Here is a 246,086-nt window from a genome sequence, read left to right as displayed (position 1 = left end):
AAGGAGCTAGTCAGGTTAATAGAGAAAAATATCATTTCTTCAAATAAAACTAGATTGTGTCGTCACTGGAAAATATGAAAGTTCACTTGGTTGCAGTTGCTTGTGTTTTAGGTAATGAATGAAAAAACTCTCCCACAGCTGTCACTGGTGGGAAACTGCACTGGGATCTGATCCCCCACCAATGTCTCCTTCACTCACTAGACGGAACCTTGTCTTTCAGAGCCAACGAAACTGGGCATAGGAGAACCCCAGCACCAGCGGAGGCTGTAAATGTTGGAATTTACAAGAAAGCACCAAGAGAGGAACAAGGAAGGGCAGTATGTATGGGGGGAAGTAGGTGGGGTTTCCTGAGAAAGGGATGAGTACACTGGATGAGGGTGTGAAGGAAGGAACTGTAAGGGGGTGAAATGGGAGAGGTGGGGTGGGGAGTACACTGAGGAGAGCATTCAAGAGATGGGGCTCTCAGTGTAGCAATCCCTTCTTCTGAGAGCCTAAGTCGGCCATCTTCCCTGGAGTGGGACAGAGTCGACTCAGATGAAGTCACAATTTCTGGTTCTTCATCACTCAGCCGTTCTGTGAGGCTAATCGACATTTTAGTAAGAGAATGCATTCTCCTAAACCTCCATTGTAGGTGGGTGTTGCCATTTGAGGTCAGGTGAGCCATCCAGCAAGAACCAGAACTGACTCCCTGGGCCCAAGGAACAATAAAAAGAAATCTGATCCCCACACCCACCTCTCCCTTTGCTTCAATAAGAGGTAGCAAGAAATGCCTTTATGTGACTGAGAAGAAGGGGCTCTGGTCCTCTAGGGCCAAATTATATCCCCATAGGCCCAGACATGGTCTTGTTCATAATTATAGGCCCTTCGTAAATAGCTGATAAATAAAGACAAGCATTCCATAAGGTTATATGGCCCACCTTATCCACATCCCCTTGTTGAGAGCCCACCCAGCCTACAGCCCCTGGAAGGGGCAGTTGTCTCTTCTGAGTGACCAGTTTCCTGCTGCTCCCCCCAGACGATGGCTGACTCACCAAGGAAACCAATGTGATCCCTGAGGGTCAAGGCATAGCCTCAGGCTCTGAGTTTCTAACTCTCATTTCCACTTTCCTAAAGTGTGGCTACCCTTCTTTCTGGGAGATTTCTGACTCTCTACTGTCAATCCCTCTTTTTATGAGGAAGCTTAGGTGGGTTTCTGCTTCTTAGCACCAAACGAGCTCTGTCAGGACCTGACTGCTCATGGGAATGCTGGAAGAAGGAAACGGCGGTGAGGTGGATGGCCGCAGAGACTTTCCTCCTCCTCCTCCCCTTGAGTCAGCATGGCCTTGTGAGTTGCTTTGGCCCGTGGAATGCAGTGAAGTGATACTGTGTGAGTCCTGGCCTAGGTCTTAAGAAGCTTTCCAGCTTCTTCTTTCACCCTCTTGGAGCTGGGAGCCTTTGGGGAAAGAGATGTGGCTACAAGTACTGGCTACATAACTTGCAGGACCCAGTGTAAAAATGAAAATGCAGCGTCTCTTATTTAGAAAGTATTAAGAATTTCAAGGCAGTGGCAGTGGTAACAGAGCATTAAACCAAGCAGGCGCCCTTCTGGGTATGGGGCCCTGTGTGACTACACATGTTGCACCCTATGAAGCTGGCCCTGCTGACCACTGTGATGGAGTGACCTCACGGAAGGAGAGGACCCTGGCCAGGTCCTAGCTGTTCTAGCCATCCTAGCAAAGGTGCCTGATATGGGAGTGAAGCCATATTGGCTATCTGAGACCAACCGAGCCTCCTGAGGGGATGCAGGAGTGCATTAGTGACTCCAGGCGAGCCCAACCCTGATGGCTGAACCATAGCAAATACCTGGCTGTTATTCAAGTTAGTTAGCTAAAGCTCTCATGGCACATGGGCATGCATAGTCCTTAGGGCCACTTCCGCAGGATGGTTTGTTAAACAGTAATACATACTGAAACAGGAAGAAAGAGAATTCACAGCGACTGAACACCTGCTGTGCTCCAGGTCCTGTGCTGGTGTGTTTTGTGTGCTGGTTCACCTGATCCATAAAGTAACCTGGGCTGTGATTCCTGCTGACAGGAGAGGCTACTGCAGTTCCATGGGCAAGGGGTTGGCCCCCTGCCGCACAGTCAGTAAATGACAGAGGCAGAATTTGAACCTGAGTCTGAGTGGTTCCAAGATCTGTATAATATCCCTACAATGAAACAAAGAAAGATCCAGGGAAAGTGTACGGACCTCAGAGACTTTTGGCTAGGGATCTGATGCAGACTTCCCCAAGTTTCCTCACAAATCCCACAGTTGAAATGTTAGGGAAATGATCACATGTCAAAGACCCCTAATGAGACACTGTCACATCACAGTTCTATCTTTTACTGTAATTCTTATGGTCCTTGGTGAGCTTAGAAGTACCCTAAAATGAGGCTTACTCTGGTTTTCTGATAGGGATGATACTAAGAAAATTTGATGTGGTTAGCTAGGGTAGTCACCACTTATTTATATGTATATTATCCCCCAACAAACCTCAGGCATCTGTGGTCATCTGAGAATGATCTGGGAATGTGTCCGGACAATGAACTTACATCTGAAGGAACAAGAGTTAATTTCAACATTCAGTTAATTAAGAAGCTGAAACAGTTGTCCCTATACGATGGCATCTAACAAAAAAAAGACTTTTTATATTATTCACTGTTTTGAATTTTCTTTGCTGAGCCTTCTTGAGTGTCATCAAGGGGTGAGTGAGTGTGTAGGTAGGTGCCTGACTGTCTGTCTGCCTCTGGGTGGTGAACTCATCATGCTAGGTCAGCCATGAGATCAAGATTAAATGCTAAGTCAGCCTTAAGTGACATAGCGACATTCCCTAGCACAGAGGAGAGCAGTGTGGGCTGGTGTTTATGAGTACAGCTCTACAATCAAAGACACTGAGGTTCAGTTCCTAGTCCTGCCTCTTACTCATTAGTGATTGCAGTGGACTGAATGTTTGTGTCCCCCCCAAAATTCATATGTTGAAACCCTAACCCCTAATGTAATAATATTCGGAGGTGGGGCATTTGGGAGCTGATTAGATCATGAGGGTGAAGCTGTCACGAATGGGATTAGTATCCTTATAAAAGGGGCCCCAGAGAGCTCTCTCACTGTCTTTCAGTAGTGTGAGGATACAGTGAGAATAGGCAATCTGCAACCGGAAGAGAGTCCTCATCAAACAGAGTCTGTCCTGAACCTTGAGAGCAGACTTCTAGCCTCCAAATTGTGAGAAATCAATCTCTGTTGTTTATAAGCTACCCAGTCTATGGTACTTCGGTATAGTAGCCTGAATGGTCTTAGAGATGTGGGGCAAATTGATGAACTTTGTAAGCCTTAGTTCTCACCTGTCTAGAGAATGAGATGTGTGAGGACTAAATGAGATACGATAACCCATGTGACACATTCAGCAAGGTGCCAGGCCTAGAACAAGGGCTTCATGCATTTCAGCTGTTGTTTTATTTGCTGAGCAAAAGAAGGTAAATGGTCATTCTTTGACTCCTCCTCCCTTTTCCCCCATGTCCTTTCTCTGAAGTGTATGTGTGTAATTTTTATGTCTTGCCCACACTCTCCATCATCTGCATTTTGTTGTCCCCTCTTGCTACCCTTACCCCCTTTCTCTCTCTATCGCCACATTCCTTCAGCTTCCTCCCCTGAATTGGGGTTGAGCACAGGAGAGATCAGAGGAGGACAAAAGGTAGAGAGACATTGGTGTTCAGGTGACAATGCAGCACTCTGGGGCTGTCTAGACTTTCCCACCTCTGAGGATGTCACTTCCCCGGGATTCCTAATATTAGGAGAAACCTCAGCAACCATTTGATAATTTCCAAACCCCTCATTTTATTTATTTATTTATTTTTTTCTTTTCTATTTTATTTTGTTATTTTCGGCTGTGTTGGATCTGTTGTGGCACACTGGATCTTTGTTGCAACATGCAAGATCTTCGTTGTGGTGTGTGGGCTTCTCTCTAGTTGTGGCGTGCAGGTTTTCTCTCTCTAGTTGTGGCTCACAGGCTCCCGAGCGCGTGGGCTCTGTAGTTGTGGTGCATGGGCTCCAGAGCATGTGGGCTCTGTAGTTTGCGGCACGCGGGCTCTCTAGTTGAGGTGTGTGGGCTCAGTAGTTGGCGCTCACGGGTTTAGTTTCCCCGTGGCATGTGGGCTCTTCCCCGACCAGGGATCAAACCTACATCCCCTGCATTGGAAGGCGAATTCTTTACCACTGGACCACCAGGGAAGTCCCCAAACCCCTCATTTTATGGATGAGGAAACTAAACCATAGAGAGGACCTTCTGTGGCCTCCTCACATTGTTGGCCAAGCTTGAGCAAGAGCCCAGGTCTCTCGGATTCCTAGCCAAAAGAAAAGGAGAAGGCCAACTGCATGTTCCCAACTCAACCAGGAGCTTCTGCCTTCCCAAAGTACTTCACCTACTTTCTTGCTCAGCTGTGGAAATACCAAATTGTACCAACATTTTGACCACAATGGACTTTCATCTGTGTATACTAAGATGCTCATTTCCTGGGACAGCAATAGAAATAATATTAATAAATAATAACTGTTGCCTTCCTTTTGAGAGCTTACTATTTTCTAAGCAGTGTGTTAAGGACCAACTTATTTAATGGATTTTTTTCTTTTTTGTCTTTTTAAGTTTTACATTTGCCGTATTGGAATAAATGCTTGACTTTTGAGCCAAAGTAAGCAAAAGCAAAAAAGATAGAAATGTATTTTCTAAAGTTTTTTTCCCGCAAATTAGCTCTGTTACATTGTACAAGCCACCTTTCTAAGCCCCAATTTCTCATCTGTTCAGTGGAGATATGAACAGCTATAGGGTTATTGGCTGACACTAAGCATTCAATAAACAATAATTAGTATTATTCCATTTTGCAATTTGGGCAGGAGTTGTCAGGGAGTTTGGGTGATAGCTAAAAAGGTAAAAGACATCATGGAAAGTCTGAAAAAAATGTAATAAGGATAATATGTTTTAAATATATTATTCTCTTTTATACTCTGTGAATGACTTTTCCCCTGATCAATTGGTGATATCTCTATGCCTTGGGGAGGTTTGAGATTTTTATAGCAGGAATGCAAAAAGAAAAAAATGTACACATCCAGCTTTTGACTTTCAAATTTCAGCTTCTAGAAAAACAGTCTTTAGAACTAAGTCAGAGGTTGTAGAAAAAGAAAAGGATTTTATAAATTCCTATCACTTCCGTTAACATATCAAAGGTCAGAAGATCAGACCTCAGCTCTAAGCCAAGGGTACACAGGACTGAGGTTTGACATAAGGGGTGTCCTTGCTGCACAGAAAAGATGGGTTGTTTTACCTTTCCAAACTAAGAGAGTGCTATCAGAAGACAAGACAGAGGTTAGAGGAGAAAAAATGACTCATGTGTATCCTGGCTTCTCCATTCAAGGCTGAGATCACGGGTGGTAGATAAACTGAGGGAAAGGAGCCCTGAAAGGACAGGGAAACTGTATCCTCCTCCTCATGAGACTCAGCCAAGGGACTGTCACACAAGTGGCCCCTGCCAACACATACAAAGGAGGAGAATGAAAGTACAGCATGGGCCTTTCAGCATTCAGAGGATGCCAAGATGCAACTTTCTCCAGTTGTCCCACGTTGGGGTCATCAGACACCAATCGCCTCCACTGTGCTGCCAAGTTCGACCTCAGCAAGATCAAAGTCATAAACCTGGAGTGCACTGATGGGGACGTCGGTGCCACATCTGCCCTGGACCCCAAAAGTGGCCCCCTGGGTCTGTCTCCAAAAACGGTAGGTAAAGACATTGCCAAGGCAGCCAGTACCTGGAAGGGTCTGAGGATTACAGTGAAACTGACCATTCAGAACAGACAGTCCAGACCAAGGTGGTACCTTCTGCCTCTTCCCTGATCATCAAAGCCCTCAAGGGACCATGAGGGACAGAAAGAAGCAGAAAAACGTTAAGCACACACAGTGGAAATAGTACTTCAGATGGAATTGTCAATATTGCCAGACAGATGTAGTGCCAATCATTAGCCAAAGAACTCTCTGGAACCATTAAGGAGATCCAGGGGCCTGCTGTGTTGATGGCCACCACACTCATGGCATCATAGATAACCTCAACAGTGGTACAGTGGAATGCCCAGCTAGTTAAGAGCTGTAAAGGGAGCTATTTCAATAAAGGATCATTCGACAACTGAAACAACACCACTACAGCATGGTTATCAGGCAGAGGGTCTGCATGAGTGCTCCTGGGCCTCCTCAGCCCCAGAGTGGCAGAAGAGGGACCAAGACATCTCCACACATCCTCCAGAATGTGGGTACAGCTGAGTTGAGAGTTGGCCGCCATAGTAAGGGATGGGCTGGCTGACTGACCTAAGCCAGTGACCAGATGAGGGATGTGGCTGAGACACAGGGTGGTCTGCAGGGCCACCAAAGCCAAGGTAGGGGCAATGTCAACTGAAGAAAAACACACATCCTAAAAGTTGCAAGTTATGCTTTATTCAGGGACCTTACTGAGGACTATAGCCCAGGAGATAGCCTCTCAGATAGCTCTGAGGAACTACTCTGAAAAGGTAAGGGAGGAGCCAGGATACATAGGAGTTTTTGCTGAAAAAAAACAAAACAAACAAAAAAAACATGTAGTTGAACATTAAAAGATTACTGCTAATCACAAAAAAATGACATCTCACATTAATGATGTTAGTGCTTTTCTATGGGAAGATGGAAGAATCTGGGGTCATGAAATTATTCCTTAGATATGCATCTTAACTATCTAGAACCAGTATCCTGTTTTTCTCCATCCTGAATTCCCCCCAGGGCGCACCGTCGGGTTGGCTGAAGTGGCTGATGACTTGATGGCCTGGAAATGTGTTGTTCACTGGAATAGCAGGCAACATTCTTTGTTTACTGAAATGACAGGCAACATTTTTTTGTCTGCAGCTGGGAGCAAGTCACAGGGGAAGACCCTCCAGCTCTGACTGAGCTAGAAAGAGCCACAGTTTCCCCAAGCACAAAGGTCAATAGTGCAACCAGCCAGGTACCCAGAGACATTGCTAAAAACATCGGCACCAACAGTCTTAGCTCAGGCTGCCATAACAAAAGATCACAGACTGGGTGGCTTGCACAACAGATATTTATTTTCTCACAGTTCTAGAGTTGGGAAGAACCAGCTGATTGGGTTCTTGGTGAGAGCTCTCTTCCGGGCTTGTAGATAGCAAACTTCTCGATGTGTATTCACATGGCCTTTCCTTGTTTTTGTGCATGCAGAGACATAGTGAATGAGTTCTCTCTTCTCTTTCTTATAAGGCCACTAATCCCATGATTGGTGGGATTAGCCGCCCCCGTGTGACCTCAGCTAACCCTAATTACCTTTCAAAGGCTCCATGTCACATACCATCACATTGTGGGAGTTAGGTCTTCAACCTATGAATTTGGGGTAGGGGGCACAAATATTCAGTCCATGACACCAACCCTGATCACAGGTGTACAAATCTGAAGCTCACTCTCTCCTATTGCCTCAAGCACCTGCCTCTGCAATGAACCAAGGCACCATATTGGAAAGGAGGGCAGGAAACAATACAAGATTAGCCATTTACCTTAAAACAAAAACAAAAACAAAGCAACTCTTTTAAACTAAAACCTTTTTCCTCTCCAAAGAGACTAAGATACAGTTAATGGTCAGTGTGAAGGAAGTTGATGAGGAAGATTTGGTCAGTTGTAGAAAACAAATAAGCCGCATTTAACTTTGCACACTGAATGTAGTATGATAAATTTTTTACCCCATTATATGGAGGAAAAAAAAATCACCCATAACTCTACCATGCTAAACATTCATTACATCTTTAAGGTACTTCTTTTCCATTTATTTTGCACGTGAATGATTAAACAGATGTAATGATATCATTCATATAATTTTATATGATTCTGTTTGTAAAATTCATCAAAATCACTTTCCATGCTGCTGTGTGGTCCTCCTAATCATCAATGTTAATGAATGCATAAGCTGTTGGTTAAAACCCTTGCAGTTGCAAATAACAGGAAGCCAACTCCAACTAGCATAAGGAAAAGGAAAATTTAATGAGAAAATACTGGGATTGCTCACTGAACGGCAAGAACCAGGCAGCCCTGAGGACTTAAGTGTTAGGGGCCAGGGGCTTGATGTCACCAGAGTTCTCCGCTGTTCCTTCTCCTTCCAGACTTCTCCACATGATGGGGGCCATGCCACCTGCAAATGTGGGACTCAATCATACAACTCTCCGCCAGAAAGGGAGGACAAAGTCTTTTCAACAGAAAAATCTCAGGGAAAACCTTTGACCTGGATTAGATCATGTGTGCATCATGGACCAATCACTGTGATGAAAAAGAAGGTCCACAGGGGCCCTTTCTGAGTTTGATTTTCCACTCCTTTAGTGGGGAAAAGGGAGAAGGTGGAATCTGTTCATAGAAGAAGGGTAATTAATATCTCCAACACATAAATAATTTAAACAGCCTATTGTTTTAACATTTAGATTGTTTCTAATTATTTTCCTGTTTGAAATCACGCTAGTTAAAATCATTTGCATGTAGACGCCCTTTTCTTTGGGATTTTTTGCTTGCAAGAGAATGGAATTCATGTGTGCCAGGAGGCTAGACACATAAATACATTTCCATTGGCCACATTTTCCAAGTGGGAAGGAGAGGCTTAAGGTGATTCACTACTAAGTGATACTGACTTGAAAGCTTGCATCCTGATTAAGATCAATGGATCAGTACAAATTGCAAAGGACAATACTTTCTAAAAGTATGTAAGAAAAGCTACTCAGGATAAAACCATATTAGATTTTTTGTGATGACTACAGTTGAAGGAAAAGAGAAAAATCCTAATAGTCTTCCATTTCCCCTAGTGTAGCAACTCTTTTCTTCCTGACCTTTGGCTCTCCCACAAGGAAGTTCATGACGACATTGTTTTCAGAAGCCAATACCATGTCCTCCTGTCTCTACTTGCAAGAAAATAACTGGGCTTCCAGTAAGTATAATTGGTGTTAACAGTGATTTATTATACACCTAGTTCTCCAGATGGCCCTTCATGTAGAAATTATTTTTCCTGAAAACAGAAAAATATGGAATTTCTTCCTGCTCATCAGGTTATAACAGGTCTACAATCCACTCTGTCAAAAACTAGAACCAAAAATTTTGACAGAGTTCCCTTAAGACAGAGAGAAACAGAAAAAAACACATTCCATCTGGTAAATAATTGCTGGGGTTGCATTCCTGTGCATTCAGGCAGGAGCTAACCTCTGTGCAGCATGAGGCCTTGAAAACCTCTTGGCCTAACAGGGCCACAGGAGGTAAGATCTACTTAGATCTATCCCATCCTCAGATTGCAGCCTCTGGGGTGCTGGTGCAGCCTAGACTTTCAGCTCACCCACAGTCATGAGCTAGACAGACGTACGATTACTGAGAAAGTTCACTCTTAAGTGCAAAAGGTTGGACGGACACACAAAGCCAATATTCTACAAGAGTGAAGAGGGATATTTGCCAACGTCATTTTAAGGTGACCAGGGTTGCAGAACAAAGTTAAATGTAGGTCTAAGTTACCTGTCATCTTCCTGAAAAACAAGCTGGAAAATGTATCTAAAAGACTATATCAGTCTGGTGATGGAATGCTTGGGAATGGGAAAAGCATTCAGCAGTAAACAGTGAGCTATCAAAAGGATTTAAAGTAGTTAATTTGTAGCAGGTTAATTTCAGGTGGCTACTCTAGTAATGATTTTTATTCAGGAAGAATTCTGGAAGCATAGGCAGGAGAGCCACATATTAGGGATGTTGTGGGCAAGAAGGTCCAAGAATTTGGGGATCTGGGCTCAGATTAGGGGTCACAGGCTCAAATGCCTTTAGGGATCGGGCTGATAAACTGTGTGAAATGTTAAAGCATTGGCCTGGCCAAATAACACGTATCTGTAGGGTTTAGCCTGTGGGTCAAGAGGACAGGTTGCTACTCCTGGACTAAAAGATCTTTGAGCCTTCTTTGAGTTCTGGGTTTTGTTTTATGTGGAAAGAATGCCCTTTTATCTATTAAGAGCCAAACACTTGTGTTAACCTTTGTGGTAAGAGGAGGTGGGGTTGCCTAGTAGTATAAAACATGGTCTCCAACCTCTAGAACTCAAAAATATTTTAAAACAAGATATGCTCATACAAAGGCAACTAACAATTCCAGGCAAAATTACATAAAGTCCTATAGCCACTCGGAGGAAGTATTGCTAACTTTCATCTAGATTGGTCCTCAAAGAGGCACAGAATAGCCAAGGCTTGATTTGGGAGTAAAAGGATAAACCACATTGAGATAATGGAAAGTAGAGTTGTTAGGTGGTGAGAACGGTACCCCACCACCACCACAAAAAAAGCCAAAAGGCAACCGGGCTGGGGGTGTAGAAGGGAGGTCCTTGGACCCTAGTAAAAGACCCCCATTCCGTTCTGAGCCTGGGTCCTGTTCCTCCTCAGCCTCCAGCCTCTCCCTTACTGGGAGCTGAAGGTTTTTCCTGGGGCCCCAGTGCCCCTAGCTGGGCCCCCAGTGCCCCTAGCTGGGCCCCACCACCTGCAGTCAGAGCCCTTAGAGCTCTCCTTCTATTGCCTGTTCCACACCCCAGCCCGACTGCCTGTTTGCAGACTGTCAACAGACTACTAATCGGCCACCTGTAGGACAGTTCCCCCTGATGCTAAACCAAGGCAAATGAGTTCAGTTTTCAAGTGAAGAGGATAAGTCTAAAATCTTGACAGTCAGAAGTGAGGAGGCAGAAATCCTTCTGAGAATTTAAATTTGTCTTTGAAACTACTTAGTATTTATAGCATGCGCTTGGGGCTGTGTTCATTGCCATCAGTAACTAACAGTGACTAATTGCCCGCAAGGTGCCAAAATCTGTGCTGAGCTCAGTAGATGCACGCTGACACTTGCTCCTCACAACAGCCTCTAAGGTGGGGTCCTTTATTATCCCCTCTTTAGCGATGAGTAGACTGAGCCTCATAGGAGTAAAACAACACGTCCAAAGTCATCCAGTCAATGAGGGGCACAGATTCCAACCCAAGACTTCTATCTCCAGAAACTGACTACAACCGTTAACCATTACACAGTACAACTTCCTGTTCCTGTACCAGTGCTGTGGATGTGTCAACACACAGTCCACTGCCAGAGGCAGCTGCTGGCAGCCCACTTCCCAAACAAAGCACCCATTTGATGTGGGAACTTGTATCACCTGCTCTCCAAATCATGCCGCCTTCTCACCACATTAGTATCACCTGAGGCACAAAAAAAAATCCAACCACCTTTGAGGCCTCAGCCACAGCCCCTAGAGATTCAGATTTAATTGGTTTGGGTTTGAATCAGACATTGGTATCTTATAAGATTCCCCCCAGGTGATCCTAATGTGCAGGGAGGGTTGAGAACACAGGCAGTGAATGAGAGTGAGGGCTTGGACCTGACTTCTGTCACCATGGATCAGCTATGGCACCTGGGTGAACCTTAGTTTTCTCACCAGTAAAATGGGGATTACAGAAGTCTGTACTTTATAGGATTGATACAGGATTAGGTCAGATGGAAAAAGTGGTATGAAATGATGGATAGGTCCCTGGTCCTACCCTTAAAAGCCTCATTGATCCAGAATGAGACTGAAGTTTATAGTTTCTCATGCAAACAGAAAAGGTATTCTTCCTGCTTTCCACTCAGATCTGCTGACACCACAGGGTAGAAGAGGGGCCTGGGCAGGCACTTCTGACAACTTGCTAGCTCTTTCCAAGGTGTAAAGGCAAATGCCTTTCAGAGCCAGACAGCTAACCTATAGGTGTGAAGTAACTGGCTTACCGCTGTAAGGAGTGCTGAAATCAGGTGTGAATTGGACCTGCCCCATGAAGGTCATCGAATTCATTAAAACAACAACACTAACAATATGCTGTTGGCCAAACAGATCCATCTGTGCCCATTTGCAGCTGGTGGGCTGTCAGTTTGCACCCCTAGGGGCTCCCCGCCGCTTCTGTACAGGTGAGCTGCCAGCAGCCACTTCCCCTTCCAAGGGTTTCAAGGACACTGGCCATGACAGTGAAGGGGACTGCAGACCACAGCCAGACTGGTTAGAAGCAGACAGGCAGCTAGTGGTTAAAAATGCCCGCCTTACCGACAGCCCCTACTCCAAGCCCAGCTCTCCTCCGACTACCTGTGAGACCTAAATTCACTCCTCTCAGCCAGTTTGCTCACATCTAAATGTGGCTAAAATCATCTTCCCTTTGAGGTGGCTGTGAGGATTAAAAGAACAATGGATGTAGAACAAGCGCTCAGCTCAGTGCCTCCGCCCTGAGTAAACACTCCGGATGTGTTGGCTTTTGTTTGATTTTGCCGTTCTTCCAACAAAGTAAGAAGAGCCTCAAGCACTATCTGCCCGTGTGCCCTGGAAGATCACTTAAACTAGAGCCATCCAGTTCATTCTAATCCATTACCTCATCCCTCCTTTGGACCTACAGTCACAAGCACTGAGAATGAAGTCTGAAAGAGATAGTGAGAGGTGAGATAAAGGGTATAAAATGACAAAAAAAAAAAAAAGAAGTGGAGGGTTTGTTTCTGGTTGTTCCCAGGGAGCATGGGGCAGGTGGCTCACCGAGCGGGGCACAGAGAAGTGACACAGGACTCCTCCCACATCTCCGGCTTGCAACGGGCCCCCGTGACTGCTGGGCCGCACCCACGCTTGGTCAACATGGCAGGAAATGATGGATGTGTTTGAGCCTCGAGAGAAGGACTTTCTGGGTTTAACTGGGGACGTCTCTCGTTTCCAAGAATGAGAATCTAGCATGTGTGGTTCACCCCACCTTGGCATTTGCCATGGAAAAGCCAAGAAAAACAAAAGTTAGGCCTCACAAGACAGGCATGTATCTGTGGTTTGGCTCATGACAGGCCCAAGTTTGAGTTCAGAGAGGCCCTGAAAACATGGACTGCTCCTAGATCAGCTTTGGTCCTTGGGCCTTAGGAAAAAAAGGCATTAACCCAGTTTTCAACTGGGGAACCATTCTCTCCGTACTCTCAGTCCCTGTGCTTTGGATGAAACTGGCTTTATCCCTATCTCCAGGGCGTGGGTGTGGTATTAGGGCAGGCCACCCTGAGCATTCCTCTGACCTGGTGATAGGTTCAGAAATGAGCATGTGACCCTATCAGAGCCAGAGAGATACCAGGAAAATCTGTTTATATTAATATTGACTTTATTGAAGTATAACTTACATACCATAAAATTCACCCTTTGAAGAGTATAATTCAATGATTTTTAGTAAATTTACAGAGTAACCATCGCAACAATCAGGTTTTAGAACATTTCCATAATCCCCAAAATAGCTCATGCCCATTTGCAATCATAAGGAGACTTCATCTGAGGAGTTGGTAGAGGTTCCCACGTTCCTTTGGGCTGGGCCTGTTTGCAGTAATGATGACCAGAGCCTGGAGCTACAAGGTGCCGTCACAAAGAACCTGAGAATAAAGCAATCACTGCAGAAGGGAGAACTAAGGGTTGGTGAGAAACTGGGTCCCGAGGTCACTGGTTGAAACTGATCAAGCCAAACATGAAGCCAGTCCTTCTTCTGGACTTTTCAGTCACATGAGCCAACAAGTTCCCTTTTGTCTTAAGCCAGTTTGACTTTGGGTTTTCCATCTTTTGCAATGGGAAGACTCAACTGACTCCAAAAATTATTGACCAGACTCTAATAACTAAAGTTGAAACCTTTGTTAAGTGGCTATTCAGATAGGAATGCCCACCTTCAGATCTGTTGTAATTCTAGAATTGTTTTACCTATGACCAAAGAGCCATTTTGCAAATGAAGATTCAGGCCTGCAACGGTAAATTGCTTAACCAGGATACATACCAGAACCTGAACAAGTCCTTGACTCTGTGTAACCCTGAATTTGATCCTGTCTTTCTTCCTCAGATCATCACCACCATCATCATCATCATCATCATCGCATTACCTTTTGTAAGATGTTTAACATGTATTCTAAGTATTGTGCAACTAATAAGTCACTTAATCTTCACAAGCACCCTATGGGTAGGGACTATTATTATTCCCATTTTATAGATGAGGAAACTGAGGTCTAAAGAGGTTAAGTAACTTGTTCAAGGCCATACAGCTTGTGAGTGAGTAGCAGAAGCAGGATTTGAATGCAGCCACACTGGTGACAGAAGCCATGCTCTTAACCAGTGCACTATACTGTCTCTTGTAAATTAAAATGAACCTAACATCAGCTTTTAATCAGAGTTACATTGGTTTTTCATGCAGAGGCACTGCCTTTTTTTAACTTATATTTTATTTGTTATAAAAATAAAATGCAAACAAAGCACCCACATTTTTTCCGTATTTTATATGCCGTTCAACTATATAAAACAATTTTTATCCACCTGATTTCAAGGAGCCATAAACTTTTGTGCTTCTTACAACTTTGTTCTGTGCTTCTCAATACATATTGCAAATAAGGATTAATTGTGGCAAAAGTCTTATTCTGAGGTCTTCTTGTGATGAAAAACTAAGTGCTCTGTTTTATTAATTTTAATTGGTATTTAATGATATAGTAATTGATATTTGGTATCGTAATTTAACATGAAATATTACATTTCATATCAGTCAACTAACAAAAAAGTGAAAGACTTGGAATTTAACAGCCCACTTCTAGAAACAAAATACACTCATGAAAAGCGACATAAACCTGTTTTCTCTGTTTTCGTGAAACCACACAAAACATGTAAAGTACTTCAAAAGCCCTGAAATGCTATATAAATGTAACATACTATATTCTTTAACATTTTCACACACATTATCTCAGTGGATCCTTACCTAACCCATGTGATCAGACAAGGATTATTGGTGAATAGGCATTGTTGTTTTTAACACAGTGCCATGGAAGGCTTTTATTTTTATGTAGGAGAGTGCCAGGATAAAGGTGGTCTTTTAGAGAATTCAGCCGGTATATGCATATAGGAAGGTTGGGAGGAAGGGTGGGGATTGAAGGCTCGAAGAGCAGTTTAGGAGGCTGCTATTGCAAAAGCCTCAGATGCATAGGGGGTCTGTACCAGTACTTGAGACTGATTTGGATCCCAGGGGCAACAGAACTTTGTTCCAACTTTTAATACCATTGTTAAAATCAGTGAGTCATCAATAGGGCACTGGAGAGCATAAAGGGAGTGGTAGGTAACTGGGAAACAGTGGTATGCGTGTGCTGGAGGGTGGGAGTGAGGATTGGAGGGACTGATGGTGGAACCTGGGCAATTGTCCTGGGCAAGTGTGCTCAGTCTTCAAATGATGGAGGTGGGTTAGAGTCAGGCTTCTAAACCCTCAGCTAGTGATCCCTCACTGCAAAAGGCAGCCTGGTACCAACATGAGGCTTGGGGCACAGATGTCAGTAGTTTTATTTTTCTAATTCTTGTGGAATTTGCATTTTACTCCCTAATAAAGGGTGTGCCTGCCTTGGGGATTCATGCATATTTGACAAGAAATCAACATCTTCCCCATGAAACCTAGGCCCCACTTTCCTAAGCTCTCATCTCCAGGTTTCTTCTTCTGTGGCCCAACATGATTTCATAGTCATCTTATAAGGAAATGGTCCAGTGTGGCCACTAACTCCCTATGAACTCAGTACTAAACTAGTCATTCTGCTCCACGAACCCCTACAAACATGGGGGCACTCGGGGGCACAGTTCCTGGGTAACTTGTGTGCATTTTGGTTGAGGTTTTTTTCTGCCGTCACTGGTGTGCGCTCACACTGTCCAATGTGGTGGGGATGTGGAGCCTGAGAGGAGAGGAGGGTAGTGCTCCTGGCGAGAGAGAGGCTTTGGAGCAGGCAAGGAGGTTAGTGCCTCACCGTTAACAGCAGGCTTCTTCCGCCTTTGCTGCCCATTCCTGCTGGAAGAGGAGGAAATGAAACAAGCTCAAGTTGTCATTCACCCTCAGATGATTTTATTCTTACTTGGAGAGAGAAAAACCTGCATTTGAGCCCTGTTTCTGGCCACTTATGAGCTGTTTGAACTTGGATATGTGAACAGTTATGATAACATCTTTCCTGTCTCATTCCCAGGATTATTGGGAGGATGCATAAGTCAATGCATATGAAAAATGCTGCACACAGTGTCCAGTGAAGCACCAATAAGGACAGCCACTTTCAGCTGGGGTCAGGATTCTCTATTACTGCTGTCTGTTGACATCTATCATCTTGGTGTTATGGTTTCAAGTGAGAGCCTCAAGCAGTATTAAGTGTATTATTTTAAGGATGATGTAGCTTCTGGGACCATATTTTGCTTTTTGAAGACTGTAATTTTAGGGATAACAGAATACTGAAAAGGGAGTATTCTGGAAAATTGAGGACATATGGGCAGCAGAGAGATATTTTTTAAAAAGTACTAGACTGGGAGTTAGGAGACTTGATCCCTAGTCCCTCCTCTGTCAGTGATCTTGAACCACTGTGGCACCATTCTGGGCCTCTGTTCCCCTAATCTGTAAAATGAAGGTGCTTGACCCATTGTTTCCTAACTGGGATGAGTTGTGGAGTCACCTGGGAAGATCCCCAAAGGTAGAGCTTTTGGTTTTTGTTTTGTTTCTTGCTGTGTTTCCAAAACTTAAAAATGTCATTGGCACAGGGTAGGTACTCAATCAATACATTTTTATTGAACAAATAAAACTTTTTGAAAATTCACAGGCCTGGGTCCACTCTAGAATCCTTGCAGTATGGGGTAGAACCTGTGTATATATATTGAAAAAGCCTGCCAGATCATGTTGTGAAGCACTCCTGGCTAAGAACCACGAAACTCAACAATCCCCAAGGTTCCTTCCACATAGTTGCCGGATTTAGCAAATAAAAATACAAGACATCCAGTTACATTTGAATTTCAGATAAACATGAAAAAAATTTTAGTGTAAGTATATGCCCTGCAATATTTGGTTGTTACAACTTAGGCTTATGGTTAGGGCAAGAGAGTGGTACCTTGAAACTGGCCCAGATTTGGAAATCAGGCAGATAATCTTGGTCTGAGTTTTTGCCCTGATTGTGCGATCTTAACAAATTGCTTAACTTCACTGGGCTTTATAACTATAGTATCTCTCCTGTAGAGTTGCTGCAAGTGTTAGAGATCATATAGGCATGATGGCTGGCACTTGGCAAGTATCTAATAAAGTTTAGCTGTTATTACTATAGTTGATAGGTTTGGTTGGTTTGAAGAAACAAAACTCAGTATCAATGAGACCTTTATTGAATATACTGTCAACTAGTAAATAGGCATTCTGAAATGACCAAGATTATAGTTAATAGTTCTAAGACTTCCTTGGTGGTACAGTGATTAAGAATCCACCTGCCAATGCAGGGGATACAGGTTCAATCCCTGGTCCAGGAAGATGCCACATGCCCCGGAGCAAGTAAGCCCTTGCGCCACAACTACTGAGCCTGCGCCCTAGAGCCCACGAGCCACAACTACTGAGCTCACGTGCCACAACTTCTGAGCCCGTGCGCTGCAACTACTGAAGTCTGCCCGCCTAGAGCCCGTGCTCTGCAACAAGAGAAGCCACCGCAATGAGAAGCCCGCGCAACTCAACGAAGAGTAGCCCCCGCTCGCCACAACTAGAGAAAGCCCGTGCACAGCAATGAAGACCCAACGCAGCCAAAATAAATAAATAAATAAATAAAATTTAAACATCATTCATTCAACTAATACTGAACTAAAATAAAAATAGTTCTAGGTAGACCTGGGAAAAGTTAGAATGAATGCTGACCTTCTATCAAACAATACCTCTATGTCTGGGGGAACAAAACATACTAAAAAGTAATAGATTATCCAGAATAAATAAAGGAAGGAAGTTCTTTCATTTCATTCATTATGAAATGTCATTTGCTTAGCTGACTTTTTCTAACGTCAAAGGTAAATATTTGCTCAGGTTTTATAGGGTCACTAGACAGAGGGATAGGTTATTGGGTAGTGGAAATACTTCAGTCCTAACCTAGTTTATCTGTCTTCTAGGTTAAAAGCATCTTCTGTTTCTAGAACTTTTTTGTTTCCAGAAACTTCTAACATATCTCCTCTGGTTAAAAAATAAACACACATGGCAATAAATGTAAAATGTCCATTCAAAGAAAGCAGTTTTCTCTAGAAACATCTATTTGGACAAAATCTGTAGATAATTTCAAAATTAAATTTAAAGAGGTATGGCTGGAAAGTAAATTGACTGTTACATTTTCAGCTGAGCTACTCTGATATCAACTACACACTTTAAGTCTGCCAATTGTTATTTCATCGTTTATCCAACACATATTTATTATTGAGCATATGCTAGGTACCAGATACTGTTGTGCTAGGAATCCTCACTGAACAAAGCAGGGGTCAGTGAACATAATAGACCCCAATCCTTGCCTTTGAGGAGCTTGTATTCTGGGATCGGGAGAGAAATATAAGCTTGCTCCATAAGTGAATTCTGTAGGCTGTAGATGGTGATAAGTGCTATAGGAAAAGGAGAACGGGCAGGAAGATGGGACTAAGTGATAGGGGTGGAGTGGCAGTTTAAACAGCATGGTAACAGTGGGCCTCTCTGGGAAGGCGACATTTGAGGAAAGGAGGTGATGGCAGGAGCCACGCTGCTCCAGGGATGAAAAGAGGAACGTCAGGCACAAAGGACCTGAAGGGGGAGCATGCCTGGAGTGGTACAAGAATGGGCGAGGAGGCCAGTGTGGCTGGAGTGGAGAGAGGGAAAAGGGGAGGAGGAGGGGAGAAGACTAAGTAACTATTATCGTCTTAATCATGATTAAGGGCTCCATGAACCCAACTTCCAATTCTGAGTCTTAGTTTATTTACTCTGTGACTGCAGGGAAATCCTAAGCCAGTTACCTGGAATGATGGTTCTTGTAAAGCATGGGTAGGTTAGGATTTATTTCACAAAACTGTGATTGGAGAAAATCAGTATAACTTGGTGGTGATGTATGTGCTTTAACTGATAGATCTGAGTTTATATTCTGGTTTCCTTTCTTGCTAGATGTGTGCCCTAGGGCAAGTTACTTAACATCTCTGTGCTTCAAGTTCCATCTCTGCACAATGACGCAACTAAAAGTGCCTACTTTTGAGTTGTGAGGGTTATAGGAGAGGGTCCACATAAAATGCTTAGCACAGAGCTTGGCACATAAAATGTACTAAATAAATATCATTATTATTTCTCGAAAAGTATAATTAGGATTAGGCATTTCAAAATATCTATTTCAGTGTACATTTGAAATGTATATTTAATAACCAAAACATGCTCTTGCACAAAAATGTCTTATTATTGTTATGAATAGTTGTGATAGCCTCCAAGATGATCCCCAATGATCCCTGTCTCTGAGTATTTACACCCTTGTATCGTCCCCTCTCACATTGTACCAGGTTGGTCTATGGGACCAAAGAATATGGCAGAAGTGATGGCATGCCACTTTTGAGAATAGGTTATAAAACACATTGCAGCTGTGATCTTGATCATTCTCTCTCTCTCTCTCAATCATCACTTGTTCTGGGGAACCAGCTGCCATGTCATGAGTAGCACTGTGGAGAGGTCCCCTATGGAGAGGCACCCCCTATGAGGTCCACATGACAAGGAACTGAGGCCTTTTGCCAACAACCATAAGAGTCAGACTCTTCTTGGAAGTGGACCCACCAGCCCTGGTCAAATCTTCAGACGACAAAAGCTCTCATTGGCATTTTGACTCTAACTTCATGAGATACCCTGAGTCAGAACCATCCAGCTAAGCAGATCCCAGATTACTGACCCTCAGAAATTCTGTGAGATGATAAACTTTTATAGTCTCAAGCTTCTAAGTTTTGGGGTAATTTGTTTATGCAGCAACAAATAACTAACACTCTGTGTGTGTGTGTGTGTGTGTATATTCAACAGTTAATTAAAACTTATATACATATGTATATGTTTTAATTAACTTTTGAAAATATAGAATATATTGTATCTAATCCAATTTCTATCATTTTTCTATCACCTTTGGTCTTTAAAGATCACCATTGATCCTTGGTAGTTTATAAGCATTTATTCAGTTATTTTTTACATACTTGTTATCAGTGTATACACTCCTTTTTGTATTTGATTTTCCCCCTTAGAATCATTTCACATGTACCAACAGATTGCAACATTCTTAGCATTTTTACTGGCTATATAGCATTCCTCCCTGTGGCTTTGTCACATCATCTCAAACATTCCCTATTGCAGGACATTTGAGTTACTTTCAGTTTTTAAAATAATAACAAAATAATAGCTGGCACAATAAAAATAGTGCCAATTAGCTGGGCAATGTACTGAGAGTTAAACAGACTAAGTCCCTGCTCTTAGATACATAAAAGACAACACAGAGGGAGCAAGCCCTCCTAAGGTATACACAGACTACAAGCAGATATTGGACACAAACGTTGGCTAAATAAGTGAGCTGCCCTTTAGCCGGGCCTACGATGGTGAGTACAAAGGAGCTGAGCCAACCTGTTTGTGAAGATAATAATAGTTTTCTAGAATTTGGTATGTTTCCTGCTGAAATATAGGAATGACAGTAGACAATAAAATTTTGCTCCAAGTCTCAAAGCAGAGTTTCAGAGAGGGTAGCCCTGAACGAAAGCCACTGTCCCCAGACTCTGTGTGTCTGTCTCCTCCCATTTCACCGTTCTCCTCCCCTCCTTTGGCTGTGCTTTGTCAGGGTCTACAATTGTGACTGGAAGAAAGAAGTTGACTAAGCCCTTCTTTGCTGAAATCCAGCACGACGATATATGTACCAAGTCTCCTTTTGAACATAGCATTCATTAAAAGGCTCTTACGTAACCAGATCCTGTTAGAGAGGAGCCATCATTTCTCCAACTTGGTTGGTTCTGGTGCTCAAGCTCTGACTTTACCCACGTTCCTTACAGGGTTTTGAGGACCACCAGGTAAGCAAGCCATCTGTAACATTTAAAAAATAATTTGTGATTGAAGGGAGCTACACTTAATATATCAAGAAACATTAGACATGACTAATTCTAAAGCCTCATCAGGCTCGTGCCCATCAGCTAGATTGATGGGCATGAACCTGATGAGGTTGTTTTTTTTTTCCTGATGCAGTTTTAGGTGCAGCCCTGCCAGTGGCAGGGAGGGGGAATTAACACTTCTCTAAAGACAAGACTGAGGTTGTGTTGACATCAGCGTTCCTTATTAAGTTTCAGCTGTGATCATCCTCAACTGAATGTGGGGCAGCCTCCTTCCTTTCCCCTCCTCCCCACTCAGCGCCTCTATCACCCATGGAAGACTCCCCTCCCTGTCAGCTTCACTAAGAGAAACTTCGTTTTTATCTTCCGTTAAAAGTTTGTCTGATGAAAAGGCTCCAAGGCTCAAAAGACAGCTCAGTTGTTTGAAAACTCCTGGGTTAGAGAATGGTGCTATGAGGTCAAGGTCAAAAGGTCACTGGGTCGGGGTTTCCTTGCCAAAGGAGAAAAAGCTTCAGTGACAATGACTCAGCTCAAAGTTATCGCTAACATGGTTGAAAAAGCAAAACAAAACAAAGTAATGCACATGCTGTCCTAGCTGGAATGATCAGTGCTGAGTTCTGGCTCTGCAACCTGGGTTTGCATCCTACCTCCACCACTTAGCACTGTGGCTTTCTGCAGATATTTGAACCTCTTTAAAGCTCCATCTTCATTGCTCCAAACTGTGGATATAATGATGTCTACCTCACAGGAGAAGCAAGTTCTCAATAAGTGCTATCAATTACTAAAATTATATTGTTAATTATAATAATGCTTATATTAGTATAAATATTATATAACTAAGCCTATTATTATAAGTATTATAATAGTTATAATAATACTTATTAATACTTACATCTTTCAAGTCAAAGTCTATTATATTACAGTTAATTTAGTGTATGTATTTACTCCCCTAAAGGTCAGGTGGTTTCTCAGGATTCTTCATCTTTGTGTCCTTTATAAAAATTAACTGAATGCTTTGGACACAGTAGACCCTCAATAAATATTTGTTAAATAAATAAATGTTCTAAATATAGTGGGTCTGCAGGGATAGGCTTGTACACATAATCCCTCCACTTAGCATCCTAGGAGAATGTCATACACCTTTAAATGCTCTATAAATATTTTATAATAGTAACAATGATATAATGAAGATTATAATTATGAATAAAGATTACTCTTAGCTTAAATTTCCTGAACAAGGGTTAAGTCCTTCAGCAACATGTAAAACGTATTCACACAGGGTTTCAGCCTAATGCAAACTGAACCCTAACTTACTTTGTTAAATAACTAAATCAAATGAATTGATGAGTCCTTTACCTTTCAAATAGTCGTTTCCAGGAACCAGAAGTGTGGGGCTATAGATTGAAATAAATTAGGCCTTCTTTTTTTTCTAGATTTAGGTAATCATTATCTTACGTGTTTTCCGACAACAGTCAGCAACTAGATTATTTTACATTCATTTCCTAAGCTTTGTGATGCTTCTAACTAAATGGCAAACCAGCTAGTGAAATGTGAGTTATGAGCTTTGGGATATAGAAAGTAGCAGAGCTGGCCCTATGGGCCATTCCCTTCTGCTTCTCTATCTTAGATTCCTCCAACCAGGGAAGCTGAAGCTCTCTTTTGGAAGAGGAAACCACAGAGCCACTGGCAGAAGGTAAGTCTTCCAGACTGTGAGTCATAGACTAGCATTTTGTAATATTAATAAATGTTCCTTAAAAAGAAGATTCCTTAGCAGCAGTAAGACCTTGGGCAAGGGTGAGGGAACACACGGCTTCGCTTAATAAACTTCCAAGGTTGGCACTGGAAAAGGATCTGCAGGTGGTGGATCCAGCTGTCTCAACTGCACAGTCCCCCTGCCCCCCAGTTCACCTTCCCTTTGAGGGAGACTCCCCTGTGCTGTGCTCAGGTTTGCGCCCACACTCTCTCTCTCTTACACACACATACACATTCTTGCCACTTTGACTTCCCTTTAACAACTGGCTTGAAGACAGCTAAAACCCCTTCCCTCACATCTCTGTAAAAGATTTGAGAATGACAAAACTTAAAATCTCAATGATAACTATGGTATACATCCATTGTAAACAAACAAACAAAAAAGGTGGGGGGGTGGAGGAGATGAAGAAGAGTAGAAGAGTATTAGGAAGGAAACTACTTCCAGGGCCTGCCCCAATTTTACCTGTCCCAAAGGTCTGGTACAACTTTGGTGACCTCCTGCCTGTGTCTTCCTTGCTCTCTCCTGATTTCTCTCCTTGCTGCCATGTACCTTATTGGGCCTGAGTGTATGGGACACTCTCAAGGTGCCAGGTTCGTACCTGCAGTATATCCAAGGCCCGTTCTAGTCCAACTCACTCTGTGAGGTTTGATCCTTACTGTAACTTAATGAAGCAGGCACAGTAGGTATTCCTTCCATTTTATAGACAAGGCGCTTGAGGCTCAGGGAGGTTAAAGAGTTGGCTGCTGGTGTTTGCACACAATTCCTAGTATATGACAGATGACTAATTGCATTACATGAAGGGCTGCAATGCAAATGGTCTGATAGAATATACCAGTGCAGATACTCTTTAACTGCAAAGTGTGTATAACTTAATGGGCATGTTCATTATTAATATACTAGATTACCTTAACTGAATCCTGAGGGAATGGGCACAGGACAAATTGGTTTTGATGGGAAAGGAGGGAGAGGAAAAGGTTCTGAACGTGGGGTTGCTGCCAGTAAGACAGTCCTCGATATGACCACAGGTGTAGAGGGCTGGGCCACATGATGCCATTGGGGGTGATATCAAATAAATAATGTGTGTTAAAAAGTGCCTGAAGGAAATTTGCTGTAATCTGAACAGTGGCTATATCTAGGTGATGGAGCCATAAGCAATTGTTATTTTTCTTTATTCCTTTTTATATTTTTCCAAAGTTTTTTTCTTATAATGGTCATGCATCACTTTTATAGTCTAGAAAACTGTTAAGTGTTACTTATGTGTTAGCTTATGTTATTTTGTAAAAATATATGACTATAGGGACTTCCCTGGTGGTCCAGTGGTTAAGAATCTGCCTTCCAGTGTAGGGGATGTGGGTTCGATCCCTGGTCGGGGAACTAAGATCCCACATGCGGGGGGTGGGGTGGTGGGGGGCGGGGAACTAAGCCCGAGCGCCGCAACTACTGAGCCTGTGTGCTCTGGAGCCCACGCACCACAACTAGAGAGAAGCCCGAGTGCCGCAACGAAGAGCCCTCACACCACAATGAAAGATGCCATGTGCCGCAACTAAGACCTGACGCAGCCAAAAATAAATTAAAAAAAAAATATATATATATAGATGACTATCAAATGAAAAACATATGTGCTTCAAAGGACCCTATCAAGAAAGTGAAAAAGACAAGCCACATAATGGGAGAAAATATTTACAAATATATACCACATAAAGGACTAGTATCACTTATCAGATATAAGTAAAGGTCTCTTATAAAGACCAACAATAAAAAGACACATAACCCAATTTTAAAATGGGCAAATTATTTGAATAGACATTTCTCCAAAGAAGATATACAAATGGCCGGTAAGGATATGAAAAGATGCTCAACATTATTAGCCATTAGGGAAATGCAAATTAAAACCATGAGCTACTACTTACTATCTATATATGAGATGACAGTAACAACAGTCAGCAAGGATTTGGAGAGATGAGAACCCTCATAATGGAAATGTAAAATATTACAGCCACTTTGGAAAAGTGTATGAGTTCCTCAAAAAGGTAATCATAGAGTTACTGTATAGCCAAGAAATTCTACTCCTAGACATACACCCAAGAGAAATGAACAGATGTGTTTACACAAACACTTGTACATGAATGTCTTAGCAGCATTATTCTTAAGAGCCAAGAAGTGGAAACAATCCAAAATGCCCATCAATGTATGAATGGATCAACGAAATGTGGTCTTATCCATACAGTGGAATATTAATTCAGCTATAAAAAGGAATGAAGTACTGATACACACTACAACATGGATGAACCCTGCAAATAAATGTTAAGCTTAAGAAGCCAAACCCAAAAGCTATATGTTACATGTTTCTATTTATATGAAATGTCCAGAATAGGCAAATTCATAGAGACAGAAAGTAGATTAGTGGTTGTCTGGGGCTAAGGTGGGGGGGGGCTGGGGAGTGACTGTTAATGAGTATGGGGTTTATTATCGGAATGATGAAAGTGTTCTGGAATTAGATAGTGGTGATGGTTGCATAACTGAAAATATATTCAAAATCACTAAATTATACACTTTAAGAGTAAATTTATGCTATGTGAATTGTATCTCAGTAGGAAAATGACTAAAAATGAAGTAAAATTTCAAATATAAATCCACTAAAAATTCAGAATCTGCCACACTTTTGATTAGGTTTGTCTCCTTTTGAGGACCTACAAAATAAATGTGTACTGACTAAATGTAAGGAAGGAGAAATAAAGGATGGAGGGCACTTTGTGTATGCAGGAGCCCCCTTGGGAATGAGTATTCTTTTCATAAAATCATAGACATTTGGGGGAGGAGGGATTTTAAAGAAGATCCATTGAATCCATATAGCCTATTCTACAGATGAAGAAACTGAGGCCAAGAAGGAGGAAAGAGTTTGTTTACTGTCACCCTGTGAGCTGGCAAAGGAATGAGGCTAAAAGTGAGATTTCCTGCCCCTATGTATCTGTGAGCTTCCCTTTGCTTATCTTCTTCACAGACAGGGGCCATCATTTTCAGGATTTTGCAGGTGTGCTTTGCTGTGAACATGTAGGGATTTCACAGCCTCTTCTCCCCAGAGGCTAGCATCTTGTGAGGTTTGGTGACTCTTCACTGTAACCTACTTGCAAAAACACCGTGACTGCCTAAAGCCCCTCTGGGTGTGTGCTCTGCTGGAGAGCTCAGGAGGCGAGCCCCTTCCCTGCTCCCTGCTCCCCGCGCTTAAGAAAATCAGTGATTGGAGAGCTGGCATTAGTGTTCCTTGTCTTGGTCATACTTGTCGGTTCTCCCGTCCTGTTTATTCAAACCACCTTCAATTTGAAAGAAGCCTCAAGTCACAGCCTCACTTGCACCCACTTAGGTTGCTCTGAATCGAGTGTCTGACTTCCTAGCTCGGTTCTAAGCTCCCCAGGCAGGCACTGCGTCTTCTTTGGGGTCCCCCGAACACCTGCACCCTTCTGGACACGCATTCTCTCCTTTTCACTGAGGACTCCGTCCTGCATCCGAGCCGGCGCGAAAGCACGGAGGACACAAGGCCGGTCCACAGACTGTCCCGCTCAGGCACCTGCAGGAAACCAGATCCCTGCATGCTCCAGAGTCCCGCTCTCACCAGGGGCCAGGAAACAAACCGACACCTACTGAGCAATTTCTTAGTGGAGGGAGGGGGCAGTAAATGGTGCTAGGCGGGGGTGTTAACCGTGCCAGCCTCCCGCGTCCAGGTACTCCTCTGGGCCAGAGATGATAGAATGGATCTGACGCAAGTCTCACTGGGGGTGGATTTTTTTTCCTTCCCTCGGGGAAAGAAAGTAAACACGCGTCGGCAGCAGGAGCGTGCCGGGGCGGAGGGAGCCGCTCTGCTTGCTTCTCGCGGTGCCGAAGCCAGTGGGCCTGGGTGAGGCGGCAGAGGTGCGCCAAGGTGCCTCGTGGGCCTGGTGGAGTTGGAGCGGCGCGCAGGCGCACTGGAGTCTGCCCGCCGGCCGGCTCCGGGGTACAAAGAGAGTGCCGCCGAGAGTCGGGGTTCCTTGAAGTCTCGGGAGCCGCCTGGGGGTTCGCAGGCCTGAGCTGTGCCTCCGTCCCGCTCCGGGACGCAGCCACAGTCGTTTCCCAGCCGGAGTCGGAGGCTTGTGGGTCTCCGACTTCCTCGCCTTTGCGGTTGCAGCGGGGCCCAGGTGGTTCCAGTACGTTTCGGGGTTTAATTCTGGCGCTTGCGAGCTGGGGCTGGCTCCGCCCTCCCCCGCCGCCCCGCCCCGCCCCCTCCTCCGAGGTCCGAGAGCCGCGGGCGAGGCTGAGAGGGGCTGGCTGGGTGCCGCAGGTTGAGAGGAACTACTGGAGGTGAGTGGCGCTGCGGGCTGCTCTGCGCCCCCTTTCCCGTGCGGGTCAGCGCGGGGGCGCGGGGCTCCGACCCCTGCCCCGGGCCGGTCTTCGCGCTCAGCCAGGCCAGCTTGGCGCGCGCCGGTGGCGGAGGGCAGCCCCCGCGGGCTCCCGCTCGCCCGGTTACCCCGGCGGCCTTAGGACGGGCCTAGGGACGGAGTCCGAGAGGTTGCTGCGGCCCCGCGGTCCGCCGTCCCTGCGCGCTGCGGCGGCGGGGCTCGAGGGTTTGGAAGGGGAGCGCGGCGCGTGCGGCTCTGGGGCAGCGGGAAAGTCCGGGCCGGGCCGAGAGGCGGGAGGGTGCGGGCGCCTCCCAGGCCGGGACGCACGGCCCTTGGGTGTCCCCGGGTCCTTTATTAGCCCGGGTAGGCTGAGAGAACTCTCCGAGGCGTCTCCCCTGGAAGTTTTCGGCTCCGCTCCGCAGGAGGGAGTGGCGGCCGACCCCTTTTCTTCCTCGGTCGCGGAGCGGCAGGTGGCCTCGGGTCGCCCTCAGCCGACTCCGAGATGGCTCCAGCCAGGGTTGAAGGGGCCGGGAGGTGGGGGAGGAGTGCGGGAGCTCTGGGCCTCCGGGGCCGGTCGAACCCTGCCGGGACAGCGTGGGCTTCTGGTGGTCGTGTCCAGGCAGGGTGCAAGCGCCCTTAAGCAGACTTGTTCCCTCAACGCCCCCCCTCTTCCAAGCCCCTTCCATGCGCACGGCAGCCTCCTCCTCTTGACCATTCTTCTCCGCCTGGGTCCCCGGGGAACTTTCAGAGGCAGCTCTTCGCGGTGGGTCCTGCAAGTCAGCAAGAACTTGTGCTGCGCCGGGGTGACTTGACGAGGGCTTTGGCGAGTTAGCGTTAAAAACAATCTATGGCGTCCCCCAGCGCCCGCTCTCTGCACATCGTCTCTACGGAGGTTCGTCGAATTAATGAAACACTATATCAAGACGGGAGCCCTGAGACTAACAAGGAAGGTTAATCATCCAGATCTATAATTGTGCACTTTCTTGCTCCAGCTTCATCCCATCCACCTCTGAGCTGGATGGAAATCAGGGCCAGTTTCCTCGTTTTTAATTCATGAGTTTATTCACCTTGCTTTTTAGGTGGTACTTAGCTGTCCATCTGCTAGTTGCTTCTTTCATCCAGCTTCCTCTACAAAAAAGTTGGGCACTCCCACATGTTATTTATTTTAAAAGTTGAGATATAATAAACGTTCCATAAATTTACCCATTTAAAGAGTATAATTCGGTGGTGTTTTTGTTTTGTTTTAGTATATTCACAAAGTTGTGCAGTCGTCCCTACTGTCTAATTCCAGAACATTTTCATCACCCCCAAAAGTAACCTCGTGTCCATTAAGCAGTTATTCCCCATTTCCCCTTCCCCCAGCCTCTCACTCCCTCATTATAAGGTGAAGCTTTCCCAAGATAGAAATTGAATGAGAAAACTGAGAGATTATTAACTTCGGCCCTTTTTCAGTTAGTAGATTTGGGGAAAGGTGCTGCTGCTGAAGCAGTGGAAGAAAAATTAAGAATGGGCTGTCCTCTGGTGAGATTACAGTGTCTAAGGATGGAGGAGAAGCTGCCAGTAGAGGAATAATTGCCTCCTTTAAAAATACACAAGTTAGGGACTTCCCTGGTGGCGCAGTGGTTAAGAATCCGCCTGCCAATGCAGGGCACACGGGTTTGAGCCCTGGTCCAGGAAGATCCCACATGCCACGGAGCAACTAAGCCCGTGAGCTACAACTACTGAGCCTGCGCTCTAGAGCCCGCGAGTGACAGCTACTGATCCCACATGCTGCAACTACTGAAGCCCGCACGCCTAGAGCCCGTGCTCCACAACAAGAGAAGCCACGGCGATGAGAAGCCCCCACTCGCCGCAACTAGAGAAAGCCCACATGCAGCAACAAAGACCCAACGCAGCCAATAAATAAATAAGTTAATTAATAATAAAAACTACACAAGTTAGGAATGCATTTTATCCCTGTAGGTAGGGCATGCCAGTGCTTTGGGGACACTTTCAGCACTTTAGATTTGCCAAGTCCACAAATCACTCCAGTTGAGGTTCTGCCTCAGCAAATGTGAGTTTTGTTTTGTGTATGTGTGTGTGTTTTGGGGGGAGGTGTTAGTTTTGTTTTAAAGTATCCACCCCCCCCCCCAAGAAAGAAACCACAGATAAATGGCCACTAGAATGGATACATTCAAGACTTTGGTTCATTTCATGAGTATCAGCACCTGCTCTCAAATAGCCCTATGAGCTACTGTGCTCATGCATTAATCCTTGGTCTGAGGTGGAGGAGGGGGATGGGAAAGGGTCTAGTTGGAGGAAATTCAAGAAACTGGGGAAAGGAGTTGGAGAAAGGCTGAAAGGGGAGTACTTGTGGGAGCTGAGGTCTGTTAAAATGGAGAAGGGTGAGCAGATTCAGAAGCAGCAAAGGGGAATCTCAGTGAGAAATTTCAGACCCTTAAGCATTTTGTTGGACTATTTGTGCATGCTCTGAAAATCATGTTTTAGTGAGCAGAGCTGAAGCTATCCAAATTACACCACAACCACCGCACTTCTCTTCTGCCCTCCAATCAGTTGAAGTCAAGTTGGTTTCAAATGTTACAGGATATTTTATGCCTGTTGCATGGGTGGCTTGGCTTATGCATCTTTTTTTAAAAAGTAATTTTAAAGTTGAACTATTAACATACATATAAATCTTAAGTGTACAATTTGATGAATTTTCACAAAGTGAGCATAAACTTATAACCAGCACTGAGATCAAGAAACAGAGCATTGCCTTGCCTTTTTCCAGTCACCCTGTCTCCCAAGAGGCGACCACTGTCCCAGTTATAGGTTAGTTTTGCCTGTCTTCATGGTCTGTATACACATGGGATCATACAGTATGTTTTTGTGGGGGGTTTTGTTTTGTTTTCGTTTTGGTTTTGGTATCTGGCTTCCTTTAGTCAAAATTATGTTTGTGATATTTAGCCGTGTTGTTGCATGTGGCTGTATTTCGGCCATTATCATTGCTGTCCAGTGTTTCATTGTGTGACTGTGCCACAGTTTATCCATTCTAGGGTTGATGGGCATTTGAGTAGTTTCCGAATTTTGTCTGTGGGGAATAGTGTGACTGAACATTCTACTACATAGCTTGATACACATTACACATTTGTATAGGGGATATAGTCAGGTGTAGAATTGTGCTTAACTCCTCTCCTCCCTCTTTCCTTTCAAATAAAATTCAGTGAAAATTCCTCTAAGGTGAAGGCTGCTCCACCACCTTTCATTTAGAACAAATCAATATCAATGAACTTTAATAAATAATAACGACATTTCTATTTTATGCAAGGCCCTGGTGGGGGAATTCAGAGACTAAGACCCTCATATGGTTCATAGCAGATGGGGAGATGTAAGGATACAGAATTGGATAGGAGGCAGAAGGATGGAAATACCTGATATAAATGGCTCATTGGAAATGTAGGGGAAATTAACACCGAGTAGAGAGATCTGGTTGATGTTTAGGGAGATTGGGCCTTGAAGAATGTGTTCAGGTGGGGATTAGAGTAAAAGGCATTGCAGTTTAGGCCATGGCTTTTGAAGGAGCAAGGAAGTCCAGCAGTGCTTGACACATGATAGCATTGTCAGTCAGTCACATGCTTAGAGACCCAGGTGAATGGCAATTTGAGATTGTGCCCTTCATCCAGTGGCTCGTGATTATGAACCAGCCTGGTGATCTCTGTGGAAATGTTGTAGCTCTGAATCCAGACTGGCTAGTTTGAATCTAGGTGCTGCTGCTTGCTGTGTGACCTTTCATATAGTTACTGAACCCCTCTGTGTCTCAACTTCCCATCTATAAAAAGGGGATAATAAAAAGCACTCCCCTGACAGGGTTATTATGAGGATTAAATGAGTTAAAACACATAGAGAGCACGTTGAAGATTGCCTGGTACACAGTAAGTGCTAAACATGTTTGCTGTTGTTTCTTTAATTTATAATTGTTTAAATTTCTATAGTAATATTTGTACAAGATTTATCATAAGGAATTGGCTCACACGATTGTGGAAGTCAGTGATTCCAAAACCTGCAGCGTGGGCCAGCAGACTGGACACCCAGGAGAGCTGGTGTTACAGATAAAGACTAAAGGCAGTCTGCTGGAGAATTCCCCCTTGCTCCGGGAGGCCAATCTTTTTGCCCTATTCAGGCCTTCAACTGATTGGATGAGGGCCACATGTTATGGAGAGCAATCTGCTTTACCCAGAGTTTACCAATTAAAATGCTAATCTCATCCCAAAACACCCTCCAAGAGGACACATACAATTAACTTGAGCTATGAGTGCCTCAAGTGAACCAGTTGGAAGCTTCTTGGCCTTTTATGACCCAGCCTCAGAAGTTACCTAACTTCCCTTTCACCGAGCTCTGTTGATTGGGTCAGTCACAAAGCCTCAAGGGGAGGGGACATAGACTGGCCACTTGATGGGAAGAGTGTCAAAGAATGTGCAGCCTTCTTTTTAAACCTGCCACAGTCTACACTTGTTTCACAAATTTGACAATAGCTCTTAACTTCCTATTAAGGAAGAACTGGAATTTGTATTACCTCCCACCTCTCTTTTCTTCCTCTCCTCTTTGCCTCCCAATATTTATTAGATATCCTATTATTTTTATTTTATTAATTTTAGTTCTCTTTTTTCAGTTACCTTTGTAATTTTTAAAAAAATTAATTGTTTATTTATTTGGCTGTGTTGGGTCTTCGTTGCTGCGCGCCGGCTTTCTCTAGTTGCGGCGAGTGGGGGCTGTTCTTCGTTGCAGTGCGCAGGCTTCTCATTGCGGTAGCTTCTCTTGTTGCGGAGCACGGGCTCCAGGCGCACAGGCTACAGTAGTTGCAGCCCCCGGGCTCATTAGTTGTGGCTCATGGGCTCTAGAGTGCAGGCTCAGTAGTTGTGGTGCACGGGCTTCGTTGCTCCACGGCATGTGGGATCTTCCAGGACCAGGGCTCGAACCCATGTCCCCTGCATTGGCAGGCGGATTCTTATCCACTGCGCCATCAGGGAAGTCCCTACCTTTATAATTTTAAATAATGTGTTCCACACTTGACGAGGCCGTGGCAGGTGGAACGCTCACGTTTGTTGGAGTGTTTGTGTGTGTGTGTTTGGGAGGGGCAGTGAAGGAGAATAACAGAACTGTCTTGAATGGGGGACATCTGACAATGAGGCTCTTGCTAAAACACTCCAGCCACTAGGCGTGTGAATTGCCTTGAGCATGTACTCTGCGTGAGCAGAGCAGGTGACATAATCCAGCAGTTTTTATTTTCTCTCTTTGGCTTCTAAACTCAGGTACTCGTTTGCCTTTTCCTTTCTTCAGCTTTGCATTTGAAATATGAATGCTGGAAGCAAATGATATTCTCATTGATGAAGAAGCTTAAAACAGATATACTGTTGAGCTGGATATTTGTGTATGGATGTATACACCAGGAAAACTTGTCAGAAATGAGTATCCTTATGTTTCTTTTGGTACAGAAGCGATCAGTTAATTGGAGAGAGTTATATATTTCAGGAACCCTCTAGCTCTGTTTTAGGGTGGTTTTTTTCCTTTTTAAAAGAATTCATTTAGGGAACTCCCTGGTGGTCCAGTGGTAGGACTTGGCGCTTTCACTGCTGGGGCCCGGGTTCAACCCTGGTCAGGGAACTAAGATCCTGCAAGACACTCGGCGCCGCCAAAAAAAAAAAAAAAAAAAATCATTTAGTTAATGGAATTGACCAATGGGGCATAGTTTAAGTCTCAGGAGACATACTAATACATTTTTATAATTATCTAATCCCCTGAGAAGCACACAAGAAGAACCTCTATTCTTGTTGGTTTACAGTTATTGCATATTGCAGTTAAAACTCCTTTTAATATTTATTTTATCTAATTTTTGGCTTGATTAGAGGCAAGAATGTAAATTTGTTGATATTTGCATTACATTTTTGGCTACATTTGTTCAGATTTCTGTTGGTAATTCCGACTTGTTCACCCTTTGACCTTGGGGAAAATATGAAAAAATAATTAGGTAGAAATCAAGCCTGAATTCATTCATCCTTCCTCCTTTCCCTCCTCTCCCTTCCTCTTCCCTTCTCCTTCTCTTTTGTATTATTCTTAACAGAACTGCTCTTTCCTATAAAAAGACCTGTTTAAGAGTAACCCTTTTTAGGGGCTGGAATTGTCCCTATTATGTGATGTTATGACTCACTTTTCTATGAAATACTCCCTCATCTCCCTTCCCCAAAATAGAACCATAGACCCAAGCTGATCATCTTTGTATTATATCCCATTCCAGTCACTACTCTAGCCCAAAGGATATCCTTCTAATATCACTGATTACTTTTGTCAGATTTTTGAACTTTATAGAATCACAGAGTGTGTACTTTCTTGTGTCTGGCTTCCCTCACTCCATGTCCTATTTGTAAGATTGATCTGTTGTCTTATGTGGCTATGGGTTGTTCATTTTCATTGCTTATTGTATTCCATTGTGTGAATATACTACTGTTTATCCATCCTACTGGAGATGTACATTGGGTTGTTTCCAGTTTTGGACCAATAATGAACAGTGTTGTTATAAACAATTTTGTGCATGTTTTCTCATGAACCTATGTATACATTTCTGTTGGATAAGTATCTAGGAGTGGAATTGCTGGGCCACACAGGTCACCTGTAGTAGAGACTGCCAGAATGGTTTTATTAATTTATGTTTTCAACAGTGGTGTGTGAGTTCTAGTTGCTCTACATTCTTGTCAGTGCTTGTTAGTGTCTATTGTCTTATTTTAGCCATTTGAGTAAATGTGTGTTGTTGAATTCCCCAGATGACTAATGAAGATGAGCACCTCAAAGAGAGCTCGTATTCTTTTTGTTTTATAGCACAGTGAGACAGGAAAGGTAGGCCAGTTAAAGAATTCATTGAGACTTTATATCAGTTTCTTAACTAGTCTAGCTTTTCTGTTTTTCCATGCTGTATAATTCATTTCTTGTGAGTTTTTTTCTTTTAATTGGTGGGAGACGCATCTCAAGAGATTTACTACTAATAAAAGTTTAAAGAGTGGAAATTTGTGAATAAACTCTACTGGTTCTGAGAATTAAAGTATTCAGTATATTTAAAGACTGAAATTTTGCTCATGCTGTCTTACTCTTTCAACTTTTCTCATTTGTTAAATCAATCTATTGATTTTTGCTATTCACTGTGAAATTTTTATAGGGGAATTTGCATGGGTCATGCTCTGTAGTTGGCCAGGAATTAGATTTCCACATGAAAATGTAAAAGAAGAGTTGAATTCTTGGTGCGTAATTTTTTTTAAAGATTTATTTTTTATATATATATTTATTTATTTAATTTATTTTTGGCTGCGTCGGGTCTTAGCTGCAGCACGTGGGATCTTCGTTGAGGCATGTGGGATCTTTCATTGCAGCGCATGGGCTTCTCTGTAGCGGCATGCGGGTTTTCTCTTCTCTAGTTGTGGGGCGGGCTCCAGGGCGCATGTGCTCTGTAGTTTGCGGTACGTTGGCTCTAGTTGAGGTGCGTGAGCTCAGTAGTTGTGGCATGCAGGCTTAGTTGCCCTGCTGCATGTGGGATCTTAGTTCCCTGACCAGGGATTGAACCCACGTCCCCTGCATTGTAAAGCGGATTCCTTACCACTGGACCACCAGAGAAGTCCCTTGGTGCATAATTTTTTAAAGGAAAAACAGGGGTTGTCCACACAGGGATAAGTTGGATATTGTGAAGCTTCTGTGTCCATGCTGAAAGTTTCTTAGAAAATGAAATAAGTAGTTTCGATGAAACTTAACATACGATTTGGTGGGCTTGAGTTTATTTTGATTTATTTTCTGTTGGCCTTTTGAAATTCATCCTTCCTCTTCTCTTTAGGGCACCTATTTTATCTTCTCAATTGTTTCTTCTTAAGGATTGTATGCCTCTTTAAGAATGCAACCTGGCTCTGTACTTCCTCAGTGAGTATGTTCTGTCTTCCCTTAAATATTACTAGGGGTATTACTGACCAAGGGATAGACACTATTGGTCTTAAATACTTCTAAGGTATTTGTGGCTACTGTTTGGTTTCTTGGCAGCTTAAATCCTGTGAGGCATAACCTGAAGTGTATTTGGAGAATCCAGGCTTCTGACCTTGAGGGCAGGATAAGACTTCTCTGTCTTCGGAAACATCACCCTTTGCTCTCCTTTAGAATTATGACTCAGGAGTGGGAGGAGAGTTGGCTGAATCCCTATCAAGGAGAGGAGGCGGGGAGAGAAATGATTGAGGTTTACTTACTACAACTCAGAGTTTCTCAGCCCTGGCAGGGTTTCAGTCACAATTGGGAGAAGCAACTCAAATAGTTCACTGCGATGAAAGTTTGTGTATATTGTTTAATTTTTTTTTAATGTTGAGAGAATTCAAGGTTAGTTCTCTGATGAAGTCATGTGAACTTACTTGTGTTCTGATATGTTTTTATTTGGGGGAGGTTGGAAACGGGAACAGTTGCAGCTGTCGACTGGGGTCTGAGAATCGTTCATCATGTTGAGAATGACAGCAATGTGGGAGGGGGACACAGTGTGGAGACACTGCCTTGAGGAACACAGGCTTTTTGTGGAGTGGCCAAGTGGGAGGGGAGTGACTAAGTTACACTTTGTAGGCATTCAGCAGTATTTCTTGAATGAATGTGTATACTTTCATCAGTGGCATACTAAGGCTACCAAATCTGCATGAGGGTATCAATTCATCAGTTTTTATAGTGGTTTAGGTGCCCACAGAATGGTAACCTGTCCTGCAGGCGATCAGGAATTTCATGCTTCCATCAGTTGAAGTTTAAACATTTTGGTTGTAAAGAGATTAGTCCTAACAAGATTTGACCCCAGCTGCCAGGTGTGTATGAGAGTCAGGTGTTGATTCTTAGCACTTTTCTCCACACACACCTTCTTCTGTATGTATGAACTTAGAGGCCTGAGAGTACTATAAGTTATCCTCCCCACATTCAGTAGACTCTTTCTGTTTTCCAGGAGAGTTTTAATCAATTTTAGTTTAATAGAGAAAGAGAACTGTTTCTTTCATTTGTTTATTGTAACCAACGTCAGGAAACAAAAGGCTACTCTTTGGAAACCAGGAAAAGCTAACTGGAAGGACTTGGTTTTCCTTTGGTGAAATCCCTTGTGCTCATATAGCTTTTTCACACCTTCTAGAGAACCAGAGTATCTCTCACTCAAAAATAGAGGGCTGCTATGTCTGGACTCATTTCTGCCTGTTGTTGGGAACGGTGTGCCAGTGGTTCACCTGTTGAAGTCAAGAATGAGTAAGAAGTCCTTGAGGACTCTTAGCCAGCCCAGAAAGATTCAGTAAAGTACCTTTAGTACAATGGGAAAAAACTGTTACTTTCCTGCTCTTTTCACCTTTGCCGGTAAAAGGAGGAAATACTGCTTAAGGGCTTGAAGTTTATCTAGTTTATTAATCATTTTCTTGGGAACTTCCTCTTTCAAAGAAAAGGTGTTGTGAACCTCTGGCATCACATCCAAGTTGACCAAATAACCTGCTTACCAGTTGACCTCATTTGAGTCCTGACTTCAAGCTGTTCTTCACATGTCAATGTCTGTATTTTAGCCTAGGTCCCAGGTAGGGCTGTGGGTGCTGAATTCACGGAAACTGTATCATTCTGAGCATCTCCTTTTCTCTACTTGACCCTCAATGACCCAGGGCAGTTTTTCCTTTCCCATCTCTTCCCCATTTCTTAACCTTTATTTTTGGATGGGTTACATTGAAGGGACTTGATTCAGTAAGGGCAGTGGTTAGGAGCTTGGGCTGTAGGGTCTCAGGTCTACTGCTTCCTGCCAGGCATGTTTTTTGCTTTTGTTTGTTTGTTTTTGTTTTTGTTTTTGTTTTTGCCTCTGTGTGTCTGAAAAGGAAGAGTAATATAATCATGCCATGGTGTTTAAGTGTGTCTTGGTGTGGGGGGGAGGGAGGGAGAGAGAAGAGGGAGAAGAGAGGTAAGATAAAGGAAGGAACATTTAGGATATAGTATTTCCTGACTGTAAATCTCCCTGGCACAAAAAAATCTCAAAAGAGCTATCTTGTTTGCTTATGGCCGGAGAAGCAGAGAAAGGGCTGTGATCCCAGGTGGCACACAGTAGATCAAAGAAGAACCCTGGGAGCAAGTAAGAGGGCAGAGGCAGACTCAGGGACCTGGGTCCAGTAGGAAACCCCAACTCCATGTAGTGCCACCGCTCTTCTCCCTTCTCTGCATGCTCTTCCACAGTTTTGCCTGAGCAGAATAACCTCTCTCTGCTTATAACATGGGGATGATGAGAGGTACCACACGGAGGAGCTGCAAGGATCAATGAGGTAATAGATGTGTGAGCCCTACCCAAGCTTCCTTGAAATCTGAGCGTTGGAGAAGCCTGTTGCTCCTTCTGCTGCCCCAGGCTAAGGAAAACTTTCACAGGCTGTTGAGGATAATAGGATTCCTGGTAACTCTGGAGCTGTTGAGGTTGGGATATTTTTCTCAGGGGGTACTGGGATGGGGAGAGAAATGTCCTTGGTACCATAAGTTTGTGCTCTGAACATCTCTTCTGGGAAATACTCTGGACCGTTGATTGTGCTGAGCTATGCTGGAAGCATGCTGTGGGACTTTTAAGGGCTGGTGGTGCAAACCATTCACCATTTATAACAATGTTTCCAGGGTATGATATGTAAATACCCTTGATAAACTGTGGGCATACTACCCGGTGAGTTGGTGATTCCTTGTAGCTGAAGTTTTGGGGCAAGTGAGGATAATATCACTGTATTTATAGTACAGGGCCTATGCAAAGGCTGGGTCCCATTCAGTTAACTGGTCAACTTTTCTTAAATCAGTGTCTTTGTAGACCCAGAGAGTTGGATCTGTTTCTCACAGCAACATGTACTATTTTGTCTGTTCTCATGTTCATTAAAATTAAGAACTTCCATTCAACAGTACAAATTAAGAGTGCAAAGAAAGGCAAGTCACAAAGTAAAAGATATTTGTCATAACATATATCCAACAAGAAACTTGTCCAGAATATGTAAAGAACAGCTACAAATCAGTAAGAAAAACAAAAAATAATTTTTAAAATGAGCAAAAGGGCATTCAGTATCATCAGTCATCAGGAAAATGCAAATTAAAACTTTTATAAAATACCAATACATACCCACCCAAATGACTAATATTAAAAAAAAAAAATCCTGATAACCAAATGGAGATATAGAAAAGCTCAAACTCTCATACACTGCTGATAGATGTGTAAATTGGTTTAACTACTTTGGAAAGCTCTTTGTACTTATCCATAAAACTTAACGAACTTACATCCTATGATTCAGTAATTATACTCCTAGATATGTATACCCAACAGGAATGAGTGCATATGCACACCAGAAACATTTACAAGCATTTGCATTTCTATAATGGAATAATAGAAACATAATAGAAACAATCCAAATATCTATGATTGAGTAAATGAATTGTGGTATGATTATGCAATGAAATACTACACAGCAGTAAAAACAAACTACTGGTACACAGAACGTGATGAATCTCATAGATATTATATTGAGTAAAAGAATTCAGAAATAAGTGTACATATTGTATGATTTCATTTATATGAAACTCAAAAAGAGGTAAAAATACTTGATGGTGACAGAAGTCAGAATAGGGCAGAAGTGTGACAGGGATGTATTTACTAGGAAGGGGCTTGGGGGCACTTCTGGGGCCTTGATGATGTTCTCTATCTTTGATCTAGGTGCTGACGACTTGGATATGTTCATTTGTTAAAAAAAAAAAAAAAAGATTCATCTTGATATTTAAGATTTATGTACTTTACTGTATGTGTGTTTTTCTTTAATTTAAAAAGTTTATTAAGATCAAGCATTTAAAAATAAATAAACCCCAAATTAAAACAAACTAATAAGGCTTATTGGCTGCATAAAAGAGAAGCGCGTTTCAACTGGCTTAAACTAACATCAACAATAAGAAATTTGTGCTGAATTGGGCGATTGGGATTGACATGTATACACTGATGTGTATAAAATTGATGACTGATTAAAAAAAAAAAACAAAAAAAAAACTTCTGCCTGGGCCCCAACCCCAGAGAGTAATTTAATTGGTCTGTGGTTGGACCTAAAAAACAAAACAAAACAAAACAATAAGAAATTTGACCAAAACAAATACAAATGAACAACAACCAACCCATTAAAGATTTGTTGGAAGGAAGGAATCCAGTGGAAACCCAAGGGCATGGTAGCCCAGCCAGTCTTCCTGGGAACTGGGGAGTTAGGGCTGGAAGTTACGGTTTCTTTTGGACACTCATGGTGTCTTGTCTCTAGCATTTGCACCATTCTTTGGTGTTTCTCTACAGACCACCTTTCTCTGTTTCAGCTCACACGTGGTAGAAAATGGAAGCACAGTTCTTGCTTATCATGACCTCCCATTTCAAGCCTAAGTTTTTTATACCATACGGTTAACTCTTTCTAGCCCTCTCTCATTCCCTGCTGATCGGCTTAGCCTATGCCTCCTTTTTCCCTCTTAGAATGGGAACCATTGTGTTGTTCCAGTGAGCTGTGGTCAGAGAGTCTGGGATCAAATAGAAAACACAGAGCAGCCAAGGCTAAGGATGGGTGGATTTTTCTAAAAAGGGAAATGTATGTGGGAAGAAAATGGTTGCCATCCTACCACATGTTCTCCTGCTGAACGTCTGCTTCCTCCATCTTTTCAAACCACTATTTGGAGCAGGGAAAAGAGTCCCCAGGAAATTCTTTCTTCCCGCCCAACCAAATCAGACTGTCATGGTCTGCCTCCAAACAGGACACCCCAGCAGCTTGGCCCTAATTTCTTGTTGAGCCTTCTCTACCACAAACTAGTCTTGCAGAAGGAGCTGTTGTTACCTTGTACTATTTTGCAATTATGGAATAATTTCCCAAATGCATGCTGATGTACACCTTCTGGGTGTAGCTTTGTATCAAATATTTTTCCTAACTTGATTTGAACGTAGCAATGCAGACAGCTTTTCTGATTATCTATTATGGGTTTGCTTACCCTAGAGGAGGGAACCGTGGGCCCCCAGATTTAGGACTTTTGAAGGCAGAGTATAGCACTATCTCTCTCCTAGTCCCTTGGATAAGCTGTGGATTGTCTATAAACCTTGACTTAGTGTATGCCTGAGTGGAGATTTTTAGAATTGCTCTTGATCTTTCCCTGGGCACCTTCTCACTCTGCCTTTTTTTTCACTGTTCCCTCCTAATTAAACAGACTCTTACCACAGCCTCTGGATATGACAACCTGTCAGCTTAGTCTTAGTAAGTGTTCTGAGTTTCTCTGGACTTCTAGCTTGCCAAGACCTCATCGCAAATTTGCAAGAGGTGGTGTTGAATATTTTTCCTTCAGAAAGTAAGTTTTTAAGTGAATTCATGTATATTTTTTATCAGAGTAGCTATGAGAGGAGTATTAACTTTGGGCATTGTTTTTCTTTGGCTTCTAGAAAAAAATTTGAGAGATCTAATAATTTTCATCAAGTTCTGTTCTACTTGATCATTTGAAAGACTATTTGCATCATCAGATCTTATATCTGGTGAGTTAAGATTTCCAGGCAGGGACTAATACTAAAAGTTGAAAATGAACCTAACTTAGACTTTTAAAAGAATGATTTCTACATCCCGTAAAATCTCAGGCAGTTACATTTCCTTGTTTTGCTAGGAGACTGTTATGCCAGTTAAATTTGTAACCTTGTTTCTTGTTTTATCCTCACATCAGTTAGAGATTAATTAATTACATGCCAGTGGAAGGGTGAGCTGTTGAACCTTATCTTCTTTGAACCTACTGTTGTTCTCAACAAGGTCTTCTAAAGGTCAGTCAAACAAGTAACTTAAATTTTCCCCTTCTCCCTAAAGGACATATTTATAAAAGTAAAAACTTTAATTAGAAAAAGGCAGATGTTATTTTCAGTTTATTATATTCTTATGCAGATGGCTAGCATGAAAATTCACTGGCACTAAGACCTACACATTCATCCACCTTTATTAGGCTGCTCTGGGTATTAATTATTCCATTGAGCATTGAAACATTTTTTGAAACAAAACATTGGCTTCATTTCTCAGCTTAGACTAGATGATGCTCAATGGATTAAAACAACATATTTTAATTTTTTGTTCACATTCCATGACAGCTATGGCTCTGCTCCAAGGGTCTTCTTTGCTCTAGATCCAGGCTGAATGAGCCACCCAGTCTGGGACAGAATCTCATGGGGGTAAGAAAGGAAATGACCAATCCATTCATGTCTATTACTGCTTCTGCTTATATGATACTTCCACTCACATCCAGTTTGTTGAAGCAAGTCACATGGCTAAGCCTACTAACGAAAGGGTAGGAAAGAATAATTAATACTTCCATCTGGAGACTCTATAAGTCACATGGTATATGAGGTAAAATCCTCTTATGGGGAGGGCGGCAAGTAATCGAAACATAATCTACCATAGTGGAAAACTGTATTTAATTCAGAAAAGTTTAATGGCCTGTATGCTGATGCAGAAACAGCTTTCGGAATTGATTAAATCTGTATTTCAGGGTTTATTTTGAAAATGTTATGCTTCAGAAATCTGCCTAGATATGGAAAACAACATCTAATTTTTGTACAGGACTGATGAATCTTTTATGAGCTGCAGAACTGTACCCACAATTTGGTAACTTTCCACTCATGGTTTTTCAAGGGTCTAGATCTGTATTTTAATCAAGAAATGACTCTTCTTACTCTCCGGACTTTTATTTCTTGATTTTTCATGTGTTACTGCTATCTTACTGGTCATTGTCTTTTGTTTAATTGTCTGAATTAATATGGTCTTGGCAGTCAAAGGCAGATGGTACTCTCAAGAGAAGGGTAGAGATGGGGCCTTTTGGCAAAACTAAAATTTATTAGGGCCTAGTAAATATTCCCTGGTATTTTTCTTTCACAAGTGAAATTTCTGAGCTTTTGCTAATATTCTTACTGGGAAGTTTCTGTCTTATCATTTAAAAAATACAAAATCAGAATCCTTTAAAGAAAGATGGCAGATTATAATTATACTTACGGAGAGATGTAGAACTTTAGTGCCTTGATTGGTTATCACCATCTACATGGTGGAGAGATTCAGAACTCTCTTGGGGTGGGGGGAGCTTGGTCATTCCTACATGTTTACCCTCACACCCTTTGTATAAAGTTGGGGGCCATCTGTTTAGGCAAGAGTCTTGGATAGTGTCTGTAATTTTTATGAGAATGCTGAGATTTCTTCTGCAAGTGGACCCTTGATTGGTGACTTTGAATGTTGCAATCTAGGTTCTTCCTGAGCACTTGCCTGCCCCAGCTGTTAATGGAAACAGAGAAATAGTGCTCATTCATGAAATTCTAAAGGATCTTACACACCATTTCCATCAGAATATTGGGTACTCAGAATGCTGTACTTTCTTTTTTGTTTTTTATAAATTTATTTATTTATTTATTTTTGGCTGTGTTGGGTCTTCGTTTCTGTGCGAGGGCTTTCTCTAGTTGTGGCGAGCGGGGGCCACTCTTCATCGCGGTGCGCGGGCCTCTCACTCTCGCGGCCTCTCTTGCTGCAGAGCACAGGCTCCAGATGCGCAGGCTCAGTAGTTGTGGCTCACGGGCCTAGTTGCTCCGCGGCATGTGGGATCTTCCCGGACCAGGGCTCGAACCCGTGTCCCCTGCATTGGCAGGCAGATTCTCAACCACTGTGCCACCAGGGAAGCCCTGCTGTACTTTCTTTAACTTCTAATTTCTTTTAATGAATTAGATGTATGATGTCTTCAGCTTACACTGTTGAGGGACAGTAAAGAGTTTAAGAAAACCCACTGGAGGGGCTTCTCTGGTGGCGCAGTGGTTGAGAATCCGCCTGCCAATGCAGGGGACACGGGTTCGAGCCCTGGTCCAGGAAGATCCCACGTGCCATGGAGCAACTAAGCCCGTGCGCCACAACTACTGAGCCTGCTCTCTAGACCCCGCGAGCTGCAACTGCCGAAGCCCACGTGCCTGGAGCCCGTGCTCCACAGCAAGAGAAGCCACCGCAATGAGAAACCTGCGCACCGCGACGAAGAGTAGCCCCCGCTCACCGCAACTAGAGAAAAGCCCGCGTGCAGCAACGAAGACCAAACACAGCCAAAAATAAATTAATTAATTAAAAGAAAAAAAGAAAACCCGCAGGAAACTCTCACACATTGTGATCCCTTTTGTGTCTCTCAGCAGCCTTTTTAAAAAAAATTATTATTATTTTTAACATCGTTATTGGAGTATAATTGCTTTACCATGGTGTGTTAGTTTCTGCTTTATAACAAAGTGAATCAGCTATATGTATACAAATATCCCCATATCTCCTCCCTCTTGCGTTTCCCTCCCACCCTCCCTATCCCTCCCCTGTAGGTGGTCACAAAGCACCAAGCTGATCTCCCTGTGCTATGTGGCTTCAGCAGCCTTTTTTTGAAGAACCATTAGGAAAGCTGTCCTAGGCCTCCATATCAGGCAATTCTGGGACATTTCTTGGGAAAATATTTGATTGATTGAACACTGTGAGTCTTGTAAGAGATGCAGTTTCCTTATTGCTTTAAGTTTATATCCCACTGTTAAACAGCCATGTAGAGCTTAATGACAGTAACTTTTGCTAACTGGTATAGGCCTCATTTACTGTTCCATTATATTTTCCCTTGTTCTGAATTTAATTTTTTTTTCTGTTTTTAAAATTAAGGTAAATTAGTCTAGCTTTGAAAGTTGCCTGAAGCCCTTTTTGGAACTTTGGAAGGCTGTATATAAACACACATATTATGCTTACTTGGTGCATTTAAAGATTTTAAGAGGGCCTACTTACATGAAGTACACAGAGAGAGAGAGAGAAAGAGGGAGGGAGAGAGGGAGGGGGGGTGGAGTAGGGTGGGGAGAACATTCCTTTCTCTTCTCTCTTTGTTCTCTGCTTTATTGTTCTCACAAGCAGATGTGTGTGCTTAGGGGATTACGGGGGTCTCTGTCCCTTGTACTCAGACTCAGGGCAAGAGACTCTTTCTAGCCCTTTGCTAATGAGGAAGGGGCTCCTGGTGTACCATGGGATCTGCTTTCCAGGCCCAGGACCGAGAGTGGGATTAAACTGGCAGAATGTAAATAGTATAATGGACATTACTGCAGGGACGGATCAGGAAAGGACTACACACTTACTTGGGGGGTTGAAGTTGGTATTTCCCAGTGAGCTACTTTGGCATCTAACCTAGCTTATTCTCCAAAATTCTGATATTCTTGGGCTAGCAGTGCGTGTCTGCCTGTGCTCTCCTGACCTCCAGCCTCTGACCTGTCCTGGCTTGTCGTTCACTGCAGACAAGTAGTGCTGACAGATCATGGTAATCAAGGCAGAATTGGCCAAAAGCTAAATTCCTGGACTGCTGTGCTGTAGCTTCCCCTTGGAAGTGCCTTCCCTGAACTCTGACTTGATGATATGCCTTTTGCTGTTATTGATGGATAATATAAACCGTGATCATATTAAACTTTTTCTACACTTGCTGGTTCTCCTCCTGGCTCACTTGCCACTCCTTCTCAGTTTTCTTTGCTAGCTCTTCGTATCCTTGATTTCGGGGGGCGGGGGGGTGGAGGGTGGTGGTGGCTAGGGCTCAGTCCTTGATCCTTTCTTTTCTGTAGACACTCACTCCCTTGGTGATCTCATCCAATCTCATGGCGTTAGGTGCCGTCCATATTCCGGTTATTCTCACATTTATTTCTCCAGCTCTGACTTCTTTTCCCAACTCCATGCTTACATGTCCAGCTGCCTCCTCTTATCCCCACCTGGATGTCTGATAGCCACCTCAGGCTCAGCAGGGCCGAAATGGAATTCCTGGTTTCCCCCCAGACTCTCATTCTTCCCACAGTCTTCCTTCTCTTTTTTTTATTATTTTTATTTTAATTTTTTAATTTAATTTTTATTTTTTTAAATTAATTAATTTATTTATTTTTGGCTGTGTGCGGGCTTTCTCTAGTTGCAGTGGGCGGGGGCCACTCTTTGTTTCAGTGTGCGGGCTTCTCATTACGGTGGCCTCTCTTGTTGAGGAGCACGGGCTCTAGGCGCGCGGACTTCAGGAGTTGTGGCTCGTGGGCTCTGGAGCGCAGGCTCGGTAGTTGCGGTGCACGGGCTCAGTTGCTCCATGGCGTGTGGGATCTTCCCAGACCAGGGCTCGAACCCACGTCCCCTGCGTTGGCAGGCAGATTCCTAACCACTGTGCCACCAGGGAAGCCCTTCTTTTTTTTTAAAACATCTTTATTGGAGTATAATTGCTTTACAATGGTGTGTTAATTTTTGCTTTATAACAAAGTGAATCAGCTATACGTATACATATATTCCCATATCTCCTCCCTCCCACCCTCCCTATCCCACCCCTCTAGGTGGTCACAAAGCACCGAGCTGATCTCCCTGTGCTATGCGGCTGCTTCCCACTAGCTATCTGTTTTACATTTGGTAGTGTATATATGTCCATGCCACTCTCTCACTTCGTCCCAGCTTACCCTTCCCCCCTCCCTGTGTCCTCAAGTCCATTCTCAATGTCTCCATCTTTATTCCTGTCCTGCCCCTAAGTTCTTCAGAACCATATTTTTTTTTTTTTTTTTAGATTCTATATATATGTGTTAGCATACAGTATTTGTTTTTCTCTTTCTGACTTACTTCACTCTGTATGACAGACTCTAGGTCCATCCACCTCACTACAAATAACTCAATCTTGTTTCTTTTTATGGCTGAGTAATATTCCATTGTATGTATGTGCCACATCTTCTTTATCCATTCATCTGTCGATGGACACTTAGGTTGCTTCCATGTCCTGGCTATTGTAAATAGAGCTGCAATGAACATTGTGGTACATGACTCTTTTTGAATTATGGTTTTCTCAGGGTATATTGCCAGTAGTGGGATTGCTGGGTCGTATGGTAGTTCTATTTTTGGTTTTTTAAGGAACCTCCATACTGTTCTCCATAGTGGCAGTATCAATTTACATTCCCACCAACAGTGCAAGAGGGTTCCCTTTTCTCCACACCCTCTCCAGCATTTATTGTTTGTAGATTTTTTGATGATAGCCATTCTGACTGGTGTGAGGTGATACCTCACTGTAGTTTTGATTTGTACTTCTCTAATGATTAGTAATGTTGAGCATCCTTTCATGTGTTTGTTGGCCATCTGTATATCTTCTTTGGAGAAATGTCTATTTAGGTCTCCTGCCATTTTTGGATTGGATTGTTTGTTTTTTTGATATTGAGCTGCATGAGCTGCTTATAAATTTTGGATATTAATCCTTTGTCAGTTGCTTCGTTTGCAAATATTTTCTCCCATTCTGGGGGTTCTCTTTTCTTCTTGTTTATGGTTTCCTTTGCTGTGCAAAAGCTTTTAAGTTTCATTAGGTCCCCATTGTTTATTTTTGTTTTTATTTCCATTACTTTAGGAGGTGGGTCAAAAAGGATCTTGCTGTGATTTATGTCGTAATAGAGTGTTCTGCCTGTGTTTTCCCTGAGAGTTTGATAGTGTCTGGCCTTACATTTAGGTCTTTAATCCATTTTGAGTTTATTTTTGTGTATGGTGTTGGGGAGTGTTCTAATTTCATTCTTTTACATGTAGCTGTCCAGTTTTCCCAGCACCACTTATTGAAGAGGCTGTCTTTTCTCCATTGTATATTCTTGCCTCCTTTATCAAAAATAAGGTGACCATATGTGCGTGGGTTTATCTCTGGGCTTTCTGTCCTGTTCCATTGATCTATATTTCTGTTTTTGTGCCAGTGCCGTACTGTCTTGTTTAGTGTAGCTTTGTAGTATAGTCTGAAGTCAGGGAGCCTGATTCCTCCAGCTACGTTTTTCTTTCTCAGGATTGCTTTGACTATTTGGGGTCTTTCGTGTTTCCATACAAATTGTGAAATTTTTTGTTCTAGTTCTGTGAAAAATGCCATTGGTAGTTTGATAGGGATTGCATTGAATCTGTAGATTGCTTTGGGTAGTATAGTCATTTTCACAGTGTTGGTTCTTCCAGTCCAAGAACATGGTGTATCTCTCCATCTGTTTGTATCATCTTTAATTTCTTTCATCAGTGTCTTATAGTTTTCTGCATACAGGTCTTTTGTCTCCTTAGGTAGGTTTATTCCTAGGTATTTTATTCTTTTTGTTGCAATGGTAAATGGGAGTGTTTCCTTAATTTCTCTTTCAGATTTTTCATCATTAGTGTATAAGAATGCAAGAGATTTCTGTGCATTAATTTTGTATCCTGCTACTTTACCAAATTCATTGATTAGCTCTAGTAGTTTTCTGGTAGCATCTTTAGGATTCTCTATGTATAGTATCATGTCATCTGCAAACAGTGACAGTGTTACTTCTTTTCCCATTTGGATTCCTTTTACTTCTTTTTCTTCTCTGATTGCTGTGGCTAAAACTTCCAAAACTATGTTGAATAATAGTGGTGAGAGTGGACAACCTTGTCTTGTTCCTGATCTTAGAGGAAATGGTTTCAGTTTTTCACCATTGAGAACGATGTTGGCTGTGGGTTTGTCATATATGACCTTTATTATGTTGAGGCAAGTTCCCTCTATGCCTACTTTCTGGAGGGTTTTTATCATAAATGGGTGTTTCCTTCTCTTGATAGATGGCAGAACCCCCAAACTGTGGCTGTCTCCACTCTCCTTTCTCTCACACTCCACCTTGAATCCATTAGCAAATCCTGTTGACCCTACCTTAGAAAAATATCCAGAATCTGTCACCTCTTCCTCCTTTCCCCCAACCCTCCCACACCTAGATTATTGCAGTAGCCTCATAACTGGTCTCCCTGCTTCTGCCCTTACAGTCCCTTCTCACCAGTGGTCCTTAAAAAACAAAAGTCAGATGTGACACTTCTCTGCTCAAACCCTCTCTTGGCTTCCTGTTTATATAAGAGAGGAGTTTTTTACAGTGAACCCCATGGCTTTCTTGACCTGGTTGGTGCCTTGTTAACTCTCTAATGTCCTCTCCTGTGCTTGCCCTGCTCCCGTGCTTGGCAGCACTGGCCCCTTGTTATTCCTCAAACGTGCTTGTGTGCTTCCTCTCAGGGTCTTTGCACGGACTGCTCTTCTTATCTCCGTGCTTGTTCATGCTGTGTTCTTGCTCAAATGTCACCATCTCTGTGCCTCAACTGTCTGTCCAGTATTATAATCTGCTTTCTCCTGATCCCCCTTGCCCAGCACTTCCTTTTCTTTTCCCCATAACATAACAACATAATAACATATGTAATTTACCTACTATGATTATTGTCCATCTACTCCAGTAGAATATGGGCTTCTCCAGGGCAGGGACCTTTATCTGGTTTGTTGGCTGATACATATCAAGCTTCTAGAACAGAGCCTGGAAAAGCAGAATGCATTTAATAGATCTTTGTTGTTGAATAAACTACTGATGAGTATTTGCTGTGCCATTCAGAATCCCTCATAGGAGGAAGTGTATGTTTCAGTTCACTGTTAGAAAAACATTTACAGGGACTTCCCTGGTGGCGCAGTGGTTAAGAATCCACCTGCCAGCGCAGGGGACACGGGTTTGATCCCTGGTCCAGGAAGATCCCACATGCCACAGAGCAACTAAGCCCGCGTACCACAACTATTGAGCCTGCATGCCACAAGTACTGAAGCCCTCACGCCTAGAGCCTGTGCTCCACGACAAGAGAAGCCACCGCAATGAGAAGCACGTGCACAGCAACGAAGAGTAGCCCCCACTCGCCGCAACTAGAGAAAGCCCGTGCGCAGCAACAAAGACCTAACGCAGCCCAAAATAAATGAATAAAATAAATTTATTTAAAAAAAAAAAAGAAAAACATTTACAGTATTTCCCTGATAAACTCGGACTTTTTTTCCTCAGTCATGAAAGTTGTGTACCTCGTTGTATTTCCTTTTATGCTTTGGCTACCAGGATGCCAGGAACTAAGTTTCATGCTCAGCTTTGATAGTGATTCTGTGTTTCAGTATGTAGGTAAAATAATACAGTCATTCCCCTCCTTTCCTGTCTCCCCAGCCTTCATTTGCTGAAAAGTTGCTCTGTAGTTCTTCTTGTTTGTTTTTGGACAAGAACTATGTGTTTTATTGTTAGACCCTTCAGGTAACCTTTAGGAGTGAGAGGTGTATAAGAATTCATATGTACTCTACAAAGGAGAAGTCACAGTTTATCCAAGGGATTTGTTTGTCTTAGCTTATACCTGGTTTTCTTTTGAACTTTCGGCTAGGTCAGCACCATTGTTTCAGGTAGTATGCCACTTACTAGTTTGATCAGTGTTCTGAAACAGCAACTTTGGATATGCCATCTCTCTGTAGGCTTTTATTTGAATTACAAGTACATTAATACTTGTAAACTGTTGATACTATTGTCTCCCTCTTAGGCTAGTCAATTCCAAATTCTTGCTTCTTAAACCCAAGGGCCTTAATTTCTAACAGAATGGGCTTTGAAAAATTTCTTGCCATAGTTCAATGAAAGGCACTGTTGGCTAAAACCAGAAAGGATTAAATTAACGGGAGGCTGTTCAGTCTGGACACATAACTGATGTCCTAGTGCATGCTTTTCAAATGGGAGTAGTTTTAGGGGGTATCCAAAGCCATAGGCCTAAATGTCTTCCTGGAACTTCAGTTTTGCTTGAAAGTTTTTGGAGAAAACTCTTTTCAGTTTGGGCAGGTTCTTTCACAAAGGTGCTTAGAAAAATCTGCGGAATTTCATTATTTATGAGTTGACAAAATTTGAGTTAATGATTCTAATAAGTGGTGTACTTTTATTTAAGCAGGCATATGGTGATGTACGTTAGCACTGTGACCTAGGAGAGTAAGTCTCAAAGGCTTGTGCCAATTTCCCTGCTCCCAGGGCTGCTGCTTATGCATTAGAACTGGAAATGGGGATTTCGCAGTGACTCCTTAGTAACCGTGCAACCAGTTTTTTTTTTAACAAATTGAATTTGTCACCCAGAGGATCAGTAGATTCAGTTTGTTTTAAAAATCTGCTTACCCAAAGCCATTGGTTCTACAGATCAACTCAGTTTCCTATTCAAGTTGCTTTTAATCAAGTTCTGCATCCAAACCCACACAAATCCCTAACTTCACCTCTCATGAGAATGAGGTACTGGAAAACACAACAGTACTGGGAATTCTAATTTTAATGAGAAAACCTGACAAATCCCGAACCTTCAAGGACTTTGGCCATCCTGGCATTGTGTCTGAGGCACTTCTCCTAATGAATGGATCAGCCAGATGATGCCTGTGTCCCCAACCCTCAGGTAGGAGTTGGTGGGCAGAACCAGCACCAGTAACTTAAAAACCATAGAGTGTTCTTAGACGCTATTTGAAATATGGATTTTATTGTATTGGCAGTGCAGATTAGCCCATCATTGATTCTCATGTGTAAAAAACCTTGAATATCGGCTCTATGAAAAATGTTAACATTTTGTATGTATGTGTTTGTATACTTTAAAAAGTCAAATTGTTCTATAAGGCCTGTAAATGAAAATAGTACCTCTCTGCCCTACTTGCCTCTCCCTGATTCCTTTCCCTTAAAGGAAACTACTTGGAAATTTTTTTTTTTCTAATGTTGTTGAGCCATAAGAAAATGCTGGTATCTGACTGGCTTAGACTGTGAAAATGGCAGTATTTTGAGAAAAATATGCTTGTTCTGTCATTTCTTGATTTTTTTAAAATCAGACTTTGGATATTATTTCCTGTCTTCATACTGTGGAAGATGAGACTATAAAACTTATAACTTCTCCCATACACTCTTTTCTAAAATCCTCCTAATGTAAATATAGTTTTTTAAAATTTGATTAATATATAACATTTAGATTATAATGACTGTGAAAATCGTTCATAGCTGAGATGTGTAATTTAAATGACATTTCCTTCCTCATACACCTTTTTCTTACCCAGAGTTAAGAATTTTTTTTTTAGCTTTATGCACCTATTAACTGATTCACCCCAAATTGAGGCCTAACCTTCCTCTCTTTATGTTTAAAAACCTCAGGGTTGCTGTTTGATCCTTTCCTCCTGAAGGCATCCCTTATGAAAGTGTGCCCATCACCCCAGAGATGCCCTTCATTTCTCTTTCCTGGATCCCGTGTTGTTTCCTTTCCTTGTGGTCTCTCTTGATCGCTTATCTCGGTGGAGGGCATTAGCCAGCAGCTTCTGAGAAAGGGTGCACGGGAGATACATTTTCTTGAGGTTTGGCGAGTCTAAGTTGCACCCCAGCCCCCCACTGCCATACTCTCTATAGTTTAGCTAAACATACAGTTCTAGGTTGGAAATCCTTTTTCTTCAGAACTTTGAAAATATTGCTTCCTAAAATTCCAGCCTTTTATGAAAGCTGGAACTTTTCCCCCTTCTTCTCTTTGAAAGCTTTTAGTATCTTTTATTTGTCCCAAGTAGTCTAACTGATCTATTTTCATTGATTTTTCTGGACACAGAGTGGCCTGGCCTTCCCAATCTAGAAACTTAACGTTTTTCACTTATTGGAAAATTTCTTGAATCGTCTTTGATAACTTTCTTTTCTCTTGATTTAATCCCTGTTTTCAAGTGTTGATTCTTCCGGAGCAATCCTCTGATTTTCTTACCATTTCCCCTTCTCCATTCTAGGTCTTTATCTCTTTTTCTCAATTTTGGGTTGAATTCTTCAGCTTTACTCACAACCCTTTTACTGCATTAAAAAGTAATTTTCATTTTGAATTTTGGTTTTCTCAGGGTATATGCCCAGTCGTGGGATTGCTGGGTCATGTGGCAGTTCTACTTTTAGTTTTTAAAGTAACTTCCATAATGTTCTCCAGAGTGGCTGTATGAATTTACATTCCCACCAACAGTGCAAGAGGGTTCCCTTTTCTCCACACCCTCTCCAGCATTTATTGTTTGTAGATTTTTTGATGATGGCCATTCTGACCGGTGTGAGGTGATACCTCCTTGTAGGATGGACACATATACACTACTATGCGTAAAACAGATAGCTAGTGGGAACAAGCTGTAAAGCACAGGAAGCTCAGCTTGGTGCTCTGTGACGTCCTAGATGGGTGGGATGGTGGGGGATGGGAAGGAGGTCCAAGAGGGAGGGGATATAGGTATGCATATAGCTGATTCACTTCATTGTACAGCAGAAACTAACACAACATTGTAAAGCAATTATACTCCAATAAAAAAAAAAATATATATATATATATATATATATATATAGGAAATTTTAAAAAAGTAATTTTCAAATGAATAATACATGGCTTGAATTTAAAAGATGTAAGAGAGCAAAATAAAAAGCCTCTTAATTCCTGCCACTGGCCACCACATTCCCTCCTCAGAGGCAATCAGTGCCCTTCCTTCCAGAAATACTCTTGTTTTTGTGTAAAAAGCGAATGTGGGTATATTCTCATATTCTTCCCCCCTTTAAAATCACAAATTATAACATACTTTACATTTTGTTATGCACCTTGCTTTTTCATGTAATCATGTCTCAAGATTCCTCCATGTAGGTACAGTTTCTCCTATATTTTTATAGTTTTAAACACAATAGCATAGTATTTCTTTTTACAGATACTCCCATGTTTTGTTCAGTCTGTTGTATTTCCTATTGATTTTGCTATTTGCAACAATGGTGCAAGGGATACTTTTGTACAAACATTATTTTGCTCACATGTGACAACATTCTAAATATGGAATTACCAAGTGAAAGGATATGTATTCATTTGTACTTACAAGAGATATTGCCCCAAATGTCTTCCATAAAAGCTGTGCTACTATATATAATTATCACCAGCAAGGTATGAAAGTACATTTTTCTGCATCCTTGCCAACATGGTATGTTATGAAACTTCTTAATCTTTGGCAATCTGATAAGTGACAAATGGATCTCATGTGGTTTTAATTTGCATTTGTCTTAGGAGGTTGAATATCTTTTCATGAGTCTATAAGAGCCATTTGTACAATATTTACCTTTCTATGAACTATTGTATCTTTTGCTATGGGCTATTAGTTTTCAAGTTGTGTCACTTTATGTATAAATGAAATAGGTCCCTTATCATTGATAAGAATTGGAGTTGTTCTCAGTTTATTGTTCATTTTTTTACTTGGATTATGTTGCATTTCTCCATGTAGGTAAATTTACCAACTGCTTCTTTTAAGGCCTTTGAACTGAATTCCATAAAGGGAAAAAGGTCTTCTCTACCCTAAAATATATATTTTTAATTGACCAGGTTTTCTTCTGGTACTTTTGTGGTTTCCATTTTTATAATTAAATTATTAATCCATCTTAAATTTATTTTAGGAAGTAGGAATCTCAGTTTACTTTTTTCAGATGGCTGCTGGTTTTCCCAACCATTTATTAATAATTTATTTTTCTTTTTCTTTTTTGATTGGAAATGCCACCTTTATCATATACTAAATCCCATATGTTTTTGTGTTCATTTCTGTTCTGTTGATCTGCTGAGCTATTCATATTTTAATTGTAACACTATTCTAATTGTTAAAAGTTTTCCAACATATTTTTGTAGTAGGGAAATTAGGTTTTTATTTTTATTTTTATTTTTTTGTTGATATTAATCATCAATTTTGCACTGACACTTAAAAATGAATTATGTAAATTTTAAAGGAAACCAATCAGAATTTTATGTAATGCAAAAGAAGTACACCACCCTAGGTAAAGGTCATAGTTTTCTAACTCAAGGCTTCTTTCTTTTTTCCAATGGGGGAAAACAAGATGCCCAAACGAGGGTAAGTCGTACCTTTGGCATGAAGATTGGCTTACACATCAGAAGATTTAGCCTTGAGGGAGGGGAAAAAAAATGATTACATCGGTCAGCAATTGCACAGCAAAACTCTTTGAGAGTTGAAGAGACTTTATTGTAGGAGCTCCAAGTCATTTGAGATGCAACTCTTAGTTCATTCTCAGGTGATGAAAATACAGCATCAGTAGTCAACTGGAGTGCAAGCAGCATTGGTGATTTTCCTTCAGTGAAAAGCCTTTGTTCATCTGAGATGAAAAAAGAGACTCAGTGAACCGGAGACCATTTCATTCTGAACCATGACAGCTTTTTGGCATCTCTCCTCAGTGTAACTCCGAAATAGCCCATAAAGTGGAAAAAACAGTTGCCACTTCTGTGTGTGTGTGTGTGTATGTATGTGTGTGTGTGTGAGAGAGAGAGAGAGAGAGAGAGAGAGCGCCAGACTGTTACCATATTAATATTGTGACAACGAGAAAGAAGAGAACTTGTCTAGGTGGCTGCCTGAGCTGTGGTGCCCCGAAACCATGCTCATGAGTGAGGCATTTCAGAAACTGTTTTAATGAGTTTAAAACATTAAGGAAGCACAGATATATTAGGGAGTAGACTTGTCTTAGCTCAGGCTGTTGTAACAAAATACTACAGATTGGGTGACTTAAACAACAGGTATTTCTCACAGGTCTGGAAGCTGGGGAATCCAAGCAAGGTGCCTCATGGTTGGGTGCTGGTGAGAGCCCACTTCCTGGCTTGTGGAAGGCTGCCTTCTTGCTGTGTCCTCACGTATGGAGAGAGGAAGGGCTCTGGCCTCTTCCTCTTCTTACAGGGACACTAATCCCATCGTGGGTGTTCCCCCACATGACCGCATCTAAACCTAATTACCTCCCAAAGGCCCCACCTCCAGACGCAATCGCATTGGAGAGTAGGGCTTCAACATATGAATTTGGAGGGGACACAAACGTTCAGTCTATAACAAGACTGTAAAATGATGGGTGGGCTGTTCTGAGCCCCCGTGGTCAGTCCTCTCCTCAGAGGACTCTGCGGAAACTTTGGCTCCATTTAGACATTACGGCATCTATAGATTGGAAAGTAATTTGAGAGTATTCATCTTCCTTTAGGAACTCTGGAACTAAAACTTGTGTTTAAAGTCTTCCCTGTAATGCCTAGAATGGGCCCAAGGTCTTTTCAGTCGTTTGTTTTTAAAAGGTGCTGTGTGTGGCCTCATTTCCCTTCGTAAGTGAGAGGTTTCAAAAAAGAAGCATTCACTTGAATGGTAGATAAGTTTTCTTGTTTGTTTTCTGTTTTTACCATATTCAAGTGTACAATCCAGTGGTATTAAGTACCTTCACATTGCTGTACAGCCATCTCCAGCATCCAGAACATTTTCATCTTCCCGAACAGAAACTCTGTACCCACTAAACACTAACTCATTTCCCCCTCCCGCTCCTCCCTGACAACAACTATTCTGCCTTCCAATTGTTTCATTTTTGTGTGTAGATATACAGCTGATTTTCAGAAGCTAAACATTCCTTATTTGAAAGTCTTCACCAAGCTCCTTTGCTTGAGCATACAATTTGCTGGTTAAGCCTGGGATTAAAATGTAAAATGTCTTCATGTTTGGAACATTAAGATGTTCCAAAACCAGTCTTAATCACTGCTTTTGGAACATCTTGGAAGTGGGTGAAACTGCCGGAGTTTATTATGAAGAAATGCACTTCCAGATTACAAGAGGAGATCAAAGATTTCCTTACCAACAGTAGCATCTCAGTCAACTGTGCATATCTTCTCTCTTGGCCAGAAAACAAAACCGGCCATTGTGGTATAATAAACATTGTGTACACAGCTGCAGGAGGGAGCAGGGAGGTAGCTGTGATCAGAGACCCTAGGTAACTTTTTGAAGATGATGGGGCATCTGGCACCATGTAGTTGCTGGTCAGAACAGTTTTGGAATTGGATTTTGTTCTGCAGTTATGGTGACTCTTTGAAGAGGAAGGCACTTTTGAATATTTGCATTGCTTTGAAGCCAGTGCCAAGGAGATACTGTGACTTATTGCCAGTCAGAGGCAAAGGTGGGTGTGTAAGGTTTTCATAATGTAGGAACAAAGATGGTTGAAAAAAGGAGATAATCATTAATATTGTCAGTAAAATTTGTTGACCCCCCCAGGGCAATTTGGAGGAGTCATAGCTGTTTTTAGAACCTGGGGCTAATCAGTCTATATCAAAGATTAGTTAATCCTGGGTCGAGGGCATGAATTTGGGATCAGAGTTTAGGTCTGCCGATTTGTGACTTCGGGCATGTTCAACCTTCCTAAGCCTCAGTTTCTTCATCTGAAGAATGAACAAACACGGAAACAGTTTGTTACTCGGTTCTTTGTAAGGAACAGATGAAATAATGCATAATGCATTTAAAGTGGTATATGAAATCTCTTTTGCCTCTGAAAGAGGCATATAAAATGGAAAGTTGTATACAGACATATATATTTTTATCCTTCAAAATACTTACGATCTTCCAGTCTGAATTATTTGACTTATTTGAATCCCAAATAGTTTTTCCTAGATCATGTTTGGATTTCTAGACTATCCTGGTTGAAGGCGAACACTGCCTACTAAGAAGTCAGGGATAACAGGTTGGTTTTGGGCACTGTCCATCAAAACTGGGGTGGCATTTCTAGAGTGAGTGAGGCAGATGCAAAGGTCATGTGAACTTGGAACAGTTCCCACCCATTATGTTGTTTTCCTCTTCAAAAAGTAGTCTGGAATTTGTTTTCAGTAGCTAAGTTCATTATCTAACTGTCTCCAAGCCATACCTCCCTTCTCCAGCTTTATGAAAAACAAAACAAAATCACTAGGCGCTCACATCATCCTTTCAGGAGGATCTGGAGATTGACTAGCTGACAATCCCAGAGTCTACAGATTTGGGTTCAGTTAAGGAGAAGAATATGCCACCCACTCCTTTTACCACTCTTTTTTATCCACAAGGGTTAGGAGAGGTTTGCAGCATGGGGAGCAGAAAAAGGGGTGGGCAGAAATAAGATCCAGCTCTGTTGTCATATGCACCCAAATAATACATCTGCCTTGATAACTGCCTATCTGGGTTTACTGGGAAAGGGAATGAATAATAATAGTGGGAGTATGAAGAATGAGCCTTTAGACCTACCCAGCTTGTGGAAATTCAGAAAATGGAATTCAGAAATGTACGTTTTTCCAACTTGTAAATCCAAAAACAATGGGCTTGTTGGAAGAACTTTGGAAACTTGTTCTTTTTTGAAAGCGTTATTGTGTTCAGTGGGTACATGTGCTTTGCTCATAAAAATGTGTGCCTTAATCACATTGCCAGGGAAGCTGTGGATTTTACTGTCAACAAAGTAATGTAAGATGTGATGTCTTTTCTGCAGACACCAGATTTTCTTAAGGAAAGGAGGAAAATGCTGCTGTTAAGCAGAAAATGCTGTGTTGGCAGAAGTATATATCTTATACTGGTGGAGAATGATTTAATTCTTTGCCACTTGGTTTTATCGTAATCATTCCTAAGGTGATTTTTTTCCCCTCTTAGTTATGCGGTAGCCTGCTGGCTGACATTTAACTATTGACTGTTAATCTTGGGGAATGAACTACCGTAATTTACCGTCAAGGGTACAGAGACAGAAAGGATATTCAAATGCTTTTAGTGCCTTTTTACTTCCCGGTGATGTCTTGTCCTAGAAACCTTATGAAAGCTCCAAAACTAAAAAAATTTTGCAATAGGAAAAAAAAGAAAACTTTCTTAAGTAGAAAATTCTATGAGTTTCTGTAAAATTTTGCTATCTTACCTATATATGAATAACTGTGGTCTTTTAATTTTCGTTGTTGTGTTTTATAATTCCATGGATGGTGATGGGTAGAGGCAGGGGAGAGGGGAAGCTGAGGTAGGAAGCCAGGCTGGAGAATTAAAAATGATGTCTTTCTTTGCGGGTACCCCCTTCACCCCCTCCTGCTGGCTTCTTGACCGTGGGACCCAGCCGCATCACTTCCTGTCCAAGTTGGCACTGGCAGTGGCACAGTGTCTCTGCCCAGTGTTCTCAAACTGCAGCTGGCAAGTTTCCAGTAATAGAGTCACCCAGAGGAACAACTCAACCTCCTTTTTGTCTTTCTCTGCTGCCTTGGGCAGCTTCCCCAGCCCCCAGTCTATCTGTCCCTTGCCTTTTGGAATAGCCCCATTGAGTCCCCAAACCTTGCCTTTGATTTATAGAGTGCTGGCTTCCTGAACATCCAAGTTTGCTTCTGTTTTCTTCTTTTATGCTTAGGCCCTAAGTCTTCCCTAGGGAAGACTTTCCTGGGGGAGAAAGGAAGGATATATTCCTGTCCACTTATTTTTCCCTCTAGACTGGGTCAAAAAAATAGCTCACACTTTTGAGTGCCTACTCTGTACTCAGCACCGCACTGAGGACTTTCTGTGCATGACCTCATTTAATCCCCAGAATAGTCCTGCGAGATGGGTGCTATTGATAACATCATCTCTGCGTGCAGGTCAGAGAGGTTGTTTGCCCTGGGTCACATGGCTGGGATGTAGCAGCATTCCAAGGACAGCCCCTTTGCTCATTGCCAAGTGAGATAGTCTGTACAGTGAGGCTGCTGTGTAGCAGAGGTGTCCCCGACTTGTCAGGGGCCTTCCCCCACTCTGGGGTTTTATTTTCTGAGCGCACAGTAGGCAGTATGGTAGAATGGTAGTGTTTGTGATTTCCTCTGCTCTTGACCATTTAGGTGTATTCTCTAAGGCAATTTATGTTTTCTCTACCATGTTCTTCACTTCCTTCTGAGTCCTCCCTAGCAATCCTTAACATCCATATGTCTATGAACAGGTCTGTCCAAGGCAATCTAGACTTTTTCTACCATCCTCCTCAGAAGTCTTCCAGGCTCCACTCACTGCCAAATTCTGAAGCCACTTCCATATTTCTTGGAATCTGTTATAGCAGCTCCCCACTTCCAGGTACCAAAGTCTGTATTAGTTTTCTATCCCTGCTGTAACAAAATCCACAAATTTAATGCTTAAAACAACACAAATGTATTATCTTACAGTTCTGCAGGTCACAAGGTCAACGCAGGTCTCATTGGAATCAAATCAAGGGGTGGGTAGGGCTGGTTCTGGGAGAGAATCTGTTGTTTCCAACTCGTGGAGGCCACACCTACGTTCCTTAGCTCATCACCCCCTCCTCCATCTTTACAGCCACCTTCAGTGAATTGCGTCCCTTTCACGCTTTGCATTTTTCCTGCTGCTACTTCTATCGTCCTGTCTCTCTCTGACCACAGCCAGAAAAGGCTCTCGGCTTTCAGGGACTCATGATTACATTGGACCCATCTGGATAACCCACGGAGATCTCCTCACCTCAAAGGTCCTTAACTATAATCGCACCTTCAAAGTCCTTTTTGCCATGTAATGTAACATAGTCATATGTTTGGAAATGAGGACTTGGACATCTTTGGGGGTGGGGTACATTATTCTGCCTACCATAAAAGGCAAGGTATGAACACATTACACAATTAACTCTCCTGTCTTAGTTTGCAGCCAGCATTCCTATAGGTCAAGCATGTGGTTTCTAATACGACAAGCATTTTATTCAGGGCTCATGAGTTCCTTCTGGCTGGCAGCATGCATCTTGCAGGACAGGTGTGTGATGAGCAAAAGCTGTTGGAAGACTGGAAGCTTCCTGCTTCCCTCTTTTAGGGAAAAGGAGGGATAGAAGCAAGGAGACCACTTGGGTTTTGACTGTCTTCCTTATTGTGAAATTAAGAAGTAAAACTAAAACAACAACAAAAAGCCTTTCATAATGGAAATACTAGTACTGGTATATAAAATTGACCCACCTCCTAAAAGGCTCTTTCTTCTTTGAAGACAAAGCTCAGCTGCATTGTAGTTTGAACCTCTTATCTTCCATGGGAAAATCGGACCCCTCTGAGGCATTGGGTGTGTTTCTGAGCAGGGTCCCCTTGGGGAGACGGGAAGCCCCCTCTCCGCTTGCCACCTGGAATTTGATGCCGCTTCCCCTCTCACAGCTGCTTAGCTTGTAGGGCCCTCACAAGTTAAATCTTGTCTCAGGAAATAATTTGTTAGAAGATCAAAGCATGGATGGGATAAATTAATTTTTGAGCAAACCACAGGTGTGGGAGAATGTAAACATTGTCTCTTAAGTGCTACTGATGTCCTTTATGAAGGAGTAATTTGGGGGGTTCTTTTTTTTTCTTCTAAGATTATAATTCTGCATTTGATTGGTTCATGTCTCAATATGTTGAAAAAGAGCTCTGAAGACTTGCACTTGAGGCAGATAAGGCCCTGAAGCAGCCAGTTATGTCTATGGATTTCAGCACCTATCTCATTTAGAGCAGTGGTTTTCAAGGGGTTTGGGGTGAGTGAATTTGCCCCATAGTGGGCATTTGGCAATGTCTGAACGTTTTTGATTTTCATGATTCAGGGGAATCTAGTGGGTAGAGGCCAGGGATGCTAGTAAATACCCTACAATGTACTGGACAGCCCTCACTACAGGCAGTTATTCAGCCCAAAATGTCAGTCGTGCTGGGGCTTGAGAGACCTTTAGAGGGATCGTTTTCTGTTTTTCACTGGTTTGGCTGTGTCTTTAACACTGCACATAGACAATTTCTGTGAGGTTTCCAATCCTTTTAGTTTCTCCCTCAACACAGCATCTTACCCTTAGTAGGCTCAAACACTTTACCTATTGAGTTGATTTCTTCCCCCCACCCTTGTTAAGGTAGTCCTCCTTTTTCGTCTCAGAGCAGAGCTTTTGGGGGCAGCACTGATGACCAGATAGTGGCAAAGTCCGCATGGTAGGGAGAGTGGAAAGAACACAGCTTTGGACTTCTCTCAGCCTCTGCTTTCCCATCTGTAAAATGGAGGTAATAATAGCACCCGATTTAGGGTGACTGAATTTAAGAAAGATGGTGTTACAGCATGTTTGGCATGTAATACCGCTCAATAGATGTCTTCTTTTGAGGTATGTTCAAAGTCCAAGGAGCCTAGGACCTCTTTTTTTTTTTTTTTAAGTTGCATATAAAGGAGAGGCACAAATTCTTAAGTATTCTGGGTTGTTCTCAGCTCTCCAGAAAGGAGGAGAACTTAAAGCTTTTCAGTAAAGTTTACTCCATGATTGACAAAACAGTCTGAAAAGTACCTAAGAGGCATGTTTTGCCTCAGGCCAGAGCTATTTTAAAAACTAAATTGACAGAAACTAGTTTAAGTTGGAACATTCCTGACTTAATTATAGATACCTGTAAAGGTTCCTTTGGAACAGATGGGTTTCTGCCACTGGGTGCTATTTGGAAAAAGCTATTTCTTGCTCAGGTACTTGTTTTGAGAGTAAGCTTAGAACATAGGCTTAGGAGTAAGATTTTAAGAAAATTCTATCTGTTCTGATCACAGCCTCAGTTTTCCCATTTGTAAAATGGGCATAATACGACTCCTCTCAGAAGATGGCCATAAGAATCAAATGAAGGCATATTTGTAAGACATCTGGCTTCATAAATGATACCTTTTAAGGTTACAGGTTGAAAATTTTCCAATTTTAAAATGTCATGTAAGTAAGTGTGTTGAGAGGTAACAAGAAGTTAGTTTTTACCCAACCTATTTATTAGTATTTCTATCCAATTATATATTTGAGAAACTTGGACTCGCTGCTCCTTTTACGGAGGCAGAGTCAGCATAGATCTCTGTGCCTTACAGCTCTCATGCCACCAAAGAGTGACTGTTCCATGTTGTGCTGTCAGTGCCACCAGAAACTAGCAGGGAGCAGTTTACAACACGGTAAATCCAACTGATTTTACAAAGTTGTTGATGGTTGCAAAATTTGACATTTCTCTAGTTAATTTCTATGCCTGTCAGTTTGCCCCTCACCACCTTCAAAATCTAAGTCCAAATCTTTCTAGAAGGAGGCTACAGACTGTCTCTGCTTCATCCTGATAATTTCCCCATTTCACGTCTCCTAACTACCTATTTTCTCAGGCTGCCTTTACTAATTTGCACTTGTAGACCTATTGCTTAGTAAGTAGAACATTTCATGTTATGCTGTTTCCCCACCTTGATATTTTTCTCGAGGACTAGTTCTATTTCATATATTTATATGTATGTGTTGATATCTCTATAGCTTCTGGTGCAGAGAGGGGTATTGTATAGTTTTGCTGCCTATATTCGCTTTTGATGATGAGCCATAACAGGTTTGAGATTAGCAGGTGACAGAGGGACCAGCCAACACTGTGTGGAGAAATAAGCAAGGTTGAAGCTGATGGATGGTGAAAAGAGGAGAAGCAGCATGTTTAGTTGGGTAGTCAAGCAAATAAGCAGAGTAAGTGCTCTGATAGGGGAGTTACAGTCTATTATGGGCACATAAAACTGGGAACAGGGCTTCCCTGGTGGCGCAGTGGTTGAAAATCCGCCTGCCAATGCAGCGGACGCGGGTTCGAGCCCTGGTCCGGGAAGTTCCCACATGCCGCGGAGCAACTAGGCCCGTGTGCCACAGTTGCTGAGCCTGCGCTCTGGAGCCCACGTGCCGCAACTCCTGAAGCCCATGCGCCTAGAGCCCGTGCTCCGCAACAAGAGAAGCCACCGCAATGAGAAGCCTGTGCACCGCAATGAAGAGTAGCCCCCGCTCCCCGCAGCTAGAGAAAGCCCGCGCACAGCAACAAAGACCCAACGCGGCAATCAATCAATCAATCAATCAATCAATACTGGGAACATTAGTGGGAGGTGGGGTGTCAGAGAAGTTTGAGCTGAAACCTGTTGGGTGAGGTGGAGTTAGCCAGGTGAAGTGGTAGATTTGGGCAAGAGGCTACTCCAGATAGAGGAGGGAGAGCATCCTGTGTTCAGAATCAAAGAGAGTGTAGCTTGTGATTTCAACTCGGAGGGTGCAGTTGGGTGGGGGTGGGGTGTGGCATGGGGAGGAAGGTCATAAAGGGCCTGGTAGACCATGTTAAGAAATTTGAAATTTTATCTCAGGGGTGGTAGGAAATCATTGTAGAGTTTTAAGCTGTTGAATGATGCAGTTAGAAGTGCAGGTTGGAAAATTCCCTCCGGCTTGGTGGATGTGAGGATGGTGGGAGAACTGAGGCAGCTGCAGTGATACCCGGGTGGGAGAAGTCTTAGTCTGGGCGAGGACAGGGGCCAAGGGGCTAGAGCAAGGTGGACAGAGTGGAGGTTTAGGAGTAGGAGCGCTGAGCTGATTGGATGGGGAGGGAAGAGTGAAGCACAGTGCCTGGCTTTCTGGGAAGGCTGGCTGCTACTAGGTGAGATGAATCCTGGGAGGTTTGTGCTGCAGGACAATGAGCTTAGATTGAGTTCTAGGGTCTGCAGGACATCAAAAGGGAGATGTCAGCTGGAAATCTGCATTTAAAGCAGATTTAAGAGCACAGTGAGTTGAATTCTGTGAGTCTCCCCCATATGGATGGTCATTGCAGCTGTGAGGTAGTAAGACCACCAAGGTGGGGTGGCGTTGTAGAGTGGGAGAAGAGGGCTGAGGGCTGAACCCTGAAGGGCAGCCTGCAAAGGAGACCAAGGAGGGGTGGCCACCAAGGTTGGAGGAAGCCCTCAAGGGTGCATTTCAAGGAGGGAATAGTTACCAGTGTCTGATCCTGTGCAGCCATGAGAATTGAGTTGTGTCTGCTGGATTTGGCAGCAGGAGCAGTTTCAGAGGCTTGATGGCTGCTGGGCCCAGAGCAGAGGGTGGAAGAGTGGGTGGGAAGTGAGGAAGGAGAGGCAGCCTGTGTAGCTGTAGTGCTTCTGTTGGCCTGGGTGGAGCCTTTGAGGGCATTAGGAAAAGGTGTGCCCCCTGTGGGTGGAGACAGTCCGGGGGTGTATGACTTGGTGAGTGGGCCATGGGTGGACTTTAGTTCCCATGTGCCGCCTTAGCTGGTGCCCTCGTTTAGTGTGCAAACTACACCCCCATCCCCCATTGCATGGTGGCCTAGGGTAGATCGGCAGTTCTCAATCCGGGGCAGTTTTGCCCCACCCCCAGGGCATGTTTGGCAATGTCTGAGTACATTTTTGGTTGTTAACAACTGAACCAGGGAGGGTGGGTGCTACTATCACCCAGTAGGCAGAGGCCAGGGCTGCTGCTAAACACCCTGCAGTGCACAGGACAGTCCACACCAGATGTCCATTGTGCAAAGGTTAAGAAACTTGGATGTAGATGAACCTTTCAAGATCTTTGTGAAGAGGAGGAGGGTGTGGGAGGGTGGTGGCTGAGGGTGGAGCTGAGAACAGTGTCCTTATGTACTTTGCCACAGGCTCATTTGTGGCAGTTTTCATCTTGCCTCCCCACCTCTCTACCATATAATTCTTATTCAGCAAGTTGCAGCTTTTCACCTGTTTTTTCTCCTTTAGCCTTTTTCACTATCCACCCCTACCCTCCCAATAAAGACTCTAATGTGAGGTAACCTTGTGTCCTGGGTGTATTGTAAGACATCTGTATTTTAATACCATTGGTCAGGAAATTCTGTTTTGGCCGCCCAGAGACGGATGTTGCTTTGGCTAATCTAAAGTAGCCCATAATTCAGTGTCAGGTTGATAAGGCTTTAATGCACGGTCAGTCAGCCCCTTGACTGTCAGGCTTGGAAAAAAGACAGGAAGTATTTCTTGTCTTTAGAAGCAAGCCTTGCTTCTGGCTTTGGGAAGAAAAGAGTACAAATGGTTCTCACCAGATAGGGTTGCAGCAGCTCTCCCAGCGTTTTGGGAACAAATCAAGTCATTATCTCGACCATGTCAAAACTGTGTTCCCAGACTAGTTGTTGTCTGAAACATTTGGGGCTGATGAGGAGGAGAAGAATTAATTAGCAGCTCCCTCTCTTGGTGTCCTTTTTCAGCCTTCTCAGGTTGCAGCACGAGAGTCCCTCAGACATGCGGACTGCTTATTTGATAATCTGTGTTTTGCACGGTACAAAAGGTTGCTGGCTAAATATTGTGAGCCCCTCTAACCTGGAGCTGCCGGTGTCCTGGGTCCAATGAACAGGGAAATCTACTGTAACATGTTGTCAATGCGGAAGCACTTGAATTCACAGAACAGCCTTGGAGAGTCCTGGGTAAGTTGGACGAGCTAAGTTTTTTTTGCTTTTCCTGTTTTCAGGAATATTTTACCCTGCAACAGTGGGTAAATGTAAAGCCCTTGAAAGAATGAAAACAAGCTTAATATTAAGTTTTGTCAAAGAGTGTGCAAGACAATGAGAATGTGTGGGTTAAGAACAGGAAGCATCTTAATTTTAAAATGGTGGTAGTGGAGGTGGATTAAAATGAGATATGCATGTTGAATGCAAGATATGCCTCGGTTGTGGGCATGTTGTTTCCAAATTAATTATTGTATATAGAGGCATATTTTAGGCCCCTTCCTGTTAAATTGATTTTTCATATAATTTAAAAAGATAGGGCTGATGATAAGAATTCTCTTCCTGCATGGTGAGTGCCAATATACAAATGGTATAACGATGCCTTTTGTGTATCTGCATGTATAGCCCTAACCCAGTCTATAATGTCACAAAATAGTAAAACACACTGTAACTTTTAAATTTCTGTAGTGGACCAGCCCATGCTGTGAAAGGGGAAAGTGGTGGTGGGCAGGAAATGGGAAGATTTAGGCTGAAGAATATTGATGTAAAATCTTATCCCCAATATGGCAAACTCTTTGAACATATAGTTAAGAAACAGTTTGAGATCGCTTCACATTTAAAAATTTTTCCCTAGTCAGGACTGTAGGCAATATTGATAAACATTTATCCTGTTTTTAAAGTTCTCCATACTATGAAATTCATAATCTATCTTTATAACTACAATAGCATGTGGTTATGTATAGTTGAGAAAACTATTTCTCATGTGTCTTCGGTTTTGCCATATTTTTATTAAGGTACTAAAAATTCGTTATGATGATTCCTTGAGGAAAGAATATTTTTTCTTTCAGTTTTCTTGAGATATAATTGACACACGGCATTTTATAAGTTTAAGGTGTACAGCATAATGATTTGACTTACATGTATCATGAAATGATGACCACAATAAGTTTAGTGAACATCTGTCATCTCATATGGATGGATTAAAGAAAGAGGGAAAAAATGTATTTTTTCCTTGTGAGGAGAACTCTTAGGGTTTACTGTGTTAGCAACTTTCATATGTAACGTACAGCACTGTTCATTGTATTCATCATGATGTACATTACATCCCTCATTCTTATTTCTCTTACAACTGGAAATTTGTACCTTCTGACTGCCTTCATCTAATTTCCCTTCCCCTCCACTGGTAGCCACAAGTCTGATCTCTTTTTCTATGAATTTGTTTGATTTTGAAGTATAATTGACCTATATCACTATGCTTGTTCCTGATATACAACATAGTGATTTGATACTTCTTTTTCAAAATGATCACCATAAGCCTAATTATCTGTTACCATACAAAGATATTATGATATTATGTGCTATATTCCCCACACTGTACATTTTATACCTGTGGCTCATTTATTTTGTAACTGAAAATTTGTACCACTTAATCTCCCTCCCCACTACCTCCCTCTGGTAACCACATGTTTCTTCTCTGTATCTATGACTGTTTCTGTTAAGTTTGTTCATTTTTGTTTTTTAGATTCCACATGTAAGTGAAATTATACAGTATTTGTCTTTCTCTGACTTATTTCATTTAGCATAATACCCTCTAGGTCCATCCATGTTGTCGCAAATGGCAAGATTTCATTCTTTTTTTTTTTATGGCTGAGCAATATTCCATTGTATATATATACACACCACGTCTTCTTTATCCATTCATCTATTGATGGGCGCTTAGGTTGCTTCCAAATCTTGGCTATCATAAATAATGCTGCAGTGAACATAGGGGTGCATATATCTTTTCTGTAATGTTTTTGTTTTCTTTGGATAAATACCCAACAGTGGAATTCCTGGATCATACGGTAGTTCTGTTTTTAATTTTTTGTGAGGAATCTCTGTAGTGTTTTCCATAGTGGTTGGGCTGCATCAATTTACATTTCCACTAACAATGTGCAAGGGTTCCCTTTTCTCCACATCTTCGCCAACACTTATTATTTGTTGTCTTTCTGATAATAGCCATTCTGACAGGTGTGAGGTGATAGCTCATTGTGGTTTTGATTTGCATTTCACTGATGATTAGTGTTGTTGAGCATCTTTCCACATGTCTGTTGGCCATCTGTATGTTTTCTTTGGAAAAAGGTCTATTCAGATCCTCTGCCTATTTTTTAATTGGGTTGTTGGTTGTTGTTGTTGTTTTATGTTGAGTTCTTTGTATATTTTGGACATTAACCCCTTGTCAGATATATTCTTGGCAAATATCTTCTCCCAGTCAAGTAACCTTTTCATTTTATTGATAGTTTCCTTTGCCATGCAAAAGCTAAGTTTCATGTAGTCTCACTTGTTTATTTTTGCTTTTGTTTCCCTTGCCTGAGGAGATATATCCAAACAAACATTGCCAAGGCCGATATCAAAGAGCAGATTGCCTATGTTTTCTTTTACAAATTTTATGGTTTCAGGTCTTACGTAGAAGTCTTTAATGCATTTTGAGTTTATTTTTGTAGATGGTATGAGAAAGTAGTCCAATTTGATTCCTTTGCACGTAGCTGTCCAGTTTTCCCAACACCATTTATTGAAGAGGCTGTCTTTTCCCCATCGTATATTCTTGGCTCCTTTGTTGTAGATTAATTGCCTATATAATTGTGGGCTCGTTTCTGGGCTCTCTATTCTGTTTCAATGATCTACGTGTCTGTTTTTGTGCCAGTACCATACTGCTTTGATGACTGCAGCTTTGTAGTGTAGTTTTAAATCAGGGAGTGTGATCTCTCCAGCTTTGTGCTTAAGATTGTTTTGGCTATTTGGGGTCTTTTGTGTTTCCTTACAAAATATAGAATTATTTGTTCTAGTACTGTGAAAAATGCCATTGGTATTTTGATAGAGGAAAGAATATTTTTATGGATAAATAAGGGAAAGTAATAAAGATAATCCTTATACCTTGATAATGTCAACAGTCTTTCTACCATATTGCAAGCCTCAGTGAAAATAATTAATAAAGGTTTTTTTTTACTTCAGGCAACCAGCAGAAGATTCTCTGGGGAAGAATCCCAGCTCCTTCTTAGTGTTATTTAATTATTAACCCAGGAGGGCTTTCTAAAGCTTTGTCAATGATACATGGTGGATCCCTGCTTTTGTGATTACTGCAGGTGAACTTGGTACTTCCTAGGCTGTTATGTCCTCAGCAGCATATATAGATGTCCCTGTTTGCTTTCTAAAACTACTTTCACAATAAATAGCAAAGATATTTGCCAAGGATGTTTGAAAAGAAAATGCAAACAAACCTATATATATTTGAACAAACAGATATTCATGACTTATGTGAAAAAATCCAGTAGGTGTAGTATGAGGAAATTTTTATAAACAAACATCCTCCACCAACTAACTCACATGTATTTATATATTATATATACATTTGCATAAAAATAAACAGAATGGATATACTAAAATGTTAACAGTGGTAATTTGGAATTATAATTTAAAATTTCTTTCTGATTAGGATTTTTTAAAGTTTTATGATGAACATTTTATATTTATGCAATAAAAATAAAATGGGGGGAGGTAAGCGTAAATATATAAATGGCAGGAATTTTATAGTCTGGTTAAAAAACTATACCTTGCATGAAATTATAGATGAGATTGTATAAATTGTGTAAAATTAATTTTTTCATTTTAATTCCATTAATAATTCCAAAGAAGTTTCTTTAAAAATTTTTTTTGTATTGCTTCCACAGGAAAGCAGAGGGAAAGGAGGCATATGTGAATTTTTGGTGTTTCATCTTTTCTTCTGATTTTATTTCTTCTCTATTACTTCGATAGTTCTTCTTCCAGGCCTGTTGTTCCACAGACTTCTGGAGGGAGTGGAGAATGCCCCACTGAAACCGTTCTGCAAGATCTTCCCCCAGCTTCCCATAGTGGGTATGACTCTGGGCCACTCGTCTCCCCGACGCCCCACTCAGCCCTGTGGGAAAAGCATGCTTTACTTAGTACATGGTGATCATGCCTCATTCTGTGGCCAACTTAGTTCAGTTCAAAGTACTTTCGTTTATTAGTGAAGAAAATTACCAAGAAGTTGTTTATGGCAGAATTGAACTAGACTGATAGAGGAAAGCCCTACAGTGTTTCAAGGCAGGCTCTGTTTCACATTTAGCAGTTTCTCATTCCTTTAGAATAAAAGACTGTTTTTTCCTTCCTTTTCCTATTACCACTCAAACAGCTGTCTCAAAACACAGCTTGAGATGGGGAGCAACCTGGCCTCCACAAGCCCCAGGCTTCATTGTGGCAGTTTGACTTCTCTCTCTGCCCCAGCCACCTGGCTTGTTGGTTTCTTTCTTCTCCTTGTCCTCTGAGGCACAAGCGGCAGTGACTCCATGACATAGGAACTCGGAAGCAGTCGAATAAATCCCTGAGCAGGTGGCCGCCTATTGTCTGTCTGGAGGAAGTGAACAGCGTTCTTCCTGGGACTGCATTCATCTTCTGATAGCTTCTAGAGGGCAGAACGATCCTTAATTGGGGTTGGGAGATTGCACACACAAAGTCCTGGGGTCAAGAGGTTCCCTAGGGAATACCACCTTGGTGGGCTTTGGTCTTTTCCCTCCACAGTAACTGAGCCTTTTCGGAGCAAGGACTTGCTTTCTGATGTGGGCATGTCTGGAACATCATTGGTCTCAATACCACTGGATTAGATGAGGATTCCAACAGTTTCCTATGTGGGCGGGAGACACACACATTGCTGGTGGGATAAATAAGTAGACTTAATCTGTGGTAGGATCCCCCCTGAGGTTGTAATATGTAGTACCTTTTAGGTAGTGGTAATTCTAAAGAGAAGCTCTGATCTTTAACTAGGTTTTATGATAACCATTAGGGTGTTTATTACCAAAAATCACTCATTATTTAAAAACATGGTGCAAGCCACCCTTTCCTCCCCATATCTGTGCACAAGCCTGAATGTGGATCTTTAACAATATATACCTTCAGGCTGAGCAGCAAGAACAGATAAGCGATCTCCCACCCTGCCCCGACAGAAAGTAACCTGGACTCCTTTATAGGATTAAATCCTCTCAGAGGTGGGAGGCAGTTGCTAGCAGCCTGAGGGGACATACAAGCTCTCAACTCTAGGTCTTTGGGTTTATGGCAGGGAGGGGGTTAATTATAAAAAAAAAAAAAGGCCTGGTAGTCTTCTCTCCCTAACCCTTCCATTTTATCCACTTTCTTTTTCCATTCTTTTCCTGAACTGTCTTTTGACTTTCTTTAGACCTTCCCTTTTCCCACACTCCAGAATAATCTCCTGCTGTATGTTTAGCAGTTTCTCTAGAATAACGTAGCTCCAGGAGTCTTTACTTTAAATCTAGCCCTCTTTCTGCCATATCACCGTGTTTCACATCTTGAGAAAGTTGAGTGGGAGAGGTTAAAGGAAAGCTGGAAAAGCGATGAGGGGCCAGAGAGGAGAGCAAAGTAGGAAACTGAAGGAAATAAAGGAACCTGACGTGAATGGGGTGGCGGGTTCCTGGTTGATAACCACATGTACGGCTGGGTATAACCAACACTGTGGTGAGGAGACCAGGAGGCTCCTCTTCACCCTCCAGGGCTTTTCCCGGGTAAGATAAAGGCAGAAAGATAAGGGGAGAAGAATGAAGGCAGACCACGGAGACAAAAGGAAAACAGACAGATTTACCTGTTTCCCTCCAGATTGACTAGATGGGAGATACAGTCCTTACCCCTGATGGCATTTAATACCAGATCCAGTATTCTAGATTATTTGGTATTATCAGCATGATTCCCAGAATTCCTTCTTGAATCTGAAGTTAGCTGTCTCTTTAAATGCAGAAGATCCAAAGTTGTTTCTCACCTTTTACTTGATGCTGCTTTTGGAAACCAGAAAGATATTGAAAGAATTTACTTTCTCATCTGACAATATTGCATGTCTGAAAACCCAACTGATCCAAAAATGTGTTTACCTCTTAACTCTATAAAATTAGATGGTCACTCTGGTTTGTTGAAACAATGCCCAGAGAACTGTTTATAATGATCACTCTCACTTGTTCTCCGTGCGAGAAATACAGCAGTGAGCAGACACAATCCCTGCTTGCACAGATAGACTGACATCATATAAGGGGAGAATTTAATCTAGCCTATGCTGATAAGGCATTCCTAATGGAATTGGCTGGGCAGAGGTTGGGAGTGGATGCTCTGAGGTATGCAAAGGCCCTGAGGTAGGAAGGGGTTTTAGCCTGCTTCAGGAACAGATTAGGATCCTTTGACTGCTGTAGGAGAATTGACAGGAAGAGGACAAAAGTAGAGACAGGAAGATCAATTAGGAAGCTCAGGGACTTGCCCAAGGTCAATTAGCTGGTGAATAGCTGAGCCAGGACTCAAACCCAGGTTTGTATGAAGATAAAGGCATCATCATTGTTCATTAAATAATAATTGGTAATGATGTTCATGTCATCCCAGAACATATTTAAAAGATGCTTAGGTAACATTTCTTTTGACATGGATTATTGGTCTTTTAATTATAAAATGTGTTTTAATATTAAGTTATCAGCTGCAAAAAGGAAGGGGAGTACTCATTTGAATGAACCAGCAGAAACTTGGAATTTTGCCTGCCTTCTACTTTAGCCTTGCCAAAAATGTAATTTCTTTAATTCATTCTTAACTAATCTGCTCAAGCCTGTACTATGCCTTGGCTTTTTTCCCTATAACAGCTTAGGGATCTCAAAAGAAAATATTTTGAAAGGTTTTCTCTTGATCAGGGTATTTGCGTTTAGATATTGTGTACACTCCTTTTATTGCAGAATGAGCTGTTTTTCTACCATGGGATCCTTTGTTAGGAGTGAAATGCTGTTGTAATTTTATCATCTTTATTTTAAAAAATCACTTATCAGGTATTTATCAATAGAAAGTGATTTAGATGTTTACATCCTCTTCTTTCTAGAGACTTAAGCATGTTCAGAAGTATTTAAAATTGAATAGTTCTGTTAGCTAATAATGATAAAATTACTATCATGCGTTGAGAGCTGCTTTGTGCCAGGCAATATGCTTTAAACATCTTTGATTCTCACTGCTTCCCTGTGATGAAGGTTGTACTATAATTTTCATTTACATTTGGGGAAACTGAGGCTTAAAGCAACTAAGTGAGTTTTCCAAGAGCACCCAGGTGGAAAGTGACAGTTCAGATGAACTGAGGCCCTTTCAGGTCCTTGCTCTTCAGCTGCATGCAATTCTGGATTCAGTGTCAAGTTTGTTTTAGGCTGCAGTTGGGAGTTGGAACCAGAGTAATATAGGGAATCGAGTAAATTTGAGCAATGTAATGAAATATTTTCTTATAAACTATTGTGAAGATTTTGTTCCAGAGACCACATAAGAAAAAAATAGAAGCAAATTGCTAAATTTCCCGTTCATCACTCTTACGCTGAACTTTTGGTAAATTCAAAGCTTCCCTCCGTTTGAATTTATTTTATAGGAATATTGGAAGATCAGTAAATTACTCTTAACGGGTATAATGCAAATTAAACCCAAGTGTAATGGTGGTCTCAGTGAATGATCACTTTAAAGATATCGTTTATAGCAATGGTTCTCAAACTTCAATGCTCATCTGTATCTCCTAAAGACTGTATTGGAACTCAGATTGCTGGGCCCCATCCCTAGACTGTCTGATTCAAGAGGTCTGGGACTCGTCTGAGACAAGTTCCCAGGTGGTGCTGCTGCTGCTGATCTGGGGACCACACTTCGAGAATCACTGGTATGGGGACAGTAATAATGCTAATGAAATTAGATGGGCCAGTAGCTTGTCCCTGAGAAGGCCATTTCCTAGTCTCAGACTATATCCACAACCCAAAGCAGAGTGGTATCCTGATGTCCACCAGGGTCAGCAGTGGTACAGTGACTCCTGGAGTCATTCCCACTCTTGGGAAAACGGTAGGTCATCTGCCTCTCCTCCTGCCAATACCATGTCATGACAACGCATAACTTAGATGTGCCAGATGCACACATTGTGAACTCTGCAATGATTGAACTCTCCCATTGTGCTAGGTGTATGACATAATGGCCCACACTGCTGAATTAAATGAGTCAAATGAATAAACATAAATCAGGATTCCAAAACCAATTAGATAAAATATTCTAATTTGTATATTATGGGGATTGTCCTTACTCTGGGATGTTTTGGTGCCAGAAGCTTTGCTGGATTTCTCCTTTCCTTGCAGTGACTGAGAATTAGCTACAATAACCCAAAAAGTTTGATTCCTATTTGGCTGGAAATTAAATCACATAGGCTGGTTTGGAAAGCCTTCAGAAATTCTTTCAGATTTGATGCGTCCAGACTTGTACTGGAATATAAAATATTTGATTTAACAAGATCTGTGGGTTCCCAGTGCATAACAGTTTTTGAAAATGAGTTTCTCAGAATACAATTAGGAAAAAATTCCTTTGAAATGCTAAAATTACCTTTTAGTGGTGATAAAAGATGCTGACAACCCCTTCTAAAAAAAAAAAACAAAACTTTTAACCTTCATGTTGCTATAATAACATCACTAATTTGTGTGTAGACAAATATCACTGGTCATATTTAAAGTAATCATTAAACATTTTCAGAGCTATACTTAAGAAAACTACTTTTTAATCTTTCTACTCTAAGGAAAATATTACTTCAGAGTTGATGGCGGGAAGGGGGTGGCTAGGTTGCAATTCTTATTTCTTCTTGCTCTGGAGTCCTTTTTGGCTTAGTTTGGAGGAAGAAACCAAAAAGTTGTAACTGAATACAGAAGCATTTTTTTAAGTTTTATTTTAAGGAGGAGTGGAAATTTTGGAGCCACTTCTCACAATGAACCTCAAAAAAATCTTGAGACCTATTAGAACTTATTATTTAGCTTATCTTGTTTAATTTTCTTATTTTTAAATTAAGAATGTATATTGCCCGTATAAAAATTCTCTTGTTTGTGCATGTATGTATGTATGTATCTGCTGCAGAGAGAGAAGTTCAGTGCACCCCAGCAAAGCATATGGGAACCTTAATGTCTTAATTGTGCGCTCCTCCGATTGAGTGTGGGTTGAGTCTTAGTCTCTAGGGTCAGCCAGGCCAGTTTTAGAGTCCCAGCGCTGCCAGTTACTAAATGTGACCCTAACAATACCATTTAACCACGAAGTCTGTTTCCACATCAGTGAAGTAGGTATAATTATATTATCAACTTCATGTAGTTGTAGAGTGCTTAGTAAGTAATCTGTGATGTTAGCTGTCATTCTCATAAATTGCCCTACCATATTCATTTTCTTTTTGCAAGAAAAATAAAGGATTCTGAATATGTTGAGTGATCTGGATAAGAATGCAAGAGGTAGAAATAGTCAGTTGCACCAGTGTTATTTACCTTACATGGTATTTCATGCTTACTTCACTTTGGTCTCTTTGATAAGATAAAATATAAATGTATACCCAAGATCACTTTAAAGTAATAGTATAATTATTAAGGTGCCATGTTGTATAAAAAGATACTTAGAAAACTAAGGTTTGGAGAATGAAATAAATTAGACACAGTGACTATAAGTTTTTCCTTTTTAATAGCTGTTTTTTCATTACTTCATTGATCCAAAGAGGGATTTTAAAATTTAATGTCCTTGTTCCATTAAGATAATTCAATCATTTATCCAATTACTTGACTTATTCAACTTAAGTTCTTAGCCCCTCTGTTGCTTTCTCTTTGGCTGGTTCCCTGTTTCATGACTTTCCAGCACAGTTTTAGTTTTACTTGTTTATTTTTCTACTTTTGTGGGCTAGGCTTTAAATTTAGCTCTTTTCCTTGAAAGAGCTCCTCCTCTCTTTTTTCATGTCTTTTCACAAAGATGAATCCACTTTGTATTTCATATTTTACCCATTTTGTTTTAATATAAAAATATTTTAAAGTCTTATAAAATAAAATGGTTTGAATAGCCCTTCCAAAATGACATGGTGTTCTAGTTTGAGAAAGTGATCTTTGATAAAGAAAGCTGTATCAAATGTATGTCTGTTCCAGTGTTGGGAGGGAAGCTAAGCAATGGGATGTCAGAAATCAGGATAGAAAAGGGCTCCCAAAAGCTGAAGACAACATGAACAAATATACAGCTAAGCTCTACTGAATGCAACTTTCTGATACCTGGGATAGGAGGGAAAAAAGTTGTGTGCCTGTGGATTGGAGAGACCTGGGTCAATAGCAGCTCTTGTTAAAGAGATTTAAGATTTTAGCCAGCCATTTGACATTGTTGGCCGTCTCCAACAGCATTAATGTCACAGCTCTCAGAACAAAGGAGATAATCATCCCATTGTTTTCTGCCTTGGTTGGGCTGCCTCTGAGGGCTTGCGTTCAGTTCTGAGCTCCACATTTTCAGAGGGCAAACCAGGGAGGTAAATGGACAAGAAACATCTTTTTTTTTTTTTAATTAATTAATTAATTTATTTTTGGTTGTGTTGGGTCTTCGTTTCTGTGCGAGGGCTTTCCCCAGTCGCGGCAAGCGGGGGCCACTCTTCATCACGGTGCGCGGGCCTCTCACTATCGCGACCTCTCTTGTTGCGGAGCACAGGCTCCAGACGCACAGGCTCAGTAGTTGTGGCTCACGGGCCCAGTTGCTCCGCGGTGTGTGGGATCTTCCCAGACCAGGCCTCGAACCCGTGTCCCCTGCATTAGCAGGCAGATTCTCAACCACTGCGCCACCAGGGAAGCCCATGGACAAGAAACATCTTTGAGAGATTCTCATCACTGTGTGGCTTGTCAGGTTATTTCCTTAGGACAAATTCCCAGAAGTGGAATAGCTGGGTCAAAGTTACTCTTTTTTTTTTTTTATTTTTTTAAAGACTTTGGATACTTATTGCCAAATTGTCTTACCAAGTAGAACTGGACATATTAAAGAAGTTGGATTACTCACCCCCAAGTCAGAGATGCTGTAGAAGGGATTTTGGCAGTGGGTTATGTGTTGGACCATGATCTGAGATCCCTTCAAAAATACCATGAGAGTTTTTACATAGGATCAGATGATTATTTTATCTAGAGAGGTGATGTTTCAGTCTTATCATGTCAGTCATACTGTTGTAGCAAACTAATTGTTAAGAATCTGTAAGGAAAATATTGCAGAAGATTTCTGCAATCAAAAAGGACTGTAGAGAAAAGAAAAAAGTAAAGGGGGTTTTTTGGGCAGAAGGAAAATGATCACAGATGGAAGCAGAAAGTTGCAGGAAGATGCAATAGAAAGGGTAAATATGTGAATAAGGTTAAAAGAATACTGATTTGATAATTCAAAAATAAAAACAAATACACACACACACACACACACACACACACACAGGCATATCTCAGACATATTGCCGGTTCAGTTCCAGACCACCACAATAAAGCAAATATTGCAGTAAAACAAGTTACACACAGACTCACAGGACTGTAGAAATTAATCAGTGAAGGAAGATGTACTCCAGGCTGCAACTCAGTCCTGAGTCTCCATGGCTGGTAACTGCTGGCAAATTAACCATTTTTAATAACTTAGATAAGTCAGGCTTTTCCAAACTAAGTGAATTGCATTTTCTACACACTACCAGAGCTGGTTACTTCTGCTTCTGGAGAGGATGGGAACAGGTAAAAAGTTGCTGTAGATCATGTTCCTAATAGCTTAAAATGATTTAGCACATGTTTTATCCTCATCACCCAAAGCCTAACTCCAGTGAGATGAGGTAGTGTTTTGATACCATCAGGGCAGTGGATTCCAGCTGCACTGCTGGGGTAAGCCACTTGAACTCCTAAGCCTTAGTTTCTTAACCTGTAAAATGTGATGAATAATTATTGATTATCACTTCTTCTCAAAGAGTTATCATGAAGATTACATGAGATGATATATAGGATGGTACTTTATAATCTAAAATTCTATACAAATATTAGCTGTCACTATCAGCTAATGGAACTTTCAGCCTAGATCTTTCTAATGGATGAAGGAGTGAATAAGCTTCATCAAAGGAGAAATGGGGACTGATTTTGTTTACTTTTGTCTTCTTAATGTTTGACTCATAGTTGCAACTCACTAAATATTTGTTGAATGAATGCAAGACAATATTTGTGAAATATAGGCTGAACTGGCGTAGAGGAACATTTTTTTCCTTGAAAAGGTGTACTTCTCATCTTTGCAAAATAAGTACTGTTATTCATATCTTACAAATGGGGAAAGTGAGATTCATTGATTCTCAAATCATTCTGACAGCCAGATGCTACAATTTCAGGTAATTTCTAATCACATGTAAAAGGGATTACAGCAAGTACTTTTTTGGTTGTTTAAGAGAAAAAAATGAAACAAGTCTGTATAGTATAGCTCTGTTGTATAAAACCATTTAAAGCAAATTGATGAAATATTTTGTCAGACTTTATTTTTATTTATTGACCATTAATAGAAACTAATTTTGTTTGTTTATTTTTTATTTTTATTATTTTTATTTTTTGTCTGTGTTGGGTGTTCGTTTCTGTGCGAGGGCTTTCTCTGGTTGTGGCAAGTGGGGGCCACTCTTCATCACGGTGCGAGGGCCTCTCACTGTCGTGGCCTCTCTTGCTGCGGAGCACAGGCTCCAGACGCGCAGGCTCAGTAGTTGTGGCCCACGGGCCTAGTTGCTCCGCGGCATGTGGGATCCTCCCAGACCAGGGCTCGAACCCGTGTCCCCTGCATTGGCAGGCAGATTCTCAACCACTGCACCACCAGGGAAGCCCCTGTTTGTTTATTTTATATATAGCCCTCACTGAAGTCTCTGTTGCCAGGAAACTACTTCTGTTATCCATGCCCCTAATATAGCAACTTTGTCTATGTTTCTGTTCTTTGTGCATTGTGTTCAGTCTTAAACTGTGAATATTCCATTAACTGAGAGTTCTGAATAGCCATTGTGTAACTGGAGTGATATTCTGTCTGTGTCAGTTCCATGCATTGTGTTTGAGAATACACGCGCTGTTTAATTTCTGATGGGACATCTCTCATTACCACTAATAATATGATGTTATTGAAAAGGTAAGCGTATGAATAAACCTCATAAGTGCTTTGTGCATTGTTGAAACATATAATCTTTCATTTTAGGATTGCTTGATTATACATATATTTCTATATTTTCAAATGGGAAGTAGAACCACCAGTGTCTAATCCTTGGGCTTTAGGTGAGAAGTATCAGTGAAATTGAATCCAGAATTATCTGTTTATGAGTACTTTGTTTGGGAGAGGTTCCCCCCACTCCCACTGCTTTTTTTCCCATCAGAATCTCAAATTAGTCTGTGGTCCAGAAATGTTGAGGGACTCTGACCTAACAAATTCATTTCAGCCCTGGTAGCTTGTTTGATCTCTGGAAAGTGATATAAAACACCTAGACTGGTATGGGGTACTCATAGGTGCTAAACAGGTATATGTTGGAGACCTGATTAAAATAACAGGTTCTCTTCTTATCTATAATACATCATGGTTGGTGAGCCCCTAGAGGACACAGTGTATGCTTTACTCATTCCTTGGCATCCTGACTTCTCACCTCTGTCTCCCCATGTAATAAAATATGCACATTCTATGTCAGAGTAGAAGTCTTTTTTTGATTAGAATTCCCCATTCATACAAAATTGTTTGAGCACATGTCCTCCAAATGGACACTTATTTATAAATTATATACTTATGCATGTCTATATTGAGGATGCATTGTTTTTGCTCAGATTGTTTTATGCTGATGATATAAAACACACATAATAGCAATGTTAAAATAAGAAAGATGAAAAGCAGTGTTTTAAAATGCATTGATAACCTTGATGGCTTCATATTAAGTAATATCTAAAAAGGTACACCATATACTTATTTCTTCTCATTCCTACTTTTGGGCCCCTCATGATCTGGGCTTGTACCCAGCTCTGGCTTTTCATGGCTCCCCTCCCACTTCCTAATATCCTTTCAGCAGATGTCCTCACTGCTAACTGCTTATTCTCTATGCTTAATTCAAATTCCTGAGAGTCAGACTCTCATTTAGCTAGTTCACCTAATCATGTCAGGTCAACTCATGTGAATCTCTTTGATAGCCTTATTTTTGTCTTCTCCTGGAAAGTCACTCTGTTCCCCACAGGTGGCTTGAGCAAGTGGGAGACAGAGTCACTGGGCACAAGTGTGGCTGCTCAGACAGCTTCAATGAAAAGGGGCCTGGTGAGGCTGGAATGGTGACCGGCCTCACCTTTACACAAATATGCCTGTAGGTCTAAAAGAGACACCAAAATCTGACTTCCTCTGTTTTTCCTTTGCAAATCCATGCCTATATCCTTTTGAAGAACACTAGGCATATTAGGCAAAGTTTTTGTAACTTAAGTAAACCAGAGAGCTGGAGACCATTTAATCCTGTAAAGTTCTTCCCCACCCATCCACTTATCCATCCACCTTTCCTGTCTAGTTACTACTGGGGAGAAAATGATAGGAGCTCCATCTTTAAGAATTAACCTATAGTTCTTGGATTGGGAAATAATGGTTTCATGATTGCTTCCATTCAGCCTCAGGCAGACAGGAGTTTAAAGATTTCTTCTACAGAGCACAACTCATTTCTTCTAAGTCCCTTCTGAGTAGGTTGGGGTCAACAAGGAAAATTTTTGCAGGATTTCCTAGTTTGGAAGTGCCATATAAATGAAGCCATGGTTGGGCATGTGAAACCTATTTATACATGCATGGGAATGTTTTTCTTTTGAAAAGCAGCATGCTGGGTCCCTTCTTTGCAGAACTTTAGGTCAATGTTGCCCCATTTTAAAGCCTGTTTGCCACCTGGAGCAATGCATGAGCTTGTCAGAGTCAGACCATCTCATTTGAATATGTTTCTGCATATGTTTTATAACTTTAAGTGGCCAAGTGTTATTGAATTTAGAGTTAATTTTTTAAACTGCGTCAGAACTGTCCAGCATAAACAAAGTTTATAGTCTCCAAAAAAGAGAGAGGAAGAGAGAGTACTAACAGTTATTGAATGCCTAAGTTCAGCACTTTGTGTTCTGTTTCATTTAATCTTCATGCCCCCATCAGGTAACTATGATTGTTCCCACTTTGCAGAGGGAAACGAAGATCAGAAGTTAAGCAATTTGACTAAAGTCACAAACTAGTCAGCTGTGAGGTAGAAGGTGACCCTGTATGAGGATAGCTTGCATTTCTCTGAACGAACTCTATGCCAAGTATGGTGATAAGCATTTTAACATGCATTATCTTATTCATTTTCACCACATTTAAGCCTAAGAGGTTTTAAAAATCAGTCTCTCAAGACTATTTTTAGATCAAGGACAAACACTATTAAAATGTTGATGTATTTTTCTTCCAGTCATTTGTACATATTTTTGTATAATCTCTTCAACTTCATTCCCATTTTCATGTAACATTATAAATGAAGCATTTCCTCATAATAATATTTTCATAAATACATTAAAGTCTATAATAATTTAATAATAGTTTAAGTTTCTGATGCTTTGCTGTTATAATAGTGGGGCAGTGAATGTATTTGTGCCTAAATCTGTGGGTGGTTTTATTTTTAAACAGTTTCTTAGTGTGTATTATTAGAAGCAAAATTATAGGGTCAGAAGTTAGAAACATTTATTTTTAAAACTTTTACTGCTTTCAAGGCCCTTGATACATTTTGCCCAACAGATTTTTTTTTTTTTAATAAATTTATTTATTTATTTATTTATTTATTTTTGGCTGTGTTGGGTGTTCGTTTCTGTGCGAGGGCTTTCTCTAGTTGCGGCGAGCGGGGGCACTCTTCATCACGGTGCGCGGGCCTTTCACTGTCGTGGCCTCTCGTTGCGGGGCACAGGCTCCAGACGCGCAGGCTCAGTAGTTGTGGCGCACAGGCTCAGTAGTTGTGGCGCACAGGCTTAGTTGCTCTGCGGCGTGTGGGATCTTCCCAGACCAGGGCTCGAACCCGTGTGCCCTGCACTGGCAGGCAGATTCTCAACCACTGCGCCACCAGGGAAGCCCCCAACTGATTTTTTAAAAAATGAGACCATTGTCCACTGCCATGGCAGTGTGTGAGTGCCTGTCTCCCTGTAGACCTAGCCCCTGGGGGAGGGACAGATGGTTCCAAGTGCTCCTCTACCCAGCTGTGGTGCTCCATCCTGGATCGACTGCGCTGTGGGGTGTTGGGAGGCTGACGGGGCAGAGATCTCTTCTCAGTCTGCCTGACGCCAAAGCGTTTGCGACTGTTTGACGCACTCTCTGCCAGTCCTCCTGCTGCGCCTCCATTATGTCCACTGCATTTTGAAAAGCATCGTCTTACTTATATCCACTCAGAATGTCACAGTACTTATCTTGTTTCTAATTGTATTCACTTTTACGTAGACTTACAAGAGATTTATCTCTTGATTGGATTTTTAAGCAAGCTTTGGATTTACCATTTCTGTTTTTTCTGTTGTTTAATGCATTCATTGTTGCTGAAGTATTTTGTTTGGTCATAATTTTTTTTAAACAAATGAGTGTTTTTGCTCATTTGGAGCTGTAGTCCACTTATTTTGATTACTTAGGGCTTGCATTTATCTCTGTGCTCGCCTTGACCAGATCCCGTAAGATTTGATAATTAGGGTTTCTGTTTTTATTCATTTTATGCCTTTCCAATTCTAATTCATTTTGCTATTTTCAAAACAGTCTCATATTAGGATTTATATTTCTTTGAAACAATAGTTATTTGGGAGAATAGTTTTTTTCTTCATGTATTGAGTTTTTGTTTAAATGCCTGTTATTTATTTCTGTGATGGTTTTGTTGTAATATGCTTAGAGTATGGTCTATCCTTGCTTGCTTTTCATATATATACTTATATATCTATAAATATATGTGTGTGTATATGGGCATTTGGGAAAGATGTATCTCTGTAAAGTTAACTTAGACTTAATTTTAAAAATTTGTACTGTATCTTCATTACCATGACAATATGATATCTTTGGCATGCCCTGAATATGAAGCCTTGGCTTGTTTTCCTATCATGGTTAACAGTTTTGGGATAACTGAGTTTCACTATCTGGCTGCACTGTTACCCAGTGGGCCCAGCTGGGTGTACAGCCTGTGATATGGAAAGAAATCAAGACTCAGGTCCCTAGAAACCTAATCTGTGACCTAGACCTTGTCCCTGAGGTACTCTGATTAGAAAGTTAATCTGTTAGAGGAACTTTCATCATCATAAAAGGCAGAAATAATTTTCTTAATGCTGTTGATAAAATCTGGACACATCCTGCTTCACACTATTTATTATAGAAACTGAGCATTAGAGACTTTCCTTTTTAAAACCATCTGCCTCTGTTAACTTAAATTAATTTTCATATATACTAAGCATTTGAACATTTGTTTTTTGGAAGTTTTGGGGATATAGTCAATATATATGTGTGAATTTAATAGTTATTTAAGACTCCTTGTATTAGTCTTTCATGAGACTTTGTAAATATGTTTAATGTCTGCATAATAGTTTAACAATAATTTAAGTTTCTGACTTTTTGCTGTTACAGTAGTAGGGCAATGAATGTATTTGTGCCTAAATCTGTGGGATTTTCTTGAACATTGTTTCCTTAGCATATATTAGTAGAAACGAAATGAATGGGTCAGAAATTACTAATGTGTATGTGTGTGTATATATGTGAGTAAAATAACTGGAACCACACTAAAGACCCTTGATGCATTTTACCAAATTGCTTTCTTTTCAAAATGGAAAAATGTCCACTCCCATGGTGGTGTGTGAGTGCCTGTCTGCCTGTTGACCTAGCCCCAGGGTGGGATGGATGGTTCAGGGCTCCTCCACCCAGCTGTGGGACTCCATCCCAGACCAACTCTGCGGCAGGGTGTTTTGTGTGACAGGGTGGTGTCATGTGTCTTCTCCACAAGAAAAAGCATTGTTACCAAGGCAAACAGTGACACTTGATACAGCTATGTACACACCAGAGCCAGAGAAAAGCTTCACCCAGAGGGATTGTTGACAATTGCTAGAGGTTGTGGCATTGCAGAAGTTAACATAGTTTTCCTTTGGCAACACGTGTTAATGGATTTGTTGTAATGCTGGAGCCCTACTTAAATGAAAATTCTGAACACTTACAGTGGAAAAATATAAAATGAAAAGCCTTAGTTGGGAATGCATTGCTTAAAATTTAGCAAATGAGATCACAAGTTGTTAAACAAAGTAGGTTGCTTAAAAAAACAAAACAAAACAGGTGAGGAAATAGCTATGATTTGCTTTTAAATAAAAAAAATATTTATAAGAACACATTTTAAACAAGAAACAATGACCAAGATATGTTCTCTGGTCCCTGGGCACTTATAATCTCATGTAATTTTACATTTAGAGACTTAACACAATTTTTTTTTTTTTTAATGTGAAACGTATTTCTTACTGTGGGTCTCAGTCAACAACATTTATTTATTTATTTATTTATTTTTATTAATTAATTAATTTATTTTTGGCTGGGTTGGGTCTTCGTTTCTGTGCGAGGGCTTTCTCTAGTTGCGGCAAGTGGGGGCCACTCTTCATTGCGGTGCGCGGGCCTCTCACTATCGCGGCCTCTCTTGTTGCGGAGCACAGGCTCCAGACGCACAGGCTCAGTAATTGTGGCTCACGGGCCTAGTTGCTCCGCGGCATGTGGGATCTTCCCAGACCAGGGCTCGAACCCGTGTCCCCTGCATTGGCAGGCAGATTCTCAACCCCTGCGCCACCAGGAAAGCCCCACAATTCTTTTTTGAATGGATGCCGAAATGCCATTGGAGCAGAGTCTCAGCTGAGAAACTTAAGACACATAGAGATTAATTAAATGGAAATAATTTTGTTTACAAGGCAGTGCATGGATTCTTCAGGGAAAAAGAAATATGGAAAATTTTATAGGAAAATGCTTAATAAGGATCTAGTAAAGATTCAGATTTTGTTCTTCAGCTTCTTGTCTCATAAAATTAAGTCCTAAATTCACCAAGCAATGTTCTTTCCAGTTTACCTTTGGGTCTATGTATGGAAGAACTTGGAATTTCAGTTAGCTTTAATTAGAGGCTCAGAGTAGAAAGCTAGGAGTTGCCTATAGGGCTCAGGCAGGGAGATTAATGGGGCTGTGCCCATCCACTTCTGCTCTGTGCTACCAGGATGTTTGCCAGGGTAACCTGGTTTGTCTTCATAGTGAGAGGAGTCATCTTATCCTACAGAAGTATGAATCACTGATGCGTCACCAGCAGCATCTTGCCTTGGTCCTTGGGCTGCAAATATTTGAAAGGCCCACCTCAGACCCACTCCTCTCTTGGGGAAGGTAACAGAAGTTCTATGCCTGTAACATCCCATAAAGGCTAAGGAGCAGCAGGAGGGTGAGTGGGCAGGGCGCCAGCTGTCTGTGCTGAAATACCAGAGCCTGGGCTCTGATAATTAATGAGGTTTGAGAGAACATTTCCTTGGCGTACTCTACTGCCTGACCCAGTTGACTGGGTCACTCTGGGGAAATGGGCCTCGATTCCTGCGCTTTCCTCCCAAGATTGCAGTCTGGCATTTATGTGATTGTTAGTATTGAAATGAACACCTGTACCATCCTTTTCTTGACAGGAGGAAGCCTTTATATTTTGTAATTCTTTATTGAATGTACTCTCTTTTTTTAAGCATATATATTTTAAAAATTTGAAACCTGTGTATATTTGTTCTGTCATTATACACATAGTGGAACTTGGTTGAAAAAAAAATTTTTTTTTTTCATGAGGAAGAATCAAAAGCATCTTATCAGAGTATTCTGAATTTTGAGAAGGCTCACATTTGCTAGGCTTTATCTTTTTTCACGGATAAAGATTTCTCCTGTCTTTGGTGAATGTGGGATATCAGATACTTGTCTTAAATGTTATAAACTATTTCAGTTAAAGCAGTCAACAGTATTATAAAAGACAAGGCAACAGCTGATACTTGGTAACATCTTTAAAATTACATATTAATAACTTTCAATCAGATTTACAATACTATGGATGTAGGTAGTCTCAATTTACATATGGAAAGTTAAAGCACGAGTTACTACAGTACTTGCCTGAGATGTCACATGATTGATGACAGAATCTATATTCTTAGTCCTTTATGTAAGAAGAGACTTCTGTTTTTATATAATAAATTAATTGGGTAAGATAGTATTCTAGTTAATAGCAAGGAATAAGCTTAACAAATGGTTCTCAAAGTATGATCCTGAACCAGCATCATTCGCATCATCTGAGAGCTTGTTAAATACTTAAATTTTTAGGGTTTACCCCAAACCTCATGAATTAATCCCTGGAGGTGGGAGTCCTGCATTTTGTGGTGTTTTTTTTTTGTTTTTTTTTTTTATTATTTATTTATTATGTTTATTTTTGGCTGTGTTGGGTCTTCGCCTCTGTGCGAGGGCCCTCTCCAGCTGCGGCGAGCGGGGGCCACTCTTCATCGCGGTGCGCGGGCCTGTCACCATCGCGGCCTCTCTTGTTGCGGAGCAGAGGCTCCAGACGCTCAGGCTCAGCAGTTGTGGCTCACGGGCCCAGTTGCTCCGCGGCATGTGGGATCCTCCCAGACCAGGGCCCGAACCCGTGTCCCCTGCATTAGCAGGCAGACTCTCAACCACTGCGCCACCAGGGAAGCCCCATTTTGTGTTTTTAAAAGGCCCTCCTCATACTTGCGATGCACTCTATAAAGTTTGAGAACCACTGGCTTCATGTAGTCTTTCCATAATTGTTTGTATAGTTTAAATGCTTGGGGTTGCTGAGGTGATGCACCTCAGGCAGGAAGCAGTGGGGCAGCCTCTCTAGCGGCCCCAGCACTGATGACCTTAGCGGGCCCTCAGAACCTGACTTTTCAAGGTACAGAGAGAAGGTAGGTCAGGAGATGGAAGAGGAACTAATACTTGGGCTGCCTGTGCTATGCCAGGCACGAAGGTGGCTTTCCACGAGGTCTTCTGCATTCAGTCCTCACCCGAGTCGTGTGTGCCGTTAGGATGTTCCTCATACTTCATTGGTACTTGACATCTTCTAGTTGTAATCTCAGTCTCATCCATTTGCTTTGGTTCTTTGATGAGAGAGTTGATATTCCATTTCATTTTGGGAGCTGTGCGTTGGCTCATAGGGCATGCAGTTTGTGTTTGAGAAATAGAAAGCTTCCTGCTAAACTTGGTGCTTCTTCCTGGAACAGCCATTTTACTTCAGGCATGTCGGGAGAAGGGGAGGAAGGACTTTGTTTTTCTTGTAAAGTATTGTATTCCCTGTATTTAAGGTAAGGTGCTTGGTAAACAACTGTTGATATTGTACATGGTTGTATCATCTCCTAAAGAGCTTGTGTCCCCTTCCAACTCACTTCTGTTTGTTTAACGCAGTGGTTCTCAAATTGTCATCCCCCGTTTCAGCAGCAGCTGTCCCGCTCCAGACCTACTGAATCAGAAACTCTGAGGTGGAGCCAGCAATCTATACTTTAATAAGCCCCCAAAGGGATTACCATTTATGCTAACATTTGAGAACCACTCGTTTTAGGCAAGAGGCATAGGTGTTTGGTTTGTTAAGATGGTACCTTCTCTTATAATTTTCCAGGAAAGTAAAGATGATTCACATTTAAACTTTGGGGTTAAGGGCACACTGAAGATAATATGGCATCCTTCAAAGCAGCTGACTAAGAGCAGACTGCTGATGGCTACCTGCGCACACACCCTTCCCTTGCTCAGAGTCCCAGCAAGGGGGGACTTGCTGCCACCTCATCCCCAGGTCACCCCCACATGTGGTCCCTTCCTCCACAGAGAACTAAAAGATGAGAGAGAAGTGCTAGAGGGTATAGAGCTTTCCATCCTGGGGCTTACTGTTGAAAGGGCAGAACTGAGCCAAGTGGTAACCCCATCAGAGAGGAAATAACTTTCTGATCTGATCATTTAAAAAAAAAAAAATCAAACTTTTGCTCTTTTTGCTTTAAGTGGAAATATTCTTCCTACTTTATGTATCTAGATACCAAGTAAGGAAGTTGCTTTGGATGACTGAATGCTGCTTATTCCATATGCATTCTCTCAAGTGTAACTTTTTGGGGTTTTTTTTGCCTGTGCCAAACAATGGAGGGTAAACAATTATGTATATTAGCGATATAGTTTACACGGATAGCAGTTAGTCAGATATTTCATTTCTGATTGATTAATCCTAAAAGAGACAAGCATTTTTCTTGAGCCCTCTATACAATATTTTAAAAATTTAATATACATATCTATTTTATTTTTTTCCCTAGGATTGTGTCACAGTTTGAGTATATCTCATTGTTGATTAAAAAAATGCATCCATAAACAGCTAGATTTATACATTGTCACAAGAGCAATGCAAGTTCTTAAGGAAAAATCAAGGGTGATGATTGAAAATAAAATACCCATTGCCAAGTAGGACCATTCTTTACCATTTCAAGAACTTGTGCTTGCATGTTTATGGGAGAAATTATTCCAGACCCTACCGGTTCTCTGTCAGAAAACATAATATTCTGACAACCGTTTTCTCCTACCTATGTGTCATATTTAACTTTTATTTGAAATGTTGACCCAAGCTACTTGGGCTTGCATAGGCTTGATATCTTAAAATGCAAGGGGTGGGCACTGAGAGCAGAGCACATTCATAACTCTCGGAGTTTTACTATTATGTCTTGATTTAATAAAATGTCCGCAGCTGAAAGTAGGAGGAGAAATTGACTATACACAGGTTTGGATATGTATTTTTTAATATATTCAGGTAGAGTATTCAGCCTGCAAGCCTAGGAGAATGGGTTTCAGTGAGGCAAAGTTTGGCAGGGAGGCACACAGAAATGGAGGGCCGAGAGAGTCTAGTCAGTGGGGAGCTGTTTCTAGTTGAGGGCCTGGACTGTGCTGTACATAGTCCGGGGTGGAGTCCTTCCCCGCTCCACACCCCACCCCGGGTCTACTTCCCTCTGGTCTGATTCAGCGCTCACCCAGCACACCCCGTTATTAGCTTGATAACATGGTAACAGGGAAAGAATGGTATTCAGTTGGGAATCTTTTTTTTTTTTTTTTTTTTAAAGGAATGTAGTTTATTTATTTATTTATGGCTGTGTTGGGTCTTCGTTTCTGTGCGAGGGCTTTCTGTAGTTGCGGCAAGCGGGGGCCACTCTTCATCGCGGTGCGCGGGCCTCTCATTATCGCGGCCTCTCTTGTTGCGGAGCACAGGCTCCAGACGCGCAGGCTCAGTAGTTGTGGCTCACGGGCCTAATTGCTCCGCGGCGTGTGGGATCTTCCCAGACCAGGGCTCGAACCCATGTCCCCTGCATTGGCAGGCAGATTCTCAACCACTGCGCCACCAGGGAAGCTCACAGTTGGGAATCTTTGACTGCAAGGAATAAAACCAACTTAAGGAGCATTTTGTCAGGATACTGAAGTACTCCAGAGAATCCAGGATCCTCAGAGACAACCTAGAATCAAAAACGGGAAAGCACAAGGAATTGGAAAGACTGGGTGTGTTGGCCCTGCTGCCCTCAGCTTTATCTGCACCTTTCTGCTGCAGACCAGCTCTGTCTGCGGAGCTGTTCCCAGGTGCACCTGCATCCAGAGCCTGGCTGGCCGCTCCTCAGCCCCCATTTCTAAGCCCCAGAGGAGGACAAATTTGCCCAGCCTGGATCTGAGGTCTTTAAGTGGTCCAGTGAGCCGTGGTGGGCGAGATGTGTGTGTGCTGAGAGGCGGCAGGGGAGGCCCACCTCTGACCCTGTGGCTGGCTCAGAAAATTCCAAAGAAGGGAGTAGTTTGCATAGAGGGGACAAAAGCCATCCCCCATGCATATACCATTAACATGCTGCTGTGTGTTTATGCATTAGCCCCACTCTGGGGGAGTAATCATCTTTGGCTCCAAGAAAATCTGGATGTTAGACCTGAAAAACTTTGAGCCAGACTGAATCAGGGTCATGAATTGTGGTGAATTTTCCAAAGTGACTCCACTCCATGAGGCCTTGTGGCTGTCAGCCTCAGATGCCTCCGGAGACCCCTGTCTCTGTTAGTGCAGACCCTTTAAATAGCAGTGGTGATGAGCGAGGCTGGGTGTTCCTGGGGAAATGCCTGCATGACGCAAAAGCCTCATGAATCTCTGCTCTAAAAGCTTTCTTTATTCGGAATGACATTCTGACCCACTGATAGAAACCAATGAAGTGAAACTAATTTTGTCAGAAAAATATGTAGGTTACTAGATCTTAACCCTTCTTTCTTCATTTGTTCGCTCAGTGGTTAATTTGAATTGGGAATGACTGTGAGTCCACAAACTCAGGAGTGCAAGAAATAGTGCATTTTCCTGAATCAAATTAGTTTTGACCGTAAGCTTCTGCTCCCCTGGGGTAGCAGGAAAGTAACCTTGGTCAGGCTTGGATCTCTTTCCTACACCACTCTCCCAGGGGGTCATGCCAAGCTTCCAGACTCTGACTACATGTCACGAGGGCAAGAAAGTGCCCTGGATCATCTGTTCACACCGGTCCCTGCTGCTTCTGGGCCATGTTTGAGGCTGGGGAGGATGCTTTGTCATAGCCAGGAGACCAAGCTCAGCATCTGGCCTTTCTCTTGGGGCTCTGGCACACATCTGGGGGGCGCTGCCAGGGAACAGGCATGGCCTTCAGCTGCTCTGAGTCTCACACTCACTGTCCTCTAAGAATCTCCTCTTAGTTTGAAGGGGGGGGCGGTGGGAGGGTGTTTCTCTCTTCTCAAACCCTTTCCTCCTTAAGGAAGCCCAACCACAGCCTCCCTGAAGCAGGGAAGCCAGAGCCCTCTCCCCACGTGAATGAGGAGATTCCAGAGAGAAAACATCGAGGAAGCCTCCTAGCCAGAAACTCTCCAAGCGCTGGCTGCAGCAGGCGGTGTGCAGGGCTCTGCCCCCTGTGCGGTCACCCAGCAGCGGTCGCCTGCGGGCAGAGCCCCGCTTTGAGGCATCACCTTCTCTTCCTCGTGGCTGCTGATTTATGGGTGGCTGTACCTGCCCCGGACTGGCAGGAGTTTGAGGCATTTGTTGTTTGGATGTTTCCAAAGCCAGTTTGTAAACCTGCTTACTCCAGAAGAGTAGCCTTCAAGTTCTTAAGCATTTCTATAAATCTTACTGATTTTATAAAAGTATGGGGGAGAGATTTCCTTTTCCCTTTTCTGGCAGTGGATAATTTAGTTCTGCTAATATTCCTGCCGAGAAACTTACCTACCTGGCCCACATACATGCACTTTTGCCCTCAGAATTCTCAGCGACTAGACTAATTGTGAGTGCATCCAGTTTCAATGATCAGCTACCTTCCTTTTGCCATTGTTTTAGATGTTGCCTTGGCCACAGCACAACTAATGTATTAAAAAATAAAAACATTTTGGAAGTATATATTTAGGATTAAATCAAGGGGAATGCTATAGAAGATGGCAAAGCTTGCACAAAGCATTAATAAAAAATATGTGGTCTTGGGCAATCAGCATATTACGTAGGAACTGTGAATGCCTCTTCATCTAGAATTTCAGTACAAGCTGTGCATAAAATATTTATACAGCACAGTGCTGCTTCACCCCTGACAAAAGCATAGGTTCGGGTGTATGCTGTTACTACAGACATCACTACATATAAGCAGCTGAAGCACCTTTAAGGGTATTTGGAATGTTAGAAACTAAAGTGTCTGTCACGGGGTTCAGTTAATAGTGACTGATGAAGTGGCCTTGGTTCCTAAACAGAAATGTGTATCTTGTTGCCAGAATGGCACTTAATAGTAAAGGCACATCATAGAGGAGGGAGAAGAAGAGAGGTCACTAATGTGAAATTTAAAAGAATAGATGGTGCAGAAGCTAGTAACCTGGTTTACTGTTGGTGCAAGGGCTGGAGTAGTCCCCGGGATGACTTTTAAGAAGGAAATGTTACTAAAAACACAGCTGAGAATAATTCTGTTACCAAGCCTTTTTTAGGATCAATGCAGAGCTCGTTTGTAAAATAAAAATCTAATTGTTATTTGTACTAACTATCCATGCCTATTACATCTCATCTGTAAAAGAGGACTGATAACACCTGCCTAATGGACTCATTGTAAGGATCGAAAGAATAAGGCACCTTAGTAAGTACTTAGTAAGAAACAGCATTTTTTGTTTGTTTTTTGAGTTTTTGCTTGCTTTAACAATAACTACTTCCATTCATGACTTTACCTGTATTTTCTTTAATCCTCGAAGTAGACTAGTGATGAAGTAGTGGTATTTCCATTTTAGAGATAAAATTAAAGATTGGAACTATTTGCAACACATGTCAAAGTTCATACATAGTATCCTTATATAAGGATGCCTCTGTATCCTTGTGGTAGAGATCCTTTCTGGCTCTAATAGGCTGGAATTGGTTGGTTTTGTGCCTGATAGCCGAAGGTTCCCAATTAGTATACCATCTTCTTTGCATTATTAGGGTACCAAGTTAATAATATCCTTCATAGATGAAGAGATGCTCAAATGAATAATATGAACACTGTAGCAGGAAAACAAAGGGCATATACAATAAGTACAGAAAAGTAAAAAAGTGTTCAACCTCAGAGATATGCTAATAAAAGTGAACTTTTGGAATCTATAAGATAGGATAATTTAAAAATTAATACCACCCAGTTTTAGAGGGAATATGGAGAAGTGTACCACTTATATACCACTCATATACCACTAGAGCACAAATTGGGTGAAACATCCTGTAGGACAAGCTGTCAACAATATCAAATGCATATTTTTTTCATACGTTTGACCCATGACTTTATCCCTAGCAAATACTTAATGGTGTGTTTGAGGATATCCATCTCAGCTTTATCTATATAATCAAAAATTAGAAGTGACTTAAATGCTTCAGGGGGGTTTATTAAAATTGATTATTGTACATTCATTAAAAATACAGGCATAGAAGGCTAATAAGTGACACAACACTTCCATCAAAATAAAAATAAATGGGAAAAGTAGGTTACAAATAATGCCTAGAATTCACTTTTAGTAAAAATTACATATGCTTACACATTTGTTTATTATGTCTATGAACGTGTGATGCAAGCATACCAAAGTAGAAGGAAAAGTCAAAAATGCTAATGATGCTTATAATTTTTTTCTTTATTCATATTGGATTGTTATAAACTTTTGGTAAAGAACAAGCACTACTTTGAAGGAAGAAAAAGCATTTAAAGTTATCTTTTGACAATTCGGATCTATTATGTAGGTTACCCAAAGGTAGTAATATGGTATCTGACCTGAATCTGGATTTTTGCTCTGTTGATCGGATACATTTCAGTGTCTATTTTCTTTTTCTTTGTTAAATAAATAACTGTTACTTACCTAGAGCAGGAAAATATAATTTAGATGTTCAGACTTGATAGCATGTAGCTGTTGAATGGTTCTGCAAGGTCTCTTAGAGAACCAAAACCAGGCACACAAGGGTGGTGTCAGGAGAGAGAGGTTGCAAGGGTTTCCATTAAATTATTTTCAGTAGTCAAGCTCTGCGCATATGGAAAGGCAAGGAGCAAGGGAATAATGGTGAGAGTTTTTATCAGACTAGTAAGTAACTTCAGGGTAGAGAATGACCAGCATAAACCCTTTGGCTTGATAACCACAATTCTTAACAGGAAAGCCTCTGCTTGTCTCCATTTGCCCTCCTGGCTTCTTTTCAATCCCCTGCAGTCCACATCCTGGGCCAGCCCTATGGAAAATTGTCCTCAGGGGTCACCAGTGACCTCCTTACTAATCGTTATATCCAGTGACATCTTGTTAGTTCCCATCCACAGCGCTTGAAGCCCCTTATCTTTCTTTGGGTTGATGTGCCTCTCCACCCCCACCCGCCACCCCCAGGTTATCCTCCTGCCTCTGTAACCACTCTCTGTCTCCTTCATTGGTTCTTCTTCCTCCATCTCCCTGAACCTTCACTGTGTCTTCTACTAACTCCCCTTAGAACCTTTATTTAGTCCTAGTGGTTCAACCGTCATCTTTTTTAGGTAAAAGTCTAGCAGCCAGTCTTTCCTTACTGTGAGTCATTCCTGCTGCTGCTTGGAGTTTGGTCATAAAATGGTTTTTGGAATTAGAATGTGTTGGCTTTGACTGAAAATCTACAGATGTTGGAGATACTTAGAAGTCATCTCTCGCTCTAGGAGAAGGCCCCTGGGCTGTCTGTGAATGGTCTACTTATTGATGATGGAATAAGCTCCTTGTGTGAGCCTCTCCACACAAACAAAAATAGTGGAGTTAACGGAATCATGGGTCAAGGCACAAAGGCTTATAAATTTCAAAGAGCATTTGTAGAGCTGATGCAAAAAATACCAGGTTTGTAAAAACTTTGATGTAGTCCGTGCCAAAATGACAAACTAACTTAAAATAATCAGAATAGTCGCTTTCCAGCTGGAGAGCTAACTAAGCTCAGTAAACTCAAAACAATGGCCAGTACCATTGAGACACTGTGTGAGAGTTAAATTATCTGGAAGGTGGGATCGCCAAGTCTGTGAACTCAAGATGGGCCTTGACAGAGGGGATAAGAAAAGCTGTATCTTGCACGGGGAGTGATAGTTGCAAAATCAGGGTGTAAGAGTATGTGTTCTTTGGAACATAATAAGACGTACCTGACGAAGACAGAAGGTGTTTGTTGGAAGCCGGAGGAAGATAAGGTAAAGTAGAGCCAGATTATGGAAGAGCCTGAAAGTCAGCAAAGGCGTTTACATTTAATGAAGAGAAATGTATTACCACTGTGGATATGGATGTAGGAGAATGCTAGATTTGGAGATGAGAAGAACAAAGAACTTTTGAGTTGGAGGTATCCTGTATGGTGGGGTGGGAATGACTGATATTTGTTGTACATGCTGTATGTCAGGTGCAAGATCTCATAGTTCTTATTCTTACAGTAACCTTAGAGGTAGATGATATCATTCGCATTTTATGCATAATAAATGAGCTCTGAGGAAATATAATTTGTCTGAGTTTTTAGAGTGACTGGGCCAGGATTCAACACATCTGACTTCAGAGCACAGTGAGGATGGAGACATTGAAATCAGTTCTTGATTTTACAGTTAAGAAAACTGAGACCCAGGAGATAGGGGACTATCCAAGGTTACCAAGGTAATGGAATGAAAGCAGTTGGATGGGTAGTGTTCTGCAGAGAGAGGCCAGGTTAGAGGCTGCTGTTGTACACAGGTGGGGGTACCAGAGAATTTGGTACTAGTGGAGACATAGGAGTGAAAAAAAAAGTAGAGAGCAGTAGGACAGACATTCAAGGGAAAGTGGCAGTGGACTGATGTTGGAATGGGCAATGATGGAGAAGGATGACGTGAAAACAATCCCAAAGTTTTAATCCAGGGAAACTGCCACTCACAAAGAAAATCCTCAGTGGAGCTAGTTTTCAGAGAAAGGCCATGTATTTCTTATGGGCTTGTCTGATTCTGAAATGACAAAGATACCAAATATAAAAATTGATGGTATTCATGAGCTGACTTATGTACATATTGATGGATACATGGAGAGCAATAATGGAAGTGAAGGTGAAAGGATGTGAGGAACCAGCCCTTTTCTTTGAACTGGTGGTGAGATACCCTAGAGCTAATGACTAACTTTTACCTAAAGCAAAGGAGACTCACATTTGCATGATATCCCAGGTTCTTTTTTATTCTGGCCTGCACCTTCCACCCCCAACCGGAGAATGACTTAACCATAATAAGCTGCATAGCTGTCTCTAGTAATTGATTCCCCCTCTCCTGTTGGAAAGGAGTATTGCCCCATCACATTTCCCTCAATGAGACTCTTTTTTTCTTTTAGAATGATTGTCACTGTACTGGATGGACTGCTGAGCTATTGAATTACTTCTGTCTTTTGACCACACTAGGAAATTGTCCATGGAGTTGAGATATTTATTGCAGTAATTTCTGGCCTTACATACTTAGGTAAGGTATACTTTTTTCCATATAACTGTCATGAAGTTGTCATGCTTTTCTTCTTTAACTTTGCTTTTTAAGAGACATTAATCTGTTCTTTTCTTCTACCTTTTATGCTCTAATAATCACTTCAGAGTGCTCTTAATCTTCAAATATATGAGTGCAGAAAAGACTTTTATATAATGAAATATGAGCAAGCTGTTTGAAGAATAAAGGGAGAAATGTATTACTCTTCAGATTAAATCAATAAAAGTACCCCATTTCCTTAAACACAAGATGCATAGACTGGATTATACTAGAGAAACTTAATAAATTGAAAGGAGTATTTATTATTAAGTCTACTTGAAAAAATGAAGATACTTAAGTATTAATATATTACTGGCTTTATTCAAGTAAAGAAAATTTAGAAAATACAGGGAATTTAAAAGAAAAAAATGTGTTATTTCACTTCCAGAGATAACCAGTGTTAAAATTTTACTGCATTATTTATAATATTTGTTTTTACAAATATTTGTAATGGGGTGTATGTGTTGTATGTGTTAACTTGCTATATTTTTGCAAATGAGAAACATTTATCACATGCTTGCTCCATGCCAGGCTCTGTACCAGCTCTGTACCAACCCCTTTACATACATTAATTTATTAATTCTCACAACTCTATGAGGTTGGTGCTTTCTTAACCCCATCTGTACACAAGAAAATTGAAGCTCAGAAAAATTAAATAACTTACCCATGCTCACATAGCTGGTAAACCCACTCAGAACTTGAACCAGTCAGATGCCAAAGCCCATACCAACAGGCTTTTTTACATACTTCTTTTCCTTGACAATGTGCTTATACCTTTTTTCCTGAAGCGTCATTTTACATGACTATATGGTGTTCACTTACGTGGGTACGCAATGGTTTCTCTACCCCATTTCCTTTTGTTGGACATTTATTTGTTTTTCGTGATTTAGTTTTAGAAACAACATTGTAATGACATCTTTTGTGCACATCCATGATTATCTCTCTAGGGCAGATTGCTGCGAGTGGCATTGCTGAGTCAGCCACAGTGTGGGAATGCATCCTTCAGTGTTTGATGCATTCTGCTAATTGCCTTCTCGAAAGGTTGTACCAGTTTATATTACCACTAGCAGAATATGGAAGTGCCTGATGACCCTAAGCCTTCAGCAACACTGGTAGTTGGCAATTGAATAATTTTGTTTGTGTTCTTAAAAGAGTCCAGGTGTCCTTGGTCAGGTCCGTCTTCTTGCCTCTAACCCTCTAGAGCCATAGCCTCCTGACTGGTTTCTCTGTCTCCACTGTAGACCTCCCTTTGTCACTAAAGGAACTGCAGGACAATGGATAAGAGCATGGGCTCTAGAGGTAGATGCCTGGGTTCAAATCATGGCAGTATTGCTCTGCCTCAGTTTCCCCATCAGTAAAACGGAAATAATAATAAAGCCCTTTCCTGTGGTGGTGCTAGGTGATAGTTGATGTAAAGTATTCTAGAACAAGTGCATGACTCCTGGTATGTGCTCAGTAATTGTTGGCTACTGCTGTTGTCTTCCAGAAGTCCATGCTCATATAATTAAAAAACCATAGCTTATATGCAGTTGACCCTTGAACCACATGGGTTTGAACTGCGTGGGTCCACTTATGCACAGATTTTTTTCAGTAGTAAATACTACAGTACTACACGATCTGTGGCTGGTTGAATCTGTGGATGTGGAACCCTGGATACTGAGGAAGCCAGACATGTATGGAGGGCCAACTATAGATTTTTGACTGTGTGGAGGGTTGGCACCCCTAACTCCTGCGTTGTTCAAGGGTCAACTATACTTGTTTTAAATTAAATATGATTATTACCAAATTAGTAATTCACAGTAGAAACTACAGGTGCTGGCATTGTGTTATTATATGTTAACACTGTGAGCAGCCTGAAGGTCACGAATAACCATCCCTGTCTCTGTTGATGATGCAGGGTCAGGATACTGAGGGGAGAGTAGTGACAGGAATAACTAAAGTGTTAAAGAGCTTTATAAGCTCACAGAGCACTTTCACGTGCATTATCTCGCTTGATCCTCACAACATAACTGTGAGGGAAGTGGAGCAGGTATCATTAACCTCTTTTTACGGAGGAGGAAACTGACTTGGAGGAATTAAGTGACTTATTCACTTGAGGTCATGGAAATGGTCACTGGCAGAGCTGAGTGTGTACTCTTGGCCTTCCGACTGTAAATCCTTACTCTTGATACTTCGTGACATATAACGATAGACTGAAGAGGTGCAGGTGTAGATACCGAGGTGTAGAAATGTACCAGAAAAAGAAGGAGCAAAGAGGGATGCCGCCTGGGAGGAGGAAGCAGAGTTGGGATAAGGAACTTGGACATATTGAAAAGAAGGCAGGGACCCAGTGGGGAGGGAGGAGGGAAGGAAAGAGGGAGAGGGAGGGAGTGGGATCAGAAAGAGAAGGGAAAACTGAAGAGGCCAGGACCGCAGGACCCATAGGGCTGGCTGAGGAGCTGGAGGGAGGGGGGCTTCTTCTTTGCAGCAAGCAGGGAGGAGGGAAGGAAGAGATGGAGGATAGAGACTCAGGTGCCTGGAGGTAGAAAGGAATATTTGAGAGGGCTGAAGACTTATGGCCTGACTATACCTCCTAAATAAAGAAGAAAGTATTCGTTGAGAATAAGAGTGGTGGGTTTGGGGTTTTTGATTTGAGAAAGAGGAACTACTTAGAATAGCCAAGGTGTGAAGTGGGCCAGGGAAATAGAAAGGGCCACCAAAGACCTTTGCAGCACAAGAGACAGGACCCAGATAATGTTTAGGCACCAACCTGGCAGATTCTAGGACCCCAGCAACCCTGCTCTAGGGGTGCTGAGAATGTACACTTGCCAGACAAGGATGTTTCTTTGTGAGCAAAGGGTAAGACAGGCACCGGCTCGACATTAGGAAAGGTAAATTCCTCAGTTGCTTATGGAATGAGAGGAAATCACACTCTACAATAATCCTCTTGTTTCCAAATACCACAGTGGCTATCAGGCTGTGCTCTAGTCCTGGGGTACCCTTTGCTCAGAAGTTAAGTACTGCAGTGATAATATTTGTCCACAGTTGTACTTGGTGTAGGCTGTTTTAATCAGTGGAGAAAGAAGAAGCACTAGTTCAGTTTTTGGTTCTGGAAACCTTTGTTAAGGACTGTGCTTATAGTCAGAAAGGTGAACTAGGGAGATTAGATGGTTTCTTAATCTGTGAAATGAGGGGTTAGACTAGATAAATGCCTCCCAGTGTCCCTTTCTGCCATACCATTTTCTGATTCAACTTCAGTCTACACTGAGTCTTTTATCTATGACCTCCTTTACAAGACAGTTTAGCATTTCTATATTTTTATTTTATGATGTCCTAGATATTTTTTTGATTGGATACTTTGCTTAATATTAAAAGTAATGTATATTGACTGGTAGATAAATGAAAGATATATAGATAAAATAAAAGGACCTGTTGAAAATGCACAATCCTAGAGAGCCCAGAAATAAACCCACACACTTATGGTCAATTAATCTATGACAAAAGAGGCAAGAATATATAATGGAGAAAAGACAGTCTCTTCAATAAGTGGTGCTGAGACAACTGGACAGCCACATGTAAAAGGATGAAATTAGAGTATTCTCTAACACCATATAAAAAAAAATAAACTCAAAATGGCTTAACGACCTAAATGTAAGATTGGATACTATAAAACTCCTAGAGGAAAACATAGACAGAACAGTCTTTGACATAAATCATGGCAGTATCTTTTTGGATCCATCTCCTAAAGTAAAGGAAATAAAAGCAAAAGTAAACAAATGGGACCTAATTAAACTTAAGCTTTTGCACAGCAAAGGAAACCATTGACAAAACAAAAAGACAACTTACTGAATAGGAGAAAATATTTGCAAATGCTATGACCTATAATCTATAAGGGATTAATATCTAGCATATATAAACAGCTCATACACCTCAACATCAAAAAAACAAACAACCGGGCTTCCCTGGTGGCACAGTGGTTGAGAATCTGCCTGCCAATGCAGGGGACACGGGTTCGAGCCCTGGTCTGGGAAGATCCTACATGCCGTGGAGCAACTAGGCCCGTGAACCACAACTACTGAGCCTGCACATCTGGAGCCTGTGCTCCATAACAAGAGAGGCCGCGACAGTGAGAGGCCCGCGCACCGCGATGAAGAGTGGCCCCCGCTCGCCGCAACTAGAGAAACCCCTCGCACAGAAACGAAGACCCAACACAGCCAAAAATAAATAAATTAATTAATTAATTAAAGGAGGAGAGGCATGGCATAAATTAAAAAAAAAAAAAATGGGCAGAGGAACTGAATAGACGTTTTTCTAAAGAGGAAAGCAGTTGGCCATCAGGCACATGAAAAGATGCTCAACATCGCTAATCATCAGGGAAATGCAGATCAAAACCACAGTGAGCTGTCACCTCACACCTGTCAGAATGACTGTCATCAAAAAGAACACAAATAACAAATGTTGGTGAGGATGTGGGAAAAAGGGAACCCTCTTACACTGTTGATGGGAATGTAAGTTGATGCAGCCACTATGGAAAACAGTATGGAAGTTTCTCAAAAAACTAAAAATAGAACTACCATATGACCCAGCAATTCCACTCCTGGGTATAGATCTGAAAAAAAAAACAAAAACACAAATTAGAAAAGATACATGCACCCCAGTGTTCATAGCAGCATTGTTTACAATTGCCAAGATATGGAAGCAACCTACGTGTACATCAACAGATGAATGGGTAAAGAAGATGTGGCATATATACACAATGGAATACTACTCAGTCATAAAAAAGAATGAAATTTTGTCATTTGCAGCAACATGGATGGATTTGGAGGGCATTATGCTAAGTGAAATAAGTCAGGCAGAGAAAGATAAATACTATATTATATCACTTATATGTGGAATCTAAAAAAAATACAACAACCTAGTGAATATAACAAAAAAGAAGCAGACTCACAGATAAAGAGAGCAAACTAGTGGTTACTGGTTGGGGGAGGAGGGGCAATATCGAGGTGGGGGAGTGGGAGGTACAAACTATTGGGTGTAATGTAGGCTACAAGGATGTATTGTACAACATGGAGAATATAGCCAATATTTTGTAATAACTGTAAATAGAGCGTAACCTTTAAAACTTGTTTAAAAAATTAGAAAATAAAATTTTAAAACAGAAAGTGCACAGTCCTACCACCGTTACATCACTGCTGTTAATATTCTTCCAGAGGTTTTTCTAAGTGTATATGCTTAAATAAGATTTTTAAATATAAATATGCAACCTACTTTTCTCAGTTGGTATGTTGTAAACTTCTCTCCATGTCAGTATCATTGCTACATAATTATTGAAGGTAGATAAAGAGTCTAGTTTAGGAATGCATGTACTTAACAAATCTCCCTCTAGACACGTGTGTCAGTGCCTGTGAGGGTAACTATAATTTTGAGGCTACTCTTAATTATTCTTACTATAAAATCAGGAAGAAGGTCTCTGATCTATATTACCTGAAAGACAACCAATTTACAGTCCCACTGATATTATGCAAGGTTTTCTTTTCCCACACTCTTTTTAACGATAGATCATAGAATTTAAAAAAACTTTATCCAGTTTTATGCACAGGTGAACATTTATCATATGTTTATAAGGCATTTTTATTTCTTCTTTTGTGAATATTGTGTTCATGTTCTTTTTTTTAAATTTTATTTATTTTTATTTTTATTTATTTATTTTTGGCAGTGTTGGGTCTTCGTTGCTGCGCGTGGGCTTTCTCTAGTTGCGGCGAGTGAGGGCTGGTCTTCATTGCGGTGTGCGGGCTTCTCATTGCGGTGGCTTCTCTTGTTGCGGAGCACGGGCTCTAGGCGTGCGGGCTTCAGTAGTTGTGGCTCGTGGGCTCTAGAGCACAGGCTCAGTAGTTGTGGCGCACGGGCTTAGTTGCTCCACGGCATGTGGGATCTTCCCAGACCAGGGCTCAAACCCGTGTCCCCTGCATTGTCAGGCAGATTCTTAACCACTGCGCCACCAGGGAAGTCCATCTGTTCATGTTCTTTGCCCATTTCTCCAAAGGGATGTTTGCTTTTTTTGTTACTGATTTGCAAGTGTTTTTATTATAAACTCTCGTTTATTATAAAAAATATTATAGATCTTTATCTCCTTTGCCTTTGAATTTTGTACAGTGTTTTTATTTTTATTTTGTAAATTTTTATTTATTTATTTATTTATTTATTTTTGGCTGCCTTGGGTCTTTGTTGCTGCGTGCAGGCTTTCTCTAGTTGCGGCGAGTGGGGGCTACTCTTCGTTGCAGTGTGTGGGCTTCTCATTGTGGTGGCTTCTTCTTTGTTGTGGAGCACAGGCTCTAGGCACGTGGGCTTCAGTAGTTGTGGCACGTGGGCTCAGTAGTTGTGGCTCACAGGCTCAGTAGTTGTGGCACACCAGCTTAGCTGCTCCGTGGCATGTGGGATCTTCCTGGACCAGGGCTCAAACCAGGGTGCCCTGCATTGGCAGGCAGATTCTTAACCACTGCGCCACCAGGGAAGTCCTGTACAGTGTTTTTAAAAGTAGGTAAATATTTAATTTTAGGTGGTTGAATCTTTTTTCTATGGCTCCACATAGACTAATTACGAAGCAAGAATGCCTTGGTATTATTCCCCTGAAGTCTGTTCTTCACATAACAGAATGATCTCTTTCAAGTATAATCACATCTTGACACACCCCTGCCTAAGCCGGTCATGGCATTCTCCTTACCATGGCCTGCAAGGCCCGGCATGATCCATCTTTGCCTGCTCTCTGACCTCACCTCTGTCACACTCGAACACTTTGTTCCAGCCCCACTGGCCTCCTTTCAATTCATGAAACCCGTCAACCTCTTTCCTACTCCCAGGATTCTGCAGGCGCTATTCCTTTGCTTGGAACATGTCTTGTGCATGTGTGTGTGCGCGCGCGCGCGCGCGCACACACACGCACACACACGCACACACACACACACACACACACACACACACACACACACACACACACACACACTTGCGCTCATGCACCTTTTTTATGGCTGACTCCTCGTCCAGAGAGCCAGTTCCCGAGACAGTGCTCTGGAGCAGGCTGCTTGGGGTCACCTGGCTTCCCTGTTCACTAGCTCTGCTTCCTTGGGCAAGTTACTTCACCTCTTCCTCACCTGTAATATGGGAATCATCATCGTAATAGTACCTAACTCACCTTGTTGAGAGGATTAAGTGGGTTAATTCATGCACAGCTCTTAGAAAACTGTCCTTTTCACAGGGTGCACATCAGTGGTTTGCTCTTACCATAGTCCTCATTCTTCAGGCTTCACCTTAAATTTCACCTCAGACAGAGTGCCTTCCTGTTCAGCATTGGTCTTTCCCTCTAGTATTCTCTATCTCATAATCCTGGGGTTTTTTCCCCCTTTGAGCATGTATCAATATGTAATTATTTTAAGTTTATTTTCTATTTCCTATTTCCTCCTCTAGCCTCTGACTTCATAGGGACAGGGATTGTGTCTGTGTGGTCCACAGCCAGGTCTGTAATGCTTAGTACATAGTGTACATAGCAGAAAGAATGAATGAATAGCAACATCTCTAACCACAAGATTGCATAGAAATCTACCTATATTTTCTAATTGTAGTTTTATGGCTTTGTTTCACATTTTAAAATATTTCATCTGTATGAAACTTAGTTTGAAGTATGACTTGAGATATGAATGAAAATTAATTTTTTCCCTAATGAGTAGCCAATTGCACTTTTTGTAATTCTTTTAAAGAGAACTCCAACCCAAACTATAGTCCTTAGGGACTCTGATGTTGTTTTCTGTTTCTTTCATTTGTTTTTCTCTCCTTGGGTAGTCCTTTTGCAAAAAGTAAATGCAGAAACTGTTCATAGACTTGAGCCAAATTCTTCATGAGAATACTGGCCCAGTATCAGGAAAGATGCTCCTGGGGTCACCTACCATAGCCTAGCTTCCAAGAGGAAGGAAGACATAATGTTACCAATTTAGGGACTTGTGCTATTTGCTCAAATATCTAATGTTGTGAAGCCTGCTAGAAATTTTGACAATCTTGTTTTAGATATTGTGTCTGCCTTTAAAAAAAAAAAACTACTGAAGCCTGGAAACTTCAACCTTCCAATGACTAAATTACTTTTCCTTAACTGTCTCCTGCATTTAGATGAGGGACGAAAATGCTTTGGCAGCACATGTATTTTGATTTTTGGTTTTGAAAGATTAGTCACCATTCTTTCCCATATTTTAGCTTTTAAAATTAATTACAAAAATAATGCATACCCATTGTCACATATTCAAGCCATAAAACATGTGTACAGAAGAAAAAGACTCTTGCATCCCACCTTCTGATCCCACACCTTAATATAACCACTGCTGAGTTTATTGTATACCTTTTCAGCCTTTTTTATACTTAGTAAATATATTAGATCTTTACACACACACACACACACACACACACACACAGACACCCCGTACACTCATATACTTGCATGCTTTTTCTGAACAATGTCTTAAAACCACTTTCTTATATACATCAGTGGGCTTTAAAAACACTTGAAGCCTTTGTTTTCTGGCTGGCAGCATCTTAGAGAAGTTACTCATTGATATTTTCCCAGGGCTTTGAACACCAAGCCTACTTAGTTTGTGGGAATCACTGGATGTAATCTTCCAGAGAGCAGGGGCTCGGGCACATTCAGGAATGTAATATAATCTGATAATAATTTCCATCTCAGTACAGAGGAAGAAATGGAGACTTATAAGGGAAGCCAGTAGAGTGGGAAAGGGGAAAATTATTCCAAGTTCATGAAGGTGAACATTTAGCTAAACGTTTCACTGTGTTATATAACAAGTAGTTTGATTTCCAGGGAAAAAGGATGGGAGATGGCGTGCTGTCAGGTTGCGAAAATTTTCACAACTTTATCTCTCTTCATTCTCTCCTGCCCCCACCGCTTTTTTTGGTCCATGAGAACAGAAGATAAATTTGGGGTGGAGTAGGGTAGAGACCAGAGTGACTCACCAGGCTGTGCCCTTCACAGTGGCATTCGAACGCATGCAGTTGGCTGCCCCAGGTTCTGATCTATGGCACTGCAGTCCAGAGAACTGTAAGGGTTTCTGTAAGTGATGGGAGCTCTGGACTTAGGCAGAATTGCACTTGTCAGGGTTTTTCACAGTGCCCACCTTATTACACTAGAGAGGCAAGTTTCATTGCTTAAGGGGACAATTTACGGCAATGGGCTTATCTCCTTGTTTTAGCTCTTTATGTTTTTCTGCCTCTTAATAAAATGTGAAGTCACAAAGCAATTAAATAGTGGTGTAGTTTTCTGGCAGGAGGTGGAGAACGGCTAAGCAGGGGAAAAGGCTAATATGATTGACAGAGGCTGACTGTAGATTTACATTGGGAATAACTCGTTCTTCAAAACTTTATTCATTTTCTTTTGGGAATTATGGGGTAAATCATACACCAGGAGGATGGATGATTAAAAATGTAGGAGTTATGATTTCTTTTTGACTTTGTAAGTCTCTAAGTCCTCCACCTTAACATAGAGTTCTCATTTCAGGAACTCTTGATGAAATGATGGGAACCAGTCCTGCCAAGGATTAAAGAGAAGCAGAAACGCTTTAAAATCTTAAATTGTTAATAAGCTTGAGATTGTTTATATTTTGTAAAATATCTTAAGATCCAACGAACTGAAGTAGAGAATTAATCAAATCTACAAGTGTAGATATTTTTGAATATTCAAATATATTGAATGGGGTTTTAACTGTTAGTTTCTGTAATTTTAGAAATAGCATTAGTAATGTTTAATAATGACACTTAAAATGAGGAAAATTTTGAAAAAATTGAATGTAAGAATCTGGAGAGTTAAGATTCCCTGTCACTCTTACTCCATCCTCCTCTAACATATAAAAGAAATTCTTTTGATTTAGCCATGTTGTATTGATGATGATCTATTTATTCCAATTAAGAGAATTGACAAAGATATAAAAGTTCTTCATATCACTCTTTCTTGTTACAGAAACAGTTTGATTTTAAGAAGTTTTGAAAAGCTCCCTTTTGATTTGAAGTTCTCTTGTTTCCTAATAATCACAATGAAATGGCCAAAGCAAATAGCTTAAAGTAAAATGCAGTTGTTGGTGCCTGTTGAGAAGGATTAACTAAGTTAATTTATGTGACCCAGAAAACAAGTAACTAAAAGGACAGTGCTTTTTCTGGTGTGGATTTCTATTGCTGTGAAAGCACTCTGAAGGGGACTTCCCACCCCAAAAAGAAGAACCATCAGAGAATCAACTGTAAAGTGATTCTACTGCTGTTTAGGGTGTCTTTCCAAATATAATAGATTACTAGTGAGAAGATTTGTGTTGAGAGAATAGGAGAAATGCTAATTTCTAGAACTTGATAAAAATGGTAAGAAGCAGCTTTTACACAAATCAGTAAGTCTTTTGCAAGTTCCTCCCCAGGGTCCTGTGTATGAGCCACGGTTCAGTTTCCTCACCTGTAAAGGAGGGTGGGAATTCCTTAGATGTTCATTGCTGTAGATTAAGTTTGGAGAGAAAGGAGACTAAAGGCAACCAGGGCCATCTGTCCTCTCAGCCATTATCCTAAAGCTGAACTAGGGTGTGTCTCAGGCAATGGATCATTTTGCTGCCTTGGGGACAGTGCTTACTTACAGTCCCTGGTTTTTAGTAGGTTTTCTTTTCCCCTGGTGACATTCTTTTATCTAGAGTGTTCCACAGAGAGGCATCTGGATGCGGAAGATGCCCATCCACATTGGTATCAGTCTCACTATTCTGGGGTAAAGCAACTCAGTGGCAGTTGGTGTTTTGGTCTTACCTACATATTATTATTATTTTTTAAATAAATAAATACGTAAATTTATTTATTTATTTATGGTTGCGTTGGGTCTTCATTGCTGCACGCGGGCTTTCTCTAGCTGTGGCGAGCGGGGGCTACTCTTCGTTGTATGCGGGCTTCTCATTGCAGTGGCTTCTCTTGTTGCAGAGCACAGGCTCTAGGCACGCGGGCTTCAGTAGTTGCAGCACGCGGGCTCAGTAGTTGTAGCTCGCAGGCTCTAGAGCACAGGCTCAGTAGTTATGGCGCACGGGCTTCGTTGCTCCGCGGCATGTGGGATCTTCCTGGACCAGGGCTTGAACCCGTGTCCCCTGCATTGGCAGGAGGATTCTTAACCACTGCGCCACCAGGGAAGTCCCTTACCTACATATTGTTTTTAAAGTTGTATTTATCGTTAATGAGAGAAAACTCAAATAACAAAAAAATGAACAATTTAAAAATGAACAATTCAGTGGCATTTATTACATTCACAGTGTTGTTCAGCAGCCACCTCTATCTAGTTCCAAAACACTTTCATTACCTCAAAAGATAACCCTATACCCATTAAGCAGTAACTCCCTGTTCCCTCCTACCACTGCCCCTGGCAACCACTTATATGCTTTCTGTCTCTCTTAATTTACTGATTCTGGATATATCTTGTAAATGGAATCATATAATATGTGACCTTTTGTGTCTGGCTTTCTTCACTTAGCATGTTTTTGAGGTTCATCCATGTTGTAGCAGGTCAGCCATTTTATGGCTGAATAATGTATTCTATTGCACGGATATACCATAATTTGTTTATCCATTAATCCGTTGATGGACATTTGATTTCTTTCCACCTTTTGATTATTGTGAACAACACTGCTGTGAACATGGATGCATAAGTATTGGAGTCCATGTTTTCAATTTTTGGGGAGTATATACCTAGAGGTAGAATTGCTAGGTCATATGGTAATTCTATTTAACTTTCTTGAGAAACTGCCAAACAGTTTTCCATAGCAGCGGAACCATTTATATTCTCACCAGCAATGCTTAAAGGTTCCAGTTTCTCTACGTCCTTGCCAACACTTATTGTTCCTTTTATTTTTCAGATTGTTCATTCTAGGTGTATAGAAACACAACTACTTATACATTATTTTACTTTTTAAAAAATTTAAAGTTAAAAAAATAATCTCTTCTGGTTATTTAAAAAATTAGTTAAGGACCCCACTATTTCTCCAGATATTTCCTACAGTGGCTCCTCTTAAGTTTGATATATATCCTTCTATATATTTTCTATACATATATGTACAAATATACTTTCTTCTTTTGGATAGACTCATATACTTTGTCTACATCTTAACTTATTTTTACTTAATTATAGATTATGAATACTTTCTTTGTCAGTACATCTAGATTGACCTTATTCCTCTTAAATGCTGCAGAGTACCCTTTTGTACAAATGTACTATTCAGTTTAAAAGTTTTCTTTTAATGAGCATTTAGTGTGTTTTCAGTTTCTTCTGTTACAAACATTGCAACAACTAACAATCTTGTACCTTCGTCAATATATACTTCTATGAGTATGTCTCTAAGGTAAATTCCTGTAAGTAAAATTGCTTAGGCAAAAAATGTGTGCATATTATCTTTTGATGGACAGTAAGAGGTCTTGTTTTTGTTTTTAAGAGCCTGTCTACTATGGGCATAGATGCTACCCACTGTTATCTAAGAACATCACAATGAGTAATTAAATGCTTGGAAAAAAAGGAGAAAAGAAGGGTGTGACTAACCCTTTTTATTCCCATATAATGTAGTAACATATGTAGTAATCAAAATAGAATGTAAGTAATAAAATCCTTTTGGGTATGTTTGTGAGCTATGTAAACAAGGTATTTTAAAATGCATATTTAGTCCAATTTACTATTGTCAGGTGTGGAAGCAACTAGTAGCACGTAGGCGCCTCTCGGGCTTTTCTCTCTTGCCTTTTGTATGCCCCACCCCACTCCTAACATATCTTTCATTATCCCCCCACCCATTGCTGGCAGTCATTTTTAGATAGCTTTGGATTTATGCCAAAAGATCTTTTGCTTGTTGACGGATTCTGTGAATACCCAGTGTTTTCTTGTTTAGCACCATCCAAGAAAGACCAGTTTGGGAATTTGATAACATGTTCTAAAGTTAAAGACATTGTTTTGTTCAGGACTAACTGAAAAGCTTAGCTAAACTCCAGAAGGAAGACAAGAAACTCACTCTTGTCACTGGTGGGTAGTAAATCATTTTAACGTAAAATCATTTTGATCACACCACTTAATGGTGGGTTGTTAAAATTAGTGCACATAGGCCTGTAGACAAGTAGGCATTTTGACTATAAATGGAATGGGTTAACTTTTTTGTGGAAAAATACTTTTACATTCAAAGGCTAGTGCTAGCATCTAGACATCCCTAATATTCTTTCATTAACCTTTCATGGATTTTTGACTCTCATTTTTAGTCTATTCCATATTTATAGTAATCAGAACAACTTTTGGTCTTCTGTTAGTTATAGAAGATAAATACTAACTGAAGTATTCCTGTTTAGAGTGTTTTACAATTCAGTGTTTAGGTACAGGTTGATCATCCTATAATAAAATAATTTCATTTTTGCTTAATTATATGGCACAAAACTTCTGACAAATTATTTATGTCCTTATAACTTTACTTATGAAGTCTTACAGTCAGAGGACGTTGATAAACATTTTTTTTTTTTTTTAAAGATTTATTGATTGATTGATTGCTATGTTGGTTCTTCGTTTCTGTGCGAGGGCTTTCTCTAGTTGCGGCGAGCGGGGGCCACTCTTCATCACGGTGCGCGGGCCTCTCACTATCGTGGCCTCTCTTGTTGCGGAGCACAGGCTCCAGACGCGCAGGCTCAGTAGTTGTGGCTCACGGACCTAGTTGCTCCGCGGCATGTGGGATCTTCCCAGACCAGGGCTCGAACCCGTGTTCCCTGCATTAGCAGGCAGACTCTCAACCACTGCGCCACCAGGGAAGCCCGATAAAATATTTTTATTAGTTATAAGTATTGAGGACCTCTTTTTCTTGGAGAGCCAATGTAATTTCTTTTGACTACTGCTTTTAATTCTTACAAAATAGTTCTTGCCTAGATGAGATTCCAGTGTGACTCCCTTTTTCCTCTGTAATTTTTCATATTTCTGTTATTATATCTCAACTCTTTTGGCTAGCAGTTTCTGTGAAAACAAAGCATGAATTCAAGGCGGTTTCGTGTGTGATGATTGGGATTGTAATGTTACAAATTGTATCATCTAAAGTGATAATGGTCTTCCTAAGTATTTTGCTCTGTTTTAAAACTCATTCTTGGGTCTTACCATGTATTTCTTACATATGGAGAAAGTGTCTCTTGTTACTTGTTCAAGAAGAAGTAGGTTTATATCAGGATTTTAAAAGATGACTTTTTTCAGGGATATTTTCCTCTTGGCTTTGGCATTTTGTAAGAAATTTTCATATTCTTCCCATTTCTGGTACACGTTAATTTGGGGGTGGGGTTAGGTACAATATGGTCCGATCCCTAGCTTGTAAATAAGGCCTGGCGTTGTAATGTTTTGAAAACATGCCTGGCTAGCTCTCACATTTAAATGTGTAAATTATCTTTGCAGCAGTAAGTGAGCTTGAAGTAGCTTTGATAACTAATCATTGTATGATCACTCAGCCAAAAGAATTTACTAAGAATAGCTTGTGTGTCTTGCTTCCGATTTAAAGGTTAGTAGTGTAAGACTTGTTCCTGGTGCCTGTAACTCTAGTTATGTGGAGAGACACCACATTAACATTTAGTATTTTTTTTACTCTTAATAGTTCCTACATCAGTCATCATCATCTTTACCTTTCCCTTGTCTAGAACAGAGAAATATTTTACTTATTATATTAGTATTAATTTGTGTTCTGTTTTTAATTACAAAGAATAAATGCACTTGTTTAAATTTTTCTCTTTTAAAATTTCCAGAATTGTTTTAAACTTCCTATGCTTGATTTTTGTTTCACATTAAGTCGTGGTTGAGGTGGTGGGTGGAGTGCCAATGGCCCTTGATTTCAGCAAGAAGCCTTCTCATACTATAGAATCTTGACTTTGGGGTACCAGTTCATAGATGCATTAGTGTTTAAGGTAAAAGTTAGAGGTAATATATTCAAAGCACCAAACAAGTATTGTTCTGATTATTCGGGTTTTCTATTCCATCTCTTTCCTGGAGACATGGTAAATAATGGCAGTGATGCTAATAAAAATCATTTATTAAATGGGCACAGACATATGTGCCAGACATTGTGTTGGGCAGTTTGTAAATACCATCTCATTTAATCCTAATAGAAACCTCCTAATTTTTTAGAAATGGAACCTAGTGCTTAGAAGGTTAAATGACTTATCCAAGATTGCACAGCTAATTAGCCAGAGAACTGTCTGAATTTTGTCTGAGTTCACTGCTCATTCCATATAATATATACTGTGGCTGTCTTTGTGTCAGTAAAGATGAGAAGCACTTTAGGATTGCCTTGCCTTCAAAGTATTTTTAAATTTTAAGATACTTCAAAGTATTTTTTAAATGATTTTTTAATGTTAGGGTTTTTTTTTTTTTTTTTTGGCTTAGCTGTTGTCAGGCATTTGGTTTCTAGATATAAAATACTAGCTATGAGGAAAGGTATATTGCTCCCAGATTGTACAATCATGCCTTTTCTTGAACCTGAATATAACTTTTCTCTTAGACTTTTTCTTTCCTATGAGTAGACTACAACTTCAGGCTGGAAGGGTATTGGATTTAACGGCAGAGAAAGTGAAGCACTAAACACGACAGTGTGTAGACTATAAATATGAGTCAGTTGTGACTACCTTGACCTTTGGTCTGAATGCCCCTGGCTTCACCCTGCACCCAGCAATGTTGTACAGAGTTTGGATTCAGGAAGCCCGGCAAAATGATGCAACTGGGAACTTACCTTGGATAAATAAAGAGCCCTGACTTCAGCCCCATGTACATTTATTCTTTCTAAATTGCTAAGGTGTGAGCTTCTGATGAGGCTGGGCTCATGATGAGATCTTCTTTTGGAAGAAGGTAGTCTTGAGAAAAGGAGGAGGATGGGTTTTTATCTGGCATATAATTAAAAACCTGCCTTATAGATTCTGGACAAGTAGGGTCGTAGGTGTTGGGCTTAATAAAAAGGTTTTGCTGTGATGGATGATTTGGGATGTAAAGGAGGTATCCAGCTTATATAGTCTGAAAGTTCTCTTCTTAGGCTAAGAAAAGAAATGGAGGATATCGTAAGCACAGCAATCAACAAATAAACGCTAAAAGACTCTATTTTTGTATTGGGTTTGTGTATAAAAATCACGTGACTTTCACATGAGTGATGCTTATACTAGGAGATGGAAATTGTTAGAGCATTTTGTGTTTACTTATAAGTGCATCTGAGGTGGATAACAGAACGACCCACTTACAACTAATCTTTCAGAGAAAGTTACTGTTACTGTACTAACAAACTATTGAAGACACTGCCATGTTGGTAAGAAGAAGTTAGTCCTGGTCTGTTTTTTATTGGTGATGGGAAGTATCTTATTACTGCCTTGTATCTTAAGTGACACCTAAGGAAGTGACTAGAAAATGAAATAGCAGGAAAAAGATTGTTAAAACAGAATCTGTGCCATTTGTAGACTCTTAAAAATTGGGGAAGAACTGGCATAAGCAGAACACACTGAAGTCCAATTTCCTAAAGTCAAATACGTGATGACATGGAACATCGCTTGTCATTAGAATTTCCTTCTTTTATGGCATTTGGACTTGTGACCCAGTGCAGTGAGAAATTCAGGTGTACGTGGAAGGAGAGTGAGTCCTGCCCTCCTTGCTGCATGCAGGCCCTGGGAGGGGAAGGCCCCAGATTAGGGGCAGTGGTAGAATGACAGAAACCCTCCCCCACACTCTTTTGGTTCTCATCCTTCTTTCTTTGGTTTGTTTGCTCTCCGTGGCTTGGCCTAACACTGCTTCTCACTGAATCCCTTGCTCTTAACACACCCACGGGTACAGAGATCAGCTTTGAGTTAGCTTTTTGTATGACTTGGTTTGATGGTTTCAGATAGGGTATGTTTCAAAGCAGGTATGGAATAGCAAGTAGAGTTTCTCTAAGTCTGTTGAGAATCTGGACTTGAAACAATGTGAAGTAAAGCACTTAAGAGGATTCCCAGCCATTGGTCACTGGGGATGCTTTTGATGATTTCTAAGGTGGTAAGGCTACTCTAGCTACATATTAAACGCAGGAGAATTTAAGATGAGTGTCATGTGATATAATATGAGTGTAAGCTAAAAAAAATGAGAATTAATGTCAAGTTTATTTAACTTCAAATTGCCTGGTAAATGTGCATTCAGAAAATTTAAAAAATTGGGCCACAGTTCATATTCTGTTTGTATATTTTTTCCACACAGCATTATTTTATATGAATGTTTTCATAAATGGACAGAAGTCATATAATGGTCATTTTATTAGGAACATAATATCCTATTGTGTCACGTGCCATGGTTCTTGCTAAGCTGTCCCCCTGATGTCAAATATTTCGTCTGTTTCTAGTTTTTCTCTATTATAAATACTGAGCACTGAAAAGGGCCATTCTTGCTATGGTCGTTGTTGAGCATATGCTGTATATGCTCATCTACATGCATGACATCAGATGCTGTGGTGGATGGTACAAAGGTGAATGAGGCACAGAGTGCTGTAGGAGGCTGGAGGAATGAGGGATGCTTTCTGTCTAGTGTGATCAAGGAAGGCTCCATGGAAGAGTGGCATTTGATTCGGGGTCTTGAAGAATGAGTAGCAGTGAGAATGGCAAATACGGGAAAATTGAACTCCACGCAGTGAAGTAAGCCATTTCAGAGTATTGTGGCTGGAGTACATCAGGTCCATCTGCTGAAGAGTCTAAAATACATTTCACCACAAAATATCATGCTGTAAGGATGTGTCTTAAATATGTTTTAGAAAGAGTATGTACTATAAGTGTATGGTAAAAATGTTGTCAAAGGGATGCTACATACAGAAAGTATGCGACTAGAGGTTTAACTCCTCCTATTTGTCAATCACTTTTTGATCTTCCCTATCAGTGATTCTATAGGCCAGTCTTATGAGGGAGATAATATCTGATTTCCAAGTGATGAGGGGGAGGCATTTAAGTATGCCAGTTTGCATAAATACAAGAGGTTATCAATATCGTATGTACAAGCAAACTCTAGGTCATTCGTGCATGGATCAAGGATTTTTAGGTAGTTATTATGTGCTAGATGGGTCAGTGCTGGAGTAAAGACACAGAAGATTCCATCTCCCAAAGAAACTAATGGATTCATTGAAGAACCAAAATAAACAATGACAACAATAAAAACAAAACCTCGACAGTATGTTAAGCCCTTTGAAGTTATGCATAGGGTACTATGAAGGCACAGGAAAGGGGCATTTATCACTGATGGGGGTGGGGTGGGAATCAGGGAAGGCTTCCTGGAGGAGGAAATGTCTACACTGGGTTTTAAAGAGTGGGAGGAAAACAAGTGAAGCCCTCCTATGGTAGGCAAGGTGATCAGCCTGGGCAAAGGCACAAAGAAGTGAAAGAACATAAACACTAGGAAATATATATGTGTGTGTGTGTGTGTGTGTGTGTGTGTGTGTGTGTGTGTGTGTGTATATATGTATTTATATTTATATAATAAGTATATATTATACACACACACACACACACACACACACCCCTACACCCCTTCTCTGCAGCTAGAGAGGCGGGGAGACCAAAAAATGAATGGCTGTGAATGACATGCTGTAAGAATTCTGAGTTTAAAAAAAAAAAAGGCACAATCAAATTTACCCAGGAAGTGAATGGGTTGGTCCAGGCCCATGATGTTGAGCAGAGCTACAGGACTAAGAAGGGGATAGGGAAGGAGACCTCCATGGTGGCCCACTCTTCCTTAGTGCTTTGGAATATGATGAAATGAATAGCAACTCAAGGAAGCCAGTGCACCCAGAATGCTGTGCAAATGTTGTTCTGTAAGTTGATGAATACTTGGTGAGAATTATTTTACTATGGGTTAGACAGTGACCAGGATGGGAAAGAGAATGGTAGCAGGATGTATTTGTCCCCATACTCCCTGTGGCATGTGGGGGGAGCACCAGGCCTGTGCTGTGTTCTGGCCCTGTGTCCTGATTCCCTTCCCCCTAGAGTGGTGGAGGTTAGGCAAAATGGGCCACACAGTGTGTTCTGGGTCTGGGTTTCGTTTCACCGTGCAGCCCATTTTACCAAATTAGGATGATTTGATAAAGGACCATAGGGGGAGAAAAACCACGGAGCTGTCCCCTACTTAGAGCATTGAATGTTATATAAAGTATATATAATTTATATATAATAAATAAAAATTTTAAAAATTTAAAGTAAAATATGTAATATAAGTCACTGCACTCATATGACCACTGCAGTTGGAAAAGAGGACCAGAACTAATGAGCTCTTACATATATCTGTGGAGTGTTCATCCACTCCACAGATATATACTGAGCCCCTACCGTGTGCCAGGCACTGTACTCAGTACTGTGTACACAGCAGAGAACAAAAACAAAGTCCCTATTCTCTTGGAGTGTATATTCTAGTGGATTTGGATGAGGTAAGACAGGCAACTGAGTTGTTTTAAAAACTAAGAAGAAACTGGTAAAGCGTACTCATCCATTCATATTTTTATTTTTTAATTTATTTATTTTGTTGTTTTTTCTTGGGTAGGAGCTTTTTTTAAAATTTTTATTGGAGTGTAGTTGATTTACAATGTTGTGTTTCAGTTGTGCAGCAAAGTCAATCAGTTACACATATACATATATCCATTCTTTTTTCTTTTAGATTCTTTTCCCGTATAGGCCATTACAGAATGTTGAGTCGAGTTCCCTGTGCTATACAGCAGGTTCTTATTAGTTATCTATTTTAGATATAGTAGTGTGTGTATGTCAATCCCAATCTCCCAGTTTATCCCTCCACCCCCCGCTTACCCCTGGTAACCATAAGTTTGTTTTCTGGAATCTAAAAAAAGGGGTACAAATGAACTTATTTACAAAACAGGAGTCACAGATGTAGAAAAGAAACTCAGATTTTTATTTTTAAGTGTTTTATCTTTAGGGAAAACTTTGGAGCTGGGACTTAAATTCCAATTTATGAGTTTTCATGGGTCATTCTTTAAAACTGGCTCTTAGACTGGTCGTTAGTAAATGATACCCTCTTTCACCTTCCTTAATCCCTTTGTGGGCTGTTGGGTCATTCAAGATGGCACTAAGGTTAAATTTGACATATCATAATCCACTTGCAAACAGATGGTTAAGTCCGCTAAACACAGGTTCAGTCAGTGCCTCTCCTGTGAGCTTGTTGGTTCTTGTGCGGATTCCTGCTTCCACCCAGTTCCAGGATCAGCTGCACATACCTGCCTCACCCCAATCCAAGAGAGCCAGCCTTATTTTCTTCACCCAACCCAGAAGTAGAGTTCTAGAAACATTTGCTTCCAGGGCTGGGAGAACCTCTGTAACTCCTTCTCCCTTTCCTTGTTCTCCTAACTTACTGTGCTGGGAGGGTCTATCATGGTCAGGTGGCAAGGACTTTTAGGCAAAGAAAAAACACTGGAACGGATGTGGTATTGAAATCAGGCTGATCTCTGGGAAGCACCATAGCAACCCTCTTTCATGATTCTGCTACCCTTACCTAGTTGTCTATAGTATATATCATTTGTTTTTCCTTTTGAAAATTTCCGTGTGTGTGTATGTGTGTGACTTACCTAATACCATGGGATCTTTGAAATAAAGAGTATAAAACTTTCAGAATTATAACATTAATGACTCATTTGATGTGTATCATATTCTACATGTCAATAAATAGACCAGTTCTCCTTTATTAATATCTGTGTATTCACTTAAAGACCTAAAAGAAATATTTTGGCTTTTTAAGAAATCTCTATTGAGCAGTGTTATATTAGAAAAATGTCATTGTCTTAGAGCATCTGAGATGAAGATGGTTAACTTGAGTGTATTTGCCTGTGGAAACTATAAAGAGAGTTGAGGTTTACAAGGGTGGGCTATATCTGCAGTCTCTGCTTCAGGAATAGTGCAGTCATCACCCAGGCTGATTTGGTCAGTCTGTCTTTCTTCAAACCAAGGGGATAAACAGACTTGACAAATTGTTCACAAAAGGTTGTCAGTTTTTAGGGTGTGGGCATTGAACCACACCTGAGAAGCTACCTAGATGAAGTCAACTCACAAAGTTACTTAAGAGCCTCCACCCCACTTGATGGTCCAGATTGTCTCCAAGAGAGGTGAACTAAGCCAGTGTTAAGACTTTGAGTGGGGTAAGGCAGTGGTGATAATGCATAATGGATGCATTCATACACATCATTTCCATACAGCTTTTTCTTGGATGGAAGCATGGGAAATAACACATGAGCACGCACTCACGCTTCTTGGTGGTTCTCTGCGTCACCACTGGCCTCCTGCTATTCTTCTTGCCCAGCTACCCACTGAGACTTGAGCTTTTGAAAGATCATTGAAAACCTTTATGTTCTGAGAGCCCAAAGGGAAGAAAACCTGACCCCTAAGCCTTTGGAAAGTTGGTTGAAACAATAAAATTGTTTTAAAAAGACTGTCTACACATAGCAGTTGGCTTTGACCAGAAAAAATTTACATGTTACTAAACTGATCATTGTGGTATTACTGTGATGCCATTGTAGTATTTTAATTTAGAAAGTACTTTGATAGGTTTATGGCTTATATGTTAAATGGATTTGTTTGTAAATTCTTGGGGAATTCCTTAAACCTCTGATTGCTACCTTAAGTCCATTTTAAATAGATCCAGTAGACCTTGATCCTGCTACCGTGTTTTATCTTTTAACCCATTGGTACATCCTTCATTTCCTTTAGTGAACTTCAGTAAAATTTAGGAATGTTTTTAAATTCCAATAAAGTTAACTCTAAATAAAGGAGAGGTAGGTTAGTATCTTAGTTTGGAACTATGGCAGAACCATTGTTTAGCAAGTATTTTATATTTCTTTATTAAAGAAAATAAACAAAATATTTTAGATTACATATAAATTCTACCACTCTAATATAATACATTTTCATCTTTCTCATATATATTTAGTTTACATTTTAGTTATGTGGTATACTTGGAATACTACTTTTACTTAAGTTGTCACAGTTTTCCACTCATTTACAAAGCCTTTACAATTATGATGTTAATATTTAATCATATTAATGGACCATGATCTATAAACCATCTTTCTAAAGTTAAAAATGTAGATTGTGTATAATTCTTTGCTACTTTAGACATCATTGCAGCAAAATCTTCAGGCCATAATAAATTATTTCTTTGGGATAAATTCACAAGAATAATGAGGTAAAAGGATGAACATGTTTTGATTTGGTTAAAGAGTTTATATTTATCAAAGACTTTTTAGATTATAAAAGTAATACATGATCATCCTAATAAATTAGAATGGTTTAGAAATATATAAAATATAAATTCTCTATGGGACCTCAGTCCCACTCTCCAGGTGAGCCCTTAAGCAAAGGTTGTATAGAATGAGAAAAGATAGTTCTGATGAGTGGAATGATATGGAAGTAGTGATGGCGTACTACGTAGTTTAAAAATAAAGTACTGGTTTATTTGTATGATTTGAAAAATGGAATCTAAGCAGTTCCTTCTCTGGACAAGACATAGAAGTATCCACTGTTGGTCTACTATAGCAGCTGGTTTGACAAAGTGCAGTCTCCTGTATCAGGTAATGTTAAGTGATATCCTTGCCCCCTTGACTCTGATCAAGAGGTGGCTGGAACGAGCAGGCCCCAGCTTTCCTGGGTTTAAGGGTCATTGAAGAATCCTTGTAGATAAAAGAGGAATTGTGTATTCCAGGCCCTGAATTGATGACTAGGCCTGAAAAGCCAGGAGGGCCAGTGGAGACAGTTCAAGTGTGCTAAGGGGAAAACGTGCTTTTGGCTGCATGTCTGCGACCTGAGTATCTATTTGATTTGATCTTCTAGACCCACCAGCAGAAATCAAATTTGTGACCTTTCCCACTTTCCTGGGAATTGTGGCTGAGCAAAGGGAAAGAAGCCCATACCTAAGACCACTCTTTACAGAAGTGTTAATTTCTTCCATGAGCCCATAGAAGAATAATGCAATGGTAGTCTCCCACTTGGTTGTTTCCTTGAGTTATTTAGAATTATTTTTCTCTGAAAGATGTCTTCTGTGTCCTGTGTGTGCTCATTTTGCTACTCTAGCCTGAGTATAATTAGGTTACCTTAATACTCTGCCTGTCGGCCCTGTCTCCATCCTCACGTCTGTAGGGAAGGTTGGCCTGACATGCATGGTGGTTTTTGGCCTTTGGGGGTGTTAGCTGTTAGTGCCCAGTGTTCCATTTGCTAGTATTATGCCCAGTCCAAGCTTACTACCTGTAAAAACAATAGGCAAATTAAGGAATCTTTTAGTAAGTCACAGATAATTGTCACTGAATGGAGAGTCCTGCTTACTGGGCCAAGTTTCTCATGGACTCTGTACTTTAGTTTCCAATTTGTAAAATTGGGTGTCTGGGCTTATCTCCAAGATTCTGTCTGGGACATAGATGGGAAGAGGTGGAGGCCTCAAGTGATGACTGAAATTGGAATAAAAATTATGAGACCCATTTCCCCTGTCGGTCATGCTTTTCAGACATATCTTAGCACTTGCTCCCTGCAAGGAAGCTGAATTCCAAACAAAGAAGCCACTGAGGAAGTTGTGCTTCAGTTCACTTTTTTTTTTTCTTTTTTTTCACTTCGCTTTTTAATAAAAGTGTCTATCTCATTAGATAGGAATATGTCTAAAGTTCAGAACCTCGGATACTAGTCTTCTGACCTTCAGATGATACCATCATTCAATTTCCCTGGCATTTTTTGATAGTTTATCTTCCTAGCAATTTTTCAGTTATCTTCATCACCTTGACCATCAAGTTTTGTGTGCACATGCCTGTATACATAAAAATTTGATGTTTTAAAATAAAACCTGTTTTCATTTACATAATGAACAAACACATTACCTATAACACCTCCCATGCCAACCCACCCACAGTTCCTACACTCTTGACTTGCTAATCAGAAATTATTAGTTATTTTGTGCTTATGGAAGTTCTGGAGAAAATATGGAGCCAAGAATTGTCACTCTTGGGAATAGGATTAAGAATGTAATTTTTACAGTCTATATTGTTTAATAGATAATTATTGGCAATAAGAAGGGGAGTTTTGACATGAAGTCTGAGATGCCCCATTGATGTACTCTCACTTGGCATCATTATCTAAACAACAGTGACTGAATGCAGTACCGCAGTATGTAGGCAGGACGTATTAGAGAAGCATAATGTGTGCTAAAGTGGTGATAAGGTACCTAGCATTGCCCTATGTGTGTCTGGAGGGAGAAGGAAGAGCCTTAGGGATTTCAGTATTGTTGTCCTCACGCGTGTTGCTATAACAGTTTCTATCCTGCCTTTGAACAAGACTTTATTTTTTTTTTAAACCTTTTATATGAAAAATTTTATAATTTGAAATACATGGATCACTCATATAGGAATAGAACAAAGTGTAAAAGCAATGAGACCCAGTGGATTTGTCAGATGGAAAATGAAGAAGCAGTCCCTTCAGTTGAAGAAGCTGCAGGAATTTAACCTGAAATCCTAAGGGTAAATTTAACCTTCACCCTAAGATGATGACGTCTTAATGAGGCCATACTGGAATGTGAAGAAGACAGTGATTATAAGTGAGAAATATCTCTGAATCATAGTTTTGACCATCAGCTGTTCTTCTAATGAGGCGTTAACAAGTGGAAAGTGGACCCAAGAGTCACACAAGGCAGGAATCACCATGGCCCGTGACACTTGCCATCCATATGCTTATGGTTACGTGATCAGGGTCCCAGTGGTGGTATCATACACACAACAAATGACAGGAATGGATTTTGTTTGTATGTATGCAGTCTTTCAGAAAGAAATTTAAGGTGGCTTAAAAGAGTATACAAAGTGAAATTAATGTGAGGATATTTGGCAAAGGGAAATAGCCAGAAGAGGACATGAGGAGTGAAGCTAGACTGTGTATCGTGTAAGGTCTTGTAAATATACTGGAAATAGGCTGATTTGGCTCCATGCTCTCCAGCAGCCAAGGCAAGGAGAGAATTGTGACCAGATCCATAGCTCACAGGGTCTTTAAGATTCAATAAACCAGTTACTCAAAAAAAGCGCTAGTACTCACCACACAGGGACAGTGAGCTGTGCCGTCAACAACATGCTCATAGTTAAGTACAGCCATAGCCACAGCCAGTAAGTATGGTCATTGCTGAAGGAAGAGCAGGGCTTCCATGCTTTACAGTGAAGTAGAATTTGCTTATATGCCCCTATTGTGCTGATAATACAAAGAATAATACATAGACTGCAAACTTTCAGTACCTTTTTCCCTCTTCTAAAATGTAAAATAATTGATACTTCAAATGAGATTAAAACAGGAGACTTACTATACTTCCTGAACTGTACCTTAGAAATAATGGGCCCATGAGTACTTAGATTTTTGTCTTTCTGGTATAAAAAGGACTGTATTCACTAGATGGCAGTATCATCAGCCTTTTGGAAAGTTAAATGTGGTCTCGAATCTCTTAAGTACTGAAAATGCAGAAAAGTAGGAAAAATCATTTAACTGAACACGTGGGATCTCATTTCTACACCTCACACGAAAGAGAGTTTTTCTGTTTCCTCTTTCCCTTTTCTTCTGGTCCAGGGAGAAGGTGCTGTCCATAGTAGCTGCAAGCACGTCTGGGTGGCGCTGGAGGGGCACTTTGCATAAGAAACAAACAAGCAGGAGTGACTGACAATGGTTCTGGACCAGCTATGGGATAATAGTGAAATGATAGGGGGCAAAAATGTGTTTAATAAGTGAGGATAATTTTTAGACTCTCAGTATTTGCTCAGTTATCATTTCTAGCATCAAAACAATATTACTTCTCTCAGGAAATGAGGAGATTTGATTTTTTTCTATTTATGTAAAAATCTTTTGTTCATTTCCCTCTTGGAGGAGAGACTACATTCTTTTTGAGAGCTTTTTTTTTTTTTAAGTGAAAAAGTTAGCCTTCTTTAAAAATCATAATGTTATAAAAGTAACGGTATTCGGTTGAATTTTGGGGTTTTTCCAGTGTATCTTTGGTAGCATGTGAGCAGTCTTAGAAAAATTGGTCTTTGTCTTCTTCCTCTTGGCACTTTGTTAATAGCATTGCTGCCGGTGTCCTGAGTAAGACAGCTCTTCGTTGTGTGCGACTGTCCCATGTGCTGTAGGGTATTCCGCATCCCTGACCCTTGTCCACTAAATGCCAGAAGTGTCCCTCAGTCATTATGATGACCCATGACACAGATTCCCATGTACCTCCTTGAGGGGGCAAAGGAGGGGTGGTGGTATTGCTCAGGGTTGAAAACTGCTGGATTAGAGGTTTTGGTGTAAGGAAAGGAACTTGTGGAATGTAGTGGGCATTAATATCTCTTAAAGAAATGTACATTAATGAGTTCATATTTAAAAAAATCACAACCACAACCCTGTCATCTTAAACTTTGACTCATTTTCATTTATTAATGGGTTGTGATTCCAATTAATTCTACATAAACACAATTTTTACATAGTCAAAAATTGTGCATATATCATTTTGTTATACTTTTTGTATAACCTCATCATGTACTTTTTCTTGTACTCCTTACTGTCTATTTAACTTACACATCATCCAGATAGTTCATTCTCCTCCACCCTGTTTCCCCCTCCCCTTTTTAGAGTTACAACGATTTTTTTTTCACAAGTGAGTTTTAGTATCATTTTCTTGAGAACTATAAAGTGTCTTTTGTTTGCATTTTAATTGAAACTTAACATATAAATAAGTTGGGGATGAATTGTATTCTTTGCTATTTTAGTCCTTCTGGCATCATATATTCTTCCTTTTTGCTAGACTTCCCCTTTTCCTCCCTTAAAAGTTTCACTGGGTGGGAGGAAGCCTTGCTTGTGTTGTGTTCTCCAACCCTTACTGATCCCGTCTGCCCCTGAGTTATGGTTTGTGTACCCACGTGCTGTTAATTTTTGAATTGTGCTAGTTGAAAAGAAGAGGAGTAATCTTGTTTCCTTCCTCTCTTCATTTTTCATCAACTAGGCTAAAAATCCACTTGAGCTTAAGGCCTGGACTCTAGGATTCCTGTTTGTTCTCATGGTACCTAGCTCAAGGCCAGTCCATAGTATATCCTCCTGGTAAAGACTAGGTTAGTTAGTATGTCCCAAATTACCTTCCTTGGTTGGTCGTTGCATTAGTGCCGTTAAGACCAGCTTCTAGATATAGGTTGGGTCACCATAAAGTATGCCCAAGGCATTAGGAGCAAATTTTATATCTTCCCTTTGGTATCTAAAGACAGAAGATAGTGGTAGAAGGGATCCTGAGTGGCACCTGATCTAACAAAAGATCCATGGGTAATGAAAGAGGGAAGAGGAGCAGCAAATGCTGAATCCACCTGGAAGAATGCTGACCTACCCTGGTCCCTGGTATGCCAAGGTCCAGAGGTATGCCAGCTGATAACATACGCTCTCCACCTGAGTCGATGCCGTTTGCCCGCCTAGCCAAGCCTCTGAAGGCACAAAAGCCTAAGGGAAGTCTCTGCTATTAAGGAGCAGCAGGGACTCTTCTGCAATCATCAGACCAGTGTTACCTCCCCACCCAGCATCAGCCTAGAACCAGACCCCTGACTGAAGCTGAATAAAGAAATGCTGCTTAATGCTAAAAGATACCCATCCACAAAATGGAATTTCAAGGTTTGGGTAATCTTGGGCACTTGCTTGGGTTACTAGGCTTTTAACTTTTATCCAATCCCTAGAACTACCTTATTGCAAGATGTATCCATGGGGACTAAAGAGAAGCTGTTTTGGCAATTACTTCCTTCAGTGACTCCTCAGGGGCTAGTTGATACTCTTTCTTCTCACACTGGAGCGACTGGATTAAAGATGGCAGGTCTTAATGCTGATTGTTACAGTAGACACTTTAGATGCTGATTAAATTGCTATCAAACTGTGTAACCCAGATCTTTATTTTAATGTACAAAAGCTTTATTTACTTGCCACTTCTTTAAATTGTCATTTAACCTAAAAGCTGCGTGTCTTCACACCCTCTAAAGAAATATTTGATTTAGATTCAGTTGATTCAACCTACCAAATTTCACCAGTGAATTTATGAATACTTCCTATTATCTCTCCATCTACCCAGCCATCCATCCAAGCTTTTTAAAGTGCCCTAGGTAAGATACTTAATATCAGTCATGATAGTAATTATTCCTACATGACCCCAAATCTCAGTGGCTTTCCCAACAAAGATTGATTTCTCAATTGTCCTGCATGTCCCTTGTGGGTCAGCTGCAGGTCTGCTCTGTGTTGCCCTTTATCTGTTGATGGAGCAGTGTCAGTCTGCATCACTGCTGCTCTTCAGAGCAAAGGAGGATACGAGAGCAAGGTGAAGTTCATGCTAGCTCTTCAAGCTTCCTCCTGGAAGTGATATGTGGTCACTGCCCAAAGCCAATCACATGGCCACACATGGGAGGAGGCATATAATTCCCCCTTGGGAAGGGACAGGAAATTCTGGTGAATAGTAATGTAATCCACCATCTGTCTGAAGATCTTAATATTCTGAAAGAGAGTAGTTCTTGTTCAACTTTTTAGAATACAGTACTCTAAATGAATGGTGGGTCAGTCAGGTTGATTTTTGTTTTTTATTCTTGCAAGGAGTCTACTATTATGACTAATAAAGAGTTCATGATATGTTTGAACTATCTTTAAAATTATTTTACTGTGACCTAATTTATCAATTATCAGTGGCTTAATTTAACAATTTGTATTCAACAACTGTCACTTGTTGGCTTTGCTGTTAGATATTTATATTTCAAAACCAGACGTGTCTTTTGCCTTCAAAAGGGAAGTGGAGTCAGTTGGGGGAAGGAAGAAGGAATGAGGGATGGCAAATGTCTAATATCCTGGGTTTTACTTTCTTATTGATTTTTTTAGAAACGGCAGCCCTTGCTCACCTGGGTATATCTGTTTATTCTGAGAAGTTACTTTCGCTCTTGGCCAGAAGCCCGCCTGGCAGGAAGAGCCCAGTGTCACCTTTACAGCTCCTCGATGGTGATAAGGAGCCAGCTACTCTTCTTTCATCTGGCCGTGGGAAGAGACACTTGCAAAATGGGCTGGGAGGAAAAGTTGCTTCTCAGACTGAATTTTTCCCACTGTCAATTTAGGCAGATAGGGTGCTGCTCTGCACCTATCTTCTTTGGCATAAACTCAGATCAGCGGGCCAGTTCCTGACACACCTATACACACTTTGAATTGCTTGTTCTGTGTTCCTCTTTCCTGCTCAGGTTTCTCCCAGGAGTAGGCTTCAGTTAAGGCTTATCACTTGGTCAAAAAGAAAACATATTTATAGGATGAAATAGCTCACGGAAAGAGGGTGTGGGCAGAGTGGAGGAAGAAGTGAATCCTGGGTGTTGTCAGTCAACAGTATTTATGGAACCATCCTCCGGATGCCACGCTTATGGTGGGCAGTTACCAAAGAAATACGTTTGGCCCACCTGCTTCCTGTTATCCACCCTGCACACAAGACTTCATCCTGAAGATTATTTCTACTAATACTACCCATGGAATTCAGCTTCCTTTGGATAAAGAACAATATTTCCAAGAATAAATTAGATCTAGACCCCATGTGGTGTAGAACTGAGGCATTCGTTGAGAAAGGTATAGTGTTCTCAGTTCCAGATCACATTTTTATTTTTATTTATTTATTTATTTATTTTTGGCTGTGTTGGGTCTTCGTTTCTGTGCGAGGGCTTTCTCTAGTTGCGGCGAGCGGGGGCCACTCTTCATCGTGGTGTGCAGGCCTCTCATTATCGCGGCCTCTCTTGTTGCGGAGCACAGGCTCCAGATGCGCAGGCTCAGTAGTTGTGGCTCACGGGCCCAGTTGCTCCGCGGCATGTGGGATCTTCCCAGACCAGGGCTCGAACCCGTGTCCCCTGCATTAGCAGGCAGATTCTCAACCACTGCGCCACCAGGGAAGCCCCAGATCACATTTTTAATGGAAGAAAGGGGTATTGTCTCATAGTCAAAATATTTATCAGGACATAATTTCTTTATAAGCAAAGACTGCAGTTGTTTTTTTAAAAAAGTTCACTTTTAGATACCTAATTCACTTCTTTACATCCATGAAATAATTTTTTAAATGATGATGAATAAGGGAGCTTGATCAATTAAAAATCTCCAACCTCAACACTCAAATTTGTCACCTGGGAAGAGATGCTCTGATTCAGTAGGAGAGCCTTGTACACACTGGGTGGGGAGGCGGCCTTTCCTCTTCTGGCTCCTAACATCTCATGTCTGTCCTGAGGTAGAATTGGCTCCACCCTATTATCCCAAGTACAATCTGCTGCTTCTAGTAGGTTGAACAAACTTACCTACAACCTTAAAATGGAGAATAAACTTGTTGGAGGAGAGAAGTAGGAAATTAATGACTAAATTTTGCTTATTTGGGTAACTTGTGAATTAAGAAAATGTTTTTAAATGTGGACTTAACATTTTCTGAACTTACATTCACTATCTGTTGGTGAAAATCCACAGCACACTTAGGAGGAAAAACTATAAGTCATAACTAAGTGTAAGCCACTCTTTTTAAAGAAGTGCGTACCTAGGTCATTTAAAATCCCCCTTGTAGAGCTGAATCTTCAGTTCTTTCTTCAGGGTCCATACTTGTCTTAAAGGAGTAGGGGAGGTTTAGGGGCCTGGGGTAGGTATCTTATGCCTCAAGAATAGTTTTTATAAATGTTATTTTTCAAGCCATACAGTACTTAGAGGCATTTCGATACTTAATCTTTTTTATCTAGTTGAGTGGAAGGTGGGGCAGGAGAGAACAGGTAGAATGAAATCAAAGCTGTAGCATCAGCAATGAGCTGGTATCCTAGCAACTTCTTCCTCAGGACAGGTGCTAGACATAATTTACCCTTTGCATAGCATCAGATTTGGGTTGACTCAGTTGCTTTAAACTTTGAAAATGTGTAAGTATTTACACAAAGAAGAGCTGACATTGTCAGAATAACTAAATATGCCATTCTTCTAGAATCAAATGAGCTGCTGTATAATCATAATGGCTTTCCAGCATTCAGTTAGGGACAGAGTGGATAAAGATATTTGATGATCCACAAGTAATCTTGCCTTCAAATTGTTAGGTACATACAGATTACAGAACACAGATTTCCTCAAGTTAGTGTTACTGTAATTTTCAGGGGATTTATATATAATATATTCCCATATTTAAAATGTTAAAATTAATTAAAATATTAGTTCTTTGTTATAATTTAAAGATACTTTAAAATCTAGATTTTCCTCAGGTGGGAGTGTTTCTCCAAGTATATTCAGCTGGTTTAAATTCTTTTGTTACATTCTCAGTTGTCTGGTTCAGGTCTAGGCAAGCCACAAGACTTCGTTCAGACTCTGGTGTCTTCTGAAATGCTCTTACTCTGTATTACTAAGTGTCATTAAACACATCCCATTCTTTTCCCACCCTTTCTTAGAATAGGATATTAACTCTAACAATCCATCACCTAAAACCTGATTTCGTGGGTCAATGTGAGCAACAGGTAATTCTTTGCAAGAAAAGCAAAAAAAAAAAAAAAAAAAAAAAAAAAAATGTTGGGATAGAGTAGAATTAACAATATAAAGTTTGAAGGAATAAAAAGTGGCATTTCTTTTTTCAGTGACTACAGTCCTGTTAACAGTGTCACTCTTTACCTAAATATAAGGCATCAGTTTGCTAATTGAGTTGATCATATTCCAGATTGGAAAGTGGTAATGATTTGATTTATCAGAGTTAAGACTCTTGGGTCAACTTCTCTAATTTGTTTTCTCTCATCTGGCCTATGTAAAATTTCATTTAAGCGCTAAACTACTGAAATATTTTCAGAATACTTGATACCAGAAATCTAAGGTATTTAATTGTCTCTCTGGTTTTCAAGCTCCTTCTCTGAAGTCCATTTTCGCCCTTTGGGGAAACTGATGTATTTAGCTAAGAATTGTACTTTTGGGCCTCATCTGATAACAGTAACTGAACAATTGATGGCTATCAGATAACGTTAGTAGGGTAAATGGTTAATAAGTGCAATCAAAGATAAATTAATTTTGAACTTATATTAGCTCTGCCAAAATTAGAGCATTATATGTGAGCTTTATGAAGCATCACTGACCATAGTAAACAAGTATGAGGAAAGCCCCCATGTGCACTCAAGACAGGTTTGAGTGCCATACTGACTTGGCAAGTGTAGAGATTCTCAAGGCATCATGTCAAGAAACAATCTGAATCCACACAGGGTTTTCTAACCTCATGGCCCATTAACAAAAAAAAAGAAAAAAAAGAAAAGGAAAAACTTAAAAGCCTTAAACCTGAATCATTTCATACTGGTGAATCTACTTTGTTCTTAAATCTTCAAGGAACACAGATTCTGGGCAATTAGAGATGAAAAGTCTGAAACTTCATGATCATCCATTTCTTCCTTTCCCATGACTAATAGACATTCCTCAAGCCCGCGCACCTAGAGCCCGTTCTCCACAACAAGAGAAGCCACCACAATGAGAAGCCCACGCACCGCAACGAAGAGTATCCCCCCTTTCGCCTCAACTAGAGAAAGCCCGCGCGCAGCAGCGAAGACCCAACGCAGCCAAAAATAAATAAATAAAATTAATTAATTAATTAACAAAACAAAACTTCCTCAATAAACCACCAAAGAGAGCCTGCCTCTAAGTACAAGAGGTGTACATCCAGACAGTCTTTGGTTTAAATCTTAGATCTTGAAGTGGACTCGCTTTATGCGCTTGAGCAAACTAACTTTTTCATTCCTTAATTTCTAAATTATAAAATGGCAGTGACACCTAACATGAATGTCAAAGACATCGACATTTATAAGATGCTCTGGGGTCTGAAAGGTGCTACTAAGGGTATACAGCTACTGGGATTGTTAATGTCCAGAGCAGACCCCTCAGCCCTACAGGGGTGTCCCCTCTTCAGTAGCAGATTCCTGCAGATTAGCAGTAAGAGCCAGATTTCCTCCAGGAGGAAGAAGACCACTACGGTCATGAGAAAGGTTTGTTAAGACATATTTTTAGTACATTTCCCCAAGTTCTTATCAAGTAGGGCCCCCAGATAAGAACCGGTAAGTATTTAGCTGTAAGCCAAAGGTTGAGAATAGGAAACATTTAAATCTTTAAGAACTTGGGTCCAGCAAAAATGCTGGCTGACAGTCTGTCCTAGGTAAAATAAACCTTATATCCAAGTTTCCCAGAAAAATTGTTTATTTCTGGGAAAATTTCGGGCCTCCATGTTTTTGTCTTTTCTCTTTTTATCCACAGGAAACGTGTGGATATGTGGATATGAAGACTCAAACACATGTTTGAGTCTTCTGATAGTTATCCATTATTAAAAGTTCTGTATTTCTATATACCTGCTTCTGCCTGGAATGTCTAGAAAAGACCAGGACTCAAAACTGTTTAGTCACTTTTTAAAAATTAGCATTTTGAACAGGTCTCTGCCTTTCCCTGATTTGTTAACTAAATAACCCCCACAGAAATATCCTGAAATAGAGATACTTAAACAAGTGTTCGGAATAAAACAAATGGAAAGAAGTTTCAGGCCTCCTTTGCCAAACGTGGACCCATGCTTTGAAATGATCAGTCTCCTGAGTGGGTTGGCTTGGGGGACACTGTATATTTGAAGACTGAGAATTTGGCCCTCTTTCTAGACTGCTTATCTCTCCCATCACTCAGTTCATTTCCCAATTTCAACCACTCTCCATTGTCCCAAATTATCATTTTCATCCTGAGCTCACCCTTAAGTGACTTCAGAAACTTCCTTACATTCCATTCAATTTTTTGAACCTCCCCTTTAATTTCTTGTATTTTCTGTGTGTACACCAGTATTTCCCAGTATCTTTTCTTTCCAACTTACTCCTTCTGCTGTTCTGTGTAGTCATTTTTGTCTTTGTTTGTTCTTATTTATTTGATTTGTTCTCTCCTTAGCCCCCATCCCTTATTCCCAGCCAAAAAGTGGAGTGAGCAACAGAGAGTTCTTAACTACTGCCATCCTTAAATATCTAAAATCACGAAGTGTGAGAGACAGATTGTGCCTTAGATCATCCTGTCCTATTCCTCATTTTATGGCCAGTTCCAGAGTCATGTGGTAGATGAGGACAGAGCCTGGGTAAACCCAAGTCTCCCTTCCCTCCTGTTCTCCCTCATCCACAGCATCCGCTTAGAATACCCAGGACCACTCAGGTTGGAAATGGAAGCCCTCATCTTTGACCTCCAGTTTCTTACTCCCAGCCTAGTACCTTCTCTCCCCTCCCAATTCAAGCATGTGCCTTGGCAAGGACCTCCTTTTCCTATTGATCCCTGTTAATAAGCTTGACCGGCAGATGCCAGGATATTGCAGGAGATCTAGACATTGGTCTCTTCTGCTAAAGATAACTCTTTGGTGATGCCGAGGGTCTTTTTGTCAGTAATGAACAACCCTCCCATTTTGAAGCTGCCCATCTTCTATCCTGTTTGAGTCCATTGTAAAGTTGCCTCCTGGAATCTGCCTTCAATCCGCTGCTGTGAAAGCATGACATCATCCCAGCTAATATTTTGGTTTTGTGGTAGGTGTGAGTTTCAGGGAGACCAAGGGTGGATGCGTGGGATCTGTGTACTTGTTGAAGCATAAATACATCATGTTCTGGACTGGAGAGGGGGGAGTGTTTTGTCTTTTCCCCCCTTTCTCTTTTCAGCAGTGGTGTTTACCAGCCCTCAGGAATTTAGGGCCGAGTAGGGTTCAGGCCAGAGGTTAGCGGTGTTTATTTACTTACTTAATAAGGATTTATTAAGTGCCTGACTTAAGCACAGCCCTCTGCTAAATGAAAATTATATTAAAAAATGGAAACCACAAGATCTGACTAAAGGAGCATTTAGAATATTTATATCAAGAAAAATAAGTATAGTTGTTATTGGCACAGTGTTTTTTAATAGTATACAAAACACTCTTAAAATACAGTTATTTGTTCCATTTCCTCAGTAATCCTAGAGATAGTATTTTCTGCATTTTATTGGCAAGGAATTGAAACTGGGAAAGATACTGTCCTGGCTCTTGAAGCCAGAAAAACAAGTGGACAGAGGCTTAGCCCCAAGCCCAGCCTGCTTGTCAGGACCTGCTCCTGGCTGCGGAATCCTGGGTGCCCTGCCTATCTTCTGTGTGCTTTCATTCCCTGCACTTGGTTGCCTGTTGGATCCCTGTCTGTCTTTTTGAACTTCGGTTTCTATCTTCCTCTCTTCCTGGGTTTCATTATTCTCAGCTCCAGACCCTGAATAACACCTGGGATGGGCCTCACAGTGAATGAGGGTTCCTGTATTTCTGTTCCCCAATATACACATTTTTATGCATTAATGTATCTGAAATTGGGATGCATCTTATAGTTGCTATTGAGGTTCACGTCTTTTTGAGAGTTTGCCTCTGTCAGTCACCTGGGGCACTGCCAAACTGAGACCAGGCATAAAAGTCCCTGCCTGAGGGTGTTTAGACCACACTGGTGGTGGGAATTCAGAATGCAGACCCACCCGCGTATGGGCTTGTGGTTCAAATCCTCGGGAGAGTCCCTCTTCCCTCCAGCCAGTTCCAAGGTCTCATTGCCATCTCCTTCTGTCGCTTCTGGTGGCCCAGGTTCATGTAGGGCTCCTCTTTTCAATTCCCCGTGTTAGTGCTTTCGATTTCTCAGTGGTACATAAAGTACTGTCCATCTTGTAATGGTGACACCTCAGATTAGATGAAATGTAGCCTTATGTGTTGAGAGTAGCTCTGGATGGCTGTCCGTGTTGCCTTGCTTAGCTTTTTTTGACTTCAGGGGAATTAGTGGGCGTTCCTTGCTCCCCAGCCCCCAGATGAGGCTTGCTCACCTGCTCAGACAAAAGCCAGACTGTATCACCATTCACTCTCCCTTCCCCCGGCCTTCCTGGCAGCTGCCTAACTTGGTTGCACACGTGCAACGGAAATACAATGTCAATAAATATTTCTACATGTAATAGAGAAACAAGCCGTAAAAACAGTCATTTGCCATCTGCTCAGATGAGTTGCTAGGAAAAGCAGTGACATTTTATGATTGAGTAACTTAACTATCCTTCTGCCTCCTGTAAGGCATATCACAGACAAACAAATTATAAACATCCAGACACATGTCCTGAGAGAAAATGTATTGGGCTCTGAAGCAAATATAAATAACAAACACTACCTGATTCTTCTCCCTTCTCCCAGTGAAGGTCCAGAACAGCGCTACTCAATTCTCACTCAGTTACAGTGTGTCTGAGTTGCAGTCTACAGTACAAACGTGATGAAGATACATCTCCTATGCCTGTATGGAGAGAATGGGTATAACAAAGTGGAGAGAACTGGGCTAAGGGACTCCCAAGGCTTATGTTGGAAAAGTGCAGTAAACAGCGGACAATAATAGTTTATCTGCTCCATGCCCTCTATATGCCAGGCCCTGTACCAGGCACTTTGCATATATTAGCTCATCTCTTAGTGGACTGTGAGTGCTCCTTTTAAGAACACAGGGGATAATGGTAGGAATAAAGGTAATTAATCAGAAGCATAGACGGGTTTCAGGTGGAAGGTGAGTAAAGGGAAGCGAGAGAGGCTGCAGAAATCTCAGCCAAGACCTGGTTGTTGAAGGTTGTCTAACAAAAAGGCAGGGTCCGTGTGTGACTGGTTGGTGGGAACAGATATCTTGGTATAAGCAGTTCTAAGAGGATATGTATCTGTTGTTGCTGTTTCTGTTCAGTGTTAACATGTTTGCATCCCACCCACCCACCCACCCATCCACAAATATTTTCTTCTTTGCTTTTGAGACAAAGGGCTTGAATTCACAAATTGAGTTAAAAACAGGTTAAATATACACTACAGTTTATGTCCAGCAAACAGAATGATCTATTAAAGTTATACTGCCCACACAAAAATGAAATGCTTTATGGCCTCTTTAGCACCCCAGAATTCATGGGACTTCCTCCTGGGTAGCCTTACTAGGAGAGTCCTGTGGTCCCCACAGCATTCCACCCCAAGATTCAAGATCCTTTCCTCTCTCTCGGAGGACTGTTCTCTATACCTTTGAGTTCAACCGTCCCAACCCTGCTAGGCTCCATGTCTGTGCCTACAGCCCAGACGTCCCTTCTGGTCCCTCACTGTTGTACACTTCCAGTATGGAACAACTCCTAAGACGTCTCCCTGCTTTCACATTCCTCCTCCACTCACCAACTCCTTTTCCTCATGTCAGCCAGGGTAGCAGTTCCGAAAAACTAACCTAATCCTGTGGCTTTGGAGCTCAGATGACTTTCAGTGACTCCCACTGCTTTTGAAATAAAATACAAACTCCTTAGCTTGGCATACAAAGCCCTTAGTCATCCAGCCCTTCCATATTTACTTTCCCACATCTCCCTCATACACACCCCATCCTTTGGTATCTTCTTGCCTTTGCATCTTCTGCATGTCTTCTTTGAAGTCTACACATCCTCCCCTTGAGGGCCAACGTACTCATCTTTAAAATTCTTTTCAAGAGTGATGTCCTCTGATAACCCTTTGCCCCATCCCAGTTTGGGTTATCTGCCATTCCTTTGTGTTTCTGTGCCTCTCAGTTCACATTAATAGGATAAGTATTTAACATACAGTTAAGTTACAGTATGTTATAATAATTTCCTTCCATCACTTTGTGTTCCATGAGTTCAAAGGCTATATCAAAGGCCTGTCTCCCTAGGACCAGCACCTTAATAGTCACTTAATAAAGATTTGAATGGAAAGGAGGGGCACGTGGACCTCAATTTAGGATGACTAGTCAGTCATTGGTCAAACCTTAGAAAATAGCATCAAACTTCTGTTGAAGTCAGATTTCATGTTTTCCTTTAACATCAGATATCAGCAGCCAGATTTTCTAGACTTTCTTGGCCAAAAATGTTACTGAAATTCCATACTGCAGCACTTTGATCTCTGGGATGATACATCCACAGCATGTAATTATTTGTCTGGATAATTGTGCTTTCCCTGAGGTTCTAAGAGAAGAGGTTAAAGGAATCAATGGTTTAGTAATTGTATTGTTAATCTTAAAAGGAAAGTTGAATGGAAAATATTTTAAAACTGGTTAGAGAAGTTAATTATTGGGAGCATGGAGAAGATAATTACTTATTACATATACTGTAACTGGTACAGATGGAGGTTTCATGCAAAATAAAGCAGTTTGTAATTTTATTTTTTTTAACAACTTCTCTCAAATGCAGGTTTAGCAACCTTCAGGGCACAAAGCACATCCTTCCTTTTGGATGGGATTTTTCATAATCCTGTAGCTGCACATTGACTGTCTCTGTATGTGTGAGGAGGGTGAGGGATATTTCCATTCTTCTGAGCTGCATTGAGGGTTTAACTTAGAATTGATTATCACAGGGAAGTTGCCTGGGCGCCTCATCAAAGAAGATAATGAAAGTGAGTGTTTTAGCAAAGCAAATAGGATGAGGCAAAACAGACTTTTCCCTCCATGTGTTACGAGCTTCTACACCATTTTCTGCCCAATCTTGACTTTTTTACACACTCAATTTTTTGTGTCCCATAAGAAAATAAGGGAGTGAAAAATTTTATGGGTACTAATAAGTAATAATACTTAACTACTCTTTTTTCTGCCATTCAGGTTACTACCAACAGTGCCGCTCCTAATTAATAAATTCTCTTTGCCCATGATGCAAAATCGATATTGCTGAACCTGGTCTAGGAGCCCCCAAGAATTAATTCCAACTCATCTTTCTGGTGTTAATGTTTGAATATGTTATAGGTGCGAGTAAAACCCAAGAAAACCCCAAATCAAATTGCCTTACACAATAAGAAAAGTTAAACTTTTTTCATAACTTAAGAGAGCAGCTTTTGAGGTTGATTCACTGGCCCAATGATATCAGAAGCCCAGGTTGTTACTGTCATTTCACTCTGCTATTCACCATCTGCTGGTGCATCCTCTGCATGGTGGCAAAATGGCTGCAGAAGTGGCAAGCATCACATCCAGACCAGGCACTGTGTATCTCTTTTAGGTTTGAGGAAACTTCTCAGAAGCGTCCTAGAGAATGTCTCCTTAAATCTCACTGACCAGAATTGAGTCACATGTCCTTTCCTAAACCAGTCACTGCCAAGGGGAATGAGGTTACTGTGGTAACCAACCTAGGTAGTGTTCAACCATCAGGACTACAGGCCTTCCCTACTTCTGACTATGGATGCCTCCTCCCCACCCCCACTCCCAGCTATCTTGACCTCCCCATGGTGGCCCTTACAAAGCCTGTGCCTGCCTGTCAGTAAACCTCCTCTCTTTCTCTCCAGACCCTAGGTGACCCCTTCTCCCAAGTCCTCTGCTCCATGGAACTTTCCTTGCCCACCCTCTGTTCTGCTCATTTAGTACCTTTGTGAAGGTCACATCTCTCTGATGGGATTTTGAGGTCCTTGGGCATGTCTGTGCTTCTCTCTGTTCCCTAGTGTACTTTTCAGAGAACCATAGATCCTGACTTTATTTGTGCAAACCCTTTCCCCAACATGGTAAGACCAATATAACCCACAGAAGGAAATGTTGTTACATCTTATTCATAATAAGCCCCTTTGAGACTAGAGCCAGTTCTTAAAATAGAATATTCATCTTTTCTAATTAGAAAAGTAAAAATTCCATATTAGTCGAACAAGAAAAAGTAAAAATGACATTCACAATTTATTAATATTCTCTTCATCCATTCACTCACATCCCTTTTTATCCCTTTTATAAGGGATCATAAACTCAGTTTCTGCATGGTACATGGAGGCTTTAGATTTTCTTAGTTCGACTGTTTTTCTAATACTCCCAGACAGTGAATCAGTCCTCACTGTACATCAGAATTATTGGAGGAGCTTTTTAAAGATATGCATATCCAAGCATCATATTTAAGTGTCAATTGGTCTGGAATAGGGCCAAGTTTATTTTCATAAAATGAGATCTAGGAGTTTTCCAGGAGCCTGTGAAGACTCTGCTCTTAGATATCCATATGCCAAACCCTTTTTGGTGAGAATTATCGGAATAATTTCAAACTTTTCGGGGTTCTTGTCCAGACTCTTGCCATGTCTTCTTGTTTCTTGTCTAACCGTGCTAGGTAGGTGCTTATTTCTGTGTGTTTAGTATCCACTTTCCCTCTTCCCTTTCCCCACCTGGATCATAAGCATCTCCTCATTTCCCTTCTGCTCTTCAGCATTCAGGGCAGTAGTGAGGAAGTCATGGAGCTCAGTCATTTTCCATCATGAGAGTAGTTTTGTCCAGATCCTGGGCATTGCTTGTCAGCGTCATAACTCTGTCAGCCCTTATGGAATGTCTACCTCCCTTTAGGCCCAGAAAGCCAACTGCTCTCTCAGAGCCTCTACTACATCAATTCAGACATCCCCAGCCCTTCTCAAGTCCCCTGTTCAAAACTTTACACCTTTCAGGAATATTTTATCTAGTGCTTTGTTTCATCCAGTTATGTGTCCCTTTTGGACAATTTCTACTTTTTTCCACTTCTCTAACAACTCCTTAATTTCACTTTCATCAGGAAAAAGCTTAACTGGTAAATTGGAATAGTTGTCCTTCTCTCAGCTCTGTTCTTTCTCAAGCCTGCTGTTCTCAGGTCTTTTGTTTCCTTTAGACACTGCCAAATAATCTTACTATGTATAATCACTACACAATGATGATGTGAAAGTTTTTGTTCAAGACTTTGTTGAATGTTCATTTGTCCCTCTTGCCTTTCTTCACCTATTGATAATACTTTCTTTGTTTAGAACATGGATGGTACCTGTTTAACCCATTTTGTATGTTTCAACATTCATTTGATTGTGACTAGTGACGACTGATTCCTGATGTCATAAGTAGTATTTCCTACAGCAGTAGTTTATAACTATAGAGTGCATCAGAATCACTAGGGGCGCTTATTCAAACACAGACTGCTGGGCCCTACCCCCAAGGATTTCTGATTCGACAAGTCTGGGGTGAGGCTTGAAAATTTGCATTTCTATTAAGTTCCCAAGTGATGGTGATATTGCTTACCTGGGGACTATACTTTGAAAACCACTGCCCTGTGGGACCAAAAAACAAACCAGGAACGAGTGTATATGTTTTCAGTTTAAATATTTAATGTCAGAATATTTAGAATTTTTATATAAGTGTTTTTCAGATACTTCTCTTAATAGTGGATACTCAGAGTATTTCATTTGGGATCCCCAATATATCATAGATTTTTAAAAGGAACTTTTTAATTGAGACAGGCGTGAAATTGCTGTAAGCATAAAGGAAGTTAATTGTTTTCATAACTGAAGTCCAGAGAACAGCTTTTGGGGGTGATGATTCAGTAGCCCAATGATATCATCAAAGACCTAGGTTCTTATTGTCATTAACTCTGCCATCCACCATATGCTGATGTGTCCTCAACTGGCTCTGCATGGTGGCAAAATGGCTGCAGAAGTGCCAAGCATCATATCCAGATCACATACAAATATACACTTTTATATCTTAGCTTATATAGCAGCAGTCACTGTTGGGGAAACTGAAATTGAAGATCCAAAGCTTCTTATCAAAGATAGTCATTAAGGGACTTCGCTGGTGGTGCAGTGGTTAAGAATCTGCCTGCCAATGCAAGGGACATGGGTTTGATCCCTGGTCCGGGAAGATCCCACATGCTGTGGAGCAACTAAGCCCGTGTGCCACAACTACTGAGCCTGTGCTGTAGAGCCCGTGAGCCACAACTACTGAAGCCGCCACACCTAGAGCAAGAGAAGCCACTGCAATGAGAAGCCCACACACCACAATGAAGAGTAGCCCCCATTCGCTTCAACTAGAGAAAGCCCGCGCGCAGCAACGAAGACACAACGGAGCCAAAAATAAAATAAATAAATAAATAAATTTATTTAAAAAAAATAGTGATTAAGGTATGAGTAGAGCAGTCATTGAGAGGCAAGTTAATTTAGCTGTGTGCTCTCCATCATTAGTGGTAGATTAAGACATTGCTCATACAAGAAGTGTACTGTTCTTTTTCACATACACTATAATTATCTGAAGCTTTTCATCAGCTTCTAAAACATCTTAATACTTTCAGGGTATATCATAGAATCTTGCAGTTCCAGGGATTCTTTTGGCAGACCAGTACCATGAAGAAAGATACCAGTCCCTACCATGAAGAAAGATATCAGTCTTATCTCACTGTGTGGAACCCTGGCCTATCCAACATGACATGAAATGTAGACAAATACAACTTCTGTGTCAGAGGCGGGTTGCAAACAGGATTCAACTGAATAAATGGGAGAGGCAAGGCGGGGCAGTGAGTTCACTCATGTAGGCCCCCTGATCCTGCTATTTTTCTTACCTATGGTGTTATCAATATAAAGCCTCCTTGGCTGAAGTCTCACCTGCGCCGTATTAGCCACCTCCGTTCTCTCCTCTTATACCTTCCTGAGGTTTTGCTCTCTGGACCACCGTATTGCATTTCCAGAAGGTAACTGTAGCTTGGCCCCCTCTGCTGTGTCAGGGATATCCTGATTTTGTTCAGAATAAGCATATCAATGGAGTCTCAGATAACTATTTCCTCACCGTCGGTGCTCAAATTACATAGTTGGCACCAGCTCTGTAAAGTGTCCCCATGTGTTGTCAACTTGAGGCAGAATATTTGGCAAAGAATGAGTTAGTTTTCTGCTCCCAGGTTCTGGGCAAACAAAAAGTCGTCCATTCTTTGGAGAAAGACTGGCTTTGTTGTCTTAAACTTGTTGAGTTTGACTTCTGCCATTGAAGCACTTCGTTCCCTACACTTCTCTTCTAAATATCCCTCTGATCCTTGAATCTATGTGAGTGTTGAAATTTCCTTCTGACTCCTCCACAGAATGAGTCTTCTCTCTGCCATTCAGTTTGTGCCACTGCCAAGGTCAGAGAGCAAAGGGACATAACAAGGTCCACAGTTTAGGAGCAGTTTACTCTTTTTAACCTAAGATGGCACAGATGGATTTGATTACATTTATTTTTGTGTGTACTTTAATACATGCATCTAAACAAGGTTGATGACTTAGAAGCTTCATAAAATGCATAGTACATAAAAAACCATATCTCGGGCTTCCCTGGTGGCGCAGTGGTTGAGAGTCTGCCTGCTAATGCAGGGAACACGGGTTCGAGCCCTGGTCTGGGAAGATCCCACATGCCGCGGAGCAACTGGGCCCGTGAGCCACAACTACTGAGCCTGCGCGTCTGGAGCCTGTGCTCTGCAGCAGGAGAGGCCGCGACAGTGAGAGGCCCGCGCACCGCGATGAAGAGTGGCCCCTGCTTGCCACAACTGGAGAAAGCCCTCGCACAGAAACGAAGACCCAACACAGCAAAAAATAAATTAATTAATTAATTAAAAAAAAAAACCATATCTCAGTCTAAGTGCTACATTCCTAAAGGCGCCCCATAAGAACACTCTAAAAGATGCACTTTTCCCCCAGAGATCTGATGCTAAACAGGTTGTTTCACCAGGCTTCAGAGGTCTTTCCAAGCTGTCATTTTGCTTTATCTAGGTTTATATTCCACTCTATTTTACTTAAATATGTACCTCCATTTTAATTTTCTCTCATTGTTATCATTGGCAGTAATCAGTTCCTCAAGAACCCATCTTCTTTCCGTATGCTGATCTTGGATGATTTTACCAAGCAGTGCCACACCCTTCTGCCTTTGTGTATGTTTGTGTGTGTCTGTCTGTCTCTCTGTCTGTCTGTCTGCCTGCCTGCCTGTTTCAGGCTCTGGGTAATGTCTCCAGATCTCATTGTACACAGCTTCATTTTAGAGTAGCTCCACACCTGAGTTAGGGACCCAAAAGCTCTCATCCCCAATCCTATGCTTTGTAAAATACTAGACTCTTGCCTGCTCAGCTTTGTCCTAACTGCTCAGGCAGGTGAAGTCTGTTTGAATGGGACAGTGCTGACATCAGCATTTTTAAATGTCTGCCTATGTTGCAGTGAAATTTTAAAAGAGAGTGCTTGATTTTGATGTCAGTTTTTAAATAGATGTAGCCGAAAGCCATGTTGATAGCCCTAACCAATTTTTCATTTACCATCAATGATACTCCAAGCCTGAAAAACGTAGTCCTGTGTGGGAAAAAGCCGTGTAATGGCTGAGAAATTCAGCTGTAAGAAATGAGGTTCCCCATGAAAGTGATAATTAATACAATTAGATGTGTGCAATATGGTTAGAGGTAGTCTGGGCTTGTATATGTGTACTCTGTCTTTATCAGATAAACAAATGAAAGTCCTTTACCTAATTGTTTCCTGCGTTAAAATCTGCCTTATCACACGTTTACTTTGGTCATTGGAAGTAAAGAAGAACATCTATCTTGGTAATCTGCTCGTTTTGTTAGTACTCTTTCTATCCTTTCCAAACCAGTATTGTTTTGTGAAACAGCTAATAAGATCATTACCACCACTATCATCAACACATAAATGGAGCAATGTACAGGGTGTTCTAAGCATTGGGATTCCAAAGAATTTTAAGGAAAATGGCTGTGCACCTAAGGAACTTTGAAGGAGGCATCCTCAAGCCACTGTTCTCTCCCACTACTTTCTGAAAGTAGTGGGAGAGAACAGCCTTTCTCTGAGGGTAACATTCAAAGGCCCATTTCCTTCTCCTCTCAAACCTGAAAAAATAGGCATTATTTTCACAGTAACGTCTCTGAATTGACTTACATTTCAGCAAACTGAAAAGTGGAGCGTGGAATTTAGTGGCAGGTCTGGTTTTGAACAAGTGTTTGATTTTACTGATCTCAGCAGTGCTTAAGCTTACTTTTGTAAATTTCCTACCCCTAATTCCTGGCTCTTGGGCACACTCCGCCACCCGAACTGAGAGATGGTTTGTGGCTCCATGAGTGAGCAGCCAATAGAATTCGCTGTCTTTGAGGGGGAGGAAAATTCAAGCTAGACAAGAAGTTATGTGGCAGGTAATTCTTATTTGAAATGTAATTGAATTTCTAAAGGCAAATTAATTTCTTTCTGTGTCCTTCACAGTAAATAGGTGCTTGTCACCTTTTTTTTTTTTTTTCCTCTTCCCTCTGATGAGCTTCTACTGTGGATGGAAGAAATTTGGTATTTTGAGAGCTTTATTTCTGTGCCTTTCCTTGGCAGCCTTTTCCTCTTGTAAGCCAGTGTTGGAATGGTGGTGAGAGTGAGTATCCCTAGTGTTCTGGAAGATTTTTTTAATGCATGTTTACAACTGAGTAAATTTATCATCTTTTCATCTACTTTATAGCTCCGTATTTAATATGTGTGAGCCTTTTCATAAACAAAACAAAAAAAAAAGGAAAGCCTATTTGGAAACATATAAAAATAGCAAAGCGGAAGTCATTTTAAAGTATCTGGTTAGATCACAATTTGGAAACATCTTATACTTTAAAACAAAAGTTTTAAACCATGGATCTGTTGAGGGTATGGTGACAGTCCTCCATTTCCATCTCCTTTTGAAATCTCATTTAGATTTGTGTGTCTCTGTGTGTGTACATATCTGCATTTTCTGATGAAAAAGTCCATAACTTTCACAGACTTTTCAAAGCCACTGCCTTTAAATGTCTACTTGATAACTAACTTTTATTGTAGTTGTTTTAAGATCTTCTCTTCGCTATTTTCAAAACAATTCTCAATATTGGTTAACTCTTTAAATGCTTTTTTTTTTTTGCAGCATAAGATCCTTTCTGTAATACATTTTTTTGTTTGTTTATTGTCCACTCAAAATTTTGGTTCAAATTCTAGGGAGCTTCTCTCATGAGAATTTGGTTTAAAAGCAAAGGATTTAGCATAAATTAACTAGGCTTAGTTTTGATTTGTTTTGTATGTGGGAAAATGTATATTTTAGTGCAGTATGTGATGTGTCATTACATAAAGCATGCGTCGTTCTTTACCATGTTTGCATTGGTTCTTCTCCATTTGATGTCTGTGGTAAGGCCAGTCTTTTTTTTTTTTAATTATTTATTTTATTTATTTATTTATTTTATGGCTGTGCTGGGTCTTCGTTTCTGTGTGAGGGCTTTCTCTAGTTGAGGCAAGTGGGGGCCACTCTTCATTGCGGTGCGTGGGCCTCTCACTACCGCGGCCTCTCTTGTTGCGGAGCACAGGCTCCAGACGCGCAGGCTCAGTAATTGTGGTTCACGGGCCTGGTTGCTCCGCGGCATGTGGGATCTTCCCAGACCAGGGCTCGAACCCGTGTCCCCTGCATTGGCAGGCAGATTCTCAACCACTGCGCCACCAGGGAAGCCCAAGGCCAGTCTTTTTAACCTCTGTAACAGAAGTGGAGTGGATCCTAGCCTGTTAGATCTGGAGACTGAAGTATATATTATCTTCTGGGAAAGTAGTTAAACATAGCACAGATTTTTTTTTTAACATCTTTATTGGAGTATAATTGCTTTACAATGGTGTGTTAGTTTCTGCTGTATAACAAAGTGAATCAGCTATATGTATACATATGTCCCCATATCCCCTCCCTCTTGCGTCTCCCTCCCACACTCCCTATCCCATCCCTCTAGGGGGACACAAAGCACCGAGCTGATCTCCTTGTAGCACAGATTTTTAAATCAATGTGCACTCACTATGATTTCAGTCAAGATGATAAGTACCTATGATTTTTGTGTTTGTACTGCTGCTTTGAGAAGAAGTAATTACCATTAACCTGGGTAAAAAGGACAACTCTGAAATTTTTAGGAGTTTAAGAATTAGGCCTTAAGTTAATAATCAGTTAAATAAGAGAGGTCACATTTTAAAAAAATGAAATCTCTAATGTTTAAAAACTAATAATATACACATTGGTTTATGTAACAAAAACAAGGTGAAGTATTAAATTATTTTGTGATTTGATCACAAATTCATTTTTGGCCTCAATGCTCTGACTTAATGCTTGTTGAAAAAAATTAAATATTTTTTTCAACAGGAGTTATTTTTAGAAGGTTTTCTTTTATTTTTAATTTTTTTGGCCATGCAGTGTGGCATGCAGAATCTTAGTTCCCTGACCGGTTATCGAACCTGTGCCCCCTGCAGTGGAAGCACAGAGTCTTAACCACTGGACCACCAGGGAAGTCCCCCTCAACAAGCATTTACTGAATGTTTACCACATGCTCAGTGTAGATTAGACTACGTGCAGGAATAACAAGAGAACCAAAGCACAATGGCAGATCCCTGGAGCTAACAGTTCAGGGCAGAGCAGCATCTAATACTGTCCTTTGACCCTTTGTTTTACTTTTATGTTTTTCTAAGTTTGTTTAGGATACCTAATTAGACAGTAATACACACCTTTGGAAAATATAAATATTACCAGGCATCATTTTAAAATATTTTTTAAATATTTAAAAATAAATGGTAGTAAAAATGTAGGTTGTATTTCTCCATCAGAGACTATGCTATTCTGGATAGCTGAGCTTTCCCAATGGCACAGGATTTGTCCCTCTAATTACGTCTTCTCTGTCCCTCTCTCACTTGAACCATTTTGGTTTGAAAACTTTCTGAAATTGATTATATCCTTACAGATTTTTTTTTTTAATAATGCACAATTCCATTTATATGACATTCTGGGAAAGCCAAAACCATAGGAACTGAAAAACAGATCAGTTGTTGCCAGAGGATGGGGGTGGAAGGAAGGGTTAAATGCAAAGGGGTATAGAGGAGTTTGTTGGGGTGATAGGAGTATCCTATATCTTGATTGTGGCAGAGATTAAATAACTGCATGTTTGTCCAAACTTGCAAAGCTGTATACAAAAATTTAGAGTGAATTTTACTGTGTGTGAATTATACCTTAATTTTTTAAAATGGAAAAACATAGCCATAGAACTTCGAGCATTTCTTACAGACTTTCTTAAACAATATATTGAACACAATTTAAGCTTCTTGTAGAAAGTTAGGCCTATCCTTGTAATAACAGCAATGCCCTTCAGGAAACATGCAGCTTATAGGGCTGTTTGCTCCAACATTTCATTTTTTTTAACATTATTTTAAAATCTCTTCCCGTGCTGTAGGAGTTTGCCTTTGAGTTACTATGACTTCTCAAGCAATCCCCATGACTTTATAATCTGACCAGGACTAGTGGGGAGGGGGGTTACCCCAAACAACCAAATTTAATAGAACCATATGTGAAAGAAGAATAAATTGGTCATGGGTTTGGGATTTCTGTGTAAGCTAAGTTCATAGATACTATTTTTCTTGTAGTTTATTTATTTGGTTGTTTTCTTTTCTCATTTGTTTTCCAAACAGAGTGGCTAGGCAACTAAGTTCTGGGTAGATATGTCACTATCAAATAATGATATTTCTTGGCATTATAATAAGTATGCTATATTGTACTTTTATTATATTGATGAAATATGAGAAATAAGCAATAACAGAAGCTTAAATTTAAGAAGACTATCATTTTATACCTCTGTTTTTTTTCTCTGCCTTCCCATGAAATTTATTCACTCTATGATAATTGTTTATCTTTAGCATTGACCAGGTCTCAAACTAGTGAAAACTACAGAAAAAACAGTATAGTGTTTTAATGTCTATACTCTTTCCCCGTTAAATGTGTACTTACTCCCCACTCTTTTTTTTTTTTTTTTTTAATCATTCCAGTTTGCTTTAAGGGAGTGGTTTTGAGGAGAAAACTCAATATAGTGATGTGCACCCATGTGTCAAGTGAGGAGAAGCCCTGAAAGGGAAGTGTTAGGAGCAGAAGTTCTTGCCAGGGTCTCGTGAAGTGTTCCAAGCTATTTCTTCCTCGTTGACTCAGAAGAACAAATAGTAAGAAGGCACTGGATGACCTCACCTCTTTTAGCCCATACTTATATATAGCAGAGACATGAAACACCAGCTCCAATCCAAGACTTTCAGTGGGGAGTTTGGGGAAAGTGTTATTCACAGAGCTGATATTGAAGTCCAAGGAAATCAGGTGGAAAACTAAAGGATCTCGTTGCTCTAGTACCTTTCAACCTTCTGCTTTCATACACACCTTACTCAGCTCATCTACTGCCTATTAGAGATCACCATTTCTGCATGTTCCTTCTCCTTTAAGCTGTATTAGCTACTTAGTAGTAAATTCCTTGTTTCTTTCACCTTTATTTAGTAGGATCCTCTCAATATTTTTTTTTTTAAATTCTGTACGTATACAAGATTTGCCTTCTCTGGGTCATAAAGTGAGACCATAGACACAGGAATAGAAATGTACCAATTCCTTTCTTATGGACTTCATTCACTCATTCAAAAAAGAGTTTTAATTAATTAAAAATAATTTTGAACACTGGCTGTCCTAGGAGCTGAGTGCTAGATACTTAGAAAACTAGGGTGACATAATCATTGCACTTGCAAAGCTGAAAGCCCAGTGGGGAAGAGCAGCACAGTAAGTGATGTTGCAGAGTCGTGCACGCAGCTCACTTCTCTGAACGTTAGTCTCCTTATCTGTTACAGGGGAAGGTATCTCCCAAGGCTGTTTGGAAGCTTAGCTAAGATAATGCATGTGAAAACATTGTAAAATTGTTAAGCTGTGGACGTGTCTGTTACCATGTTTGGTTTAAAATAGAAGCTGGGAGAATTTTAATCCTGAAACCATTTAGATAACCCAGTTATGAGACTGTGGGTAAAGTGAGAGAAACAACATGTGTCAGTGTCAAATGCAGTTCCCAGGAGAATGTTTGAGATGGTACTGTGAGGAGCCTTGCATTCTAGAAATTATTTTACTGGTGTTTATGCGAAGTGGTGATGACATTGGGAATAGCACAGCTTCGTTTGATTTCACATGTCACTGTTAGCCTTTGTTAGTGTTCACAATGCATTTTTACTGTATCTTGTTAATAAGAATGTATTGAATGAACCTCGTGGCATTGGGATATACGTTAAGATGACTTTTTTTATAGTTGGTTTCTAGAGTGTCTTTATAGCAATCTCCCAGTGTTTCTATTTATTGTTATTCCCTTCCCTCCCCTTTTTTCTATTAGTTCTTTAAAGGTAGGGATATTATACATCCTAGTTTGCCTGGGACAGTCTTAGTTTATGTCTGTTGTCCCAACATCTCATCTGTTTAGCATTTTAGTGTTCTCAAAAATGTCCCAGTCTGAACCATAAGTTATATGGCCACCCAGGCTCAAGGCATAAAAGGAAATGAGGAGACAGCAAACTAGTGGAATTGTAAAGATCTGTGGTAACTGACCTTAGCCACTGAACTGACTGATGGAGTATGGATTTGGTCCAGTAATATCATGAAATTCAACTCAGAGATTTAAGTCCATGTATCGTGTCTGATTATCAGTTCACATCACAGCAGGGTTCTAATGAGCTGTTAAAAAAGACTAGAGCATGTGTTTGTTCACCCCGGCTCAGAACAGCAGCTTTGCCACTTGAAAGATTCTCACTCAAGCATGGTTTGTTGGAGCTTGAAGGCTGACATTCCTTCTAAAGGCCCCTCAAGGTTTTCATTCAGTGTGAGCATATGTGTTATGATGGTATTGATCCTGTTTTTGACCATCATTCACCCACGGCAGCCAACCAAGGGGGTTGTAAAACATGTCTATCACCCCTTCCCCACCTGTATGGCTCTCATGGTGTGACTAAAGTGGATGAGTAAGATGCACTTTGTAGGGATGGGCCTACGTTGCAGCATCTCTGCCACAGCCTCCTCCCTTTTTAGAGTGAGAAGACTGGAGTGAAAGGGCCAAAAAAGAGAGAGAATTCTACAAGGAGGAAGGTGCCACATTGTGTGTCTGCTTGCAATCCCTAGTACAATGGAATAAATCTTCTTGTCCCCTCCTGCCAGTGTTAATATGAAATTTTTTATAAAGGTCAAGGGGAGATAGACAGCAAGGACCTACTGTATAGCACAGGGAACTATATTCACTATCTTGTAATAACCTATAATGGAAAAGAATCTGAAAAAGTACACCTGAAACTAACACAACATTGTAAGTCAACTATACTTCAATTTTAAAAAAAAGGTCAAGGGGTTACTTTACTGTTTTAGTATATGCAATCTCAGTATTTTCAAAACATGACAGTTTGAGAAAGTTCCCTGCAAATTTGCTTGTTTAAAAGCAAGTGCAGAACTCTCCTGTTCTCTGTTGACAGCTGTATTAGAATTTGGGGTTGGTCTCTGCACTCATGAGCCATGAAGAAATGTGTGTGACTTAAGTCTTGCAAAGTGAAGGTGGAAATTCAGAAAATAAAGAAAAATCAATGGAATGGGTCCTTTTACTGCTATCCCGATTTTACTTTCCAGAGAGGCAAAAGTGGTATAAAGATCTTCCTTGAAACAGTGCTTCTCACACTTTAATGTGGGGCTCTTGTTGAAATGCAGATTCTGAGACAGTAGGTCTGGGCTGAGGGCCCAAGATTCTGCATTTGTGACCAGCTCCAGCAGATACTGGTGATGCTGGACCACGGGCTACTGCTTGTCTAGTGAGTTGCTGGGAAATGAGTGCTCTGATGGGTTCTGACTGTGGATGTCACTCTTGCACCACAGGCAAGTTATAGTGACACAGACGTGAGAGTCCCTCCTCTGTCAGGAGTTGTGTGTTTTAGTGGGAGGTGAGAGCGAGAGGAACTGTCCAGACAGTTCCCTGTCCTTAAAAATCTTAAGGTATCCCTTAAGAAAACTAGGGTGGGCCTCTGTTTCCCTTAGAAAACTAGGGTGACATAATCATTGCACTTGGAAAGCTGAAAGCCCAGTGGGAAACAGAGGCCCAACATTCCTGCTAATGAGAAGAATAAAGAAATATACATTCCATGGGCTTGGAATTCCAGTCATGGGCTCCCCCCCCCTTTTTTTTTTTTAAATTAACTGGCTCCTTTTATATCTATTCAGGGTTATGAGGAAAGGAGTGGGGAGCAAAAGATTAAGAAAATAAATAGGAAATTCAGAAAAGGAAAGTTCCATTCCCTCCTGCTTCCATAGTAGGAAAAAAACTGTGATGTGCCTTCCTCTCCTCATACCTCTATATAAAGACACAGACCTCTGCTAACTAGTTTGTGTGACTGTATTCTGGCTATTTAACCTCTGTTATTTCACAAAATGTCCTTCATCTACAAAAGAAGGATTGGGATTTAGGTGGTTTTCAGAGCCCTTTTGATTGTAATGCATAGCAACTAAGAGCTTTATGATCATATGACACTGTCAATAATATATACATATGTCTTTAACAGTACGGTTTTATTTCTGTAAGGGCACCTCCAAAATAAGTTAGTATATATAAATTTTGTATTTTCCCCTATACTCCTGGTTCTTTCTTTTAAAAAAACAATCTACTTTGTTTCATAGCTTCAAAAAATTTTTTATGTTATGTGTAATTGGCTGTATTAATTTCTGCTCCACAATATTAATTTAAGGAATCTGGTCTCACAGTTCTAGCAAAGGCTAGAACTTTCTTCTGTGGTTTACCAGCATTCTCTCTAAGCATCTGCTTGTTTTGGGGGTGTGTGTACATTAGATACCTGTTCTGAGAGGATGAAGGAGTACTTGTTTCAGAAGGTACTTTGGGTCCAGCTGTGAGTACTGAACTAAGTGTGTTCTCTCAACACCATGACCTCTTCAGTCTTAGGACAGAAGTCTGGGATTTATTCACATCTCTGTTCTGACTAGTTGGTTACACATCAAGCCCCGTTATCATGTAGTAGGTCAGGAAGCACTCTCAGTCCGTCAGGGATTTCTCATCAGACTTCTGGGTGAGAGAATTAATTTTTTCTATAAATTTACCCCCAGAGACAATGTTACATACAGGAGTTGAGTTTTACAAAATATAAATTACTCTGAGCCGAGGATGAAGAATGAACATAGAATCCCGTATTGAGCAACTAAAATTGCTGTATTAAATACAAACTTAGCGAAAACATATTGTTTACAGAGAGATTTTCAGTACATTGTTTTGAGGGTGTGTGTGCTGCATTAAAAACAATAAACGTACATAGGCATGGAGTCCAGTTTCATTGGCCCTCCCATGTGGTTTTGGTGAGAGTTTAAATTGGCACCTTTCTGCAGGGCAACCTGACATTACCCGTCAGAATGTACAGGCTCAGTCTTTTCCTCTCACAAATCCACTTCTTGGAATTGATCCACAGCAAATTATTGGATAAGTACACAAAGCTGTATGTAAAAATATGTTTCTCAAAGAGTCTGTAATATGAAAAAATTGGAAAGAATCTAAATAACTCAGAAATAAAGGTCAAATAAAATATAGCACAAATATGAAAGGGGACACTATGCAGGTATCAAAAGAAGAGATATAGGTATTATCTTTAAAAGATGGCTATAATGTTGAAAGAAATAAAATAACATATTTGGAGAAAAATATATACTTATACACATGTGTATATAAGCCCAGGGAAGAATTGGGAAGCTACATAGCAAAATGTTGATAGTAGTGGAATTATAGCTGATTTTTCACTTTCTCTCTTAAAAGTTTATTTTTTTTTAACTTTTTATTTTATATTGGAGTATAGTTGATTAACAATGTTGTGTTAGTTTCAGGTGTACAGCAAAGTGATTCAGTTATACGTATACATGTATCTATTCTTTTTCAAATTCTTTTCCCATTTAGGTTGTTACAGAGTCTTGAGCAGAGTTCCCTGTGTTATGCAGTAGGTCCTTGTTGGTTATCCATTTTAAATATAGCTGTGTGTACATGTCAGTTTCATTGAAAATTTCGTACTAGTGCATTGAAGGGGGGAAAGATAATTTGGAAGGTTCAGAAAAAAAGCAGCCACCCTGGGAGCTGAGTTGGAGAAGAAACAAGAGCCCTGCTGTTTCAGCATCCCTTTTATGTTGACTGGTGGGAATTCTCTGACTGGTCATTGCTGTGCCAGAAGGAGCTTCAGAGACAGTGGGGGCCTGTGAGGCACGGTCCCTGTCCTGGTGACCTATACACAAGATTCCCTACGGCCTGACTTTATTTGGCAGTATCAGCTCCAGGGAGCCGTGTGTACCCGTTAGGCCCAGGATTTAGACAACAGAATTACTGAATGTTTGTCAGGCCTGGAAGTGTCATTAGGGCTGAGCTAGTCCAGCTGCGAAGAATGGGAAGCCCCGTTTAAGTAACTTTCCCAGAGCCCTGGAGGTAGTTCCAGGTCAAGTTGAAATGAAAATGTGGTTCCCAGGTTCCTGGTCTTGAGCTGCTATTCTGCTTCACCCTGAGTTCTGCTGTTGTGGATGAGCCCCCAGTTCTCACAAGCAGCTTTAAAGGCCAGAGAGATAGAGGTTTCCAGGTAAGGGAATGGATTTTCTCTTGTAACTTAGAACATGAAATTGTTAGACCTTTCGTCCAAATCTGTGTCCTGTGAAATATGTGGAAATTCAGAGGTTCCTGACTTTCCTTGGGTCCCGGCCTCTTTGGAATGATTCATAAAGCAGCAAAACCTCTCCCTTGAACTATGTGGGTTTGCTAGAAACCACAAAACTTTGCATTTGGTTTGGGGGTTTCAAGAACCCTCTGAGACCTGTCACTGTGTTGTAAATATTCTTTGTCTTGTGTTCCCTAAGTTTTCAAGTAGTTCTCTTGCATTTGGACATAATGAAACTGTGAACTGGTTTTCAAACCTTTGTGGTAGACTTGTTTCTTGATAGAACAATAGTATGGGAAGAGAGAAAGAAAGGACGGGAACTAGGAAGATCCAGACATCTCACCACATTAGCCACTTGTTTTCTTTGTTTCCTGTTGCTGTTGGATGGTCTTTCCAGTTAAAGTAAAATGTTATGATATTTTAAAAAAATCCTACCACAGTAGCACAACGGTTTTCATTTCGGCAGTGCACTCCACTCTGTTCCTATCCACATGAATAATTTATGATTACAACCAAAGACTGTCTTCAGTATGTTCTTTCATGCTGTTCTTTGGAAGAGGACAGTCCCCTCCATAAGAAAGACACAGGCAAGGCCCAAGATGAGGCCAGAATTTCTTTGTACTTCTCACCAAAAACTAGGTGTTTGAATAAGAGCAGGTAGTTTCCACTTAAAATATATAAGAGTTTTGAAAATAGCCTAGTGCCATAATTTTCAAATCAGCTGGAGGACTTGTGAACACGCTGACCACTGGGCCCACCTGAAGAGTTTCTGATCCGGTGGTCCAGGGTGGAGCCCAAGGATATGCATTTCTAGTCTCCAGGTGATGCTGGCACGACTGGTCCAGGGCCACACTTTGAGAAACAGTGACTTAGGGAGTAGAAGTACTATAAAGCAATGTGTTTTCCAAACTTTTCTGATAACAAGAATCACGTGGGGATGTGTGTGAAAAATATAAATTTCAACTACATGCCAGACTCATTGAATCAGAATCTTTGGGGAAAGTCTTGGGATGCTGCATTATCAGATTTCGGGAGATACTATTGCTATCAGGTAAACCCTGCAAACCACCATGGGACAGAAGAATTTACGTACTACTCTGAGCCACAGTTTTCTCATCCATTGCATGCTTTGACCCTATGACCCACTTAGCCCCTAGACATGTATCTACCTGGCTTCATCCTCATTTTAAAATGAATTTTATGCCGTCTTTACAAAACATACATGTTTTTATTTCAGGTGCTAAATAAATTCTGTAAAGGAGACACCAGAATACCTGCCTTCTGAGAACTTCCTGAGGTTTTACTGAGTTCTCTTTTTATAAAGATAGTCCCAGTCTGGGTGTGTGTGTGTGTGTGTGTGTGTGTGTGTGTGTGTGTGAGAGAGAGAGAGAGAGAGAGAGAGAGAGAGAGAGAGAGAGAAGGCTGGAAGGAGGGAAGGAAGAAAGAAATGTGCATTCTGTCGAGTTCCCTGGTAGTGCAGCTGGACCAGGACCACACTTTGAGAACCACTGGAATAGGCCAGTGACTCAAGCATAGCACGTTGGCATCTCCTAAGGGAGTCTTAAAAAATACTTCTGCCTGGGCCCCAACCCCAGAGAGTAATTTAATTGGTCTGTGGTTGGACCTGGACAGTAATACCAGTGATCGGCCAAGGTTGTAAACCACTGCTATGGGTCCCTCAGGATAGAAGATAACCTGTTATGAAGCATAAGCCCTGATGGGGAAACTAGGGCTAAGCCGGTGCCTCTCCCACTTCAGTGTGTGTACGACTCACCTGGGCTTCTTGTTAGGATGCAGGTTCTGATTCAGTAGTCTATAGTGGGGCCCAAGAGTCTACTTTTTTTAACAAGTCACACAGATGCTGCTGCTATTTACTGGGTACCATGCTTGGAGTAGCGAGGGGCTTAGAAGGTGTTAACCAACACATGTAAATGCCTATCAACCCAAACTTAATTTTTTAAAAGAACAGTGTAGAACAAATAAAAGCACAGCTGTCAGACATTTGAAATTAGAAATAATAGCTATTTTGCCATTAATGAACATCCCTCTTCCCTTGATGGCTAGAAATTTTTGTTTTTGCTTCTCTCTACCCCCACCTGTAGTTTCAAATAAACGTTTGTGAATTAACGTTGCTTCAGTGTGATAGACATGTACTAACAGGCCTTTTATTCCCCTGTGTCTGGATCTCACTGTTCACGGTCTTTCTGAGTTTGGGAATCTTGCTCTGTAGCGTCCTCATTGCCTCGGACCCTGCCTGTTAGGTGTTATCACCCAGGAGGCTAAATGTTCGGTAATGCCCCAAGGCCCTCATCTCAGGAGCGGATGGCATTTGGCTCTATAGCACTGCCAGATTGCATGCTCTGTGAGTCTACTTGGGACACGGCTTCAGACTATGTTTCTGGCTTGAGCCCAACCTTTCTGCCCTGGGTGAGGGGTGAAGCCTTTTCTCTGGCAGGTTCCATGCTCTGGCACTTTTCCTAGCGTGGTGGAGTTGAGACGTAGCTGTCAGAGCCTTTTAGAAGGGGGAACAGAGAAGCGGGGCAAGGAAGAGGCAGACCTCAGGTGAGGAAGAAGGAATTTAAATCCTACCTGTGGAGTAGGCTTCCCTTGGCCTGTTGCATTTCCCAGCTGAACATGGCAGAAGTGTTGGGTGATTGATGGCTTTTGAATTGGCCCTCAGAGGATGCATCTATGGCCTCTGCCCATTTGAAATTGGTGGGAATGACCCCAGGGGTCCGCTGACAAGAGGACAAAGATCTCTCTCCTGGGCGTGGCCTGTCACTGGTCAGGCTGGCGCCACACTGCTATTATCCAGAACATCCCTCAGTGGAATGGGACACCAGCAGGAAACAAGTGTTCTCAGTCATTTCCCATTTTTAAATGAAATCTATGTAACAGATGCCAACTCCCCCACCCTGCGCCCTAGTGTTTGCCCCCTCGCATGGGTAGATGAACATCAGCTGGATTTTTGCACAGTCATGAAAGCAGTATGCTTGTCCCAGCTGGAAAGCCCGAGACAACAAAATAGCAGAGAATGTTCGGAGTCTTTATTAAAAGGATAAAAGCATAAATCAGATTTATTTCATCTGAAGGAAGGCAGCATTCAAGACTTACTGGAATAGCTTGTAGCGCATGTTAAGGGCAACTTGAACTTGACTGTGGCTGGGGCATAGGAGATGCTAGTTCTGTCTTTTTAAATCTCTGGATTCGGTTTCTGGTTCCAGCTTTTCCCGTAACCATTTTCAGTTGAAGTGCATATGCTGTATTGATAACACAGTTTAACATTCTGGGAACTTTTGTCAGGCAGCAAATTATAAAGTACCTTGTGATCTAGGCACTTGACCTCTTTTGTTTCTCCTAAATAAGAACTTGTATCTTCTGGGGAAAACACAAGAACATCTGGGAAGTTTCTGTTTGGCATGGCTGAGACTTTCTGCTCTAAAGAGTAGAAAATAAAATGTTTTTGAAAAGTCAAATCAAAGGACTGGTCTGAATAAACCATTCCTGCAAAGTCCAGTGTCCTTTCACCACGATAGTATAACTAAAGAAGCCTTGACCTACCTCTCCCTAAAGAAAGCCTAATAAGCAAACTACTTGAAAATAAGATCATTTATATTATGTTACTCATTGGCTTTAAAACCTTCAATGACTTGACTTTGCAGTTAGAATAAAACTCATTTTCCTTACCATGGCCAGCAAGGTCCAGCAAATCTCATAATCTAGCCTCTGCTCACCTCTCCTCTCAGCCCAGTCTGCTCTCTCGCTCTCTGAATAAACTCAGTTGCTCAGCTGATAGAACTTTCCCTGCCCCAGAGCCTTTGGGCCATTCTTTTACAGAAAAAAAACTTTTAATTTTGATGAAGTACACTTTATCAACTTTTGGTGTCACATCTAGAACTCTTCTCCAAACCCTAGGTCTGCAAGGGTTTTGCAAGGGTCTTCTACATTTTCTTCTGAAAGTTTTATAGTTGTTTTGGTTTTACACTCAAAACTATGATTCATTTTGAATTAATTTTTGTATATGGTGAAAGAGTAAGATGAAGCTTTGTTATTTTGCCTATACATAGCAAATTGCTGTAGCACCATTTTTTAAAAAGACTTCCTTCCTTTATTGAGTTTATTGAGTTTTATATGCCATTGCGGAAAAGCAGGTGAGAGCATTGTGTCAATCTGTTTCTGGGCTCCATTCTGTTCTCTGGACCATTCTTATCTTTCATACACCCCCCAGCTAACTCCTACCCATCCCTCAGGTTTCACCTACAATGTCATTTCCCTAAAGAAGCCTCTAAGGACCATCCATTTTCATCCGTCTCCATACTCTCAACTTTAATCCTAAGAAGTTCAGCTTCTACTAGTCTCACTCTACACCTGTATTATACATTTCTCATAATTTGTTAAAAATGTGCTGGTATGTGTGTAAGTATGTGTGTAATTCCTGTCTAAAAGCCCCCAAAAGGCAGGAATGGAGTCTATTTTGTTTACCATTTTAGTGCCCAGCAGTGTGCCTCTTACATGCTGAATGCCCAATCAGTATTTTTTGAGTAAGTGAATGGAGAAAGGTCAGGCATTCTGGGGGATGTTTTCTAAATCACTGGGTATCATTTTCTTTTCCTTTTTTTAAATTTTATTTTTTATTTATTTATTTTTGGTTGCACTGGGTCTTTGTTGCTGCACGCAGGGTTTCTCTAGTTGAGGCAGGCGGGGGCTACTCTTCATTGCGGTGCGCGGGCTTCTTATTGCAGTGGCTTCCCTTGTTGTGGAGCACGGGCTCTAGGCGTGTGGACTTCAGTAGTTGTGGCACGTGGGCTCAGTAGTTGTGGCTCCCAGGCTCTAGAGCACAGGCTCAGTTGTTGTGGCTCACGGGCTTAGTTGCTCCGCGGCATGTGGGATCTTTCTGGACCAGGGCTCGAGCCTGTGTCCCCTGCATTGGCAGGTGGATTCCCAACCACTGCACCACCAGGGAAGTCCCTGGGTATCATTTTCTTAAAATCAGAGGGCATTCCTGGCTCTTGGAGCCTTAGGACACAATTTTTCCCCAATTAACCCATCTTTTAAGTCAGTGATTTTGAGAACCTTTGGCCTACACTGGAATCACCTGGAGGGCTTGTTAACATACAAACTACTGGGGTCCACCCCCAAAGTTTATGATTCAGTAGGTCTGGGACAGGCTGAGAATTTGCATTTCGAAGAAGTTCCCAGAAGATCATGATGATGCTGCTGGTCTGGGAACCACACTTCGAGACCTCCACTTTCTCGTCTCCTGCCTTTGCATGTGCTGTTCCTTCTGCCTAGAATGCCCTTCCACCTTTCTTGCCCTGAAAAACACTTATTCATCCTTTAAGACTTAGGCCAAGTGATTTCTTCTGAATACATATTTCAGCTACTCTCACCCTTTTTGGGCAAAGTAAGACCACCTTACTATGGATTGGAGTTGAACTGTGTATACACTGCTGTTTCAGTGCTTTCTCCTTTAATTGTGTCTCTGCTTCCAGCACTAGTGTGTGAGCTTCTGGGAATGGCATAATATTTTAGTTTATCTTATTTCTCTAAAATGGAAACAAAATAGCGGCTGGTACAAATTCTACGATGATGTAGTCTTTAAAACATGTTAAGGTAATTAAAATATACATATAGTCAATATATTGAAAAGAAATAGCCTCTGGTGGTAACAATGGAACATTAAGATTGTGAGATAGTAAATGATTATTTTTTAGCATGTCTTGTCTTTTCCATATTTTGTCAAATTCTTTTTTTTTTTAATTAATTAATTTTATTTATTTATTTTTGGCTGTGTTGGGTCTTTGTTGCTGCACGCAGGCTTTCTCCAGTTACGGCGAGTGGGGGCTACTCTTTGTTGCGGTGTGTGGGCTTCTCATTGCGATGGCTTCTCTTGTTTCAGAGCATGGACTCTAGGCACGTGGGCTCAGTAGTTGTGGCTCGCGGGCTCTAGAGCGCAGGCTCAGTAGTTGTGGCGCACGGGCTTAGTTGCTCCGCAGCATGTGAGATCTTCCTGGACCAGGGCTCGAACCTGTGTCCCCTGCATTGGCGGACGGATTCTTAACCACTGCGCCACCAGGGAAGCCTAGATTTTGTCAAATTCTTTATATTGCTTCTTTAATTTTAGAAAAAATACTATATGCTATAAAAGACATTCTAGAACTTACACATCAAAATGGTTGTTTCCCCTTTCATAATTGTCATTTTGAGCAGCAAGGTTCTTATTCCAGTTATGCTGCACTGATCCTGTTTTAAACTCATTTTTTAAACTCCTGCAGTTCCACTGAGAATCTCTCACCTGTCCTCAGTGGCGGAAAAATTTTTAACTTTACTTAATTTTTTGAAAGAGTCAAATGACATTCATGGCAAAGTCTAAGGAACAAGATTGATAAGCTGATTAATATCATGTGGAGTCTGGAAGAGAGTATGACCAATAAGTGCTAAGATGTACCCTGTGTGTCATATAAGTAGCTCCTCAAGCTCTTAAACATGTAATCTCAAAGAGTAAAGTTGGAAATACAATTGCTTTAAAACCAATATTACATAAAACTTTGAGACATAACTTTCTACCTAAAAGGGATTTGAACAAAGCATCCTTGCAATAGGCATATACATCCCTTAGGTGACTCCTTGAAAGGGACCTCACTCTACGCATATACGTTGGTATTTGTTAAAGAAATAGTGCCCTCACTCTAAATCACTAATCACAGGGGCTAGAGCATGAGCTGTAGGGCCGAATTGCTTAGCTTTAATTGTAGCTCTTTCACTTACCAGCTGTGTGACTTCGGCACATTTTAAACCTCCCAGTGCCTCAGTTTCCTATCTGTAAAATGGGAAGAGAGGATTTTTGTACTTCATAGGGTTGTTGTGAGGTTTAATTAAGGTAATAACTGTTAAGTGCTTTTAAAAGTGCTTTTAGGGGCTTCCCTGGTGGCACAGTGGTTGAGAATCTGCCTGCCAATGCAGGGGACACGGGTTCGAGCCCTGGTCCGGGAAGATCCCACATGCCGCGGAGCAACTAGGCCCATGAGCCACAACTACTGAGCCTGCGCGTCTGGAGCCTGTGCTCCGCAACAAGAGAGGCCGCGATAGTGAGAGGCCCGCGCACCGCGATGAACAGTGGCCCCCGCTTGCCGCAACTAGAGAAAGCCCTCGCACAGAAACGAAGACCCAACACAGCCAAAAATAAATAAATAAATAAATAAAATATGTTATTAAAAAAGAAAAAAATGCTTTTAAAGGTAACATCATTTTGCCAATTCCAAGATGCACATTTTTCACATTTTAACACTTGTGAAATGAGGATATGTCTTACAATTAATGTAATTTTTTTTTTTTAAAAGTTGGGCTTATCCTTTTTTATTTATTTATTTATTTATTTATTTATTTATTTATTTATTTATTTATGGCTGTGTTGGGTCTTCGTTTCTGTGCGAGGGCTTTCTCTAGTTGCGGCAAGCGGGGGCCACTCTTCATCGCGGTGCGCAGGCCTCTCACTATCGCGGCCTCTCTTGTTGCGGAGCACAGGCTCCAGACGTGCAGGCTCAGTAATTGTGGCTCACGGGCCCAGCTGCTCCGCGGCACGTGGGATCCTCCCAGACCAGGGCCCGAACCCGCGTCCCCTGCACTGGCAGGCAGACTCCCAACCACTGCACCACCAGGGAAGCCCTAATGTAATTTTAAGAAGCACTTTATTACCATTTAATTAGCAATATCTTTTTTTTTTTTTTTTAAATCAAAGGTACTTAAAATAATGGTGCAACTTGGAGGAGATGATGCTTCAGATTTCGACGACATAGCGGTAAGAGCTTGATAAGCACTGGCTGTCATCAGCATTGTCATCAGCGTTGTGGCTATCATCGTCCTGATCTTGGTTCTAACCAAGGCAGTGCCATTTGATCGGTTGGCAGTGCTGGCCTAGAGTGCACGTCAAATTTCTGTTTCATTTATTTGTTTTCATTGATGTGTTCTTAGAAAAGATCTAGTAGCTCTTTTCCATATCTGTTTCATATTAAGCTAATGTATCTATGGGGTTAATTCATTCAATGTCTGCGTTATTCTCTGCACCATACTTGGGGAGCTGCTGAAATGTTCTTCAATGCAGATCATTCTCTTAAAGTAAACAGACAAGAAGGCAAATTCTTTATTTTCTCTGTTGATGTATTTTCCTAAATCTTTTTGAGGCACTTTTTCTTAGTGAGCAAAACCAAGCCACTGTTGTACCACTTAAGATTTACTGGTTTGCAGTCTTCTCTGACAGTGAAAAGAAGCAGTTTATTGATCTGTAACAGAATGGAGCACGGCCAGATCTTTTCTGGTTTATACAATTCACTGACATAAGAATCTGCATATCATTAAGAAGACTGAGTCCTCACAATTTGAGGCCACCTGTCAGGCACGAACAATAACTGGGAAAAATCAATACACAATATAAAACTGTTGTTTCTGCACAGACACCACCAGGATCCACACCCAGTGACAGGCGTGTTTTGTTATTTTACCAGTGAGATGCCTGTGAGTCCTAATTTTAGGCTTCCTCCTCATTTTGATTTTATTGTTCAGTTTGGGGGAGGGTGGGAGAGACCAATTTCAATCTGAGATAAAAATCTTCTGCCAGGTGAAAGAGGTTCAATAACAGGAGAGAACCTTGGACCAAAGTTTATGAAGCTTGACTAGGAAGATTCTGGGCACATCTCCATCCAAATACCTTGACACATACTTCATTCACCCATAACACAAGCAGCTTGTTTCTTCTGGCCTTCTGTTTGCCCTCAAGAATTTAAATGGTGGTATTTACAAGCCATTATGAAGCAAGAATACAAACACATAGGGCTAGATTGAGACCAGTATACAGTTTTTGCTTAGGTTTTGTTGTTGTTGGCTTTTAGAAGTATAATTAGTTGAATAATTCCAGAAGCTGGGCTTCTTTCTTTTGCCCCCTCATCAACTCACTCATCCTTCTTCAGTTTACCCAGTCCCCACCTTTTTTTCTAACAAAGCTACATTTGTCAGACATAATGCTCGCTCTATCCCTAAAGTCTGCCTTTTGATTTCAGCTAGCTCTGACTCTCCAAGTTCAATGCCGTGGACCTGAACCAGTGTCTGTTTCCAACAGAATGTCAGGTGATTGCCACATAGATTAGAGTCATCCTGCCCTCCTGGTGTGCTGCCAGACAGAAACTGGGGACCAGCAGGGAGCTGGGAGGCCTCCAGTGGGAGGCTGAGAATCAGGTCTCTGTGGGTGAGCTGAGCAGTAGTCACTGTAGCTGGAAGAGCCATGCAAGGGAGCACAGCTGTCAGAAGCAGCCTGTAGAAACCGGTCCTTTAGAGTTTGCACTGAGCTGCTTTCACAGTAGTCAGCCTTGAACCATAGTGCAAACCCATTCAAACAGTGAAGAAAATTTCCCTACCTAAGCAGCAAGAAATTCTCACCCTGTGTGATCAAAGCAATCAGCTGGTTCCTCTTCCTTCCTATTTGTTTATATTTCTAATCTCTTATGATCTCCATGACTGTGGCCTGATAGTTTTCTTTTGCATAGTGTTTTAAAATACTTTTTTCTTTCTCCAGTGCATTTTAAAGCAGATAAAACCAAGTTGACAGGAAGTATCTAATGTTTCTTTTTTAAATAATTGTTATTACAAAAGTAATGAAGGAGCTAAAATCATCCATAATTGCATCACTGAAGGGCAACAACAATGAACATTTTGGCATATTTACTTCTAATTATTTAAAATAGATGTGTAAATATGTACATATGTATTTTTAACAAAATAGGTTACAACAGAATAGTTTTTTTTATCAACATACTTGAGTATTTTACTGTATTATTAAAAGCTCTTAAATGACATCAATGGCTGCATTAGAATCCAGGATAAATGGATATGTTATTTACTTTAGCATTCTCCTGTTTTGGGAAGCCCATGTGGGTTTCTAAATTTACACTTTATTTCTCGGCTTGGAACTCGTTAAGCTCAATTTCTTCGGATTTTGTTGGTTTAGAGTGAGAATTTGGGCACAGTGGAAATGGAGTATTTCTGTCTGTACCATTGTTTGCTTTCCTTGCCAACATTTTTTTTTTAATTAATTAATTAATTAATTTATGGCTACGTTGGGTCTTCGTTGCTGCTGCGGGCTTTTCTCTAGTTGCGGTGAGCCAGCTTCTCATTGCGGTGGCTTCTCTTGTTGTGGAGCACAGGCTCTAGGCGCACGGGCTTCAGTAGTTACAGCTTGCGGGCTCTAGAGCGCAGACTCAGTAGTTGTGGCGCACAGGCTTAGTTGCTCCACGGCACGTGGGATCTTCATGGACCAGGGCTTGAACCCGTGTCCCCTGCATTGGCAGGCAGATTCTTAACCACTGCGCCACCAGGGAAGCCCTTGCCAACATTTCTCAAAAGGCATTTTGAAGAAGCAAAGATTGGAGCAGTGGGGTTTTTTCCTTGTTTTTGGTTTTGAATTTTGTGATTGTAATATGTCTTGTAATCTCAGTTAACTTTTAAGCAGAGAATCAATATAAAATAAGAAATATGTTGCCTAACAAACCCTAATGTTTCAAAACCACATGTTGTGCTATGTCATTTGAAGTTTATCCAATAGGACAATGGGGGATGTTGAAGATTTTTTTTTTTTTTAAGACAGGGACTGCCTGGATCAGATTTATGTTTTAAAAAGACTAGGTCAGTGAAACACTTGAGCTATCACAAAAGAATCCACATGAAGTTAACCTTTTAAAAAAATGAGCATTTGGTGCTACAGCTGCTTTGGTGCAACTGAGAAAATGAAACTATTGAACCAACATTTGGAAAGGAGGATAAGTGTAAAAATGAAAAATAGTTTGTGAAACGATACAGAATGATACATATTTGTATTTGAAGGCCACCTTCCTTAAAAAGTCACGTTTCTGGAGAACATATTTTATCTCCCACAAGAGTACTGTGTCTAGAGACCTGCTTTCAGCACCTGTCCACGGGTGCATCTGTGGGTGTGTCACTCTCAACACCCAGTGGCCGGGTCCGGGGCAGTCACCACCTTGTTCCACAGGCTGTCTCTCCCCCCTTCCAATTTGCTCTCTCCATTAGCAGTCATCTTTGTAAACAGAAGTCTAAGATTTAGTGTTGTGCATATTTTTAAATGACCCATTTTGATGGGGCTCTCTTTATTGTTTCAGGTTGAGTGCATTTGGGAACTTGATGCATAAAATTTGCATGACTCCTCACTCCTTTCTGTATCTGTCTTTGGATTCAAGCCAGCATGGCTCACACAACAAAGGTTAACGGCTGTGCCTCAGGTAACTCCATGTTCTGGATGTGTGTGTGTGTGTGTGTGTGTGTGTGTGTGTGTGTGTGTGTGTGCACGCGCGTGTGTGTGTGTATTAGTGTGTGTCTTTGCTCAAACTAATTTATTTCTTTTTTAATAATGGATAAATAATAAGTTGCCTAGATAACTAGGATTTCAAGCAATTTCTGTCCATTGAAGTTTTGTTGTTGTTGTTTTGTTTAATCTCTTAGAGAATTTGCTTTTATCTTTAGAGTCTTTATGTACAAAAATCAGCTAGGTAAATAGTCAATTCTATTGGAGTGTTGAAAGATCAATGTAAAATACTGACTGCTGATGCAAGAATAATGTATTAAAAAAAAAAGAATAATGTATACTCCTCTTGCGCTTCTTTATGAGGGATTGAACGATGAAATAGGAAATGAGTTTGAATGCTTAAAACCAATTCCTAGTATCCACTCCCAAGCAGCTTTTGTTTGTTTAAAGTAACTTTCCCAGAGGGGAATGTGCAGTAAACCAAATATATTGTGAATCATAAAGACTTGTATTCTGATTATTGCTTTGGTTATATTAGAGACCTATAGAGTTTGCATATCTATTCCAGTATTGCTTATATAAGATTTTGGAGAAATTTATAGAACAAATGCTGAGAAAAGCCTCCTAAGAGACAGTATATGACAGGAGATGACAACCTGTCCAAAATGGTACTCTAAGTGTTCATTCCTCTTTTGAGCTATCTGCCAAATAGCAGAACGTGTGAGAGCAGTAATTGTGTATGTGGGAATTCTTGTGGAGCACTTGAGTCCAAGGTCTTCGCTCTGCTGGCTCTGGGCACTGGATAATGGAGAGAATGTGGGATTGGAATCAGGAGACCCATCTTCTTAATTAACCATGAATTATGGGGCAGGACTATTTCTCCATGTGTAAGACATCAGTAAGTATATCCACCTGCAGGGTTAGAACCAATGAGAGCACCAGAAACGTGCACACAAGTGCCGAGTAAGTTGTAAAACAACAGCAGAAGGAGGAGACCTCTGAATTGGGCCCACCCAGCCCGTGTGTGGCTTTCTGTTTCAGCAGTCCCAGCTGCAAGTATCCCCTCTGGAAAGATGCTATAGCTTGCCCCAAACCAAACCCAAATAAACTCAATTGTTTATTATGGAACAACTGATCTTACTCTGTTCATTCTTTTTCCTATCCTTTCTACCGCTCAACTTCTCAGGACTATTATAGATTCTGCTCAGGACTGCTGTCATTAATAAAATATGAATGACAATACCTAACATTTAATGAACACTTAGTATTACCATGGTGCCCAAGATGTTTTACCTGCATTATCATACTTAGTAGTCATAGTAATCCTAGGAGAGTATGCTGTTATCATCACCACCGCCACTGTCATCCCTGTATGATGGCACAGAAAAGCTCAGTAACTTACCTAAGTGAAGAAAGGAAAGTCAGGATTAGTACTTGTTTCTCTAGTCGAATATTTGTTAAGGGAAGAGATTGAAACGTTGTGAAATTTCTTGAGAGTTGTGGGCGGGTTTCAGTCCCCCATGATGCTGTGATCTCCCTTCCCCTCCTGCCGTCAGTTCTTTTCACACACTCAGAGGAAGGGGGCTCGAAGTTGTTGGTGCCTCGGAACGCTCTGGTATCTCTGGCAGAATCAATATATTCAAGGGTTTAGATAGTTACCCCAAATGATCCTAATTCCCTTTCCAACTTGACTTGTCCTGGAGTATCCCTTTTCCTTTGTTCCTGAAGTCTGATGATGCAGTTATAACCTTTCTTCCTCACCTGGTGTCCTGCCTAACAGGTCTGGGGACAGAGTCTGAAAGTGAAGAAAAGCTCTCTGATTTGTGACTTCTGGGGTGTCAGGGTATGAATTGTTATTGCACAAAGGTGTCTGGACAAGGCAAGGGAAGGTTTTTGTTTCTTCTAGTCACCATGACCTCTGTAAGCCTATAAGCAAATCTGATTAGAGGCTTAGTCATACACAATTACTTTAATTTTATATATGCATATATGTGTATAAATATATGTATGTATGTATATACATAGATACATATACATGTATACATTATGTATACATATACATACTCATACATATATTTGAAACTCATTAGAGAAAATTTTATAATACACAAGTTTAGTGTTTTCCAAAAAAAATAAAGCAAGAATTACTGGTAATACCACCACCCCAAAATAAATGTTTTGCTCATTTTCCATATGGCCTTTAAATTTTTTTTCTTAATTTAATTAATTTATTTTTAAAATTTTTATTAGAGTATAGTTGATTTACAGTGTTGTTAGTTTCTGCTGTACAGCAGAGTGAATTAGTTATACATATACATATATCAACTCTTTTTTTAGATTCTTTTCCCATATAGGTCATTACAGAGTTCGAGTAGAGTTCCCTGTGCTCTACAATAGGTCCTTATTAGTTATCTATTTTATATCAATATATAGTAGCGTGTATATGTCAATCCCAATCTCCCAGTTTATCCCTCCCCCGCTTCCCCCGGTAACCATAAGTTTGTTTTTTTTACGTCTGTGACTCTATTTCTGTTTCGTAAATAAGTTCATTTGTACCATTTTTTTAGATTCCACATATAAGCAATGTCATATGATATTTGTCTTTCTCTGTCTGACTTCACTCAGTATGACAATCTCTAGGTCCATCCATGTTGCTGCAAATGGCATTATTTCCTTCTTTAAATTTTATGCATTTCACATAGTGGAGATTATAGTTATAAAAATCTTTATTTTACATTTTCTTTTCTCACTGTGTGTTACAAAAGAAATACCTGCCCATTGTTTAAAAAAAAAAAAAGCCAAACTCAAACAATGCAAAAGTGTATGTGAGTTATAAATATACTTTTTTTTTTTAAATTTATTTATTTTATTTATTTATTTTTTGGCTGCGTTGGGTCCTAACTGACGGTGGCTTCTCTTGTTGCGGAGCACGGGCTCTAGGCACGCGGGCTTCAGTAGTTGTGGCTCACGGGCTCTAGAGCACAGTCTCAGTAGTTGTGGCGCACGGGCTTAGTTGCTCCATGGCATGTGGGATCTTCCCAGACCAGGGCTCGAACCAGTGTCCCCTGCATTGGCAGGCGGATTCTTAACCACTGTGCCACCAGGGAAGCCCTAAATATACTTTTTGAAATGTAATTAACATAAGAATATTTACAAACCCAGATTAAGATGGGGTAAAGAGAGCTTTATGGCAGCTAATGAAGGCCGGTTACTGATCTTTCCCATGAGAAAAAGTTACATTATTTGGATAGTTTAGTAGAAGTTTTAAATGTGGAGTAAATTATATGTTTTTTTTCATTTTCCAAAAATAAAGTATAATATTAAATATGCTTTTTTAAACTGTACTTCCCCTAGATGTGTTATGCCCAAAAGGGGTCTCCCTCCCTACCCCTACCCCTGAAAAATCACTGCTTTGGGCTCCGTAGAACATGAGGAGAAATCCTGTGTGACGGTGGAGTCAGAGCACTGGCAAAAGAAACACTTTCCATGGTCTTAGGAATAAAGCAGATGCAAAAGAAGACAGATGAGAAAAGTACCACCTAGTTAAACTGTGCCCTTGGCTGCAAAACACACCTGAAGACTGATCAGCCCATGTTCACGTCCCTGTTTAGAGTTTAAACTGGGTAAGGGACCATTCACAAGTCCTTTTATACTCTGACTTCCCCATTGAGTCCTTCAGTTAGATTGGGTAAAAGGTACTGATTTTTTTTTTTGAAATATAGTTGATTTACAGTGTTGTGTTAATTTCTGCTGTATAGCAAAGTGATTCAGTTATATATACATTCTTTTTTCATATTCTTTTCCATTATGGTTTATCACAGGATTTTTAAAAAATATTTATTTATTTATTTTGGCTGTGCCAGGTCTTAGTTGCAGTATGCAGGATCTTTGTTGAGGCATGCAGGATCTTTAGTTGCGGCATGCAGACTTCTTAGTTGCGGCGTGCGGACTCCTTAGTTGCAGCATGCAGACTCTTAATTGCGGCATGTTGACTCTTATTAGTTGCGACATGCATGCAGGATCTAGTTTCCCGACCAGGGGTTGAACCCGGGCCCCCTGCGTTGGGAGCATGGAGTCTTACCCACTGAACCACCAGGGAAGTCCCTATCACAAGATACTGAATATAGTTCTCTGTGCTATACTGTAGGACCTTGTTGTTTATCCATTCTATATGTAATAGCTTACATCCGCTAACCCCAACCTCCCACTCCATCCCTCCCCCAACCCCCTCCCCCTTATGAGAGCAGTTAGTTAATGCTGTAATTTGTAAATTTATTACTGTACATTTCAGACATACAAAATATGTAAAGTTTATATAACAAGCACCCATGTACATACCATCACAGCTTAAGAAATAAACTTTACTAGTACATGGCAAATACTACTGAGCACCTACAACGTGCCAAACATCGTTCTGGGCCCTGGGAATAGAACAGTGAACAAAACAGGCAAAAATCCCTGCTTTCAGGAATCTTACATTCTAGTGGAAGTTGAAGTCTCCTTGTGGACAGAGTATCCAGATAAAATAGAGGTCATTCTTATACTATAAAAGTATTCTTTGTTTATCTGAAATTCAAATTTAACTGGGTATCCTGTATTTTTATTTGCTAAACCTGGCAGCCTTACCTGTGAACCCCTTCCAGATTGCATCATCCTTCTTACTGGCAACCCCCTCATTATCAATTGTTTGTCATAGTTTTATCTCTTTTTCACCAGATCCTTTATCCTACTTCTATTGACTGGTCCAGTTTCGTTTTCATTAATTTAAAACATTTTATTATGGTATTACTAAGAGTACCCTAATGTCATTTGTTAATGTAATGACTTATGAACATCATAAATTGCTCATGGCTGACTGTTCTCTTTTTTTATAGCCAAGTAGTAAGTAGATGGGGGTCATTGGTTAGGTAAATTGCTGTATTTCTGAAGAATTTAGGGATAGGGACAGTCTGCTTTTCCCCAAGTTTTTGCATCATGTTGTAAACTGAGCGTACTGATCGATGCCTTTGTAAACACTAATTAATGTTGTGAAACTTTAATTAGAGCCTAGAATCTCTTTAGAAGCCCAATAACAAGTGGCTTATTTGTCAGATGAAGATAATAATACCTGTCCTACCTTCTTCACAGGATTGTTGTGAATAAAAAATAAAACAGTAACTGTAAAAACACAATGTAAAGTGCTGGTCAGATGTCAGGAGAAATCACCATCCTTCCTTCTTGTTTTGCTCTCTCCGTTACGAGTTCCTGATCTAATAAACACCTGCTCAGGTGCCATTGTGCCAGGCTCTGTCGGATGCTGTGATGCTGGGGAAAGAATTGAATTACTGTCCTTTGACAGTTAAATGAAATGGATAGATGAGCATTAGGGAGTGACTTTTTATGCTTGCCATCACCATTTTTATTTCTGTGAATACTTGCCTTTGCTAGTTTATTACAGTTTTTCCCTCTCTTGCTGTTCTCTTTCGCAGCCTAAATACATGTGAATTTTTCCAGATAGATACATACTTACTCATTTAATATACTTATTGAACTGCATTAAACATTTGGTTGTCATCTTAAATTAATATAATAACTTTCATAAAATCTTGTTACCCTGGTCAGTTATCTGGCTCCAGGTTTTTCCTCCATGCGGATCTTAAATGAGGTACAAAGGCCACTGATAAGACCTGGCCAATCAGAGAGAGCCAGAGACTCGTGGCGAGCAGGCAGAAGGCTGCAGTTCAGTGCAGCCCACTCTCCGTTGTGTAAATATTTTTTCTGGGCAGGAGCATTTCGCAAACAGAACTCTGAGCCCACTGCGGTGAACCTGACAGCAGGGATTGCGTGCTGTTTGTCAAGTACAAGACCAATTTGCACTGACTGGTCTGGCTAGAGCCAACCTGGTGTTTTCTGAGACCATCTGTAAAGAATGTCACAGAGCGTGGCAGAGGTAGTGTGTTCATGGTGGTGAGTCTTAGACCTGACCTCTGTGTTTGTATTACTCCAAAGACAGAGAGTAAGCTGATTAGAAACTGGGGCTGCTTTAATTCATGGGTACCCTTCTTGACCTTCCAGGGTCTCCTGATACAATCTGCAAGAGGATTAAATGAGTGTTCCTATTTGTACTTTGCATTTTCCCCTAAGTGGTGTGTTCAGTGGTTATCAGAAGAGCTGAGAGAGTAACACAGAGTTGCCTAACATAAAAACATACGTAAGAGCTAGCCAGGATTTTGATTTCTCCTGTTCAATCTCCCTTTCTTATTTTCAGATTACAAAACACAACTTGCCACCATGGCTAAGCCAGAAGTTGAATTTGGAAAGTAATTTTCCTTTGTTTGAGGCATTCTGTTGACATTAAAAATCAGAAGTATAGTGTCTATGAAGATCCGATTAAAGAGATCAAGGGGAAAGTATGTATTTCAGAAAACTACAAAAAACCCAAAAGTAGAATGATTACAAATAACATGTCCTTCCTGACAGGGGTTATTTTTTTCTTTCGTGTGAATTGTTTCGTAGAGCCAAATTAACAAACGTATTCTAATACCATATATATATATATATATATATATATATATATATAAAAGTTTCATCCTGTTATTTGATGTGTTTACTAATTGGATTTAATTACATTATGCATTTCAACTTCAAATGAAACTTCGTTGTTAGTTATTTGAAGGCTAATTTCACACTGAAATTTATAAATGAAATAATTTATTTTCTTATAGTGATGGTGTTTGGGAAGATAGTTATTTTTTTAAGTAAGAAGTATTTTTATTTGAATTTCATAACTGTTAAAATGCCAAGATAGTTATTTTTTTAAGTAAGAAGTATTTGCATTTGAATTTCATTACTGTTAAAATGCCAAGACCACCTACAAACAGGGACCCTGGGTTTTAAGAGTCTTGCTTGTCTGGTTAATCAGAACCCCAGAATTTGTCCAGCCCCCAAGAGGCTCTGAAGAGTCCCTCCCTTGTCAGGGCTTGCCTGTTTTATAAACTTTCAAGGCTTTGGTTTTAAGCTGTAGCCAGCTTCGCCGTATAAGATTTTTGCTTCAAACCATGAGCGAGTCATAATGGGTTAAGCATCAGATTTCAGACAGGCGATTAGCTCTACAGCTAAGCCGAGGAAGGATGACTTATCTCCCAGCAAGTACCAGCTGACTTGGGTGTAGGAAGGATAGAATCCAGGCTCCTGCTAGTCCTGAGTGCTGGGCAAAGTACCCTTCAGTTGTCGATTGCTGCCCTGATACACTGTGGGTGCCAACAAAAAAGAAAAAAACACAAAATAAAAGCCCAACAGGGAGATTGGCTATGTTAAGAACTTGAGCTGTTGCTATCATTAGGAGACTGCGTAGTGTGAGGCAAAGGATTACAACAGCCCTTCCTACAAGGACTTGAATATTTTGTGCCCTGCTCACCCTCAGACTTCCCATGGTGAGTATTGACATTTGTTTCTGATTATACACTTCCCCTCTTTCTGGAAGAACTTTGGGTGGCTAGTTGAGCCCATTAGTTTCCTTCTTCCTGTGTCCCGGATAATTCCTGTTCATCTCCTTTGTGCAATTTCTGAGAAAGGTTTGAATGGGTTTGGAGGAAAATCAGTGACTAAAGCTCACAGTTTCTGCTTTGGGGACCTTTTCTATAAAAGGCTGTTTGATCTGGCATGAAAAATAATTAGCATAGTTCTCAAATTCATAGAGATAATGAATTCTTGCTCTTTTCTGGCAACATATTTTAAAATGGCATTGAGTAGACTTCTCTAATAAAAACCTCAAATAAGACCCAACCAGGAAATCAGACTTGATAAGATTCATTCATACAGTTGTAGAAGTTCTAAGTCAAAAAAAATCATGATTCTATCTTTCCTCCCTTGGCTGCCTTGTTAGATATTTTTGGAGTGTGCTGTAACTGATTTACTCTATTCCATATGCTTTAGGAAAAGTATGTTCATGTTTTAGAGGATAAGCCTGGTTCTGCTTTTGGGTTGCAGTTCATTATGAAGCCTGAAGACAAGAGAAGTGTTTAAAATATGCAGCCACTTGCATATATAGCATTAGTGATCTCAGCTGGCAGTTCTATATGGACAAGTGATCTCACAGCTTAAAAATAAGTATGTAGCTATTTTGAGGATTTTTTGAAATAGTGACCAGATTTCTAATCCTAGTAGTTCTTGGAGCAAGCCATGGCTGAAAATTCAGATTGAATAATATTCTGTAATACTCAGAAGGCTTTTCTAACCAGCAGAATGAAAAGCAGAACTACAGACATGAGGGAGAACTGGACCAAGAGACAAATTATTGGATTCATGTGTTTTGTTCTTATCCTGAAATTTAAATCTTTGTACTCTTACTTTGTCTTGTTTGTGACAAGCCAGATTTGAGTGGTTTGTGACATTTCTACCAGCTGGATCAGAGGTTGTGGACATGGCTACATTTCATCTTATAAACCTTTATTTAAAGGAGCTGGTGCTAGAGTAATAGTTTATGGAAGCAATTTGCTATTAATAGTCACAAGTACTAAATTATTTTAGCTCCTTTTTCTGTGATTTTATTAATTGGAACAGTTCTCTCTCCAAGGGATCTTTTGCATTTTGGACATGATTTCTGTTGGATAGAATCAAGTGATAGTCATGGGACTTTCTGAATTTAGTCTCACAGTATCTGGTTTAGTTGATAAATTCCATCAGCTTTGCAAACATTGATTCAGCTTGTCCTGCCAAATTTTCCCTTCCCTGTCCACTTTCTGAGTGCCTTTTTCTTGCATCAGCAATCTATTAGGCAAAGGCATTTCAAGTGTTTCTGTACAGCAGGCATATTTAAGAGTCTCCTGAAAGGGGACTTCTGTCGTGGCACAGTGGTTAAGAATCCACCTGCCAATGCAGGGGACACGGGTTCGAGCCCTGATCTGGGAAGATCCCGCATGCCGCGGAGCAACTAAGCCCGTGCGCCACAACTACTGAGCCTGCACTCTAGAGCCCACGAACCACAACTACTGAGCCTGTGCACCACAACTACTGAGCCTGCGAGCCACAACTACTGAAGCCCACGCGTCTAGAGCCCGTGCTCCGCAACAAGAGAAGCCACCGCAATGAGAAGCCTGTGCACCACAATGAAGAGTAGCCCCCGCTCGCCGCAACTAGAGAAAGCACGTGAGCAGCAACGAAGACCCAACACAGCCAAAAATTTTTAAAAGTCTCCTGAAAGAAAGGGGGAGAATATGCCAAGATTAGAAATATAACAGAGGGAGAGAGAGGTGACATTTCTAATAATTCATAAGCCCAACTGCTTAATCTCTTTAAAACGTTAGTCACGTGCATCAGTTCTTACCATTCTTCTAACTAAAACAGAAAAAAGTTCACTCTTCCTCTGCTCTCAGTATCCCCCTCATGTAAGACAGTATACCCACCAAGTGACGGCTGGTTTATTTCCTTTTCCCTAGCATTTCAGATTGATTGACTGGGATTTTTTATTCAAATCAGGGCCACCCCATGGCAGTGTCTTTTGAGGCAGCCCATTTGGCATGTTCCCTCCAACTGTGAGGACAAAGCCTGATTTGTCTTCCCATGACCTGGCAGAGGAGGTAGAAGTACCTGCCGGCTTCATGCAGTATGTCCCCTAGCCAGTATTCCACCTCTTCAGGTGGTGAGTCAGCCCGATGGTATACTCACTTTTATAGCACGGCAGGGTGGAGACCTGGAAGTCCATAAGCCGGTCGGGGAGGAGGGAATGGTTTGCGTGTCAAACCATTCCAGCAATGCAGCTTACAGGAAAAAATTGCAAAATACTGAAGCCCTTTGCCGCCAGATTTTTCCATTAGCACCACACTTTACACAGCTTTCAAATCTGCCTCAGGGACAGCTGTTTGGCAATGTGAGGGGAAAAGGTCTCGTCACATCATAAGCTCTGTGGTTGGTTACCTGTCAGCCTGTCCTGTAAGGAATCTCAGCAGGCCCTGAGCAATGCCTTCTAAACGCTCATTCGTCACACACACATACAAGGAGCTGTGGCTTCTCCAAAGGGGGTGCTCGGAAATTATTTGGGAACTAGAAAACAGCCGCTGGAACTTACACCACCTCAGGATACTGATTTTAAATGAAGAAATCCAAGACAGAAAAGCTTCCAGAAAGGTAAAGAGGGCTTAGAGCTGGGGGCTTTTCCTCTGGGACATTATCCCTTGGTCTTCTGTCCTCTGGACACTTTGATGATGAGAAAGTAGGCTTTCCAAATAGTAGTAACTTTAAGTGAGGGTATAGTTTTTGGTCTACCAGAAAGAATGATACAAAACTCAGTAGAAATAATTCAGTTCAGTGAGTTCATTCATTCAGTAGCTCACTTCTAAAAGACTGCACAGAAATTTACTAGGCAGAGGGCAGCTGTTTCCCTTCTTTGTGGAAGCACCAACCCTGAGGTTCTGTGAAAGTTGGTCTGTCTTTGCCTTATTCTCACTACTTTGTGATTTTGTTTTGTTAAGGATGGCTGGCAAGATTAAGGGTCATTGAGCTTTCTATACTTTTGTTATTTTCTCTGTCTCTCCAAACATTTTAGCTTTCATTAACTTTAATCTCTGTTTTCTGCTCTTTACTCTGAGCCTTTGTTTTTGGCCTTATTTTGACAGAAATCATAGTCTATTTCTGTTTCTTCAGTCATAATGCCTGCAAAAATCACAGTTGGCCTTCCCAGCTCTCCATGGCTCCAGGTAGTAAGAGACCTGCTCTGTCCAAAGAGGTGTGAAAGAAGCAGGGGCTTCTCCACCATCCCAGCTGCTGTTCCCCACTCCTACCTGCCCTGTAGGCTTTGCCCAAGGCACTATTCTCTTTACTTGGATGTCTTTCCTGTATCTGTTTATATGAGCTCTTCTTATGCTTCAAGTCCTGCTTCCTCTCTTACCTCTTCCAACAAGTGTTCTCAGATACTCCCAGTGGGAATTCGCCCATTCCTCTTCTTTATTCCTGGAGAGCTTTGTATTCTGTTAAATAGTTGCCATCACTTGCTTTTATGTAAGAGTTGTAGTTGTGTGTCTCATTAATCTGTAATCTTTGAGGTCTTAAGAGGTGGGATTCATGTCATCTTCATCTTGGTATGCCCATTGTGGCTTGTGTAGTACCCAGCATAGCCAACAGGCTCAATGTTCAACCAACAGATGTTTTGCAGCCCACCTCCTTGGTGCTGCCTTAACGCTGGGCATCTAATACAGAGCAAGACACAGGCACAGTGCCTGCTTAGGAATCTGCGGGGTTGAATTGAGCCCTGCCAGTTGCCATTCTTAAATTGTCATACTCTTGGCAATTTTCTCCCAGCCTGTTCACCTGGATATTTCCCCTGCATGAACAGGTGGCTTTCACTCTGCCACACATACTTGGATTCTTCCTCCTCGTACCTCACATCTAAGTGGAAGTTGTAGTATAGACTTTCTCTCCATCACGTGCTCTAAGGTAGGCTTAAAATGGTGTTGTCTATTAAATGCCTTGAGTTCCAGGGAGAGGAGACCAGGTACGATGTGGTTATCCAGAGAGGAGTATTATCGGAGGCCATTTGGAAAGCTCTTTCTAGCTCCCATGGCCTCTTTGCTCCTTTCTCCGCTTGTTAACAATCCAACCAGAGAGAGGTGGGGGAGCTCCAATCAGTTCCTCTTGCTTATTATCTAGTCTGGTTTGGTAGACTGGTTGAACCTGTGGATGAGAACCTGAGCTGGTGACCTCTAAGGTGGGAGTATGGCCATTGGTCTACCGTCCTTCTCACCCACAGTTTTTTGGGGAAGGTCTCTACAGATCTGTCACCCCTTTTAGATGGGAGGAAATAAACTGTCCTTACTGCTTCATCATTTACAGCCTTTATAGTCTCTGTGGTAATCTCATGTAAAGTTTTAAATCCTTTAGTTTCACGCCCCAATTCATTTTGTCATTTGGCTTTTTTAAATGTTGATTTCAAATCTCAGATGAAAATATATTGTGAGAAAGTCTGTAGTTTAAACTTAATGAAAGTAATAATCATGAGGCAACCCAGACCATAAAAAAACCCAAGGCGTAGAAATTCAGTGTGACTCCAGGGTTAAACCTTAAATGTATTTGGGGAAATGCACTTTGTTGAGTAAGGTTTAACAAAGACAGGGGATTCTTTTCTGGACTTTTAAGGTAGGCCCATCATCCAAAGCATCCTCTTCCTAATTTCAGTTTCCCAGCTGGAATCTCACACCTCCGCTGGGGCACACCCTTGTGGTGTTGATTGTGGCCTCTCCTTGGAAAATCTCCCTGATGTTAAGTTTTAGGCGCAGATCCTTCTAATCCAGGCAGGTAAAGAGGAGTGCTCTTCCAGCACCCAACGCTGTCCACACCTAACAGGATGGGAAAGAACTGTAAGCCCTTGCTGGACCTGCCCTGTCCTTCTAACCCCCTTCAAGTCCTGTCAGCCGCCTCCTTGGGCTATGAGGGAGGCGGGTAGAGAAGGAGCCCTGGTGGTGAGGAAGGGAACTGTGCCCACTTTTCTCCGTCACTGCAGTTCCCTTAGACACCCAGGTTTTGGTGTCATATCCCGTCACAAGTCTGAGAGGAGAGGATGGGTTACGTAGCGTGATAAGGTATTTGAATTCTTTAAGGGTTATGGGGAAGTCTCAAATAACGCAGATCCTTCATGAGCATGACGGCAGAGCATCTTACTTTCAACCTGTCTCTTTTTAGGATGAAGACTTCACAGGTAGGGTTTTTGCTCTTAAGATTACCTGCGAGAGAAATGGTGGTAGGGATCCTAGGCTGTTGTTTTGGTTGTTGTCTTTTGTCTTCAGTTTGTTTCAACAAGGACTCTAGCAATTTTAAATGAGAAGAAGAAAAAAAAGTTGGCCACCTGGAAAATGGGAAAAGGAAAGGGATGGAAACAGGAATGAAATTGGATCCCAAATGGATACCATGAAGTCCTTGCTTGGTGTCATACTGAGACCTGGGAGTGTGTTCAGTTTGACCAACCCAAGGTTTTGTTTTAATTTGCATTAATTGCCAAGATTTTTTACATTAGATAATTTCATATAAAAATACCAATTTCTGCAACTTATCTTGAAAAGTCAAAAGATCTGGATCACTGGATGTGTACCTTCACAGGGCCACAGTCATCTGGAGAGGACAGGTGCCTTCTGGTCGCCCCCAAATCCCTCTGAACCCCTTCCTTTCCATTATTAACCTGGACTCTGAAGGTAGTTGAACTTGTGATCCGAACCTTGAGGCTACTTGAATTGCTTAAGGGGCTGCCCCCAGTTTGGCTGTCAGCTTCCTTTAAGCCAAGATGAAGAACACACTTAAGAGTTGCAGAGTTTGCTTGGTTTAGAGCTGAGGTTCTCATCCCTGGCTGTGGCAGAGACTCATCTGGGAAGCTTCTAAAGATGCTGATGCCCCTGTCCCCACCACAAGAGATTCTGATTCATTGGGGTGGGGGATGGGGGGGATGAGTCAGCAGACCCGTGGCTACTGATATGCTTGGTTGCCATCTCAAAGTCCTGCAGCCACCGTCCAGGGGAGAAGGACCGTTGGGGCACTGTCTGCCAGCCTGGGGTCACAGAAGCCTTTGCCTACAGCCCATTTCCCCTCTCCCAAGGAGTCACCTTTCCTGGCTACTCCCCACCTATCTGAGGAAAGGTCCTGAGCACATCTTCATCCTCCCAGATCTCATTTGGTGGCTTCTTCTGTACATAAATTAAGGAAGAGTAGAGGCAGAGAGGTGTGTCTTTCTCCCGACAATGGGAACCGTTGTGACTGACACTCTCCAGTCAGAAGAAGCTCCTATTTTTAATTCTTCTCCCATTCCAACTTTTGTCATCCTTGATAAAGGACTAGACATTTATTTGCATACAGTGACTTTTTCTGTTAGACCTTGCCTTCATAGAAGCACACAGACAAAATAATGACCTTCAACCTTTTTGTAGAATAAACTATATTCATATTTATAAAATAAAAATATAGCAGAATTTTTTTCCAGGATTAAGGAATACTACATTCAGATGCTTTCCTCAGTTTAATTCTTAAGAATGAGTCTTTTGATATTGATACTTAGTTTGGAATATAATAATGTGACTAAATAATACCAGAATTTTCTCAGAAGTACAGAGGAGAAAATTTCTCTCTTAAAAGCAAATGATAAAACAAGCCTAAGGAAATTTTTTGAATGATGGATGTTTTCTAAAACTGGATTGTGGGGATGGATGCACAACTGTATACATTAACTAAAACTCATCAAACTGTACACCTAAAACGGGTGAATTTTATGGTACATAAATATCTCAAAAAAGTTTTTTTTAAGTCCAAAAACAAGGACAAAATTGATCTAACTCAAATCTCTTATCTAATGTGGTGTCGTTGGGTAAAATAACTTGGAATTTTTTGGATCCTATATTTCACAGTATCTGGCACTTGAAGCTTTGTTCTTTATTAGTTTGTTATTTCTCTTTGAATCAGTTTATTTGGCGTAAAACAAGCCCAAATGAATCCCACGTCATCTTAAAAAGTTTGATCTTCGTAGCTTCACGCAGGAAAATGTCTGTTTCAAAGATAGTCACTTTTAAAGCACTCAGCCACCAGGTGTGGAGCCAAGGATGGAATGAGAACGTAAGTGGAGTGAGGTAGGGTGTGTGCCAGCACTAAGGTGAACCAGTTAGACTCTGCAAATCCAGGGGTTCTTGTAAAACTCTGCCTCTCTCCAGATAGCTGTCCCGTTTTGAATTTTACAAAACAGGCCATTTAGAGTCATCCTTAATCTTTGTTAATCTCTGTTTTACTGTTTAGAACTAGCTTTGCTTACTTGCCCTGTAGAAGAGTTCAATTAAACTTTATTCCACTAGAGTCAGTCACATTTACCCAATATACTTAGGCACAAGTGAAGAACAGATTTAAAAGAACCCTTTTTTCCCTCTTTTTTTTAGGTGGTGAATTTAAACCATTAGAGGGATATCTCATTCTTAGTAAACGTTTAAAACAGAAACAAAATGTTGCTCAAAAATGTTATCCCCCTAAAACAGAACGCACTTGTTTGGGAACTAATTCTGTGTCTTTGAAAGTCACATGATCTAGTTGGAATAAAATGTTTAAGGAACTATTAAAAAAAAAGAAAAAGGTTTGGGTCTGTGGTTTACAAATGGGAGTGTTTTTAGCCTTCAAATTACATGTTGCATTAAATAAGAATAAACCAAGAATAGAAATCACTCGCCTCAAGCCCAATCTGGGTTCAGCATAACACTGAATCATTTCCTTCATAGAACAGCCCTGCGCTATGGCTCAGATTGTGACAGGGAGCTTTTCTCAGCACTGGAGGGTTTGGGGGAGGGACTAAGCAGGAAGAATAAGGACACATTTGCCGCCTTTCAGTCTGTGTTCTTCCTAGAATTAGCAGATTTATAGCTGTATTTCTAGGTTAGCATTTCATGTGTCTGAAGAATACGAGCATAGTTTGTTTGAAAAATTGGCAGGGGCATGGGAGGGGTCTGTCTTCACCTCTGGGTTAAGATCCTTGCTAGCAGTTTCGTTCATTGGTAGATTTTGCTGTCTCACTGACGCCGAGAGTCCTGGAATTAAACCCCGTGGCCAGCAGGCTGTTAGTTGGTCAGGAAATTCCAAATGGGTATAAATAAATGCTCTGCAGCAGCTCCTGGGCTCTTTGCCTGCTAACGTGTGCAGGCCCTTTAATGCTGAGGGAAGTGGGCCTGAGACTTGGCTTCCTGCTTGCTGAAAATCACAGTTATTTTGTTTCTGGGTGGGTAAGTAAGAAAGCCCAAAAAAAGAAAAATAGAGGAGAGTGTGACGTTTGGATGGGGGTTGGTGAAATATAAACTCAAGCTCTGTATGTTATAAAAAATATTTGCTTTTCTTACAGGCTGGAAAGAATAACTCAGTCCTGGATTTTTGGTTCAGTGACAGTTTCAGCTTTGGCCCGTGGCTCTAACATAAAGATGTCATTGTCGTGGGAGTGAGAGGTTGTATGTATATGTTAAGGTCTGAGTTTTTGAGTTTATGGCTTGCTTAAATCCCAGAATTTCCTTTCTTGTTGGTAAATCCATTTTTGGTCATTTGTTTTCAGCTCTGTTTTTCTAATGGGGAGCTGCTCAGTGCGCCTTAAAGCCGGTTTCTTTTTCTTATGTAAATACTGTAAAACAAAATAAGGGCTGGGATTCATATAATTACTTTAGCCCCACCCCCCAAAAAAGAAAAAAAAAAACTGTAATGCTTTGTTAGAAAAGCCTTTCTGTCCCGAAGTCCTAGCTTGTGCTGCTTCTCTGCTTTTCACAGAATTACTCTTTGGCACATTTCCTATGTATGCTTAGAGCAACGTGTTATTTTTGAAGGAAGTTTGGAAAACAGCATTTAGTCCCCAAGCTATGTCCCATCTGTGCGTGCATGACAAATTTAGGCTCTAGTTCATCAGTAAGTCTTTAAATTAGACAGTGGACATTAGAAGGCAGCACTGCTGAGGCTGGTGAGAACAAGTACTGAAGTGCCCGTGGTATCTTGACTATTACGAGACAGATTTTGGGTAGAGTCGCTGCATCTTCTAGTTGGCACTGAACACTGGAGAAGAGGGCCATTATGTGACCCTCCCAGCCTCTGTAATGTCACGTCCTCCTTACTACAATGTGTCCTTTATTAACACATCGCCCATTCCATTCCCAGGAACTGTAACCCTTTCCACTTTCTTCCCGCTCACCGCTCACCTGCAGCCTGGCTTCTGGACTCCTAAGGCCTGCCCAGGATAGGACTGATGATGCAGCAAAAGGAAGCTGCATTTGGGGATTGTTAAGTTGTGCCACTTGTTACCATGCAGCTGGAAAGTGCTGCCCAATGGAGTGGGCAGAGAGCAAGGCCCCGGGCTCTGTATGAGTGAGTTCACCTGGTCTGACAACTGCTCTAATTAATTTCTTCCTTCATTTGCTCACACAGCATGCGATGTTATGGAATTTTGTGTGAAGTATAGTGAAAAGGGTCATGGTCTGGAAGCAACCTTTGGAAATCATTGAGTTCCACCAGTCCCCTCATTTTATACGTACAAACCTTGTCGCTGAGTGTGCAATTCCAGACCCTTTTTGCCCATTGCTTGTCTATGAACTAGGAAGTATTTATAGCTCCTGTACTTGTTTTATGAAAAAAATTATACCGTCCCCCGCCCCCAAGTTTAGGCAAACCATTCTGGATGACTTCATTCATGGAAATGCAGTCAGTGGTTCTAAAGCACACGTCTCTGCACAGTGTGTTAAAGAATGCTCTACTCTTACGACTTCAGTAGAGATAGAAGAATGAGATTGTTGGTAAAAATTAGTGCCTACCTTTGTCCTCTTATTGTGAGAAGAAAATGTCTTAACTTGGTCGTAATATACTTTTTTTTTTTTTAAAGGAATTCCTTTATTTTTATTATTTATTTAGTTAGTTTTGGCTGTGTTGGGTCTTCGTTTCTGTGTGAGGGCTTTCTCTAGTTGTGGCAAGTGGGGGCCACTCTTCCTCGCGGTGCGCCGGCCTCTCACTATCGCGGCCTCTCTTGTTGCGGAGCACAAGCTCCAGACGCGCAGGCTCAGTAGTTGTGGCTCACGGGCCTAGTTGCTCTGCGGCATGTGGGGTCTTCCCAGACCAGGGCTCGAACCCGTGTCCCCTGCATTGGCAGGCAGATTCTCAACCACTGCACCACCAGGGAAGCCCTGTAATATACTTTTAAAGATTGGGGATGTTTGTCCACTTTTACTTTTTGTTTTATTTTACTTCCTTCCTATGCATAATTGATGCTGGACTAGGGCTCCCTGTATACCTAACCAGCACCCACACTCCACTCCCCTGAGCCCTAGTGTGCACACACATACACATGAACATCCCTTGCAGGGCCCAGCCAGCAGCTCCCTCAGCCAGCAGAAACCAATTTAGATGTTTAGCAAACTCGATTTTGAAAAGCATCACAAATACCTCAAACCCTAGCTTTGTGGGGTAGGGAGAGAAAAAGCAGGGTGGAGGGAGAGGAGTTCTGGACTATCTGGATACCAGGGCTATTATGTGCTTCACCAAACAACAGAGGGTGGTCCAATAATAGTAAATAATAATAGTAGGCTGCCGACATAGCTCTAAGTGCTCCACAAAAACACTGTGAAGCAGGTCTGTTGTTTTCCCAATTATACAGCTGGAACAGAATCTAACTTGCCAGTGGCTGGAAAGTGGCAGCGGCAGGATTCGAACCCAGGCAGTCTGGTCCCAGAGTGCCTGATTTTAATCGCTACAGCTCTTCCTCCACCATACTTAATTAACTGGTACATGCCTAGACATGGGGTTTTTCATTTCACCAAATACCGAGCATGCTGTGTGCCAAGCACCATGCTATGCACTGAAAGATAGAAAAATACTGCTTGGTTCCTGCCCCCCAGCACACCTACAGTCTGGTGGGGGAAGACAGGCATGTACCTGGCAGTCACAACACAGGTCAGTACGTATGAGCAAAGAGTTCTAGGAGAATGGAGGGAAGAAGGTGACCAGTTCTTTCCAGGACAGAGCAGTTAGGGATAAGGGAAGACTCTACAAAGGATGGGATATTTGGGTTGGGCCCCTAAGGTGAAAGCAGCTAATTCTGACAGATGGAAAAAGCTGGGGAAGGGCGTGCCAGGTAGAGGGAACAGAGTAAGCAAAGGCAGATAGGCTTAAAGTAGCTTGGCTGGTTGAGATTCGGAGTGGGGTGGTGGGCAGAGGGAGGAAACTGGGAAGTGCTGGATTGGGGCAAAATGGTTGAAGACATTTAATGCAACAGAAAGGAACTTTTGGACTTTATTTTCTATAATGGGGCTCCTGGCAACCAATCTGAAAAATTAATATTTGAGAAGCTCTATAAGTTTCCAGGGATACCTCAAGCAAATGTAAAATTCCTCAAAGAATATGTAATATAGGAGAGCAGAGACGTTAGGCTTGATAAGAAACAGGCAGCTTAATTTGCATATGAGCAACTGCAGAGTGTTGGCCATGCTCCCTGGTGACTCACACTGACCGCTCTCACGTACCCCAAAGATCCTGGAGGCACCAGTAGAGGAGGTTATTATCATCTATGTCTATATAATTTATTTTGAAATAATTTCAAACTTAGAGAAAATTTATAAAAGAACTCTCATGCCTCCTTCATCCAGATTCAGATTCCCCAGTGGTTAATATTTTGCCACATTTGCTCTGTCTCTTTTTGCATGTATGTATGTGCTTGTGTGTGTGTGTGTATGTGTATAAAGACATGCATTTGTCATATCTCTTTAATCGCCTTCAATCTGAAACAGTTCTTAGCCTTTCCTTTCTTTGATGACCTTGACAGATTTAAAAATATATATATGGAATCTAAAAAAAAAAAAAAATGGTGCTGATGAACCTAGTTTCAGGGCAGGAATAAAGATGTAGACATAGAGGATAGACTTGAGGACACGGGGTGGGAGTGGAAAGCTGGGGCAAAGTGAGAGAGTGGCATGGACCTATATACACTACCAAATGTTAAATAGATAGCTAGTGGGAAGCAGCCGCATAGCACAGGGAGATCAGCTCGGTGCTTTGTGACCACCTAGAGGGCTGGGATAGGGAGGGTGGGAGGGAGACTCAAGAGGGAGGGGATATGGGGACATATGTATGCATATGACTGATTCACTTTGGTGTACAACAGAAACTAACACAGTATTGTGAAGCAATTATACTCCAATAAAGATCTATTTAAAAAATAAATTAAATAAAATAAAAATAGAGACCTGGGGATTCCCTGGCGGTCCAGTGATGAGGACTCCACGCTTGCACTGCCGGCGGCCTGGGTTCGATCCCTGCCGGCGGCCTGGGTTCGATCCCTGGTCAGGGAACTAAGATCCTACAAGCCACATGGCGCAGCCTAAAAAAAAAGAGAGACCTGTCCTTTTGTAGGATGTCTTTCAGGTAGGATCCATCAACATTTCCAGATTCAGGCATGCCTTCCGGGCGGAAACTCAACAGAAATGATACTGTGCTCTTCTCAGAACATGACCTCAGGGGCACGTGTTGGTAGCCTTGATCACCGGGTCCACGTGGTTCTTGGTCAGCTTTCTGCACCATACCATCACCATTTTTCTCTTTGTGATTGACACGTATTTTGTGGGAGGCATTCTGAGGCCACACCAATATCCTGTTCTTCAGTAGGAAATCTTTACACACTAGACTTAGCAACCGTTGATGATTCCTGCCTGAGTCAGCTACTGTTAATAATCGTTCTTAAATGGTGATTTTCTGTTTCCATGATTCTTTCTTTATTTATTGAACTATAAATTGGCACTCTATTATATATTTCTTATAGCATTATGGACTCACAGATACCTGATTTATTCAGTGGACTGAAATCTGCTACTATCATTAATCATACTATTTTGATGCCCAAATTATCCCAGATTTGGACAGTGGAACCTAAGAGAGTTTTGGAGCCAACTAGACCCCTGACACTGTTTTTAAATAGCTCATCTGATGTACGCTGACACTTGAGATTAATAACTAGTAGGTACCACCTGTTATCTGAGTTCTAAAGGTTGTATGCACCTCAGGCAATAGGGGTCACCTGCAGCAAGTTCCTTGTCAGGCAGGCGGGCAGAACACTCAGGTGACTAGAGGCAAGCCGATCTGAAATTCAGCTTGTCAGAGACCATGTAGTGGGTAAAAGTCTTGAATTTTCAGAGTGTATTGCTTACATTCTCCCAGACCCTCTCCTTTGTCTTTAGCCTTCCCTTGGGTAACTCAGGCCCTGGTCAGCGTGGGCAGAGAAGTAGGGGCTGGGGCTGGGAGCACTATGGTTTGGCAATAGCATGCCACTCATCTTTCCCTCTCTCCTCCACGAAGACACTTGCTGGCTGCCAGGGTCAACATTGTCTTTGCTACGCAGACATTTTCAGTCCCTGCTGTGCCCATTCTAGTTTCACATATGGAGCAAGTTTGTGCTCTGCCTCTCAACATGCTAAATCAGAGCCTGCATTCCCTAAAATATCCTCTCTTCTTTCTTCCTGCCCTCGCTCATGCCACCCCTGTTCCTCCCAGATTAGATTTATCATACTTCTCAAAAGGAAATCCCATCATTTTTCTCTGCAGTGAGTCATCCATTGGTTTAAAGAAAAATATTTTCTTTTTTATTAGCAGAATGAGGTCATAGATAGAGCCCCAGAGGATGAGTACAAGGACTGATCCCCGTCTCTAGCTCTGCCCAGAGGAGCTGAGATTTGTCAGGCCTTCTCAGTTTCCTCTTGAATAGTTTAGGGGGGAAGATGTGGACCACAGGCTGCCGCCAAATGCAGGCAGGCTCTAAGTTCTGGTGGTTTTAACACTATGGCTAGCACTTATCTAGTTGAGTAAATAAAACTCACACAGTGCAAAGGAATTTGTGATACCACAAGAAAAATTCACAGGGACTTGAACAGCCCATGGAAAACCTCATGGAGGCCGCTGAAGAGAATTTTAATACATACTCCAGCATCTAGCTGGATCAGCGTTGCTAAGATGCAAATCTCATCATTTCACTCCCGTGTTTAGACCCTTCATCAGCTACCTGATGCACTTGAGAACCACAGACCTGACTCCCAGGGCCCTGTGTGATTGGGGCTTGGTCCCTTCTCTGCCTCGTTTAGTGTTTTCTTTATCATGCAAAGCTCTTTTCAGTTTCTAAAAATGGCAGGTTTCACATATGCCGTTTTCTCTGCCTAGAATTTCTGCCATCCCAGTCTCCCTGCCAGACACCCACCCGCCACCCACCCCCCGACACTCTTAGCCCAGTGGACTCCTCAAATACAGCACCCTGGCAGAACACTCCCTGCGCTCAGCCCAGGTGGGATCCCTGCTCTGCCCTAGCATAATCCTGTCTTTTACTCTCACAGCATTTATCACAGTTGCTTTTATATATGCATCCTTTGTCTGTCTCCTATAGTTCACAAGTTCTACCCAGGTAGGCTCTCTGTCCATTTTGATTTGCCCCTAGCAGTGTTTGCCACATGGTAGGTCCTTAATAAATACTTACTGAATGAAAGAATAAATCCATCTTTCAGTCTGACAGTTGCATCTTCCCTAGGTCAAGTTCCCTCTCTGGGGTGTGGGAACAGGTAGACCTGGAATGTGGGACCAGTATGAAGAGGAGCAATGATGTGAGACAATGGAAGATGTGCAGGTTAATGTCTGTGGGGACAGGTTACAAAAGCAGAGATAAGATCAGCTGTGAGAGGAAATCTAAATATTTAGGGGGAGAAGCCAAAAGGAGTTACGAAGAGTTTCAGATATGAGAAAAAAAAACACATTATAACTTAGCCACGTAAACAAACCTAGCCTGTAAAATTGAGTTATGCTATGTATGACGTGTCAGTTGGCCTGGTATTTCGCATGAACTCTGGCATGCACTTTGCTTTTCTTCATGTTGTCATTTTATTTGAACAAAGCATTTGGGTAGCTGTTTAAAACAGCTGCAACCTGCAAAGAAGTCTAGGTGAAATCAGGTAGGTAGTATAAACTCCATGGAACAGGGATTCAGGCTTTATAGAACAGGCCCTAACATCTAATAGGTGCTCATCATTTGAATGAATGATTGGATGGATTTGTTAGCTAGGAGGGGAAAAGAGCAGATATAAAAATAACTCTTTGGTAAATGAAAAAGCAAGAGACAGTCTCATCTGCCATACATTCTTGGAAAACAGAATGAGGAACACTTACATTGTTGTCCTGAATTTCATTGTGTGTTCTCTAACAAATGGTATTTCTCAATAGATTTGGTACGAGAAGCTCCTTGTGTCTCAGTCTTAATGCTGACAGTGTCATCAGGAGAGCTTTCCAGTTAAACCTGTCCAGAAGGACCTGTTCCACTTCACTGTCTTCTTCATCCCCTACTCCATGCCTGGAAAAGTTGATTTGCTAGCTCAATTACTTTCGTACTCTGAGTAATTAACTTCATGAGAAGTTCTCTCTCTTAAAGTTCATCTCTGAGTTGATCCTACTGCTTTTCTTTCCTGCCTCTCAGCCTTAGCTGATGTTGAATCTTTTTGACTGCTTCAAACAGCAGGATGCTTACACTGTGCTGCTTTTAAGTATGGGAATCTCTGTTTAATTATGTGCTTCTTGGGGATTGACTCAGCTCTTAAGGCAAAAACTTCATGCTTCATGTGAGAGGGGACAATACGGTAATGGGAATTAGAAGAGTTCTTCAGTTTCAATAGTCAGGTAGACTATCTGGTGAAGAAAAACACATAAAGAGTGTGTGGAAGTCTTGGCACATAGGTGCAATTATTTTTCACGCCACCATTAGTCAGTAATTGGGCCTAGAGTTTGCAGCAGTGAAACCAGAACAAAGAAGTCATTGTCTCCTAATTAATAGATAGAGTAATAATATTAAAGTTTTGTCCATTTAAAAGTTCACCGGGACACATTATTTCAGAAACCTCCAGTGTTTTTTTGCTCATAGTAAAGAATGGCTCACTGTGATAAGTGTATGTAGAAAAGTATTTAGTGGTTTCTGGCTCAAAAATGGCATTTTTATTACCCTGTCACTTAAGCATGATGGTGTGGTCCCACTGAGAAAAGGAAGACTTGGAGACCACAGCTTACATGGCCACATTCTCAGTTGCTATATGTGAATTTTTACTCTGCTCACTGTCTTTAGCATAGGCATTCTCAGCCTCAACACCACAGTGTGCACTCAGTATCCACAGGGGATTGATTCCAGGACCCCTCAGGGATACCAAAATCCGTGGATGCTCAAGTCCCTTATATAAAATGACGTAGTACAGTTGACCCTCTGTATCTGTGGGTTCCACAGATAAAGAGGGCCGATTGTATTGACGTTTCGGACTGGATAATCCTTTGTTGGGAAAGGTAGGACCCTCCTGAGCATTGTAGGATGTTTAGCAGCATTCCTGGCGTCTACCTACTAGATGCCAGTAGCACCACTTCTTCTAGTTGTGGCAAGCAAACATGTCTCCAGAATTTGCTAAATATCCCCTGGGGGCAGAATCACCCCCAGTTGAGAAACACCACTAGCAGGTTAGTACTCCCAGACTAGTTTCTTCTAATCTTCTGCCTCCTGGCCAGTACATTACTTTTTATGTCTTCCCAAACCAAATATTTGGATATTAAGTTTAGTTTCCTTGAAAAGTTAAAACCATATAATGCTTTATGAATCTGAATGAAATGGCTTTTGAAATAGCCATATCTCCATTGCACTTTATTAATGCAGAAAAATTGCAAGGAAAGTTTCAAATTGTTCTTGAGTCTATACACTTGCCTTGTCACAGAGCTCTAGTTTTACAGGTAGCAAACATATAATTAAAGAGTAGAATTACCATCAGTTTGTTGATTTCAGCTTTTCTCTGAACGCACGGGAATCTGGTCTGGACTTGGGGAGTTGTCTCTAGTTGGTGCTGTCACATTTGGTGTTTGGTTACCGCAAATTGCTAACTGTACAGACTGGGTTGGGGGAGAGAAGAGGGAAGAGGGACTCTGACCCTTGGTGTCCAGGAAGTTGGTCGACCCAGAGGTGATGGCAACCTGAGAAGCCACGTGGACCACTGTTAGAAGCCCATCCACTTAGCCTGGCACACAGATACAAATTCTGGTGGTTCCGCCTCTTCGCTTCACTTCTGCCTTGCCTTTTATTTATTTATTTTTCTATGCACTACCCCCCTCCCACTAGACTGTGAGCCTTGTGAGAACAGGGGCCTTGTCTCCTTTGTTCACACTGTGTCCCCAGCTCCTACAATAATAGTACCTGGAAAATAGTAAAAAGAGAGAGAGGTGTTACCAAAATTGTTTTTTTTTTTAATCAATCTTGATTATAAATATAAGTTAAATATATGAATCATTTTTTTATTTGGTCCTCACGTCACGCTTGGGTACTATAACATTTTAACTGATCCCCTTGAATTTAATCTCTTTCCCTATCTCAGTTTAATCCACACACAGCTATGAAGACGATCCTTGTTGAGCCTTTTAGCCCCCTAGCACAGGGCCCGGCATGCAGTCTATCAGTGACTAAATGGACGAGATTCCCCTGCTCGAGGACCCAGTGTGGTGTCCTCTCCTGTACTTGGTCATCCCCCTCTCTTCTAGCCTCGTCTTTGCTTGAACTGCACTAACAGGCTCTGCCTGGCTCTTCCCCACCACCTACCTGTCTTTCCATTTTACTCTCTCATCACTTACCTTGTCTTCAGAACTCATCTCCTGGTTAACTCCATTCTGTTTTTGATCATTTATTCATATATCATCAGATTGTGCTTGTTGATAATATACCTTTGTAACTGACCTAACTTAGTGTTATGTTTAGGGTGTTTGGCATTTATCTCACAGCTAGACTGTACCTCATTTTATTTCTTATAAATCCTTCCTCCTACTCTTTCCATTGAATAGGACCATTTTCTGCACCCAATTAAGCTTTCAATAAATGCTATATAATGAAGGTAGAGGTGGTGCCAGGAGCAGTCTCTACCACTGGATTTCCAGACATTCAGAAAATTCTTGTAAACACCAGGGACAGCACTCTGATTCCAGACTATTTCGTTAGAAGCTGTTACTTTCTGGATTCCAGTTGCAGGTAACAGCCAGTGGTTTTTGGCTTTGTGTAAGCAGGCATAGCTCTGTTAGTCCAAAAAGGCTTTTTAGGAAGTTAAGAGTCTCCTTTATAACCCATTCAGAGATTTTTTTTTAACTGTTGTTTTTACACATCCTTAATTATTCTTGAATTTATCAAATTTTCTGTGATGAAAATGTTTTAATGTAACATCTCCCCCAGTTTATCATTAAACATTTTTCTTTTCAAGATCTGGTCTTAATTTTTTTTTTTTTTTTTTTTTTTTGTGAGTGGGAGAAGAAGTACACTGGGGAGAGAGTACTGTATCTATTAGAGTTCAGTTTTGCTCTAAGTAACAGAGACCCCAAACAAACAATAGCTAAACAAAATAAAAGTTTATCTTTCACATAAATGTGTAGAGGTAGGCTTTCCAGGAGCAGTGTAGTGCTCTGATCCACAAAGCTCTTAGAGACCCAGGTTCCTTCTAGCACCTTGTTCCTCCGTCCCTAAGTATGATCTCATAGTCCAAGATAGCAGTGCTTTGTTCCAGTCATCACATCTGCATTCCAGGCCGCAGGATGGAGGAAGGAACAAAGAGAAAGGCTGTCAAAGAACAATTCCTGTGTCTTTTAGGGGAGGCTTTTGGGAGTTGCTACATGACATATCTGCTTATGGCCATACTAACAGCAAAGGAGGCTAGGGAAATATAGTGTTTATATTTGACCAACTAACCAAAGAGAGTCCTATTAGTGTAGAAGAACGAGGTAACATACTGAGGAACATCTAGTTATCTTTGCTGTGGCTGCCCCGTACATCCCTCTGTCAAATGAGCTTTCTTGGAGTTTATTTCAATACATTCCTCTTGCTTCAAAACAGTGACTTGTAATCATATTTTTTTAAAAGATGAATACCTATGTGTTGTAAAAATTTGTAAAAACATAAAGAACAACGTTAAAATCACCATGATTCCACAACCTAAAGATAATCACTGAAACAGCATCATGTAAGAAATGTCCTTAACACTAATATAGAACAAGCAACTTCAGACTACAGAGTATTTAGATGTTTTTCAAGGTTCTCTGCTGTACCGTATATGCAGTTATTCCTTCAGTAAACATTATAAAACATCTTAGTCCCCAGCATCTTGTTAATTCATGTGTGCGGTTGGAAGGGAGAGCAAAGAAAGAACTTTTAAAAATTAAATTTGTTGCTCTCAAGATACTGACAGTCTAGTACTGAGAGGCAAGACAGACATAGATGAAAAAGTTGGTAAATCAATCAGGGCATATAAGTGCTGTATTTGTGTTAATGTATGTAAAGGTACACTAGAAAGCAGAAGACAAAATAATCATGACACTAGGTGTCTTTATTTAATGGTAGAATAATTTGTACTGTGGACAACTGTTTGGAAAAATGACACCTTGAGGATACATCTTGCTTTTTAGTTGCTGGAGAATGAAATTTGGATTACAAGTCCTTAGAACAGTCTGATCAAGCTTTAACACGGTTAAATTCTAACCTCTCCTGATTCCCTGATTTAGAAGTCCAAAGTTCATTTAGGGGTAATTCATCATGACCTGTGCCTTTTGTGAACTTCAGAAATAACTAAAGATGGGCCAGTTGAATTTCGCTGAAAAATGGGACGTGATTTTTTTTTTAATCCTGACGTTATTGCATTAAAAAAAAAAGTTTTTGAGGAGAAATCAACGAAAATTAACCTTTCCTAATGAAAATGCTTAAGTGAGAAAATTAACGATGTTAAGACATACACAGAAAAACCTAAGTGCTCTACCAAAATACTAACAATTGCCACTAGATGGTGAGATGAGTGACTTTTTTTTTCTTTAGATGGTCCGTACATAACATTCTTTTTTTTGTATTCCTCATCGTGTTCTTTTTTTTTTTTTGAAGTATAATTGCTTTACAATATTATAGTAGTGTACAATATTATATATAGGTGTACAGCATAGTGATTTTTTTTAACAAGCAAAGTGGTTTTTAAAAAGTTATTTTATTTTATTTATTTTATTTTCTAAGAAACCTTCACTCGTGGCAAAGGCACAGTGGAGATTACTGTTAAAGGATAACTCCTTGATCCCTGTCCTGAGCCGAGCGCGGGGAAGGTTTCCGCCCGCCCGCCCGCTCTGGAACCCATGCCGCGGCGGGTGCTCTCGGAACCCACAGAGAACAGTGGGGCCCATTGTGCCTCCGGCTTCCTCAGGTGGCCCAGGACCGAGGCCGCCAGTTTCCACACCAGAACACACACCCTTTCATGAAGAAGGGACCTGTGCGGCAAAGACAGAGCCTCTCTGTGGGGACATTGAAACTGCCGGCTTTCTTTTGACTCCTGGCAAAACTGGCCAGAAGAACACACGTTTTCAAAAGCTCCGGGCTTCCTGTTTGCATTCAGAAAGCGGGGGCCGCCGAGTAGCTGAGGGCGCCCGGGGGTGGGGTTGGCGAGCCGCTTCGACCTCATTGGTGAGGACCCGGCCTATGGCGTGTGCGCCCGGCCCGCCGGCCGAGTTCCCCCAGTGTCCACCCTCCTGCGCTGACGGGGTGGAGAACCTGGGCCCCGGAGCTGGAGTGCGGGCGGTGGGCCGGCGGGAGCGCAGCGGGCGCCCGGTAGGTGTGCGGCCAGCGGGCGGGCGACGGGGCCTCCCCCGGGGCGCAGTCCCCGCCGGCCCGGGAGCGGGGCGGGCGGCAGCGGGGAGCACCCGGCCGGGAGGGTCTAGGCCGGCCCAGCTTAGAATCAACCCGTGCCGTGAGATCTGTCTGACACCCAAGCCTGCCGTTTTTCTTTGCTGATGGAATTTCAGGCAGCACTGGAAACAGGTCTGGCTGCATACTTTGAGAGAGTATTGTGGAGAGAGAGTTGTCCTTGTGGAGTTAAAAAGGAAAGAAGACACGTTCTGTTAGCCTGAGCACAAGTTTCCGGGCGCAGAGCTCCTCATCAGCTTACCCTTCCTTAGGCTAGAAAATGATTGGTGTTGAGCACCTCTTTCAAATAGAGTCCTTTTTCCACGTGGTTTAAAACTGAAATCTAATGGCCAGATTCTAACAGCTAGAACAATTTAATGTTGTTTTAAATGAGGACACGAAGAGAACATAACCTTTTTATTCCTCTGCCTGGCAGTTTTCTTTTTTGTACTTTTCTTTCCAGCGTTTCAGAGGGAAGAGGGGGAGTGGAGGTAAAAGGTTTCCTCAGAGCTTTCACACTGTCAGGTGTCACATTCAGCACTGTCAAGGGTGGGAAGCACAGGCCAGCAATCCAAATTGCTGGAAGTACCTGGACCTTGACAGCAGTTAGGTGGGCTTTTACACCCAAGGGTAGGGGCAGGGGTACAGATGGCTTGCATTTTTACTCATCTCTTTGGGATCCTTCCCATAGCTCTCAAATGCAGATCTTGTTATTATGACTCTAGGAAAGCACATTACTTAATCCTGCAATTTAAACAAACAAAAACGGCCTTGTTTTTCAGTTTGAAATGCATAGCTCAGGTCAGCAGCAAGGTCTGTGCCTTGAAAGATTCCTGTTTTCCTTTTCTAAATGGTTTAGCCAGAAGTAGCATTTATCAAATGCCACAAGATCCAGTGTTTGGAGTATAGGTTTGCCCTTATTTTCATTCTCCTATGCATCTGTTTGGATCCATCACAAATGCAAAACAAGGTATTCTTGGAATAGTGAATGTTTTGTCCAAAAGAAGTCAAAGAGGAAAAAACGTTTCCTCTGGTGGGATAGGGTTTGGTTTGGTTTTTAAATGGGAAGACACACAATATAGGTGAAGTCTGTCCTCCAACTGTTCTTGCCCCCATGCTGCTGGAGTTAATCACTCAGTGTCCCCTGTGTCCCAGCTTTCTCTGCAAGGAAGGTGTCAAGGCAAATTGTGACCTTGTGGGGGTGGTCAGGAACTGGGTTATGCTGGCCACCAGTTAGAAAAGCTGTACGGCCTGCAAAAGAGCAGTAGGTGGGAGAACTCAGGTCCAGGCTTCCTGGATCTGCACTGACTTGGTCTGTTACTTTAAGACTTCTCGCTTTTTGTGCCTCAGAGTACACTTTATAAACTAGGAGTCATAATGACTGCTGTCTATACTTCAAAGGGACTGTAGACGGCAAAAGAAATGATCAACTTGAAAATGCTTTCCAGTCTTTTTAATGAATTCTTTTTTAAAAAAATCAAGTATTTAGTAAGGACTTACTGTGTGCCTGGCTCTTAAAAATCATTTTCTCATTACATTCTTTTAACAACCTTATGATTTAAATACTTGTATTTGCATTTTTACTCAGGGGGAAACTGAAGTTCTGAGAGGTTTGTTAACTCTCTCACCCAGTTGTTAAGTTGTAGATTCAGGGTTAGAACATAGATTTGTCAACTCTTAAATCATACTAGCTTACCACACTGCAACATACGACAAATGTTAGTTTTTACCATTATGAGTATTACATGGCATTATAATATTCTCTTCTTTGTCTCTTAGGAAAAGCAGATGATGTTCTTTATGGAGATCATGACAGGGGACAAAAAGGTCCTTATTTTGTGGAGACCCCCTATGGTTATCAACTAGACTTAGATTTCCTCAAATACGTAGATGACATACAGAAAGGAAACACCATCAAGAAAGTGAACATCCAGAAGAGACGGAAGCCATCTGTGCCATGCCCAGAAACCAGGGCCACACCTAGTCATCAAGGTGTGTGGACTTCCACTGAATCCCTCTCATCCTCCAACAGTGATGACAACAAGCAGTGCCCCAACTTCCTCCTAGCCCAAAGTGAAGTTACATCAAGTCCAATCCCAAGGCCACCTGCCCCTCTGGAGACCTCACCCACTTTTCTTACCATCCCAGAAAGCCGACAGCTGCCACCACCATCCCCGCAACTCCCAAAGCACAACCTTCATGTCACCAAGACACTGATGGAGACCCGGAGAAGACTCGAACAGGAGAGAGTCACCATGCAGGTGGCACCTGGTGAGTTCCGAAGGCCCAGGCTGGCCAGTTTCGGAGGCATGGGCTCCACGAGCTCCCTCTCCTCATTTACGGGTTCTGGAAACCACAATCCTGCCATGCACCAGCATCAGAATGGCTACCAAGGCAACGGGGATTATGGTGGCTATGCCCCAGCTGCTGCCGCCACTTCTTCCATGGGCAGTTCCATCCGCCACAGCCCTCTGAGCTCAGGGATCTCCACTCCGGTGACCAACGTGAGCCCCGTGCACCTGCAGCACATCCGTGAGCAGATGGCCATTGCCCTGAAACGCCTGAAGGAGCTAGAAGAGCAGGTGCGAACCATCCCTGTGCTCCAGGTAAAGATCTCTGTCTTGCAAGAGGAGAAAAGGCAGTTGGCTTCACAGCTGAAAAACCAAAGAGCTGCATCCCAGAACGATGTCTGTGGTGTGAGAAAGAGGTCCTACAGTGCTGGGAATGCATCCCAGCTGGAACACCTCTCCAGGACCCGGAGAAGTGGCGGGGAATTATACATTGACTATGAGGAGGAAGAAATGGAGACTGCGGAGCAGAGCACCCAGAGGATAAAGGAATTCCGGCAGCTCACAGCAGACGTGCAGGCCCTGGAGCAGAAGATCCAGGACAGCAGCTGTGAGGCCTCCTCAGAGCTCAGGGAGAACGGGGAGTGTCGGCCTCGAGAGCGCCAGTCTGTGGCTGTGGGTGCCGATGAGAACATGGACAGCATTGTGCACCACAGGGGCGCCGGGTCCTGCAAGGATGCTGCTGTAGGCACAGTCACCGAGACGAGGAATTCTGGGGTCAGCGTGACAGAAGCCATGCTTGGAGTGACTACTGAAGCTGACAAAGAAATTGAGCTGCAACAGCAGACCATAGAAGCCTTAAAGGAAAAGATCTATCGCCTGGAAGTACAGCTTAAAGAAACCACCCATGACCGGGAGATGACTAAACTCAAGCAAGAGCTGCAAGCTGCTGGCTCCAGAAAAAAAGTTGACAAAGCCACGATGACCCAGCCGCTTGTTTTCAGCAGGATGGTGGAGGCAGTGGTACCCACAAGAGACCAAATAGCTGGCAGTCACGTGGACGTGGTTGACGCCTGTGTCGGGACCTGCGTGCAGACAAATAGCGTAGGCACCTCCTGCCAGCCCGATCGTGAGAATAAAGTGGTGGGGCCTGAGCTGCCCATGAATTGGTGGATTGTTAAGGAAAGGGTGGAAATGCATGACCGATGTACTGGGCGGTCCGTGGGGACGTGTGACAAGAGCGTGGGTGTGGACATCAGCGTCTGTGAAACAGGCAGCAACACGGAGGAGTCTGTGAACGACCTGGCACTCCTCAAGACCAACCTGAATCTCAAAGAAGTCCGCTCCATCGGCTGCGGAGATTGCTCTGTCGATGTGATCGTCTGCTCCCCAAGGGAGTGCACCTCCCGGAGTGTGAACACGGAGGCCGTCAGCCAGGTGGAAGCTGCTGTCATGGCAGTGCCTCGAACCACGAGCCAGCACAGCAGCACGGTTCTAGAACAGGTGTCCCAGTTCACCAACACCGAGATGGCCACCCTCACAGAGTCCTGCACCAACACTTCCCTCAGCACCATGGACAAGCACACCAGCACCCGGACTGTGGAGATGCGGACTGTGGCGGTCGGAGAAGGCCGCGTCAAGGACGTCAGCTCCGCTAAGATGCGGTCCATCGGAGTTGGAACGGTGCTCTCTGGCAGCTCTGGGTTTGACAGGCCATCCTCTGTGAAGACCAAAGAGTCGGGCGTGGGGCAGATCAGTATTAACGACAACTATCTGGTTGGTCTGAAAATGAGGACCATAGCTTGTGGTCCTCCCCAGTTGACGGTAGGGCCCGCAGGCAGCCGGCGGAGTGTAGGGGTCGGGGATGAGCCTGTAGGAGAGTTCGTGGAGAGCCCCCAGCCCCAGGCTCCGTCCAGAGTGGTGACAGGCTTGGATCACTACATTGAGCGTGTCCAGAAGCTGCTGGCAGAACAGCAGGCGCTGCTGGCTGAGAACTATAGTGAACTGGCAGAAGCTTTTGGGGAACCTCGCTCACAGATTGGCTCCCTCAACTCCCAGCTCATCAATGCCTTATCGTCAATCAACTCTGTCGTGAAGTCTGCAAGCGCTGAGGAGCTGAGGCCTGACTTCCTGAACACCAGCCTGGGTAAGGTCACAGGTAGGTGGCGCTCCTGAGGGTCCTGGGAGTGAGAAAGGATGGGGACAGTGGAAATCCAGGAGGTAGGGATTTTTTTTTTTTTTTTTGCCTGGCGGAGCCATTTTTTGGAACCATGGAGAAAGCTTCAGAATGGTAATGGGTAGAATGAACACCAAGAATCTAAATCCATAAGCAGCTGTGCTGATTCTCATTATCTGATAGTTTCATTAAGGCTAGAAGAAGAAAAGCATACTAGTGTTGGCTGGCTTAAGGGCTGTCTTCGGGGGCTGCTGGTTTGATAGATGTCTTTCAGTTATTTACTTGCTCATTTTATACAGGATGGCCTGGAAAAAAGCCCTGCCCTGTTTGTAACCACAATTACCAGTATATGATCAATGAAAAAATACTGGTATGAAGTGTTTTTAATTAAAACTTTTTATGAGGGGAGAGAGATTCCATTAATTCATGTATCAGTTCAACAAATAATGATTAAATACCTGCTTTGTTTCAAACATAGGTATAGGCTGTTGTTTTTATGGTGCTTACATTTCCAGTTGGGGGCACAGGCAATAAACAATATACCTAAATATGTCAGGAGGTGATACATGCTATGAAGGAAGGAACTCCACTTAGAGGAACAGTGAGTGGTGGCGGAGAGGTGAGGGCAGTTGAAGATGGCGTGGTCCAGGAAGGCCTCTCTGACAAGGAGCCCCTGAGCCAGAACCCTGAGACAAGGGAGGCCTTTCCCACTGTTCATTTTGTTAGGTGCTTACATTTTTGTCTTTCTCATGTTTTCCTTTATTCATTGGGATTCCTGCTCACCCCGGCCTTTCTTTTTTCTTTTTTATTAAAATTAATTAATTTATTTATTTGTGGCTGCGTTGGGTCTTCGTTGCTGCACGCGGGCTTTCTCTAGTTGCGGCGAGTGGGGGCTGCTCTTCGTTGCGGTGCACGGGCTTCTCATTGCTGTGGCTTCTCTCGTTGCGCAGCATGGGCTCTAGGTGTGCGGGCTTCAGTAGTTGTGGCTCACGGGCTCTAGAGCGCAGGCTCAGTAGTTGTGGCGCACAGGCTTAGTTGCTTTGCGGCACGTGGGATCTTCCCGGACCAGGGCTCGAACCCGTGTCCCCTGCATTGGCAGGTGGATTCTTAACTACTGCGCCACCAGGGAAGGCCCTGGCTTTTCTTTAAATTGAAGCTAAGAATGGAGAAATTACCCTGGAAGATTTGGTGACATGCTATTTCCCTGTGAGCCTCCCTAAAATAAGTTCCCCTGTTGTCAGCTGCATGTGGTTCTAATTGTACATATTATCATCCTACCACTGGGTTCCATTCCTGGCTCTCCAGCTGTCACAAAGCAGCATGACCTGGGGAAGGAAAGTCATCCTTCTTTATACTTCCTTGTGAAATGGGCAGTCAAAGGGCATCCATCCTGTAAGGTGGTCAGTGTGTTCATCACTGGCCCCCAGTGAGCACAGGGTGGCCTTGGTCGTCCTTGGGGTGGTGCTGCTAGCACGTCCAGTGTGGTTTCTTTTGTTGATGTGCCAAACTGTAGCTGAGGTTTGGGAAGTACTAAAAAAACACACTCTCTACTCTGGCCAAGTGCTACACATAAAATGAATTAAAATGCTTCAGATGATTGGTGTAGTGTGCATTAAATTTAATTTTATGTGAAAACGTGCAGTAGAGACTTAAATGTAACTTAATAAACAAAAAGTTCAAATTCTTTGTTTCCCCCTATAACCAAAAGAGCAATGGTTAAAAGAGACTGAAATAGATTATTTTTATATCTTCTGAGGTTTCACCTCCAAACCTGAATTAGTTAGTTTTTAGTAGCTGTGCTGTGGAACAGATAGCTTATTGTGGAGGAAAATTGAACATGACAATGACAGCTGATGTATGACAGATTTTTGCCTTTTGGAGTTAAAGGAGTCTAATAAATGTACAGGGAGTCATTTTAGAGTCAAGAGATTAAAATGATGTGTGAACCGAAGCAAGGTCTTAAGTAACTAATAATATGTCTGTTTCTACTTCTTTTTAAAAATCATGATGTCAGATGTTGAAGTCAAAATGAAACTCTTAAATACCTCCAGACACAGATGGTACAGTGCATCATCGTTGTAAGAGCATTTTCCTGCCAGCCTTCCTCCCTCCTCCCGAAACTGGGGTTTCTATTTCACATTCCTGCCAAAAATATTCAGGTGAATCGTTGGAGTAATCTGCCTGACACCCAGAGCACCAAGACCCAGGGAGGAAGTTTTGTCTGGCTGTGTTACAGTGTTTTTTGGTCTATTTCCAGTCACACTGACATTCCAGACATCACTATTTCGATCTGACCCTACATATGAACACCTAATTAATCAGCTAAAATGCAGGAGACCTATAACATTTGTGAACAAAAGTATAAATATTCTTCATAGAACTTATTTGATCATAGTGGCAGCTCCCTCTCAGAGCATGCAAGAACAACTTTAAATTATTTCTGTAATTCCCATCACATTCGTATTTTGCTTTAAAGTTCTAATGAAGGAATTAGGTTAGGAACTCAATCCAGAGAATTACATTTTTGTTATCTCGTGTGTGTTGTATGGGCTGGAAATGAAAGCAGTTCAGTGTAGTAGAGATCTCAACGTCTGCAGGCTGTGAAGAGTGAAGGTGTGTCAAATGTACTCCAGCTTATTGTTCACTCCAAACACTACAGAATATTGCTCACATACAGTCTAGAATACGTTTCTGTACCAGAAGGAAAATGGAGTATAGAAAGGTAGTCATTTCAAACTTTCTTCCCCAAATCAAATGATAGGAAGTTTGAGTTTGACATCACCAAAAAGAGCATATAAATGATCACTTATGTGAACCTAGTACTTTAGTTTAAAGAATTTAAGTTTGGGCTCCAAAGCCAGATATTCTGGGTTCGAATTCCTTCTCCGCACTAGGACAGGTTGTCTTTGTTCCCCTACAGGGTTGAAATGAAGATTTAGTGTGTCAGTATGAGTAAAGCATTTGGGATAGTCTGCAGCACAGAGGATAAATGCTGGCTCTCATTGCTGTTAACTGTTTTCTGTACTTCCAGAAATGGAAATGTAGATCTAGAACAAATTGCCAAACAAATGCGCTACAAATAGTCTTTTGTGTTTAAGGCAAATTATTGTCTTCGTAATTCTGGCTGGCCATTGCCTTCCCCCACCCCCCAATTGTTACACCTCCCCAGCTAACAATTTTATCAAGATAAAGAAATATATCAATAACCATGGGAAGACACAAAATGAGTAGAATAAATTTTCAATTCAGATTCTTTCAGAATCTGTGAGAAAGCTCAAAATGAAACCTAAAATTAAATTAGGTGTATATTAGTACCAAACCCAGAGAATTCTCTTCAGTTTTCCTAGGGTTGAAGATTTGAGGGTATTGCTTTTTAGTATGCAAAAGAGCATTATTTTTATCAGCATAATAATAATGCCTAACACTCCTGTTCAATTTCTTGAAGTTATAACTGGAGTATGTGCTCATAACACATTAACAGTTCAGAAGAGCATAAAGTACTGAGAGCCTCCCACATGCTCTCATGGGGTAACCCCTTGTGTGTTTGGTGTGTACAAGTGTGCAGGTCTGTATTTTAGAGACATTCTGTTTCGACAGCATTTGAATCGTACATATTCTCCTATGTATTTTTCACATGAAACATCACAAACATTTTTTCAGGATTTAAGAGACAATGTCACAGTTTTGATGCAGCTGGAATTTGGTGGTAATCCAACATGATCTGTAAAGTACTTTTAATTACTAGTAGTATGAGTTTCATGTATTTAATATTTTCTTTCATGGAATTAAAAGGTTAAGAGGAAATAAGTTTCTCTTCTCAGAAACCTCAGGGGAAAAAATGTTTATTCTTTCTGTAAATCAATTGGATTGTTTTGGTTTGAGGAGTGGGTTACTTTTTTTTTTTTCCTTTTCCTTTTTCCCTCTGGAGAGAGGAGGAGGAGAGAGAAAATTCTAGACAAATGACTTGCAGTTACAAATACTCTAAAAATACGTAACTGTCTCTGAGCAAGTAACAAACAGAACTATCTATAACAGTGGAACTTAACTGCCTGCCACATGATTTATAGAAAATTCATCTCTCATACCGGAATAAAAGAACTGCTTTTTAAATCAGCTTCCATATTTGCACTTAGTTATCTTGGGCTTGCTAAAAAAATTTATGAACTTGAAGTTATTCCCATAACTGTGAAAGCAATTTTGTAGACAGAGATCTGAGCCAAAGCAAAAGCAGGGAAAATTAAGTCATTACAAAATACCATTTCTAGTTAGTTTTCTTAGTTCAAATCATATACCATTTACTTGTCCCAGTACCTTTCTTTAAAATCACAATTTTCTTTTAGTAAATGCTACAAGCATTGAATAATCCAAACCAAATGTTTCTGGAACCCTGTGGTGTGTGATAGCATGATGTGAAAGTCTATTGACCCAGAGGTCAGAGAGCTGACATCTGGTTCTGGCTGCCCAAGAACTTGCAATAACACTTTAGGGGGGTTTGGGCTGCCGTGTCCTCCTGTGTCATGAGAGGGTAGGATTAGATTTTTCTTGCTTGGGCCCTTTCAGCAGAATTATTCTGTAAAAGTAGCTCTTCACCAGGCTGCCCATCAGATTCATCTGAAGAACTTTTTTCCCCCAAATTCATGAGTTTTCTGCTGCCACCCACTGCTACCACCAACCACTCAATAGGCACACTTGGGCCCTATTTCAGGGAAATACTGTTGGAATAAACAGCCTTAAAGTGAGTCTTATTAATCTGGGCTCCATAGCTTCATGAATAATTTTGTGTTTGGAATTTTTGTGAAGAAAGTGCATGATTGTTATCAGATTCTCAGAAGGGATAGTTGACCCTCAGAGACTGAAATTACAGATCTAGGACATCTGTTACAGACCTTGAGAAAAAGCACTTCAGCCCTGAGGAAAATCTTTTACAAAGGTTTAAAATCCACCACCTTTGTGAGCCCTTCAGTTGACACTTGTTTGAAAATCTTCTTCTTTTAAACTGATGCTTTATCGTTTTAAATGGGTATTAGTGAAATGTATGCACTCTGGAAAAAGATGCAAGTTTACTTTGACACTTCTACTCTGAATGAATCTGTAAAGTATATAGTTCATTTCTAGCTAACGCATGGAGATTGGTGTTTTTTAAGAACAGAAATGGCTTTAAGTTCCTGGATGTCCAGTCATAAACGATGAAAGAATTGTTGGTATTGGGTGATGGTTACAACTGTTTGTTCTTCCTCCAGTCAGCGAGTCGTTTGTATCTCAGTAAAGGTGTTTAAAGTGTGCTCTGTTCCCATCTCTATTCAGGTCAATTGATAGCTATGCATTCAGTGTCAACTATATGCAAAGTGTGATACTAAAGCAGAGAGAGAGATAAAGTGGTCGAAGCCTTGAACTTGCGATCCAGTTGGGAAGCCAAGACACATATACCAGAAATATGAATGATAACCTATGGGGGGTATATGTTAGCCACCAAATAATGTGAAAATAAAAGTGATTGAAGAATTCAGCTGCAGTTAAGCTCTCTGAGGTTTAGGGAAGAGATGAGTTTAGTGTGGAGAGGATGACAACGTTAGCTGCATCTGGAAGAACACAGAGCACATCTGTTTAACCCAACAGTTAATGCAGCCTGTCAGCGGGGGTTTTCTGGATCAAGTCTTGGGTTGGTGTGTAATTAAATGTGGGTGGCGTTGTGGTGAGAGAGAATCTGATTCTTAATCCACTCAGCATTTTAATTTCTAAGTACCCACTTTTAGATACATTCATGACAGCTGTCTGGTATGTTCTCAGGAAAATATTAAAGTGGCCCTAGAAATTATTACACTGCGGCTCTTACCATTTAGTGACTTTATGTTGGTGGCCGCACGCATTGGTATTCAGGCAGAGTTCTGAGTGATGAGCCTGCAGACAGAAAGGGATTGTCCTTTCTCCTGCATCAAAGCTACATACTTTCCCCTCACAGGTAATGTGTACCAAATAAAGAAGGTGATCCTTCATGAATAATCCCTATTGTCTATTCCCCAAACCAACATGTGGGCTGAAAAGGGTGAATTTGTGCTCAAGCCCTTTTCCTTATGGAAAAACTAGAAGTGTTATTTTAGACCTCTTTGAATTCTTAATTACACTTTGGGAAAATGCCTAAATGATTGAACGACCTCCATTATGACTCAGAAATTTCAGTCCTACCTTTTTGACAAGTAAGCTAGGTGTTCTTTAAAAATCAAATCAGAATGTTTAAATGAAAATTTGGCACAATAACATGGTTAATTAGTTGGCCGCACTGTTCATAATTGTACTTTTAGAAGGCACTTGGCATTATAAATAAAAATATGAGTCAGCGTGCCAGAAGAATTGTAGTATGTGAGCAGGGCAACTTTTAAGATCCATTTAAATATATTTTTAAATATCAATTTTCTAACAAATTTAGAAACAGATTTCTATATACCAACAACTAATACCCATTCCAGATGGATAAATATCACAGAGGAAACTGGAGAAAGTGATCTCTTTAAAAACTTCTCCATCTCTGTTTTTCATTGATTTTTAAAAAATATCAAATACTTTAACTTTTCTAAAGTCAAAAACGTAAAAAAAGTTTTCCTTTTAAGTTACTTATTTTTCATTACAGTTTGCCTTAGCTAGTAGTATAATTATCCATGTATTAAATGCTAAGTGTACTTTAGAATTAATACTTCGAGGATGCTTTTATTTTCCAGAACACTGAGATTTCTGTCATTTGCTGTCTTTTAGTTATCACTAATCTGGTCAAGTCATAAAATGAAGCTCATGCTTTATTGGCATTTATGGCCATTATAAATTTGAGTTAATGACCGAAGACCACACAGTTGCCCACTCCCCTGTTCACTAACTCCGCAGTGGTGCCTTCGGAAACTATTGCGCCCTGGGGGGAATTTTGAGCAGCTAGGTCATAGTACCAGACTTATAAAGGTGTTTGGTGATTACTCCTGTTGTTTTACCCTTATTGTTTGCATAGCATTTACTGTTGGTCATGGACTTCTACCATTAGTGGTCCAGGACTGCTAACTAAACCAACAATAATTCCTAATAATTCACATGGTCCAAGTTGATAGAGTGAAACCAGAGGGAAGTCTAAACTCTTGTTTTTGGCAGTCAAGTTTTACATTGTTTTCAGCAAATTTTTGATTGGTTAATTTAATTCACTGGTTCTCAATCCTAGCTGTACATTAGAATCGTTTGCAGAGCTTTTAAAAACTGCTAATACTTGGGCCCACCTGCAGATATTTCATTGTATCTGTATTTTTAAAAGCTTCACCCCCAACTCAGGTGACTCTGAAGGGCAGCCAGGGTTGAGACCATTGAATTTTGTTGGCCACTTTATTTTTGGCTTTCTTGGCTGCACTCTTCCTGTGTATTACTGAAACACAGCAGTCATTTGTCAGTCTTAAGCTGGTGAGTGTGTCATCTTATGTGTGCCCGCTAACCACAATGGGTCTTTATCAAGTGCAGACAATTGTTTCTGGGTCACTCAAGAGAGCCAGAGTTTCAACACCATCTAAAAAACATTTTCTGGCAATAAAGGTGACAAATTTCCTCTGATCCAGCTAATGAGAACTAGTTTAACGCTTAACGTTGTTCTTTGCCTTGCTAGTTAGTCTTAACAGAATCCCTGTGACTTTCCATTGAATTACACAGGCATTTATTTAAGGCTTTCCATTGTCCAGCACTGTTCAGAGCACTGAAGAGGACCCCAGGTAAGAATGTAGCATGGAGGGACTCAGGGACTTCCATTCTCACAGAGGGAACACATGTGAGACCAAGGAAACGGAGGGCAGGGTATATTCTGGTCTGGACAGTAAGTGCTGCAGAACAGTGAGGGGAAAAGATCTTTGTGGAATGGTATCATAGGAAGAAGACTAGAGGAAATAGAAATGGTGCCAAGCCTTGAAAAGAGTATGGGTAGAATCCTGCTGGTAAAGAAAGCTGAAATTCTAGGCCAGTAGGACAGTCTAGTAAGGAAGGGCACAGAGGTGGAAGTAATTAAGTCACCAGACCACTCTGAATGAGTAGAGAGTAGGAGTTGTTGAGCAGTTAAACTACCCCAGGCAAGAAGAAGCTGTCCATGTTCACTGTGAAGGAGCCTCAGATGCCTGCTTGAGAGGGTGGACCTTGATTGGAGAAGCTTTAAAAAGCCCAAGTTTACAAAACTAAGTTCTGGAGAAGAGGAGTATTTGCCTCCAGTGGGAAGATTATCTGGAAAAGGGCAGCAGGTGGGAAGTGTGGATTTACTGGGTTGTTAGAAACGTTCTATTTCTGAATTAGGGAGGTGCTAACACAGGCATGTACATTTCCGAAAATTCATCAAACTCTACCCTGAAATTCTGTGCATTTTACTGTATATAAATTATACCTCAATTTAAAAATATTTTTTAAAGCCGTGTTTAGAAGGAAAGAGAACCTATGGATTAAAAGACTTAAAAACCATTGCAGCCAATGGAAATATAGGACTGAGGTTCTGATTCAAGCACTCTATAAAAAAAATTTTAAGAGATCATTGGAGAAATGTGAATACTGACCAGATGTGTGATCATTTTAAATTCTCTTTTTTTAGATTTGATAGTTTTAGCTTTATACTTACTTTTTGAGAACTGTGTTAGGAATATATACTAAAAAATTTATGAATGAACGTGGTAGGGTCTTCAGCTTGTGCTTCAGAGGAATCCAGTGTGAGTGGTTGGAGGAGGTGTAGATGAGCCCAGATAGCTGATCATTATTGAAGCTAGTGCTGGGGACAGAGGGGTTTATTATACTGTTGTCTACTTTTGTGGCTGTTTAAGGTTTCAGTAACAATAAAAACTATTTATGTATTTGCATTTTAAAAATCATTGTTGGTCCTTGAATGGAGAAGTGGTTAGTGAAAGTGTTTCTCTAGGAAGTATTCTGGTACTTGAGGATTAACATACTGAGACTCTTTGGAGGTTACTGCAGTAGTTTCAAAGTAATGATGAATGAAGTTGGAAAAGGAGGAATGAAGACAAATGCCCTGCTTTGTTTACTTCAAGTAAGGCAAAGGCACTTGAGACATTTCTTATTTGCTGTTAGGGGGACACATCAGGTCGTGGGGGCAATTGAATATTATCTGGAGGACTACAGTTAGTACTGTCTGTGTGTGCTGAGGAGGGAGGTGGATTTGTGAAGGAATCACCAGGGAGCTCCCCGTGCCTCCGGAGCTAGAGGAGAGAGCATTGTGAGTGGACGAAGTACCATTCGCAGAGTTAGGAAATGTCAGCCACACTGAAAATTCTGTGATATACTTAATGTGTGTGTGTGTGTGTGTGTGTGTGTGTGTGTGTATAAATTACATAATAATCAATTTTTCTGCTTCACCACTAAACAAATACTTTTTAAAATGTAGTTTAATTTTTTTTTTTTTAGAAATTTATTTTTTATTTGTTTATTTTTGGCTGTGCTGGGTCTTCGTTGCCATGCACAAGCTTTCTCTAGTTGTGGTGAGTGGGGTCTACTCTTCGTTGCAGTGCGGGCTTCTCATTGCAGTGGCTTCTCTTGTTGCGGAGCACGGGCTCTAGGCACGCGGGCTTCAGTAGTTGCAGTACGCAGGCTGAGTATTTGTGGCTTGCGGGCTGTAGAGCACAAGCTCAGTAGTTGTGGTGCATGGGCTTAGTTGCTCTGCAGCATGTGGGATCTTCCCTGACCAGGGATCGAACCCATGTCCCTTGCATTGGCAGGAGGATTCTTAACCACTGTGCCACCAGGGAAGTCCAGTAAACAAATATTAAGTACCTAACATATGCAAAAGCAATCTGGAAGATGTGGTGAGAGAAACAAAGTTGATTAGAACCATGTAGCACCCTCAAAATATTTACAGACAAGAAGGGAGCCTAAGACAATCACATGAATCAACTGCTGCATTGTATTATAGATCTTATAAGAGAGTCTGAAAGATGGGCCATGAGAGTTCAGAGAAAGGAGAGTTAATTTCTGGTAGGGAGATGAGGGAAGGCTCGGAAGAGGAAGCGATGGGAAGGTTGGCCATGTGAGGGAGGGTGGGGAAGGAACATCACCAGGTAGAAGAAAATAAGCTAAGGCAGGTGTACTTTTGGGAGAATAAGAGACCCCACTTTATACACTGGGAGGAGTTCCATCGACTGGGGTGCAGTTTGCACCCCAAAAAGGACCACAGGTATAGTGGGAAATAAACTTGGAGAGGTAAGTTGGTGCCAAGTGGCAGATGGTGTAGAATCTGGCTAAATAGTATGGACTACGTTTCCTGAGTGGTGGGGAGCTTTTTAGGTTTTTCAGGTTTCGTTTTAGCTGGAGTAAGGATGGGATTTGAGCTGAGTGGGAGTTCTGCTCTGCAGCAGTGCGGGAGAGGGGAAAATGTGAAGGAAAGGGGACAGTCAGGATGCTACACTGGCGGCCCAGGCCAAAGTTAGGTGGTAGCACCAGAACAGAGAGAAGAGAGGCACTGTGGAGTTTGACCGATCCAGATGTGGTCATAAAGGGAAGGGGATCACAGTCAAGAAGGCCTTGGGGGTTTGATTTTGGATGGCTTGGCTATTAATGCCAATTATGCAAAAAGAAAACACCAGAAAAGCACTTGAGAAAAGGACGAGTTGCAAGAATTTTTTTTTTTTTAATACCATTTAGCCCATTTTATTTGGTCCTAGCATCACACACTTCTACAACCTTCTCCTTCCTGACAGGCAGTAATTTGGAATACACCTGTAAGTGTGGAAGTCTTCAATCAGGAGAGCCATTAAACTCCCAGACATCCCGGCATGAGCAAGAGGTGGGGACCACAGAAGGGAAGCCCATCAGCAGCGAGGATACCTTCCCCACTCAGGAAAGCACGCTGTCTCCAGTGAACCTGACAGACGACCAGATAGCCGCTGGCCTCTATGGTAACTTTCCTCACTCACGGCCCCTCTCGACATCAGGGTTCTAGGACCAGAGTTGTCAGCATTCCAATCTAATGCCAGTGTGCCTTATAAATTGACCTGGAAGAATGATTACACAGTTGTTAGGAAGGTAGGCCTAAAATATCTTTAAGATTATCAAAGAAAGCCATGCAATCCCCTTAAGAAAACTCATCTGATGTTGCAAATTACAAAATATTTTAAACAGCATTTCACTCTTTCATAGTCTGGCAGGTATAAATTTTTTTCCAGGTTATCTCAACTGAAAAAAAAAGGACTAATAATCCCTATCTTAGTGCCTAGATGGTTTCTGAGGATCAAATGAGACGTGACATCACTTAATAAACAGTAAAGCCTGATACAGATGCTTGTTGTCACTGCTTTTGTTATGTCTGGAAGGACAAATGGATTTTTTTTTTTCCATTTAAAGAACATTATTAATGGAACTTTGAAGTATTTTCTTTGCATGCATTCAATTTTCCAGTGGATTTTGGGCAAGTTTCTCATATATACATGCCAAGATCTATATTAACATGAATAAAAAAATAAATGTACATGACGAAAGAGTACCTATTCACTTAACTTGTATGGGTATGAGTTGTATTAATTTTGATCACCATGATTCACTTTTCCACAGTATGTACAAATAATGAAAGTACGCTGAAGTCCATCATGAAGAAGAAAGATGCCAACAAAGATTCAAATGGAGCGAAAAAGAATCTTCAGTTTGTTGGCATTAATGGAGGGTAAGGAAAGATGGTGGTACTAGTGTTTATACGCGGTCTGTCTGTTTCCTTTGCCTCCTGCCTACTCAGGTCATATCTAAAGGTGCCTAGTCTGGGATGCTACCACATCTGGGTGACGGAAGATTCCCTCCTCAGAAAGGTGCATTTGGGCTTCTCTTCTCTCTTCTTGCTATCTTTAAGGATATTTCACTCTTGAAAGGATACGTGATGAAGCTGAGTAATTCACATCTTCTCACCTCTGATCTGAAACAAATGGTCTTCAACAAAAGCAACAGGCAGCAGGTTCCCTGTTGGACAGCTTGTACTTAACTGTATCAGAACTGAGCAACAACCAGAGACTGAGGACATCACTCCATGGTCCAGGGGTAGTCATCCACTCCTTCAGAATGGGTTGTTTTGCTTAGCTCTCCATGTTTACAAACAAAATAGTAGGGCCTTTCACCTGAAGAGTAACCTCGCCATGCCATCAGTTCTTTGCTTTCTAAATAGAATGTGTTTTAGTTGTTTATTGCTTCTCCTTTAATTGGCCCAGATAAATAGTTAAGCCTGTTTGTCCTCCTACAGTTGAATCAAAGCAATTAATCTATTAATCCATTCATGGCCTTGACAAGAAAGCAATAGTGCAGAGTTAGTTGAGATCATATTTATAGGAAAGCGTACCACAAAGATATAACTTAGTGGTGTCTGTTTTCCAAATCTTTAACGTTTTATTGGGTAATATGTCCCACAGTTTGGAGAGTGTGTACCAGAGAAACTATTGGTAACTTACATAATATGTTCACCTTGGACACTGGGAAAATTAATGGTACAAAATAAGAAGAATGAAAGGGGGAAAGAAAAGGAACAGGAAAGATGAAAAACTGCAGACCTCGTTTCCATAAAATGAATTTCCTTTGATTTATATTAAGCCAGAGGTGCTATATATATATATATATATATATATATATATATATATATATATACACATATTTTTTTTCTGCAAGTGGTATGTGATACCACTTGGCAACCTAGGTTATTCCTTGTAAGTGAGAACCCATTCAAAACCACCAGACTTCTAAATAGACCTTACTCCGAACTTCTAAGTACAGGGTCTAACACCACTGATGAAATTTCTGGAGTCAGTTAGCAGCTTTCCCTTCATAAACATTTCTGTCACTGGGTCTTTATGGGCACACCTTGCATCTCCTGAACTCCCAATTGCCACCTAGGTATGAAACCACTTCAAGTGATGATTCCAGCTCAGATGAAAGCTCTTCTTCCGAGTCAGATGACGAGTGTGATGTCCCTGAGTATCCTCCTGAGGAAGAGGAGGAGGAAGAGGAGGACGAAGACACTCGGGGAATGGCAGAAGGCCACCATGCACTTAATGTGGAAGGTTTCACGTCCAACAGGGTGGAAGATGAAATGCAGGTTCCAGAATGTGAACCTGAGAAGGTGGAAATCAGAGAGAGGTGTGGTACATTTCCCCCCCCCTCCCCTCATCCTTCCCACATTTGATGTACTTTGGCAGTAGAATTGGCCGATTAGGAGACTGTGCAGTTGAATCTGTGAGTTTGGTCTTTCCACTCCCCAAAGGAGGGCTAAACTTTACCTGTGCCTCAGAGGTGTGTACCTCTTGTCATGATGCTAATAAAAACATGCGCAAAAATGATAACTGCTAGATCTCTTATAGTAGCAAAGAGAAGGGCTTGGTATCTGTTCACCTTTGTTTCTTTAACTATTTGCTATCTAATTTTATATGTGGAGTCACCATCCGCATAATTGTTAAGCACCACCAAAGCTTCCATTGTTTGAACAACCCACCTTATATTTAAAGGTATATTAGAATTTTTTGTGACCAACACATTTCACATTTTAAAGTTTCAGATTTTATCATTAGCCATTTCTCCTCATACAGGTGTCAGTACTGTTATTACAGGATCACTGTGTGTGAGAGGAACAATTTTTGGCCTCAACCAAAGATCACATTTACTATAAAGATGATGTAATCAGTCACATGCCCATATTTTGTTGCTCATTGAGTGATTGGGAACACCACAAGAATGGGTTTGGGAATGTCGTAAACAGCAGCTGAAATATCAAATAAACACTCTGGTTGGCTGAAACATGTACCTAAAAGTGTAGTCAATTTTAAAGACTTAACAAATATGGAATTAATGCTTATAAAACAGGAGAGAGTAGAACAGTTGGAAATTTCAGTATGGTTTTTCACCATGGGAAGTGTAACTAGAACATTTCAGAAAACTTATCTCTAATTTGGCAAATGAATGTTTAACTGCATTAACACAAGGTAAGTGTCTTTAGTTTATATTTCCAAGTATTTTCAAATGGCTCAATATCTTGACATCTGTTGGTTTTTTTTTGAACAGCTTTATTAAGGTATAATTTATATACCATATGTCATCTGACTTTTAAGTTTATATTTTCATGTGGGTTAAACAAACACTTCCTGAGTCACCAAATGTGATTTCAGATGTGTGGTTCACTGGTCAGCATTAATGGATAGGTGGTAATTCAGACCTCCTCAACCCCTCAAGAGTAAAAATATTTTTAAGAATTTAAAACAAAAGGAGCAAAAAAATATCCAAGTGTTATTCCATAATGTCACACAGGCCAGAGTGGTGAAGCCGAAAGCTCCCCTCATGCAAAGATCCGAGCTCTGGCTGGAGGCCTTGGCTCTGTGTGGTAGCGTCAGTCCTCGGGCGCCTAGACTCCGCCAGGCAAGCAGTAGCAGCACCGCAGCCTGCCAGGGTTGACTTGGGGCCTCCGGTCTTGTAATGGGTCATAGAGTCTGAGGTAAAAATGCCTTTCCTTTTGTGGCCAGTCATGAGCTCTCTTTCTTTTATTTTTTCCCCTTTTAGGTATGAACTAAGTGAAAAGATGTTGTCTGCATGCAACTTACTGAAAAGTAACATAAATGACCCCAAAGCTTTGACCAGCAAGGATATGGTGAGTCTGACCTGCAGACACTGTCCCCAGTCTGTACAAAGTGCCTGAGTGGACACCACCGTTAAGGCACCTCTAGCCTGCCCCTGAGCTGTTGCTGCCTGCACGCTTTTCCCCCCAGACTATTCCTAGTGTGTGTGGGCAGACTGAATATCCTGCTGCCCTGCTCACCGGACCACCCTGTGAACGTTTCCCTCAGGCCTGGTTTCAGACCTCCTTTCTCCACCCTGTACTTTTCTTGGGAGCTGAGCATCTGTGAGGCATATAGTTGCACATGGAAAGGAGGGCTAATTTCAGTCATTCGTCATCTTTCTGCATGTTCTGTTGCTTACAGAACCTTGTGATCTAGGGAGCAGAATCCCAGAATTTTTTAAGTTAGCCTTTGTTTTTAAGAGAAACCTATCTGGACCAAGGTCAGCATTCCTTTCAATTATGAAACTGCATATTATGTTCTGATGTGGAATGCAGGCAGTCACTATTTTTAAACCTAGAAATAACTACACTTATCTTCTCACAGCTTGAGATTCAGAAGCAAAGAGGTTGGTGGTTGCCTTAGGGAGCATGAATAGCATAACATAAGACAGATAAATGTTTCCATGGCAATGGTGAATCTGATATCCTTTACAAGTATTGCTCTCCCGTGCATTGGTGACATTTAGATGTGTGGCTTCTTTCATAGGTTAGACCAGCCTCCTGGTTGACAGCTCTATTCAGTGCATTGAGAAAGTGTAGCATCTCATGTTATTTTAGATAGTAATGTGCATTTGAATCTTTGCATATTAGCAGTAGATTTAATATGAAGTTTTATTTAACTTTAAGTCCGCAGCTGGTGAGAAAGTTGATTCATAGGTCTCACGAGTTTATAGAGTTATGAAACCAAAATGTTAAGACTAGAAGGGATTTATGGAATTATCTAACGCTGGAAAGGCAAACAGTCTTCCTCATACAACAAACACAATCTGAAGAAGAATTGGTGATGGCTGGCACAGGCATGAGACGTACATGGGTGCGTGTGTCTACGAGGCCACTGTATTCTGGTCCATCTGGCTTTAACTGAGGCCCTAAAGATTACGAGTCTTGCCTGGAGTGTCAACTGCTAGTTAATGGTGGGACTAGATTATACCTATCTTAAGTACTGGTCCATGTTTTGTTTATTCCAGCTAAAGCATATTACCTTATTATATGGCATCTTTTTTTTTTTTTAATTATGGTATCTTCTCCTATTTGTTTATATTGCTATAGAAACTTAAATTTATCAGAGCCAGCTGAATCTTGACATTCAAATACTGTGCTGAAAAAGGATCATGGCAAGGATGTTTATAGAAGGAAATACTAAATGAAGTCCCTGGCCTGGACATGGATCTACATGTTGAACTCCATCAATATAGACTAAGTGCTTGTCTGCGCCTTGGTCACAAAGAGTAAAACCAGGAAAGGTCACTGCAGTGTTAATATTTCCTACTAGGTTTAACCTGAACATAAAACTGGTGCTTTCAGACCCCAGATTTTATAGCTTTAATACACTTTTTCTTTTACCCTCCCCAAAATACTAGGTTGTGTGGTCCTCAGGGAGGACTGTACATTTTTATAGCCCCAATTGTCAAGCATTTTGTCAGGCACATACTCCAGGATTGGTACATTGTTTTTGTTGATTGGATATTCATTCAGTAAAGAAGTGTTTAAAGTGCTGTGCTGTGAAAAGTCTCGGACTTGTGAATGATCACAATGCCAGGGCCATGTAACCATATCAGGACACTGAATATGTAGCTATAACTGAGTTCGACACCCAGACGACATAATTTCCCTTCCTTCTGTGTGAGGCATCCAGAGAATGAAATCTGAATATGTGAAAGAGTGAGCAGAAGAAAAGAAACATTAGGTGACATATTTCCTGGCCAGGACCCTTTTCCTCCAGTGACCCAAACTGTGATTGAATGGGATATACCTGAATAATTAGTAGCAGGAAGATAAAGAGATGGGTGTGTTCTGTAATCCCAGTTCCTCCTTTTCTATAGAAAGGAGACTACATGGGTTCTGGTGCTTTTGACATAAGCTGTCCATCTTTCTTGATTTATTGTTAAACTTTTAAAGAACAAGCAAAGCACAAATGAATGATAAACTGATATGAAAGAGGGCCCATGAAAAACGCATTGTAGTTTTCCCCATCACCAGCACTGGCTCTGCCCAGTCTACATTGAACTTCATGTCCAAGTTTGACTTGATCATCCATGAAACAAATGCCAAGTTCATGTGTCCACAACCTAAGGGAAAGCAAGTGGGGCTGATGACCAGATACAGATGATCCTCATGGGAAAAAGTAATTTGTTTCAGACTTGCTTTTTATTCCCTTTCTGTGGTTGAACATTTGTATTTGGGATGGAGTAGGAATTGGGTTGCCTGCATGGTTATGGCCTCCCAACGTAGTGCTGTGGAGATGCGGAAGGAGTTGAAGTTGGTCTGGACAGGAAGGAAGCAGCATAATTGTGTTAAGTAATTTCTCCTGTCCTGATTACTATGAAAGTCATTTGCAAGGCCAGCATACCTACATAATATTAATAGTTCAATAATAAATGGAGCCTGGCCTAAGTGGTTTACATGTATTGCCTCATTTGTCCTCATCACAAACACTGTGAAGGAAAGGTATTTTTATTATCCCCATTTTGCAGATGAGGAAACTGAGGCACAGAGTAAGTATTTTCCCCAGCGTCGAACAACTCGTCAGTAGCAGAGTCAGAATTTGAACCTCGGTGGTGTAATTCTTGCACAGTGCTATAGGCCTGTTTTACAGAAGTTACAATATGTGTGTATGTTAAAATCAGGAAGGATACTTCAGTTTGGAATTTGAGGCTTCTAACTGAGAGCTCTGGGTTTCATTAGTTGTTTTTTGAGAGCAAATTCTATTTGCACACACTTTTGACTATAAAAGGCCTGGGTTCTTAGGCTTTCAGCTAGGTCTCAGAAAGGTCTATAAATAGAAGAACTAATGGCCGATGGCTCGTTGTTTTGGCAGCGGTTCTGTCTGAACACTCTCCAGCACGAGTGGTTCCGCGTGTCCAGTCAGAAGTCAGCCATCCCAGCCATGGTGGGGGACTACATAGCCGCTTTTGAGGCCATCTCCCCAGACGTCCTGCGTCATATCATCAACATGGCGGACGGGAACGGAAACACCGCCCTCCATTACAGTGTGTCCCACTCCAACTTCGAGATCGTGAAGCTGCTCTTGGACGCTGGTACGTCGGTTGTCCCTGTCTCTCCTCTAACAGACTCGGGTTGTGATTCATTTAGAAGGAGCTGGTTGATCCACTCCCCAGTTCTGTGACCATCCTAGAAGCCTTTTCATTGCTTTCGCCCGTGATGTGGCAAGAATCGTTCTTGAGTCATTCATGGGAGGCTTGAGGTTTGAACAAAACGGGGTGACACAGATTCCAGATCTGTTTTGAAAGGAGGTGTTTGAGAATGTTCTTGCTGCAGTTTAGCTGTGTTCAGATGAGTTGTATCCCTGGTAACACACGTGACTCATGTTCCTGCCTGAGCTGGATCATGCAGGCTTGGTGGGTTCACTCTCAAGAGGCAGAATGCTGCTCCTGGGGCCAGAGTCAAAGCTTTAGTGTTTGTGAGCTGCTCTCTTTGCCCTTGTTCCATAACCCCTCTCCAGCCGCCTTGCAGAGCTGTGCGGTTAGTCAAGATGGGGGCCAAACAAAGCCACTGTAACAGATTGTGGTAGAATCAACACCATTCCCGCCAAAATACACCCTGTTCCTGGGGAATCAGCATGGAGAAAAGAAAATGTTATTCTTACATCTGAACCATAGTAACGAGAACAGTGAAAATTTTTGTCGGTAATTGGAATTTGCCATTCCAGAATATAGCCAGTGGATGTATTAAACATGGAGCGAGGGGGTGGCACATAGAAGGGTCCCCTTGCGACATAGTGAGCTTTCAACTTTTTGTTCAAATGGAACGGCCCTGTGACACATTGAGTCTCTAAATCACTTTTATTTATTTTTGAAATACATATTTTTACTTCTAGTGTAACTGAGACAGAATTCACAGTACCTCAGTCTAATTAATGAGAACACAATGTGAACATCTGATTTAGAATATGTGATACAATTGTCCAATTTTCCCATTCTGCTTCTTGACCCAACTGTCCAATTTTCTTCTGCTCTGTTTTGGAGATGTTGGATTAAGGCACAGAAGAAACCAAACAGATTTATCTTTTTTTTTTCTCTTCGAAGTTTGCTTGTCCCCAGTTTAGGGGCCATGTTAGGATAAAACTGTTTCCAGCTTAAAGGAAGGAATTCCAAGCCTCCTTCCTTTCAGACTTTCCAGACTATAAACAGAGCTGGTGATACTGTCAGCTGGAGTTACTGTTTAAACAGAGAAGTGGATAATATCCAGGAAAGCTAAGAACAAGATTTCAGGATTGCCCCTGAAAGTAACAGTTTAATCTACCCTTAGAAAATTTGCATGGACAAGACATTTTGGTAAATTAAACTATTTTAATTCCATTGTTGGGTGGCTTTGGTTAATCACTTTTCTGGATTTACTTCACTCTTTACTGCTCACCATTATAGACTGAGATTCTGGCTTCGTAAAGCATGTTTGTGAATCTAGGATACTAGCAGCAACAGAGAAGAGGCGAACGGCAAAGAAACTGAGGAGCCTCAAAGACCATGTCTGCTCACCCGCTTCTCCATCAGACAACTTTTTTCTTTTCTTTTTCCTTTTCTACGTTAAAAAATAACGCACTACTGTAAATGCCCTTATGTCCCTAGTATGCAGTTGTTTTAGAACTCAAGAACGTTTTCACGGTACCTTCTCTTCTCACTCCCGATGATGGAAACACCCTAAGAATTTTAATTATATCTGGTCACACATAAAAAGCTTCTTTTCTGCACTCTCCATTCCTTTCATTTTATTAGCAAGTGCTGAAGGAATTTTAAAAGGCCTGGAGGATAATTTAGGCCCTGAAGACTCCTTAAGAATTACAGGACTAGAAAAGGTCTGGGTTATTGGATCTGGGAGTCCCTGACAGTCTCTAAGGGACTTAACTGCAGTTGCTGTCAGACCACGATTCCTAGAGCTGCGTGTCGTGTGATTGGAATTCTGCTTCCAAGGGCCCCAAACGAGTCAGAGCAGCAAACTCAGGGTCTCAGAGTGAGCAGTGGTTTATGAGTGGGGAACGCCATGTTCAGTGTTCCCTACATAAACCTTTACAAATCCTTCTTTCCCTCGTAGCTCTCACCTCCTTCTTCACTCCAAAATGGTGATTTCCTAGACGCAGATTAGTGTCTAGATCCCACGTTATTGTTTATTCTTCAAAGCATTACTTAGAACAGCCTCCCAGACCTCCAGGCTGTTGCGGTTCAACCACCAGTTGCAAACAAGAGGTGCTGTGAGAGCTTGCTGTCGTTTCTCACGAAATAGAAAAAAATTTTTTTCTTTGGTTTAGTATGAAACATCTCTCACATTTCCTTCTGAGTCACTCCGGGACTTTTTTTTTTTTTTTTTTTTAATTTAATTTATTTATTTATTTACTGTTGGCTGTGTTGGGTCTTCGTTTCTGTGCGAGGGCTTTCTCTAGTTGCGGCAGGTGGGGGCCACTCTTCATCGCGGCGCGCGGGCCTCTCACTATCGCGGCCTCTCTTGTTGCGGAGCACAGGCTCCAGACGCGCAGGCTCAGTAGTTGTGGCTCACGGGCCTAGTTGCTCCGTGGCATGTGGGATCTTCCCAGACCAGGGCTCGAACCCGTGTCCCCTGAATTAGCAGGCAGATTCTCAACCACTGCGCCACCAGGGAAGCCCTCACTCCGGGACTTTGACTACCTAAGGCCATTTCACTGGGCTTTTCTAAACTCCATACCTTTAGTTCATGGGGACAACTGATGCTGTTAGGAGATGGCTCCTCCCTAAAGAGACTCGTGTCTTTGCAGATGTATGTAACGTGGACCACCAGAACAAGGCGGGGTATACCCCCATCATGCTGGCAGCCCTCGCCGCTGTGGAAGCAGAGAAGGACATGCGAGTTGTGGAAGAACTCTTTGCCTGTGGGGACGTGAACGCCAAAGCCAGCCAGGTGAACGCGCTTGCTTCCAGGGTTTGTGCTGGCTGATGCAGCTCTGACCTGCACGGGTGGCCCTGCCGTGCTCTCGCCACTCAGCACGGTCCATGCGGCTGCCCGGTGGTCCTCATGACCAAACACACCAAGGAAACACTGGCTTAACTTCACATTGGAAACTTCTCCCTCCATTGCCTTGCGTTCTCTCTGGAGTAGTGTGCGTGTAGACCATGGGTCAGCCTGCCTGTGAGTGACTAGGGATCCCCACCATCTACCTGGTGACCACTGTTTCCTGACTGTCTCCATGTTATAGCATCTTCATGCCCGGCACGGAGTGCCTCTCATCCAGATGTGTTCAGGGTTGACTTGTGACCATCTTCTGAACTTTCTCGCTCCTTGCTGTCATGAGACAGATCCTCCAAGCTAAAGGGAAAAATTAACTCATTACTTTATGGTCTTACTTATTAGCTCATAGCTCACGAGAAACTAGTTTTTCCAATGCCTTTCCACCACTGGGCCCCAAGTAATTCCATGTCCACGTTTTCCCCTGTCATCACTCTCCCTCCTCCCCTTCCCCCGGCACAGCCCCACTGCAGGTCACACCCTGCCAGCCCAGCATGTGCTTCTGAAGTCCGCTGTCATTTCTTCCCACAGGCAGGACAGACAGCCCTCATGCTGGCTGTCAGTCATGGGCGGATAGACATGGTGAAGGGCCTGCTGGCCTGTGGGGCTGACGTCAACATCCAGGACGACGAGGGCTCCACCGCCCTGATGTGTGCCAGCGAGCACGGGCACGTGGAGATCGTCAAGCTGCTGCTGGCCCAGCCAGGCTGCAATGGCCACCTGGAGGACAACGTAAGCTGTCGCCAATGGTCCTGCAGGCCCCTGGCCTGGACACAGTTTGAGGGGGGTGTTCTGTGAGTGCTGCTTGACCAGGGGAGAGAACAAATCCTCCTTTATTCTCCTCAGGGATTTGTGCTGCCATCCAGGCCACTTCCCTTCACAGCCCAGCGTGGTAGCATTTACTGTTTGCAAACTAATACTCCCATTAACTAAAGCCAAAGGCAGAAAGATAAATAGGCCTCACCCCAAAATTTATAAAAGGAAGAAGGTGATGGGCATGTACGAGAACCAGTATACTGAAGTGGAATAAACAGATTTACAATACAGAATCAAATGTAGTAGGCAGTGTAGGCAACTAATGGGTGCACTGCGAAGAGAGGACCAGGCCCCTGGTCCGTTTGGAAACCCTTCACCGGGGCCCATCAGAGTAAATAATTTGTGACGTTTTATCAGCTAGTGGATCCAGATTATCTTGGCTTCTTTTCAACACATCTTCGCACCCCTCCTTGGGCTGTTCCCATCATCGTCACTCTCATCTCCTTCCTCTCCCCGTTCCCAAGCTGTCCCATTCCCAGATAACCCCTTGACTGGAAAACATTCCAAGGAAACCTGCTGCTCTGGATGTCTCCAGACCAAAGGGGAGGAGTACCAATAGGTCACAGCACAGGAACTAACATTTAGGTGGCGACATGGTCCAAAGGTCCAAAGGTCCCAGAGGTCTGGCTGGGTTGGTTCTGTTTTTGAAAGTTTATCTCTGTGGAGCACAGGTTTGGACCAGAGCTTCCATCAGCCCCAAACACTAAAAGGCTAGAGGGAAAACATCCCCCTTTGCACTAAACTTGAGATCCTTGTGGGCTCACGCCAACAGGAAGAGCAAATCAGCGCAGGTATTTACTGGCAGGAAGGACTGACTGGTTTCTGCAGTTGCAGTGACCTCCCCAGGAGCACGTGAGCTGCGGCTGCACCAGATTCCCTTTACTTCCACTGTAGCAGAGGGCCAGTTTCCAACTTCTCTTTCCTTAAGAACAGTCTGTGTTTCGTGTGCCTTGTTTTTTGTTTGTTTGCTTTTACTTCTACTCTTAGCAAAGAACAGCTGGTAGATCTAATAATAAGAGGCCATTGCGCCACAGCAGCTTCCAGAAATCCTGGTTCCCTCTGCCCGTTGTCTACTTCCTTATCCTTAAAGGAACGGGAGGGCATCCAGCTGGCCTCCAGAAGAAAAGTAACTCCCAGAATTCAGAGTGGGAGGGAGGGACCATAAGGTTCAAACCACACACAAATTGTTTCCTGCTGCTGGTGACCAGAAGGGCATCCTTATTCCAAGACTAGACAGAAAATAAGTTGTGCTGTTTTTTGTCTTTTTATTGTTACTACTTTTGATTGAGGTATAGTTGATGTCCAGTATGCTATTTTTGTCCTGATGCATCTTTATATCCATCTAAGTTCCTGCATCTTAATGGAAAGCAAACATTTAACTGAACATTTTTCTTTCCCATATTTAGTGTTTCCCCTCGTATTTCCATCAGATACATTTCTGCAAGGCAGCAGGATGTGGTGCTTACATGTAGATGTGACTCGGAACATACTACAGGGATGGTTAGGGCTGTAGGATCAGCTCCCTCCCCAAGAGGAAAGTTCAGAGATCCTTGGCAGATTGCAGGGCGTCAAAGCAGACACCACGCTACTTGACCGCTCGTTTGTAATTATAAGGAAAAAAAAAAAAAACTAAATTGTTTCTACCCCCTACCTTCTCCTCCTGCCCCCTGCTGGTGGGCAGCCTGCTTTTGTTGAGGCTGCATGGTGTGCAGACCTACACACTAAGTACCATGAGGCAACAACAAAGGCAATAACGGGGTGATTCTTGTCTGAGGGCAGGGTAGGGGCTGTGCCTCTGTCATCCTTGTATCCTTCAGGCTTAGCACCTAGAGGTCCAGAAATGTTTCCTAAAAGACTGAACAAATGGCTAGATTGGGGAACCTTATCTAATTGAAAGAGTTTTGTGTTGTTACCTTTTGGGCTACCTGGAAGTTTGAGAAACCCAACCTAGCTTGCTCTTTTCATCTCCTCTTAAGGACGGCAGCACCGCGCTCTCAATAGCCCTGGAGGCGGGACACAAGGACATCGCCGTTCTGCTGTATGCCCACGTCAACTTCGCGAAAGCCCAGTCTCCGGTCAGTGTTGTGCACTTGGCATATGTAAACAGGCTAAAAGCCACCAGACTAGTGGGCCCCCTTCCTCGGGGAGTTGACGACAAGGAAATACAGGTTTTATAATGATTCTGAAAATCAAGGTTTTAGTCCGGAACTTAAGAATTCATCAGTTTTGCCCCGCCCAGAAGGCCAGGAGTGCTCATGGTTATTAGCACAGCAGAGGCTGGACGCCTGCTTGTCCTCACGCCCTCCCAGGGAGAGTTTCTTCTGGACAGAATTATCCAAATGGCACATCTTGAGCCCATGAATACGTGTCGCCGTCCTGGCATTTTTCTTAAAGCAGGCAGTGGGCAGCAGCCTGTGGTCCCGGAGCTCACTCTGGGAGGGAGGTTGACTTCCCAGGACAGCCGGACGCGGCACTGCCGAGCCCGCTGGCCCCCGAGCTGCTCCTGCTGGTGGACTGTGTGCCGTGTTCCAGCTCTCCTCGCTCTGGCTTATAGGTGGTGCTCAGCTCTGGCTGACCGAGTTCCTGTGTCACAGGGGGCACATCTACCTGAGGTCACTAATTAACCCCCAGTTTCTTTTCCTTTCCTGGTCTCTAGGGCACCCCTAGGCTTGGAAGGAAGACATCTCCTGGTCCCACCCACCGAGGTTCATTTGATTGATTATGTGCAAATACCGTCCATTTGCATGCCACCGCCAAGCTGCTAATTGTTCCCGTTGGGCTGACAGGTACTGCATGTATTTTGTGCCTGAGCTCACCAGCAAACAGAACGCATAAAGCCAGCCGAGGGCTGAAGGCTGGAGCTGCCACAGTGGAAGCTGAGCCAGCAGGAGATTGCTGGCCAGGCACACACGCCTCCCTTCTGGCCATCTTCCGTCTGTGTAGGGCACACTTGCTGTGGAGTCTGTGCTCCGTTATGTACAGTTGTAGGAAAGAGTAACCTGATCTGAGCGGGCAACTTCTGTTCCTTCTCTCCACCCCCTACCAGTGCTGAGAAGTATCAGGTTCTCGCCGGCATGGTGTTTTTAAACTTTCCTACAAGTATTTATATTTACTAAACGTGGAACCATTGGAAAGCTCTTTGAAAATTCCATTCCAGGATGGTTTTGTTGATTTTTCTTTTGTCTTTATTATTTTAAAGTAAGGAAGTTGAGATAACTTTGATCATTGGTGAATTGGGCCTGGGCTGGTTTCTGGTATAAAAATAAAAGATGAAACTCTCAAAAAGTTTAAAACTTAACAAAAGGAAGTCTTTTCAGTTGGTTTTATCTAGGTGGATGCATTACATGACGTTTTATGTAAAGGGTATCTATATAAAATTGATGCAGTATTTTCAACTTTTATATTCCATAGTAATTAAAGACGTGAAGAACGACATGTAACATTACCATATTTTTATTAATAATTGCACAACTCTGTATCTAATGATAAAAGTGGAATTGTGTTAGAGAAATTGGCTATATATTTGCCTCTAGAGAAACATAGTATAGTTCTCCACGTATTTATGGATTCCTTTATCCCATGTCACATTTGCTTTGGTCTTGTATGTATTTAAATGTTTGAAGTGCCTTAGACTCTTGCCATATTTTCAAAATAAAATTTCATTAAGCTCTTTTGCTTGTCCCTGCTTCATCTCTGACAGCCGTCTGCCCCGATCCTATTGACTTACAGCAGTGACAGCAAGAGCTGATGGATGGAGTGCGTGGGTAGGGTGAGTGCCCAGTCCAGTGGTCCAGGGCTCCGACAAGAGGAGACGTCTTCTGAGAGAACTACTCCGTTTCCAGCTCTGCTCGTTACTCAGGTTGCACGTCATCATGAGTCTGAAATTTAAGACCTAATTAGGCAAACAGTTCATCAGACAGGTAACCTCCAAATTAAATCCTGAGCTAACTCTTCTCAGGTGCAGAAGCACTGGTCCTTGACTCTGATTTGGCGGCAGCTGCTGGGTGACTGGTTGAAACCTGAAGTGATGAGAAAGGAAAGATGAAGCCAGACAGACTTTTTTTTTTAATTAATTTTTATTGGAGTATGGTTGCTTTATAGTATTGTGTTAGTTTCTGCGGTACAGCAAAGTGAATCAGTTATATGTATACAGATATCCCCTCTTTTTTAGATTTCCTTCCCATTTAGGTCACCACAGGGCATTAAGTAGACTTCCCTGTGCTATACAGTAGGTTCTCATTAGTTATCTAGTTTATACATAGTAGTGTATATGTGTCAATCCCAGTGTCCCATTTATCCCACCCCACTCCCGGAGAGACTTTTTTATTTCAGCGTGCTATTGGCCCAACAGCACCTGTTTTCAAGGCCTTTTTAAAAAGTAAAGGGGATTGATTCCTTTTCATTTAAAATGAAGAAGTATGGCAGCCAAAATGCAAACTAGGTGTTTTGGCACAGTTGCTGGTGGTGAACTTTAACCTGGGCCGTTTGTGAGAGCCAGGTGCGTTGGAGAAATATCACTGAGGCTTTTCTTAAGCCTCTCTTTCCTTTCTTCCTCTCCTGCCTTCTTTCATTTATTCACTCATTATTGAGTTTGAGAAAGAGGCCAGAGAATAGATTTTTCCAACAGGTGTGTCATCACAGTGCTGGCTCAGGAACTCCTGTTTCATGGGCTCAGGGGTTTGCATCTTTAGAGAACTTGGAACTGTGAAAAGAGTGCTGGCAATTCAGGCCAACCTTGGGTGGTAACAGATGCTCTCCCAGTACGGTTCCAGGGCCTCTGGGGCAGAGGGGCCGTCCTCCTTCATGACCCGTCAAAGTGAGGTCACAGCTACCTGGAGTCATGAGTGTCTCTTTCCCTCCCAGAGCAGATCTGCTAGTTCTGGGATCTGGGCTAAATTTCGGTTCAGATAGTTATTCAAACCCAAGTTCCTTCAGACCTGAAATAGCACAATAAATTAAAGCGGAAGAGTTTGTGTTTGAAGAAAAGTGGGGCTGTGAGTTTTCTGCCCCTTAACGACATGACACGCCTTTTGAGCAAGGAGGGCTGTATCTCAGGTGGTTTGCAGTCCTGGGAATTTTCTTTGTTCCATTTGAGAAAAGAAGGCATTCATATCATCCATGCATGAGAAAATGAATTCCTACGTCTGCGTGGTGCATTTCGGATTTCTTGTGCTAAGTTTTGCAAAAGAAAATGAGTGCTTGTTTTATTGTGGAATGAGGAATTTAAGGAGCTAACTTCTGGATAGCATATGCTGGCTTGTGCCTTGTTTGCTCTCCTAACTCTGGGCACTTGGAATGCTTTTTATCTTGGGATCTTGGCACACTATAAAAACCAGTCTGACTCTCCCCATTGGTACAGCTGTGATTTATTGAGGCACAAGTCCTTAAAGGGATTTGTGGTAGGAGGCTTGGGCAAGGTCCCCAAGTGAGGCTGGCATAGGGCTGGAGACTCCTGAGTTTATTTTCCAGCTTAAGTGAAGAGAAGGCTAAACCTTTAAGTGACAGAGAGCCAATTTCCCAGACACCCTTGCCCTGGAAATTTGGAAGCTGAAGGCCAGAATCCTCCCCAAGACAAAAGGAGTAGAGCAATGGGAACCTTGAGACTTTAGTGTTAAAGAAAGTAAAACTGACCACTTGTCCTGCCACCATTATGACTAAATGGACTAAATCCTGTATTTACTCTGGGGGAGGAGGCCTTGCTCTTGGCAGTAGTCCCCCAAATACATGAAGTGTTGGGCCCTTACCTGTGAGCTGCCAGTACGCTAATGAGAACAATGTATCCCAGACTTTTGTAACACTGAAATACTGCAGATATGTAACAGCCTTTGCAGATAGAATCAGGTAAGAAAACTGCTATTTTTTCCCTCAAAGGAAATAACATTTCTAATGAGTCCTTTCGGGGTGCACGGAGCCTGCTGCAAGTAGAGATAGTTTTGTTTTTGTGAGGCTTTTGTGTGAGCGATCCTCTTCACAGCATGGGTAAGAATTTCATGAGGGAGCTGCTGAAAATGCAAATTCTGAGCCCCACCCTGAGGATTCTGATTCTTAAGGTCTGGGAATCTGTATTGTTAACCAAGCATCCCGGGTGTTTCTTAATGTGGCCTTTGGTCCACACAGAGAATGTCATTATTCCTGAATTACGAGATGCCGTTCCTATGTTCTTTTCCAAACAAGTTAGGTGGGGTGGGGAGAGCTATAACGAAACAGGAAACATGACATTTAATCATTTATCTTTGCGTGTGTATAGTCCTTGTGTGGCATTTTTCCATGTTCAGTGGCGTTTCTGCATCTCCTGGAGTGGTCATTTCCAGAAGGCCAGGAGTCGGGGCTGCCTTGGATCCATTTTCTGTGTTTGCGGGACAGGAGGAGGAGTGGGCGGTCCGTACGTGAGTGACAGCAGTTAAGCAGGCAGACGGTTCTTGGAGTATTTTCCTAAGTTAATCTTTTCCTTCCCCACTTCCTCGTGAAGCAAGACTATTACCGCACAGGAAGAAGAAGGTCATGGCCTGTTGCTTTGGCTTTGGAATAAGGACCATTTTCTATTTTCTTTTTTACTGAAAGCACGATTCTTTTTGAGCCCTGGGCCTTAGCCAGAGACTATTTGGTGCTACTTTCTGCCATAAGGAAAGTACTAATCATATGTTTACTCTGTACTTATTCAGCATGGCTGTAATTTAGAAGCCAACTGATCATAAAAATATATTTAAAGTACATTTTGTTAAAGATGATCACCGCAAAGGGATGTCGCCGAACCGCTGGTCACAGTGTTCCCGAGCTTACACACACTTGCCCTCCCTCCCCGACAAAGTCATGGCTCTTTCCCATGGGGAGGAGTTGGGAGGTCACATCAGCTCTTTAAGGGTGAAAGATGGGGTTAGTCAGCACTTGTATTGGTGTCCCTGAGATGCCGGGGGGCCCGAATTCTGGCTTTTGTAGAGAAGCTGGAAAGCAAAGTACCATGTTTTACGGGTGCACGCTTGTACAGATATGTCTGATTTTGAGGACATTTGGGGGAAGAGCTGGCATTTAGGAAACCAGCTGCCCACTGCCTCTCCATTAAGACCTTTGATGATTTCACAGGCAAGGGAATGGAAAAAAATCTCCCTAATTTTCAGATACTGGAAGCTGCATAAGAAATATTCCTAAGACCAAATGGCAATCTTGTATCTTGGACAAAATAAGTTTTACACTTGTTCCCCATTCCCTAACCCAGAAAGATCCACTTAGCCCAGCCCTAGAGCTACCTGGAAGGGTGAGGCTGCATGATGGGGAAGAAGAGAAAACACCTGAACTGCAGGTGGGCAGGAGCTGCTTTGCCCAGTGGTATCAGGCAGCTCAACGCTGGAAAGGGTGGCTGTTGGGAACCCCATGCCAGCAGGGCGGGCCACTTATTTTTCATGTGTCAGGCAGCAGAGATTCTGGCTCTGATTCCATCTGCTCTGTTATGAAATACTGAATGTGCTTAAATAAACATAATAAAGACAATACTCATTAATTAGAGTGAGTCCCTGAGAGTTCAGAGAGTTCACCCCCTGACACACCCCACCAAACCCTGTCTGAAAAATGTCACCCCCCAGAAAAGCCAGCCCTCTGACAGGAAGCTTAGTAAGATCAGCGTTCGTGCTTGGGTTTGTAACACCTGCCAGGGCTGAGAAGTTCCAGTCCCTGGCTGCGAAATCCTAGTTGAATGAGTGAGTGTGAAATGAATGAGTGTTGGAAGTCAGGGGAGGGTTCCCATTAGGAACAGGGAAGGAGATGCCTGGGAGGGGGCCTGAGCGGGGCTGGGCACCCCTGACAGCGATCCCGCTCCTAGCCTTGACGTAGCTGCCCTGTTAGGATCATTCATCAGGCTGTATACTCATGATCTGTGCACTTGTCTGTGGGTATTTTAACTTCAATATTTTTTTCATTTAAAAAAATGAAAACGTTTGTGGAAAAGGTGTCAGTTTTGTTGATCTGAAGGTCAGTAGGAACAAAGAGAGAGTGAATGTAAGACCGAGAACTCTCGGCCCTGCCAGTTCTTCTTTAATGTAAATACACAGCTTTGCACACGACCAGTATTGTGGCCCAAGCATAACCTGGAATAGGAGTCATTCAGGTTGTTTTCAGATCCTCCAGTTGTTTTTCTGGGTACTGCCCATCCACTTTTGAAGTTAAGCTTGACCATGTGACGTGCTTTGCCTATGAAACACTAGTGGAAGTGACATGACATGTGTCCATTCCAGATGGGAGCTTTCAAAGCCAGTGTGCGGTTCACCAGGTCCTCTTCCCCCTTCATGGTGATCATGGAACCAAGTGTTGAGATGGAAATCATCCTGGCTTCCTGAGGGACCGCATGGAGTCGGGTTCCATTGCCGACCTGTGTTACAGGTGTATTATGTACAGTACAAGGAACCTTTATTACATTGAGTTAGGGAAGTTAGGCTGTGATTTGTGACCACAGCATAACTTAGATTTTCTTTATTGATATAGAAATTGCTTCCAGGAAGTGGTGCTGCTGTAACCAAAGGGCTTAGTAGCTGATGTGTCGACAGCAAGGATACTGTCATTGGAGAATCAATCACAGAACACAGGAAACTATTTGAATGGCTCTTTCTTAGTTTTCCCGAGAATGATAAGTACCAGTACCATCCTAGAGGCACAGGAGAGAAGGTAATCCACTGCATAGATGCCTTTGGGTACTAAGGACTAAATCTCTTTGGGAAGGAAAGCCCTTTCCTATGTATCTTGAAAGGCAGATTGCATCTTATACACTTGGAGTTCTCAAACTTGAGCATGCATCAGAATCCCCGGGACGGATGGTGACGACACATTGCTGGGCCCTCCCGAGAGCTGCTGATGCGGTATGTCTTGGAAGAGGCCCATGAAGTGGCGTTTCCAACAAGTTCCCAGGTGATGCTGTTGGTGCTGGCCTGGAGAACCACTGCTCAAGGGAAGGAGTCTTGTAAGTGCACTTCCCCTTATCTCAACCACAAGTACCTGCTGATGGGACTCCTAAGTGTCTGTAACTCTCTAATCTTTGTGGGGGTTTTCTTTGTTTGTTTGTTTGCAGTTTCCAGTGGCTAAGCCTTACCGTTAGGCTGCTCCCTGTGGAACTTCTGCTGCCCAATTTAAAAACTGAATTTTGCAAAGCTGTTATTGTCTAGCGGCAACTCTTTCTTTCTACAGCTTGTATAATAATATCAAGTGTTTATAAATCCTGTATTCATCCAGAATTGGGTTTTAGAATTTGGTCAGAGGACTTCACTTGAATCACAGCAGTCTTGTAAGAAAAAATGACCCACACATGACGCTTAGAAACAAATCTTTATTTATGCTGATGCCACTGAGTGTCTCTTTGTGTTGGCTCACTCCCTCACGAATGCTCCTTGAAAAATCACGGTCTCCTCTCCAAAACCCCGGTGAGGCATGGAGGAGCGGGTGTGCTGTGTTGCCATCTCTCAGCTGCTGCCTCTGAATTCTAGCTCTGTGTTCTTCTTCTGCCATCAGGCAGAGGCATACAATGGTTTCCCTTTACAGAGCCAGGACAGTGGTCATCTAGACACTCATGCCAAGGTCTGAGAGACAGTGGCAGTGCTTAGCTTCTCTAATTTCAGTGTGGATCAGAAGCACAGATGAGAATCTGGCAAAGCAAATTAATGAATCCAAGTCTGCTGTGCTCTAGCAATTGCAGGATTATTGGACTCCTGAGATGGGGGTCCCGAAACTCTGACACATGAAGATAAATAGAAGTACTCTGTTCTACCTTTTAAAATATTACACAGACTAGAACATAGAGCAGGACTCTTAAGATAGACACCAAACTTCTGACTGTTTGGTTATACATTTGGTCATATATTCTGACAATGACTGAGTGAGGCTTATGGAGGAACTTCATTAATATTCTTTGGTCATTCAAGGCCTGCCATCAATCAGTGTCAGCAAGTGTACTTTCTGAAAGTGAGTCTTGTCTCTCAGAGATTAATTTATAGGTGGGGGAGGATATAAACAAGTTGCCCCCTTTCCCATGAAACACTGATTTCTCCTCCCTCTTACTCATCTCAGTTCAGTCTCTGACCCCAGAGCTATAGACATGCACTAGGTGCCTTTAGGCAGGGAGATCCTTCAAGTTGGTTCCTGGTCCCATGGGCCCCTGTGGCCTTCCTTCACAGGCACTGCCACTACCCACCAATAAGTCTTAACAAAGATTACTTTTCAATGATCTGTACATATGCTGACCTCTACATGTAGATGCCAAAATAAGAAATACTAACTGCTACAAACACCCCACCCCATCTGGGTAGGGAAGTCCCATATTATCCGAAGTCTGTGGAAATGTAGATAGGTGTCACTTTTCTTGTCTTCGCTGCTCCACCTCTGTTCGTTTGATGCCTAATGAAGAATGACTTTTTACTTCTCGTGCTCATTCTCTGGCTTCTACCAAGATTTAAATGCATCTAGAGTTGAAGACCAGTGAAGGATATCCACCTTGGGGTAATCAGTGCAAGTGAAGAAGCAATCTACAGGAACTCATTTTATTTGAAGGTGAAAGTTGCTTCTAATAATTCTTCAAGGGCTGCATCATTCTCTCATTCCTAAGTTGTTGTGTCAGTTATTTATGGCAACTATAATGCTGTGTAACACACAGCTCTCAGAGCCTCAGTGGCGTACAGCAAGAAGCAGTTACTGCTCACATATCCAGGCAGATGGTTCTGTCGACCTTGGCCGGTCTCACTCACTGCTGTCAGCTGATCAAGACCGGCTTTGGCCAGGCAGCTGAGGCAATTCCGGTCTGTTCCACATGCCTCTGATCTTCCAGCTGGATAGCCCAAGCTTGTTCTCATGGCTGCAGCAAAGATGCAAGAAGAACACGTGGACAAGGCTCCTTGAGGCTTAGGCTCAGAACTGGCACGTCATCATTTCCATGGCGTTCTTTCAGGCCAAGAAAGTCACAAGGCTAGCCCAGATTCAAGGAGATCGGGAAACAAGTCCTGCGTCTTCTGTGAGATGAACCGAAAAGCCACACGTCAGAGTGTTTGGCTGTCGACAGAAGTAAAGGATTTGGAGCCATAAACTGCAATAAATCTTTCGCAGTGAGATCCTCCCCCAGTAATAGTTCTGGCCAGGATTTGGGGGTTGCTTAAGAGACGTACTTCTATTACCCTCCTTTTAAATACCTGCGGTAAGGGGTGGAGATAGTCCATCAGGTCTTCTCTTGAGGCCTTATGTAAGTCCTCAGCATACCATTGTCACTATCATGATTGTCGCCACAGGGGAGCTCCTAACTAGAGTTATTTGCCACAGAGCATCCAGTGACTGTGAACTCCAGCCGTGGGCAGATGAAGGTAGCTTGTTGGAAGTCATGCTGGGGGTGAGGGGGTGGCCTAAAAGCAGCTGGAAGAGAAGAGTGTTGTCATATAAGAGTCCTGGGAGCTAGCTGTAAGTATTTTTGAGAAGGATCAGGGTGAGGCACAGTTGAGGGAGCAACCAGTTATCTCCAGTCTGTTCTTACTGGGGAGCTTACACCAGAAAGCGGGAGGGGGGAGTTTGATCTCCACAGCCTCTGGCTTCCTCCTGGTACACTCAGAGAGGTGACTAGCATGAGTCATGTTGGAGTCCCCTTAAGCGCTTAGCTGGCAAGCTTTGTTTTCACCACAGGCCTTGGCTACTTCCTGTGGCCAACAGGGAAAGGCTCTATAATCATTTCTGAATTCTTGTCCATGGGATTGCTCTGAGGCAGTCTTAACCAAGTAAGTCCGGCTCAGTCTCTGGGCACTTACTAAAAGGCATGGCCCTTACCCCTTGATAGCTGATCCCAGCCTAACGTGTCACGTGGAGCGTGGGTGGTGCCATGCCGGGGGTGGGAATGTTGAGGTTGGGAGTGAGGCAGTTGGCAGAGACCAGAGCTTTACCGCTTGCTAATGAAGTGAAAGAAACTCCTCATCGCTTAACGGTATTTTAACCCTCTGGCTTGCTCTGGATATAAGCTGTCTACTGAACCTACTCAAAATGCTGAGGCATTCATTCCTGGTCCCCCTGGAAAGGTGGAGCAGACTGCAGTCGTCACCGCAACAATGCTTCTCACACTTGACTGTAGAAGAACAAGGATAAGAACTAAGTTAACTATCAAATACGGTGAGAGCCACTGAAGACGATGGGTTAACCAGCCCGAGGCCTGACCCTCCCGGCGCTCCCAGAGGAAGGCTGAAACACCTGCTGGCCCATGGCTTCAGACAGACACAGGAGCTGTGCTGGAGCTGAGGTGGGTGTCTTCTCGCATCTGCATCAGGCAGGGAGCCCAGGCCAGGCCGGCTGTCCTCACCGCAGCTGGCTTCACATGCCACGGGGATTCTTCTCTGTGCGTGGGTTCCAGGATCACCAGGGCCAGGCTGTGCTGTTTCTGCTACTTCCCTTCTAGGGACCCCACTTTCCTCACAACCAAAATGGCAAGCAGAACCAGTCTTGTTTGCTGAGGCTGAGAGGAGGGTGCCTGGCACAGAGTACAGTGGTACAGTTTCGAACCCGCCCAGTGTGACAGATTCTACAAGGCGTTCACACGAGGCGGTCGGTGACACATCTGAAGGGCAGTTGTGCAGAAAGGGAAGAGAGGAGCTCTGTGCTGCCCCAGGAGGAAGGGCGTCTGAGTACTAAGCCAAAACTCCAAAAACCAGCACAGCACACGTTTAAACGGCACCCCCAGGAGAGAGGGAAAAGTTCATTCAGTTAAATCAACAAAACAGGTGTTTGTTCAGCTAAATAAAGCCTGAATGAGCACTGCTGGTCCTTCTTTGAGGGGGCTTGTTAAGGGGTATGAGAGCTCACGTAGGCATCCTGAGGTCCCCGCCAAGGCTGAGACTGCTTCCTCCACTTCCTCCGAACAACCTGGCCTATCAGCTCCCCCTAGAGGCCAGTGCTGGACACACCCAAGCAGGAGCCAGTCTCCTAATAATGTTTTTCAAGCAAGTCATGGATTCCAAAATCAATGTAACTACAAGCACTTTTTAAAGTCAAATAAATCAGAAATCTCAGGTTGTACCACGTATAGTAATGGTAACTATTATTTCATGAATTTTACGTATATATTTGTGTGTGTGTGTGTGTGTGTGTGTGTACGTGTGCTGGGTCACAAGGTAAGATGTATTTGTTCGTTGGTAGAGTAGAAGTTTAAAAAGTTTGCAAACATGGTGCATCCAGGTCCTCTATAGTTGTGGATCCTCATGGCGAGGAACACTGGGAGGAATCATCCTCAAACACCCATTTTGACTCATTCTGAGTCAGGGACTTGGGGGTAGGGAGTGGGTAGCACAAAAGCTGAAGAGGGCACAATCCTTCCTCATCGAGGAGATAACAACATAGGTGACAAGTTAAAAAAAAGCAAGTTATGGTGCAACAGGCACTTGAGAAAGTAGAGCCAAGGGGGGAGGTAGGAAGCCTGGGAAGATTTGTCCAGAGCTGTATCATGAAGGAAACAAAGGGCGTGAAAGTGCTAGAGGAAAAGGGATGTTTACCTCATAGCAGGCTGTAGCTGGAAGGGACTTTTGGACTAATGTCATCACCACCTTATTTTTTTCCTGGTAAACCCATATTTATAGCCTCGTGGACTATAAAATTTTGAAGTTTAATAGCACGTGTCTGACTCCTTCAAAGTCAGCTTATTTCTCCCTCTCTTGACTTCTCCTCATTATACTTGATTTTTTTTTATTGTGGTAAAATACACATAACATGAAGTTTGCCATTTTAACTGTTTTTAAGTGTACGATTCAGTGGCATTAAGTTCATTCATGATGTTGAATAATCAGCCCCATCATCCATTTCTAAAATGTTTCATCACCCAAAACAGAAACTGTAACCATTGAGAAACAACCACTCATTTCCTATTCACCCTTGCCCCTGGTTGCCTCAGTTCTACTTTCTGTCTCTGAATTTGCCTTTCTAGATATCTCCTATTAGTGAAATCATGTAATATTTGTCTTTTTGTGTGTGGTACATTTCACTTAACATAATGTCTTCAAGGTTCATCCATGCTGTAGCCTGTGTTAGAACTTCATTCCTGTTTATGGCTGAATAATGGTCCATTGTATGTGTGTGATATTTTATTTATTCATTCATCTGTTGATGGACGCTTGGGTTATTAGCATCTCATTTTCAGTGAAGGAACTGAAGCTCTGAGTGGCTCAGGGTTACCCCATTACTTAGTGGGAAGCCGGATCAGGGAGACCGGGTCTTCTGTCTCCCAGGCCAAGACTGTTTATCACTACTCAAAGCTACTGAGCATGACACGCTTTTACTTCACATTCTGCTCTGGTTTCAAATAGTGAAAAATAACAACAAACCCTTATATTAGCGCTTAACTACACACCAGGCACTGTTCTGACTGCTTTATGCATGTTAACTCATTTTCTCCTCACCGTAGACCTGAGAGGTAGTTGTACAGCATTACTTTACGCTCTTTACAGATGAGGAAACAGCATATAGAGATTAAGGAACTTGCGCAATGTCACACAGCTATTAAGTGACAAAGCCAGGCCAGGAACCAGTGCAGCTCCAGAGTCCCTGCACTTAATCACTGTACCACACTGCCCCCCTTGTAGAGAGAAAAGCATTCTTCACCGAAGCCACATATCCCAGTGGGATTCTATTTCTAGTGTTAGAGGCTCGATTCCAGAGAAGAAATCAATCAAGGTACCGTTTTTTTGTTTTTTGTTTTTTGTCTGTGTTGGGTCTTCGTCTCTGTGCGAGGGCTTTCTCCAGTTGTGGCGAGCGGGGGCCGCTCTTCATCGCAGTGCGCGGGCCTCTCACTATCGCGGCTTCTCTTGTTGCGGAGCACAGGCTCCAGACGCGCAGGCTCAGCAGTTGTGGCTCACGGGCCCAGCCGCTCCGTGGCATGTGGGATCCTCCCAGACCAGGGCTCGAACCCATGTCCCCTGCATCGGCAGGCAGACTCTCAACCACTGCGCCAGCAGGGAAGCCCCCTAGGTACCCTTTATCTGAGATTAATTCAGTAAGAAAGTTTATCCCAGAGAAAAGACTGCAAGTTGAGTTACACCTGCCTTTTACACAATGTCCATGGCTCCAAACTCTGCCTGAGTCTCGTGGGACAGAGTCTCTTTCCCTGACCAGGATGATCTAGGAACTACAGAGCAAATGAAAATCCTTCAGGCCCAGAATTGGTTTCCTAAAACATCCTAGACTCTGCTTATTTAAAGGCACAGAAGTCTGATTCTGGGGATGCCCTGGCTATGGAGAGTGCAGTTAGTTTTCCACGTGCCTCTGAGTGTCACTCTCCAGCCTACCACCACCACTAGAGTTAGGGTCAGGCCAGTAATCTGCAGACCCCAGAAGAGTCACACAAGTACCTGACAACCCTGCCCAGGTATATTTATGTCGTGTGACTCGTTGACTAGGAAGATGGAAACTTCTAGAAAGAAAACCAAAGAGAATCCATAGCTGCTTTCTCCAAGCCTGTTATACTTGGAAAAGCAAGTGATGAAGAAATCACTCCCATCCTAAGGAGGAGGAAAATTGGAGGGAGTCCTGCTGTCTCCAGTAAAACAAACAAGGATGCTTAATTTCCAGGCACTGTGGAGAAGATGTATTATTAGAAAGTCTGAGCCCCAAGGGACCCTGTGTCTTTGCAGTGTGGCTGTCTGAGTTCTCTAGGTTGTGGTTTCAGCTGAGAAGTGGAAGGACTTTAGCTGATGGGCCAACAAGAACAGAACTTACCTGCCACAGCACATGGGGCTGTAGCTTTGGTAAGACTCCATCCAGGTGCCCTCCCAAGGCAACCAGTTGCTGGCTTCTGCCATTTCCTTTGGGGAAGCTACAAATTGCTAAACAGCAAGGCACAAATGCACTGCTATTTTATGTGTCTGGCCATTTTGAAAATTTTCTCTTCAACCTTACCCACCCGCCAGTTTTAACCACCTTCTCCTATATCAGAAGTCAGGTGATACAGTCAAGGAGGGGGAACTGTTTTTCTTGCCCCAGATTGGAGACTACAGCTCCAGAACTGTTCTCTGGAGCTCAGTAAAACACCTTCCAACCCTGGCTCTGTAAATAACTCCTGTGATCCCCCTCTTGCCCAGAAGTCTTCACAGATGGGCACCCTTGAGTTCTAATGAAGCCAAAGACCCTGTCCAGAGCTGGAGCAAGAAGGAATCCATGGCAGTAGGAAACCAGCAAAACCTGCAGGCTACAGCCCCCTGCCAGAAACGGGCAGACCCCAGAAAAGTCACACAAGCACCCACCCCTCCTGCCCTAGTTACAGTCAGGTCATGTGACCCGTTGACCAGGAGGAGAGAAACCTTGAGAACAGAAGCCAAAGAGAACCCACAGCTGCTTTGTCCAAGCCTCTTCTACTTGGAGCAGCAAATGATGCGGAAATCATATGCGATCATGCTTGTGAAAGCATTTTGTAAACTTGCACAGGTGCTCTGGAAGCGTTAGCTGTTTTGCTAAAGGTAAGGGAATTTTTTTCTTGAGACCAGGTGGTTTTTCATCATTCCAGGTTTCACTCCCAGGGCACACAGGCATCCCACAGAAACAGCGTCTTCAGAGTTACCCCAGGAGCATGGACGACAGGTGGGTGGCGGGGAACGGATCAAGCTGTGGATGTCCATGTTCAGACTGGAGTGTCCACTGCAGCACTGAACCCAGGCAGGCTGCTCTGATGGAGAAGAGCAAGAAGGTTTTTTCTGAGGAATCTGCAACCTGTCTTTGTTGGGTGTGAGGGCGAGGGAATTAGGATCTGCTGTGAGGCAGCACCGGGGCTTCATTCACTCCAGTGTTTCTTTCAGTGTTGGACTCACTGACTCCGTCACTCCTCCGGGTTGCCCTGTAGAAGGTTCAGGGCTCATTCCCGTGTATTTCACGCTCCCCTCCTCTGAAACAGATCCCTCACCTGTGCTTCCATAAACAGCAGCTGATGTCTGTCAGCTCCCTCCTGTGAGCCTGGTACTGTGCTGAGCACATCACCTGCGTCACCTCATCACATCCCATTAGCTAGGTGGTCACCACGCCCACCCGTCCTACCCTCCTCACAGCTCTGTGTCCCTCCCCTTCTCCCACCACTAGTCCCTCAGTTCAGGGCACCACCACCACTCCTGGCTTGCCGCGAGGGTGTCTGAATTGATCTGCCCACCGCCAGCCTTGTCCCTCTGCAGTGTGGTCCTGTTATTCCCTGTTTAAAGCCACTGGATGGCTCCCTCACTTCCTGCTTGGTCTGGCTTGATGAAAGTTCCTCAGTAATTTGGGTTCAGCCCCATCACATTCCCCCCACACCCTCCAACTGAGCCAAACCAAACTGCCACAGGGGTTCCTAAACTTAAGCCCTCATGCCATCTACTTTCTTACTCATAACCTCTCCCCAATGTGTTCAACAAAGAGCTGAGGTTCCTCGAGTTCTCTCACTTCTGAACATAAAACGCTGGTCTCTGTTTCAAGGAAATGTGTCTGCATGATGCAGAGAAGCATGGCCCCAACAAGGGTTATAATGTGTGGCGTTGTCCACAGCAGGACAATACACTCCTAATATATCTATCCATCTGGAGGGAAGGAAAATGGTCAATGTGGAGACTGAATCCAGCTTAGTTAAGGGATTCAACACAGGCAAACGTCGGCCTCCCTCACTGGTTCTGAGTTACGGGGCAGGAAGCTGTTTCACTTTCCCGGTCCCTCTTCTCTCCATTCTGTGGCTGACAGCTTCAGTCCCTCCGTTCTCACTAGACTCGAAGTTTGCCTCTTGCTCTGCTCAGTGTTTCTTTTCACTAATGAAGCTTAAATGACCAGTAATGTTAGCACACAGAGTAGAATGCTTCAGACTTCATTGTGGTTCATGCTTTGAAAGCATGAGAAAGGCAAAATTGTTTTGTCTTGTAGGTTACCAGACATACCATACTTCATGCCGAGTAAGGTGAGGGCCCAAAGAGGGCTCTCTGGACCAACTAAACGAGATCTAGCTCTTGCTTTAACTTCATTCACTCTGTGTGCAATACCAAGAGATGAGCCTATTGCTGCCTGTAGTTGTAGAAACACAACAAGATTTTGTCTTTGTACTAACATTCTAAAATACTATAAAATTAGAATAAAACATCATCAAAGTTCTTTCCTATAAAATGAGGTTATATACCTTTCCTGTTCTACAATTAGAAAGATATTTTTCACTCCAGTAAAAATAAGGAACAGAATTTAAACAGGTCTAATTTCTTTCAAAAACTAAGTGGGAATTAAAATACTGTTTAATGATAAACTCTTGCAGTGTTTCATCTAAATGACAATACTCTTTTTTTAAAAAAGCAAACTTAATTAAATCTTGACCTCCTACAGTGTTCACACATGTCACTACTCTCATTTTTTTCTCTCCACATTTGTTTTTTATTCTTCAATTCTCCCTCTATTTCCTGTAGTGAATTATGAAATATTTATAGTTTGGGTATTTATTTAATAGTTGTACATATTCTTTTCCTAATGTAAAAGAATAAAGGGTTTGTGGCTGTACATATCCTTTCTTAGTTTAAGAGAATGCAGGAAGCTAGAAGCAAGACCTATATGCCCAGCTCAGGCCAGGGGACCTGTGTGTCCTGTGGTTCTCTGCCACCTTGTGTCTGCATCTGGATACTGCACTGTCCTCAGTATCGTCTGAGAAGGATGGAGACCTCCCTCCCTTCTGCCATGTGGCCACCACCATCACCCACGACCATCACCGTACATCTGTTCCCCAGAGCAACCTCAGTCTGTGGGATGGGAGAACAGGTGCTCCCAGGCTCCAGGAGGAAGATGCAAGAGCTCTGCAATCAGACCTCACTTAGACTCCTGCTTTCCCCTTCACAGCAGAGACCGTGGACAAGTTAGTTCACCTTTTTGAGCCTTAGTTTCTACATCTATAGAATGTAGGTGATAATATACACCTGCCTCCTGACTTGTGGCTACTGAACTTCTAGCAAGCCAAATCGATGTGATGTTGTTGTAAAGATTAAATGAAAAATTATAAAATTCCTGCAAATCATAGACCAATGAATACTTCTGGAACAAATGAAAGAATGAGTAAATAGGTGATTGACAGACCTGGGAAGAAGCTTGAAGCCATCAGTCTAACTTCCTTCCTGATGCTTAAGTCCCGTTTTCTGAGGAACCCAGTGAGATGAGGAATTAGTATGCTAGTTGGTAAGGGTGAGGATGTCTTTCTGACAGTTGCTCTTGGAGTCCCACTTCCAAATTCCTAAAGATGAGAAACTGATTGGCCTAGCTGGGTTGGGGGCCTGCCCCTGGTCCGGGCAGTTGGCCAGGGGTCTGCTATGTTAGTTAAGGGATACCAAGAAGGGGTGGGTCCTTGTGAGCTGGGTTGACATTCTGGGGGATGTTTACTAAACCACATGAGAGCCTGAGCCAAGTAGCAGTGACAGCAGGACATTTGTGGGAAAAACCCTCCTGAGACCCAGAGGTAGGTCTTAAAAGTGAACCACTGTGAGGGTTAAGAAAGCCCATATGGCTAGACTCCATACCATGAACTTCTAGAAAGCCAGATGGGTGCAGATTGATTTATCTCATCCATCTGCTTCTAAAGAATCAACTGATGCAAGTATCGCTTTTATTCCTACTTCAAATATACAAAAATCGAAACCCAGAGAGGTTAGATTTCTTGCTTGATGTTACAGAAACAGTTTTTTCTAAGCCAGAATCTAAGTTCTCCACTTTCTGGCTGAGGTCTTCTTCCACCACAGCACCACAGCCCCAGGCAAAGGACAGTCTCCAGAGGAAACTTGGTTTTTCTGGGAAGGGCAGCCCCCAGGAGGACCTGATGAGCTGGACAAGAGGCATCATTTTCTAGACAGGGCCCTCAGAGACAATGAGAATGTATTTCCATGCTCTTTAATCCTTATGACCCCTCACCTATTTGAGGTAAGGATTCAGGGGTCTTTTATTTTATATATATATATATATATATATATATTTATTTATTTATTTATGGCTGTGTTGGGTCTTCGTTTCTGTGCGAGGGCTTTCTCTAGTTGCGGCGAGCAGGGGCCACTCTTCATCGCGGTGCGCGGGCCTCTCACTGTCGCGGCCTCTTATTGCGGAGCACAGGCTCCAGACACGCAGGCTCAGTAGTTGTGGCTCACGGGCCCAGTTGCTCCGCGGCATGTGGGATCTTCCCAGACCAGGGCTCGAACCCGTGTCCCCTGCATTGGCAGGCGGATTCTCAACCACTGTGCCACCAGGGAAGCCCCAGGGGTCTTTCTGAAAAAAATAATTGGTCCTATCTTTCCTGTTAGCTGTATTGAACACATTTCAACTTTAGGAAACAATCAGAACAGAGCCTAACTTAAGAAATTCTTTTTGTAGAGAAATTAATGCCTCTTAGTCTTTATAAATAATCTTTTTCTCTGTTGTTTTTCAAAGTTTTGAAATATTTTTTAGGTAGTACATTGTTACAGAAACTCTATGTGCACTGTAAATTATTAGCAGAAAGTTAGTGAGGCAGACAGATTCTATGGCTGCCCCCATCATCTCTGCCTCCTGATGTTCATGCCTCTGTGATGTCCCGTTCCTTGCAAGTGGGTGACACCTGTGACTTGCTTCCACCCATACAAGGGCAAAGGTGATAAGGATGTCACCTCTGTGACGATGTTCCATAAGATTGTAATGCCTGTCTTGCAAAGAGACTCACTTCCTTGTAGGCTTTGAGGAAGCAAGTGATCATGTTGGGAAGACCCACAGGGCAAGGAGCTGAGGGTGGTCTCTGGCTGACAGCCCCCAAGAAAGTGAGGCCTTCAGTCTGACAACCTACCAGAAACTGAATGCTCCCAACAGCCATGTGAGCAAGGAGGTGGTTCCTTCCCCATGCATGCCCCAGATGAGACCATAGCCCCAGTCATCATCTTGATTGCAGCTTTGAAGCAGACACAGCTAAGCTGTGCCTGGACTCCTGACCTACAGAAACTGTGACATAATAGATGTGTGTTGTTTTAAGCCACTGAGTTTGTAGTGATATTGTTATGTAGCAAGAGACAATTAATACAACCTGATAATACAACTATGAAAAAAATTATGTTCTTACTATCCAGAGATTACCATTGTTAACAACTTTGTGTATATCCTCCTGGGTAAACTGAATACATTTTCACTGAAAAATCATAATTAAACAGAAGCAAATAGGTCAAAAGAGGAAAGTCCCTCCTCTCCCTCTTTACCTTGTCCCCCTCCCCAACTTCCCTGGGAAAACCACTGCTAGCAATTTTGTGTGTTTCTCTCTCCCTCTCTCTTTCAACATCCATAGAATTATATATTATGCATTCATATGCAATAAAACTGCACGTATGTAGTATACATATATAGAATACACTTTATAGAAATATATTGTACATATTTTTAAATAGAAATGCACATGCACAGTTAAAAAAAAAGAGACTGGGATTATTTTATGTTATTCTGTACCAGTTTCTCAAGTGAAAAAACTGGGACTCACCTTTGTTTTTCTTTTTCCCTTACTCCCCCCATCCAAGTCACCAGTAAATTCCATTGTTTCCATCTCTGAATATAACCCAAGTCTGCCTCATTGCTTGTCACTTCTCACCACTGTTTCTGAAGGCCAAGCTACTATCTCCTCTGGCTCTTCTCCTAAGCGGCCCCCGCTACAGCCTTGCCCGCTGAGCTTCCTCTCCACACAGCAGCCAGAGCAACTCTGTTAAAACCTGAGTCAGATCCTGTCACCTCTCTGCTCAGAACCCACCAATGGCTCCCATCCCACATGGAATAAAAATTTCAGCCCTTCCTACTCCTACCATACCTTCACCCCTGCTGGATAACTTAAGAATGGTCAAAGAAGGACCAAAGTTCAGAATGAGTGGTGAGATTGGAGGATGTAAAGGGGGGAAAAAAGTGAAACTTTTATCCTAAAACAAAGTTTCAAACATGTCCAACCTACTGTTTCTTTTCTAGTTCTCTGTATCCTAAACAAATACCAGTATCGCACTATGGTTGGACCTGGGCACATTTGCTCTTTATTAACATTTGAGATTCTGAGTACAGCTGCGTACAGAGTGGCAAATTGCTGAAAGATCCATCTTCCACCAGAATATCTGACCACTCTTGCTTCATCCACACTAGCCCCGATGTGTCATTACCATCCCTGAGGATCTTTTTTAATCCCTTAAGAATGGTTTATTCAGACCCACAAAGAATTTCTTTATCAGGAGGGTCATACCCACAGTGTGGACAATTCCCGCTGTCTGAGGGTGGAATGTCCTTGGCAAGACTACGGTCAGTGTTTCCTGGATTAGAACCCTTCCCTGGCACCCACAGCCTGGAAAATGAAGTCCAGTCTACTGATCTTGCACACACGGCCCTCCGTCTTCTGATCCCACCCACCTCTCCAGCCTTGTCCTCCTTTCCTGCTCACTCACCGCTCTCCTGCCCCTATTTCCCCTCGGAGCCTTTGCACATGTGGCCATTCTCTCTCATTTTTGCATGTCTAAATCCTACTTATTCCCCCCAAACCATTCACATCCTAAGCTAAATATTCATCAGTCTATCAACATCCATTGATGAGCCTCAGTGATAAGGTAACCCGTGTCCCTGAGCACTTTCTCTTCCGTCTATAATCACTTTGAGTTATTCCTGCAACAACTTACCCCTTTTTGCTATTAGCCACAATGCTGTACTGATGGGCTATGTTCTCTGAAATATTTTCCTTAATTAAGATCATTATAGAAAAACAATCCATTCCAGTACCCTCCTCCATATTCCACAGGATGCAGGCTCTTCTCCACCAGGGAGTAACCATGTTGTAAATGCTCTCAGCCAAGAGAGCTCGCACTGCACAGTGAGGTGAGAGTGCTTTGCAGTAAATGTTACTTACTCTGTTGAAGCCTCTCTTTCTGCCAATTACTTTTGTTTGTGCCTATCATGGCTGAGAAACTATTTATTTGCAAGTATAGCACTGGACCCGCCAGAGATTGAAGCAGAAGAAGATGTTAAAGTGCAAATTTGACAGTGACTCTAGGTAACTATATGGGAATGATTGAGAGAGCAGAGGAAAAAAGATCAACAGGCAATTACAGATGAGTGGAATGGCTTTGACATTGTTAAGAACATTGTAAATTTCACTGCAGTCCAGAAACACTAACCAGCAACTAGAGGGGTGGCAGGTGACAGCAGTCATGACTGGGAGCTTATCAATTGTTTGTGGACAAAGCCCCACCAATGTGCATGGCTGAGTTTGCATCTCCTTAGGGATGAGGCCATGTGGACCACTCACAGGCTGATTAAAACAGCACTCCTATATCGAGGAATGCATCCTTCATGCAAAACAGTAGTACATGTATAATACTTTCATTTCTATTATCTTGTTTTATTTTCCTTTATCAAATTGTAAGTGTCTTAAAATCTAAATATGTTCCAGATTTACATACTGCTTTGAACATGGTAGACACTGAGAAAGAGTTCTTTCAACAACTGAATTCTAAAATACCAAATTGGGTACCTTGCTCTGGATACAGAAGGTGCTTGCAAAACAGTTTTCTTTAAAAGTTTTCTCTTACCCACCGAGGATAACTCCCACAGCTTCTTGTGTTACAGCTCTTGTCACAATATAGTATACATATTGTTTTCTTGTCTGTCTTTTCCACTGTCCTGATTGGGCAGAGCTGTAGATCAGTCAGGGTCTCAACAGAAAACAGATGCCACACCCAAACTGGTAAACTCCAGAAAGAGTTAATAAGGGACAATTTACCAAGTTAAAGGCTGGGTATTGGGAAACCACAGGGGATGCTCTAGCACCCAGAGCTAGTAAAGCCAGAGGAGTCATGTGCCAGGGCCTCTTTCATTTGAGAGACATGGACAGCCTGACACACTCATGAGCAGGGGATCAATACCCCTACCTCCCTCCCCTCCCATTCTCCAGTCTCTGCCACGGCTCCCTATTGGCTGAACCAATGCCAGAGGACAAGGAGCCCATGAATGTGGTCCCCAGAATCGCCCTTCTGGGCAGAGATCAGGGTAGAGAGGGTGAAGAGTGGATCTGGCTGGGCAAATGGGAGATATCAAGACAGTGTGCGTCCTATGTAATATTTATATCCCTTGGGCCTAGAACAACCCTCATTGAAGATTTACATCCCTAGTGCCCAGGAAAATCCTTGATACTAGGGCAGAAGTTATAGTTATATTTCAACGATATAGTCAGGCACTAGAGATATAAACATAAATGTCAATAACCATTTGGCTGGAAGAAGAGCACAAAGGATAAATTAGAGATGAAGGAAGAAAACTTTTCTGAGACAGGCGTGTCTGGTTAACGGAAGGGTGCGTGTTTGCAGGGCTTCAAACCTCCTCCTGGGGACAGAGTCAGGTGCCCCAAAGGTGAGGGTTGGTTCAGGTGACTCCGGAAGAATATTTAACTCACCATTTTTTATTTTTTAAATAGCAGTACAAGTATAGTCCATCTTCAACTATCCATGGGTATCAAGGTATCAACTATCCATGGGTATCATGGGTATCAAGTTTCGCCACATCCTGCACACTTAGCTAGTTAATAGCAGTATCTGTCAGGATAGAATCAGTTATGCTATACCAATAAACAACATAAAAATTTCAGAGGCTTCTGGGTATATACTCACAGAGATAGTTGTATACTCGTGTTCATAGCAGCATGACTTGCAATTGCCAAAGGAAGAAGCAACCCAAGTGTCCATCAGTGGATAAATGGATAAACAAAATGTGGCATATAGATACAGTGGAATATTATTCAGCCTTAAAAAGGAAGAAAATGCTATCATGTGCTACAACATGGATGAACCTGGAGGATTCACACAAATTTTGTGTGATCCTACTTTTATGAGGTACCTAGCGTAGTCACATGTATAGGTGCATAAAGTTAAACGGTGGTTGTCAAGGGCAGGGGGAAGGGGAGGCTGAGGTATTATTGTTTCATGGGTATAGAGTTTCCGTTTTACAAGATGAAAAGAGTTCTGGAGATTGGTTGCACAAATGTGAGTATACTTAACACTACTGAACTCTACACTTAAAAATGGTTAAGATGGTAAATTTTATGTGTATATATTTTGCCACAATTAAAAAAATTTTTTAATTAAAAAAATTAAGTGACTTAAACCACAACAATTTATTTCTCACTCCACTACATTTTCATCAAGGGTTAGCTAAGGGCTCTACTGCATGTTAATATTGTCCTCCCTCTGGACCCAGCTAATGGAGGAACTGCTTTCTGGAACACTGCTGGTTTCCATGGCTAAGGAAAGAGACTAAGGGTGAGTCTTCCCACCCAAACCTAATAAACTCAAGGTACCCACAGATACATGAGGTCAGAGACGTGGGGGCAAGAAAGCCAAGAACAAATGAAAATCAAGAAGTATGTCTAGAAGAAAAACATGGATATGGCTCCTGGCACGAGTAGCTGAGTAGACTCAAATAGATAAAAAGTTGACCATGGTTTTAGAAGAACCACTAGCCTGGCCTAAAAATGCCTGTGACTTCTAGAGATTTTAAATATCTTTGGTTTTCCTCAGCCACCTTTGGGCAGCAAGCAGGCCGAGAAAGCTGTTCATCCCCGAGGAGGTCGTTTACTAAGAAGTAAATCCTACATTTACTTAATTCTAAATTATCCTATTCAGATAATACTAAGGAAAGTGATGAAAAAGCAAAGTAGAGCGAATGGCCATAGAGAACACAGACAAGGGAACTAAATACCTCCAGGGAGCTGAATCGGGGCTGATTCAAGAGACATACCCTCCCCGCAGGAGTGGAGGAGTGGAGGCCTCTCAGAGAGTCTGCCCCCGCTTTGGTCTGTTTCAGAATTGCTATGGACCCGTCACTGCTGTGTATCTCCTATTTCTCTCTTTCCCAACAGGAGTGTTTAGCCATTGCATATTGGGGGAGGGGCAAGAGACACGAATAGCTCATTTTCTGGTTCACTGGTTTCCAGATCAAGAGGAGTCATACTCCAGGTTGATGAGAGTGCACCTCATTCATTAAGGTAGAAACTGTCATGAGATCCTGAACTTTGAGCTTGATACTGAAAATGGATGGGACTTCAGGTCTCTAAGGGGACTTGAGAGGGGGATGAATACGTTTTATGTACAGGAGGAGGGTGAACTGAATGCGGGGTTACCAGATGGGTATAGACTGTTGTAGTCTTTAGTGATGTTCACCAAGTATTCTCATTCTCTCCTACTCTGCGTACACAGTAAGGTGGCACTTCCTGCCCACGCTGTGGTTGGAAGAGACTGAGAGGGACTAATTCAGTTCTTCGCCTTTTGTTTTCATTGGCGCACATGTGTACCAAGAAAGTGGTCTGTGGATCAGCATCTTATTTTTTATTTTTATTTCTTTTCTTTTTGGCCACGCTGCGTGGCTTGTGGGATGTTAGATCCCTGACCAGGGATTGAATGCAGGCCCATGGCAGTGAAAGCGCTGAATCCTAACCACTGGACACCAGGGAACTCCTGGATCAGCATTTTAGAAACTAAAAATATAGTTTTCGATTAAATGCTCAAAAAAGAAGAGGTAAACAGAAAGAGATTATTGGTGTAATAAAGGCTTGGAGCAGACAGGAGAGGATATTAAGAGAACGGGGGCCAGAGTTGGCACCAAACAGGAAGAGAGCCACTGTGGCCTCCATGGTTGGTGACAGACTGAAAGCTGGTGGCCTGAGATGTTTTGGTTCATTTGTCTCCTCAGTATTGCTGACTCCAGCCCATCACTGACTCTCCAGCAACTAGCATGCAGATTATAGAGCAATCACAGCAACAGCTAAGTGCGTTCTTGGGCATGACATTAAGGCTAAGACTTTATGTTTTCCATAACACATGTCTGGTGCCACTAACTCGCTAACTCCAATCTAGCAAGGAATCCCAGACCTGGCAGCCTTTCCTAGACAAAAAGTTCCATTAGAAAAATCCATTGGCCAGCACTCAGATTTAATAGATTATGTCGATCCAAACCTGTGACAAAAACATTTTATAGGACTTTATAGGAAGTCATTTTGAAGCCATTCTAGTCGGGTGGGGAAGGAGGGAGGAATAGGGAATTATGATAACTTAAGATGGTGGTGACAGCTCCACAGTCACCAAGGATCCCAAAGGAATCTGTCAGGCCACCACCTTGACCCAGAAAGGCGATAACACTCTCTCTTCAAGGCCACCCTGCTTCTTCCTTTGGGCAGGCGCCCTAGTTTTCAAGGCGCCATGGAATTCAAAGAGAAAAGGTCTTTGTAATCCAAGAGGCCAAAGACCTTAGCAGAGCCCAGAACGAGGCAGCTGGCCTTCTGGATAGGTGCACTTCTTCCTTTCCAGTAAAATGTATCAGCTCAGAGGGCAAGCCTGACGTGAGTCTTGAAAAACAGGAAGTGCTTGGCTTTTCATCTTTGAGTTTCTCCAGTCACACTCTGTTGTTGAGTCTGTCTCCTTCTCATCTCTGAATCTCTCTATCCCCACAACACCTGCCTCTCATTCAGCCACTCCAGCGTACTTTCAGAAGCTGATCTTATTCCAAATGTGATGCCACCACTGAGCAGTACTCATTAGCTGTGTGGCAGCAAATAAATGAACGCGCAGACACCTCGAGATGCTGGTGACCAGCCAGGCTGCCATGGTAGGGGCGCTGGCTCCGTGGCCCATGCATATTCCTCAGGGCACAGGGCCTAACGTGGGACGGCAGATGTGGCTGGTCCCCTCGGCTCCACACTGCGGGGTGCTGGCTTCTCATGGGCTTTCTGTTGCTGTGGACTTTGTGCTGTGGAGGAGCCTCATGGCACAGGGCTACTCTGACGCCTGTGAGTCACAGGAAAAGCAGCTGCTGGGGCTGCCGCAGCTGCTGAAAGAGATTTCTGAGTCCAAGAGTGACTGACGCATTTTCTTTTTTTTTTCTTTTTTAATTTAATTTAATTTAATTTATTTGTTTATCTTTGCCACGTGACATATGGGATCTTAGTTCCCCAACCAGGGATCAAACCGTCACCCCCTGCAGTGGAAGGGCAGAGTCTTAACCACTGGACCGCCAGGGAAGTCCCAATGCATTTTCTTTTTTTTTTTTTTTTTAATTAATTAATTTATTTATTTATTTTTTGGCTGTGTTGGGTCTTCGTTGCTGTGCATGGGCTTTCTCTAGTTGCGGCAAGCGGGGGCTACTCTTCGCTGCCGTACGCGGGCTTCTCATTGCGGTGGCTTCTCTTTGTTGCGGAGCACAGGCTCTAGGCACGCGGGCTTCAGTAGTTGTGGCTCACGGGCTCTAGAGCGCAGGCTCAGTAGTTGTGGCGCACGGGCTTAGTTGCTCCGCGGCACGTGGGATCTTCCCCAACCAGGGCTCGAACCCGTGTCCCCTCCATTGGCAGGTGGATTTTTAACCACTACGCTACCAGGGAAGTCCCACACTCAGTTTTTTAATATTTGATCTTTTTTGGTAAAGTATCTTAATGTGAAATTTAAAATAAGAACAACCTAAAAGAGCCCTCTTTGAAGAGTATAAGAGTGGATAAGATTGATAAAATGGCATCTTGCTAGACACGTCTATTTAAAAATTGGTTAAAAGATATTATTTACCCAATGAACCATAAGGGCTCAGGGGGAAAAAAAAACCCAATCACAATAACAGTCTCTCAGGTAAATGCCCCTTCAGACAGTTTTTAAAATGTGTATCATTTATTTGATAAAGCATAGCAGCCTATCCAGAGAAGAGTTATGGTCTGCTGCATAAATAGGCATTTGGACAGCTTTAAAAATGCATACTCTTTACACCCAGATGCCGAGCAAAAATCACAGAGGAAAGTGGTTATTATGAGCAAAGAGCAACCACTTTTCAAAACCAAGAGGTGATCCAGCCAAACGGTGTGTTTAAAATTTTCTTCTCTAAGAGCTACATAAACATCTACTTATTTACTTACTTAAATGACCACTAGTCACTTCTGGGCCTGGATGGAGAGACTTCCCAGTAAGAGTGAACGGACCCTCCCTGAGCTTTAGGCTTTCTCAGTGTTCTCACCTTGTCTGCTCACCAGAATCACCCATCCTAGAGAGGCCTGGACACACAGTGTTCTAAATGCTCCCCAGGCGATTCTGATGTGCAGTCAGGGTTGAGAACCTCCAGGCTGGATAAAGAATCTGAAGCCCAGAGAGGTCAAGCGACTTGCCCAATATCACACAGTAAGCCTAGGGGAGTACCCAGGTATCTGGATCTTAGGTTTCACTCTTATTGCTCATATTTTCTCCTTTCCTTTCAGAGTTGTCTTTTTGGTTGACTTTTAATACGATTTCATGCTTTCTTTCACTACATCTACTTTTGAAGTATGTAAATAGTATGCAATTACGTTAGCAAACATTTAGAAAACACAAGGGGAAAAATATATTTCCATTCCTCGAATACCAGTTCAATTAGTACTTTTGTACTAATTGTACTTGATTCCCTTAGATCCTATTTTTTTCTCTCTATATTTTTCCTATTTGTAAAAACAAGTTTATGTTTTTGTATATTCTTAAATTGTATACTCTAAGCAGTCTACTTTACTATAAAATCTCTGTTGGCTTTATGTTAATTTTAAAAGTAATAGATGTTCACTGAATGTAAACATGCAAATGATGGAAAATGGAAGGCCCTAAAACCTTCCCATCCCATCCTAGTTTCTAGAGGAAATCTCTTTTTCTTTCTATACATATTCTGAAATGGGATTGTATGATGGGTGCAGTTCTGTAATATGTTCTTTTTCTTTTTTTTTTTTTTTTTTTCCTTTTTCTACTTAGCAGAATGCTTTGGGCATCTTCCCACATCAGTAAATACTGATCTACCTCATTCATACTACTCCATTGAATGGATATTCCATAATTCAGTTAACCAATGTCATACAAAATATTTAAAAGCCTTTTCTATCAAAAACAAACACACAAACAACTAACCGAATGAATCTCTGGGCTTCCTAGCCCAGGCTGCCCCTCCAGGGTCACCTCCCCGACGCCAGCGTCCCAGTGCACACACTGTTCTCTGAAGATAGAGGGCTGGGGAGGAATCCTGTCATTGACTCCCCGACCCGTGGTAAAAAATGCAGCCCACAAGGAGTGACACTGATAATTCGCCTCATATCCAAGGCAACTCAGGGAACAGGGAGGCCAGGCCCAGGATGCACCTGATCTAAATGTGCTTTCAGAAATCCCCAGAGCTGCCATAATTCAAGGACTTCAGGGCTCCCATGCAGACTAACCTTTCTTTCTCAGGTCCCTCCTCCTGCTGGCAGCTCGGGGATGGGAGGCAAAGTGAAAATAGAGCCATTCAGCAACAGCAACACAGGTGTCTCGGGTTTTGTTTTTAAACGTCCAGGAAGGAGAGGAAATAGAAATTCATTGCCAAAAGACTAATTTTTACAGAAAGCAATTCAGCAACCTAGCCTTTTTAAGGCTCTTGAACCTTTGACCCAGAGCTGCTACTCCTAGGCAACCTAGCCTAATAAAATGATCGGATTTGTACAGAAATACTAAGAGCTCAGACCCTGGAGGCAAAACACTGGGCTTTGAATCCTGGATTTACTCTTACTACCTCTCAGTGCCTGTTCTGTCATCTTTTACATACAAGTAATACCTGTACCACCTCAGTGGGCTCTTGTGAAGAGGAAGTGAATTAACCAACATAAGCCATTTAGAAAAGGACCTAGGGCTTCCCTGGTGGCGCAGTGGTTGAGAATCCCGTGGCCCGTGAGCCACAACTACTGAGCCTGCGCGTCTGGAGCCTGTGCTCCGCAACAAGAGAGGCCGCGATAGTGAGAGGCCCGCGCACCGCGATGAAGAGCGGCCCCCGCTCGCCACAACTAGAGAAAGCCCTCGCACAGAAACGAAGACCCAACACAGCCATAAAAATAAAGGAATTCCTTTAAAAAAAAAAAAAAAAAAGAAAAGGACCTAGAAAGTTTTGTAAGTGCTGGTTATTATCATTTGTAACAGCAAAGATTGATGGGGAACTGGTTAAATAAATAAGGGAATACTATGTAGCCATGAAAAATCACCATGAGAAAATTCACATAGCATAATGTTAATTGAGAAAGACAGAATAAAGAACAACTTTATATAAAGTATGATATCAATTGCATAAAAGTGAAGCAAAAGATTAGATATGTCAGGAATGTAAGATTATGAGTATTTTTATACTTTAATATTAATGATTTATGATCAGGAATAGGTTTTTTTTAAATAAAAAGCATCTTGGGGATATATATAGTATATTAGTATGGTTTGAAAAATTTATATATATATATTTATATATATATATATATAATTATATTAGTATACTAATCCAATTAGAGGGCTAAGGGTTGTCTGCTCTCTGGGTCTGTCCAGTGTGTATGACCCTTCCTCCACCAGTGCTCCCCTCAGTCTTCTCACTTCACTCTTCTCTCCCTTACATGGCTTCCTTTCAAAATAGGATTCTATGAACTTATTCAGGCACAACTTAACTCTAATAGACCGTTAATGCTTAAAGTGTTATGCTTCCCACGAGAATATGTTTTACCAGGGAACAAAGAAAAGGAATGAAATCCCTAATAGTGGGATTTTAGGCCACATCAACACACTGGAGGAGGGACTTCCCTGGTGGTGCAGTAGTTAGGAATCCGCCTGCCAATGCAGGGGACACCGGTTCGAGCCCTGGTCCAGGAAGATCTCA

General features: G+C 41.9%; 1 protein-coding gene across 13 annotated transcripts; it reads left to right on the top strand.

Moving 5' to 3' along the window:
- The first annotated feature begins 26,559 nt into the window (after positions 1 to 26,559).
- Positions 26,560 to 218,131, top strand: KANK1 (KN motif and ankyrin repeat domains 1). 13 transcript variants are annotated; one of them, XM_082403627.1, is made up of 14 exons: positions 26,572 to 27,031; positions 94,503 to 94,627; positions 156,643 to 156,702; positions 160,067 to 160,186; positions 190,172 to 192,838; positions 203,557 to 203,754; positions 204,407 to 204,515; positions 205,724 to 205,966; positions 207,377 to 207,464; positions 210,472 to 210,691; positions 213,397 to 213,539; positions 214,176 to 214,376; positions 216,437 to 216,535; positions 217,117 to 218,131. In XM_082403627.1, exons 4-14 carry the CDS (start codon positions 160,150 to 160,152, stop codon positions 217,177 to 217,179), a joined length of 4,068 nt encoding a protein of 1,355 aa, XP_082259753.1. In that variant the 5' UTR covers positions 26,572 to 27,031; positions 94,503 to 94,627; positions 156,643 to 156,702; positions 160,067 to 160,149; the 3' UTR covers positions 217,180 to 218,131. The 13 variants fall into 13 exon arrangements, with proteins under 13 accessions (XP_082259749.1, XP_082259759.1, XP_082259760.1 ...); XM_082403633.1 differs by lacking the exon at positions 156,643 to 156,702 and having other exon boundaries at positions 26,567 to 27,031; positions 190,172 to 192,826; XM_082403629.1 differs by lacking the exon at positions 94,503 to 94,627.
- Positions 218,132 to 246,086: the final 27,955 nt, after the last annotated feature.

The sequence above is a fragment of the Balaenoptera borealis genome (assembly GCF_965194805.1).
Source record: "Balaenoptera borealis genome assembly, chromosome: 8".
Classification (NCBI taxonomy): Eukaryota; Metazoa; Chordata; class Mammalia; order Artiodactyla; family Balaenopteridae; genus Balaenoptera; species Balaenoptera borealis.
This window is presented reverse-complemented; position numbering and strand designations above follow the sequence as displayed.

What these genes read in the sequence shown, in the direction of transcription:
- KANK1 (XM_082403631.1), top strand. Translation starts at nt 160,150, where the DNA reads ATGGCTCACACAACAAAGGTTAACGGCTGTGCCTCAG. An exon ending in AAGGTGGAAATCAGAGAGAG is followed by an intron (nt 205,967 to 207,376) that starts GTGTGGTACATT and finishes TTCCCCTTTTAG; the next exon opens with GTATGAACTAAGTGAAAAGA. An exon ending in TCGCGAAAGCCCAGTCTCCG is followed by an intron (nt 216,536 to 217,116) that starts GTCAGTGTTGTG and finishes CCTGGTCTCTAG; the next exon opens with GGCACCCCTAGGCTTGGAAG.